At 41.5% G+C, this 288,358-nt stretch overlaps 3 protein-coding genes, 1 long non-coding RNA gene and 1 pseudogene across 10 annotated transcripts in view; 4 read left to right on the top strand and 1 right to left on the bottom strand.

Annotated features, from left to right (window-relative positions):
* The first annotated feature begins 3,366 nt into the window (after window positions 1-3,366).
* LOC137616655 (PHD and RING finger domain-containing protein 1-like) lies at window positions 3,367-166,894 on the top strand. Of its 2 annotated transcripts, none has more exons than XM_068346579.1 (12): window positions 3,367-3,523; window positions 25,999-26,305; window positions 26,680-26,909; window positions 32,805-32,957; window positions 34,701-34,862; window positions 35,128-35,379; window positions 36,040-36,288; window positions 86,203-86,414; window positions 131,332-135,665; window positions 148,924-148,988; window positions 161,551-161,694; window positions 165,406-166,894. In XM_068346579.1, the coding sequence occupies exons 2-12, from the start codon at window positions 26,008-26,010 to the stop codon at window positions 165,613-165,615; spliced, it is 6,309 nt and encodes a 2,102-aa protein (XP_068202680.1). In that variant the 5' UTR covers window positions 3,367-3,523; window positions 25,999-26,007; the 3' UTR covers window positions 165,616-166,894. The 2 variants fall into 2 exon arrangements, with proteins under 2 accessions (XP_068202680.1, XP_068202681.1); XM_068346580.1 differs by having other exon boundaries at window positions 161,566-161,694.
* Window positions 166,895-167,575: 681 nt separating this feature from the next.
* LOC137615992 (uncharacterized) lies at window positions 167,576-168,967 on the top strand (annotated as a pseudogene).
* Window positions 168,968-175,973: 7,006 nt separating this feature from the next.
* On the top strand, window positions 175,974-200,174 carry Prosalpha7 (proteasome alpha7 subunit). The gene is made up of 7 exons (XM_068346581.1): window positions 175,974-176,131; window positions 178,712-178,794; window positions 188,502-188,625; window positions 196,110-196,211; window positions 197,877-198,020; window positions 199,396-199,508; window positions 199,825-200,174. The coding sequence occupies exons 1-7, from the start codon at window positions 176,111-176,113 to the stop codon at window positions 200,000-200,002; spliced, it is 765 nt and encodes a 254-aa protein (XP_068202682.1). The 5' UTR covers window positions 175,974-176,110; the 3' UTR covers window positions 200,003-200,174.
* An 8,548-nt stretch (window positions 200,175-208,722) lies between these two features.
* Window positions 208,723-275,640, top strand: LOC137616657 (uncharacterized). Of its 6 annotated transcripts, none has more exons than XM_068346583.1 (15): window positions 208,723-208,794; window positions 220,587-220,758; window positions 228,637-228,682; window positions 228,833-229,006; window positions 236,716-236,869; window positions 243,532-243,694; window positions 253,197-253,630; window positions 253,998-254,081; window positions 256,271-256,413; window positions 257,677-257,815; window positions 259,171-259,319; window positions 259,680-259,802; window positions 266,915-266,996; window positions 268,076-268,215; window positions 275,322-275,640. In XM_068346583.1, the coding sequence occupies exons 1-15, from the start codon at window positions 208,785-208,787 to the stop codon at window positions 275,439-275,441; spliced, it is 2,133 nt and encodes a 710-aa protein (XP_068202684.1). In that variant the 5' UTR covers window positions 208,723-208,784; the 3' UTR covers window positions 275,442-275,640. The 6 variants fall into 6 exon arrangements, with proteins under 6 accessions (XP_068202684.1, XP_068202688.1, XP_068202686.1 ...); XM_068346587.1 differs by lacking the exon at window positions 208,723-208,794 and adding an exon at window positions 209,023-209,043; XM_068346585.1 differs by lacking the exon at window positions 208,723-208,794 and adding an exon at window positions 209,029-209,163.
* Window positions 257,826-288,358, bottom strand: part of LOC137616659 (uncharacterized) — a 115,641-nt gene continuing 85,108 nt past the window's right edge. Inside the window, exon 4 of the long non-coding RNA XR_011039465.1 lies at window positions 257,826-259,189. This is a non-coding gene — a long non-coding RNA (uncharacterized lncRNA). The remainder of the gene's footprint in view (window positions 259,190-288,358) is intronic.

The following is a 288,358-nucleotide window of genomic DNA, read 5'->3' on the forward strand; positions in this document are numbered from 1 at the left end:
ATGTATATATTATCTCAGTCGTAATATTCTAACACAGCGTGTGGTCCTTCTCTCCTTTTGGGCATACAAGTTCACCCATACATATGGAAAGCCTATATACCCTGAGTATTTAATATATCTACTTATTTTATATTAACTTATTTTAATGAGTCAATTGCCACCTTGAAGTCATTTTAAAAGATTTCCCCCCATTTTTTTTCCATATCGTGTAGGTTCCTGCTGTTTAAAAGCTGCATGATAATGTTGTTATTGTTCTTAAGATATTTTATTTTTCCTTGTTTCCTTTCCCCACTGGGCTATTTCCCCTGTTGGAGCCCCTGCGCTTATAGCATCCTGCTTTTCCAATTAGGGTTGTAGCTTAGCAAATGATAATAATAATAATGATAATAATAATAATTTTTTTGACATTGTAAGGTCAGTTAATATGAAGGCTGAAGTATTATTTCGTTCGCGTTTTTAATTGCTTGAATAATTAGTTTCTCATAATTTTGGAAGCTAATTTCCAATATCTTTACTTGTGGCTTCTATTTCTATTTATCTTAAATACTTCATCGTGCAACTTCGAGCACTCGGTTCACACAAATTCCTCATATTTAAAGATGATGATGTTTTTGCTATCATATATGTTGTTTCTGTTATTGCCTTGCATATATATATATATATATATATATATATATATATATATATATATATATATATATATATATATATATATGTGTGTGTGTGTGTGTGTGTGTGTGTGTATGTGTATGTATCAAAACGGCTTACTTTTATATAAATCTACTACAATTTCCCTTTCCTAATTTGCCTCACACAATGAAATTGATTAATATTTGCTTATATATAAGTGCTTCATCATCATCAGCATCATCGTCATCTCTTCTTGTGTATGGCCGAGGAAAGTAAAGCGGGGTTTACACGGGCGAGCAGCTCGTCGAGCCTGGCTCGACAACCCTGTGTTTGAATTGATGTTCGAGCGTGTAAACGGGCTATTTGGTTGTCGAGCGCGCTCGTCGAGCGGCTCGATGAAAGTCAGGCTCATCTTGACTTTTGTGGGCGGAGCTACATTGTTTGACGAGCGGTGTGAACGTGTGAACGGGTGTCGAGCATCGAACCTCAGTTGTTATTCAAACCTGCTAGAGGAAACATCATCAAAGAAATGAATAATGGCTGCCATTAATGAAAGTAAGAATGAGAAGGAAGTCTTATTTGATTACATATCATATTACATTACATACATATCGGGCTCATCCAGCTTTATGGAAAGTTAAATCAAAAGACTATTCCAAGAAAGTAGCCAGAAACAAGGGAATAGCGGACACTCAGTCTTTCATGTGGAGTTATGGCCTTCCTCATAGTAATGAAAGGGCTGACACGATTCGGTAGACCAATGTACGTGTCTTCATCCATACGCAAATAATTGCGCCAGTCATCAGGCTCTAATTTTAAAGCAACAAGCAAGTTGGTATATGAAAATTTCTCTCTTTTGATCTTTTTTTTTTTCCTTCTTAGTGCCACTGCTAAAGCAATGGCTATCAAATCGTCCTGGTCGAGAGACATGTTGACGTTGTTTCAGCACGAGGCACACTGAGGCTCGGTGTACTGTCTGAAAGCTCTTCGAGCCGTTCTACAAGTATGTTCGACAACCGGGCTCGACGAGCTGCTCGGCCGTGTAAACCCCGCTTAAAGGAAAAGTTTACAAAGCAAAATAGAAAATGCAGTAAGTATTTAACATCTTGTTATAAAGAGTAAGGAACATTAGCAACAAACACAGCTGAGATATTAATGTCACAAAGTTTAGGAAACGGATATGGACACATCAAACAGAAACTAGAATTCCACAAATGGCGTATCGAGAGAGAGAGAGAGAGAGAGAGAGAGAGAGAGAGAGAGAGAGAGAGAGAGAGAGAGAGAGAGAGAGAGAGAGAGAGGGGGGGGGAATTTGTCATATAGTGTCTTGCTTTTATTGGTCTTGGAAGTAAGGCAGAAATAACAAAGGTCTTGACAGCTTACGGTAACTAATATTATTCTGTCTATGGTTTATCAGAGGAAGCAAAAAATAAAGGCATCATAAATTCTAACTAAAGGCCTATACCACTATGGTTTATCAGAAGAGGCTAGAAAGGCATCTCGTAAGTTCTAACTGTAGGCCTATACTACCGAAGGCTTTCGCTCGAAGAGCTGTCCATAGGGTTTATACTTGATAAAAAAAAAAACCTTTGATAAAAAAAAAAAAAACTTTTACATTACTCTTAATAATACCTAACTTTCCAAACTATCTCTTATTTCGGTTATTAACTATCCTAAATTCTTTTTTAATTTATTTTCCCTCTTAGCAAATGTTTTTAAGTTGAATAGGATAGCATAATTCCCTTTTTTTTATAGTTTTGTATATGAGAAGTCTATTTTACTGCTGTTACTGTTCTTGAAATATTTTATTTTGATTGTTCATTACTTCTCATATAGCTTATTTATTCTCTTATTTCCTTTCTGCACGGGGCTATTTTTTCCTAATGGAGCCCTTATGCTTATAGATCCTGTTTTTTCCAACTAAGGTTGTAGCTTAGTTAATAATAATAATAATAATAATAATAATAATATTAATAATAATAATAATAAACCTATCAAAATAAGTGTTTCTTCTGTCCTCAACGTTCGTGGTGTTTCTTGACAGTTGACAAAGGTTACAAGAACTCTTAATTTTATTCCAGGCGAGATAGGAATGTGATTTTTAATTTGTATTTTATTAATAGCTTTTCTATTTATAAAATGCCCTGTATAATTTAGTTTGAACATTGCGTATTTTTTTTCTTTTGATAAATTATTGCAATATTCAGCAGACGCTACTAGGATTTGCTGCTTACTTAAATCAAATGATGCTTTAAGAACAAACTTTTCAAATAACTACTTAATTTTTAAAGAAGAATTATATTTGTTATAATAACTTTGTCATTAATTTTAAACAATGCGTATTTCTCATTACTGTACTTTAAAACAGAAGGAAGATTTATCAAGTATGGACTTTATTGTGAGTTAAGATGTATGCAACCTTAATATTGTTTTTGTAGCATAAAAAAAACTATTATAACTGTATCTGTACAATCTTTCTTGAGCTAATAAAAAAAATATTTACCGAAAGTTACAATATATATCAGATGCCATTGCAAACCAAAGACTACCTACAGATGTTCCAAATATATTTTCTCTCTGTCATTTGACAGCTATAAATTTGTAAATACTCTCACGAAAAAAAAATTCTTGCAAATGAGTAATTATGATACATGTACTTATATTGATTTAATTATTTATATCATATTTTAATTTTATGATTATATATAAGAATAAATTATATGTTTTCTCGTCACTTTATTTTACCCGAAGTGAAGTCTAGACCTCAAGAAATGGCCGACGCCGATCGTGTACGATGAAAAGAAATTTGCAGTCTACCTTGTTTGGTGAAGTAACTGGAACACTATTGTATAATACACCGTCGCAGATTGGGAGGAAAACCTGCGCTTAATAGGTCAGAATAAAGATTTTCTTAGATTTTCTTGATTTATTCAAGTTTTCTTTAAGAAAACAAAACCGAGTCAAGGTTTGTTTTGCTTGTTGATGATTTCATGCAGCTGTCAGTTTGACCCGTTTTAATTTAGTTTTACGGCTTAAATTCAATTATTACGTGAGTGAGATGTATTTTAATTAAAAGACGAAATAATAACTGTCCTGCAGCTTCAAGTAAAACAATATTTGTTTGGAAAGCAATGGGAAAATTAAGTAAATTAGCTGGGAACATTTTGTTGGAAGATGAAGCTAATGTAGGTTACGGTTCTCCGAAGTACTTTTCTACAGCCGAGTCTTTTGTTCTTTGAATATTCCATTTTTAATCAATTCCGGCTAATCTACAGTTTATATATTCTAGATTAGTCTTTCAAGATCATTAAACTACTAGAAAACTAAGGTATTTTAGGGGAAAGTCCTATAGGAAGAAGCCTATACAATACACCCATGTCTTTTAGTCTTTAAATATCATATTTATATTATTTTATGCAATTTGGCCTCATTTGGTAAATATATTCTAGATAAATCCATTAAGGTAATTAAACTACCGGAAAGTTAAGGTATTGTAGAGAAAAGGACCTATAGGAGAAAGCCATTGTTTCTCCACCCCTTTCTTTATTAAATACGGTAAGCCACTTGGGAATTAATTATTCATTTGGGAAAACTAACTAGTAAGAGGTAGAGGAAGACAATAAGATGTAAAATAGGATTAACCAAGGGAACAACAAAGGTGCTGCATGAAATTGCAAATATTGTTGATAAAGCTGCAAACTAAATTGTACCTAAACTAATAATCTGACCAATAAATTATATATATGTATGATATTTAAAATCGTCTTGGCGCAAAAAGGGTAATTCAAAATAAAACCGAAAAGGTTAGTTTTACCATTATATATAGTCCCCAGTAATTTGGCAAAAAAGTTCCCAGTTCCCACTGGGTGGCCCCCATTACCGAAGGATATGTCAGTGTATATCATAACTATTTATTTGTGACGGAAAAAAAAGGGGAGTTTTTCTATAGAAAACTGCATTTCTTTCTTAGAAAAGCTTTTTCAGAGTTCTATAATAATATCTATACTGTATATACATATAGAGTCCTTTCATTATACGTCATCAAACTTCCGGTCCGCCATCTTGGAGGACAAACAAAGACGCGTTCAGTGAATAGCTGTGGTTGAACTGTTGAATAGTTAGCCATCTCATCACATTCACATTCACACAATGCCCAGTTTTTGCGCTACTGTTGGCTGTGGGAATAGAGGACAAAGAGATGACAAGTGCTTCTACCGCATACCGGCAGTTATTCAGAATCAGGACAAAGATATAGAAGAATTATCCAAGCGCAGACGTGACTAGTGGTTGACCAGAATATCACGGGCTGATCTACGTGAATCCTCTATTACCCTACGCACGTATCTGTTCTGATCATTTCATATCAGGTCAGTCTCGGCTAGGCCCTAAAAGTATCATTATTCCTGGGTAAACATGCTATATCCGATCGCATGGGTGACTTCACAAATATCATCGTCAGTTCAGTGTGTAGTGTGTGAGGGGGAGGGGGCATCTCAATTTTTAAACATCAAAAGGGGCATCTCAGATTTTCAAAACAAAAATTAGAAGCGCCCATATTGGCTATATTAACAAAGGCTACTTACCTAGGTCTCTATTTCGTCAAGGTGCTCATGCCTATACTGTATATAATTAAGTGTCTATTTATATCTATTTTAATTTGTGTATTAAATTGTGCAGACATATAGGCCTATGTGATGAATAAACATTGATTATGAATAATAATAATAATAATATTTGAAAGCTGGTTTGACCCGAATGGGTCTTTGCTTATATATGAAACATCGAAAAAATAATTAAACTTGTGTATTTAATTGCAAGGAGGCAAAACGATCATCCAAGAACATTACAATAGAGTTTGTCCATCATATGTTTATATGTATATAAGAAATTATAGCATTTGTAACCAAACACAAACACAATGGTTAGGCATTCATCTGCTCGCTAGTGTACACTGGGTTGGCCGACAGTACCAAGTAGTTCACCATATCAATGTATGAAATACTGGGAAAATCCTCAGTATTTTGACTGAATGAATTCTGCATTTGGTATGGATCTAGGCCATCAATTAGATCGAGTTTCTGCTTGTAAAAACGCTTATCATCACCCGACAATTGTTTGACAAAGTCGCTCTCATTGTCCATATTCGCTGTAGCAGCCGCGATGTTTTCGCTTTGTATGTCCTCCAGCATGGCCGCCGGCGATTCCCAGTGACGTCATTGAAAGGACTCTATATATATATATATATATATATATATATATATATATATATATATATATATATATATATATTTATATATATATATATATATATATATTTATATATATATATATTTATATACAGTATATATATATATATGATTGATTTATGTTATACTACATTATTTTCTAGCGAAACTTGCTATATGTATTGGACGAGTGTGGGCTAATTTGGCATCTTGGTAAATGTGATACTTTAATTTCTAACTAAATATATAAACCACATATTTTTCATGCTTGTTAACTTGTGTTTTAACCAATTCTGATCATCAATGTGACAAAAAACAACTTGGGGGTGTATGTATGATATAGGCCACCTGTATGTACGGTGACGGCTGACTAAGAATATGGCAGTGTAAGGGGGTTTGCAGGGGCATTAGCCCCCTGTTATGTAAGTAGGTAAGGACACTGCTTGTAGGTTAGGTTAGGGTGGAAAGTTTAGGTTAGTTGGTGTCCATTTTTTATGCACACTGGAGGAACTGGCCGCTGATATACAAAGGCTCTACTATTTGTTTATGAACCAGTAAGTGAACAGTTACTGTTGGATTGATGTACCAACACACCTGTAAATACGCTTTATCAAGTGTAGGTTATGGTAGACACGGTTAAGAAAATTCCCTGGTCTTTCACTGTCTTGGGTTAGAGTACTCTTGCTTGAGGGTACACTTGGGCACGCTATTCAATCTAATTTCTCTCCCTCTTGTTTTGTTGAAGTTTTTATAGTTTATATTTGGAAATATTTATTTTAATGTTGTTACTGTTCTTAAAATTTATTTTTCCTTATTTCCTTTCCTCACTGGGCTATTTTCCCTGTTGGGGCCCCTGGGCGTATAGCATCCTGCTTTTCCAAATAGGCAAAATACTGCGAGCATGGTTAGTGTGCATATCACTTGCTAGAAAAGAGAAGCAATGATATAATGTTGAAATGTGAACAAACCAAATGCCACAGTAGAGCAAAGACTAATAAGAGAATAATTGACACCTTTGTAGATCAGCGGCCAGTTCCTCCAGCGAGCATAAAATATGGACACCAACTAACCTAAACTTCCCCCCTAACCTAACCTACAAGCTGTCATTACCTACTTTCCTAACGGCTAATGCCCCTCTGCGATCCCCCTCACACTGCCGTATTCTTAGTCAGCCGTCATCATACATACAGGTGGCTGATATCATGTGTACACCCCGAATAATGAGGGTGTTTGACCAACCAACTTACACGTAAATACTTTTAAGTGTAGGTGATAACGGACACGGTTAAGAAAATGCCTCTTTTCTATGTGATCGATAGGCCTGAGGACCCAACGATCTATATAGGCTATTGAATGAAGTGTGTTGTAAATATAATGAATTACTGAAGTAGATGAATTTACACTAATTTCAAAGTAGATTAAACAACCTTCTGGGAGATGTCTTTTTGTGATGGCATTCAAGGTGGAACTGAAGTGGAAAGGGAAAAGGTTAAATATTTACTGTAGTACAATATTCCTAATGAAAAAAATAAGAGTTCCTGATGTATTTAAAGGTAATTTGCATGATTCTGATGGCAATACTTGAGGAGAACTCCATATTTTCAAATTATTTATTTTGAAATTCTAGAAGTTATGACTAATTAGTCATTTTAAAAGAGAAACAGACACTAAGGCATTACCTAACCTTGGAGCCGTAGCTACTGGGTGGGACTCCCAGCAAACCACCCTCAGACTACCGTATCGTTAGGTTACCCTAAGACCAAGCTGCAATCCTGTGTGCGCCTCCCAAATTGCTTCACTCCTGAAACGAGGTTTTCCTCACGCGACGACCAGCGGTGGAATGGCGACCTTTGACCCGGGCAGGTTCTTCCAGGGAGCTTCTTCTTGGTGCATTATGGGTAAACAGATGAGGTCGAGGTCGCGCACTCCGAGATGGGGGAATAGGCTTGTTGTGGGGGGAAATTTTGGTTTGTGGGAGCTAGCTGAGCTTCAGGTATCCCAGAGATTGGTTCATTTTAAGTATGTTGGGAAAAATACAATTTTTTGTAGAAATTGTCATTTTTCAGGTGTATTTCCCAATTTAACCTGGTGAGGGCGCTGCGGAAATATCCCTCAAGGACCTCCGCCCTCTGTCCGGCTATCAAGTCTGTTCGTGACTACAGGAAAAGTGAAGAAGGCGAAGAACACAAACTCCTTCTAGCTCCGGGAGACGATCCTTAAGGTGTACTAGGCGGAGGGTGAACTCTTCCTAAGGGCCGCCAAGCCTTGTGACATTAGGGGCATCGGCACTTTGTTGGCCGTTGAAAGGAACAAGGTGGTCGGCTAGGTGTATGGCCGAGATATTCGGCCTTTACGACCCATCTCAGGACTGTCCCCTCAGGTTTCAGGAGGGGTTCGGGCTCGGTCCCGTTGTGGTCGCCCAACAGAGGATCTAAGGGCGGTTTACACTTTACACTATCCATATAGAATGGCGAGGGGTAGAGCGTCTCAAATCCCTATCCCCTCGACCTACCATGGACTCCTCCGGGAATGAAGATGATGTTATCTTTGGGAGTGTTCTCTGGCTACCCTATTTTTATTTTACCTATGTTGTGGCACTTTCCTCTGACAGGCCTTACCCCTCCGCAACTCATACCTCTCCTACAGGGGTGTATTTCCTTCCTAATTCTGAGGGTCCTATATATTGGTCAGTGGGAAGTATTCGTGTTGGAACAAATGACAATTTCTAAGAAAATTATATTTTTCCTGATATACTTACCGCTGACTAATAGTTTAATTGTCCCCCATCCTTCCTCGTGGTAGACCCTGTTGATAGAAAACGTTGTTTACTGGGACAGGATACAGTAAAATGGTTGATGGAGTCCTGGGAAGGTCGACTGAGGCTCCCCTCTAGGGCATGCTGGGGAACGAGAAGTCAGGGTTGCGCACGTGGAGAGAGGTATTGGGAGGGTATAGGCCTGTTGGAGGGGAGAAAACTCTGGTCGGAGTGAGCGCTCTCTAGAGGTTCTCCTATTTATTTAGTGGCTAGTATGTTAGGAAAAATAAATTTGTTTTAGAAGTTGTCTATACTGTATATATAAAGTTATTGCTACATTTGTTATATCTTCTTAAGGCGTCTCCTAACTATTGATTCCTGGGGTCTCCTAAGTTCGTGTAACTCCACCTACCTGGCATTCTGATTAATTTTCATAAAATCTCTCGACCTGTTCCTTGTGATGGGGACCCTCCGAGGGTTATTTGAATGAATAATACCCATTATGTGTATGCTATAAACTCTCAAGGGCTAGCTATGTAACATAGAGGAAACTAGCATTTTCCTCTATGTAACATAGAGGAAACTAGCATTTTCCTCTATGTAACATAGAGGAAACTAGCATTTTCCTGGATTTAAGGCTAGACCTAGCTGATGATTTTCACCTTTCCGCTATGTCTTATTTAACATTTGTTTACAAGTCCATTTCAATTTCTGTTGGTGACTCAATATCACCTAGTAGAGGTCTGTGAAATTCAGTAAATTCAAGAGATTTGTATTGACAAACGATGCTTTAATAAGATTACCTTGGTAGATAGGGTGCTGAGATATGGTAGTCTATTAGAAACGTCCTTGCCTCATCTGTTGGATAGGGGTTTGAGAGTAGCTCAAGCTCAATAGTTAATTGAAATGTCTGCAACCTCACTGTCCTTGTGAGCTAGGGATGGGGGTTTTGGGGAAGCCTAAAGGTCTACCTTGTGAGTCATTAGAAGACGTTCCCTAAGTGAGTGAAGATTGATATGGTATCAACAAGCTGTAGGAATGGGAGAAGGTTGATGAATGAAAATGGCTTGGGTAGAAGGTAGAGGAGGATGAAAAGGATTAGATTGTGTGGCCACTTTCCCCTTGATAAGGATAGAAGAAACTTTAGGTATGGTAAGCAGCTCTTCTAGGAGAAGGACACTGCAAAATCAAACCATTGTCCTCTAGTCTTGGGTAGTGCCATAGCCTCTGTATCATGGTCTTCCACTGTCTTGGGGTAGAGTTCTTTTGCTTGAGGGTACGCTAGGGCACTGTTCTTATTTCTCTTCCTCTTGTTTTACTGTTCTTAGAATATATTATATTTCCCTGTTTCTTTTCCTCACTGGGCTATTTTCCCTGTTAGAGCCCCTGGGCTTATAGCATCCTGCTTTTCCAACTAGGGTTTTAGTTTAGCAAGTAATAATAGTGATAATGATAAAGTGGAATGAGGATTTTGTGAAGGAAAGTACTTTTGAGAGATATACCTGAAGACACTTCAAAGTAACCGACTCCTTAGTTCATGGGTGAAGAAGTATGAAAGTCCTCGTAGACCAAGTTTTTTTTTTATATTGCCCATAAAACCTTCGATCCAGAAATTTTTTGGTTATATTTAAATGCCACCAAACAGGTTTTAGAACTTAGTTTTCTAACAGAGGAGAACATTCTGTATATTTCTGCGTATAAGATGACCTATAAATTCTAAAATTTTAAACATTTGACTTACTGGTAGCTATATATATAGCTTTAGTCCCTGGCGTCACAGCAGAATTTCAAAACGCGGTAATCGCCGATTGGGTAGCCAGGTGTACCACCGGTGTGCCCTCTACACAGGTACCTGGAACTATTCCAACTATTCCTCAGATCTTCCCTGCTGCCTTTCTGGTGACATCGTTGGAATTTCGCTCGCTTTGGCCTGTGTTTTTTGCAGTTAATTTGGTGAAGTACACTTTGGCTTTGGCTTTCGCTCGTTTTGGTTTTGTTTTTTGAATTTTTACTGATAGTGAGTTTTTGGAATATGATCGCTATGTTCGTAAGCTTGAAAGGGATAGGATCAGGAGAAGTAAAAGTATGTCTCGCTCTTCCAGGGATGTTTCTCCCCCCCTTGTTAATGAGCCTATTGATCCTTCCCCTGTAGTGGTGGTCCCAGATCCCCCTACTGTAAAAACTAACGAACCAACTCTTAAAGACATGATGGTGGCAGGAAATCATTCGGTCTGTCAGCGCGCTTTCGCCAGAACTATGACGTCACAAGTCATGTGACGTAAACTCTACGAAGAATGACTTACAAAATATGTAAATTCATTTCTTTTTCTTTCAAGGAATGAAAAGAAAATACTAACTTACAAAGCAAAAGTATTTAATTTTTATAATGTAAAAGGAAATATTTTATTTTTAAGAAAACATTTGTCCTATTAGTATAATTTCTTTAGATAATCATCGATCTATCATCAGAAATTAAATAAAACTAGCCTACCGTAAATTTTACGCTACATAGTACTCATGACGATTGATACAGTCCTACAAAATACTTTGTATCGTTATTTAATATTTTGATAATGGGAATACTAATATTAATCGTTAGCCTATTGGATTCTCATTCAAGCCCTTGGCGAAAGAGTAGAATCTCTCGCAGCGGGCAGGACTAAATTATGGTCTGATGTGAAAGAGTTAAAAAGTGCAAGTATCAGTGCTAAAATCAGTGCAGTGGAGGGTGCGGCTGCTCGGACCTGTCGTTCTCCTAGCCTTGGACCTCTTCCAAGCTCCCCAACCCCTGGGAGAGGGAATGTCGCCGGGGCGGGAGGCGAGAGACTTTAGCTCCCGAGCAGTCGTCCCCTCGAGCGTACCTGTTGACGCTTCCCAGGACGCTCGCCTCGCCATGGGAAAGGCGAGGTAAAAGTGTTATCTTCGCCGTCGCATGACGCAGCTCACGGAAGGGGCTGGTGTCTTACGTATTTCCCCTCCTGCTCGGAGGGAAGTCCTCCGGCCAAGCGGCCATCTACTTCGGTAGGAGCCAAAAGAGCAGCCTGCAGACAGAAAGAGAGTTGCTCGTCACGATTCTAAATGCCATGACGCCAAGCGTCAAGGTCATAACGCCGAGCATCAAGGGGTTGGACTACATCACGCCAAACGCCGAGAAGACACCGAGCGTCAGAACCTTGGAAGGCACGACGCCGAGCGTCAAGAAGTTAGACGTCGTGACGCCGAGCGTCGGAACCTTGGAAGTCATGACACTGAGCGTCAGAGCCTTGGACGTCAAGCTACTAACGCTGCTGTAAGAGTTAGACATGATGTTGACCCATATAGAATATTCGAAATTAGTGTGAATCATGCAATAGGAGGAAGAACTTTTTGTTATGCTGCACCGAGACTCTTCGTCGACCTTCCATTTGATGTCACGAATAGCAAAAATGTGGCAGCTTTCACGAAAAACCGGAAGACTTATCTTTTCAGAAAGTGTTATAATAGTGATCGGAAAACTATTAAGCCTGAATACAAATGCTAGCGAATAATCCAGAGCAAAATATAAACTGGAAAGAATACATCAAGGCCCGCCTGAACAGACTCATAGTGTCTGATGGAGTGCGAGAAATAAACCCATAAAAGTAAAAGTAAGTCATGAAGCCGAGCGTCAAAAACGCAGACTTCATGGCTCCGAGCGTCAAGTTTTTGGACACCATGACACCAGGCATCAAGATTTTGGATGTCATGACTCCAGGAGTCACGAAAGGAAGGAGTCGACGTTGAGGAAACAGGACGTCTCGACTTCGGTACGAGGCCAATCAGAAGAAGGGAATGACGACTGTCATCTTTCCCCTGGTTATCTTTTAAAGAATGTTTCAGAAGAAGAGGACCCGAAGAACCACCATTCTTCGGCATACCTGAAAAGGCTCATGAGAGTTTTTTCTGGGGTCTTTCCTGAGAACTTTGTTCCTGCTGCTCCTCGTTCCCTGCCTTCAGAATTTACGCTCGGGAAATCTTCGAAGGAGTCTCTTTTTACGAAGATGGTTTTGTCTCGTTCATCCAAGAGAGCCTTAAAGGTTATGGGAGACTAGATGCAATCTTAGAAAGACTAGGGGAAAAACAATTTTCTCGTTTTTTCCGCCGGCCAGATTAGCATTCAGGTCGAGTATTAGGTATGAAATTGGAGAAGTTCTCGGCCTGGGAGTGCCTGCTTCTGCCCTAGGGGACTTCTCGAGTCTGGTGGACGCCCCTCGTCGGACGGCCATGAAAAGGACAAGTCTTTTGGTCAACTTCTGAGTTGGACCACCTGCTCAAAGGCATTTTCAGAGCCTTCAAAGTTTTTAATTTCCTCGATTGGACTCTGGGAGTCTTGGGGGAAAAGGATGGATTCTTTGAAGGACGTTGACACAGAAGGTCTTGTCCATATTATGTCATGTATGGGCAAGGCGTTGAGAGATATGGCCAGTGAGATAGCGGCACTTTACTCAGCAGGTGTCCTTGAGAAAAAGAGCCCAAATGTGCGCTTTTCTGGCGAATGGGGTTACGCCCCTGCAGAAAACTGAGCCGCTGTATGTACCTCTTTCTTCGCTCCTTTTCCTGCAAGATCTGTTCAGAGAAGTCTTCCGCATTAGCCCAAAAGGCTACACTGGACTCCGAGTCGAAGACAGCGAGAACGGTTCTGCCAACGTCCTTCTTGATTCGTAAGTCTAAGGAGGAAACACCAACTCATCAGTTTTCTCAGGCCTTTCGGGGGGAAAACCTAAGGCAGAAGTAGTTCCAGACCTGAGGGAAGGAGATCGAAGAGGAGAGGCTCAACAAGGACGAAGCAGGGTCTGACAGCATTCGTCTTCAGACAGCGGTAGGAGCCAGACTATCCAACTTCTGGCAAGTATGAGAGAAGAGAGGGGCAGACCTTTGGTCTTTTCACTTGCTCAAGGAGGGATACATAATTCCTTTCCTAGGAAAACCTCCTTTATTAGTTACTACGATTGATCTCTCGGCCAGATACAGAGGTGTCAAAAGTACAGGCAATTCAACAGCAAATGTCGCTTTTATTAGAGGAGGCAATAGAGAATGTGCGAGATCTAGGGTCACCAGGCTTTTACAATCGCTTGTTCCTGGTTCCCAAGAACTCGGGGGGGATGGAGACTAGTACAGTACTGGATGTGAGTGCACTCAATGTCTTTGTACGGAAGACGAAATTCACAATGAATCAACAAAATTAGTCCTAGCGACAGTCAGAAAAGACGACTGGATGGTCTCGTAAGACCTTCAGGATGCGCATTTTTACATCCCCTTCCATCTGAACTTCAAGAAATACCTGAGATTCGTGTACAAAGAGGAGGTATTCCAGTTTCGGGCTCTTTGATTCGGACTTAACACCGCGCCTCAAATCTTCACAAAGTTGATGTACAATGTAGTGGGAATGCTGTATTCGAGAGGTATCAGAGCCTCTCTGTATCTGGACGACTGTCTCCTCAGAGCTCATTCCTACATTCGCTACCTGAGGATCTGCAGGTGACGGATTTATCAGGGGAACCCTTTCCTCGCTAGAGCAGTTTGTCTCCTTGGGAAGGCTGAATCTTCGCCCTCTTCAGTTCCATCTCAATCAGCATTGAAACAAGGGGATAGAACTGGAGACGAAGTGTGTTCCCATTTCAGAGCCCATGAAGCAATGTCTTCGGTGGTGGAACGACCCCGTCAAGCTCCAAGAGGGTCTTTCTCTAGAGCAAGTGTTGTGCTCCGACGCATCGGACTCGGGGTGGGGAGCAACACTGGAAAAGTTGGAAATCTCGGGTTCCTGGACAAAAGAACAGGAGACCCTCCATTCAAATCAGAAGGAGCTGTTGGCAGTCTTAGCTCTCAAAGGGTTCGAAAATTCAGTTCTGAACAGGGTGGTGCAGATCACCTCAGACAACACTACGGCGGTGGCCTACATAGGTAAGCAAGGTGGAACCCACTCGAGGTCTCTTTACGAGATGTTGAGAGAGCTCCTTTACTGAAGGGGAAAGAAATGTGATGGCAGACAGTCTGAGCAGAAAGAGTCAAGTCTTGTCAACAGAATGGACGCTTTCTCACCAGGTCTGCAAGAGCCTGCGGCAGACGTGGGGTCGTCCTTGCATAGACCTGTTTGCCACAGCGAAAACGAAGAGACTGGAGACTTACTGTTCTCCAGTGCCAGATCCCGAATCAATTCACATAGACGCATTCCTCATGAACTGGTCTCACCTAGATGTGTACGCTTTTCCGCCATTCAAAATAGTACACAAGGTGAATCAGAAATTTGTGTCGCACGAGGGCACCAGAATGATGCTAGTGGTCCCCTTTTGGCCGACAAGAGAGGATGGTGGACACACTGAGAAGTCTCCCTATGAGAATAGAGCTACTCAAACAACCACACTTGGAAAGGTATCACCTTAACCTCCAAGCTCTACATCTAACTGCATTCAGACTATCGAAAAACTCACGAGCTAGAGGTTTTTCAAAGGAAGCAGCTAGTGCGATTGTGAGAGCAAGGAGAGCTTTCACCATCAAGGTTTACCAATCCAAGTGGGAGGTTTTTAGAGAATGGTGCAGAGACAAGTCTTTTTCCTCTTCCAGTACCTCTGTGACTCAGATAGCTGACTTCCTTTTGTACCTTTAAAGGAGGCGTAAGTTTTCGACCTCAACCATTAAGGGGTACAGAAGTATGTTAGTAGCTGTCTTCAGACATAGAAATTTGGACTTGTCTGATAATAAAGATCTCCAGGACCTTTTCAGATCCTTCGATACCACTAAGGAAGGTCATCAGGACCCACAGGCTTGGAATCTAGATATAGTCCTGAAGTGAAATTCATGCCTTCAGCAAAGCTGTAGGCTTTAGACATAACAAGGCTTTCTGCTCCTTACAACTGGGGTTTCTAGCAAAGAACGAACGCCCTTCACAACCTTAGCCCAAGGCTTTTGAGATTCCGAACCTTGCGGATTTGGTTGGAGAGGAATTAGAGAAGGTCCTGTGTCCGGTAAGAGCCCTGAAGTTTTACCTGGAGAGAACGAAGGATTTACGTGGTAAGTCGGAAGCACTGTGGTGCTCAGTCAAAAAGTCTTCTCTACTAATGTCAAAGAAGGCTCTATCCTTCTTCATCAGACATTTAATAAGGGAAGCTCATTCACTTTGTAGTGAGGCGGATCTCAATCTTCTGAAGGTCATAGCATGTGAAGTTAGATCATTAGCAACCTCTGTAGCCTTCAAACAGAATGGGTCCTTGCAAAGTATCATGGACACGACATTCTGGAGGAGCAAATCAGTGTTTGCCTCACACTATTTGAAGCAAGTACAGACTCTTTACGAGGACTTCTACACTCAGGGACCATTCGTAGCAGCGAGTGCAGTAGTGGGAGAAGGATCTACCACTACAATCCCATAACCTAATCCCGTTTACTTCTCTTGGAACTGTTAGTTTTTTTATGGTTGTTTGGAGACTGGACGCAGTCTTCCACAAACATTGATTTGCAGTCAGGTGGTCAGTTTGTTCCTTGAGAGCGCCCGAAACAAGGGTATTGGAGGAGGTCCTGTCACATGGAGGTTATACACCGGTTTGACAGCTCCTAGAGGTCTTCAGCCCCCTGGGTGGATCGCTGGATCTCTTAAGGAAAGCGGACATAATGAGGCGGGAAATCATTGAAGTCAGCTTCCTTAACAGGTACGAACCCTTAAGTTTGTTTATTAACTCTTAGGTAAATTCCAATGATGTTGGCTGTCTCTGACCTTCCACCAAAGGTGTCAATCAGCTATATATATAACTACCAGGTAAGTCAGAGTTTAAAAATTATATTTTCATAGTAAAATAAATTTTTGAACATACTGTACTTACCTGGTAGTTATATATAATTCAATTCCCACCCTCCTCCCCTCTAGAGACTAAGGGCATGGAAGATCTGAAGAATAGTTGGAATGGTTCCAGGTACCTGGGTAGAGGGCGCACCAATGGTACACCTGGCTACCCAATTGGCGATTGCCACGGGTTTTGAAATTCTGCCATGACGTCGGGGACTAAAGCTATAAATATAACTACCAGGTAAGTATGTTCAAAAATTTATTTTATCATGAAAATATCATTTCACCCCTGCAAATTGGGAGTTGTCATATACTACCCTTCTGAAGCTTAAACAATGAATTCAAAGTGGTTTTTATGAAGTAAATTGATGATAAATGTAATGAAATAATTTTTACCTTATATATTATTGCATATCATCATAATAAATAGTCAATTTGAGGAATGAGTCTTTATGAACGAAATCACCTTTTGATCTATGCAAAGCCGGCTTAGAAAATGTGAACACAGTCAGCTGATTGAAGCTTCCACTATCGAGGTTATACGCACATATAAATAACAAAGTATTCCTAATACTGTATAATTTTGAAACTTATTAAAAACATATAGTTAATATTGCAGAATTAACTATGTTATAGATTAACACAGTTCTCATACTGTTTGCTAAAAGCAATTATTTTATAATTAGGTATCACTTTGGATGTTTAATGTGTTTGGTTGTTAAATGAGATTGGAGACTAAACCTAATCAAAGCAATGGTCTCGTTAGGGAACGTGGGGCAAAAAATTTAATATAGAAGTTTTTTTTATTTCTTTTGAATTTATAGGGATACTGTACTGTAAGTAAAAGAGCATTTGTAATAATGTTAATGATACAAAGGCTAACCTATAGAACTATGCAATGATGGTTTCATAACATAGCAGTCAACTTATACTACTAATATAAGATGAACCATTTAAAATTTGTCCAAATTTCTGACATCTTATGTAGAGGTCATCTTATGTGCGGAAGTATACGGTACTGTAGTTTGGATATACAGAGATAAGCAAATTGAACAATGGACTTGTCATATTTTGCCTCAGAAGTTTCAAGTGTGGGTTATAGGGCAAGGTCTTTCAAATTTTCTTTGCTGAAGTTTCCACTGAAGGTGGAGTGTCATAGGGAAAGCAAGAACTTCCGCTGATCTGCATTAGTTATTCCTATTCCATTTAGGTATCAAGGAGAAGTGTTATTTGGAGGCTGCAGGTAACTGTACAATTTAAGGCAAACTCCATCCCAGTATCTTGATTAGTTATAAATGGTAAAAAAATAGGTGCGCAAATCTGACCCTTGACCTGACCTTAGAGGTCACTGAGTACCAATCGCTTTATCTCGTGATGCCTAACACTCGTATTTGTCCTGAGTCTCTAGGTCAATTAGGGGCCAAACGCGAGGGGTAAGTCATATCAACCTCCTCTAGCCATCCGTGTTATGATAAATGCCGAAACCGGGCAAGGATTAAAGATTTATACGGCAAAGAAATGAAGCCTGATAATATGTCGGCAGTATCTATAAGAAATTTACTTACTACTCGTGTGGCTTCATGATGGTTGAAATGTGTAGTGTTGAAATTTCTGACAATGTAAGTAGAGAAATGTGACATTGAAATGCAAAAGATAGCCGTTTTGATTGCCATTTCAAAAACTATTGCAATTCATTGCCCTAGATTCAATGAGTATGTCAGCATCTAATAAAGTAGAATAACAAGATTCTGCTGTTATCGGTAATAAAAAAGAAATAAATGAATAGGAGAAGGCATAAATGGAGCAATGTACAGTAGGTGAGCGAAAGAGCAGTATGACAATATGGCAAAGTGTACAGTTCTTGTGGGATTCTGATTCAAATTATCAGCTTTTTATTTTCCCCTCATAAAGTTGATTTGTGTATTATTTGTTGGTATTCCATGGAAACATATGTTTGACCTTATCATGCTCCCAGTGACACTTAGTTGCTAGTTATTCAGTCCCCTTTAGGTAATATAAAGTATAAATTGTCTTTCTCAGCCTATTCTATAATAAGTCTTATGTAGGAAATTTCAGATGCAGGAGGTTTTCGGATTACAAACGAAATTTGTTCTTTCAATGCGTCGGAAGTTGATTTTGTCGGAAATTGGATTTATATACACAATATAATATATATACATGCATACTGTACTGTATTTATAATATACTTTAGAAAAGTGAGAAGAATCCCTTGCCATTCATAAATTACTCCCCTATACAATACAGTAGTGTATCAACACCTACCATAATAGTAGACAGTGAGTAATACATTTTCAATATTAAACTTACCCGATAATCATGTAGCTGTCAACTCCGTTGCCCGACAGAATTCTATGGAGGGATACGCCAGCTATCACAATACTAGAAGGGGGTGTACTTACCAGCGCCACCTGTGGCCAGGTACTCAATCATTTGTTGTTGACACCTCCTCAATTATTCCTCTGTCGTGCTTCCGGCTAGACGTTCTGGGATACGCTTATGGTCTTCGAGTTTATTCACGGATATTTGGTGAAGTATTCTCTCAGATTAACGGCTGTCGCTTTACTGGAATCCTTCTTATATTAGCTAGATAGCTTTTATATAATACTGATATAACGGTTAACGAATTTTGCTTGTTTTTGGATCACCCTTTGGCTAACTCTTTGAAACAAGATGTCTGACGTTTCGCAAGCCCCCTCCCATAGACGATGTAGGTCTTGCAATAGGCGTATTCCGAAGGCCTCGGTAGATCCTCACACCGCTTGTTCTGACTGTAGGGACAGGCCCTGTCTATTAGAAAATCGATGTGAGGAATGCGCCGGACTTTCGGGATTGGAATTTGTCCGTCTTTTAAAATATTCATCTAAGTTAGAGAGAGGTAGAGTTAGGAGAAGTTCTTCTCACTCTTCTATGTTTTCCTCACCTCATGATCCCCTACCTTTTCCTACCCCTGTAGTGGCTACCCCCGAACCTACTGTGTGCCCTCCGCCTGATATGTCAGTTGTTTTGCGTGCTATTCAGGCTTTAGGCGATAAAGTAGAATCAGTGGTAAGTGACCATAAGTCTCTGATGGCCGAAGTTAAAGAACTGAAGGTCAAGAGTGCAGTGGGTGGAATTAGTGCCAGTGCTGTGACGAGTGCTAGTGTCGGTGCAGTGCCAAGTGCTAGTGGTGCCAGTGTGGTGCGTGAGGATTTTTCTGTGCGAGCCAGTCGTCCTCCCAGTCCGGGACCTCTTGCAAGCTCCCATGCCCAGGGGAGAAGCAATGTCGAAGGGCTTAAGGGTTCGACAGGCCTTGTTAGGCGCACAGAACTATCCTCGGTGGTTGCGGGCGTGTCTTCCTTAGACCGTCACTCCCACCTGCAGACGATTGAGCCCGTCTTATTCTCGTCCGCTGATCAACTAGCAGGGAAGAAACGTTGGTCTCAGGTCTCGAGACCGCTAAAACGTAGAGTCCAGTCCGCGAGTGCTCAGCCAGGTTGCAGTCATTGGCTCAGCTCTGACTCGCCTCAGTCATCTGTCGACTGTACTCCGCCCAAGAGGAGTAAGGTTCTGCCAAAACAGAGCCCGACTGTTAAGACTTTACCTCAGTCTGTTATCGTTTCTGCCGATCCCAAGTGGACCCTGCTTCAGTCCATGCAAGCTCAGCTTTCGGACTTGATGCGTGAGTGTCGGGCTGAGAGTGTTGCACCTCCTCCTCCGCCTACACTCCCTCCGCCTGTTCTCGCTCCGCCTGTGCTCGCCCCGCCTGCACTTGCTCCGCCTGGTCGCAGCACCATCTGCCAGGCGTACGATGTTGAGCCACTTTCGGAGTTCGCTGTTCCCAGTGGTGTTCAGCCTCAGCCTTCTTTAAGGCAACCCTTGCTTTGGGATCAGGAGAGTTATTCCACTCTTCCTCCGCCTCCCCTTGCTGCTCCACCAGTGGTGCAACTCTCGGTTGGGGTACAACAACCTCTCCCCTCCGTGAGTCTGTCTGCTCAGCCATCGCTGCAGCGAGCTCAACCCTCCTCAAGGCAAGCTCCTCTACACCCTGGACTTGCGCCTCAGGAGCCTCAGCTTGCGAGAACTTTACCTTGTTCTGCGCAGCCTCAACCTCATCATGCTCCGCTCATCTCACAGGAACAGGAACGGACTACTCCGCCTCCGTCCTCCGCTCAGCTTGTGCAATCCTTGGGTTCAACCTCTCTTGCTAGGAGTCAACCTCCTTCACCCATGCGCCTGCCTTCTGCTTCGTCTGTTGTTCAGCCTTTGCAGTCTGAGCCTCAGGTTTTCCCTCAACAGTTACTGGAAGAGGAAACCACTGTTTTTGTTCCTAACCGTTCTGACTCTGCGGTTCAGCATTCTGGTCCGATCGCTTCGCTACCCTCTGCTGATGAGGTGTCGGATGATGAGGAGGCACACCTTGATCCCTCATCAGACGTGGACGAATCTAAGCTTTCTCCACTGTCGATTGATTTTCGTAAGGTCTTGGCTCTACTCAGGGAGATTTACCCAGACCACTTCGTCTCTGCTATTCCCCGCTCTCCACCATCTGAGTTTTCGCTGGGCGTACAACAAGCTAAGTCCAACTATACTAAGCTTGTCCTAGCTAGATCCTCCAAGAGGGCTTTAAGGATCTTAGGGGAGTGGCTGCAGTCTAAACAACACCTTGGCAAGACTTCCTTCATGTTCCCTCCAACGAAGCTTGCTTCGAAAGGTAGCGTTTGGTATGCCACAGGGGAAGCACCAGGCTTAGGAGTACCTGCCTCTGCCCAGGCTGACTTCTCAAGTCTGGTGGACTCGCCTCGGAGAACTGCTATGAGACGCTCGAAGGTTTGTTGGACCTTCTCAGACCTGGATCATTTACTGAAAGGGTTGTTCAGAGCATTTGAAATGTTCAACTTTCTCGACTGGTGCCTGGGGGCCCTCAGCAAGAAAACCTCTCCTGCGGACAAAGATTCTGCCATGCTATTAATGTCCTGCATGGATAAGGCCATCAGAGATGGATCGGGTGAGCTAGCGTCGTTATTTGTATCAGGGGTGTTGAAGAAAAGGGAACAACTGTGTACCTTCCTTTCCGCCAGCATTACACCTTGCCAACGGTCACAACTCCTTTTTGCTCCTCTCTCAAAGTTCCTCTTTCCCGAGGAGCTAGTTAAGGACTTGTCTGCTGCCCTGATACAAAAGGACACGCACGATCTTGTAGCCTCATCGGCTCGTAAGTCTAAGGTTGCCACCTCAGTCCCCAAGACTTATCGCTCCCCAGTGGCTGATACCCCGGCTACGAGGTTCATACCGCCCTTTCGTGGTAGAGCCCCCAGCCGAGGAAGCTCCCGCCCAGACTCTCACAGGAGCAAGTCTAGGAAAGGATCCAGGACATCTAAGGGAAAGAACTGACTCTCAGTTTCTCCAGACAACAGTAGGAGCCAGACTCAAGATCTTCTGGCGAGCCTGGGAGAAGAGAGGTGCAGACGCACAGTCTGTCAGTTGGCTGAGGTACGGTTACAGGATTCCATTCTGCCTCAAACCACCTCTGACCACATCGCCCATCAACCTCTCTCCCAACTACAAAGAAGAGGACAAGAGGCTAGCATTGCAACAGGAGGTGTCGCTACTTGTGCAGAAGAAGGCAGTGGTTATAGTCCGGGACCATCAATCCCCGGGCTTCTACAACCGTCTCTTTCTTGTGGCCAAGAAGACAGGAGGTTGGAGACCGGTGCTGGACGTCAGCTCTCTCAACGAGTATGTCACCAAGCAGACGTTCACGATGGAGACGACCAAGTCGGTCTTAGCAGCGGTCAGACAGGAGGACTGGATGGTCTCGTTGGACTTGAAAGATGCATACTTTCACGTTCCCATTCATCCAGACTCCCAACCTTTCCTGAGATTCGTTTTCGGAAAGGTTGTCTATCAGTTCCAAGCCCTGTGTTTTGGCCTAAGCACAGCTCCTATGGTCTTTACTCTTCTGATGAGGAATGTAGCGAAATTCCTACACTTATCGAACATCAGAGCCTCCCTCTACCTAGACGACTGGCTGTTGAGAGCCTCCACGAGTCGTCGTTGTCTGGAGAACCTCAATTGGACTTTAGACTTAATCAGAGACCTAGGTCTATTAGTCAATATAGAGAAATCTCAACTCATTCCCTCCCAATCCATTGTGTACCTGGGAATGGAGATTCAGAGTCAGGATTTTCGGGCTTTTCCATCGGCCCCCAGGATAAACCAAGCCCTAGAGTGCATCATGAGCATGCTGAAGAGGAGCAATTGCTCAGTGAGACAGTGGATGAGTCTCACAGGGACCCTCTCATCACTGGCCCTGTTTGTCGAGCTAGGAAGACTCCACCTCCGCCCTCTTCAATTCCATCTTGCTGCTCATTGGGACAAGGGCTCGACTCTAGAAGCAGTCTCTATCCCTATCAACCAAGAGATGAAGACCACTCTCCTGTGGTGGAAGCACAATCTCCTTCTCAAGGAGGGTCTATCATTGGCCATCCAGACCCCCAATCTTCATCTCTTCTCAGATGCATCGGACTCGGGCTGGGGTGCGACCTTGGACGGACGGGAATGCTCAGGAGTATGGAACAAGGAACAAGGATTACTCCACATCAACTGCAAGGAACTGTTAGCAGTTCATTTAGCCCTGTTGAACTTCAAGTCCCTCCTGCTAGGCAAAGTGGTGGAGGTGAATTCAGACAACACCACAGCCTTGGCTTACATCTCCAAGCAAGGAGGGACCCATTCGAGGAGCCTTTACGAGATCGCAAGGGACCTCCTCATTTGGTCAAGAGGTCTAAACCTCACTCTGGTCACGAGGTTCATCCAGGGCGATATGAATGTTTCAGCGGATCGCCTCAGCAGAAGGAATCAGGTCATTCCCACGGAATGGACCCTCCACAAGAGTGTGTGCAACAGACTTTGGACCTTGTGGGGTCAACCTACCATAGATCTGTTTGCCACCTCCATAACCAAGAGACTTCCGCTTTATTGTTCCCCTGTTCCAGACCCTGCAGCGGTTCATGTGGATGCTTTTCTTCTGAACTGGTCCCATCTCGACCTGTACGCATTCCCTCCGTTCAAGATAATAAACAAAGTTCTGCAGAAATTTGTCTCGCACGAAGGGACACGGCTGACGCTGGTTGCTCCCCTTTGGCCTGCAAGAGAATGGTACACAGAGGTACTGCAATGGCTAGTCGACTTCCCCAGGACTCTACCTCTAAGAGTGGACCTTCTACGTCAACCACACGTAGACAGGTTGCACCCAAACCTCCACGCTCTTCGGCTGACTGCCTTCAGACTGTCGAAAGATTCGCTAGAGCTAGAGGCTTTTCGAAGGAGGCAGCCAGTGCGATTGCCAGAGCTAGAAGAGTTTCCACTCGTAGAGTCTACCAGTCTAAATGGGAGGTCTTCCGAAGCTGGTGTAGAGCCAATTCAATATCCTCTACCAATACCTCTGTGATCCAAATAGCTGACTTCCTTCTACATCTTAGGAATGAGAGATCCCTTTCTACACCTACGATTAAAGGATATAGGAGCATGTTGGCCTCAGTTCTCCGTCACAGAGGTTTGGACCTGTCTTCCAACAAGGACCTTCAAGACATTCTCAAGTCTTTTGAGACGTCTAAAGAACGTCGTCTTTCCACTCCAGGCTGGAATCTAGACGTAGTCTTAAGGTTCCTTATGACATCTAGGTTCGAACCTCTCCAGTCAGCTTCCTTCAAGGATCTTACCCTCAAGACTGCTTTTCTCGTTTGCCTTGCAACAGCTAAGAGAGTCAGTGAGGTTCATGCCTTCAGCAAGAACATTGGTTTTACAACCGAATCTGCAACATGTTCTTTTCAGCTTGGATTCCTAGCAAAGAACGAACTTCCTTCACGTCCTTGGCCTAGATCGTTCGAAATACCTAGCCTCTCCAACATGGTAGGTAACGAACTAGAGAGAGTTCTTTGCCCTGTCAGAGCTCTCAAATATTATCTGAAGAGGTCTAAACCTATTCGAGGACAGTCAGAAGCTTTATGGTGTGCCATCAAGAAACCCTCGAGACCCATGTCCAAGAATGGGCTTTCGTACTATATAAGGCTTCTGATCAGAGAAGCACATTCTCACCTAAAGGAGGAAGACCTTGCATTGCTGAAGGTAAGGACCCACGAAGTAAGAGCTGTAGCTACTTCGTTGGCCTTCAATAAAAACCGTTCTCTGCAGAGCATAATGGATGCAACCTATTGGAGGAGCAAGTCAGTGTTTGCATCATTTTATCTGAAAGATGTCCAGTCTCTTTACGAGAACTGCTACACCCTGGGACCATTCGTAGCAGCGAGTGCAGTAGTAGGTGAGGGCTCAGCCACTACATTCCCTTAATCCCATAACCTTTTTTTTAACCTTTCTCTTGAATACTTTTATTGTTGTTTTTTATGGTTGTTACGGTAGGCTAAGAAGCCTTCCGCATCCTTGGATTTGGCGGGTGGTCTATTCATTCTTGAGAAGCGCCTGGGTTAAATGTTTGGTAGAGGTCCTTTAGTAGGGGTTGCAACCCCGTGTACTTTGGCACCTTTGGGTTGATTCAGCCTCCAAGAGGAACGCTGCGCTCAGTAAGGAAGACGAACTTTAAATAAAGAGGCAGAGTAACGGTTCTATTCGACTTCCTTACCAGGTACTTATTATTTCATTGTTATTTGAGATAACTGTTATATGAAATATGGGATACTTAGCTATCCTTTAATCTTGTACACTGGTTTTCACCCACCTCCCTGGGTGTGAATCAGCTACATGATTATCGGGTAAGTTTAATATTGAAAAATGTTATTTTTATTAATAAAATAAATTTTTGAATATACTTACCCGATAATCATGATTTAATCGACCCTCCCTTTCCTCCCCAGAGAGAACCAGTGGACCGAGGAATAATTGAGGAGGTGTCAACAACAAATGATTGAGTACCTGGCCACAGGTGGCGCTGGTAAGTACACCCCCTTCTAGTATTGTGATAGCTGGCGTATCCCTCCATAGAATTCTGTCGGGCAACGGAGTTGACAGCTACATGATTATCGGGTAAGTATATTCAAAAATTTATTTTATTAATAAAAATAACATTTTAACATTTCTTTACCTTTATTCCTTTGGTTGGCCTCCCCGCTGCCATCAGAAGTTCCCTTACGCTTCCAGACATAATGTAAAGAAATAAGTACGAAAAGGTCCAAAAAAAAAAAGCGCAGCACCAAAATCCCAAATGCTTATCAGGAACAGAGATAGTGAATTAATGTTAAAGTGACACATAATGCATAAATCCGCGTTGGCAAGTGGTTCGTCGTATCATCGAACCAAACGTAATTTGAAATTGAGTTACGGGTATTTTTTTTTTTTAAGTACCTTGGGGGGGCCCGCTCGTAACGACAATTTGTCATTACTTTAGACCGTTGTAATCCGAGGACCTGTTTATGACTATTAGCTGGGGTGAGATCAAGGTGGGATAAGTCTTGTTGTCAGTGATTTAGTCTTGCTCCAGTAATTTTAATCAGAATAGCTCTCGAGTATCTTTAAGGTTCTGAGAACTTGTATATTTCAAGGTTTTGAATTACTGTATACAGTATTGTTTCTTATTTCAGGATTTTGAAATGTTGAGGGAAGAGAGTAGAAGAGATGGCCGTGACGAGGACTCGGATGATGAAGATGTTGGTACCTCAAAGTCGTCGACCAAACGCAAGCGTTCTATAGATTCTGATTCAGAGGAAGAGTCTGACACTGATGCAGAGTCTGATGGAAGTTATGAAACTGATGAGAGTGATGAGGAGGGGGAGGAGGAGGAGGATGGTGATGAAGCAGTAAATGATGGAGAAGAAAAGGAAGGCAACAATAGTGAAGATGAGGAAAGTGGTGACAGTGACGACGGGGAGGAAGATGAGGAGAGTGAAGGTAAGATCGTTGAACTATGTGGCGCTTTTTTTGTGTGATTGTCCCTAACAGGTTATGGAAATAACCTAAAGAAGCCTTGCCAGTCTTTAGTTGTATTCATATTATAAAATATGGAAAATTTTATATCTTGAACAAATTTTCTCTTTACAGTATTTAGATATGTTTGTATATGTATATGCTTGAATATATAAAACCAAGTTAGTTTCTGGAGTCTGTAACCTTGTTGAAATGTTAAGTGAAGTATTATTTTTAAACTACAGATGGAACTGTTGGCAAAGAGGATTAGGTTATAATTGCTAAATGAGAACTTGAACTCATTTGTCACTAATATTTATTAATGTCTTTGATTTTAATTTACTATTTGATGTTTACAGTGACAGACTCTGAGGAGGAGGACACAGAGGACGAGATGCAACCGACAAGTACTCGAAGCTCCCGCCGGGTGGCCAGGATAGAAAGTGGTTCCGAGTCTGACGACAGTACTGTTGTGGAAAGTACCGGAGACCCTTGTCCTATATGTTTAGGTCGAATGAAGGGCGACATTGGATCACCCGAGACTTGTGATCACTCGTTTTGTCTGGAATGTATTCTGGAATGGTCTAAGGTAAGGTCTCTTATTTATTTGGTAAATCTAGCTTTACCGAAGGTCCTCAACTTACAAACCTATAGGATTCCAAGAGACTGTAAGTCGAATTTTGTTAATTTTTGGTGTATGGTAGTCCTAACCTGGCTCCCATGCCTACACTTTCCAGCTACAAACGTCAACAAATAGTCTCGTTTCATATAAAATAAATATCAGGTTATTACAAATGTCGTTTTGCTGACTGTATTGAATATATTATTTTACTACAGTAATTGTCATATTACAGTATACAAACTTTTGATACAATATCTGAGATTTATTTCAGTTGGATTTGTGTTTGTAAGTTAAGGACTTTCTGAGTATATGCAAAGATGTTGATGGATGTTCATATTCATGCTTTTTCCTGATAATAATTTCAACGTAAAATAAAATGTTTATATGGTAATCAGTATGGCAAGTCTTGATTTTTTTAAAAATGTAGATTCATTCTGGTGTAGAATGTTCAACTTTTTTTCCATATCTTGACTGGGCCTTATTTGATAAAAGGAAAAGAATGGGGAAAGAAAAAGTGAGACTCAACTTTGAAGGTAGTAGTAAACCCACGTCTTGAAAGTTAATTTCATTTGGAGAAAATGGAAATCCTGATATTGAAAAGTTTTGCTTAAAGGGAAAGTTCAAGATTTGCCTATACTGTATTGTAGCATAAAATAAGCTTGGGAGTAGTGTCCACCTTTTGTACCGTATGTGTTGAAGTTAAAGTAAAATGCTAAATCAGTAATACCTTATGATACAAAAGTGTCTGTATAAGAAAAGACAAAGATTTTTTTTTGGCTCATATTACGAAAAAAATATAAGGATATGAAACAAAATTTGCCCAGCCGTCGAAAAATAATTAAAAAATTCGTGCACCGCACAACTTTAAACTCGCCGCCATTGTCCTGCCCTCCCATTGGTCATCTCCATACTAAATCCTGCTCTTCTATTGGTCAGCATCTTTCCCATCATACATCGACGTATCGGCATCCATCGATCATTTCGTTTCGGCAATGCTATCATTCAGATTGACTTTGTGTTGCTGATTCCGATTTCGTACTTATAGTTTTCTTATAGTTTTATTCAACCCGTAATTCTATAGCCATGGGTCCAAAGAATGTTGCTGATGTTCAAGGAAAGAAGAATAAGATGCTTTTTATGGGGATGAAGCTGGAGATAATCAAGAAGTGAATGAGGGTGGCATGCAGCTAAGTGTGATTTTTAAGGAGTGTAGCTAAAATCCGTCGACGATAGGCACCTTAATCAAGCAAAAGGAAGCCATCAAATAGCAACACCTTCTAAGGGCGAGAACTGTCCTTTCAAGTAAGAGGAGCCACATCCATGATGAAATGGAGACTTCCCCTCCTCTGGATTAAGGACAAGGCAATTGTTGGAGAGACAATCACCGAGACTATAATCTGCCACAAGGCTAGCACCATTTTCTCAGTAATCTTGTGCATGCTCAGGCCGAAGACAATGCAGGAAAAGGGACATTGCAACAGGCACCCCCAGAGTTCAAGACTTCAAGTGGATGCTTTGAGAGATTCAAGAGATGGATGCGTTCATTCTGTGATGTGGCATGGGGAGGCCGCCAGCTCAGACACGAAAGCGGCTGAAGACCTCAAGAAATGGAGGAGCTAACTCTCCAGGAAAGGTACATTCCCCAGCAAGTCTTTAACTGTGGCAAAACTTGGCTCTTCTGAAAAAAAATGCCTCGTCTGACCTATATCAGGGCGGAAGAGAAGCTGCCCGGGCATAAGCCTATGAAGGATAGGCTTACCCTTGCACTCTGTGCCAGTGCCAGTGGGGATTGTAAAGTCAAGCCCCTATTGGTATACCATTCGGAGAGTCCTCTAGCCTTCAAAGCCCACAAGACGCTTCTGGTGATGTGGAGGGCTAATGTGAAAGCCTGGGCAACGAGACAATGTTTCCTGAGTGGATAAAGCTGTTTCTGTCAGACTGTTAAAAAGTTATCTAGAAGAGAACCACCACCCTCTGAAATGATGTCTGCTGGTGCTTACCCTCCTGGCCTCAAGGATGATATCCTCCTTGAATGTTCTTTTATCAAGGTTTTTTCTATCCACTTAACCCCACCCCTCTCCTCCAGCCCAAGGAACAGCACGTGATTTCTAATTTCAAGAAGCCCCATACAAAACATCTCTTCAAGAGATTTTTCCAAATTACTGACAGCACAAACCTTACCCTTCGTGAATTTTGGAAGGAGCATTTCGATATTGTGATATGCCTCGGACACGTCGATCAAGGTTGGCAGGTGGTTTCGAGGCTTTCCTTGAACTCTTCGTGGAAGGAGCTGTAGCTTGGTGCCGTCTCCGCATGAAACTTTGAAGTATTCGTCGTAGGCCTAGCTGAAGGCAAAGCCAAAACCCTTGATGATCCCGAACTTGTTCTGCAACCTGAGGTTGAGGAAATCGTTTCACGTAGGAGGTCCGTGGGATTGGTCGTCGATGATGACTACATTAATGAACTTCTCTAGGAGTACCACGAGGATGTTACGACCTAAAGAAGTTGGAGGGCATGCGACTAGACATCGTTCGGGAACAGTTATCTAGCGGCGAGGACGACATAGATACGACAACGGCAGAAATGAAGGAGATGCTATCTTATCATAAACTAGTAGATTTCATAGAAACACCCTGAAAAAGTTCACACCGGTTGTGCTCTTGCGCCGTGTTATGACATTTTCCTGAGTCATTTCAAGACCATTGTCCCAAGAGACCAGACTCTGGATTTTTTGACGTTCATTGGATTTAATCCCTACAAAGTTATTTATACATGCCCTACATGTAATAAACTTAGAGAGGAAATCTCTCTCTCTCTCTCTCTCTCTCTCTCTCTCTCTCTCTCTCTCTCTCTCTCTCTGATGTTCCTTTGTTTATTGTCATAAATTGTCCTAGTAGGCAGGAATAAATCTTTAACATCAGTAGTAAGTTTTGAAGAATATTCAGCTGGAGGAAAGTGGGGCTTGAAGATTGACAAAAACTTTGGTAAATTAAAAAATACTCATTGAAATGTTTTGAGCAATGGAATTTCTTGGTTCTGGACTTGAAAACTCTCTTCAGTTTTCTGTTGTTCTCCTCTCACTCCAACAATTCTTCATTTGACGTTGTTTGCCTGTGATCCTTGATCAAATATTCAAATTCTTCTTCTTCCAACTACGTCTCGAGCTCGTTAGCAAGTCGAATTGTCCATAACTGGCTCTTAAAGTCACGCACGAATTTAGGGGAAAGTTTTTTTCCGCACACTGTTCTTTGCAAATTTAGTCACTTCAGCCCTATAAATATTGTATCCCTCCCAAAACCCAGAATATTTATCCCCTTTTCTGTTTTAAGTAGCATCAGCTGTCTTGTGTAAGGTACACCATAAATAGTACCGCTTTAAGATCACCATGGGTTGTATAAGAGAGGTGGTATTGGGTGGCAAGAAAACTACTTCCAAATATGTGCCTCTTGTTCAGATGTGTGGGATGTCTGAGGCTCTTGTCAAGGATCAACATAACATTGAAAGGAAGTTTCTTTACCTTGCAATACTCCTTACTGGTTACTCGTGCCTTCGGATTAGCCATCCACATCACGAGAAGAGTGGACTTCAAGATGTTTTTGAGGTCCCAGTTAGTAAGGGCTTGGTGCAATAACAGGAGCTTTAGCTTGGAATTACCAGTATCATTACCCCATAACATTAATGTCAATATGTCTTTGACTTTCTGTTCCCCTGCCATAGTTTTCTCTTCCTTGCAAATGAATGAATGATCGGACATTTTCTTCCCAAACAATTCTATCTCGTCAACATTGAAGATGAGTTTTAGGAAAATTTGATGCTCATCAATATTTCTTTGAAAGATTTAAAGGTTACTCATGAATGGCATTGGCAAGGGACAGTTACCATTTACCTAGCAGGACACAGTGTCATAGGAACTGACTTTATATATACATATGATCAGCACCCAAGCCCCTCTTAATCAAGCTAGGACCTGGGAAGGCAATGGCTACTGATGACTCAGCAGGTAGATCTATAAGGCTCCCCCAAACCCCCCATCCCTAACTTTACAAGGATGGTGAGGGTGCAGACGTTACAAGAAACTATCAAGCTTGAGTAAGTCTTGAACCCCGTTCAACAGGGTTGTGGTGGCAGATATGGTAACGTCCCTGACTGATGATCATCAGACTGGGGTTTGAGGCCCGCTTAAACTCGTTAGCTCCTTTAGTCGCTGCAACCTCACCATCTTTGTGAGCTAAGGAGGTGGGGTTTGGGAGAGCCTATAGGTCTATCTGCTGAGTCATTAGCAGCCATTGCATGGCCCTCCTTGGTCCTAGCTTGGGTGGAGAGGGGTCTTGGGCACTGACCACATGTATATATGGTCAGTCTCTAGGGCATTGTCCTGCTTGATGGGACAATGTCTCTGTCCCTTGCCTCTGCCATTAATGAGTGGCCTTTAAAACCTTTAAATGGTATGAGCAGCAGCTTCTCTTTGATTTTTAATATTGCACAAAATAGGGCTTTTGAAATTATTAAACCATCCGTAACCCACGAAAGATTAAAGGTTCTTTTTACTTGAATGTTTCTTTTTACACAAGTCTTCAAACAAAGACTTGACTCTCTTGAATATGTATTTGCTTGTAGGAATTTGTACTGTACTTGTGTCTGTCGTTCTCTCCAAAGGGCTAAGAAGCATTCCATTTCATCGTAGATTATACGTCTTCACATTAGTAGTAGAGGTTTTTGATTACTGTACCATTGTTTGAGCCAAGCCTATAGCATGCGCAGTGTTTATCCCTTTCACCCTTTTCAAATCTTTCTATGACCAATTTGTCTTGCATTATAATGCCATGCCTCCCAGAAGTACTAACTTTAAATTTCTTTGGTGACATCGCTAAAATAAGCATATAGCCTACTGTACTATATTGCCAAGATACAAACGGATAAACTCAATTCTTACATACGAATACCACAAAAAAAGAAAAAAATTAAACAGCTGATGTGGTTAAGTAGTGGTAGGCCTTCTTCCAACTGAAACAACCGAAAACTTGTTTGCAACTCAGTGCTGTGCATTTTTTTTTTTCTTTTAATACTGTATTGTAATTCATGTATTAATTTTAAATATTTTAGTTTACCCTTTTATTATTTCTTTAACAGTCATAAAATAAGCATTAAGCACACCTTATTAACAAACATTAACGAAACAATTGTTTGATTTTACAAGTGAATTTACACGCTAGAACCTGGAATGTACTGTATGTCTGAGAGAATCAAAACAAAGTACAGTAGTATTTTCTGTTCATGTTAAATGTATAGCACTAATGATTTCATAATGAATGTATACTTATATACTAATTTCATAAATAGAATTAAGATCAAATTTATTTTTTCTTGCTTTTTTATCCAAATGGTTTGATGTTCAGGTCAACGTAAGGCATAAATTGGTTTAGTGCGGATTTTATTTTTTTTCATTTAATATTCAAGAATGACTGACATATATGGGAAGTGAGCTTCAGACAGTCAAACAAAAAATTATCAGTTATTGGAGACACTAACAATACAGTAATAAGGAGGAAAGTATTACTATACCTTTTTGATTGTGGAATTATTTGCCCTACCTTTTCTAGATTTTAGGCTGAGATCTTTTTGATGAGAGTACAAAGTCTTGACTATATTACTGTTAATAAGATTGAGATGCTTAAAGTATTTCTTCTAGGGCTGGTACCTTAAACAAAACTAGCCGAAGTTATTACTATATTGCATTGCATACTTGCTAGCATTCTACTGTTATGCATTAATAATAATGATGATGATGATGGGTGGTTTCTTTCAAATCCTACATAACATATTTTATGACTATTTGATGATGATATATTTGATCTTTTGCAGACAAACAACAGTTGTCCACAAGACAGAAAAACATTTTTCATGGTATTTGTACGTCGACACATTGGAGGGCCAGTTATCCGAAAAGTACCAGTGGAAGAATCCAAACCAGAAGACATTCCAGATGAAGAGGAGGAAGATCCAACATTTTGTGAGGTAAGTACTCGTCAAGTTTACTAATTAATTTTCAAGTTTAATCCCAGCAATTGAATGGTATTGCAAACTGCGTTGCCGCCTCGACCACACTCAGTGTGGGTAAATGCAGTGTTGCTGTTGAAGTCACATAGAATTTCTTCAAACGCTTCGTTATGTTTTCAAGCGACACTTATTTCCTTCAGAGTTTACTCTTAGCAGAAGGACATTCGATTTGAAATTTTTATGCATACTGTATTTATTCAAGGATTTAATAGAAAATTCCTAATTGTATTTATTTCATTTATGGTAATTTTGGTTTTATCAAAGTTTCATTACCAAACTTTTTTTTTTTTTACAAGGAAATGTAGTCGTCATCGTGACCACACATAGCTGTTAGATATCAATATTTGACCACGTTTTGAGACAAAAAGCTGTAAAATGGCATCACTAACTGCAAATCGTATAAAGCTTATTGGAAACAATCCAGTAGACAAATTTCAAACATTAAAAAATTACTGTTTTCAATGTTTATTAGCTGGCTATCCAAATATGTAGAGGTCATTTTTGATAGCTCGCGTACACAAGTGTTTCATATTAGCATACAGTACACTTCAAAAGTTTTAAAGATAAGAACCTATGCGTTCAATAAATAAAAAGAGTTGTGAATAAGTGCAAAAATGCAGATTAATAAACTACTTTTAGAAGTATTTTATTATGGCAAAATAACTGATGATTTCCTGATACATATAGGCTAGTTTATTAGTTTTTAGCAAGATCAACTGATTAAAAAGTTGCTCTGTAAGGTGGTAGTGCCATCAGGATATTTGATACACAGTACTGCAGATATTACTGACTGGTTTTTGCAGCGTTTCTTGGTCCCGCAGCTAAGCCCTTCTATGCCCTTTTACTTCGTTTCATCTTTCTTTTATTTCCACTTACCTGTCCCTTTAACTTTTACTATATAGTGTAACTGTAGGGTTTTCCCACTGTAGTACTTGGGCACTGATTGGGCTTTTAGGTAGCCTAAATTCCATACATCCAAAATATATACGGTAATCCTGTTGCTGCACCATCCTAACCCTCTTAACTACACTTCTCTCAGCTGATTCTCAATGTTAAATCATCATGAATGTCAAAAGGGAATGTAGAAATACTGCAGAGCTATTATTAAATGTTCCTAGCTAAGTATTCTTGAGTGATTTCCCCCTACAGAATGAGAGAGGTGATAGATAGGTGTTCCCTTGCAGGGTTATAAGCCTGTAACTAGAATACTAAATGGTCTTATTGGTGTGCGTGAGACATCAAGACTGCTAAACAGCTATCAACAGATGTGCTGGCATATGATAATTTTTAAGGGCAAGACCTTTGCAGTCAAGATAATATCCCTTTTACCCCCAGGCTCTTTGGAAATTTCCAACCCTTAACCCCCAAGGGGTTATTTTTTTCCCAGCACATTTTGCAGTACATTTTTTTTGAATTGCTCTAACAGCCTTAATTTTTGTCATAGAGAGGTCAGGTTGGTCTCATTCTCTTTGAAAATGCCTGAATTTTTTCAAAAAATTATAAAAAATATGAAAAAAATAATTTTTATAGCATTTTTTTGCAAGGACGTACCGGTACGTCCATGGGGGTAAAGGGATGGGTTTTGTGAAACGTACCAGTACATTCTTTTGGGGGTAAAAGGGATATTAAGAAGCATAAACATAAGTTTTCATTTTACCGTAATTATAATTTGCTCTAATTCCCTATGGTTTTGCCTAACAGGTTTGTGGCCGTTGTGATCGGGAAGATCGGCTTCTTTTGTGTGATGGTTGTGACCTTGGATACCACCTGGAGTGCCTTGACCCACCTCTTGAACAAGTGCCAATTGATGAATGGTTTTGTTCTGATTGCCAAGCTGTCAACAGCACAGCAAAATGCACTGAGGTCAGTTTGATATGTTGTTTTTTTCAAATGAACTTTCTACTACAGTATGCTTAAAGTTTGAGCTTATGTGTTCTTGAGTGTAGTGTATATTGATGGTGAATCTTTGCAATAATAATTTCTATATTAATACATTGAATTTATTGTTTATTATTTACTTTTATGATGTGTAATTTTATATAAAGGGCTTTGGTTAGGCATCCTTTTTTTCCAGCCATAGTTATAAGAGTGATGTTAACGTTAATAGTAACAATTACGCTTTCTACAGGTGGAAATTGAAGATGGAGAACTTCATGATCTTATTGATGATGGTGCTCCAAGTTCATCTCTCCCTGCTTTGCGTCCCACACGGAGTAACAGTCAGGCTGCGGAGCCGCCTCGTAGAGTTAGGCTTTTGCCCCGCACTCGGGCCTCTGAGAGAGTCCGTGCACGTATAACACGTTCTCGAAAACAGAGGGCGAGGCCAACCATCACAGAAGAACAAGAAAAAGAATATGAGGCTGTAATAGATGCTGTGGCAGTAAGTATAAAGATTTTCTCATGTAAACTACTACAACACACACACACACATTTCTGAACTCTTTCTTCCTCTCTCTCTCTCTATCCTGTAAGATTGTGAAAGTGTCTATCTTAGAAGTCATAGGATATTAGTATTCATAAGTTTGAGATTGGATGTACAGTACTGTAATTATATTCTGATAAGCCTTGCACCTTTACCCTATTAATTTTACTTGTTTCAAATACTGATATGCTATATTTTAATGCCAATGACTCTCAGTGATGTTACTAATCATTTACCTGTGCAAATGAAGATTGACTAAAGTATCATTAAGTTGTTTTATTTGATATATTGTGTTAAGATTATTATTAAGATTTTGTTTTACGAGAGTTTTTAAGGGAATCGTTAACTGTCTTAACATTAAGCGAAATTTGTTTTTTTAGAAAGTGTTTGATATTTTGTCAGGATCTGTTGATGTGAAATGCACTTAGTAAGGGTTTTGTGATGTTTTTAGTTTTGAGTGGTTAGACTATCATTAACACCTGCGATGTGGAAAGTGTGTGCTTGCGGTTAGGTATGGAACAGGACCTTCTATGCCTAAGTATTACTTCTATCTCAGTTTTCAAACTTTGTTGTAATGTATTTTCCAAATGTTAATAAACTCTGTTCTTATTTTTTCAGGCTGCCTGTGGTAGTGCCACTGTAAGTTGGCCATTGCCGTCCACAAAGAGGTCTCTTTCCAAGCCTAGACGTAGCACAAAAGCACCAAAGAGAAAGAGGAGAAAAGTCACTAGAAAAGGAAAGGCCAAGAAGAGAAAGAGCACTACCAGAAAGGGCAAGGCTGCCAAAACTAGAAAAACCAAGGGTACAAAAAAACGTAAAACAAGGAAGACTACGAAACGCAAGGGCAAAATCAAGAGAAAAAGGAAGGTACGAGATGAATTTTCGTTTGTTTTCAGTATTAACGTTTGTAATATCCCACGTGGGAATTTTTTTGCTGTGCAGATGTAGATTTTGGCAAAAAGAAAAAATTTTTCACATTGATCATTGCACGAATTTTAAGGAATGAAAAAATTCATGTTTTGTGTTAGGTATTTTTTTCATGTTTATTTAATTAAATTTAGTTTAAATATAAAGTGTAAGTCACATTTCTAGAATGTCATAGGACTGGCCAAAGGATATGATATGACCTCCCATGAAAGTTGAAAGTTTTTGAGAGATTGAGAAACCAGAGGGAAAGGTTAGAAAATATTGTAAATCGCTGCGCTAAATCTGTGCTGCAGAGAACTTTTGCTGATGCTTGAAATAGAAAATATATTATATGAAAATATCAAGGGGAAATAGAAATTTTTAATGAATGATAAAAAAACCAAATAATAGAAAATTTTAAATTTTTAAAGCGCACAAACATAATAAAGTACACTTTTTAAATTAAATATCTACTAGAGGCAAAATGTCATACTTTTTCATATATAGTGATATATGACCATTGTGGTATGCTTTGCATATTTGCTATACAGGGAGTCCTCGGGTTATGACAGTCCAGACTTACGCTGTTTTGAGGTTACGAACGCGCCCCATAAAAATTTAAAGAATAATATTAACCGTCGTTCCGTCTTACGTTGTTAGTGTCGTAAGCGACGTAAACAATTGCGAACTAGTTTCTAGCGTGCAGAAGATGAATACGCTTTGTTGTGGTTGTGGGCGAGGAAGACGACGTCAGCTTCCTCGTCCACAACCACTCTGTTTCAGTGATACGTCATTTTGGTTGTGTACGCAGGTTCTCTCTGACGTGTTTGATCGTTTTTTTTTTATAAACATAAAACTTACCCGCTGGTTATATAAGAATGGCTTTAGTCCCTAGACGCCCGGCCAAAATTCATTAACTCGTAGCAATCGCAGATATGCCAGGTGTACAATAGCGCCCTGGCGGTAGACAGGCCGAACTATTTCAACATATTCAGACCACCCCTGCCGGCTCTCGCAGGCACAAGTATTGGAATTCACTCTTTATTAACCTGGATTTTTAGCAGTATTTTGGTGATGTACTCCTATTTTTGGGGTTCTAGCATTCGCTTATTTGTTTGTTTGATCTGTGATCACGTGTTTATAATTTAAAAGGTAGAATTAGGAATTTTTTCAACCTTTTTTAAACCTAACGAAAGCTTATGGTGGTATGTAAACATCTCGCCATTGTCTATGACGTGTCAGCCATATGACGTAAGCTAAAGTCTGTTTTGCTTTTTTCAAAGAAGATAAGTGAATACTTTTTTACGGAGTATTTAGTTATAAATTAAGTTATAAATTAAAAGGATTATATTATTTTGAGAAAATTTTTGTCCTTTTAATAGGTTTTCTTTGGATAATCTCCGATCTGTTTTCAAAGAGTAACTAGCATTCAGTTTGTTTATGCTACACAGTTTTCAGTCTATCGTTACGATATAACGTTTTCTTTTTTTATCGATTTTTATGAATAGTACATTCTTTTTACAAACTCAAGTTTTTAAGTTGTACTGGACAAATGGAACATGTTATTTTACAATTTATTGCTCCTTTTAGTATTTTTCTTTATTCAAAGATTAAAGAAAGTTACGATTCAGTTATTGTTTATACGACTTAGTATTCTTGACAATGGATGTAGCTCACGATTCTGTGTATCGTTGTTTGCTTGTTGGGTTTTGGAATACTAAAAATTTGTCATATATTATTATAGATGTTCCAATTGTTACGGGTGATAATTCGCCTTTTATTGGAACCCCTTAATTTTAGGGTTACTTTATATATATATTCTTTTACTAATTCTATTCAAGTAATATATTTTATATTTTACTTTTAATATTTTGTTGCATTTATATGGGATTCAGTGTCTTTTATATTCCCATTCAAACCATTGACAAGCGTGTATACTTTGGTTTTTGAAACAATTGTGGAGATATCATTTTTACCAAAGAGTAAAATGCTAGAATTTTAGTGCTAAATTAGTGCAGTGAATTTTATTCAGTGGAGGGTGCTTCTGTTCGGACCTGTTGTTATCCTAGCCTTAGACCTCTTTCAAGCTCCCGGACCCAGGGGAGAAGTTAAGTCGTGTGGCGTAAGGAATCGAGAGGCGTAGCCTGGTGTTTACCGTCTTGTAAGTTCCGAACAGAAGTCCCCTCGAGCATTTTCTGTCGATCCTCAGAACGCTCACCCTCGGTATAGGAAAAGCGAGGTAAAAGTGTTTTCTAACATTAGGCGATGACGCGCATCAGGCGCTAAGCTGAAGACAAAATTAGAATCATTCTTCGTGTGTTACGATTCATGCAAGCGCGGAATCGACGAAGAAAGCGGATTCGTGTTTGTAAATGGTGCACGCTTGTCGACTAAGATTAATCCTAATTGGTCTTTGCTGTTAGACATGAAACGGAAAATATCTTCGTTTATGCGGTCTTATCAGCCTGCTGTTGGCATTGCGGTTGGGTGTCACGATTCCGGTTTTGACGAGGTGTCGCACAGGCGACCTGCCTATTCCGGTGATGACTCGTTGTCGCACAGGTGGCTTACCAGCCGCAATGTTCAACGGTGGAGGAACGTGGATGCATCGCTCCGAGTACCTGCTTCTCAACGTCAACCGACCGCTCATAGCGCCGAATGTCAGTCTATCCAGGCACGCCGACGATCGCCAGGCAGCATAGCATGCTACCAAGTGGCATGACATAGCGGAGCGGAGTCGCAGCGTCAGTCAGATGCGGTAGCGGGCCGGAGTGGTACCGGGCCGGAGCGGTAGCAAAGCCGCAGCATCAGCATCAGTCAGACGGTACGCTTCCCGTGACAATAGATTCTGATGTCTACATGACCATGAACGTCTAGCATTGGAACATGGTTGCGCTAGGCACTACAGTGATACCTCGGTACTCGACCATAATCCGTTCGAGATCCGTGTTCGACCTCCGATTTGTTCGAGTACCGAATTTTTTTTCCCCATAAGAAATAATGGTATATATTCTATTCCGTTCCCAAGCACTCGAACAGGCCCAAAATATTAATAAAACGTGTACCTAAACAACAATAATTATCTAAATGTGTATGAAATTGGTCAGAAAATCCTATAAAACAATTTTAAACCATTTACTGTACTAAAATAAAACAATTTTAAACCATTTTCTGTACTGTAGTGAACATACCTTTGAGCAGCGGTTCGATGGCATACAGGGATGGATGTGGAGAGGATGGAAGGGGGAGGTTACTGCTTGGAAGGAGAGTCCCCTTCCATGATGTGGCGGGGTAGTTCTCCTTCAGGAGTTGTTTCTCTCTCCAATGAAAGGGTGGGCAGATCTATTTCAGGGGTTTCTTCTCTTCTTTGTCTCTTCTTTGGAGGAGAAACAGGCTTTGATGTAGCAGCTTTCTTTTCTTTTGTGAAAAACTGGTCTATTGTTAATTGTTTCTTCCTCCTCTGCAGTATTCTTCGAAAATGATACATGACACTATCATTAAACATATGCACTGCCCGGTTTGCTACTGCAATTTCTGGGTGGTATTTTTCAGCAAAAGCCTGCACATCTGCCCACTTGGAACAAATTTCATTGATGAGAGAACTTGGAACATCCTCCCTTACCTCATCCTCTTCTGAAGATTCCTGCTCCACAATCAGATCCTGCTGCTGTTGTTGTTGCAGGTGCAACAATTCCTCCACAGTCAACTCGGTAGAATGGCTTTCTACAAGCTCATCAATATCATCCTTGTCGACCTCAAGCCCCAAACTCCTGCCCATGACAACAATTTCCTCAACGACATCAGTGTCATCAGAAATTACAGGGGTAGCAGTGCTTGGACCCGCCTCTGGTTGGAAACCTTCAAACTCCCTCTCTGTGACACATGATGGCCACAGCTTACGCCAGGCAGAGTTCAATGTCCTATAGGTCACACCTCGCCAAGCTTGGTCAATCATGTTAACAGAGTTGAGGATGCTGAAGTGTTCCTTCCAGAATTCCTTTAGGGTCAACTTCGTGTCACTGGTCACTTCAAAACACTTTCTGAAAAGGGCCTTGGTATAGAGTTTTTTGAAGTTTGAAATGACCTGTTGGTCCATGGGCTGGAGTATGGGAGTAGTATTGGGGGGCAAGAATTTGATTTTGATAAAGCTGTATTCTTCTTTCAAGTCATCCTCGAGACCTGGAGGATGTGCAGGAGCATTGTCCATAACCAGAAGACATTTCATTGGCAAGCTCTTTTCAATGAGGTAAGCCTTAACCTGGGGGGCAAACACTTCGTTTATCCACTCAGTAAAGAATTGTCTTGTGACCCAAGATTTAGTGTTCGAGCGCCACATAACTGGTAGTGCACTTTTACAAATATTATTTCGTTTGAACACCCGGGGGTTGTCCGAGTGGTACACTAACAAGGGTTTGATCTTGCAATCGCCACTTGCATTTGCACACAGCAACAATGTTAGCCTATCTTTCATTGGCTTGTGACCTGGCATCTTCGTCTCGTCCTTGGTAATGTACGTATTGGCTGGCATTTTCTTCCAAAATAACCCAGTCTCATCACAATTAAAGACTTGTTGTGCGATCAAATTTTGTTCATTTATGTACCGATCGAATTCCCCCACGTATTTATCGGCTGCAATTTGATCCGAACTAGCTGCCTCCCCATGCCTAGTAACACGATGAATACCTGTTCTATTACGAAACTTTTCAAACCAACCCCTGCTCGCTTTAAATGTAAATGAATCACTTTCACTGGTACTCGGACTTTTCTTCACTAATTCTTCATAGATATGCAACGCTTTTTCACAAATGAACGCTTCACTAACACTTTCCCCGGCCAACTGTTTTTCTTTAATAAATATTAAAAGCAACTTTTCCATCTCCTCAATCACTTGTGGCCTTTGCTTAGTTACCGCCGTAACTCCCGTTGCAACATTCGCCTTCTTAATCATTTCTTTATGCTTTAAAAACGTAGAAATGGTCGACTTCCATTCCGTATTCTACCGCTAAATCGGACACTCGTACACCATTCTCATATTTCGCTATAATTTCCTTCTTCAACTCGATCGTTGTTCGCACTGTTTTCCTCTTCTCCTTCCCCTTAACACTCATTACTTTCTTGGGACTCATTATGAAAGCTAAAAAAGCAATTAAAAGCACTGAAAATCACTAAATCACAACGAATGCTGATCGCGCGTTGTCTGAGTGACGCTCTCGAGAGAACTGATGCTTCCCGAACAAGCGAGAGTGGCCGAGATGGCGCGATCATCACAAAGCCCATGCGGTCGTCACGTGTTCGGCTGGTCGAGTACCGAATTTTTGGTCGAGCACCGCAGCAAAAATTTCTCGAAAATTTTGGTCGAACTCCGAATTGTTCGAGTATAGAGTCGTTCGACTACCGAGGTATCACTGTATATTGAGAAATAAATCTTAACTAGAAAGATATGTTCTCGGACAAAGGCCTGCGGGCTAATTCTTGGTTGGGAGAGCTAGAATTAAAAATTCTAAGCATTGAGGTCAGTATCCAGAATCTTAAGGAGTTGACTCCTAGGAATCAAGACTTCTCTTCTTAGGAAAGAGATTTGTGAGAGGAAGGGAGTGACTTTCAGAAACATGAGGGTTTTTTGAAGAGTTTCCATTTTAGTTTATACATGCTGCTCCTCGTTCCTACTTCAGAGTTTTTCAATAGGTGCGTCGAAGCTAGCCAGGCTACAAGCCTAGTTGAGAAAGCAAGATGCTTTAACCCAAACTGCTCCATTAGGGAAAGATGGCTCAGTGGGGAAATAAGAAAATGAATAAATTAACATTAAATCTTTATATGAAGAGTAACAAGTGCAGAGAGTCAGTGCTGCTAGGTCAGTGCAATAACGCGTCCTCAATGCTGCATAACGAACCTAACTGTAGAGGTTGGTGCAGCAGCGCCTGCAGCTGCAACAGTAGGAAGTGCATTAAGGCCTTTATGAGAATAGAGCGTAAAAGTATATCTCCCACAACGGGCAGATCTATCATGATTTAATGTAATATTTTTTAGAACGCAATTGCTCAGTGACTCGTAGACATAGCGCAATGCACTGGAGGATGTGTTACTTCATGTCTGTCTTACTTCTAGCCCGACACCTCTTCCTTACTTCCCAACCCCTGGGAGGAGGAATGTCATAAGGCTAAGGTATATCGCGGACCTTATGCGCTAAACGTATGTTCCACCGAGCAATCCTCTCGATGCATTCCAAGATGTTTGCTCTCTGCTTTGGAATGATTAAGTAAAGGTGTTTTCTTCGCCTTCAATTGACGAATTATGACGTCACAACCATGTGACGTATTCTCTTGAGCAGAGCAAAATTTGAATATCTTGAAGCGATCAGTTCATCATCGCTATGGCATCACGGATCTTATAAAAAAATTTCTGTGTAATAAGATGCAGTTTCCTGACGAGGATAGTGTTTTACGTTTTCCTTTTCTACTAGACTAGAAAGTGATTCGTCATGAATGCACGTGAAAAGGACTTACTTCGCAGCAGGCGTGTCGCGATGCTTAAGCTGGAAGCAATCGAGTGTGTTTTCTTCCACGAGAGAGGGAGAAGTCAGACAAGTCGCATACAAACCTAACTCTTCCTCTGGAATCTTACGCTCTTTCTGGGAAGAAAGCATTCGTCCTTGTCGAAGGACACAAAACCTAGCGTTGGTTGACACCAACCAATACGTCATGAGTTGTATGCTCCCTAACCAATCCTGCAGTAACTGATGTTTACCGAAGGTTTTCTTTTTGGAAGAGGACGACGTGTCAGCACCAAAAATCGCGTAAGACACGTAGTTCATTGGGGGATAGGGTGCTCAGTTTTCTTCTGTTCACGCTTCTTCCCCTCCCCCAGATTGTGAGAATGTCTAGTACCTTCCTTTGGGGGCCATCGACTATTGTTGACGATATCTTGCAGTATTAGGTACGTTCTGGAAATGTCATAAGGACTTTCCCAGGTTGGTCACGGGGTTACGGTTGTTGATCTCTCACAGCGATCGCTCACGTTTGAGTTAGAGCACACGGTGCCCCGCAAGTATATGTTATGTTTGAGCTAAAGAGGTCAATTTCATCACTTTTTGGCGCTTACGATTCTCGGGCAGAAGAATTTCACCTAAAAGAATCTAAGAACAGCCATAGACCAAGAATACGGTCTCCCGGTATTATCAGACAGCATAGTTCTCCGATACTCTGTAACGCATCCTCGCAGCAACCAGCTTGTGTTACGGAAAGCGCTAGGGCAGACGTATGGGGCAGTCGGGTCTCTCACTTACGGCAGACTCAGACGCCAGTCTGGTCTCTCCCTCACGCAGTCGCAGACGCAGATGCCAGTCTGGTCGTATGTTGGACAGTCAAAGTTGATCTTTTCTACAAGTTGTCTCACCTTCGTGTTCTGCGGGACACGCGACTACCGCTCATGGGGACGCATGCTACACGCGGACAGCTCTCGGCAAGCTGATCAATCTGAAATCCCACTTCAACCTAGATGCATGTGTCAGCCTGGACATATGCGGGTTAAGGTCAGTCAGGTTTTTTCCCCGCGTCATGTTAGACAAACATCTTTGCTCCTCTGACTGGACGCAATACTGTCTCCTCCTTGCGACAAGCTGTAGATTGGCAACAGGCGGGAAGCAGGCAGTGCGATGTATCCTCACGACAAGGTGAACGCATACAGCACGCTGACACCTTACGACAATGCAAACGCATGCGGCAATCTGGTCACATGCTAGACGCATACAGTTAAGTCTGTTTCTAACAGCAGTATAGGCAGATTGTTGTCTCTCCTTCGCGACTCTCTGGCCACGCAACTAACGCTCCCTTGCGTCAAGCTTTTGGCTTTAAAGTATGTTGAACCCTCGCTGGTTACAAGCAATTGGGTCTTAACCTCACAGCATAAGGTGCACGTTGTTGATGCTACTTTCAACAAGCCTAGCTTCGATATCGGTTCCTTGCGACCGATCTGAACGGGTTTCGGGAGGCGGTATAGATCTTGACTCTCCCTCACGACATATTGATCTTAGGCAGCATGCTGGAACCATACTGGACTCATGCTGGGCCCATGCTGGATGCATGCTGAACGCATGCCTTTGGGCCGTTTCCCCACGTCAGGATCGCGAACGTCTTTTTTTTAAACTATCAAGCTTTAGGTCTGGCTGCCTTCAGTATTGCAGAAAACCCGTAAGATCTAGAGGGTTGTTCGAAGGAGGCAGCTGAGGCTATCACTTGTACAAAGGACTTTTACCTCAAGGATTTGCAGCCTAAATAGGAGGTTTTAGGGATTAGTGTAGAGCTAAATCAGTCTTTTCATTTAGTAACTCTAAAATGCAAGTGGCCTATTTCTTCTTAGAACTTAGAAGAAGGCACATTTTTTCCTCCTCGACCATCAAGGGGTACAGGAGTATGCGGGCAGCTGTCTTCAGACGCAGGAAATTGGATCTATCAAATAAAGACCTAGATCTCAGATCGTTTGAGATGAATTAGAAGCGTCAGCAAGATTCGCCAGCCTGGAATTTAGAGGTTGTTTTAAAGACTGTTCTTAGTAAGTCTAGCAACAGCTGAGAGTCAGTGAAGTTCACTCTTTTAGGAAGAACATGGACTTGAGAAACGGATAAGCCATATCCTCCTTGCAACTTGATTTCTTGGTCATAAACAAACGTCCTTCTCATCCATGGCCTAAATCTTTCGAGATCACTATTCTCTCGGATATGGTTTGTGAAGAGTTGAGGAGAGTTTTTTGTCCGATTAAAACGAAGTTTTATCAAGACAGGACTAAAGGAGTTAAGAGACTATTCAGAAGCTCTTTGATGCACAGTCAAGAAACCTGCGTTACCTATGTCTAAAATGCCCTATCGTTTCTTAGACTTTAATTACAAAGGCTCACTCACTGTGGTGAGGCGGACATTAAGCTGTCGCCGTCTAAAGAGTAAAGACTCATGAAGTTAGATCTGTGGGAGCTTCTGTAACTTTTAAACATAACAGTTCTCTGCAAAGCATCATGCATACAGCCTTTTGAAGGGGTAATCCTGTATTTGCCTTGCATTACTTATACTGTATCTAGTCTCTTTGTGAGGACTGTTACATTTTGGGATCATTCGTAACAACGAGTGCAGTAGTAGGTGAAACATCCACCACTACATTTCCCTAAATTCCTAGTACCCCTGTTCTCCTCTTGGAACTTTTATACAGTATATGTTTTTATGATTGTACGTGAAGATTGGTTGGCAATCTTCCGCAATCTTTGACTTAGTCAGGTGGTCATTTTGTTCCTGGAGAACGCCCGGAACAAGGGTATTAGTTGAGGTCCTGTCATGTTATAGGTTATTGAATTGTTTGACAGCTCCTAGAGATCTTCAGCCCCCTGGGTGGACCGCTGGATCTCGTAAGGATAGCAGACAGAATGAAAGAGAACCATTGAAGTCAGCTTCCTTAGCAGGAACGAACCTCTTAAGTGGTTATGTTTGACTCTTAAGTGAATTTCCAATTATGTTGCTGTCTCTGACCCACCACCAAGGGTGTCAATCAACCATTCTTATATAACCAGCGGGTAAGTTTTATGTTTAAAAATGATATTTTCATAATAAAATCAATTTTTGAACATACGTACCCGCTGGTTATATAAGTTATAATCCCACCCCCCTCCCCTCTAGAGACCAAGGGGCACGGAAGGTCTGAATATGTTGGAATAGTTCGGCCTGTCTACCGCCAGGGCGCTAGTGTACACCTGGCATATCTGCGATTTCTACAAATTTTTGAATTTCTGCTGGGCATCTAGGGACTATAGTCATTCTTATATAACCAGCGGGTATGTTCAAAAATTTATTTCATTATGAAAATATAATTTTTTAACTTTTTGCCCTTCGTTATGACTCCAAATCGTAAGGCAGATTCTTCTGATGGTAGTGCATCAAAGAAAAGAAAGGCCATCACCATGGAAATGAAATTAGACATTATTAAGCGATCTGAGAACTTTGAAATGCCAATAAACATTGGCCTGTTGCTTGGACTTAGTCGTTCGACCGTGGCTACCATTCTTAAGGATAAAGAGCTCATCATTGAACATGTAAAAGGATCTGCTCCTATGAAAGCAACAGTGATAACCAAGCAGCGCAGTGGTTTAATTATTGAAATGGAAAGATTATTGGTGCTTTGGTTTTAAGATCAAAATCAACGGCATATTCCGGTGAACCTTATGGTGATTCAGGAGAGGGCAAAAAGATTATTTCAAGCGTTGAAAAAAGAAACGGGGGAAGAAAGTGAAATGAATTATTTACTTTAATTCATGTGGTAAGGAATTGTTATCTCTTTTTCTAATACTTTTTTCATGTAATTTTACTACATTTTATTATAGTACAATACTTTACAGTACAGTACGTATAGAGTGATTTATTTATGATGTTCCGACTTACACTGAAATTCGGGATACACCGCGTCTTAAGAACGGATCAACATCGTAAGTCAAGGACCCCCTGTACCACAATCTTACAGCAGTCAATATAAGAGGGAACCTATCTGAAGTGGATACTTGTTTATTTGAACCATTTAAGTCTGAACTTCTGTTTAATGCAGATAGAATCTCTATTTGTATGTACTTATTATCGAAGGGTTTTTATAGCAGCTGCAAAGTGTTCAAAAAGATTATTTAAAATCCAAAATAGTAATCAGTTTTCGAATAGAAGATATCTAACTCTTCGTAATTAGCAATATACTGTAACTAGTTGTTCCGTAACTGGAATACAAACCACGCTATTTAATAGGGGTATTACTTTCAGCGTAGCTGAAATGACGAGCCATTAATTTTTAACGAGGGTTAACTACCTATACCGCTAGTTAGCGGGGGTAGGGAGGGTAGCTTACTACCGCTCCCCCTCACACACCTGTGATTGAGCTCACTTTGCTCTCGGCTCGGATGGTGATCGGACGTTGCCGCTCTCATCCTCGCCGACAATTGGCAGCCATTAATGCTTTTTGTTCTTTTCTTTTTCTTAGACTGTGTATGTGAAGTTGGCCTCTGCAACGACCATGCGCACCTGCCCTGGTCTTCCCGACTGCCCCTGTGGAACATTCATGTCGGCGGTCGAGACCGATCCTCACGCCCTTTGTCCTTCTTGCAGGGGCCAACGGTGTGATAGTGTCAACAAGTGTAGGGAGTGGTTTTCCTCCCAGTGGGAGAGGTTTTCGCGACGGCTGAAGAAGTCCAAGCGGGATGTTTCTCCTTCGAAGGTTGCTTCGAAGGAAGAAAAACCCAAGGCCTCTTCTTCCGTTGCCCAAACCTCCTCCGAAGTTCCTACTCGGTCAGTCTCTTTCGAGAGACCGTCGAGTAGTAGCATAGACCGATTTATTTCTGTCCAACCTCAAGTCTCGAGAGATGACGTTGTTTCCCCTGGCGAAGCAGCACCACCTTTCCCCCCCATGGGGGAGGCCGTGTCACTAACTTCCCTTTCCCAGATTTGGTCCTCATTGGGGCTCACGGGTTTGCCCTCCAAGGAGGTTTTGCTTGATTACATCCGCCTGGTTGCTTCTGTCAAGCAGTCGTCGTCACCGTCAGAGGTAGATCGCCTGACACTTGTCGACATTTTTGTGTCAGAGGTGTCTCATGCAGCGTCACCCATCTCCTCTGCCACTCCAGACTCTACGATAGCCAACGGCTTAGTTTCCCCGTTCCTGACCATCCTCCGAGGGGGAAACTAAGTTCATCATCAGTCTCTCATGCTAGTGTTTCTTTCCCTCGGGGGAGTTCACTTACAGAGACTTCACTTCGGAGGACTGCTGATGGTCAGCTTGCTGATCCAACGGCGCCGTCGGAAGGCTCGCCTTCCTCTTCGCTTTAGAGGCCTTCCTTCACCTGCGGTGAGGAGGCGCCTCTTTGGTTCAACATCGTCTATGCAGTCCCCCGCAGAGGAGCCTCTAGAACGATCGTCCCTCACTGCACCTGCAACCAGTCTTGTGACTTCGGTCCTGGACCTCTCTGCAGATCGTTTGTGATCTCCTTCGGTGGATGGTCGTTCTCTTAAAGGACACGTCGACCTTCCATCACCGTTCCTGCATGGGCCTAACAAGGCTCCACCTGAGCACACTATTGCGCGCCAACGTACCGCGCACCACGCACCCACGCAACCTGACCAGCACTCACTAGCAGCTCATCATGCCCCAACACTGCGTCGCTCCACCCATCTTGCTCGCCCTTACGCAGGGCAACAACCTTGCGCTTATGTGGCAACATGCGCCTACATGCCTACTGGACCAGAGTTCTACTACGCGCCATGTGCGCCCACATGCGCACACGCGCCAACGATCTCCTGCGTGCCAGGGCTCTCCTGCACCGACGCGCCCATGATCTCCTACGTGCCAGTACTCACCTGCGCGCCAACGTTCTCCTGCGCAACAGCGCTCTCCTGCGCGCGCCAACATGTGCGCCCCACATCACAGTCTCTTGCGCGCCAGCCAACACACCAGTCAAAACCTGCACGCAAGTTCATAGGTGAGGCAACAACCCTGTTGCCCTCACCCGCGCGCCATCTTTCACTAGCGCACCAGCGCTCACCAGCCTCGTTCTCACATATGCGCCATCTTTCTCCTGCGCGCACTCGCAGAGATACGTGCGTGCATGCCCTCTCTCTCCTAAAGATGTGCGCCAACATTCTCCCGCGTGCCCATCATGATTCTACGGCGCGCCCGCGCGCTTGGAGGTATTCTCGTGCCTGGTCCGAAGAGACATTCTCCTGCGCGCGCTCTAATTCTTTGACAGACGCGCTGACACACTCCCACGCACATATCGGGATTCTCCTGCCCGCGCCAACAGTCTCCCGCGCGCGAGCACCATTACTCGCCCTCGTGTGAGCGCCAATATTTTCCCGCACGCGAGCTTGCGCACCACAAGGAACAACGTCCGGCAAGGTCACCGTAGCCTTATTCCCCTCCCCGCAAGCGCATATCACCGTGCATTGTGGGAGAAAGGAAACATGCAGAGGGGTTCAGGATCCCAAAGCTACTTCCTAAGGCGAATCCACCCATTCCAGTAACCCCTCCCAGGGATCCTTCAGTCCCTTTCCCTTCAGGGGGTATGTCTGACAGTGCGTCTGTCAGCCAATAGCCCTGATCAGAGCCGTAACCCAGGCTTTCAAGCCTGTCCTCTCTGATCTAGAACATGGAGCCATGGCTTCCTCTACCCCTTTGAAGAAGAAAAGAGGAGTTCTGGACGCGGTCACTTCCCCGAGGGCGATGACTCCACTCAGACCATAAAGGCAACTATTTCTCGGACTAACTCTCCATCCCTTTTAGACGAAGATCTTCCTTCGCCAAGGGAACCACGCAAAGAGAGATTTTCCCCCATCGCACCTTCTTCTTCTTTGTCTACATCTTTTCCCACTTCTATGTGGGGTCGATGTTTCTGGTCAGCTTTCTCCATCTACCTCTGTCTCACACCTCATCACCGGTTAATCCCTTTGATCGAAGGTCTTCCTTGATACGGTCCACCCACCTTCGCTTTAGTCTCCCTCTCCTTCTCGTTCCTTGTACCTCCATTTCCATTACTCTCCTCCCAATATACTGTTCATCTCTTTTCATGACTTGACCGTATCACCTCAGTCTACTTTCTTGGATCTTATTTGATAGTTTTCTAACTCCTGTGGTACCCCTAATTACCTCATTCCGTATCTTATCTCTTCTTGTCACCCCACACATCCATCTCAACATTCTCATCTCTGCCACATCCATCTTCTCTTCTGTCTTCTTTATTGGTTGGGGATCTCGGCTGCCAAGAACGAGACCTACTGGTTGGAGTCTCTCTCAAGAGGGACTCCCCTGGTTAGCTCTTCCAGCGAGTGGTGAATTGGAAGAGCTGAACAAGGCTCCTCTAGGATCTCGAAGTACCTCCTCTGATGTACGCGAGGAGGTGGGAGGAGCTTGTTCGTGGTACCCAAACGGTTGGAGGAGGACATCTCGGAAAGCTGCTGGGTGATTTTGTCCCTGGCACTCTTTACCCCTTTAGACCAGGGCAGGGCTGCACTGGTCTTAGAGGGTTTTAGAGTACCAAAGACGCGGTCTAGGACCGTGTCTTTGCCCTCTCGAGTTGGGGATCTCCGGGTCGGAAAACCCGTTGAGAACCCTCATTAGAGTCAGAACCTGCCAAAATGTGTCTTCTGACTCCTGCTGGTCTCCTCCTCTCGTAGGATTTGCTGCAAAGTCTCCTTCTATCCCCAAAGGCTCTTCTTGGGGAGAGTCGCGAACATTACCTGAGTGGTTGGCTGGCTCCATCCTAGCCCTAGTGGAGGACTTTGGCAATGTATTGGAGTCTTTAGATTCCTTGCGGGGAAGGATTTAAGACTCCAACATTGATGAGTGTTGCGTGTCCCTTCTATTCTCGGACTGTGAGGAACTCTCGGCGCGAAGAGAGGTTTCCTCCATTGGTGCGATGGGGGAAAATATTTATTTGTTCCAACATGGAGTACTTACCTCGAATTACTTTCTTAGGAGTATCTGGGATCCCCTCCCAACCAACCAGAGTTTTGTGTAGTTTACCCTACTCCCGTTTTCTGTGAGGGTTAACCTCAGGCGGAGTGATACGCACCCTGAGGCTAACCCCTGGGCAGGGAGCATGCTTTCTCAGGTCTCGACCTCCAGTAAGTTCTATGGTCACGTCGCATTAACATCTCGATGCTCTCCTTATCCCAGTGTGACCCTTTGTGTCTCGCGTGGTCTCCACGTGGTGTACTTGTATCCTTTCCTTGTGTCTCCACGGTCCTACGTGGTACCTTTGTGCTTCCCTTATTCCTTCCCTTGCGTTCCTGTGTCTTACGGTGTGTTATTAGTCCGTAATGGAGCATCCCCGCCGTTGTCCTGAGCCTATGGCTGGAAAATCGTGTGGCGCTTTTTTTTCGAAACCGGAGGTAGACCCGCTCCTTGTGTTCGTCATGTAGGGGCAGAGTGTGTTCCCCTACGGACACGTGCCCGGAGTGCGAATCGTGGAACGAAGTTCAGTGGGTGCGCTTCGGCACGAAGAAGAAGAAGGCGGCCAAGAGATCCCCTAGGAAGGCGAGCATCTCCTCTCCCCCTTACATCTCCAGGAGCGTCATCAGGGCGAGCCTCCATACCACCTTCCCCTACCCAGAGTAGGGGACGAGGTAAGTCCGTTGCGGAGAAGAATCCGGCGGCTCTTCCCCAGGAGTCTGTATTGCAGGATAGTGGGGTAGTGGCGTCATTCCAGGCAAGTGAGGGGCCTGAGGGAGGGACAGGTGTGTGTTCTGTGGACGGAGCCCTGGTACCTGTGGAGCACGTCTCTTCAGATGACTCTTTATGTGGGGTAAAAATGTTACTGCATCTTCTCCCGCCTCATGGGCGTGTTTTTCAGGTACCTCTACAGCCGAGGGTGCCGCCGAGAAGGACGACTCACCCCCATCAGACTCCCTCGGGTGGGTACCTCCGAGGACACCCTACAGGTCCCCTTTGAGAATGGAGGAAGGCTTCGGAACCTGGTTCCCCATCGAAGATCGCCCATGCTCCCCTCCAGCGCCGTCGACTACCTTAACAGACGTCTTCCTGTAGCCCTCGTCTTCCGCCGGTTGTCGTGTTATTCCTCCTGCCGAGCTTCGCTGCCTGCCCCGCCGGCGAGTTACGACGCATCGTCAGACTCGTCAGCCGTAACGAGTTCCTGTTCCTCGGAGGGCGGGGCCCGTAAGAAGTCCCGAAGACGACGTGAGAGGTCCCGCTCACGCTCCAGGTCTCGCCACGGGGGTAGACGCTCCAGGTCCCCCAGAAGGAAATTTAGGAGAAGTAGATCGCCTGGAGAAGAATGGGTGTTTGTTCCCGCGTAGCAAGCTCCCCGAGTTCTCAGCAGTTCTGAGTTCGTCAGGTTGGCTACCCAGATCCAGAACCCCGGACAGATACGCTCCCAGCGGCAGAGTCGACAGACGGAGGGATACGTCGTTTCCAGCCCCATCGGACAGGCGTAAGGCCTCGAAGGTTCCGACTCTATCCGCCCAGCGGAGGGAGTCGCCCCTTCGGACTGGCAGCCTCGTTCCATCCTCCAAGGTGACTCATCACCGTCAGGAGAAGGAGAGACGGCTCCCCCCGTCGGGCAAGCCCACAGAAGCCAGATCCTCCACGACGAAGGAGAAACCTAGGACGGAGGCCCTCGCCGCTACGGCAATGCCCGTCCTTCGTCCAGAGCCTCGTACGGAGGCCCCCGCCAGAGGGGCTCTGTCACGAGCAGCGGACCACCCTACTGAGGAGAAGGAGGACAACGCAGAGGGTGTAACAGCGGAGGTCTCCGCATACAGGAGAGTGATAGGGCTCATCAGGACCCATCACAGAATTGAAGAGCCCGAACCCTCCTCCAAGGACCCCTTGGCACTCTAGCCCCTGTTCAACATAGACCATCCCTAGCACTTCCGATTGCCAGGGACGTTAGGCTGGGTAGGGCGCACGTCAATAAGATCGTGGCCACCCATGCAGAGGCTCCCAAGACCCAAAGTGCCTCCAAGCTGCTCCAGGGCCTGAGGTCACAGAGCAAATTTTATTTTCCTGAAGGACAGCGACCAGGTGCCTGTAAGGCGGAACCAGCTCTCGAGGTGTTAGGCCAAGGAGTATCTGAAGATAGGGCCTCGTCGGCTCCGATCTGTTTCTCGCAGTCGGAGGCTACAATAATGGAGGAGATAGCCAAGGACCTGGTTAAGGCATCCTCCTGGCTGGACTGGTGGGCCTCTGCCCTTGTAGGAGTCCAGGCCTCCTATGACCTCTCGGTCCCGGAAAATCAGGGCCTACTGAAGGAGCTGATTAGCTCGGGAGGTAGGGCCTTGAAGTTTGTCTCCTACCAGTCTCTAGCTCTAGCCGCCAACTGGATCCTGCGGAGGAGGGATACAGTCCTTAGTAAAATTATCAGACGGATTTTGGACAGAGAAGCGAGATCCCTGAGAAACCTGCCACAATGGGACGATTCCCTTTTCCCCCTGAAGGCAGCGGAAGAAATAATGGAAAGGGTCAGGAAACGGAAAGACATGGGTGATCTCAGACCCCAGTCAGTGAGAAGACCCATCCACAGAAGGACTTCTTCCGATGCTCCTCCTCCGCCTCGAGCCTCGCCAAGTTAGCCCAGGAGAGACGCCCCAGCGATGGCTTGGTCACAACCTTCGCAGCCCTCCCGTAGGGGAACATCGTCAACCCAGTCCTCCTTTAGACCGTCCTACGCGGCAGCCAGGAGAGGGCGCGCAAGCCGCTCCTCCAGAAGGAGATAGGGAGAGAGGCCCCCTACTCCTGCCCAAGCCTCAAGTGGGGGGATGCTTCAGACATTTTTGGCAAGCATGGAAAGACCACGGTGCAGACCCGTGGACCGTAACAGTTCTGAAAGAAGGGTACAGGCTACCCTTCTTAGTGGACCCTCCGCCGCTAATACCAGACCTACGGGCAGAGTGGTTGCTTCAAAGGACCCCTTAAGGAGGACAGCTCTGCAAGAGGAAGTCTCGGCGATGTTGGCAAAAGAGGCGATAGAACCAGTCCAGGACCCGGGCCCGGGGTTCTACAGCAGACTCTTCCTGGTGGAGAAGGCAACGGGAGGTTGGAGACCCGTCATAGACCTCTCAGCCCTCAACAAGTTTGTGTGCAGGACTGACTTCAAGATGGACACCCCGAAGTCAGTCCTGGCGTCCCTGAGGGAAGGGGACTTCATGATGTCCATAGACCTCAAGGACGCATACTTCCAAATCCCAGTGCACCCCTCCAGCGGGAAGTACCTAAGGGTAAGATGGGGTGCCCAGACATTGCAGTTCAAGATCCTCTGCTTCGGGCTGTCCACAGCTCCTCAAGTCTTCACGAGGGTCTTCACAACAGTCTCAGTATGGGCACACGAACAGGGCATCCGCATGATTCGGTACCTGGACGACTGGTTGTTACTTTCAGCCTCAGGGGAAGTACTGAGGGAGCAAGGCGCGAAGCTTCTGCGGTTCTGCAATGTCCTGGGCATCATCATCAACCTGGAGAAGTCTCAACTGATACCCTCCCCCAGGATGACCTACCTCGGGATGGTCTTTGACTCCCGGTTGGCGAGAGCCTTCCCTTCCGCGGAGAGACTAGACAACTTGGACCAGGTCCTCCGTCCCTTCCTGTCGGACCAGCCCAGGTGAGCGAAGGACTGGCAAAGATTGATAGGACATCTCGTATCGTTGGAAAAACTGGTCCCCCAGGGGAGGCTCAAGCTCAGGGGGGCCCAGTGGAATCTGAAGGAGCTATGGAACCAGAGGCACTCCCCCCACAAAGTGATTCCTGTTCTCCCGGAAACAAAGGAAGTCCTGGAGTGGTGGCGCAGCAGATCGAACACACTCAAGGGAATGCCCTTTGCAGCAAACCCTCCCGAGATGCTCCTCTTCACGGACGCATCCAAGGGGTGTTGGGGTGGCCACCCCCTCGGAAGGTCAGCAAGAGGAAAATGGACGGACGAGAAGGCTCAACATATAAACGTCCTAGAAATGAGGGCAGTTCGAAGGGCGTGCCTAGAGTTCGTCAATCTACTCCGGGGGAACACCTTGGCATTGATGTGCAACAACGCCACGTTGGTGGCCTACACAAAGAAGCAGGGAGGACTAAAATCGAAGGAGTTGTGCGACCTCACGTTGGAACTTCTAGAATGGGCCGAGGCGGAGCAGATCAGGATCTCAGCAGGGTTCATTCCAGGAAAAAGGAACGTCCTGGCCGACGGCCTCAGCAGGATGGGACAAGTAGTAGGTGCCGAGTGGTACCTACACCCAGTAGTAGCAAAAGTCATCATCCAAAAATGGGGGTCGCCAGTGATGCACCTCTTTGTGACAAGACTGAATGCACAGCTCCCCGTGTTTTGTTCTCCTGTGCCAGACCCAAGAGCAGCATTAGAGGACACCTTCCAGCACCCTTGGGACAATCTCGATGTCTACGCCTTCCCTCCCTTTGCGATGCTCAGGCAGGTGCTCAACAGAGTAAGGAGGGCCCACAACCTGAAGATGTCTTTGGTAGAGCCCTGGTGGCCGGAGAGAGAATGGTTCGTAGATCTGAAGGAACTAGCGTGTGTTCCACCTTGGCCCCTCCCGGACAGGCCAGACCTTCTCCGGCAGCCCCACTTTCAAAGGTTCCACGAGAACCCTCGGTCCCTCCGCCTTCACGCGTGGAGGTTATCGAGCGTCTCCTGAGGAAGGAAGGCTATTCGTCGAAGACAGCAGCAAGGATGTCAGGGTACCTGAGACGTTCGTCTGCATCGGTCTACCAAGCAAAGTGGGCCACTTTCACTAAGTGGTGCTCCCCCAGGAACATCAAGCCACTGAAGGCCTCCATCCCGGAGGTTGCGGACTTCTTGGTCTATCTCAGGGACGTGGTCAACGTGTCTATTCCGGCCATCAAGGGAGTCCGTGCAGCGTTAGGCCAAGTTTTCCTCCTGAAGGGCATCGACCTGGGAGCCTCTAGACATATCTTGATGCTCATCAAGAGTTTCGAGCAGGCATGTCCCCCTCAAGCCGTTAGGGTGCCACAGTGGGATGTGGCCAGGGTCCTGAAGATGTTATCAGAACCCCCGTTCGAACCCCTGAAAGACATAGTGGACAAAGATCTCACCCTCATGACTGTTTTCCTGCTTGCTTTGGCCTCAGCAAAAAGGGTAGGGGAAATTCATGGACTGTCTTATGAGATCTTGCACTCGAAGGGTTGGAGAGAGGCTTCCTTCAAGTTTGTACCATCCTTTGTAGCTAAGACCCAGAATCCAGCCGTGTGGGATCCCAGGTTTGAGGGCTTCTCAATACCAGCAGTTCCCCGTTCAGACAACCCGAAGGACTTAAAGCTGTGCCCTGTCAGGGCAATAAGGAAATACCTAGAGAGGACGGCTAAACTTCGGCCTAATATCAAAAGTCTGTTTGTCTCCTCAGGCCCAGTGAAGAAGTTAATCTCAAAGAACACCATCTCCTGGCTGCGGCAGGTGATTATCAGGGCATACAGCAGTGTGGGAATTCCCCTGCCGGGCAAGCCCAGGCCCCACGACATTAGGGGTCTAAGTACCTCGTTAACATTCAAAAAGAATTTGGCGGTGGGCCAAATCCTGAGAGCTGGCACTTGGTCTAGCCAGTCGACCTTCACGGCTCACTACCTAAAGGACTATTCGAGGAAGTCCCTTGACGGATTCTCAATAGGAACCGTCATCTCCGCGCTCCAAACGGTTTGACGACATAGCCCCAGAAATAACCGCGGATGGTAAGACCAAGAGACACCGGTTCATTCCTTAACCCCCTTGTTCTTCCTTCCCCTTTTTCCGCTCAAAGATGTACTCGGGTAGTCCCCCTGAGCCTGTTTCAAGACACGCAATCATCGGAAGGACATGTCTCCTAGGAATTCTTACAGAGGTGAGTTACTTAGACACTAAGTTAGAGCTTTTTGTGTAGTTTTTTCCCTATTTTCCGTGTTTCATGAGTGGCAACAGAACCTAGCCTCCTATCTAGATTCCCCTGATCATGCTTAGCTCGGTCTCTAGGTCTGGAAGGCCACTCCTACCTCCTAAAGTGTAAGTCTCCTAAGAAAGTAGTTCGAGGTAAGTACTCCGTGTTGGAACAAATCACAAATTTTAAGTAATTTGTATTTTTCCTAACAGTACTTACCTCGAACTACTTTCGAGTAATGGTCCACCCTTCCTTCCCCGAGTGCCGTACTGGACCTCTTAAGAACCTAAGCTACCAAGAACTTACTGGAGGTCGAGACCTGAGAAAGCATGCTCCCTGACCCGGGGTTAGCCTCAGGGCGCGTATCACTCCGCCTGAGGTTAACCCTCACAGAAAACGGGAGTAGGGTAAACTACACAAAACTCTGGTCGGTTGGGAGGAGATCCCAGATACTCCTAAGAAAGTAGTTCGAGGTAAGTACTGTTAGGAAAAATATAAATTACTTAAAATTTGTGATTTTCCCCCATCGCAACACTCCAAAACATTGCCAAAGTCCTCCACTAGGGCTAGGATGGAGCCAGCCAACCACTCGGGGAATGTCCGCGACTCTCCCCAAGAATAGCCTTTGGGGATAGAAGGAGACTTCGCAGAGAGTCCTACAACAGGAGGAGACCAGCAGGAGTCAGAAGACACATTTTGACAGGTTCTGACTCTAATGAGGGTTCTCAACGGGTTTTCCGACCCGGAGATCTTGCCTCGAGAGGGCAAAGACACGGTCCTAGATCGCATCTTTGGTACTCAAAAACCCTCTAAGACCAGTGCAGCCCTGCTCTGGTCTCAAGGGGTAAAGAGTACCAGGGACAAGATCGCCCAGCAGCTCTCCGAGATGTCCTCCTCCAACCGTTCGGGTACCACGAACAAGCTCCTCACACCTCGCGTACAGCAGAGGAGGTAATTCGAGATCTTAGAGGAGCCTTATTCAGCTCTTCCACCTCACCACTCGCTGGAAGAGCTAACCAGGGAAGACATCTTGAGAGACTCTCCAACCGGCAGGTCTCGTTCTCAGCAGCCGAGATCCTCAACCAGGAGAAGGTCGCGAAGTATGCTATGCAAGCTACTTCGTGGCTTGAGATCTGGTTGGGGACCTTAGGTATCTTCATAAGATCTGAGGATTTCTACAAGGAACGTGCTAGGAAAGCTATGGAAACCTTCCTTCTCTCAGGTACTCGCACAATCGAGTTTCTTGCCCACCAAGTCTCGAACTTGTGGGCAAATACCATCCTGAAATGTCGGGATGCAGTAGCTGAGAGATTCCATCAGAAGGTCCCTAGCGCCGAGATCAATAGGGGTCTGTTCTGTTCGAGCCTAAGGATGTGGAACATGCTGCTGAGAGGTGGAGGAAGTCCCATCAAGACTCCCTTCTCCATAGGGCTTTAACATCTAAGCCCTATAAACCTCCAGCACCACAGCAGTCCCGTCCAACCAAGACCACTACGGCGACAACTGCAGCGAAGACAATGGTGTCTAAACCCTAAAAGTCCTCCAGGGGAGGTAAAAATCCTAGAGGGAGCAGCCGAGGCAGCAAAGGCTAGGATAGGCAGTCCCCCTGCATTTCCACCTGTGGGGGAATGCCTACAGAGTTACGCAAACAGGTGGAAGCAACTCGGGGCCGATTCCTGGACAATCTCCGTGATCAGTCTAGGATATCGCGTCCCGTTCATAACATCTCTACCTCTCCTGATGACGAATCTAGTGTCATTGAACTTCCTTGCCATGGGATCGGCAAAGGGGCAAGCCATTGGGCAGAAGTCTAGACCCTGTTGAAGAAAGGCACTCTCCAAGAGGTCCTCGACGGATCCCCAGGCTTCTTCAGTCGACTCTTTCTTGTAAAGAAGGTGTCTGGAGGCTGGAGATCAGTTATTGACCTCTCAGCTCTGAACAAGTTTGTCAAACAAACTCCGTTCAGCATGGAGATGGCAGACACGGTCAGACTAGCAGTAAGACCGCAAGACTTCATATGCACACTGGACCTAAAGGACACATACTTCCAGATCCCAGTCCATCCGTCTTCAAGGAAGTACTTAAGATTCAGTCTGGACAACAGAATATACCAGTTCAAGGTGCTGTGCTTTGGTCTTTCCACAGCACTACAAGTCTTAACCAGAGTGTTCACCCTAGTATCATCTTAGGCACACAGGATTGGCATCCATCTCCTCCGTTATCTAGACGTCTGGCTAATCCTAGCAGACTCTGTGTCAACCATTCTTCAACACCAAAACAAACTTCTGAATCTTTGCCAGGATCCGGGGATCATGGTAAATCTCGAGAAGTCCTCTGCTTCCCACTCAAAGACTGGTATACTTAGGCATGATAATAGACACCACTCTCCACAAAGCCTTCCCATCAGATGACAGGATAGCAAGGCTGAGAAAGGTTGCAAGACCTTTTCTCAGAGGAGAAGAAATTCCAGCCCAATCCTGGCTATGTCTCCTCGGTCACCTTTCATCGCTGGCCTGTCTAGTTCCCAATGGTCGCCTCAGGATGAGATCCCTCCAGTGGTGACTCAAGTCCCGGTGGAATCAAGGGTACGACTCCCCGGACATCCAGATCCCCATGGGACCTGTGGAACTGACAGACCTCCAGTGGTGGGTGACAGACGAGAATCTACGAAAAGGAGTGGATCTTCTCGTCCTCCCCCCGGATTTGATGCTGTTTTCAGACGCTTCAAAAAAAGGGTGGGGTCGCCACGTGCTTCACCACACGACCTCAGGCCTCTGGTCAGAGTCAGAAAAGTACCTCCACATAAATCTCCTTGAGATGAAGGCCGTCTTTCTGGCCCTTCAGCAGTTCCAACAGTACCCGGCAACATCACCCTGTGGTGGTGATGAGCGACAACACCACAGTAGTGGCCTACATCAACAAACCAGGAGGTAATTTTTGGCAGCAACTATCCCATCTAGCAGTAGAGATACTGAATGGACTGAAATCCTCTCGATACCACTATCGGCACGCTTCATTCCAGGCAAAAGGAATGTGCTCACCGACAACCTGAGCAGAGCATCTCAGATAGTGAGTACCGAGTGGTCTTTGGATCATCTAGTCGCCAACAAAGTCCTGACTTTATGGGGTTCTCCGACTGTGGACCTCTTCGCAACGGCCCTGAACTTCAGGCTCCCGCTGTACTGTTCCCCAGTTCCATACCCCAAGGGTCTCTGGCAAGATGCTTTCCAACAACGGTGGGACAACATCGACATTTACGCCTTTCCCCCGTTCTGTCTGATGGATAAGGAGGGTACTCAACAAGACCAGAACATCGGTCAATCTTTCAATGACCCTCATAGCTCCGCATCACGCAGAATGGTTCCCGGACCTTCTGCAACTCCTAACAGAACCTCCAAGAGAACTCCCTCCACGACACAATCTACTCAAACAACCACATGCCAACATCTTCCACAAAGCCGTAGCTTCGCTACGACTTCACGTCTGGAGACTATCCAGCATCTCTCTGAGAGAGGATTTTCGCAACAAGTTGTGATTAGGATGTCTGGACATCTGCGGAAATTATCAGCAGCAGTCTACCAGGCAAAGTGGAAAGTCGTCTGTGGTTGGTGTCGTGGAAGGGGTATCTCTCCACTCGATGCCACTACAGTATTCCAGCAATATCGGAGTTCCTCATGTATTTGCGTGAAGAAATGTGCCTATCAGTCTCGGCAGTGAAAGGCTATTGCTCAGCCTTAAGCCTCGCCTTCAGACTGAAAGGAATGGACATTTCTTCATCGCTAAAACTTTCTCTACTCATACGGAGTTACGAACTTACCTGCCCCCATTCTGAAGTGAGATCTCCCCCATGGAACATTGTTCGAGTTCTCAGGTCTCTTAAGAGACCTCCCTATGAACCATTACGCCAGGTAACAGATCGTCACCTGACTTGGAAGACGATGTTCTTGCTAGCTTTGGCCTCGGCCAAGCTAGTCAGTGAACTTCATGGTCTCTCATATGACATCGCCCATTCAAGGGTATGGGGAGAGGTAACGTTCCGCTTCATCCCCGAGTTTATTGCTAAGACTCAGAATCCGGGAGTAGCAGATCCTCGATTTGACTCCTTCCGGATTTCTAGTCTCCGTACTGTAACAGATGACCCAGACCATCTCTTAGTATGCCCAGTAAGGAGCTTGAGGCTGTACCTCAAGAAGAGCCGCAGCCCTTCCTCGTGTGCCAGCACTATTCGTCAGCACAGGAAGGACTAAGAGGAGGGTCACCAAGAACACCATCTCACCATGGATTTGCAGGATCATTGACCTTGCACTGAATCCAGACCCTCCTCCGTCATGTCGCCCCAGAGCACATGATGTCAGGGGCATAGCTACGTCCCTGGCCTTCAAAAGAAATTATTCAGTGTCGCTGGTTCTTCAAGCTGGGGCGTGGAAACGTCAGAACACATTCACATCCCACTACCTGCAAGATGTGACCCACAGGAGACTCGATACGTTTTCTATTGGTCCTGTGGTGGCTGCACAACAGCTGGTTTAAAACCTCAAGCTCCTTATTGGACAAGTAGCAGAAGGTTGAGGGCATTGTTACCAGGTTTTAGTCTGCATGAAGGAAAAGGTTTGACTGGCCCTTATTCTTTTCTTCATCATCCCCTCTCTTGGGGAAAGCAGCATCCTGGGTTCTCTTCATACTGACCTCAAACCACTGCAGGTAAACTATGCTCCCTTGTGTTCCTAGTATTAAGATTAATACTCATACGTTCCATTACAATGACAAGGTGGTATTGGGAAAGTCCTAGTGCACAGTTTTCCATCTAAAGAACTTCGGAATAACTTTCTTGGACGAGTCACACTTCTACATACCTTCACACACAGCTTGCGTTTTAGCGAGGTGCAGGGGCTCCTTATTTCTTGAGTGCTAACACACTCAGAAAAGGAGACCCCGGGCAAAGCCAAAAAGCCAGACTGGCTGGAATGTCAACCCTTCCTAATGGGTAAGTCACCCCTATTAAATAGTGCGGTTTGTATTCCAGTTACGGAACAAATGACAAATTCGTTGATAATTTGTATTTTTCCTAACTATACAAACCTTAGCTATTTAACCAAACTTGCCCGCCAACTTTATCCCCCTTGAAGTCCTACCTCCAAGCAAAGTGAGCTCAATCACAGGTGTGTGAGGGGGAGCGGTAGCAAGCTACCCTCCCTACCCCCGCTAACTATTGGTGTGGATAGTTAACCCTCGTTAAAAATTAATGGCTCGTTATTTCAGCTACGCCGAAAGTAATACCCCTATTAAATAGCTAAGGTTTGTATAGTTAGAAAAAATACAAATTATCTACGAATTTGTCATATTTTAACTGGAAAGTTCCTGTGAATAGACTTGGCACACTGTGTAAACTCCTCTAGATTTGAGCCTTCAGCTTGCGAACATCGAGGGAGGCAAATGATGCTATACAATCGATTCAAAATTACTTGAATAAATGCAAAATTCCAAATTGCAGGTAAATCTCAAATTACGTGGCAGCATTGCAGGTCAGTTTGATTCTGGCACTTGACAGCATGAAGAATGTTATATTATTTACACTCGGTCATGTTTAGGGCTTTATCAACAAGTCATTGCGTCGTCGACTGTTTACAGTGTTGTATTTTATCGTGGAATTACAGTATTGGGCTATTTGGTGGTGTCGCAGGTACTGCTAAGAAGTGGCACGCCATCCATTATGGTAAATACTGGAATGAAAATAGTAGATAAAGGGGAACAGGCCAAGAGATCGTTGTCATTGCCTGTGTATAAACTTTGCACCGTTATAGAAGCCAAATTTTAGTGGTCATTTTCGTAGATAGAACTCTAAATAAATAGACATAAAAGTAAATTCAATTTCATAAATTTGTGAAATTTTTTTATAAAAAAGAGGAGGAACATTTGAATATGTTTCTTTCAAGTGATTTGCAACTTTGCAATATATTTAGAAATTGTTATAGAAACTTTGTCGATGAAAAGACCTGGAGGGGAAGGATCAAATATTTTAAACCTAAAAATTATATTTTTTAAGTTTTGAGGAGTTAAATTTCATTCCCCGTATATTGCACCTTGCCCTAAGTTTTGCTAGGTCGTAAAAAAGAGACTCGTCATCCGGAGATTTATTCACTAAAAGAGGTGATTGATTTGAATAATGTAGTTATCTTCATGTGCAACAAGTTGGTTTTCAAGGCAAAACCATTAAATCATATGTATATGATATAATATGTAAAGGGTCAAGATGAGTATAGTGAAGAGTACCAAAAATTAGTACCAACAACTACTATTCTTTGTAATCTGTCAGTTGAAAATTCAAGACTGAGATGAAATGATCCACCTAGTTACCTCCGCCAACCAAGTTGGAAGGAAGTTATGTTTTACCCCTGGTTTGTGTGTTTGTTTATAAACAGCAACCTGGAACAATTTTAATCGCAGAGTAATGAAACTTGCAAGGGTAACTTATGTGAAAAGCTGGAAATTATTAAATTTTAGAAGGTCAAGGTCATGGTCAAGCAAAATGTCCATTTCACATAATCAGCCATAAGTTTGGACATCATTGTCGCCGAGACTTCAAGCTTGGTTCATATTTGAGTGTATGAAAATCCACGCCAATTAATGCATGTGAAGGTCAAAGTTCAAGGACAAGCGAAAGGTCAACTTCTGGTGATCAACCCTACGGCCACAATTTTCATTGTAAAGTAATATTTGCTGGGATTTTAAACTAATGTAAAAAGCTGGAAATTATTAAATTCTTGAAGGTCAAGGTCATGGACGAGCAAAACGTCCAAAATCAGTCCAAAAGGTCAAGAAATAAGCTGGCCTGGCAGAGGTCTGTACACTACTGTGTGCTCCTCTAGTTCAATCCATCATCTCCGATCTGTTCATGTATGGGAACAAAAGCCTTAGGATTAATATTGTTGAAAACAGCATGAAAGTCGAGACCAGAAGCAGTGAAGCATTGTAAATACAAATTCAGGAACGGGTACAGTAGTTTATCACCCGAGGAGTACATGTGTCAATAGAGATCAGAAAATATTAATTCAAAAGAACAGCAGACCCCTCAGTTTTATATAACCGAGAACAAATTTAAATGCAAAGACCGATCAAAGTGTCAATTCAGCCAGTCTGACGGTTTTATATACAAGAATATGACATCAGTTTTGATTAATTAAAAACTAAATCCTGATCAAAACTCACAATTGGAGGATCAACGTTGCTTGTCATAACACGGGAATAAATCACTAGTGTGTGTTGCTTCATTTATGATTTGCTCGCAGCCAGTTTTAAAAGGAAAGTTAAAAGCAATGGTGATCTTGTATTTTAGCAATGATGTTAAGAAGGAAGTCAAATACACTATTGAATTGTCATAAGTTGGGATTGCAATTAACTGGACACAAATAGATATTGGCATGTCACTGCCACAAACCTGTATGACAGGAATTTCATGACCTTCTCAATCATAAGATGAGTTATGAAGAGCAGACTTCCTATAATCCACTGCTGTCTCCTTTACCATTCGAATGGTATCACCTTTAAAATTGTTTCTTGAAGCCTGTCATGAACAGCTTAAGTGAGTTATGAAATTCTGAAACCTAAGACATAATTGAATATTTTACTGCTGGAGGCAACTTAAATATTGCCATGTGGTCCACAATTATTACAATTCATAAGGTGGCAGTTTTTTTATAGTGATGATCCCAAAGTTTGCTTTTTATATTCAGGTTAAAAGAATAAGAAATAATAAGAATATGTGTGAAATAAACTTGACAATGAGAACAGCTATAAAAGGAAAAAATATATCCATACACTTTAATTTTTTGGATAAAACTACTCAAGATGTAGCCAACATACCATGTAAGTTTAAGTATGCTACAGGCTAACTACTTCTACTGAAGGAAGGATGGAATGATGGTTTTGAAAATTAACATTAAGAAAAACATGAGATACTCTAGTAGCAACTTTTTTATGAACCTCATGTCATCCGTGGCCCTTCTATTAAGACTGTTAACACACAATTTTGAATGAAAGAGGAAGAGCAAACTGTCAGAAAAGTGTGCTAGAGTATATCGTCAAGTTAAGAGACCTCTAACCCAGAACAATGCAAGGCCATGGTACAGATGTTATGGTACTATAGAAAATGTGAGAACATTTATTTCATTTTTGTGTGATATAAAAGAGCTGCTTACAATAGGTAAAGTGTCTCTTCAACCTTTTAGCAGGCAAATAAACATTGAACAGTTACAGTAGCTACCCACTTTAGGTGTTGTCACTTGTGAGGAAAGAAGAGAATGTGTAAGGAATTTATCCAATTATTTGGTGTATATAATTGTGAAGAAAATATATTTACCTATAGGAGGATACAACATCAAACTGTTTGGTGAGTCTTTAAAGGATCCTGTACCAAACTGGTGGCTATTTCAAGAGGTGGCATGCGCCATTTACTACTTACTAGAATGAACCTTGACACTATACTCTCTCATCTTGGCACACAAGTAAATGTTGACTGTTAGCAGATTTTTTCCCTCTTTGTGGCTGGGTTTTATCTTTGACAATCACAATATACTGTAACAAAAAGGTAATTTTGGTCTTTCACCAATGGAGCTCCTTGGGACCTCTCTCAAGGCTAGCATGAGTTGAATACTTGGAAGTGATACCACAAACTGTGACTTCAACAGCATAACTGCTTGGAGTCATGTTATGACTGTTTAGAAAAAAAAAAACCTCTCTGCAACACAAGATAATCACTCTTATTTAAAAATCCTTTTGGATGAATTTGGATAGCATTGAAACTCTGAACGCAAAGTGCCCTTCTTATAACCTCTGGTGATTGAACAAGACTATAATTATTTTTAATATCCAATCCTGGCATGCAGTCTTTGTTAAAGGTATGAGATTTGACTTCTCTAAGTATAGATCGAAGCCTGAGTTTGATAAGTCAAGTAGTTCTGAAGTTCGTAGCCATGCTGCATTGTGGTTAGTCTTGGTGAAGATTTGTTGAGCTGTGGGAAAGCTGAAATACGAAGCTCAAAACTTAATACCTTCCCTACCCACATAAAGCGTGGATAAGAAGTAGAAGTGAGCATCCTTGAGGTCCAACAAAACTAAGAAGTCCTACAGTAGGGTCCCGAATTATGCGAGAATTTGGTCGATTAATGACCTTGTATAAATGGAAAATCGCGTATTTCGAAACACAACTAACAGAAATAATTCCATTGGGGCCATGGCAACCAGCAACTTGCCTATTCAAATGTGTTTACTACCCATTTCCAATACTTTCTATGTACTATACTGTATTTTTTTATAATATCAAATTGTTCTTGTAAATAAATCAAACATTTAATATACTTTAAAGTTCTAATAACTTGAAAAAAGGTTAAAATTGCAACCAGGATGGGTGTAAACACCGTATATTTCCCATTATAACACGACTCAAAATACAGAAAAATTTTAATGTTTGTCATATCTATTGTATAAGACAACTGGTGAATAGCAAAACCATCACACTATAGACTAGCTTTTGTTTTATCATTGAAAATCCAGAATTATCAAAATAAAGGCGATTTTATATCATGCGTTGCCTAAACACTCCAAAAAGCACAATAGAAAACGACAACTAATGTTTTGTTTACGTTTATCTCTGATCATAACGAAGAAACAGACACATTTACACATCTGTGTATAGGTTAGTTTTTACATCGACAGCAATCTTACCAAGTATTTATTATATGTTGATTTTGTTATTACCAATGTTCTACTTAATTTTTTTTAGAACTTCCAAATAAATGAAATGAATGCCATTTATATAATGTTTTTCTTTATGACGCCGCCTGAAACGGAAACCTTCCATTCGTTTACTGTACGCTCCATCTTCAATCATAATAAACAAACGAAGGCATTAAACATGCATGATCAAAGTGATAAATAATGATATTAAAAGCTTTTAGTAAATATGTTATTGAAAATATTATTTACCGTATCTATATAAAATTCTACATACGTAGCAAAGCAGGAAAACTTTTTTTTTTTTTTTTTTGCGTGTAATCAACAATAACAAACTGTCGCTAATAACAGAATGACAATTCACGATAATTCTAAACTGTTACAGAAGATAATTGTCCATTTCATATCCAAAATACTTTTCCTAACTTCAGTTATAAGTCAACTTGTACCTACCTCAATTATGGAACACTCAGAAAAAAATTAAAAGAAGAAGAAAGTACTAAGCCGTGTTTTAAAATCATCGTACTATTAAGTTACCGCTATAACGTTTGACGTGACAGAGATGGTGCGAGTTTAGAGAAAGTAAGGAAAATTGAATCATGATTAATTTTTAATATAATTAATACTTTGTGAAGCCACAAAGATTTCATTTGTTAGAGATAGAGGTAAAAAATGAGAGAGAGAGAGAATTTTATAATTAGACCATGTACTCTACAAAACCAATCTTTGCAAATCAAATGTATAATGTTTAAAATATGACAAAATATTGCCGACTCGTTATGGAAGTTTAGGCTATTCACTGCCGATAAACGAACCCAGTCTACTCATGAAAACCTTGAGCGCCCGAAGGGAAAAATAAAGCTTTTATATATACTGTACTAAACAAAAGTAATGCTTTAATATACCATCATTAACACTACCATTAAAATATCAAAAGGTTGGAGAAAGATAAAGATTGCCGAGAACGTAACCACAATTCTGTTTACAGCTTGTCAGCTGAACTCGCACTGTTAACAGTTGATTTCATTGTTGATGTGGAATTTTATCCTTAGATAGGCTATTTATTATAAAATTATGTCAATAAGATGTAATGTTAATATTGTTTTATAACATTTATTATAAATCACCGTATTTAGGGCTACCAATATACTTAAAAAGACAATATATTTGATACATTTTGTAGTGCTTGACTAGCAGACTTTGAACAGCTTCGCAGATACAGAAAATTTATTTTTGAAAAATAGTGATTGCATAAAAGGGGAATCGTATAATTTGAACACGCATAATTCGGGACCGTACTGTATTTCCTAATGGATTGTCCCTCTGACCTTACTATCTCCCTCCTGGTGGGGATTGACTTCAGATGCTTGTCCAAGCTTAGGATAACAACCAGAAGCAAACTATCCGTTGACATAGGCGGCAAGAACAGGCGATCATTAAATCCCAGTGATTGGTTCAGCACTTCCTTGATTGCCTGCATCGGAAGCTATCCAAATCTTGGAACCTCTTGTGTTAGGGGTGGTATACTTGTATCTAGAGAGGGTTTTCTGTAACCAGGATTGCCTGCATCGGAAGCTATCCAATTCGTGGAATCTCTTGTGTTAGGGTTGGTAAACTTGTATCTAGAGGGGGTTTTTTTGTAACTAGGATTGCCTGCGTCGGAAGCTATCTAAGTCGTGGAACCTTGTGTTAGGGTTGGTATACTTTTATCTAGAGAGGGATTTCTGGAACCAATTCTAATGGCCTTCCCCTTACCACTTCTGTAGGTCAGTCCCCACTTCCTGACAAGTTGACAATGGATGGGATATGTAGTCATCTCCTTCCATCTGCTTTGGCAGGGAACTTCATCGGGAACTTTTTGTCTTTCCTGGGTTGCATCGGGACCCATATTTTCTTGCTGGAATCTTGGTGTTGTGGGTCAAAAGGAAAAGATGCCTAAATTGGGTAACTTGTTTCATAACTTTCCCAAGAGTGGTCAGACAAAGAAAGTTAATAGAGACAGCCTTAGTTGTAATATTTGCCTGTTTCTCAACCTTCCAACCTCTTCTAGTATTGCAATAAATAATCTCATTGCTGTCTCTATTAGAGGCAACTACTTGGACCCCTGAGTATTAAGTAGAAATTGTATATTTCTACTACTATTCCAAGCTGTACGATCACTGCCATGTATACTGCAGTGTGTGCTGCTGTCCATGATCTTGTCTCTCTTCTTTCAGCAAGCAAAGACTTACCCTAAGCTATTTACCAAATTTTTCCCTTTTACAGTGTTTTGAGTGGTTTGTTTTGTTAAAAAGTAATTTGAGGATGTCTCTCAACATAGTTAAAGCACAGTTTTGCACCATTAGCAAATGCAAGAAGCTTTTTAAAGAAATCTTTGAGTTGTAGAGACAAAGCGTGACCTATGAAAGCTAAGTGGCTAAATTTGGTGAGTGCTCAAGCATGATACAGTCTCAATAGAAACAAAATCAACAGCCATCTCATTCCAGACATAAGATTTTTCTTCCATAAGACTGTTTGTCAGAGGCTGTATAATTTTGAAGAGTACGTATTCAATAAATTTATATACTCAAATAGAAAACAATTATAAAAGAAATCTGTCTGGAAGTGCTCCTTTCCTATGACATACAGTTGGTCAGCAGTTTCCTTATCCATGTCCTCCATCATCTAGTTGAAGCAGCCTGTATTTCATTCTCCAGTGGTTGTCTTTAATTTTAAGCCTTCTTAAGGGATTTTGACGAAGGAAAAATCTATTTCTGGGCGAGAGACCTGTGCCGCCCAGTGAAATGCTCCTTTTACATCATTTCTTATGTTCTTGTGGCTTTGGTGACTATTATATTCTTCAGTGTCACATGTTGAGCATGCATCAGTCTTTGGTGATGTAAAGGAAAGACTTTAGCATGGAAGATTTTCATGAGGAAAGCATCCTTCTCAACAATATCAGTCATGATTTTCATTCATCCTCAGTGATGGCACTGTGTAACATCCCTGGTCCAATTGCCTGTCCATGGGCCTAAAATCCATCAGTCCAATCAAATCATCCACGGCACATATATTTTGATAGCTTTTAGTAAAGTGTCTTTGACAGGGGTGTAGTGTGTAGTCACAGGCAGGAAACTGTTAGTGTGTTCATTCACTTGTGCTATAGTGTCTTCGAGGATTTTAATCCTTTATACAGACATCCACAGTGGTGTTGCTCGTCAAACTTACACACTTATCATTTATCCTCAGTCACCCCAAGTCGATTAAGATTTTAGATTCAATACGTCATACAGTACTTGTATCAGATTGGCCACAGGAGCCTTCAAAACTTTGTCTATACCAAACCTCCTTTTTGATGCTGGAGAATTAACTTTTAGAACTTTACCGAAAGTCTTGTATTGTTCGGTATTAATTTAGTTTGCAGAGGGTTCCCCAATTCTTTAGTCTATCAGACTGCAAACCTTGTAAGGCATTGTAGATAGTTTGAGTTGCACTCAAAATCTCCTCAACCTTGATGTTTTTCAGGTAAAAACATTAGTAAACAGTCTTAATATAGCTAGAAATGCAGTAAAGTGCTTCCATTTAGGATATCATCAACCCGTCCATGGAAATTACCAGAGATATCTTTTTGTAAATATTTTACTGGTATAAAAAAGAAAATGACCGACTTAGAAGCCAGCTCCAAATATGATGTTGGCATCGAATTTGGAGTATGTAGTAGTGCTTTTAATTGTAGAGGTGCACTTCCTCTAGTATCTTCTATATGGCATATTAACTGCTTTTGAAAAAAGTTTTAAAAGATTAGGGCACATTTAGGTGTGTTTGGAAATGAGAAGTCAGATTTACTGGTAAAGAATGCTACAACTGAGTTGCTACCTAAAAAGTATCCCATTCTCTGTAATGATTTTATACCTAGCATTAAGAATTTGATTTATAATAATTGGCAACAGCATTGGGGTAGTTTAGTTGGAAATATGATGGGAGAAATAACAAATGTTTTATCCCCTTCGAGGTATAACATGATGCCCTGAAAGTGGGAGGCTATTTGTTGTCGTCTCCGCATTGGTCACACTCGGTTGACACAAGTTTTTGCTAACTGGCCAATACCACCCATATTGTGACGTCTGTTGGGTACTTTTGACAGTGAAGCATTTGTTGACCGAATGTCCCATTTATAGCACTGAAAGAAGTAGATATCTGTTTGAGGCTTGAAGTGAGGATGGCAGGTTCATCCTTGCCAAGATTCTTAGGCAGGATGTGTTGTAATATATAGGAGTTTTTTAGATATGTTTCCGAAGCAGGTCTTTTGAAAGCGATTTAAATTTTATAAGGACATATTTTTCTTTTATGGTTTTTATTGCATATTCTTTTATTCTTATAATAAATGATATCGGCATCAATGACCTTCAATATCAGGATGCCAGAGAATTCTAAATCTATCAATCAATCTTATCATTTATCTACTGTCTCTCTACAAATTTCTAAAATACTTGAGAAACCTTTGTTGCATACTTGTATGCATTGTTCCACTGTATGTTACAGAATTGTAGATAATTGGAGCATAAGTTGTTTTTTTTTTATTTTTTTTTTATTTTGCTAAGGTACAACCTTTGTTGGAAAAGCAGGATGCTATAAGCCCAAGGGCTCCAACAGGAGAAATAACTATGTGAGGAAAGGAAATAAGGAAGTAAACCATATATGAGAAGTAATAAAACCAGATTATAAAATATCTTGAAATCATTAACATCATTAAAATAGATATGTCTTTATACAGTACAAACTATGAAGACAATCCTGTCAGCCTCTTCAACATGAAAATATTCGCTGCAAGTTTGAAGTTAGGGTTATTAAGGACTAGTGGCTTCCTGCATTGTTAGTTGTGTTCTGATTAATGTCGTGTAATGTGAATTTAAAATAATTTTCAATAGATACGGTGATAAATGAGGTATTAAGTAAAATTACCAAGAAAAGCATTTTTTCTACTTATAGCTCAGTGCTGTACAATTGTCAAAGGGAGAATACCTAAATGTGAGTTGTTCCGTAACTTTAATGCAAACCTACGCTATTTATAGGGCTATTACTAATAGCAAAGCTGAAAGGACGACCCATTAGAATTTAGCAAAGGTTAACTACCCATCCCCGCTAGTTATGGGGGTAGATAGCTACCCTTCTCACTCACACAGCTGTGACTGTGCTTCACTTTGCTTTTGTCTTGGATGGAGAACGGTTTTTGTCACTCTTCCTCCTCACCTATTTTTTGGACTGCCATTAATCATTGCTTTTTTGTCTTTTTTTTTTCGTGTGTGTGTGTGTTTGTATGTTTATGCCTACCATATATACCTGCCCTGGTCCTAAGGGCCACTCCTGTGGTACTTTTATGTATGCGGAGGACATCGATCCCCACCACTTGCGTCCGGCCTGCAGGGGGCAACCGTGTGATAAGAGTAGCAAGTGTGTCGAATGCCGAGAGTGGTTTGCCTCCCAGTGCGAAAGGTTTGGGCACCAGCGAAAGAAGGCTAAGCTGGATTATTCTCCTTTGAGGGTTCCTTTGAAGCAGAAGAAACCTAATCTGGATTATTCTTCTTCGAGTATTCCTTCGAAGCAGAAGAAACCCAAGGCATCTTCTTCCGCTTTCTGTCCTTCCTCCGATCTCATTCTCTAACGGTTTCTTCTTGGGAACCGTCGAGTTGTAGCGGAGACCAATTAACTCCGGGACAACCTCAGTCCTAGAGAGACGGTGTTGCTTCCCATATCGAAGCAGCCCTGGCTCTCACTCCGAAGGAATCCTTATTTCTGTCTCCTTTTCTACAGGTTTGGCTGTCACGGGGTTTGCCTGACCCGCCTTTTAAGGAGGCTGTGCTGCATGCTTCATCGGGGTGCTGGGTTGCAGCGTTCGTCAGCATCGGAAGTTGACCCTTTGTCCCTGGTCAATGTCATGGTGTCGGAGGATTCGTCTGCTGCCATGCCAGCGGACTCTGTTCCTGCCTCGTCTTCTACTTCTTCTGCCGCTGCTGAGGACTGCTCTTCCCCCCTTGCTGACCATCTTTCGGGGCTGGGTCAAAGTTGGAGGCATGTCTCTCCTGCGAGTGATCTCTCGTTTGTGAAAAGCCACTCATAGAGACTCCTCTTTGAAGGCCTGCTGATCCTCCGGCCTCTGTGGTGGATCGTCACCGTTGTTGTAGACCCCGCCATGCTCTCCCTCCACTTTGCCTTAGAAGTGCTCCTTCGCCTTTGGCTCTTTAGCTTTGTCACCGCAGCTTTGAAAAGACGCCTGTACGGCTCTCGGCTTTGTCACCGCATTACTCCTCTGTGTAGGATCCATCTTGTCTTGGTTCTGCTGGTTCCCAACCTTCGTCTGTTTCTCTGGACTCGCCTGCTTCTTCGTCAACGAACCCTGGTTCGTGACTCCCCGTCAAGGATTCGTTCGTGATCCTCTCCTGGGGTTGTTCGCTCTTCAAGATCATCGTTCGGCCGTTCATCGACCAACTGCTCGCCGATCTCTTGCGCAGCGATTGCCTGCTCGTCAGTCCCCTGCTCACCGACCTGCTGCTTGCCGATCTTCACATATTGGCTCTTCTCCGTCTCATCAATCACAGGATAGCGGATCGCTGACATGTCGGTCTTTTGATCCTAAATCACCGACTCGCTGACATACGACTCGCTTAGCGCCTACGCTTCAATCTCCTGCTTGCCTGCTTATCAACCTCGCCGTTTGCCGAAGCAGCGTTCACCTCACTGCTCATCAGCACATCATTCGCCAGAGTGTCAGTCCCTGACTTCGATCACCAGCTCGCCGATCATTGATTCACCATCCACCCTCTCGTCGGATATCAACAGTTGACTCAGCACCAATGCGTCAGCAACCTTTGGTTGCCCAATGGCCCTCCCATTGTTTGCCGACTAAGGAGAATAGTCATCATCAGCCCCGTGCCAATCGCCAGCTATCGTTTACCTCTTCCAGGAAGCCACCCCTCCAACAGCAGGTACCCCATCCCTAGGTAGATATGCGCGAGCACCCTACCGCTGAGTCTCTTCCTTCAGAGCAGAAACATAGAGGAAAGCAGCTTTCCAGGTCGTCTCCACCGAGAACTTCAGTTCTTTCACCAAGGAAAGGCAAGCTTCCTCCCCACAAACGCATAACAGTACGACTGCGTGGAAGGAAAAAGAGGGCAAGCTTCAAGTTTTCAAGATTTTGAAGTTTCCCACACCTCCGAAGACTTTCTCTATGGAGATGAAGACTCCTCGGAGGGACCCTTCGGCTTCGTTCCCTTCAGGGGAACTCTTGTATAGCGCATCCATCAGTAAACAACCGTAGTCCGAAGCTTTGGTCAGGGTGGTTACACAGGTTTCGGGCCAGGTATACTATCTCGCGCCCTGTGGAGGCTCCTGGGATCCCCCTTAGAAGAGTCTTACTTATCCTCGGATCCAAGGGAAAGAGCCATGTTTTCGTCCCCCCTGAAGAGGAAGAGAGGAGTCCCTGATGTCATCGTGTCATCCAGGGTCAAGCGGACTCCAGTCAGGATGTCTAGGGTAGAGGCTAACCCCGCTGGTTCCTCTTCCCCTCGCCCTCTTGCTTATTCGTCAACTTCAGTCAAGAGGCACCCCCAGGGAAGAGTCTTTGCCAGACCTTCCCTGGCTGTCCCCAACGGAAGAAGTTCCACGAGACAGCAGTGTCACAACCTCGTAACCCGTGGAGGTTTCCGTCCTTCCGTCTACGGGGATCCATCAGAAGGTCATGTCATTTAGACCTTTGGTATTGGAGACTTTTCTCTCTGCTGTGAGGGAGCCTAAAGACTCCAAGACATTGCCGAAATATTCTTCAAGGATTCCTAGACCCGCAGAGGGGGTTAAACCGTCAGTCAGCTAGCTCAACATTGACCATGACCTACCCTGAGATAAGATCTCGGCGGTGGACAACAAAGATCATGCTGCCAGTCCACAGCGGAAGGTGATCAGAGGGAGTCAGAGCATGCATTTTAGCAAGTTCTGGCTTGTATGAGTCCCCTCAATTGTTTGGCTGACCCGGAAAAGCTTCATTGCGATGGGATCGGCAGAGGGATTGGCCCTTCATGCAGAAGTCCAGACCATGTGGGAGAAGGGCACTCTCCAGGAGGTCCTTGATGACTCTCCAAGCTTCTTCAGTTGACTGTTTCTTGTTAAAAAGATGTCTTGAGGCTGGAAACCAGTCATCAACCTCTCGACTCTGAACAAGTTTGTCAAACAGACTTCGTTCAACATGAAGACGGTAGACTTGGTCACACAAGAGGTAAGACCGCAGGATTTCATTTGCACACTGAACATAAGGGACGCATACTTCCAGATCCTAATCCATCCGTCTTTAAGGAAGTATCTGAAATTCAGTCTGGACAACAAAAAATACCAGTTCAAGGTGCTGTGTGTCGGTCTCTCCACAACACCCCAGGTCTTCACAAGAGTGTTTGCCCTTGTGTCATCTTGGGCACACAGGTTCAGCATCCGTCTCCTACGTTATCTGGATGACTGGTTGATCCTAGTAGACTCAAGTGCAACCCTTCAGCACTGAAACAAACTTGTGGGGCTTTGCCAATATCTGGGGATCATGGTAAACTCGAGAAGTCATCCCTGCTTCCCACTCTAAGACTGGTTTATGTAGGAATGATTATAGATACCAACCTTTACAAAGCCTTCCCATCAGACAACAGGGTAGTGAGGCTCAGGAAGGTCGCGAGGCCTTTTCTCAGACGAGAACTCCCAGCCCAGAGGTGGCTACGTTTCCTCGGACACCTATCATCTGTGGCCCGTCTAGCTCCCAACGGCCGCCTCAGGATACGATCCCTCCAATGGCAGCCAAAGTCCAACTGGAATTGCGCCTTTGATTACCCGGACATTCTGATCCCCATGGGACCAGAGGAACTGACGGACCTGGAATGGTGGGTGGCAGACAAGAATCTGCTGAAGAGTGTCGATCTTCTTGTCCTTTCCCGGACTTGATGCTGATTTTCAATGCATCAAAAGATGGGTGGGGGCCCAGTTGCTACACCACACAACCTCAGGCCTTTGGTCATAATTCGAAAAGTACCTACACATAAATCTCTTAGTGATGAAGGCAGTCTACCTGGCCCTTCAAGAGTTCCATCAGTTCCTGGCGGGTCACTCAGTGGTGGTGATGAGAAACAACACCACAATAGTGGCTTACATCAACAAGCAAGGAGGTCTTTTTTTTTTTTTTTTGCAGCCCTTATCCCATCTGGCAGTAGAGATACTGAGATGGGTAGAAGTCCACTCTGTCTCACTATCAGCTTGCTTCATATCCGGCAAAAGGAATGTGCTCATCGACAACTTAAGCAGAACAACTCGGATAGTGTTTTCCAAATGGTCTTTGGAACATCTAGTAGCTAACAAAGTCCTGCCTTTGTCAGGTTCTCTGACTGTGGATCTGTTTGCAACGTCCCTGAACTTCAGTCTCCCATTACACTTTCCCCAGTCCCAAGTCCCAAGGCTCTCTGGCAAGATGCATTCCAACAGTGGTGGGACAACATCGACGTTTACGCCTTTCCCCTGTTCTGTCAGATGAGAAGAGTACTCAACAAGGTCAGAACATTGGTCAATCTCTCAATAACCCTCGTAGCTCCGCTATGGCATCAAGCAGAATGGTTACCAGATCTTCTGCAACTCCTGTCGTAGCTTACGAGAGAACTTCCTCCACGACACGATCTACTCAGACAACCACACGTTAATATTTACCATAAAGCCGTAGCTTCGCTATGTCTTCACGCTTAGAGACTATCCATCATCTCCTCACTCAGTAGTGGGTTTTTGCAACAAATTGTAAAAAGTATGTCTGGACATCTGAGAAGATCATCAGCCTCAGTCTACCAGGCGAAGTGGAACTTCTGTGGTTGGTGTCGTGGAAGAAGTATCTCTCCACTTGATGCTACTTCCAGCACTAGTGGAGTTCTTCGTGTATGTGGGAGGAAGTAGTGCTCTCAGTTTTGGCTGTAAAAGGCTATCGCTCAGCCTTGAGTCTTGCCTTTAAACGGAAAGGAGTGGACATTTCCTCATTGCTAGAACCTTCCCTCCTCATATGGCATTACGAACTTACCTGTCCTCAGTTCGAAGTGAGACCCCCTTCTTGGAACGTGGTTCATGTTTTTCAATCTTCAAAGAGGCTTTCCTACAAACCATTATGCCAGGCAACAGATCGCCACCTCACATGGAAGGCCATGTTCCTTCTCGCCTTGGCTTTGGCAGAAAGAGTCGGTGAACTTCATGGTCTCTCGTATGACATCGCCCATTCAATGGGATGGGGAGAGGTAAGCTGCAGCTTCTTCCCTGAATTGGTTGCCAAGACTCAAAATCCGTGGGTACCGGATCTTAGATTCCATTCCTTCCGGATAATGAGTCTCCTCTCTGTAACTGACAATCCAAATCATCCGTCACTATGCCCAGTAAGGAGTTTGAGGGTCTACCTCAAAAGAACAGTAGCAGCTCATTCCTGAGTGTTTTCGCTTTTTGTCAGCTCTGGGAGAAATAAGAGGAAGATTTCTGCTTGGATTTTTCGGGTCATTGACCATGCACTAAATCCAGATCATCCTCCAACACTTGACCCAGAGCGCACAATGTCAAGGGCATAGCTACGTCCCTGGCCTTCAAACGAAACTACTCTGTGGCACAGGTTCTGCAAGCAGGCGTGTGGAAACGTCAAATGACCTTCACTACCTATTACCTGCAAGACGTGACCCACAGGAGATTTCATAAGTTCTCTATCGGTCCTGTGGTGGCTGCACAACAGCTAGTTTAGTTCCTCAAGCTCTTTAATGGACAGGACAAGTAGCAGAAGGTTGAGGGCATTGGGTACCCAGTTTTAGTTTAAGTGAATGAAAAGGAATGATTGGCAATTTTCTTTTCTTCATCTTCCCCTCTCGTGGAGAAATCAGCATCGTGGGTCCTCTGCACAGCTGACCTCAACCACTGCAGGTAAACCATTGCTTCCTTGTGTAACATAGTATTGTGTCGATACTGTTACGTCCCCATATCCTGGCGAGGTGGTATTGGGAATGTCTTGGTGAACTTGTGTAATTCTTGTGGACTCCGAATAACTTGTACCTTGACAGTCACATTGCTAGTATCTCAACACAGCTTGTGTAGGCTGCAGACCATGCTTAGCAAGGTTTAGCAAGGTGTTAGGGTTTCGTAATTTTTTGTACTAACCTACATAAAAAAAGGAATCCCGGGTAAAACCAAAAAGCCAGATTGGCAGGGATAGCCACCCTCCTAATGGGTGAGTCAACCCCTATAAATGGCGTAGGTTTGTATTATAGTTACGGAACAAATGAAAAATTTGAAACTAATTTGTATTTTTTCCTAACGGTACAAACCTGTAGCTATTTATACGGAATTTCCTGCCAACCCAGTCCCCCTTTGAAGTCCTACCTCCAAGCAAAGTGAAACAGTCACAGGTGTGAGAGTGAGGGGGATAGCTAACTACCTCCCAGCTAACTAGCGGGATGGGTAGTTAACCCTCGCTAAGTTTTAATAGCTCGTCCTTTCAGCTTCGCCGAAAGTAATACCCCTATAAATAGCTACGGTACATGTTTGTATCATTAGGAAAAATACAAATAACTTCAAAATTTGTCATATTTAATTCACATAGGTATATAAAAGTTTGGAGATTTGTCAAATTTCTCAGAGTGTCATTGAGTGGTTAAAATTTACATACATATACCAAGGCACTTCCCCCAATTTTAGGGGGTAGCTGACATCAAACAAATGAAACAAAAACGGGGACCTCTTCTTTCTATGTTCTTCCCAGCCTGACAAGGGACTTAACCGAGTTCGGCTGGTACTGTTAGGGTGCCACAGCCCACCCTCCCCCGTTATCTCCCACAGATGAAGCTTCATAACGCTGAATCTTCTACTGCTGCTACCTCCGCTGTCATCCAAGGCACCGGAGGAAGCAGCAGGGCATACCGGAACTGCGTCACAATCGCTCGCTATTCATTCCTATTTCTAGCACGCTCTCTTGCCTCTCTCACATCTATCGTCCTATCACCCAGAGCTTTCTTCATTCCATCCATCCACCCAAACCTTGGCCTTCCTCTTTTACTTCTCCCATCAACTCTTGCATTCATCACCTTCTTTAGCAGACAGCCATTTTCCATTCTCTCAACATGGCCAAACCACCTCAACACATTCATATCCACTCTAGTTACTAACTCATTTCCTACATCCGTTCTCACCCTCACTACTTCGTTCCTAACCCTATCTACTCGAGATACACCAGTCATACTCCTTAGACACTTCATCTCAAACACATTCAATTTCTGTCTCTCCGTCACTTTCATTCCCCACAACTCCGATCCATACATCACAGTTGGTACAATCACTTTCTCATACAGAACTCTCTTTACATTCATGCCCAACCCTCTATTTTTTACTACTCCCTTAACTGCCCCCAACACTTTGCATCCTTCATTCACTCTCTGACGTACATCTGCTTCCACTCCACCATTTGCTGCAACAACAGACCCCAAGTACTTGAACTGATCCACCTCCTCAAGTAACTCTCCATTCAACATGTCATTCAACCTCGCACCACCTTCCATTCTCGTACATCTCATAACCTTACTCTTACCCACATTAAATCTCAACTTCCTTCTCTCATACACCCTTCCAAATTCTGTCACTAATCGGCCAAGCTTCTGTTCCTTGTCTGCAACAAGTACAGTATCATCCGCAAACAACAACTGATTTCCCTCCCATTCATGGTCATTCTCGTTTACCAGTTTCAATCCTCGCCCAAGCACTCGAGCATTCACCTCTCTCACCACTCCATCAACATACAAGTTAAACAACCACGGCGACATCACACATCCCTGTCTCAGCCCCAATCTCACCGGAAACCAATCGCTCACTTCATTTCCTATCCTAACACATGCTTTACTACCTTTGTAGAAACTTTTCACTGCTTGCAACAACCTTCCACCAACTCCATATGACCTCATCACATTCCACATTGCTTCCTTATCAACGCTTTCTCCAGATCCATAAATGCAACATACACCTCCTTACCTTTTGCTAAATATTTCTCGCATATCTGCCTAACTATAAAAATCTGATTCATACAACCCCTACCTCTTCTAAAACCACTCTGTACTTCTAAGATTGCATTCTCTGTTTTATCGTTAATCCTATTAATCAGTAGTCTACCATACACTTTTCCAACTACACTCAACAAACTAATACCCCTTGAGTTACAACACTCATGCACATCTCCCTTACCCTTATATAGTGGTACAATACACACACAAACCCAATCTACTGGTACCATTGACAACACAAAACACATATTAAACAATCTCACCAACCATTCAAGTACAGTCACACCCCCTTCCTTCAACATCTCGGCTCTCACACCATCCATACCAGATGCTTTTCCTACTCTCATTTCATCTAGTGCTCTCCTTACTTCCTCTCTTGTAATCTCTTCTCTCATTCTCATCTCCCATCACCGGCACCTCAACACCTGCAACACTTTGGTTAAAATATACTTTTGATTAACAGAATTAATTTTTCTTGTCGATCCTTGAATCTAATAACACAAAACAGAGGATAGAATAATTATCAGAATGAGAATGAGGTAATACAGTATATTTAAGAATAAAATTAATTAAACAGTAGAAAAAGTATTTCATAAGGTAATACAAGAAAGTTCTACAGACAACTGCATAGTTGCAATTGGCAACCACATGAAAGAAGAAAATATTGTCTATTTTGTCTGCTAATCATAACATCTGTATGCAGTAATTTTACACCAGTTATTGTTATTACTAGCCAAGCTTTTTTTTTTTTTCGCTTTTACAGTAATATTTTCCTTCTTATTGTCCTTTTTAATCATCTTGGGGGTGCATTATCCCTCTATTGTTAACTCTACCCCTCGGCACAAAATGTTTTTATGGTGAACAATAGGGATCACATCAACATATAACACCTGGTCACAACTTCACAGAAAAACATCTCCAAAGACGAGCGTATGAGAAGATTCGTTTAATAGTGCTTCTCAGAGATTGAAAAGTTAGGCACTGAGTAAGAGGGAGTTGCAAAGCAAAAAGTGTGTACTGTATAAAGCTCATGAACAATGCTCTTGGGTTGTGCAGTCATTGCTTGACTACTTTCTGCACATTGGTTGCTAATCTCGTTAGTGTTTGTCCAGAAAAATTTTCATATTGAGGAAAATTTGTGCTCGTAAACCCTTTTGAATTTTTATGCTTGTAAACACTGGTACTACTGTATACATGATCATAATCATGATAATTACAAAAACACTTCAACTATTGATTCTTTACTGTATTTTATACTTGCAGTAGTATGATATATTCAGTTTCAATGTTAATGATAGCTATGCTCTTAATAGTCTAAACAAACAAAACGGAAACCAGCTGAGCAATTCATAAAGTGTTTCACTAACTGTGTGAGTAAAATCAGTGTTTTTAAATTAAATCATAGCCTAGTGTCAACAATGAGATTTTGTGCTGTCTGATAGACATATTGGGTGCAGGAAAAATTCTCTCCCTCTCCCTGCATTGGCTGGCCTTTTTCTAATACAGTACTGTAGTTCCCAAATGTTTTCAGGCTGGCTCCCCCTTGGCTTCGAGATGGAGTCCTGGCCCCTTGATACTCATATGCAAGCATTTTTGGGCGGGGCCGTTTGCTTCAAATTTAAAACGATAATATTAAACACAAAAAGAAAATTTTAAAATAATGGTGATTCATAGACCATCTTATTTTATCTTGTCACTGCTGTTAATAGTATGGCTGTATGCGGGGATACTAGTGTGTCTACATCAAACTGGAACTGTCTAAGAAGTTGTAGTTCAGTAATTTCAAGTCTGTTTCTTTGCTTGGAAAGCAGCAAGATAACTGCACTGAGGCCCCTTCTACCAAATAGATTGATGAAGGCAATAGAGTACATCTTCACCTTGTTCCATAATACTGAATAGAAGTTGGAATCTTTATAGGATTTCTTGTACTTCGGCTCTAACACAGTGTCATTTTTGGATTGAAGTTCATTCTTCCTATGTCACAACTGTTTCTACACTGCTGACAAATAAGAATGGATTGATTGCCCAATCTGGTATTTTAAGCAATAAAAGGTCCTGAAATCTTTCGGAAATCTCTCTCTGCTATTTTTCCAGGTGTGTGCAACACACTTGAAGGTCATCATCTGTTATTCTCTTCACCTCCCAATTCAGAGTGTCTTAGAAACTGGTAGAGTTCATGATGTTCAAGGTTTCTGCAGAATAACTTTAACTTGGGCAGGAAGCTGGAGATAGCTGTCTTTGATAATGTTGTCATCTTTTTCTTGCAAGTGCAAATTAATTTGATCAATGATGCTTTTTCTGTTGCACAAGCAGGAATGTTGAAAAATGGGATGTTTTTCTTCTCAAAAAAATTCTCACTATATTAGATACTTGTTCCCTTTTAGTGTATTTTAAGTTCTCTTTCAAAAAACAGTCCTTGACCCAATCTTTAATAAAATAAGCATAAGCATGAAGCAAAGATTCATTTCTTGGCAGAGTGGGCTTTTCAAACTGCAAACTAAATTCTCTTAATGGCAATAATGTTGCACAATATTTTTACATTGTTTTCAGCCATTTCATTTAATCTTTGAATTGAGTTATCGCTGAGAAGAATAGCTTTGATTATTTGTTCTATGTGCAAAACTTAATTAATGCTGATGGAATATGCTCCTCGCCAATCATATGAGCCTTACCAGATTTACCAATCAGCAAAGACATATTGTATGAAACACTCAAACTGTCAGTGGATTGTTGTGAAGTGCTAGCAAATAGATTTACAAAAATTTCACATTTCTAAAACTTTTCTTGAAGTCTACTTGGTCACTGCATATTTTTGTTTAAATGTACCAAAAGTTGAATACAAAATTTTTTTTTGCCTTTTGCTAATTTTGTCTTTTTTTTTTTTTTTTTTTTTTACTTTACGTTTTGTATTTTCTTCTTCACTGCCACTTTTCTTTCATTTATCATCATCCGCCTGGCCTGCTAGTACCGAAGGCCTCTTTTTAAAGAAAATCATCCAAAGAAGCTTTTTTCTGCCTGCTTCCTAAAATTTTCCTGAAATGACTCGAGATCGTTCCTATCGTAGACTGATTTCGCCATATTCCTTTGCGATCACACTTAACCGCATACCACCCTCGTATTTCTTGCTTATTTTCATCCTCGTCTCCATAGAAAGTGTCATCCTCGTCTTTCCCTGAACATCAGCAACTTTTTGGGGACCCATGGCTAATAACGTAATGTAATACCACACACGATACAGTACAAGAGTTATGAAAGCGAAATCACAAACACTAAGTAAATGCGTACGAGACAGCTGCTGGGACGATAAGAAATAGGAATGGCAATGCGTAGATGCATGATGAGGTACAGTAGGTGCTGACCAATAGGAGACCAGGATCTTAAGGTGGTAACTGCCATCTGAGTAGGGAGATAACCAATGGGAGTGCGGGAGGATGGTGAGGAGTTTATAGGCTGGCAGTGAGCAAATTTTAAAATCTATCTCGGACGCGGTCGGGCTCTCGTACTGTACCTCCTTTCATTGCACGAAACATTTTTGTGGTGCAAGTTGTAAAATTCTCTGTATCTCGTTTCGCAGAGTGAAAATTTCATAGAGATTCTTTCATGTCGAGATGTATAGCTTTATTGTATGTCTTATGAATACAAGAAAAATATGCATTTGAAGCACCAATATTTGCTAGAAATTAAAATTTAAACCAACAGCTTATTGGAACTAACCTAACCTGTTTGGATTTAATTTTTGAAAAAAAAAAATCCATGTTAGTATCATACCGAGAAGGCTCCAAATGCTTTTGACTCTTATTGTACAGTAACACTTTGGTGTTCTTACATCAATAGAATACCCCTCTTTTACCTCTTTAGTATATTTTTAAGTTAAGAACATTACAAGATTGAAATTAAAGTGGCAGTGGTTACAAACCTGAGACAAACTTTGCACCATACCGTGTAGCCCAGTTGTTTACCGACTCCAAGTCTGATCTTGCTGGACTGTGAGATAACTACAGGTTGCTTTGTATAGTCTAGCAGAAGGTCCGTAACTTTCTAACATTTGAAGATACAAACATAAATCCAACTGAAATCATAAATTTCAGGTATTGTATATCAAGAGTTTGTAATGCAGTAAGCTAGATGACATTTGCAGTGTGAAACAGGATTCTTTGTTGACTTTTGCAGTTGAAAATCGTAGGCATGAGAGTTAGGTGAAGCCAACCCTAGGCCAAAATATAAGAAAATTACTCGCAAATAGCTTCTTGGAATTAATTTTGTAATTTGAGGACTTTCATACTTGTTGTGCATAGGCATCAAGCTGACATCCAGACGTTTGATTCCATCTTTAAACTACCTAAGAGAGCTATGCATTCATTTATAATTCTAATGTTAGTTTTATTTTATATTAACTGCATTCAAGTTTATGACAGGATTTGTTGAAGATTTTTTTTTAAATTGAAAAAAAAAAACTTATTTTCCTGCTTAAATGCTATACTTTTGCCTCAGCCACAACTTTTGCCTTCCCCCACTGGATATCAATCCACTGCCCCCAGGGAGGCTGTTCCACCTACTTTGGGAACCACTACCCTAATAAAATGAACTGAGCTTGTTTCACCTTGAATGAAAAATATTTTCTTGTATACTGTAATTTTATCTCACCATAGATGCTAAAAGTTTGAGAGAACATGAGAATTCTGAAGTGGATTATGAGACTATCACTGCTTGAAAGATTGGAAAATGATGAAATAGAATAATGGCAGTTATAGTGAAGATTACAGGGGTGATAAGAAGTGTTTCATGACTGAGATGGTGTGGACATGTGTTGAGGATGGAGGATGGGGAGGGAGTAAGGAGGGCTTGGGAAGAACCGGGCAATAAGATTGAGAGGGAGGCAGAGAATTAGATGGTGAGATAAGGTGAAATATGATCTGGAGAGTAGAGGTTTGGTGAAAGAGGATGCCTTTGATAGAAGGCCTTGAGAGGGTGCATCAGGCAACTGACCTCTTAATGTAGGGATAATGGTGGGAAAGATGATGATGACGCATTTGAAATAGGATTAGTGTGTTTTTGTTTCTCTTTATGTTCATTTGCATCGTGAAATTAAAGTGGAAACTCTAGAAAGGAATTTATAAACCTGCCTTCCTATACTCAACACAGCGAAAAAGGTCTACAGGGGAAAGTATTTTGCTTTAAAGATTCTCTCATTAGTGCCACGTCCTTAAATCACTGGCCCGCTCTCCAACTCCTTCCCCTTACTTTCATGTTTCTATCTTATTCTACTTTGGTTTATTAACTCTCGCTCGGTCATGTACAGTAATCATATTGTTTTAATGTTTTTATAACCAACCTTATCCTGATTCCCTTTCATTATTATGCTTTTTATTCATGATGTCACCCTGGTTGCACCATCACTCTCTCCCTCCCACACCCCCTCTATCCCATATCCCCTCCCCATCATCCCTCTCCCTTATCCCCTTCACTCTTCACGCAACTCAAGCCTACTACCCATGTGGCTCACATTTTCCTTTTATCGTAGCCTCTGGTTTCTTTTTCCTTCATATTCTATCCCTTCACATCAGCCTAGGTTTTTGACTCCACCACTCAATCTCTTGACCTGCATATCTAGAAGTCACTCTATGCGCATTTTGCAGAGCACAACGACCCTTTTCCCAAAAGTTTTTGAAAGCATGTACAGTATACAAATGTGAGTGGTGATTTTGTCTTAAAATAAAAAACATATAAATCCCATTGCTATCCTTTTCACTTCCTTAACTAGATTCAAGATTATACTGTATACCACTACTCATGTCCCATCTACACCATGAGTCCTGGATTGGCATTATTATTATTATTATTATTGTTATTCTAGACCATAGAGATGCTTTTGTGGACTAACTTATTTCGTGTTTGTGTCGTTAGTGGTTGTCCACAAAAAATGCGCATACGAAGGAAAATTTGAGCTCACAGACTGATATAATGCTCTTATAATGATTGGAATTTTCAAGTTTGTATACTGATTAACTCGTATTCTGAGCTACTGCACTTGAATAATGTTTCATTTTATTTTTTCATCTTTTTAAAAGTTTAATGATGACTAGTTAAACATATCCTTCAGTATTGGAGCATAATCAACTTTTTATATAAGTTCAAAAATAATCGAGGTCATACAGTCCATATCCTTTGGTTCGGGAATTTTCAAGGGAAAGGCAAAAAAATTATTCCTAATTTTTTTTCTTTATTCCACATCTTTTCAAGTCAACAAGTCTTCCTTGCAATAATTTACATTTAGTGTCCAAATAAACAAAATTCAGTATGATAGTGATACTCTTATTTTGTAAGAGATTTTCATAAAGACGGCATACATAAATTCTTTTCAAAGGTTTATTTTACAAAATGATTTATCAAAAGACATACATGTACAGTGTGATAGTAGTAATTGAAAGCGAGTAAATATCGAAATACTATGTAGTAACACTACTGTATAGATATCCTAAAAAGGCCCTTTAAGAAACTAGAAATGTGACTTAAGGATTTTATTAAACTAGGTCAAAGAATATTGTAGTAATGCAGGTGACCAAATATCACAGAACTATCATTTTGAATAAAGATTGTAATTATTATTTATGGTTTTCAGTGGTAGTAAATATCAATATTTTTTATCAAATTCATGTTCATTTTTTTAGAATTTTACTAATGTGTAAAATCTTTTGCTTTCAGGTAAGCAAAAGGGTAAAAATTCCTCTGCCAGCCATGACCCCCAAAAGCAGACTAGCCGAAGTGCTTGGTATCCGACCTTGTAAGCCTTGGCAACTTACGCCAACCATGCAACCTCCAAATGCTAAAGAGCAGCTCAATGGACGCCGAGATAATTCTGCTCTGCCAAATTTGTCTCTCCTTGGTGTAAATGCTGAGGTGGACATCAGCATGGAGTAAGTTTGTGTATATTGTTGCAATTCGTCTTGTATTTTATTAGCAACAGGTCTGCAGTCGACGTCGTTTAACAGGTAGTACAAATTTGCTTTGGTTTCTTCTTTTCATCCCTGGGATCAGATAAAATGATGCTGAAGCGCAGTGAAAGGTAAAGGGTTTAATTATTTTTCTTCTTCTTTCTGGTTATCTGTTCACTAACATGTGTATGTACAGTATCTGTGCTTTAGTTGCTCTGTATATGTAAAAATACCGTAGATATATAGTCAGCATTGTTATTTTTTCACTTGGTGCATTTTCATATTCAGAAGTTGTTAGTGTGATCTGTTTTGTTCTTAAATGAAGATTTAGAATGTACTAGATGGTCAATGTACAGTACGCTCTTACAGCAACGGTCTTTCAAAGAATGTTGTTTTCCTTTATTTAAAGCCTTAAGGGTCAGTGATTATTTTTTATGTTTGGTCGATTACACATTTGTGTCGGTGATATTTTCTCTACATTTACATCAATGATAATTTTTTATATTTCCTTGATCTAGAATGAAAATTAGTTCAAGCCGAAACACTGATGAATGAACCAACAGAACAGTTCCAGTTTCTCATATCAGTGGAAATGATAAGTGTTATTTTCAGGAAATTTGGAATTCCATTCTTGCAAAGAGTATTATGAGTGTTGTAATTAGTGTTGTATTCTTTGTTCTAGAGACCTAGTGTTGCATATGTTCTGCTCTTATTCATGAAAATATGATATTAACATTTAGTGCAGCAAGAGGAAACGCACAATGTAAGGCATTCACTAGCGTTGGTTTTGAAGTAAGCAAAGGATTGAAAACAGTTTTATTTGGCAGTGGAAGTGATATTGGTCCATGAGTGGTAAGTTTGTATAGTATATATAAAGCTGATTATATGGCATCGGGTTCTAATGTCTAGGATATGGCACAAATATTCAAGTGCCTAAAAGAAAGCATTATTTTCATAGAGTGAGAAGTGTAGAAAAGTTATGAAAGGATGATGCCCGGTTTCAACCTTTTAGAACTTGACTGAGTAATGAAATTCATTAGAAAAATCATAAAACTAACCTGAGTTTCTTACCACACAAATTTTTATATGGTTTGGGTGACTAAAAGATAATGCTATTCATGTTGGTTTACCTTCATTTATTGTGTATTTAGTCACAATGCACTTTTTGCATCAGGCTCACACTAAACATTCTAAATTATCCCTCTGAAAGTAGTTTTTTCTATTGTCTGTTCAATTATCATGATGTATATTACATGACACACAGCTCTGACACACACTATACCCATTCCAGTTACATCCCTCTGAACATACTTAGAAAGAAGTAGTGGAGTATGTACATAAATACTGTATGTCATATGATAAGTGAAAACTTGATGTGAGCAGTACTATCTTTAGTGTAATGCATTGTTTTTTATCATTAGTATTTGGAGTATGTAGGTTATGAAATACTCTTGTGGTGCAGTAGGAATTTGATTGATTAGAGGTAGACATTTCTCTCTCTCACTCTCCTCTTTCTTTTTTCAACATTTTCCACAATAACATACCCAACCTTTATAGTTTTCCCATATACTGTACCTAAAGTTACATCTCTTAGCATGTAAAGACCTTAGTTATCATAATGTAATCCCCATTCATCTCCTATGCTGTATTACCTTCCCAGCCAGCTCTTCAACGGCACTGTTTCCCCTAACTGAAGATGCATGAAAAGGTTGAATCATACTTTATATTATGTTCTAATTAGGTTCATTATGTTAATTTATTGTGTAACTAGATCTATAGGGAAGGCAGGGACAGGTATATCATAAGAGCTTGAGGTTTGAGGTAAATGTTGATCAGTCCCAAATCTTTTGTAGTTTATAGTAATGGTGGAAGCTACCCGCTTTATTCAGGTCATTTCGTGATAACAGAATCTGAGTAATTGGTGGTGGAAATGCTAAAAAAGTGGAAAAGTGTGAGGAATAGAAGAGAACTGGTAAGTAAACCAAACAAAGCTAATGGTGATTTGAAATGAAGCCAAGGAAATAATTATAACTAGAAAGTGCTCATGTGTTGCAATGGGAATTACTGGATGTTCCAATTGTAAAAAAATGTTCAAAGAGGTGCTGTGGATTACTAATCTAAGTGAAGAGATTTTTTTTATACTTAAATTAAATGCCATAAACAAATAAGACTCGAGAACTATGGTGTGATAGCAGTAGAGAACCTTGGTGTTATAGGAGTCGAGAACCAAGTGTTAGGTTTGAGGGAGATGTAGAAAGTCTGTTGTCAGTGGCATGAATGGAATAGAGATTGCTAGATTGCTGGTAAAAAAAAAAGTATTCCATGTAGAGAAAACAAAGATCTTTGACAGTTACATAATGGCCCCTAGTATTCTAAGCAACAAAAACAGAATGTCAAAATTCATGATGAGAATAAAGTGTGGAGAATCATATTGTGAATGAGGAATGGATGGAGGTACGTGGTATTCAGAAACTTGTGGGGAAAAAAGTTTCAGAACTCAAATGTTAATGTATGATGAGAAGAGAATAAACTGAAAAGTAGTGGATAGGGGACCAGTAGGACAGAAAACTGTTGAAAGGTCCTGTAATAAGGGAAAAAGGGCAGAGAAGAAGATCCAGCCCTAAGATATAATACAGGATAGAAGAGATGGGAGAATACATTTCATGTCTCATCCTACAAAATAAGGAGCCGATGTAAGAACTTTTTGATAATGGTTCTAGTGAAGGTACCAGTAATTAAATAGCTGTTTTTCATTTGTTTACAAAACTAGAAACCTATTATTTATTGAGAGGATTACTTGGGCTCATGAAATTGCACACTAGAGGGTACTGAGGATTCCTTCCAACATTTGTCCTCCCCAATTACATCGCTTTCTGCCTTTACTTGTCTGTCCAACTTCTTTTAATTGTTCCCAAGTGGAAATGGCACTTTTCAGTTTGAAAACATCACTGTATCCAAAAGCTTTTGTTGGTAGAATATATGACTCCTTTTCTCTCTTGATTTATATGAAGTAATGATGGTACAGCCAGGAATTCCCCGTCTGGTTTGTGAACCAAGAATTCTCAGTCCGGGTTTAGTAAAACTCAAAAAAACTAAGGTAATAAATTGACAGAAGTCAGTCTCAATCATAAGGAATTTTTGGTGTTGATATTGTCAGTAAGAGTATAAGGAACTAGTAAAGAAAATTATAATCCATGAATGAAAATATGTTCTCATGAGATGGACTTTACTTGGTAGTTTTTATGTAGTTCTAAGAATTGTTGGAAAAATAGAAACAGAAAAAAGGGGAAGGGGGGGGGGAGATAGAAGCTAAAAGAATATGGGGAACTATGCTGTTTAGGCACTGGTACAATGGGCTTCAGCAGTCATTAGTGACCTAGCAAATATAATCTTGGTAGAATAACAGCTAAGCAAGAAAAATTGAATTGGCTTAGTAATCAAGGGGGATTAGAAGATTTAAAGGGTATTACGAAAGAGGTAATGCATATTTTTGAAGGGGTTTGTACAGTTGGCCCACAATTGCGAAGGTTTTTAGGATAGGTCATTAGATACAGTGACAGAAGTGTCAAAGAAGAGTGTATGCTGGTTAGAGGAGATTCAAAAGGGGCTGCACCGTAAATTACATAGCTGGTGGTGGGATGTGATTGGCAATACATTAATAGCTTAGGAAGGAGAAACTAAGAGTGGTAAGGAGTACTGGAATATTGCTAGAGCTAATGATGATTAAAGCTGGAAAACACCATAGTTATGAATCCCAGAGAGCAGTGTTTATGTACAAGAATGGAGAAGATGAAAATGCACAACTAAAATTACATTGTGTGAGAATGACCTCTTAAGAAAAGGATGGCACTGTTGTACTAGGTGTAACTTGCTAATGTTACATGTTCATGGATGTATTGAAGGTAAATTGACAATTGAAAATAGTCAGAAAATAACATCTAGAAAGACAACATACAGAAGGCAGCAAATAGGAACTGTGGAATTGATGCAGAGAGAGAGAGAGATACAAACATACATATATCAAGGCACTTCCCCCAATTTTGGGGAGTAGCCGACATCAACAAATGAAACAAAACAAAAAAGGGGACCTCTAGTTGGAAAAGCAGGATACTGTAAGCCCGATGGCTGCAACAGCAAAAAATAGCCCAGCGTGGATAGGATACAAGAAAATAAATGAACTGCAAGAGAATTGATAAACAATTAACATAAAATTTTTTAAGAACAGTAACATCAAAATAGATCTTTCATATCATGATGTATAAATAGCATTAGAGGAGAAAAGACCATCAAACCAATGCAAAACCATAGCCACGAATGTAAGGATATATAGAGAGAGAAGATAAAGAAACAAAAAGACCAATGGTAAGAGTAAATAAGAATGTGATGGAAGGAAAAATAATTCTTCTTGACACAACGGAACAAAGATACTCTGAATAGCAAAGTAGCTTGAGGGAAGATAGTTGAATATTAAAAGTATAAGATACACAAAATATGTAAAGGAGAAACTAGAACTGAAAACATCACGTTCATTGAAGAAAAGGAAAGTGAATTAGGTGATTTTGCTTTAATGAAAGAACTGATTGAATATAACTTTCGAGTAGGATAAATGATTCCTTGGAAGGTATATATAAGAAAAGCCCAAGACTGGAGTGAGAAGCAATTTAGTCGAAGCTACTTTAGACTTGTGAAGACATTATAGAGGGAACAGAACTAGAAAACTGACAGAAGGAAGAGAATAACAATTATGTTCTAAGGAAAAGCAATTTTGTACAGTACAAATTGGAAATTATAGGAGGCTAAGAGAAACTTATGAGAGAAAAATCAACAGTTGGATATTAAAGTTACATGATGCCATATGCAAAAAACCAGAGAGTAGTCAGCCTGTAAGAATTGAGAAGGTGAAACACATGATTAATATTATGATGCATAGAAGTGAGTACAAGCGGAGGGAAATGTTTGAAATTAGTACAGTTGACAGAAGCAGGTAGTCTTTATAATGAGATAACCAGTAAATATTTGTAAGGAAAGGATGATACAGTATGTAGCATACCTATAGATCTGAAAAGAGATTTGACAGAAATACCACCAAGATATGAAATTATAATGAAAGGAAAGGAAGCAAAAGTTGTGTACCAAGTTTCAGAGATGCTCAGTATTTTGACAAAATATTCGTTATGTAAGAGATTTTTGGTATTTGAATAGTACAAATAAGTTGCCGAAGAGAAGAGTGTACAGTGGAGCACCATTTAGTCATAGAAGGAATTGTTTTGAAATAGGTAGAACATTTCTATTAGTCAGATGGCTTGTGAAAGGGAAGTATGAGCAAAAACTTGATAGAAACTGCATGGATGAATTTTTTTTTAAACGCAGTACTATGGATAAAGATAACCTTTAGTAAATGGTGAAGACATTGCTAACAACAAAAATGTAAAGGCGAGTTTTGAAAAAAGTCTTACTATAGAATGGTCAGTGGAAAGATCATATTAAATGAGGGAATTGTGGAAAGGTCAGGTGTATTCTGCATCTGAAATTAGAGATCTGAATGATTTATGATGTTATTTAAGATATGATAAGAATTATAAACCAGTTTAATGAAGCCAGTGAACCACATTATAGTCCTGAAGAATTTTGTTTTTAAAAGATTGATTAACCAAGATGCTGAATTTGGGTGTAGGAAGAAAATGGAAGAGGGGCTGAAAACTAGAAGTTAGAAAGCCATTTGGGACTGTTGAGAGTGAAGAGAACTTTATTTACCATGTAAAATATTTGATGAGAAGGGAGGAGGAATGGTTGGTGACAAAAGTAGCAGCAGAATGTAGACTTCTATATAAGCAAGCGAAATCAAGGCATTAAAAAAAAAGGCACAGATGAAGACATACCTGAGAAATAATATTCTAGCACAAAGTGCATGAGACAAAAGCGAATAAAATTACATTCTTTGTAGCGAGTATACCTGATGTAAAGACTGATGAAGAAGCATAATAGCAACTATCTTTGCAATGTTGCCAGAAAGGAAATTTTTTTCATTACTTAGTATTGTCTTTTGTTTTCTCAACAGAATTACGTGCATTATTATGTTGCAAGACTGTTAAGAATTCACCTCAAAAGTGAAATCCCAACAATTCTTAAGTGTGACATGAGCACTTTAAAACTACAGGCAACAAAATTACCTTTCCCAGTGCTAAAGGGGTTAACTACTGCACTGTAATTGTTCAGTGGCTACTTTCCTCTTGGTAAGGGTAGAAGGGACTCTTTAGCTATGGTAAGCAGCTCTTCTAGGAGGACACTCCTAAATCAAACCATTGTTCTCTAGTCCTGGGTAGTGCCATAGCCTCTGTACCATGGTCTTCCACTGTCTTGGGTTAGAGTTCTCTTGCTTGGGGGTATACTCTGGAACACTATTCTATCTTATTTCTCTTCCTCTTGTTTTTGTTAAAGTTTTTATAGTTCATATAGGAAATATGTATTTTGGTGTTGGTGCTGCTGTTAGAATTTTTTTTTTTCCTTGTTTCCTTTTCTTCACTGGGCTGTTTTCCCTGTTGGAGCCCCTGGGCTTATAGCATCCTGCTTTTCAAACTAAGGTTATAGCTTAGCAAGTAATAATAATAATAAATGCAATGCCAAATAATCTTTCCATAACTCAAATGTAGCTGGTGGATATATTCAACAATGTTCCTTCTATTGTAGGGAGTAAGTGAAGTAAAGATGCACATAAAGCAATCAAGTTGGCAGTCTTTATTATTGTTTATTAAACAAAAGGTTTGATCTAAGCCATTATTATAAAAAAGAGGATTTAAGGAAGCTTAGGCATATTAAATTTATGGTTGGATGTACTGGTCTCCAGTATGAAATGAAAGACATTTAGGAGAGCTGCGACCTCATTTGAGAATAAAACCACATCAATACATGGTTGCAATACTTGAGAAGACACCATTCTGTAAGTACTTACTTTACTTTAAGGGCTGCTTATCTGGTCTTGTACAGCAAGGGAACCCTACAGTAGTCTATATGACCTCCAAATCTCAATTAACGGTGATGATGGTAACTAGTGGACACTTTTAAAGTCCTAAAATTACCCAAAAATAATCCTTCCTAAGTGACATGCAAAAATTCTGTTTGTACTAAAACTAGATATCAAGAGCTTAGCTTTCTTCCTAATACATTATATTAAGTCTCCTCAATATTTATGAGGAAGTTGTTTGGAAGGAAGCTGTAAAACGTTACCCTTAATGGATGGTATTCCCTCCAAATAAAGATGAAATTCAATGAAATTGTCATAAATATCAGGCTAGAAAATTATCCCGTCAAATTTCAAACCGAAATGGGTATGTAGATTTACAGGAGCTTAAACTTAGGTTAGCTTTATAATTGCCTTGTAGACATATTCTCTGTCAGTTGCCAATAGCCTGTTTAGGGTTGTGGTGGCTGATGTGGTAATGTCCTTGACTGGTGAACGCCAGACTGGATTTCAAGTCCCGCTCAAACTCTTTGTTTCTTTGGTCACTGCAACCTCACCATCCTTGTGAGTTAAGGATGGGGGGTTTTGTAGGAGCCTGTAGGTCTATCTGCTGAGTCATCAGCAGCCATTGCTTGGCCCTCCGTGGTCCTAGCTTCGGTGGAGAGGGGGATTGGGCGATGATCATATGTATACATGGTCAGTCTTTAGGGCATTATCCTGCATGCCAGGGCAATGTCACTGCTCCTTCCCTCTGCCATTCATGAGCGCCCTTTAAACCTTTAAATAGAGATGTGAGAGCATTCTACTTGAGTTGAGGTCAGTGGAACAGTCTTTGAAATGTTAAGTAAAGACGTATGACAGAACTATACCTTTGGGGTTTGGAAAGTTTGTAAAGGAGCAGCAATGGTTATTTATCAAGGAAATTGCACCATGTGCGTTTTAATTGAGGAGGTGGACAAAAGATGAAAGATCCACCTATAAGAGCAATATTTTCAAGGGAGATAAGTTTTGAATTGAATTGAAAGTGATTTTCTGACAAAACCACAAAATACTTTTTCAAAAGCAGATTTAATTATTTGAACAAAATGAAATTTCGCAAGACATAATTACAGTAATATGAACACTTAAAATGTTGATAAAGGGAAAAGGTTATTTATAAAAGAGAGAAAAATAAGACGGTTGTGATTTGTAGTTGTTATATTTTACTTGCAGTTAGAATTTTCATCGAGTTAGGTGTACAAGATCACTTTTATTAGAGTAAAAAGGAAATTCAAGACATATGAGTGGTTTGAATCGTCAACAAAGGATAGGACTACAGGGAAATATGAGGGGAGAGAACTTGACCATGAGGATTGCTCCTGTAGAAGGAAATGAGGAAAAGCTAAGTAACAGTATATTGATTACCGCCTTTCTATAATGTTGGGTCAAAGTTGTGGATATTATTATTATTAGTACTAGCTAAGCCACAACCCTAGTTGCAAAAGTAGGATGTTACAAGCCCAATGTCTCCAACAGGGAAAATAGCCCAGTGAGGAAATGAATATTGAAAGAGATGAAGTAGCATGCCTGAGTATACCCTCAAGCAAGATAACTCTAACCCAATAGAGTGGAAGATCATGATACAGAGACTATTTCCACTACCCAAGACTAGAGATCAATGGTTTGAATTTGGAGTGTCCTCCTAAAAGAGCTGCTTACCATAGCAAAAAGTCTCTTCTAGCCACTGAACAATTACAGTGCAATAGTTAACCCTTTAAGTGAAGAATTTTTCAATTATCTTAGTGTTGTCAGATGTATTAGGAAAGAGGAGAATATGTAAAGAATAAGCCAGACTGTTCGGTATATGTACTCTATAAGCAGAGGAAAAATGAGCCGTAACCACAGTGTGATCCAATTAGAACTATCTAGCCAGTCAAAGGATCCCAATAACACTAGCAATAGTATCTCAGTGGGTGGCTGGTGCCTTGGTCAATCTACTACCTCAATTGTCAAAAGGAATTACGGTAGGATTTTTTTTCCTGGGGTGCAGTTCAAATTGTACATGCTTTAGGGAAAATTCATGGGCTGCAATGATTGAATTTGCAAAGAGTCAACATGAAAGGTTTTAGTATTTACAAATTATATTTATACCATGACATTTGGGAGGTAATCAGGCCAAAAGGATTTCCCTATCATACAAATTACTGTATAGAGTTTGAGGAAGAAATTTTACAATTATTGCATTGTACACAATTTTATGATGACAGTTTTTTGGTTACCAACTTATATTAATAAGTAGTGGCTTTTCAATGTAGGAGAAACAGACCACCAAGTCCTTATGGACCTGCCTATGCTGGCATAGCTCAAAGGACTTTTTCTTTAAAGTTGTAAAAGGAAAAGTTTTAATTACGATACTCAGCAATGAAGTGATGAATGGGGAAAATTTAGACAAAAATACATCTCAAGTATGAATGGAATCAACAGAGAATCTTTATATTGTTTAACTACACATTGATATTCCTTTTTCCAGAATATAGGTCAATTAATACTGATGTGTATGGTGGGAAGATGGAAATAATGCATTCTTTTAGGTACATAAGAGTAAGATTATCAGAGGAGGATAAAATGAAAAGAGTTAGTTACAAAATAGGTGAAGCAATGGAGGTAGCATTGTATGAAAATGATTAGGACACTTGAATCTATGGAGGGAAACAAAGTTTGTTAAGATTTAGGAATTGAGCCAATTCATTGTATAAAGGTATTGTGTTGATGTTAAATATTAATAAAAGAAAAGGGGTTGAATTCTTACTGTATGTGCCATAAGAATAATGGAAAGAATGAGAAACGCCAAGATGTGTATGTGATTAAAAGGTTAGTATGGATGACAGGATCTGTCAGTGTTGGAAGTGGTTTGATTATATGGGAAAAAAGGATGGGTTTGAAGTAAAGCTGTATAATATGTAAATGGTTGAAGAAGGAGACATAGAATTAGAAAGTGCTAACTAGATGGTATGGAAAAGATATTAGAAGGGTTGTGGTGGCTGATGCGGAAATGTCCCTGACTGGTGAATGACAGACCGGTTGAAGTCCGGCTCAGACACGTTAGTTCCTTTGGCCGCTGCAACCTCACCATCTTTGTGAGCTAAGGATGGTAGGTTTGGGGGAGCCTATAGGTTTATCTGCTGAGTCATCAGCAGCCATTGCTTGGCTCTCCTTGGTCCTAGCTTGGGTGGAGAGGTTTCTTGCATGCTGATCATATGTACAGTATGTATGGTCAGTCTCTAGGGCATTTTCCTGCTTGATAGGGTAATGTCACTGTCCCTTGCTTCTGCTATTCATGAACGATCTTTAGTTAGACCTGTAAAGGCTCTTAACACCCAAGAAGTGTTTCCGTGCAAGCTAGATGCGAGTGGGGTTTTTGACACTGATGATAAGCCTATTTTGAAGGTTTATGGAGCTGCAAATGTGCAAGTTATCCCTCCATTGGGGATCATCCATTATTAAGCATGTCATTTATGACTAGCAGTCATTGTTACCTTGTTTTTTCTCGAGAGCAAAATCTGTGGGAAATGGTATTTTTCAAGCAAATGTACTTGGTATTGAGAATTTTTTTTTCTAATCCAAACTTCACATGGCAGTCATCATTACTCTTTAAAGGGGAACATTCGGTTTCATGATGTTTAGAAAAAAAGCAGGGTGCAAATTTTAAGTTTTATAGGAGCGGTGTTCATATGTGTCAAGAGTTAGGTATCATAAAGGAGATAATTCCCAATCCACTCATTCATGCGATCATAATTCCTGAATAGGGAATAAATATTCCACTCTTCCTATGGCTATACAATAGTTATATTTTATCCGAACGTTGTACTTGCCTTGTATGTTGTACCTTGTCTTTCTACCTGTATTATGTTGAACTTTTCACACTTTTAACATAGGGCTCCCTACATTATGTGATTTTTTAATTTTAGATCATTTTATTTTATTGTGCATATGTTATTCATATTTAGAATTGAGTTTTCTTCCCCATTTTGTTAGGTTCTATTCCTCGTGATTTACTCATTGATGTGCTGCAGAACAAAATCTTCTTTGTGATGTCTTGTCTGTTGGATGAAAACTTTGTTAGTGGGCTGTCAATTTAGTAATCTTTGCTATAAACAGAAGGCCTATTCATACTTGTCTTTTTTTAAGTTAGATGTTCTTATGGTTGAGCAGTGTTCTTTCTATTTTCCAGAGTAGCATTCTTTTGTAAATACTTGGAGTGGGGGCAGTAAGTAAATTAAGGAAGGTAACATTTAGGTATTTGGAAATAGCCCTTTAAAATCAATATTAGGTTGTAAGTGATCATGCTTTAAAGACTTCTAGTCTATGTCCAAATTTGACCTGAGTTTTAGTTGGATATGTTTTGTTGGCAGGTTTAACGAAGTGTTGAATAAATTTAAAATAGGTTCCAATTCATATATCTAACAAAATCATAGCTCCTGCAGTTTATGGTGCCACCTAAGAGGATGTAATTATTAGCTTGGGGCATATGGGTAAAAATTACAAATTGTACAGTACACAACCATCTGTCATTAGGTTAGGTTATAGAGAACCTTTTATACGGTACTGTGAAAGTCAATATCTTTTGTACCCAAAGAATTTGGTGGCTTCAAAATAGTTAGCAATCAATTTTACAAGATGCTAGGTGTGTTCTTTTTCTTCAAAGAAATTCAGACCTATTTCAATTTTAAAACAAAACATACAGCAACTCTTTAGATTTAAAATTAGATGGTGCAGTGCCATAAAGCTACTTGTGGGTTTTTTTTATATTGTTTTCACTAAAGATTAGATTCTCAAGCTCCTTTTCCTCCCAGACATAATAATTAACAAGTGTAGTAGCATCCTGTTCATATACTTTAACCCCAAGAAGTCTTCTCTTCATCATAATTTTCTGTTTCCATCCAAGTTCATATTTCACTTATGATTTGGAGAAGGGTAATGGGAATAATGACATTTTTCCTATTGGGTCTTGCATGTCAAGTTATACATCAGCAAAGACCAGATTATTCTTTCTCAGACATTTCAGTTGTATGCCAAGTCCTTTGTTTGAGCAATGCCATGTACTCTACCTCTATTCAGCGCTGTGCGCGCTAATCACACGTGTGTTGTGTTTGGATAGGTAGGCTAGGTTACGTTTGTTAGATCAGGGTAGGTTAGAGGCTGGGCTGACATATGAACATTTTATGCATAATTTGTAGATGTCCACAATTTAATCAAGTTGTAACATTATTTAGAATAATTTCATCAGACCGTTATCATTTTTAACTTGCATCAATTGCATTTTTAGAGAAAAATTTAAATTTCAGTATGAATTATTTCTGGTCAAAATCAAACCATTATTCTCTAGTCTTGGGTAGTGCCATAGCCTCTGCACCATGGTCTTCCACTGTCTTGGGTTAGAGTTCTCTTGCTTGAGGGTACACTCAGGCACACTATTTTATCTCATTTCTGTTTCACTTATGTTAAAGTTTTTATAGTTTATATAGGAAATATTTATTTTAATGTTGTTACTGTTTCCTTTCCTCACTAGGCTATTTTCCCTGTTGGAGCCCCCGGGCTTATAGCTTTCTGCTTTTCCAACTAGGGTTGTAGCTTAGTAAGTAATATAATAATAACAACCCTTTAAGAGCTAAGTAATCAGCTCAGTGGTCTGATTGAAATACTTTATAATTTAGTCCATTTAGTAGACTCCCATAGATAACAGATGAAATACTCGTATTTCGACCTATCCGTCAGGTCTTTATGTGAATGACAGGTTTTGTAAAAGGCCATTGATGATTATTGTCTACAATTTTATATTTATTTTGTGATTGCTGGTTCTCTCATGTTAATGTTACGGTATGAGATTAAATTGTCATGACCAAGAGTAGAGGTGTTAAAGACCTATCGAGCCTACTAAAACAGTAGTTAATGGTGATTAAACGGAACACATGAAAGAAAGTAATGTTTATGTTCGTAGTGTATTCACCCCATTCAGGAAGACCATAAGACTAAAGCAGAAGCAGAAATGTTATTAGATACATTGAGTAAGAGGGTACAGTTACTGGGGTGGAGACATGACAAGCTCGTAAGAATTGGAATGGTTTGTTTTGAGGATGTAATGGGAGAATGTTACTTCAGAAGATAGAAAGCAAGAGAGGGAAGTTCTATAGGAAATCTTCCATAACTAAAGAGTGGAATTGTTAAACCTAGAGGAAGGGTGATATCCTGCAAGAATTAGTTTAGTTTCTGATGATAGTAAAAATATGAAATATCAACTTAAGGGTCTTGCTGTTACACTGGATGGTGCGTTTTTAACCTATCATAGACATTTCCAAGCTATGTTCATAGGAAGGCTTAGATAGAAGAGTCAAACAAAAAGCTATGGAAACAAACATGAGTTCAAATAGGAATAGAGACCCTTTGTATTTTGTTAGCAATCATACAGGAAGGGATATAGAGATGTATACCATAAGAAAAGTAGAGGGGCCCTAAGGTACATCCCCTAAAATGTGAAAATTGTAAAAGAATAAGATTCTTTCAGCATTCTGTTGAGGTATTTTAGAAGTTACTGAAGGGAAGAATATATTAAAACCAGTAGCTTTCAGTGTACTGTACTTCATGTTAGAGATAACATAGCAACTGCAGGAAAGTAGAATGTGAGCGGACAACATTTTGAACCATAGTCGTAGGCCTTAAATAGAGTACCAACATAAGGAATTAGTTAGGCATTGCAATGGAAAAGGGCTCTAATATAATAATGGAGCTAGTGATGTTACTGTACTGTAACAAATGATCTAGAGTGTAGCCAGTGGTAGATTTATCAGAAAAGTTTTAGGTTGATGGTTTGTGTTCATTAAGGCTCAGTTTATCAAAGTAACGAGGAAGCTGTAAAGGAATGCAGAAAGGGAGACCCCTAGGATCTTTTATATGCAGATAGCTTAGAGATTTTAGAAAAATAAAAGATGTTCATAATCATAAGCTGTACATGGATAAATAAATTTAGATGACTGACATGAAATAAATTGGGAAGAGTGGTAGGATGAATGGTATCAGAAGAGTTTGAACATTTCCTTTAACTTTGCGATGCTTTTGACTGTTAATCAGTTGCTATTAGGACAGTAAGAAGAAAGATGTATTTCCTGAAATGGAAGGGAAAAGTAACTCTAGAATAGAAGTATCCGTGTTACGAGAGGCTGGCTAAATTTTATGAGATTACGAATGAGATCCGTTCCTATGATGCGTTGGAAGTCAATTTTTGTCAGAAGTCGGATTTAAATACATAACCTACTGTATGTAGTACATACAAACATACATACATACTGTTGATTTATAATTTACCTTAAAAAAGAAACAAAACAGTACCTTACCATTCAGAAACTACTGTACTCTATATAGTAGTGTACCTACACTAATACAATACAGTAATAGACAATAACTAATACCATATAGATAATAATCCCTTACCTTTATTCCTGTGGTTGGCCTGCACACTGGAAGGGGTGTTGCAAATGGTGGAGAGACAGGCTTAATTGGGAGAGGAAGTGGAAGATGCTCGAGAGTCCGTATGAGAAAATGTATTTGCTGGAGATGGTGTTAGACAAGTTGCTGAGGTTCAGGTGCAGGCCCCTCTACCTTTTTAAAGTACAACACAAGTTTGTCTGCTGTGATTGCAGCCTCTTCACTTCCAAGATCTCCTTGTAACACCGCATGGCATCTATGACCTCCCTTGATATCTTTTTAAACCTTTCCATGCTGGGGTTTTGTTCCTCAAACTTTTGCTCCCCCAAGGCAAATCCTTCTGCTAGGGCTTTGGCTGTAAATTTCTTTGGCTCTGGGTGCAGGGTATCTTCTTCCTCTGCCTTCATCTGGCTCTTCAGCTCAATGAGGTCCTTACCCGACAACTCTCCATGAGATACCATGAGCTCGATGACATCAACAGTATCCACCTCAAGATCCAGCTGCTTACTAAGTTCAACAACCTTTTTGGTGACAGCTTCACCGTCTCATCAAAGAAAAAGAAATCGTTGACAAACAGTGGGCAAAGTTTCTTCCAGACACCATTCAAGTTGGTTTGCTTCACTGCATCTGAAGCTTCAGCAATATTCGTGATGGCATATTTGATGTTGTAGGATTTCCAGAACATCTTTAGGGTCGTGTCATTCATTGGTCCTCCGAAGCCATGACAATTGTCCTACGGAGGTGGTACACCTTTGAAGCAATTGCCCCTTGGTCCATAGGCTGTAACAGGAAAGTGGTGTTAGGTGATATGTAAACCACTGGGATATTGATATGGAAGTTAGGAGGGTGACCAAGGGCATTGTACAGCAATACCAGCGCCTTAAAGGGTAGACCAATTTTATCACACTACCACTTAACCTCAGCAAAAATTGGTTGAAAAACCAGTCCTCAGATAACATGAGGGTTGCCTATCCCTTTTTATTAGACTTCCAGATGATCGGTAACTGACTCTTCCAAACCCCCTTTAGTTCCCTGGGATTTTTAGCCAGATAAACCAATAGTCTTGACCTTGCAGTCGCCAGAAATATTACCCACAAGAAGCGAAGTCAGTTTCTCCTTGCCAACTTTGTATCCTTGTGCAGTCTTCCCCTCCTTAGTGATATGGGTCCTGTTCAGCATATGCTTCTAAAATGGGCCAGTCTCATCCACATTAAAGACTTGTTCAGCACAAAACCCACCTTACCTAATAATCTCAAACAACGAATTAGGGAATCGACTTGCTGCTTCATTAAGAACACTAGCAGCTTCACCTTGCAAATTGGCACGAGCCTTAAATCTCATAAACCATCCCTTACTGGCTACAAACTAATCACTTTTACTCCCGTCTCCCTTTTGACTTTTCAAGGTCTCAAACAAACGCTTAGCCTTCTAAATCACCATGAGGCTCACGGGGATACGCTGCTGCTGATCGTTGTCGTCCAACCAGAGTACAGTACTAACAACCTCTCCATCTCAATCATGAGACCACTGTGTTGTTTAGTGGTTATGGTTCACTTCATAGGGGCAGTCCTTTCATATGCCCAAGAATGCCATATTTATCCTTGACGATAGTCGCAACCACAAAACGACTAAGGCCGAACACACGACCTATGTTCGTAGGGGTTTCCCCTTTTTCGTTTTACTTCATCATGTCCATTTTAATTTCCATCTTAATGGCTTTCCTTTTCTAGTATGGACTGCCATCAAAACAGTCTCCCTTAGGCTTTTGAGACATAAGGTTAAGAAATAAAAAGGCACAAAAATATAAAAAATGTAACACCAAAATGCTAAGATAGCAATCTGATGCTAAAGTGACGTGTAATGCACTATTATGCGGCCTGGCGACTGCGCTAGTTGCTCTCAGTATCACCAAGTAGTTTTTTGTATTAACACACCAAACATCGTTACTTGAATCTGAGTTACCCTAATTTTTTTTCAAGTACTTTATGGTAGCCCGTCATAACCCGATGACCTCCTGTATACGTACCAAAGAAACTAATGGTGTGATTTTGAAAATTAATAGCTTTGGAATTCTAAGATTTGTGCTTAGTGTATGTTGGGAAAATTGTATTACAATTGAAGAAGTAGCAAGGGAATGTGTTGTCTAGTTGTTGGGAAAATTGTATGTATTCCAATTACTGTCATACATTTAGGAGTGGATGAGGAACTAGTTATCTGAAAATTATTCAGTACAGAAGTAATAGGATGAAGATCTTTAGGAATGCCCATGAAATAATTTATTGGAGAAGGGTATAGATGGAAGACCTACACCAGATAAAAATACAGAGGTGAACTTGAGAGTAGAGATAATCAATTTCATATGTAATTAAACAAATGAAAAATATGTCATATAAATGATAATGATGAGGGAACCTGTGAATTGACCTACTTATTTTGTACTTTTACACCCTTAAGTGTATAAGTGTATTTTTTAAAACGTGATGATTTCAATTCATGTTTAAATAAATTCAAAGGTAATAAATTGTTGAAAAAGATTAGTGTAGTCAATCTGAGAGACAAAGGAGTTTGATGTGGTTATGATCATGTAGTGAGAAAGTGAGATAATGTTTTTTGCAAAGAATGTGGAAATTTTTGAAGCGCTAGGGAAGGGGAAGGCATGAAAAGCAATACTATATTGCATATTTAAGTAAAGATCTGTAGGTAGTAGGTTGGCCAGGGCACCAGCCACCTGTTGAACTACTACCGCTAAAGAGTTTTGGGTCCTTTTGACTGGCCTGACAGTACGACATTAGATCCTTCTCTCTGGTTACTGCTCAATTTCCTATTGCCTACACATACACCGGATAGTCTCCTCTGTCCTCATACACCTGACAACATTGATATTACCAAACGTTTCTTCCTCTCTCAGAGAGTTAACTACTGTACAGTAATGTAATTATTCAGTGGCTACTTACCTCTTGGTAAGGGTAGAAAAGACTCTTCAGCTATGGTAAGGAGCTCTCCTAGGAGAAGGACGCTCCAGAATCAAACCATTGTTCTCTAGTCCTGGATAGTGCCATAGCCTCTGTACCATGGTCTTCCACTGTCTTGAGTTGGAGATCTCTTGCTTGAGGGTACATTCAGGCACATTATTCTATCTTATTTCTCTTCCTCTTGTTCTTTAAAGTTTTTACAGTTTATATATGAAATATTTATATTAATGTTGTTGTTGTTGTTCTTAAAATATTCTATTCTAATTTTAAATTACTTCTTTTGTACAGTAGTTTCTTTATTTTCATTTTTCACTGGGTTATTTTCCCTGTGGGAGCCCTCAGGCTCATAGCATCATGCTTTTCCAACTAGGGTTGTAGCTTAGCAAGTAATAATGATAATGATAATTACCGGGAAGAATTGTGAATACCTGTACTAGGTGAGGGGGAAAGGGTTTGATATAGATAGGAGTGATCTACGTGTTGCTGGAATATTTTTTTTTTCTATGAAGTTACTGGAATGCTGTGGTAAATTTTTGCCCATTATGTTTTGAGCTATTTTAGTATTGGCCCCCTTTTTAATAATTAATTACCAGTCTCGTTATTAATATTATTAACACGTGTTATCACCACACTTATTTGTTAATACTGTAACAACGAAACACTGTTGTTCCTAGCTAATAAGTACATAATTTACCGGAAAATAATCCGCCAAGAGGCACAGTGCGTGAGGTGGATGAAGAATAATCTGCAGGTATGAATGATGAAAGTACGTAACTTCATGACATGACTCGTCTACTCTTTTACTTACTTGCTTTGATGGGTGTTTTTCCAGTCCCATACAGCAGGAGAACCCCACTCTCTACAGGACCTACGCTGTCGTTTTACCTTGTTCGTTCAGAGTATTTAACATTACATATCACGTATTGTTCATTTACTGTTAAATCGTCACTGTTGTAAGATTGTTGAAATAAGAAATTTTTCAGTTTCCTCTTGAAAACCATAATGCCTTCAATCATTCGAATGGTTCGTGGGAGCCAATGCTATTTTATAGAAAAAGATTTAAAAAGTATTAGTACAGGGTAATAAAAACTCGTAAAAGACTAATACTGTAAACTCACATACTTTATCACTCGGTAAATGAAAATTATGTAAACAACATCAAAAATATTTACAGTACAGTCTATGTGTAATGGTTTTGTATTAAAGTTTATTTGAATTACTTGCACTATATTTTACTTTACAACTCTAGTAACTGACCTGTACCAATGGAAACTTTACTGAAAAATATCTTACCAGTCTGCAAGAGGAGGAGGATCTTTTACACCATCATCATCACTGACCTCTATCATGGTTTTCAGAGGAGTGATTTCTGCTCAGGAGAATCCGGGGTTGGAGGAGAAAGTGGTGATGGCTGAGGCTAAGGCTATGGCTCAACATCTGGAGGAGGTAGGGATAGCTGTTTCTCATGAAGGGGGAAGAACATGGTTATGGACAGCTGCTTCGCCAATTTCATCTCATCCAAGATGATCTTGTACAGTAATTAGAAAAAGCCTAATCCATGGAATGCATGAACTTCAGTGCATGAACCAGTGAATGGTCACTGCTGTACACCCTTTGCTTCAATTCTTCCACCAACTGTGACATCTTTGCTGCCAATTTCATCCTACTTGTCATGGATTCATCGGCCTCCTCTTCCTTATTTGCTGAACGAACTAATTCAGCCAAATCCTCTTCAGTCATCTCCTTGTCGTGCCCATCTAGCAACTCCAAGGTGTTGATCTCAGCCACTTTAGTGAATCCTTTGATTTCGATTGCCCTCACAAAAGTCGCAATCTTCTTGACAGTCCCTTGTCCAGACTGAAGCAGCCAGTCCATCTTGCACACTGGCTACACGTTTCCAGCATACATTGACAGTCTCATACTTGATGTCGTTGATGGAATCCTGGACAACAGACAGAATGTCTTCAATCGTGAATACTTTCCAAAACTGGATAACGTTCAGGTTAGGGTCATTATCAATGATCATTTTGGAGTTTCATATCACTCGTCAGCTGTAGTGGGCCTTGAAATTATTGATTACCCCCTGGTTCATAGGCTGGATGAGGGCATTGCTGTTGGGGGAAAAAACGCTTGCACATTAGGCATCGTTATCCCAACAGAGGATGGTTGTTTGGGATCATTGTCAAGGTTGTCAAGGACCTTGAACTCCATGCCTTTAGTCTCGAGGTAGTTCATCACCTCCGGCAAGAAGACGCACTGAAACCAGCTCAAGAAGAACATCTTTGTCATCCATGCCTTTTTGTGCATCCAGTACTCATGCAGAAAATTCATGTTTGTGACACTGAAGTGCATGGGTCCTTGCCAAATTATAAATGAAGCCAGGTTTTATAAGGTGGCCAGCGACTTTTCCACACCAAATCAAGGTACTCCTTAGTGAAACAGAAAAGGCACATTTATTAGAATGGGGTTTGTAAGCAATATTTCATATAAAATCCCACTTAAATTTTCATATAAATTATGAATTACTGTTTAGCAGACCTTTTGGAAGTTGAAGCAGCTCTCTGGGCCCATGATTTTGAGTTAGGCAAACTGAAGCTGTCACAAAAAGGACTGAAGTGGTAGATGCTCATGGGGTTAGACAATACAAGAGTTAGGAGGTAGCAGAAACCTTGGAAAGAGTGGGGAAACTGAAAGACTCGGCTGAGCCTAGGCAGCCAGCAGCAAGACTCCCTCCACATAGAAGACCGTCTGTGGATGGGGCCTACCTGCCTACGCCACCAGCCAGACAGGAGGCCCCCTCCCCTTCCTGGCATCAGTCCTCGCGGCCCTCCCGCAGAGGTGGTGCCCCAGCCCAGGCCTCCTTTAGACAAAAATACTCGGGCTCGAGACGAGGCCGCTCAAACCGTCTCCCCAGAAGAAGATAGGAAGAGAGGCCCCCTACACCTTCCCACGCCATAGGTGGGGGGATGCCTCAAATCACATAGGCGAGCATGGCAGGACAACGGTGCGGACCCGTAGTCCGTGGCAGTCCTCAGGGAGGGACAGGATTCCCTTCCCGACAGAGCCTCCCCCTCTGATCCCCGAGCATCGGGCGGAGTGGCTGTCCCCCAAGGATCACGTGAAGAGAGCAGCCTTGCAGGAGGAGGTGTCTGCCATGTTGGACAAAGGAGCACTGCAACCCGTCCGGGAATCGTCCCCGGGGTTCTACAGCAGGCTCTTCCTGGTGGAGAAAGCTACGGGGGTTGGACACCAGTCATCGACCTCTCGGCCCTGAACAAGTTCATCAAGAAGACATCCTTCAAGATGGACACGCCGAAGTCGGTACTGACAGCCGTGAGGGAAGGGGATTTCATGATGTCCCTGGACCTCAAGGACACCTACTTTCAGATCCCCGTACACTCCTCCAGCAGGAAGTTCCTCAGGGTGAAATGGGGAACCCAGTCTCTACAGTTTAAGACCCTCTGCTTCGGCCTGTTAATGGCTCTTCAGGTGTTCACGAGGGTATTCACCGTAGTATCAGCCTGGGCACACAAACAGGGCATCAAGCTGATCAGGTATCTCGACGACTGGTTGCTGTTTTCAGCCTTAAAGGAGCAGGGGGCAAAGCTGTTAAAGCTCTGCAAAGAACTGGGGGTTACCATCAATCTAGAGAAGTCCCAGTTGGTCCCCACCACCAGGATGACGTACCTAGGGATGGTCCTGGACTCCCAGGTAGCAAGGGCATTCCCCTCTCAAGAGAGGCTGGACAATCTGGACCATATAATTTGTTCATTCCTAGCAAATACACCAATGAGAGCCAAGGATTGGCAGAGGCTCATGGGCCACCTGGTCTCGCTGGAGAAGCTAGTTCTTCAGGGAGGTTCAAGCTGAGGCCGGTCCAGTGGAATCTGAAGGACCTCTGGTCACCTGGAGAGACACCTCAGTCCGTGGTCATGATGACTCCAGCCCCCAGGAACATGCTCCTCTGGTGGTCTGACAGGGCGAACACCCTACAGAGTGTGCCGTTCGCATCCGCTCCTCCGGAGATGTTGCTCTTCACAGACGCATCAAAGGAGGGGTGGGGAGCCCATCTGCTCGAAGAGACAGCAGAGCGATAGTGGTCCCTGGAGGAGAGGCTCCTCCACATAAACCTGCTCGAGCTCCTGGCAGTTCAAAAGGCCCTCGAAATATTCGCCCATCGTCTACGGGGAAACACAATAGCCCTCATGTGCGACGCCATCGTGGTGGCCAACATAAAGAAACAAGGAGGAATGAGGTCAAGGGAGCTGTGCGATCTCACGGCTTGGATCCTGGAATGGGCCGAGAGGAAGCTCATCATTCTCACAGCCAGGTTCATTCCGGGGGAGAGAAACGTTCTGGCCGACGGCCTCAGCAGAGCAGGGCAAGTAGTGGGGTCGGAATGGTTCCTACACCCACAAGTGGCCCATAAGGTCCTACAGTTGTGGGGCTCACCGGTGATAGACCTGTTCGCCACAAGGCTCAACACACAGCTCCCCGTGTTCTGTTCTCCTGTGCCAGACCCAGCAGCAGCGTTCGAGGACGCCTTCCAGCACTCATGTGACGGACTCGATGCGTATGCCTTTCCCCCCTTCGGGATTCTCAGGCAGGTGCTCAACAGACTTAGACAATCAAGGGCTACAATGATGACTTTGGTACCCCCTCTGATGGCCGGAGAGGGAGGGGTTCGCCGATCTATACAGGACCTGGCCACCTTTCCTCCATGGCCCCTACCAATAAGGGAAGATCTGCTGCACTAGCCCCACTTTCGAAGGTTTCACGCTAAACCCTCAGTGCCTCCAGCTACATGTGTGGAGGTTATCGAGCGTCTATTAAGGAAAGAAGGATACTCGGAGAAGACAGCTTCGAGGATGTGAGGGTATCTACGGAAGTCTTCGATCGTGGTGTACCAGGCCAAGTGGGCCACATTTGTGAAGTGGTGTACCACGCAGAATCTGAGGCCTCTGGATGCATCAGTCCACAAGATTGCAGACTTCCTGGTCCACCTGAGGGATGACCTGGGGGTCTCCATTCCAGCCATCAAGGTGGTCTGAGCAGCCCTGGGGCAGGTCTTTCAACTCAGAGGCATAGTACCGGGGTGCCTCTTGTCAGATTTCCATGCTCATCAGAAGTTTCGAGCAGTCTTGTTCACCCCGTGCCTCTCGGATCCCACAGTAGAACGTGGCCAAGGTTCTCAAGGTTTTGACAAGGCCTCCCTTTGAACCCCTCAAGGATATCCTAGATGAAGACCTCACCCTCAAGACAATGTTCTTGCTAGCTCTGGCCTTAGCCAAGCGTGTTAGTGAGCTCCACAGCTTGTCATTCGAGGTCTCGCACTCGAAAGGGTGGAAGGACCTGTCCTTTAAGTTTCTGCCTGAATTTTGTGGCCAAAACACAGAACCCGGCCATTGCAGACCCAAGGTTCGAAGGGTTCTTGGTCCCGGCGATCCCTCACTCGGGCAACCCGGAAGACTTGCTCCTGTGCCCAGTGAGAACGGTCAGGAAATACCTTAGCAGGACAGCCAGACTCTGGCTGGGCATCAAAAGTCTATTTGTCTCCTGAGGCTCAGTAAAGAATGCAGTGTCAAAGAACACGATCTCCTTCTGGCTTCGGCAAGTCATCAAGAGAGCTTACACCATTGAGGGGTTTACAATCCCGGGTACCCCGCAACCCCATTGATATTAGGGGTCTTAGCACTTCTTTAGCATTTGACAGCAACATGGCAGTAGGCCAAATCATGCGAGCAGGCACATGGTCAAAGCCGTCCACCTTTACGGCCCACTACCTGAAAGACTGCACGAGGAAGTCCCTGGACGCCTTCTCCATTGGACCAGTGATTTCCGCCCTGCAACAAGTTTAGGGCTAAGGCCCTGGGTAGCCCGAGGGAAGTAATTGCAAGCGACACAAGTTTCCCCCCCTACTCCCCTTTCCTTACTACCCTTTTTCCCTTTCCTTCCCTCCTCCCGTATGAGAGATGGACATTTTGGAAGCCCATGTCCTGATAATGCATAAAGGTGAGTTATACAAACAGGTAGACTTTTGCGTGCTTCCCCTGACTATTCAACCCTGTTCTTTGTGTCATCTGGACCTAGCTGCCTATTTAGGTCCCGTGTCCTGGGACGGTAGTGGTGGGTCATCCGGCCTGTAAGTCCACCTCTGCCTCCTAAAGTGTAAGTCTCTGAAGAAAGTAGTTTGAGGTAAGTACTCCGTGTTGGAACAAATCACTAATTTTAAGTAATTTGTATTTTTCCTGACAGTACTTACCTCGAACTACTTTCGGGTTATTGCCCACCCATCCTGCCCCGGGTGCCTTACAGGAGTTCGAAGTAGAACACATATGCTTGCTGGTGACAAAGACCTAGTAGCGCACCCACGCGCTCTGACCCCGGGTCACCTCAGGGCACGTATCCATCCACTACGGAGGGACTCGACAAGGGAAAACGGAGATAGGGGGAACTGCGCAAAGTTCTTGGTCGGTTAGGGAGGAGATCCCAGATACTCCTAAGAAAGTAGTTCAAGGTAAGTACTATTAGGAAAAATACAAATTATTTAAAATTTGTGATTTTTTTATTTGGGCTCTCGCTTGAGACAGCAAGAGCTGACCGAAAAGTAGGACATCATAGTTGTTTATTGTGAATCTGCTTGTATTGTGTACTCCCTTCACCAGTGTCATTTCCTCTTTTCCCAATAGGCAGATGATTAACTCGGCTTGAAGCATGTCTCAAGCTTATACAGTGTTAGTATCCTTCCCTTGGAAAGAGGTTACCCAGTTCCAATATTGTATCTTTTTACTGGCAGACATACCCATATGTTCCTGTGTAGTTTGGTGTCAGTGAGTGTTCAGTGCACTCATGTGACAAAACCCCCTGTGTTTTGCTGCAGAGGAAACTCTTGTAACATCTTCCCCCAAGGGTGTGCAGTCATTATTGGTTGCCCAGATTATGACCTCTGTTGCAGTAAGGAGCTTATTTTCTTCATTGAGAAGAATAAGAAGACAAAGGAGGATAGTCGTGTGGGAAGGTCTTTTACTAAAAGATCATCAAATTTGTAATGATTACTTTCCTCCTCCAGCAGGGAGTGACAACACTCACTCACTAACTAGTACTTTTGAGGTCATTCAAGCAGAGTGAGCCGGAGTAACTGTCACAACCATTTCACATGGTATTGGTGAGCAGTCATACCCGTTTTGAACTCTATTACTGTAGGCCAGAGGTGAATGGGGGAAGTTGCACCTAGTTATCCCATTCCTATCATGATTTAGGAGATTTGTTCTTTACCCTAAGCGTGGTGTTACGTAACACATGGAACTCAATGTGAGCTGGATGTGAAAGCCACCACTGTTTCATCAGTTGCAGGTGAACTGTCCTACCCAGACCAATCTTCAGCATTATACGAGAGAGCGATAGGGTTGTCATTCATGCTAATACAGAGCTTATTAGCCAACCTGTACCTTCAGGTCTGTAAGGAATTGAGAGTATGGTATGACAGCTACTGCTGTTTCACTAGTTACGGGTGAACATTCCTACCAAAGATGATCGCCACCACCGTACACTAGGCTGATAGAGGAGTATCTCTTACAGTAACTCCTTGTATTGGGGTATGCCTCCTAGTACCAATACGGAGATTATTTGTGTCGATATCGAGCTCAATTTTAAAGGTCGCTCGTGAATGGCAGAGGCAAGGGACAGTGACATTGCCCTAGCAATCATGACAATGCCCGAGGGACTGACCATATATTATATGATCAATGCCCAAGCCTCCTCTCCACCCAAGCTAGGACCAGGGAGGGCCAGGCAGTGGCTGCTGATGATTCAGCAGATAGATCTATAGGCTCCCCCAAACCCCCCAACCTTAGCTCACAAGGATGGTAAGGTTGCAGACACTGATGGCACTAACGTTGACCGGTACCTTTATTGTCTGTTCGTGATCATGATCATGACATGGCACAATGATGCTACCTCCTCAAGGTGATACAGAAAGCGTGTGCTGAATGGTATCTTTTGGGACGGTAAGCAATCATGAGCCTGATGTCGCACGAGCAGCTGATCCGTAGTTCACATGCTGGAGGTCGGTTAATGATTGTGAGCTTAGTTTAACAGATACAACTGTTTTCACTGGTTGCAGGTGACTTATCCTTCCCTGACCAAACACCGACACTGTAGGTTGGTGAGAGTAAGCATGAGGTGTAATTAAAAGCCATCTCCCCTTCCGGAAGATAGAGATAAATCTTATGACAGCTTTTGTACCTGTAACAGGCAAGAACAGGTCAGAACTGAATAGTGTGACAGGTCGGTTGGCAGGCTTCCCTCTTACATTGCCTGTTATTAACCAACTACAGTACCTTATTAATAATTTCAACAGCTGTTTGAGCTTATGCTGAATTTGTCACTTATTTTAAAAGTCTAGTTTTATAGCTAGAAAAAATACAAATTATTGAAAAGGATAATTTTAAGAATAATTTCCCAATATTCTGATTAAATCTCCTAATTTACATCTGTTATACAGTATTATGAAAACAACTGATGTATTTTGGTTATATTCTGAATACAAATCCTAATTTACTTGAATTATATTCGGAATACGACTTCATTTTAGAATTTTATTAGTTCTGAACACTACAAATTTACATAATTATATTATGAACGCTGTACGTTCTTTAGTTTACGTTAGTTATATTTTGAATACAACTAATTTATATGGATCATACTATAAATACAACAGACTTATATGGTTTATATTCAGATAAGACTAATTTCCATAGATTCTGAATAAAAACCATAATTTTCAACTGTTATTTTCTCATTACAAGTAATTTACACAGTTTATATTACTGTATAAATATCTCATAATTTTCATGGTTTATATGCTGAATACAAATTCTGGTATACATGTACAGTATTAGACTGAAAATAACTTACTTCACATGTATTATATTCTGAATACAGTTCGTAATTTGAATGGGTTATTTACTGAATGAATCTCTTAATTTGTATGTTATATTCGTAATGCAACTTCAAATTTACGTGGAATATATTTGGATTAGAATGCCTAAAATTACCTGGGTTATGATATGAATACAAGTAATTTGCATGGGTTATATTCTGAATACAATTTACCTGTTTAATATTTTTAAATGCATCTCTCATTTCACATGGGCTATTTTCTAATATCTCCTAATTTACAAGAATTGTACTCTCAATAGACAACAGGTTGTTTCCATGGGTTAGAATTTTAATAAAACTCAGTTTACATTGCTTAAATTCTGGATTATATTCTGCGGAAACGTCCCTGACTGGTGTACAGACTGGCGTTCGAGTTCCTTTGGTCGCTGCAACCTCACCATCCTTGTGAGCAAAGGATTGGGGGGTTTAGGAAAGTCTATAGGTCTATATGCTGTCATCAGCACCCATTTTCTGGCCCTCCTTGGCCCTAGCTTGGGTGGAGAGGGGCTTGGGCACTGGTCTTATGTATATATGGTCAGTCTCTACGTCATTGTCCTGCTCGATAGAGCAATGTTACTGTTCCTTGCCTCTGCCATTCATGAGCGGCCTTTAAACCTTTAAGGGTATATCAATACGACTCCAAATTTACATGGATTGTATTCTAAATACAGTTGTGTTTATTTTTAAATAGTTACAGTGAAATATTTCTTCATCCACAGAAACTGATAGTGTGAATGAAGTTTTAGTTATATCAAAAACTATTTTTAGAGAAAAGGCATAAAGAAAAGAAAGGGAGACATATCACTTTGAACGAAAAGATTATAGAAGGGAAAACCTTTGAATGCACAGGGTGAGATAGTATTAAGATTTTACTAGGGGTTGAGATAGGAATAGGATTTTAAAATCAACATCAAGGGATACTGTCTAGTCGTAACATAGCGCCGTAAATCGATAAAGATTTAGTAAAAAATACATCGTTAGTATAAAGCAACAAGTAGAAAAAGAATGTGTTAGGTATCACCCCACTTTTTGCCTTTCTGGGGACCAACCTATGATAAGATGTTTGTAAATATCAACACAGCTTTATACAACTTCTGGATTAACAAAGCAAAATTAAAACAAAATCATCTGTAAATGAAATTTGAAAAGGATTCAGGCCATCGTGATAGTTTCTGGGTACAGTAATTGTCTACAGAAAGAAAATGAACGATAAAAAGTAAGAGAATAAGAATTGGTAGAAAAACTGAAAAAGTACTGATCACAAAAAAATTAAGGATATCTCAATGTTGGTGAGAATGAGCTACTGTACTGGGATATCATTCGACCTTTGTGACATTGAAAATGCTGTCGACACTTTAAAGATGGGGAATACTGAGCACAGGAGAATTGGGTGAGAATATAACACGACGAGTGAATCTAAAGAGAAATTTTGGGTTATAATTGTATGGTGTGTTGTGCATTTGATCCCAAGATTTTGCAGAAGTTATTTATAATACAGTATTAATATCTTGTGTTTAATAGTGATTTGGGCAAATGATCGTTTTGTGTTTTGAGAGTGTAAAGTTGTGGAAGTATTCAGAAGTTGCTTTTCAATTAGATGAAGTCCTTTGTTGAATGATGTTAATTGAGAGAACAACATAAGTTTGAGATAAACAGATAGATTTGAAAATTTTAGACAACAAATGACTTGTATATGCAATATATATAAAACCTGTTTTGAGACCTTGGGGAATAATCTATGTAATATAATCAAAGAAAGAGATTAACTAGTCATCGCCAATTTTTCTTTGAAAGACTGTAGCCGCTTCATATGTAATATTAGTTCCTTGATTTTCATATGTATATTTAAACTGTCTTTGTGACTGCTGCCGTTAATTTTTTCTTGGCTAGTTTATATTTAAAAGTTATGTTTATTTAAGTAAGGCCTCTGTAGTTCTAAATAATTTTCTTGGGAATTTCCCAAGTGCTTTGATTTGACATAGCATATAATTTATTCTTGTGGGGTTTCTCTTCATTAATACTGTATTGAAAACATCTTTCTTTTCAACCTTTCATTTGATGGGAGAATGTTCTCTATTTTCCATATATCTTAATACCTTAAGTATCTTCTGAAAGCCATACTGTCGTTAATGCTCTCTTTTTGAATCTTGAGGAATCTCTGTCCTTTCCTAGTGTCAGTTTAGACTTGTTAAGCCATGAGTAGTTAGTAAGCACCTGTTGTACATTACCCATGCCGGATCATCTTTAGATATTGTAGCATTCTTGAGTAATTTTTTTTGTCTTAAGACTTGTCAAGGTGTTGGTAGTGGTACCTAGATTCCAAAGTATTTTTATTTATTATATTATATTTTTACGTTATTTTGGGGAACTATTTTGTTTCCTTACGATACTTCTATTGGTTTTTCTTGATTGTGTTTAGATTTTAAGATATTTTGCTAAAAGACATTTTTGCTGTTTTTATTTATTGTAAAAATATTCTACTAAAATGTTTTAGAAACTTGAATAGTAGATGGCTGCCTTAGAATGGAATAGCCATAGTTGAAAAAATGAAAACTGTGAATTGAAAGTTTAATGAAACACAACTCTACTGATATGCTGAAATCAATTATGTGTTGAGTCACTGTTAAGTAACAGAGCTTTTAGTCCATGAAGTCTACAACATTTAAAATGCTACAGTATGTCTCGTCTCCCTTGTTGTTTACTACCATCTATGATATTTTGTTAAATCTGTGAAAATGAGTGATGAATATAAAGAGCACTTTAGTTAAGATCAGAGTTGATATGGATTTAATGTTGAACTGTGGGGGCTAATTTACAACAACCTGCATCTATTCATACATTTAGTACATGATTCTTTCAGAGAATCTTGACTGGGGTTCACCTAACTTCCTCGGTTAGGAAACTTTTTTTTCGATATGTCATTGAACATTTAAAACACACACATCTAATAAGCAGCAGAAGACATACCTACATGCCCTTAAGTTATCTAATAAAAAAAAAAAATACTAAAATACTCTCTAAGATAGATGTTAGAGAGAGAGAGAGAGAAAGTGCACGTGCTTCACCAGGAACTTTTGAAATAATATACATCTTTTATTGCAATTTTAGACAAGAGTTTAATTCTTCTTCATAGTCAGTTCTGACCTTTTTAAGGCATTTTGGGTGTTGAAGATCATTTTGGTTCTCTATCCAATTCTGGGTGTTTAAATATCTGCATTTGTCTGTCACATTTTTTGGTATTTAGGTCTGTACAGTTGTTTGTCTCATTCTTGGTATACAGTATGTATATACAGTATGTCTCTCCAGTTGTCTCTTCCATGCTGAGTGTCTAATTCATTCCAATCTCTCTCTCTCTCTCTCTCTCTCTCTCTCTCTCTCTCTCTCTCTCTCTCTCTCTCTCTCTCTCTCAGTTTTTTGACACGCCTCTGAATTCTTTTATTTATTTACAGTAATGCCTCACTACACGAAATTAATTCGTTTTGGAGTGGCTTTCGTTAAGTGATTTTTTCGTGTTGCGAGTTGCATTTCACATACAAATTGCCTAATTCGTTCCAAACCCTACAAAACACCACATTAAACCTCATAATAAAGCTACAGTATAACCGCAATGAAATACTGTACAGCCAAATACATTTGAACCATTCAATATACCTAAATTAACTGTTAATACCTGTAAATTAAGTAGTTATTACAACATAATGTAATCATAAATGGAAAATAATACAATACATACAGTACAATACTGTACATATACTAAATATGCAGTTCCATATATATTGAACTATTATACTGTAGTTACCCCTATTATAGACTACAGCTACATTTTCTGTTGTTTGAATCCATTTTCTTCAACTCTTTGTGATGGGTGACTATTTCATTCTCGGCCCGGCTGGCAATTATCTTTTCTTATAATGAAACATTTTTTTTATGAAGTGAGTCATAAGAATATTCTCATCTCGTTTCGCAGCTTTAAAATTTCGTAAGCAGAGTCTTTCATAAAGAGAGGTATGACTGTATACCATATGTTTTTTTTTTTCTTTTTATAAATATATGGACAGTACTAGCAATATGAATATTATAAAGAATAAAGAAAAGGAGATAGAGAGAGGGGGTTAGGTGTTGCCTTGGGAACACATTGGCATAGGAATTATTGTTTTCATGGGCTACACTCGATAAGTTGTAAAGTATGCGGGTGACAGTTTAAATTTCTAAAATTCAAAACAATTGGTATCCGAGTCAATATTCATCTTAAAAACTAGTGAACTCTACGTGGCAGGATAGCTATTTGCGATTCTATTTTAATTGAAATCTTATGGATTGGCGTGTAGGTGGATGCATTGCATTTTCAACTTCATTTGCTGTAATAAAACCATCTCAGTTTAACAGTTTGAAGTGGTAGAACATCTATTTGTGTTTACATAGTGTTTCATTTATGATGTATGCGAGTCAATGTCAGTAGTGTAGTTCTAAAGTTTCATTGCCATATTCAATGTATGGTGTCAATTTTTCTTTTCTCCTTTCTTTCTCTTTCTTTAGTCTTTTCAAAAAGCTCTCCAAACTTACGAATTAGTCTCGCTTAAGTTTTCACCCCTCGTTTAAGAATAAGTTTTTGGAGACATCCCTTTGGGAGTGAGGAAATGGTACTTTGCAATCTGAATAGACTACTGTCATAAGAGTAATAACAATGCATGAATAGAATTGGCGGTTTGTAAAATATTAACTGGGATGATACCATATTTACTATCATAGAATGTCATGGCATGTAACTGAGTAGGTCCTGATTAAGAGTGATATTATTACATTCTAACTACAAATTACCATTAACAATGGGAAATTTTGGATACAGTACTATATCACCTTATTTTAACATGCTTTAGGAAGCCTATTTTTCCCCCAAAGCACATCTTGTAAAGTGTACTTCTAAATTGTCATTTCCATAATGTTAAGAAATGCCTGCCTTAAGTAGGTGACATGTACAAGTTTAGCTAGGTAGTGTACATAGTATGTAGGTATACTGTATTTACTTGGCATGCGTATGCTGGTTGCTGTATGTGTATCGGGAGACATTCGTTTTATTTACAGTTGTCCAAAGGAAATCCTTTTTCAATTAGACTATATTCATTATGGAGGGTTCTGTTCTTGATGTAAGGTATTTTAATATTCTTACTTTGTATAATACTTTACTATACAGCCTGCATTATCTTTGATCATTTTTGCAATTTACATATTTTTCTTTCTTCTATTTTTGTAAATAGTATCATGGCTTTCCTTCTAAATTTGACTGTCTTCAAACCATTTCAATTTTACTTTTTTTGCAATATTCTAGAGATTAGACTGATCAAAATGTAAATGAAGTTTATTTGATTTTGTTCATAACTTCATGAGGATATTGAACAGGATTTTCAAATTCCAAAATGATTAATATGGTTACTGTATGGATTGTAAGGTAATTTTCATGTTACATATTTAGTTATCTGTAGAACCCATTGTAGATTTTTATTATATGCAGGTAAGTTACGAAAAGGTCAGGTGGATGTCTTTATATTGTAAGGTTTATAGTGAAGGATGCAGCTGGGTATTGTTGTTGAAAGTGTGGTTTTTTTTTAAAGAAATAATTGGCATGTATTGTGATATCTTTTCAGGTGTCTTCCGTTGCAACTGTGTAGTCGTACTTTCATCTACTGCCTGTAAAGAGGGGAAACTCATGTATTGGGACTTTATTTCATGTCAATCTCTGGAAGTTAAATTGAATTTTGAACCTTATTATTTTCTGGTCTTTGGTATACTTAACGATATTGCTAGCTGTTATTTTCTGTAGAACTATTAACACTGTTTGCATTGAGTTTTTTCTATTCCGTTAATTTATTTTATTTTTCAGTTTGCATTTGGTTTCATGGTTTACATACTAGGACATTTTCATGATTATTGTAAATAGCATGGTGTCAGTAGTATTGTGGTTGCACAATGATTTTCATTACTTGTTAATAGCATCAGTTATATTTAATTTTAGGCACTATCATTTCCAAAGTATGGTTTATTACCTATTGTCTCTCATTACTAGTCTTGTTTCATCTGTTGGGCAATACAATCATCACAGAAGAACTTGGGTGAATCCCTAAATTTTTAATTGTGCTTGTTGAATCTTGCATTAGGTGACATCCCTTAAAGTGATAACTTGTTGCTCTATGGTTTTTCTGATACATTAGGTACCAAAGTGTATTTTGTCCTATCAAGTGGATAATGTAATCAATAAGGTTATTATTAATCCCAGTGAAAAATAAAAAACGTGTTTCTGGTGTGCATAGAAGCTTGATCTGTTGAAAAAAAAACAAATCAGTTGTGTATTTGCTGAGAATTGTGGCCACTTATGATGCTCCTCTATCAGAGCATTAGTGATATAGAAAAGGCTAAATATTGGCTCTCTTTGTTAAAGAAGATTATGAGGGTGCCAACAGAACCTGGTATGAATAGTTTTGTGTAGAAACTAAATGAAAGCTAGAGGGTACAGTTTATATGTTATTTGTGCAGCAGTTCAGTGGTAGTAAGAGGCCTTGAAATTAAAGTTTCTGCAGAACCTTTTGAAAAGAGGAGAAAGTGAGGTTGAGAGAATTCATCACCAGCAACAGTTGACACTATTGTTTCGTAGCGATTCAAGCAATTTTTTACTAACGCCTTGTTAGACACAAACCACTTATAATTATTATTATTATTACTACTACTTGATAAACTATAACCCTAGTTGGAAAATCAGGATGCTATAAGCCCAATGGCTCCGACAGGGAAAATAGCCCAGTGAGGAAAGGAAATAAGGGAAAACTAAAAGAGAAGTTTAAGAACAATAATATTAAAACAAATCTTTCATATGTAAACTATAAATGGTTTGATTTTGGAGTCTCCAACTAGAAGAGCTGCTTACCATAGCTAAAGAGTCTCTTCTACCCTTATTTGAGGAAAGTAGACACTGAACAATTACTGTGCAGTAGTTAAACTCTTGAGAAGAATTGTTTGGTAATATCAGTGTGGTCAAGTGTATAAGGGAAGAGGAGAATGTGTCAAGAATAGACCAGACTATTCTGTGTATAAATTGGCAAAGAAGAAATGAGCTGTAACCACAGACAGGGATCCAATGTAATACTGTCTTGCCAGTCAAAGGACCCAATAACTCTAGCTGTAGTATCAATGGGTGGCTGGTGCCTCAGCTAACATACTGTCTGGGATCAGTTGCTAGCAGACAAAATTTTCAGTTTGCCTCATCCAGTTACAGAGCAATCAGCCAATAACTTTTATTAAAAAGGAAGGCTTTACACTAGCCCAGTTTTAACAAAACTAAGCTATATTGGAAGGTTCTGTCCTCTATAGATCCAGTCAACATCGGAAAGTGGGATCATTTATGGGCTAAAGCAAAGCAAGTTGCAGTTATCCATGTACGAGTAGTGACAGTCCCCAGCATCTTTAAAGTCCTTAGATTTAGTTATAATAAAGAAACCAAGGATTACAATGAATATAATAGTGTACATTTGTCCTGTGTATTATTATTTCTCAAAATGGCATGATTTACTTCAGGTAGCTCAAATGAAACGCCATGTTTCTGTAGAAACTGTTGATCACCAAGAGGATGTATTGAAAATATTTCCTGCCCACGTCAGGGCAGTTACTTTTTTTTTAAGATACTTGTGGATTGCATCCTCTAAAGAATTGATGACCAATAATTGGTAGACATGAATGCATTTTCATGCCCAAAAAACATCTTGTCACTAATCAAACCAATGGATTTGAGCATTGTACACTTCTCCAATTTTGCTGAATAGTGGTCCTAAGGACAATAGATATCTGTTAGAGGCTCAAGGAAGAGACTGCCAGTTCATCCTTGCCAAGGTTCTTGGGCAGAATGTGTCATACAATACTAGTGGTATTTTTAGATTTATCTCAGAAGCAGGTCTTCTGAAAGCTATTTAATTTTAACAGTGACCTGTTTTTTATGGTTTTAAATTTAATTTCCTTTTGTAATTTTTTTTGTAATAAATTATATTAGTGTCAATGACCTTTGATGCCAGGATGCCGGAAAACTCAAAATAAATCGGTGAGGATTCAAGAGGACACTAGAGGCAAGAACTTTCCTAAGAAAGCTCCAAGCAATCTCAGATTTAATCTGTTCAGCTGGCACTGCTTGAAGAGTACCTAAGCTTAAAATATTGGAAAGTGCTTATACTAATATCCTTGATGATGTTGATGCTACATATGATATTGGTTGTTTTGAAGCTTCGGCCTTCCCTAGATGTATTTTGTTTTTATGGTAGACACCCAGATACTAAATTTTTTTTTGATAATACATGAGGTACAGCATAATAAAAAAATAGTACTGTAGTTACATTACAGACCAAGCAGTATGCCAATATTATATCAGGGTTTTTTGCTATACGTGAGAGACATTACCCCTTAACCGTCTGCTAATGCAGTGTTCTACTATATCTGAAATGCTAAAGATTGTTTGTATTCGGTCTTGTTTATTAGCCTGTTGTTTTAAATTCTATCATAGATTTTGGCATGGGAAGATAGGCATCAAATTTTGATGTGTCACCAATGTGTGTTCATTTGAAGATACAAACCATGATTATATTCAGACCTTTATTCATGTAAGGAGTTTTACCATTAATAGTTATTGTGTGGTACTGTACATCATATACGTTTACTAAACGTTCATTCATCTTTTTTTCTCTAATTACACTGGATTTTTGTTTTGCAGTCCAGTGTCTGTAAATGTACAATACCATGCACCGGTATTACTATTTTATTAACCCTTTGGGCACCATTCGACCTAATTTATGTCCACTTTCTCTGCCATTGGATGCATTTCACATCCAGTGGTTATCAGTTTTTCTTTCGTATATCATTTATTTACTGAATATGAAAATTTTTTTTATATGAAATTATATATAACTGGAAAGGATACTTTTTCTGCTATATGTTGATAAATATTGTAAAGTCCTATCTTGTATAGTTTTTGTTTTGAGATAAGTCAAGTAAAATGTTCAAAAACAAAAATGCCAGGGGCTTGAATGTCATATCATTTGATGAGAGGTTAGCACTCAAATGGTTGAAAAAACAAATTCATTGGGCAAGCCTTACAAATCTTGAAATAGCATTAAATCTGGGTGGCCTATTGGAAGTGTCCCTGCCTGGCATTCACCAGACTGGGGTTTGAGTCCCTCTCAAAATCAATAGTTTCTTTAGTATGTATCTGCAACCTCACCATCCCTGTTAGCTAAGGATGAAATTTTTGGGAGAGCTTGTAGGTCTACCTGCTGAGTCACCAGCAGCCATTACCTGCCCTTCCCTGGTCCTAACTTGGGCAGAGAGGATGCTTGGGTGTTGACACATGTATGTATATGTGGTCAGTCTTTAGGACTTTGTCCTGCTAGCTAGGGCTTTAAACTATTTTGTAACTCTACAGCAAGCCTATTGACTAACATAAATCCCATTTGTACGAACAAATTTACCCAACTGACATTTTTTTTCTTGCTGGACACAAGGGAAACTGAGCCAGAGGCAACTCCTCTTAGTGCAGGCTACCCAGGCTTTGTTCCAACATTTTGTACTCCATTGGTAGTGTACTTAAGATCATTCACTTTGCATGACAGATTCCTTATTCAAAATTTATATATAAGATACAAGTACCTAGTCTGTATTGTAAATTAGGAAAATCATAAATGATGAGGTCATACAGGAATTAGTATCTATTGCCCTTTATTATTGGGTACTGTATTATGTTTGGAACTATCTCGACAATAATGGAACCAAAGTAGTGAAAAATGGAAAGCATCAAAAGTGGGGAGTCCGAATACCTTGAAGTTAGCTAGAAGAAATGCTTTTGAGGATATTAGAAATTCTGTGATTTGGAATTGAATATCAAAGGTTTGAGAGGACTTTATTGCTGGTTGGTTCCATTATATTAATTGCTTGGTGTCTTGTCATTATCTAAATGCGTACCTACTGCATCGTTAATTTTTTAGCCTTTTATAATGAGTAGATCATATTTAGGTTTTATGCTTAATTAATTTTATCCATTGATTTATTTCATTGTTATAATTGTGTATGGGACCTCTTCAGTATTTGTAATAAAGATGTTCATCATTTGTTGCTGTCATTGGAAATGTTACATAAGTACTACAGTGGTTCATCAAAAAATGCTTGTGTAAAATTATAGAAAAGGTTTTAGAAAGTGAATGACAAGACAGAAAAAGATGTGAAAATTGTCAAAGAATGAAAACTTGATAATGGATAGATTTAAGTTATAAGCACAATTTCTTGATAATCTTGTGCATGAAGTGAATAATTATAAAGGTAAAACTTTGGCACGATGGTTCAATTAGTGTTGGCTATGACATCATGAAGAGTTTAGGATAGCCATTATGAAGATGTAAAAGTTGATATGCTTTTGGTTACAATCAGTTGAACAGATCACCAAAGATTTTACGAGGACACTACTTATAAAACAGCACAAAATTAATAGTGTAGTACTGTATAACAAATCAAGTCTCTTAAGTGAAGAGCCTTAAAAACTGTTGATAGTTTCTGTTTGTATAAAAAAAATCACCAACAAAAGGAATCTCCTTAAGTAGGCAGACATGTGAAATATTTTGGAAATTAAAGGGGTTGCAGTAGACAAATAATACAGTAATGCAAAGGCAGAAGGTACCAGAATTGCTTATTAAGCACCTTATGATGCTATACTGTGGCATAAGCTCTATTGTGAAGATGGTGGAAAATATACGGAAAGAATTTAAGATAATGATGGTATCTACCAGAGGCTAGTATCTATAGTCAATTCTTTTTAGTGAAGCAGATTTGCACCGACTTGCAGGGGTGCCCTTTTAGCTAGGAAAAGTTTCCTGGTCACTGATTGGTTGGACAAGAATATTCTAACCAATCAGATAGCAGAAAACTTTTCCGAGCTGAAAGGGTACCGCTGCAAGTCCGTGCAAATGCACCTCATTAAAAAAAATTGAGTATAGTCCTTTCTTCGTTAAATAAAAAGATGAAGCTACACAGTTAAGTACCGAAACAAAGGCCCATGTTGGTGCTGTATGTATTCGACTGGTCTTAGAAAGAGAATATTTTCTTTTAATTTGAAATAGGAAATTATTTAAGATTCAAATTTGTGTCAAGAAAACCAACATATTGTAAACAGAAAAGAAATGAAATATGAGTGAGTAAAACCATTGTAAGAGAAAGTAAAGTAGCAATACCCTACGAAAAGGGATTATATGGTGTTGGACAACTTGTAAACATGCATATATATGACTTGAATACAATATTATTGTTTGTATTGTACTGTGATGTGTAGTTGAGGCATGGTTAGTTGGAAGAATGTGAACATTATGGATAGTGGTTGCAAAATGTTATTAATTGCTGTAGTACTGTACATTGGGGGACATCAAAAGGAGTGGAGCAGTTAGGATGGCAATATTCCGTGGGAATGCCTTGAAAGTCAAGAGGAGAGAGAGGGGGAAAACTCGGAACTTGAAGCACACAGGATACAAGATACTGAAGGGAACATTTTGGTCCTCTAGCCATTAAGGATAAAACCTGACGAAGTTATTCATAATGATTTATGATGAGTTACTTGAGCGTACAATAGTTACTAATTTGAATGTGCTTTTAGACTGGCTGTGCTGACTGCATTTTGCTTGGCTCTTTTACTTTATATGCATGAAGGTTTCATAGTTTTATATATATATATATATATATATATATATATATATATATAAAACTAATATGTTTTTTCTTGCGGATTTGTGGACAGAAACAAGTGTATTAGAGGAAATTGCAATTTTGATATTTAGCCATCTGGTATGCCAAATAGACATACAAGAACTACTAGAGTAGAGATCATTTATAAGCTAATCCAGCCATTTTTATATACCCCAGCCAGCTAGAAATAGATTTTTTTTTTTTAATCTGGCCACGTTCTTCTTGGCAAGGGTAGAAGAGAGAGACTTTAGCCACTCAACATCACATTAGTAGAATAACAACTAGGGTCATTGGTCATTACTACTTGTGTAATCATATTTCCCACATAAGTGTTAATTTTTTTAGGATCTAATCCCCTTTTAAGAAATAGAGGACGGCTATCTCTTCTACAATGGCACTAAAAGGTGGTGGTTTGAATTTCAAGATTCTTTTTAGGTCTGTTTATCATGAGTTTTCTCTTAATTTTTTAATGTTATGGTTCTTTTCTTTAAGTCTTCTGTCGCAAATTTCATTCCTTGGATTGGTGTTTAGCAGCTGACTCAATTTATCTGAATGGAAACATGTTCCAATAGATTTATTTTTCATGAACTTCAGAAGTTCAAACTTGCAGTAAATGTTTTTATGTTAAACAGTCTGGCACAAGTTTCTCTTCATAGTTTATATATGACAGATCAATTTCAGCGTTTATACCGATCATACACTATTTTATATTAATTATTCATTATTTCTCATGTAGTTTATTTATTTCCTTGTTTCCTTTCCTCAATCAGCCTTTTTCTCTGCTGGAGCCCTAGGGCTTATAGCATCCTGCTTTTCCATCTAGGGTTGTAGCTTAGTAATAGTAATATTAATCTCTGGCATCTTTGTTTACTTGCTTTGTAAAGTTTTTCACACTTCTATGTATATAATACCAGGTTATACCATCTAGCACTTACTGAAGTACCTTATTTACAATCTAATTGTAACTGTCTTGACTTCTTTTAAATGCACAGTATCCTAGACATGTTTATTCCGGGTGTTAACATATTAATGCAATCTAATTTTTGGAACTTGAAGCTTTTGGGTAGATGCAAATGCATTTGTGTTGAACAATCTCATACGAGTGTTGCTTTATAGTTTATTTGTTATTACTGTTTTTAATCTTATCTCTTTGTTCCCTTTTTAAATGCTTGTCTGCCTCTTTGTATTGGGTTCCTTTGAACTTTTAAGTCCTGTTTTCCAGGTGTGTTTAAAGTTCGTCTAATAATAACAAAGATACTCATTCATGAATATAAAAATCTATATGATCTTAAGAGTCATTATGCACTAATGGAGGAATGTTATAGGTTTAAGTTCATTTTGATTTTTTTATATATTTTTTAGTTTATTTCTGGTAAATGCTTTAGCTTTTGTATGGTAAAAAACATTAACAAGTAATAATGTTATTACAATAATGCACAGTGGGTGGGGTTTTTAGTTTTCTCGCACATTCTTGGGACTGATGAGGGAAATTAGGGAAAAGATCTATGTAGAGAACTTAGTGATCCAGTAAAACCACCAGAGTATAATAATAATAATGATAAGAGTTAAGTAAAGAATGGCCTTTGCATCAATAGGCATAGGAATAGATGATGATGAAAGTAAAGAAAAATTGGTCAACCTTTGACCTCTAAATGGAAAATGGTATTTGAAACACTAGTAATGATAATTATCCTCGTAGTTTTTATAGTTACCTCCGTCAGCAAAGTTGGAAGGAGGTTTATGTTTTACCCCCTGTTTATATGTGTTTGTTTGTGAACAGCTTCCTGGCCACAATTTTAGTCGTAGAGTAATGAAACTGGCAGGCGTTAACTGTTCTGTAAAAAGCTGGAAATATTAAATTTTGGAAGGTCAAGGTCACGGTCAAGCAAAATATGTTATTCACGTATTCAGCCATAGATTTGGACACCATTGTCACAGAGACTTCTAACTTGGTCCATATTTGAATGTATGAAAATCCACGCCAAATACATATTAAGATCAAAGGTCAAGGTCAAGAAATAAGCTGCCGTATTTGCTTTTATAAAAAGTGTAAAACTCTGTCTATCTCAAAAAATATTTTTTCATGGATTCCAGAAATGCTACTGTCTGATTTTTCATTCAAACATACAAACAACACTGTTCCACTTCACTTTCATTAAAAATGGTAAAATAGTGCTGAGGTCTTACTTGTTCAAAAGGCATGCATTGTACTGAATTGTTTTCAACTCAATGTGTTTTTAGAAGTTGGAACATGCATAATGTACTGTATATGGTTTTGTATTAATGTCATTACCATTGCTATTTTTAAACCAGTATACAGTGATACCTCGGTAGTCGAACGACTCTATACTCGAACAATTCGGAGTTCGACCAAAATTTTCGAGAAATTTTTGCTGCGGTGCTCGACCAAAAATTCGGTACTCGACCAGCCGAACACGTGACGACCGCATGGGCTTTGTGATGATCGCGCCATCTCGGCCACTCTCGCTTGTTCGGGAAGCATCAGTTCTCTCGAGAGCGTCACTCAGACAACGCGCGATCAGCATTCGTTGTGATTTAGTGATTTTCAGTGCTTTTAATTGCTTTTTTAGCTTTCATAATGAGTCCCAAGAAAGTAATGAGTGTTAAGGGGAAGGAGAAGAGGAAAACAGTGCGAACAACGATCGAGTTGAAGAAGGAAATTATAGCGAAATATGAGAATGGTGTACGAGTGTCCGATTTAGCGGTAGAATACGGAATGGCGAAGTCGACCATTTCTACGTTTTTAAAGCATAAAGAAATGATTAAGAAGGCGAATGTTGCAACGGGAGTTACGGCGGTAACTAAGCAAAGGCCACAAGTGATTGAGGAGATGGAAAAGTTGCTTTTAATATTTATTAAAGAAAAACAGTTGGCCGGGGAAAGTGTTAGTGAAGCGTTCATTTGTGAAAAAGCGTTGCATATCTATGAAGAATTAGTGAAGAAAAGTCCGAGTACCAGTGAAAGTGATTCATTTACATTTAAAGCGAGCAGGGGTTGGTTTGAAAAGTTTCGTAATAGAACAGGTATTCATCGTGTTACTAGGCATGGGGAGGCAGCTAGTTCGGATCAAATTGCAGCCGATAAATACGTGGGGGAATTCGATCGGTACATAAATGAACAAAATTTGATCGCACAACAAGTCTTTAATTGTGATGAGACTGGGTTATTTTGGAAGAAAATGCCAGCCAATACGTACATTACCAAGGACGAGACGAAGATGCCAGGTCACAAGCCAATGAAAGATAGGCTAACATTGTTGCTGTGTGCAAATGCAAGTGGCGATTGCAAGATCAAACCCTTGTTAGTGTACCACTCGGACAACCCCCGGGTGTTCAAACGAAATAATATTTGTAAAAGTGCACTACCAGTTATGTGGCGCTCGAACACTAAATCTTGGGTCACAAGACAATTCTTTACTGAGTGGATAAACGAAGTGTTTGCCCCCCAGGTTAAGGCTTACCTCATTGAAAAGAGCTTGCCAATGAAATGTCTTCTGGTTATGGACAATGCTCCTGCACATCCTCCAGGTCTCGAGGATGACTTGAAAGAAGAATACAGCTTTATCAAAATCAAATTCTTGCCCCCCAATACTACTCCCATACTCCAGCCCATGGACCAACAGGTCATTTCAAACTTCAAAAAACTCTATACCAAGGCCCTTTTCAGAAAGTGTTTTGAAGTGACCAGTGACACGAAGTTGACCCTAAAGGAATTCTGGAAGGAACACTTCAGCATCCTCAACTCTGTTAACATGATTGACCAAGCTTGGCGAGGTGTGACCTATAGGACATTGAACTCTGCCTGGCGTAAGCTGTGGCCATCATGTGTCACAGAGAGGGAGTTTGAAGGTTTCCAACCAGAGGCGGGTCCAAGCACTGCTACCCCTGTAATTTCTGATGACACTGATGTCGTTGAGGAAATTGTTGTCATGGGCAGGAGTTTGGGGCTTGAGGTCGACAAGGATGATATTGATGAGCTTGTAGAAAGCCATTCTACCGAGTTGACTGTGGAGGAATTGTTGCACCTGCAACAACAACAGCAGCAGGATCTGATTGTGGAGCAGGAATCTTCAGAAGAGGATGAGGTAAGGGAGGATGTTCCAAGTTCTCTCATCAATGAAATTTGTTCCAAGTGGGCAGATGTGCAGGCTTTTGCTGAAAAATACCACCCAGAAATTGCAGTAGCAAACCGGGCAGTGCATATGTTTAATGATAGTGTCATGTATCATTTTCGAAGAATACTGCAGAGGAGGAAGAAACAATTAACAATAGACCAGTTTTTCACAAAAGAAAAGAAAGCTGCTACATCAAAGCCTGTTTCTCCTCCAAAGAAGAGACAAAGAAGAGAAGAAACCCCTGAAATAGATCTGCCCACCCTTTCATTGGAGAGAGAAACAACTCCTGAAGGAGAACTACCCCGCCACATCATGGAAGGGGACTCTCCTTCCAAGCAGTAACCTCCCCCTTCCATCCTCTCCACATCCATCCCTGTATGCCATCGAACCGCTGCTCAAAGGTATGTTCACTACAGTACAGAAAATGGTTTAAAATTGTTTTATTTTAGTACAGTAAATGGTTTAAAATTGTTTTATAGGATTTTCTGACCAATTTCATACACATTTAGATAATTATTGTTGTTTAGGTACACGTTTTATTAATATTTTGGGCCTGTTCGAGTGCTTGGGAACGGAATAGAATATATACCATTATTTCTTATGGGGAAAAAAAATTCGGTACTCGAACAAATCGGAGGTCGAACACGGATCTCGAACGGATTATGGTCGAGTACCGAGGTATCACTGTACTGGCTTTGAAAATCAAGCTAAAAGGTGTGGATTAAGTTCAACTCTATGAGAAATTCTGCATGTATATAAACCAGAAGAGGATATCTCTCAGCATGTCAAACCACATAGAAATTTTATTGATGATTGTGCTACGTATTTGAATTTTCAAATTACGTTTAGTTGATAGTTTTCTCAAAAGATTTGTCTTTTTCTGTTGAATGCATTTAGCACTGTAACAGTTACTAAAAGTATTTTAAACCATCTGTTCAGCTCATAATTTTCTTGTCATCTGTTCAGACTTGGATGCATTGCTTTCTTTGTGTTGTCTTTTCGTGTATTCAGTCCTTGGCTGCATTACATTTATTGTTGCCTTGTTATTGATTTGGGCTACTGCTGCATTTATCTCTTCTTGTTGATTGGCCAGACCCCCACTGCATTGCTTTCTTTGTTAATGCCTGTCAATCTCTTCAACTCCATCTGCATTGCTTTCTCTGTTTAATGGTATAACCATCACCCCTGGCTGCATTGTTTATATAGTAACCTCTTTTCATCTTGACCTGGCAGCAAAGTTCTATTTTTAGCATTAGTACTTTTTGTGCTAAGAGGAGCCAAGTGTGACGTCCCAAAGAAGGGCCTTGGAATTTAAAATTGTCCACAGTGGAGGGTGGTTTGATTGAAAGGGCTAAGAACTAAGGCTTTGGTATTGTTTTATTAGGGACTAAGCTGTCTAGTTAAGGTATTTTGAAATAACAATGATTATAATGGTTCTCTCTTGATATTTAAGACTTATTGTATAAGTTGGAGTCTGCTATTTTTATATATACTGTACTGCAATGTATGTATTTTGATTTTTCTAGAAGGTACCTAGTTAGCTCTGAATTTGTATTTTATCTTTGTGCTTTTTAATTGTTTCTTGCATAAAAAACTCATGTTGGTTTCATAATTAAGTTAATTAAAATTCACTGATGTATTTGTTTTTCATAGTAAGCATGCTGTTTTGAAACGTAGTAAAACTTTGATCTGATAGAAGAGGTGATGAGAGGAACACTATTAAACCTTATTAAACCTTGTTAGTTTGAACAATTTTCCGTTATAGTTAAGAAAACTTCTTGCTCATTTCTCTCGAACAATTTTCTGTTATAGTTAAGAAAACTTCTTGCTCATTTCTCTCACCAGAATAAAGATGAATCAATAGTCATAGAGCCATTCCTGTAATGTGAGGAGCTGGAATTTTGTTGCATTTTGCTGTACAGTATGTTGCTTTGTTCATGTACAAACAGGTCAAGGCTGTCTCACTTGGTGCTGTGAAAGTGTTTATCAGCTTTTCCAGTGTACAGTAACTCTACTAAGTTGGGTTCATCTGTAACTTCATCAAAGAATGGTTTGAATTTGTTCAAACTTCAGGTATTGTAAATCTTTCATTCTGTATGTGTTGCGTAGTATAATTTTGACAACAGCGTAAAGTCGTTGATTATCTCATTTAAAGATTTGAGACTATCTGCAATAAGCTTTCAAGAGTTCTATTTTTATAACTTTGTTTCATTATTGAATGGTATGTATATGTTGGTGAATCATGAGAGTATGGTAAGTAGGGTCCAATTTGCATTGAGAGCCCTTGTTATTTTTACACATGTAAGTCGCAAGATACAGTACAGAAACTTTTAATTGGTAGATTTTGCACTTTACAGAATATCCTGGTACCTTAAATGTTCCTTTCATAACTAACTATTCACTATAATATCATGAGAAAGTCATTCCTTTGTAATTATCTTATATTCATATGATATGGTTCGGGTATGTGTAGTTTAATTCTGATACTGTACTCTTTTTATGTTTTAACGTAAATTGAATCAAAAGTTGTTAATGATCAGAAAGTTTTAATTTTGCTTTTAATGATATTATTGAACAATTGCAATGATACGGTACTGTTAATTTCTCTTTAAGCACTGAAAGTTTGATCCTAAATATTATTTTAGAATGTATTTTAAAATTGTCTTTTCTTTCTTTTCTTTTTAGGGCGGATGAGTATGGAGATACACTTCTTGCAGCCGGAGTAAGAAGCAGCTCTGTCACATCAACACAAGCAATGGCAAGACGCAAAGCCCTGTCAGTGCGGGCTCTCATGTCTCATACATCCATTCGTGTCAGACCCCCCAAACCGCATCTTGTGGAAGATCACCAGTCTCTAGTGCCTACCGACCTTTTAGGTTCAATTTTAGAAAACCAAACGAGGTTGATTAGATCAGACCGAAGAAATGTTACTGTGAAATCTCCCTTTGATAAGGGAATCAAGAGTTTAGGGAATAACCGTTTACAATTGAGTGCGAGAGTAGGTGGTCGATCTCATGCGGCTGGACCCGATTCTCCTGGGAGACAACAAACTGGGGGAGATGGACAATCTGGCTTATCTAGTACGCAGCAGGAACGACAGCAGCAACAGCAGCAGCAGTCGGCTAGCCATTCTTCTTCAGCTGGAGGTGAAGGTGGTGGTGGAGGAGGAGAGACCAGTAGCAATGGAGGAGACATAACAAAGGATGGGGACTCCAGTGGATCCAAGCCATTTTCAGTATATCTCAGGAACAAGGATAATGTTAAAGATGAAGGTGAAGTCGCAGGAAGCTGTAATGGTAGTGGAAAAGATAAAAAGGCTCCAGAAAAGAAAAAGAAGAATGATGATGAGGATGAAATAGATCTTTATAGTGATATTGAGCCCCCTGCTCATGAGAGCGATGATGACGACAACGACGATGATGATGATGATGATGATGACGAAGACGATGATAATGCAGGCGGTGCTGAAGGGCCTGTCAATGAAAGTTCCGTTAGCAGTGTACCTTTGCCTTTCACATCAGAAGCTGACAAGAGAGAGAATGAAAGTGATCCAGAATCTAGTGGTGATGAACTTGTGATAGATGACAGTGATAGACCTCAGGTTAAGGAGGCAATAGTGTCTCCACCCCAAAGAAAAGCCCAGGTGGTGGAAGAACCAGAAGATAATAATGTCGTTGGCAGTAGTAACCTGCCTGGTCTGAATGATTTCGAGTTAGAAGCTGTTTCCGACACAGATACTCCAGAGTTGGAGAAGTCTGCTAATAGCTCTATTTCTCTATCGGATGTTGGCGACCATGAAGTTACAAGTAGCACAAATGAAAACCCTAATCCTTCAAAGTCTGAAAATGTCCCGGAAAATTATGGTGAAAGTGATGAGGAAACTAATAGAGAAAGGCCTAATCAGCCAATAGTGGGACTGGAGGGTCTTGAAACTGAAACTATCTCAGATAATGAAGAGATAAGTTTTGATGATAATGATGATAACATTGAAGAAGGGGAAATTCCCAATGAGATGCCTCGACATGCAACACCCCCATCAAATAGACCCAGAGTCAACTTAGAAATTCGACGTGTCATTGAAGTTTCCCAGTCCCCAAGAGACCAAGAAGGAGAGTATGAAGATGGAGAAATAGTTGATGAGAATGCGAAAAGAAAAGATAAGAAGAAAGATAAAAGTGTCAAGAAAGGTTTAGGTGACGAGCTAGAAGGAGAAATAGAAGATGAAGAGGAGGAAGAAGAGGAGCCTAATGTAGATGGTAAAGAAATTGAGGAATCTGAAAAAGACAAGGAGAATCAAATGCCAGAAGTTGAGTTGTCCCCTGAAAAGGAGCAAGAAGCAGCAGCGGTGACTACAAACAGTGCAGTAGTGCCCCTAGAGACACCGAAAAGTCCACCAGCCAAGAAAGTCAAATCCAAACAGAAGGAAAAAGAAAAAGAGAAGGAAAAAGATAAAGATGTTTCATTCAAGAAGGTATCCAAAAGTACTAAAGAAAGAAATTATAGAGAAAATGAGAAGGAAGATAAAGATAAGGATAAAAGGGTGGGTAAAAATGTAAGAGATCGAAGCAGGAATAGACAAGATGTCAGTAGGGAGAGAAGGGATAGAGATAGGAGTGATAAGAATAGGGATTCTAATAGAAGAAGGGATAGAGATAGAGACAAAGATAAAAGAAGGGAACCAAAGAGAAAGGAAATGGAACGATATAATGTCAGGAAAATGATCACACAGAAAGAGGAAGAGAGAAAAAAGAAAGACGAGTTTGGCCGAGACGTTGCTCTGCGATCTAGGTCAAGGTCTCGGTCCAGGAGAAGATCCAGGTCAAGATCACGCAGGAGAAGCAGGTCTCGGTCCCGGAGGCGTTCCGTTTCGAGATCACGTAAAGGCAGGCGGAGCTTTTCTCGTTCTGCGTCTCGTGCGCGTAATAAAAAAAGAGCGGCCAGAAAGAGAAGTTACTCTTCCTCGTCATCTTCGTCATACACATCGTCTAGCTCTAGTTCAAGTTCAAGTTCTTCGTCGAGATCGAGGTCTCGGGGTCCAAGTAGAACTAACAGGAGGAGAAGGTCTCGTAGCCGATCAAGAACACCTGTGAAAAAGAAGGCCGAAAAGAAAAAAGCCTCGGCTCCTCCTGGAAGTGGCGTTGCTAGTGGTGTTAGTGGTGGGGGAGGTGGCGGTACAGGGGGTGCTGGTGCTGGTGGGGGCGGTAGTGGTAGTGCTGCTGCCATAGCTGTTCCTCCTAGTACTCTTAAGTCAAAAGAAAAGACCAAAGAAAAGCCTAAGAAAGCAAATCCTGTAATTGAAAAGAGGAAAGATAAGAAAAAGGATGACAAGAGAAAGGGAAGAGAAGTTGATAAAAGAGAGGAAGCAAGATTAGAAAGAGAACGACGAAGAAAAAAGAGAGAAAAGTCACCTCTGCAAAGCAAGGAAGTCTACCAAGCAGGCGGAAGCATCATGGTGAGTGTGAGTTTTGCCAAGAGAGCACCAGGTAAAGAGAATAAAGATACTAAAAGAAGAAAGGAAAAGGATGTGAAAATGGAGAACTTCAAGAAAGTTAGGAAGCCTGCTGACAAGCCACACGGAAGTCCTATAAGATCTTGGTCCAGAAGTCGCACTCCAAGTGGCAAGCGAACTCCCTTGCAGGATGAGCCCATGTGGTCTCCTGATCGTTTGACAGAGGCACGTATAGCAGAGAAGCCTTTGAAAAGTCCAGAAGTGATAGATTTAGATGTTATTATGGTAACTCCTCCTCCTCAGGAACCCATCCTCATTTCAGATTCTGAGGATGAGGGCATTACTCGATTGCCTCCTGATTTGGGTACGACTCCCGTACCACCCGTTAGACCTCAGGGACCGAAAACTCCACCCGAACCAGCTGTGAAGTTTACCCTTTCCAGCAAACAGGTTCTGAAACCCATAACAAATCCATTACGAGATGATGAAGAGGAGGAAGAGGAAGAACCTCCTGCACCTGCCAGAGGGCCCAACACCCCTCCTGGCCCCCCTCCAGAGTCAGACGAGTCAGTTGGACGCACCAAATCACCATCTGGTAGAGTTCCTAGATCTCCAGTTGGGTCCCCTCCGGGTTCCTCCCCAGAACCAGATGTATATGATCCATTTGAACCCACTAAGTCTCCTTCACCCCCTGGTTCACCTCAACAGGAACCACGAGTCAGCAGCAGTGATCAAACAGAGACGGTTGAAAAGGGTTCCCCAGAGGCCCCTGCACCTAAAGCTGCCTCTCCTCCACCTCTACCTGCTGAACCACCTGAACCAGAAGAGAGACCACCTGAACCTCAGAAGCCCCCTGAAGAAGAAGCAACAAGTACTGTTCCTCCAGCTGCACCTCCAGCTGTTTCTGTAGCTGTCACAACTACGTCCAGCACTAAAACATCAAAACCATCTTCTGCAGTACCAACTAAGGCGGCACCCGCAAATACTGCAGCGCCCGTTGTTACTACTCCAGTTAATCCCATCACACAAATTTTCCCGGGTTTACCTGCCAATGTAGCTAGTATATTGTATCCTGCTGCTTTAGCAGCGGCTGTTCGAAATGCAACCACCACGATTGTGCGCCCCCAAGTTGTGCAGACAGTAGTGGCTCCAGATTTCTCCAGACCACCTCCAGCAGCCAACATTTTGAACCGCCCACCTCCAATGACCATCATAGCTCCAACACGTGTTGGAGAGAAGACTAGAGCATCACAGAATGGAAGGGATGTCACACACACAGATGTTGTTGATATGGACCTCGATTCACCTAACTCCCCCGACAGCTCGGATGTTTCGGACATATTCGAGCCTCCGTCTCCTCATTCAACGCATCAGTCCGAAAAGCCATCCCCTAAAAAGACCAGAAACCAAACAAAAACTACACCAGTAAAGGCCACAAAAGGAGGGGGAGGAGGAGGAGGAGGAGCGGGTGGTGACAAATTTGACAACTTGTTTGGAGGAGGAGCACGATCAAGTCGTAAACATGGTACCCCTCATAAACATAAGCATGGCAAGAAGGGCAAGTCAGGAGGTAAGACCTTGGAACATTTGTTCACTTAGATTATAGAACCAAGTTAGATATTGTTGTTTTGGTTATATTAATTTCAATGTCCATTGCATCAGGAAACAAGTAATGTTCACATGTTTTTAAAGTAATATGAGTAGAACGAGAATTAGTATGTTTTGTGTTCAATTAAAATAACTTTATGGTAAAGGAAGCCGTACATCATTAGTATTGCAAATTTTTAAATATTTAACTTAGCCGGTGAATATATAATAGCTGCAACTCTGTTGCTCGACAGACACATACAGTAAAAACTCGCCAGCGATCGCTATACAGGTTGCGGGTGTGCCCACCAGCGCCAACTATCGGCCAGATACCACTCTCGATGTAAACAAAGACTCAATTTCTTCTCTGTCGACGTGTCGACAAGACGTACTTTTACTCGCTGTAGAACCTGGAGTTTTTCCCATCATATTTGGTGATATATCTCACCGCCTTTATTAGGCCTCTTCGATTAACTTTCCGTTTATAATAAACATAAAAATAAATTTTAATGATTTGTTTATATGCGACCTTCCTGAGAGTAGGCGGTCCTAACTTGGAAAATGAAGTTAAACAACGTTGAGCCCTTTCAATCGTAAATAGCTTTTAAAGAGCTAATAATTTAAAACTTTTTAAATAAATATTTTTTAATAGATATTTTATGAAAGATTTTCTTTGAATAGTCTTCGTACTGTTTCAAAGATGAACTAACGTTTAGTTTATTTATGCTACGCAGTTTGCGCTCTATCGTTACGATAGAGAGAGAGAGAGTATCACGGTTTCACTTTGCAGAAAGAGTAAATCGATTCTGACGTTTTGTTCATTCTTCTTTCAAAGCTTAAATGTTTTAAATTATATTTTAAAGGAACTTTTTAATTGAAAAACCTTTCAGTTTTTTTCCTTTGGTCAAATAACATGTTTTTTTTGACGAAACGTAAGTGGGCTCTTCTCTTAGGTGCGTAATCAAGAGAGAGAGAGAGGGGAGAAAACGTTCCGTTCAAGCGGGTAACGTTGTTCTCGAGTTACTCTCGTCCCTAGTCTCTGTACGGGGAGAAAGGATAAAACGTTTTTAGTGGTTTATTCTCGTCCCCAGGCAATGTACGGTGAGAGATTGAAAACGTAGTTTTGAATGAACTAGTGTTTAGTCTCTTCCCCAGCCACTGAATTTTTTATCTTAAAATATGTTTACTGTTTTTTGCTGGTATTAATGTGCTTGCATTATACGACTGATTTCGCTATTACTACCTTTTGATGAGGTTAGAATTGCGTGCTTCAGGTAGAAATCAGTAAAAGTTTCGATTTCAGTGAAATAAGTGCTAAACAAGAAATCGTAGTGATAAAGTGATATTGCGCAAAGTGTTATCAGTGTTGCGACCGAGGGTTCGTCTGTCAGTGCCTGTCGTTCGCCTAGTCCGGGACCTCTTGCAAGCTCCCAAGCCCAGGGGAGAAGTAATGTTGTACGACTTATGGGTTCGAGAGGCCTTGATCAGCGAACAGACGTTCCCTCTATGGTATCGGGTGTATCTTACCAAGATCACCCCTACCATAAGGCGAGAGAGACGATTTTCTCCTCGTCATCCGAAGGCTTTTCGCATAAGAAACCTGAAACAAGGTTTCGAGGCCCTTAAGCGAAAGTCAGTCCTTTCAGGACAGGTCCAGCGTCCTGGTTGTAGCCATTAGAACAGCTCTGACCCTATGCAGTCATCGGAAGACTGCTCGCCGCCTAACAAAAGCGTAACACAGACTCCGAGAGTCTTTTTGTTGGCAAGGTTTTGCGGTCACAGACGTTACCCTCGTCTCTTACCGCAACCTTTTCCGTTGATCCTAAATGGGTTGTACGGCAAGACATGCAGAATAAGCTTGCCTCCCTTATGGAAGACTATTCTGCCGATTAGTCCGTTGAGCCTAGCCGTTTATCTCATCGAGATCCTGGCTTTCAGCCAACCTAACGTTCCTTTGTGCGTCCTGTTGACGTTGGCGTAGCTAAGTCACGTCAGTCAGGTTGTTTAGAACCACACTCGATGCGGTCTCGTGTGGATTTTCAGCCACATTTGGACGTTAGGCCACTTGCTGATGCTCCTGTTGACGTTCAGGACGTTCGCTAACAATCGGAGTTGACTTGTTTTGACGCTGTGCGTCAACCTCCGCATTCTAGAGTTGTTTTGACTGCTCAGTGTAGGCGGTCAAAGCAGTCTCGAGTGGACGCTGTGCGTCCTCACGCACCTGTTGTTGTTGACAGTTCACAGACTGTCAAGCAGTTACATGACGTTGCGTCCTGGTCTCTCGCACCTGTTGTTGTTGACAGTTCACAGACTGTCAAGCAGTTACATGACGTTGCGTCCTGGTCCGCTACTAATGCACCAGTGCGTGTGGACTCTGCTTGTAAAGCATTGCCACCACGGTAGGTCTCTCCCTTGCTTGAGACTCGGCTATTATCGGACAAGGTTCCTTTAGATGAGGAAGTTGCTGTTCCCCCTCCTACTGATATTCCCTTGAGGACTCTGTCAGACGGAGAGGAGCCTAAAGCTGCTTAGCCCTCTATGGACTTTAAATAAATCATGCTGATTTTTAAGGATCTTTGTCCGGATCTTTTTGTAACTGCTGCTCCTCGTTCGCCTAAACGTCAGAGCTTACACTAGGCCTAGCTACTTCGAAGCCGTTGTTTTATAAGCTAGTGCTCTCTCGCTCTCCTAGAGAGCTTTACGTTTGCTAGGCGACTGGTTTATCACCAGGAGGAGTTTGGGGGATACAGCCTTTGCTTTCCCTTCTTTTAAACTGGCTTATAGAGCGAGTGTCTGATATGACACGAGAGAAGTTCTCAGCTTGGAAGTTCCTGCCTCTGCCCAGATAGACTTCTCAAATCTCGTAGACTCTCCCTGGCGCCTGGCCAGGAGACGCTCCAAGATTTTACAGGTCAACTTCACAGCTGTTTTCGAGCCTTTGAAGTTTTGCTGTACAATTATGTCATGCATAAACAAGGCTTTCAGGGATGGCTCCAATGATCTGACAGCCACGTTCTCTGCAGGGACAAGTCCCTCAGGGATGGCTCCATGATTTGGCAGCCATGTTCACTGCAGGAGTACGTAAGAGGCAAGTGCGCTCAATGTGTTCGTTGTCAAGACAAACTTCACGATGAAGTCTACCAGGCTGTCTTGACAGCATTTATGGGAGGCGACTGGATGGTGTCTCTCGACCTTCAGGAGGCATACTTCCACATTCCTATACACGCGGATTCCCAACCGTTTCTGAGGTTTGTTTACAGGAATGTGGGGTACCAGTTTCGAGCTATCGGAGATCAGAGCCTCCCTGTACTTGGACGACTGGCTTCTCAGAGCCTCTTCGTCATCGCTGTCTGAAGGATCTCAATTGGACTCTAGATCTGGCCAAGGAATTGGGATTCCTAGTCAATTTGGAAAAGTCACAGCTGGTCCCATCCCAAACTATTCTGTATTTAGGGATGGAGATTCACAGTCAAGTTTTTCGGGCTTTTCCGTCGGCCCCCAGAATAGATCAAGCCCTGCTCTCCATCCAGAAGATGCTGAAGAAAGAACGCTGCTCAGTCAGGCTGTGGATGAGTCTGGTAGGGACACTGTCATCCCTGGAGCAATTTGTCTCGCTAGGAAGGCTACACCTCCGTCCTCTTCAATTCCATCAGGCTTTTCACTGGAAAAAGGACAAGACGCTAGAGGCGGTCTCGATCCCGATTTCCGAAAAGATAGTCTTGTCTGGCTTGGTGGAAGGACAATATCAGCCTACGAGAGGGTCTTCCCCTGGCAGTTCAGATACCCAACCACGTTCTCTTCTCGGACGCATTGGACTTGGGCTGGGGCGCGACGCTGGACGGTCGGGAATGCTCAGGTCTGTGGAACTCGAGTCAGAGGAGCATGCATATCAACAGCAAGGAGCTTTTGGCGGTTCATCTGACCTTGATAAGCTTCGAGAATCTCCTTCGAGGCAAGGTGGTGGAGGTAAACTCGGACAACACCACGGCCTTGGCGTACATTTCCAAACAGGGAGGTACCCACTCACTGACTTTGTACGAGATCGCAAGGGACCTGCTCATCTGGTCAAAAGATCGAGGCATCTCCCTAGTAACGAGGTTCATCCAGGGCGACTTGAACGTCCTAGCAGATTGTCTCAGTCGGAAAGGTCAAGTAATTCCAACCGAATGGACCCTCCACAAGGATGTGTGCAAGAGACTTTGGGCGACTTGGGGTCAACCCACCATAGATCTCTTTGCAACCTCGCTGACCAAGAGGCTTCCAATCTATTGCTCTCCAGTCCCGGACCCAGCAGCAATACATATAGATGCCTTCCTCCTAGATTGGTCACATCTAGATCTTTATGCATTCCCACCATTCAAGATTGTCAACAAGGTACTGCAGAAATTCGCCTCTCACGAAGGGACAAGGTTGACGTTAGTTGCTCCCCTCTGGCCCGCGAGAGAATGGTTCACCGAGGTACTTCGATGGCTAGTAGACGTTCCCAGAAGTCTTCCTCTAAGAGTAGACCTTCTATTTCAACCACACGTAAAGAAGGTACACCAAAGCCTCCACGCTCTTCGTCTGACTGCCTTCAGACTATCGAAAGACTCTCGAGAGCTAGAGGCTTTTCGAAGGAGGCAGCCAGTGCGATTGCTAGAGCAAGGAGAGCGTCTACCATTAGAGTCTACCAATCGAAGTGGGAAGTCTTCCAAGACTGGTGCAAGTCAGTTTCCGTATCCTCGACCAGTACCTCTGTAGCCCAAACAGCTGATTTTCTCTTATACCTGAGAAGAGTACGATCCCTTTCAGCTCCTACTATCAAAGGCTACAGAAGCATGTTGGCCTCGGTCTTCCGGCATAGAGGCTTAGATCTTTCCAACAATAAAGATCTGCAAGACCTCCTTAAGTCTTTCGAGACCTCTAAGGAGCGTCGTTTGGCTACTCCTGGGTGGAATTTAGACGTGGTCCTAAGATTCCTCATGTCAGACAGGTTTGAGCCTTTACAGTCAGCCTCCCTGAAAGATCTCACTCTTAAGACTCTTTTCCTGGTATGCTTAACCTCGGCTAAAAGAGTCAGTGAGCTTCATGCCTTCAGCAAGAACATCGGGTTTTCGTCAGAAAAAGCTACTTGTTCTCTGCAACTTGGTTTCCTAGCCAAAAATGAGCTACCTTCTCGTCCTTGGCCTAAATCTTTCGATATTCCTAGCTTATCGGAGATAGTAGGCAATGAACTAGAAAGAGTCTTATGCCCTGTTAGAGCTCTTAAGTTCTACTTAGCTCGTACTAAACCTTTACGAGGCCAATCTGAAGCGTTATGGTGTTCGGTTAAGAAACCATCCTTGCCTATGTCAAAGAATGCTTTGTCATATTTTATCAGATTGTTAATACGAGAAGCTCATTCACACTTGAGTGAGGAAGACCGATCTTTGCTTAAGGTTAAGACGCACGAGGTTAGAGCTGTAGCAACTTCCGTGGCCTTTAAGCAAAATAGATCTCTGCAAAGTATCATGGACGCAACCTATTGGAGAAGCAAGTCAGTGTTCGTGTCATTTTACTTGAAAGATGTCCAGTCTCTTTACGAGAACTGCTACACACTGGGACCATTCGTAGCAGCGAGTGCAGTAGTGGGTGAGGGCTCAACCACTACAATTCCCTAATTCCATATCCTTTTAATCTGTCTCTTGAAATGTTTTAATGTTTTTATGGGTTGTCCGGAAGGCTAAGAAGCCTTTCGCATCCTGTTGATTTGGCGGGTGGTCAAAGTCATTTCTTGAGAGCGCCCAGATTATGGGTTTGATGAGGTCCTGTTGTATGGGTTGCAGCCCTTGATACTTCAGCTCCTGGGGGTCTGTCAGCATCCTAAGAGGATCGCTGGGCTCCGTAAGGAAGACGTACTTACAAGGCAGAGTAATCGTCTAAGTCGACTTCCTTACCAGGTACCTATTTATTTTGGTTTTGTTATATTGATAACTGCCAAAATGATATAAAAAAACTCTTAGCTTATACGATGTAAACATATTTAACTCTGGTCTCTACCCACCTCCTTGGGTGTGAATCAGCTATTATATATTCACCGGCTAAGTTAAATATTTAAAAATGATATTTTAATTATAAAATAAATTTTTGAATATACTTACCCGGTGAATATATAAATTAAACGACCCTCCCTTCCTCCCCAATAGAGACGCAGTGGGATGAGAATAAATTGAGTCTTTGTTTACATCGAGAGTGGTATCTGGCCGATAGTTGGCGCTGGTGGGCACACCCGCAACCTGTATAGCGATCGCTGGCGAGTTTTTACTGTATGTGTCTGTCGAGCAACAGAGTTGCAGCTATTATATATTCACCGGGTAAGTATATTCAAAAATTTATTTTGTAATTAAAATATCATTTTTTAAAGTGTTTGGGAATTTGATATTTTTAGGATGTGAATTTTCTTGCTGTGTTAGGTGTGTAGAACATTTTATGGGATATTAGTAGCATATCTTCTGATTCTTCCACATTGTGTACATGTCATTTGTTTTTAATGCTTATCAGATAGTCTCTTGATACTTCCTTTTTTCTGAGTCTTTAAGTCTTTTTGTATTCAGATTATAACTTGTTAACTATGGGCCATCCATTCGAGTTTTGAAATGACTGCTTTGGTTAAACTATGTAACAAAGCTGGAACCTCGTTATTCTGGCATACGGTTGTCTGATAGCACCCTTGGTCCAGTACAGTATTAGATATTTTTAGATACTGATAGATAGGTTATTGTTGCAAAGGAACTGCATATTTTTAATAAAATTAATAAGGTTGAAAAATATGTTTTTAGAAATATTTGAAAAGGGAGTAAAATGGATCACCAGTAAAAGATGAATGTATTTATTTTCAGTGGCTCAGCGGTATAAGTTGAAAGAAGCCTTTAAAATGGCTCTTCAGATACTCTAGATGATAACTTATTTTAAAATATTCTCCAATTTTGATTACCAAATAATTTTAAGCATATAGTTAATGACATTCGTAAAACTGTAGTCATTAGAATAAACGAATCTTAATTTCCTTTTGTTAAGGATGGAAAAAAACTGAATTTTAGAAATAGAAATTTATCATTTCAATAGTTACCCAATATTCATTGTGCTATACATTTTGCAAAATGCTGCTTGGTAAGATTAGAGGACTAGCAGAAGGTTTATATGATAAGCCCTCCTGTCTTATACCTCAAGAAGAAATACTACACTAAATGGCTACCAGAGGTTGCCTTCTTGATATCATAATTTTTCGCGTGTTTCCATTGAATGGATTCAATGACTTGGATAAGTACTGAATTCAATTTTATTCAAAAATTTTAATTTCAATATTTCTTGCCGAGCATTCATTGTGCTTATTCCCACATTGTAAGTTGGGTAATGGTAAGTTGTAGATGTAGTCATAGGAAAAGATCTGGCAGTGATTTTAGCCTCCTGGAAGTGTTGTAAACATTATAGATGCTGTGTGAGCAAAGATCTGGCAATAATTTTAGCCTTCTGGAAGAGTTGTGAACGTTATAGATGCTATCTGAGCAAAGATCTAGCAATAATTTTAGCCTTCCAGAACCATTGTAAACATTGTAGAGGCTGTCTGAGCAAAGATCTAGTAATGGAATCCCCTCTGCGATAAGAGATGAATGTAGAAAATGGTCTAAAAGACAATCAATTTTGTATCAAATCATCAGTCGAGTTTTCCCGGGGCAAGCCGAGGCTGGAAAGCTTTGTAACTCCTCTAATTCCAGGAAAATAGTGAGAAGACGTGCCAGGTTAAGGATTCCTATTACATAAACTATTACCCCTTTACAAAACAAACACCAAGCAGAATCAAAGGAGGGTTATTAAAAAGAAACCTCCTAAAGTACCTTCAGGGGCATGACTCAGCCACATTAAAACAATGTAATGTTGGGGTTACTTCAAACTCCTATTACTTACCTGTTTCTTGATTTATATATTTTGTTTAAAAAGCATTTGAAAGAGAATTCTACACACTAAAAGTTGTACATTGGAAAATATTATTTTATCAATGTCTAAAAGTCCCTTTCAAAGGTGGGAGAGCCTGTCAAGTCAGTATAATGGACTTACCTAGTACATCGACCCTATTTCAAAGTGTTGGACTTTAGAGCAGCTCACCTGGACCCAGGACCCAATCTCAGACCTCATCTGTCAACAAGTTCTGCCAACCACATGCCCAGAGGATCCCACAACTCTGTGGAATCACTATGGCTTCACGCATAAAGCTTATCCAGAATCTCTTCTCAGAGACAGACTTTTCACGCAAAGTTACGCAAGAGATGTCGGGATACTTCCTGGTATTGTCAACTTCTGTGTGCCCAAACAAATGGCCATCATCTATAGTTGGGTAATGGGATTTTCCCCTCTTGGAGCCTCAATGCCATGGTTAGATGAATGTATACTTTACCTCCAAAGGGAAAAGCTTTTCTTGAGATTAGCAAGTGAGAGGCTGTCACTCACCTTTGAAGTCCGGTCTTTAGGCTAAGAGGAGTTGATGTTGCTGCTTTAGCGTAGCTCTCTGTGTTCGTACAGAGTTTTGAATACTCCTTTCATCTGATAGAGGTGAGACCACCTTGGTTGGATGTTAATAAAGTCTTGCTGTCCTTCAAGAGGACACCTTTGAAATGCTGAGGGTTACCTCGCACAGAAACCTTTAATTAAATGGGTTTTTTTACTTGCCTTAGCCTCTGACAAGTTAATTAGTAAGCTTCATGGGCTCTCCTTTAGCATTGCTCATACCGAATGCTAGAGACAGGTCATGTCTTCTTTCATCCCTGAGCTTTTAGCCAAAACCCAGAATTTTTCAGTTCTTAATTCCATGATTCCTTTGTCTCGGATTCCAAGCCTTAGAGATATAACCGATGATCTTGTTTAGCTACTTTTGGGTTCTGGGCTAATGTATGTGCTCTTGACTGCTTGCTACCTTAAATATACACAAACAACTCGAGCTCACCTTTAGCTCCTGTTCCTCAACACTAAGGGAATGAAGACGGTAACTAAATATGTTCTTATCTTGAGTGAGGGAAGTCATTGACTGTACCCATTTTCCACTCTCGCCTCTTGCTCTAGCAAGATCTAGGGGGAAAATTCATAATGTCAGGTGAGTTGCTACGACTATCATTCCTTAAGAATTAATGTGGCGCAGGTGCTCCAGGCAGGCATGTGGTAATGTCAACTGGCATTTACTGCCCATTGCCTGCAGGAATTGATCTGCAAGGTCCATATACACCTTTTCGCTCAGACTTGCAATAGCTACAATGTAGGTGGTATAGCTGCCTCAGCTTCTTTCACAGGACTATCATTGGTTTGAGGATGGCAGTTGTGTGTTAGATTGGGATGAAAGTGAAGATTGACTGTCCCTATCCTTTCACTTTCATCTTCCTTTCAATTGGGGCACAGCATTGAAAACCATGGCAGCTGGAATAGATTCGTTTGCAGGCAAGCCCTACTTTACTAGTAGCTTTAATATTACATGGTATGGAAGTGTCATTCCACACACTCCTTACGAGCGGAAATGTGTTGTAACTAGGCAAACCTATTCGCATGCATATGCCTCATGGTTGGAACTAGTCAAATCTATAGGCACAGAAGCTGATCTGCTAGGACAGCCCACAAGTCTCTGAATCGCTCCCTTTGAGTCTAGAAAGCTTAACATGCTGATCATGCTTCTGATTATGGCAAAAGCAGGGAATACGTAGAGATCCAGGTTTCACCAGTTTTGCAGCATTCCATCCACTGCCCAAACTGAAGGATATAGTACTGAAGAACAAACCCTATCTATCTTTTAAAATACACAGGCCAAGTAATTCTACCTAAGGTTTTCCATAACCTTTGACATATTTGAGGATGAAGAGATCATTCAGTGGGAAAGTTTGTTCTTTCTGCACAACTGGATCCGAAAACGTGGTAATCTTTCCCGTGCTGCCTGTGATACCAAAGTGATATTATTGGCTTCTCCAGTATAGAAGTTCCTGGGCTAACAGGAATAGAGCATTGAACAATAGCCTCCATGTTTTCTCACTTAGACAATGCAGTGAAGTTATTAGAGCACAGAGATAATTTTCTTTATTACTAGATCCCATATTATCCATATGCATTTTAGAATAGCTAGCAGCTCTAGGTGATTTATATGAAGCCTCCTCTTGGTTGAGTAGATAAAGTAAGGTTTTGAACATTCAGGGGTGGTCACTGGAGTAGTTCTTGATTGTTCCACCAGTTTAGTACCTGACCCAAAACTCCAACAAAATAAGAACTTTCTTGGGAGGGTCAGATGACCTGTGCCAACACTGCTTCTGATGACATTGTAATGGCAACATTCTCAATCTGGTTTAAGGCAAAATTGTTGCTAAAGAAGATATCTCTCATAGGAGTCTAATCAACCACTTAAGGGCGCTAGTTGATTGAGCTTCTCTGAAATCTTCCACAAACTGTAGGAAGGTCACTTTTCTGAGGGAAAAGCCCCCCCAAAAATTCACGCAATTGTTATCCCCAAAGACAGAATTAACTAGAGCATTAACTTATTCCAGATTATTAAAATTTCCAAATTGAGAAGTAGATTTAAAATAGTTAATTTTGCTGTCGATGCCTCTTGAAAAGGGTTCGCCAGTACAACCCATCCATGGGTACAAAAAAATCCAGAATACTAGCAGATGTAACCATTTGGTAACTGGAGCCATCATACAAGCTAATACTTGCAGGACTGTGTCAAAATCGAAAACAAAGGCGCTTGAACCTCAAAGATGAGACCTGAATGAAAGAAATATTGACAACATCCAGTTGTCCTTTTGATTGGAAGGTAAAATATACAAGGTTGTTTCCATGGAAGACCGTGTAACTAGGCTAGTCCCCTTATAGCTTGAGGATCATGAGTGGCCTGTTGTAAAGTCAAGGAGTAATACTTTTCTCCTCTTTTGATAGTCTATCTGACTATTAGACTATATTTCTTAAGAGCTAGCCTTTTTTGTGAATACATAAAGTTGTCTTTCACGAAAACGAGAAATCCCCTACCGGGTAAGAGAATAGTTGTTCAGATTTAGTAACTGTCAAATTCTTTTTTCCCTTTTCTTTGTCCTCTGGGTACTGCAGTAACATTCTTGCTAACTGACGGGCCAGGAGCCATTACTGGAACATAACTGGCCTAGGTTTACTCACAAAAGCTTTAGAATTCTGAACAGGAAGGCCTTGTTACCCATTATTCGAGATCTGCTCCAAAATAAACGCCAGGTTGGTTTGATTTAACAAAGAACCAAATGATGGAGCCAAGTAGATTCCAGTCTTTTGTGGCTCTGTCACAGACTTAATCAAGTAAAAAAATAATTGTTCTCTGTTGTTGATTATTCAGTCACCTAAAGCATTGATTATTTCACTTGCTTCATTATCTACTTTGAGGTCTGAGCAGAGGATTCCCTGCAAAGTAATCATCTGACATATTACAGTTCACCCTCGGTACTTCGTGGATTGCTCTATTCATATGTAAATTTATATGACAGGTTTTTGCGGCCGATATGTATGTATTTTATATATATATATATATATATATATATATATATATATATATATATATATATATATATATATATATATATATATATATATATATATATATATATATATATATATATATATATATATATAATTTTTTTTTTGAGCCTTTCAGTATTTGTTGTAAAAATAAGTATTTTTGTAATTAAAAATTGATACTGTATATTGATAAATGAAAATGCAGTACAGTATTGCAATGAATTTAATAAAATAAAATAGATTAAGATAAAAAGCTTAGTGTGTCATAGATTAATACAACAAATCTTGCAACTGTAAGAAAAAATCTTGAGCTGTGTGGATGTGGCCTAGTTTACCCAAATGATTTAGTACACTGTACATGGTACACTATTGACCAATAGAGGACATGCGACCAATCGGGCACGCTGTTTAGTATTCTAGTCACTTATCCACCCATAGTACTGTACCTCTCTAAAGCCTACTGCTGCATTTTGTATACCACATTGTTGTTTGCTTTTATACTTGTATGTACACTTTATTGCTGTGCATCTTCATCTGTTTTATGGTGGGATTTTCCTCATACAGTAGTTGTGTAAAATTCTGAATTGCTTTCAAGCCCTATGATACCAGCAAAATGTTCTGCACCTTTTAAGGCTTCATTCAGTAAACTTAAGCCCCACACGAAGATGCTTACTATTACCGAGAAGACGAAACTCCTCGACATGCTTAAGGAAATGAAAAGCTATGTAGACATAAGCCACCATTGCAGCCTCAAGGAATCTTCAGTTTGCTATAACAAGAGGGATGAAAAGAACATAAGGAAGGTGGCAAATGTCACTTTAACAGGACAGCAAAAAGCATAGTAACTTCCCGTAATGAGGCCTTGATTAGCCCTTTGGATCAGTGACTAAGAAAAGAACATTGCACTAGATATCAACACTATCTGCAAGGAAGCCAGGCAGCTTTACAGCAGCCTAGACCATCTACAGCCTATCCCACTGAACCAACTGAATTTAGTACCAGCAAGGGCTAGTTTGATGAGCTTCAAAGAACATTCAACTTTAAGAGCATGTCCCTGCATGGAGAATCTGCCGCTGCTTACGAACCTGCCATTGAGAAGTACGTGAAAGAGACAGTTCAGATCATTATTGTGCTAGGGGTTAATTGTGTGAACATGTTTTCGATATAGACAAGACTGGCCTCTTTTGGAAACTGATACCATCGCTGAGTGCCTGGAAAAATTGCAGGCTTCGTGATAAAGCCAGTTCTTATAAGTCTAAAGACCCTTAAAAGCAAAAATAAGAACTTTGCACTGCCAGTGCATTGGATACACAACCAGAAGGCATGAATATCAAAAGCATTAACATCATATTGGTTTCTCCTGTGCTTGTTCCCCGAAGTCGAGCCTTATCTTATCGAAAAAGGACTTGATTTTAAAGTGCTTCTCTCAATGAACTTTTATAGAGACCACGCTATTCTTGATGGTTGAAACCCCCCTCCGATATACTTTCTCAACTATTCTGTGCTGTGTAATTCAGACAATAGTCATGTGTCAAGTGTGTGTATGTCAAAACCATAAATATTATTTTGCCAGCTTGTGTAGTTTCATGCCGTTATCAGTAATATATTTAGATATTTATTCTATTCTGTTTATAATGGACATTAAAGGACGTTAGTTTGATATTTCATGCATCTGTGTATTTACAGAACCCATTATTTAAATCTATTTTGTTTTATAGGAAAGAAGGAAGGTAATGAAGAAGATATTCCAAATTCTGCTGTCGATCTGCAAGTTAAAGAAAAGGTGAGATCATTTTAACATAGTTATTACAGTTTAATGATTATTAAAAAGAAATTTCTATTTTAATTTTGTTTTATAGTTATACTTTTTTTTAATCTAGTTTTAATGTAGTTTCGTAAAATTCAGCTATTGTGCATTGTCTCTTTACGGAATGAGATATACTTTTGAGGCTACTTACTGTATTATGTGAATTGTTGCATGTAGTAACCGCTCAAATGGCATTGTGATACCAAATATTTAGAATGTATATTTATTCATACATACAGTATATGCTTTATGTATAGTTATATTTTATTTAAGGATGTTTTAAAATGAGTTTTGTGTGCCTATAAATTTAATTTAATGTTTTATTTTAGAATTTGTTTTGTTGTGATGTCTTGGTATAATTCTTTCCTCTGAATTATTCTGTTTCTCATCAGTCAGCCTCTATTGTTTTTTATCTTATCGTATGCAAACAATTAGCCCTCCAGAAAAGGGTCTTCTCTTTCTTTCTCATTCTCAGTTTGAAGATATTTTTAGCATGTTGAAAATTAAGGAACACCATTAAGAAGAAGGATAGGAAATAAAAAAAAAAAAAACTAAGAAATTTAATCCAAACTCTTTTTTTAGTCTTCGTTGTCTTTACTCGTAAATTTTCTGTTTCCTTTCATTTGCGGTTGTTATATCGAATGTTAGATTTTTATCTAGGTTTTAGATTACCATGTTCTGTCTTAGACTGTGATCATTTGGCATGTTGTCTACTACGTTGAAGTGGTGTTGTTTGGCTGATGAATTGTGGGTTTAATGAAATTTTCTGGATGATTATTGGATATTGCCTTGCTGGTTTTTGTTTATTGCTGCTTATTTTCCTTTTGAACTTTAAGCTGAACTGTTTCGTGTGGTGGTGTCTCCGCTTATTTTATTAATTGATTTCATTGATATGCTGCTTTTGATTAGAAAATTATAATGTTAGTATAAAGGTAAGTGATTCCTATGCGTCACTTATATAGAAGGTCCTCAAGTTACAAACTTAATACTGTAGGTTCCAAGAATCTGTTCTGTAAGTCAAATTTTATGCAAATTTGTCCTAAGCTAGGTTTCATCCAACTCGAGCCTACGATTTTCAGCTTGAAAAGTCAACAAATAATCCTGTTTCATATTGAAAATGTCTTCTTGCTCACTGCATTAAATTATATGTTATATTGGAGAATTTCATTATGAACTTTAAATGCAATATCTGAGAATTTATGGTTTCAGTTAGGTTTGTGTTTGTATCTATGAATGTTTGTAAGTTGAGGACCTTTGTGTGTGTTTTTGCTTGTGGCGTACAATGTTATATCTCAGGATATTTCCGTATAGAATATTTAATTTTATGTCAACGCTAGTTGACAATATATGCCATAGATATTAAAAAAAGATTGATGAATGTTCTATTGCTCTGTTGTCATAGCAGTTTGTGTTCAGTAAGGGTTTGTTTAATTATAGTAAAGTGATGAGTTAATTAACCCCTATTTTTAAAGTTTTCATTACTACGTAAACAAATTTTTTCTTTTGAAGTAACAAAGTATTTGTTCCGATACAGATACAAACCTTCGCTATTTATGATAGGGTATTACTTTCGGCGCAGCTGAAAGACGAGCCATGATAATGTTAGTGAGGGATAACTACCCTATCCGCTAGTTAGCGGGTGGGGGGTGGGGTAGACTGGCTACCCCGCTCACCCACACCTCTCGGCTGAGTAATCACTTTACTTTTTGGCTCGGTAGAGGACGGCCATGCTTCCCTTTTCTCCCGCAAAGACTGGCCTTGATGTTATTTTTTATTTTTGGTTTTCTTGTGTGTTTTCATTTATCTTACATATATTTGAGTGTATATATGTATAAACTTTTCATAGCAGTTATATACCTTAGAAATGATGCAAAAGGAGCATTTCACGGAGCGGCACAGGTGGACCCCAGAAATGGAAATATACGTTGTTAGATACGTGTAACTTCAGGGCTGTTGACATTGTATCCAACTGCCTCCGCCGTAAGGTTGTTGTCATTCGGCAGGTTCTCAACACTGCCGTGTGTTTGTTTCATTACAGAATTAAAGTTTATAACAGTTCAGCTCCCTTTCGAGGAATTACCTTAAAAGGAAGACTTATTCCCCGAATAGTGTATTTTGTGCAACGGAGCGTGAATTGTAATTGTTGATAACTTTTTTTTTTTCACAGGTAACAGCGACGTAGTATACATGTGGTAGCTCGTGAGCTGCCCTCATTACGAGGTAGCATTCGCTGTCAACCTTCAACTTGATGTTCCTCCTTTGAGGGGAACTTCTCTCGCGAGAGAGAGAGAGAGTGTGATTTTTGTTTACGCCGACGCTTTTTCCCATAGAGCTGGGAGAAAGCTTGCCTTAGGCGATGTCCTCCTTCGGGAGGACTTCTCTCTCGTTCGCGGGAGAGAGTTTCTTACGCCTATGCTTTTTTTCCCATAGAGCTGGAAGAAAGCTTGTTTTAGGCGATGTCCTCCTTCGGGAGGACTTCACTCTCGTTCGCGAGAGAGAGTATTAAGCCTACGCTTTTTTCCCATAGAGCTAGGAGAAAGCTTGTCTTTGGCGATGTTCTCCTTCGGGAGGACTTCTCCCTCGTTCGCGAGAGAGATATTTTACGCCTACGCTTTATTCCCATAGAGCTGGGAGAAAGCTTGTCTTAGGCGATCTCCTTCGGGAGAACTTCCCTCTCGTTCGCGAGAAATAACTTGTAGGAGCTTGTTGATCCACCGGGGGCGGTGGCAGAGCTTTCTCCGACGGCTCTCCTTCAGGGGCGGAGCGAGAGCCTTCTCTTCAGCGACTTTCTCCTTCGGGAGAACAAACCTCTTATGCGGAGGTGTTATCTTGAACCTGCTGGTTCTCCTTGATCCTTCGGGGTCTCGTTCGATCACCCTTTGGGCTGGCGGGATCGTTTGAGCCTTCGGGCTCTCGTCATGTTGATCCTGCTGGTTCTCATGACAGTAGGAGTCCTTCGGGACTCCGCTCGAAACCTTCGGGTTTCAGTTACGCTGAACCTTCGGGGTCTCGTGACAGAGGAACCTCGATTCCTCGTTACGCTGATCCTTAGGGGTCTCGTAACATTAGTTATGCAGAACCGTTAGGCTCTCGTAACTTTAAGTCACTCTGACACTTCGGTGTTTTGTTACAGGGAAACTTCGGTTTCTCGTTGCGCTGACCCTTCGGGGTCTCGTAACATTAGTTACGCTGAACCCTTGGGCTCTCGTAACTTTAGTCACTCTAACGCTTCGGTGTGTTGTGACAGGGAAACTGTGGTTTCTCGTTACGCTGACCCTTCGGGGTCTCGTAACATCAGTTACGTTGAACCCTAGGGCTCTCGTAACTTTAGTCACTGACACTTTGGTGTTTTGTGACAAGGAAACTTCAGTTTCTCGTTACGCTGACCCTTCGGGGTCTTGTAACATTAGTTACGCAGAACCCTTGGGCTCTCGTAACTTTAGTCACTCCGACACCGGTGTTTAGTGACAGGGAAACTTGGTTTCTCGTTGTGTTGATCGTTCGCGCTCACACAACACAAGCTATCGTGAACCTTCGGGTGACCGTAGTAGTTAGTTCTCTCACCAACCTGAGAGCTCTCGCGCGCACGACCGACTTGGCACGCACGACAGTCTTGGCGCACGCAAGGAAAATGGCGATCATGGCACGCGGGTTCATCCTTTGGCCCGCCATATTCGCGAACATCCTGTTGCTGGCCATGCGCTCAAACATCCTGTGGCACGCGATCAACACACTGCGCGCCATGCGCGCAAGCAGCCTTATGCACGCCAGGTGCGCGAACAACCTCATGCGCACCACGGGAAGGGCTCGCGCACGAGCTCCCTTCCGCCTACCAACAGTTCGGCGCAAGAGCGCACGACCAAATTGGCACGCGTGCATGACCATTTTGGCGCTCACGATCGGATAGGAGCGCACGACCATATTGGCGCTCGCATACGATCGGATTGGAGCGCACGATCATATTGGCTCGCACGTACGACTAACTTGGCGCGCACGCAATCGGTTGAAGTGCACGAACAACTCATGATCCTTCGGGGTCTCGTAACATTATTCATGCAGAAACGTTGGGCTCTCGTAACTTTAGTCACTCTGACATTTCGGTGTTTTGTTACAGGGAAACTTCGGTTTCTCGTTGCGCTGACCCTTCGGGGTCTTGTAACATCAATTACGTTGAACCCTCGGGCTCTCGTAACTTTAGTCACTGACACTTTGGTGTTTTGTGACAAGGAAACTTCAGTTTCTCGTTACGCTGACCCTTCGGGGTCTTGTAACATTAGTTACGCAGAACCCTTGGGCTCTCGTAACTTTAGTCACTCCGACACCGGTGTTTAGTGACAGGGAAACTTTGGTTTCTCGTTGCGCTAAACTTTCGGGTTCTCATGACCTGAGTCATTCTTTTTATGACAGAGTTTCCAAACTCTCGTTGTGTTGATCGTTCGCGCTCACACAACACAAGTTATCGTGAACCTTCTGGTGAGCGTACCAGTCAGTTCTCTGACCAACCTGAGAGTTCTCGCGCGCACGACCGACTTGGCACGCACGACAGTCTTGGCGCACGCAAGGAAAATGGCGATCATGGCACGCGGGTTCATCCTTCGGCGTGCCATATTCGCGAACATCCTGTTGCTGGCCATGCGCTCAAACATCCTGTGGCGCGCAAGCAGCCTTATGCACGCCAGGTGCGCGAACAACCTCATGCGCTCCACGGGAAGGGCTTGCGCACGACCAAATTGGCACGCGTGCATGACCATTTTGGCGCTCACGATCGGATAGGAGCGCACGACCATATTGGCGCTCGCACACGATCGGATTGGAGCGCACGATCATATTGGCTCGCACGTACGACTAACTTGGCGCGCACGCAATCGGTTGAAGTGCACGAACAACTCATGATCCTTCGGGGTCTCGTAACATTATTCATGCAGAAACGTTGGGCTCTCGTAACTTTAGTCACTCTGACATTTCGGTGTTTTGTTACAGGGAAACTTCGGTTTCTCGTTGCGCTGACCCTTCGGGGTCTCGTAACATTAGTTACGCTGAACCCTTGGGCTCTCGTAACTTTAGTCACTCTAACACTTCGGTGTGTTGTGACAGGGAAACTGTGGTTTCCTGTTACGCTGACCCTTCGGGGTCTCGTAACATCAATTACGTTGAACCCTAGGGCTCTCGTAACTTTAGTCACTGACACTTTGGTGTTTTGTGACAAGGAAACTTCAGTTTCTCGTTACGCTGACCCTTCGGGGTCTTGTAACATTAGTTACGCAGAACCCTTGGGCTCTCGTAACTTTAGTCACTCCGACACCGGTGTTTAGTGACAGGGAAACTTTGGTTTCTCGTTGCGCTAAACTTTCGGGTTCTCATGACCTGAGTCATTCTTTTTATGACAGAGTTTCCAAACTCTCGTTGTGTTGATCGTTCGCGCTCACACAACACAAGTTATCGTGAACCTTCGGGTGAGCGTACCAGTCAGTTCTCTGACCAACCTGAGAGTTCTCGCGCGCACGACCGACTTGGCACGCACGACAGTCTTGGCGCACGCAAGGAAAATGGCGATCATGGCACGCGGGTTCATCCTTCGGCGTGCCATATTCGCGAACATCCTGTTGCTGGCCATGCGCTCAAACATCCTGTGGCGCGCAAGCAGCCTTATGCACGCCAGGTGCGCGAACAACCTCATGCGCTCCACGGGAAGGGCTTGCGCACGAGCTCCCTTCCGCCTACCAACAGTTCGGCGCAAGAGCGCACGACCAAATTGGCACGCGTGCATGACCATTTTGGCGCTCACGATCGGATAGGAGCGCACGACCATATTGGCGCTCGCACACGATCGGATTGGAGCGCACGATCATATTGGCTCGCACGTACGACTAACTTGGCGCGCACGCAATCGGTTGAAGTGCACGAACAACTCATGATCCTTCGGGGTCTCGTAACATTATTCATGCAGAAACGTTGGGCTCTCGTAACTTTAGTCACTCTGACATTTCGGTGTTTTGTTACAGGGAAACTTCGGTTTCTCGTTGCGCTGACCCTTCGGGGTCTCGTAACATTAGTTACGCTGAACCCTTGGGCTCTCGTAACTTTAGTCACTCTAACACTTCGGTGTGTTGTGACAGGGAAACTGTGGTTTCCCGTTACGCTGACCCTTCGGGATCTCGTAACATCAATTACGTTGAACCCTAGGGCTCTCGTAACTTTAGTCACTGACACTTTGGTGTTTTGTGACAAGGAAACTTCAGTTTCTCGTTACGCTGACCCTTCGGGGTCTTGTAACATTAGTTACGCAGAACCCTTGGGCTCTCGTAACTTTAGTCACTCCGACACCGGTGTTTAGTGACAGGGAAACTTTGGTTTCTCGTTGCGCTAAACTTTCAGGTTCTCATGACCTGAGTCATTCTTTTTATGACAGAGTTTCCAAACTCTCGTTGTGTTGATCGTTCGCGCTCACACAACACAAGTTATCGTGAAACTTCGGGTGAGCGTACCAGTCAGTTCTCTGACCAACCTGAGAGTTCTCGCGCGCACGACCGACTTGGCACGCACGACAGTCTTGGCGCACGCAAGGAAAATGGCGATCATGGCACGCGGGTTCATCCTTCGGCGTGCCATATTCGCGAACATCCTGTTGCTGGCCATGCGCTCAAACATCCTGTGGCGCGCAAGCAGCCTTATGCACGCCAGGTGCGCGAACAACCTCATGCGCTCCACGGGAAGGGCTTGCGCACGAGCTCCCTTCCGCCTACCAACAGTTCGGCGCAAGAGCGCACGACCAAATTGGCACGCGTGCATGACCATTTTGGCGCACACGATCGGATAGGAGCGCACGACCACATTGGCGCTCGCACACGATCGGATTGGAGCGCACGACCGTATTGGCTCGCACATACGACCAACTTTGCGCGCACGCAATCGGTTGAAGTGCACGAACAACTCATGATCCTTCAGGGTCTCACAACGCAGTTCACGCTGAACCTTTATGTTCTCGTGACCATAGCCATACTTATATGACAGAGTTTTCAGACTTTCGTTGCACGAAGTGTTCATGAGTGCACAAGAGGTTACTCTCAGGACAGAGTTTTCGAACTCTCGTCCCGTGAATTGTTCTCGCGCGCCCATCGTCATCAAGAGTTTTACTCTGATGACAGAGGGATGCCTGCTGCCTAAGGGTTTACGAATCTCTACAGGTAACTATGACACAGTTCCTTTGGGTCCTGGTCACGTAACAGGACTCCTGGAATTCAATCAGGAATGAGTGACAGAGTTCCTTCGGGTTCTCGGCACAACATCCCTTAAGATCGTGAGAAAGGAATTCAGAAATAGATTCTGAACCCCTAGGTTCTCATCTAAGTCTCTCTGTTTCCACGATTCACGTAACAGGCTTCCTGGAATTCAATCAGGAATGAGCGACAGAGTTCCTGCGGGTTCTCGGCACAACATCCCTTAAGATCGTGAGAAAGGAATTCAGAAATAGATTCTGAACCCCTAGGTTCTCATCCAAATCTCTCTGTTTCCACGATTCAGAGTTTTCTGCAAACTCTATGGTCGACCCCCCCCCTCTACGGGAGGGGTCTTCCAAAGGTGTGACTTGATACATCACTCTACTCGACCAGCTGATTACTATATCAGCTAGTCTGGTTTCGCCAGCACCGATCCTTTCGTTTTCGAACGAACCACCGTCATCTTTCCTCCACCTTCCCACTTCGAGTGGTTTGGTTAGCAGATGGAAATGAGCGGGGAATGAAAAATTCTTTGCATTGCAGTTCATTTCCCCTGGCAGGCCTTGCCTGATTTAGACGGTAGTTTTCTCACTATCGAGAAAGTGTTCGATGGCAACCCCTTTAGGTAAGCGGTCGATGGCAATTATGTCTAGCCTTCTTGAAGCAAACCCCCACATACGAGATTTCACCCTTTTTCGGGAGACTCGTTCCTGAGAAGTTTTTACAAAACTTCAATGGGTGTTGAAACTTCATGAAGGCCGTAAGCCTTCCCGGAGCAGGCACTCTAGCCAAAACAAAACCGCGAGGTTATTGTCTTAAACTCGGTTCTACCGTTTGATGAAGGCAGCCTCCCCCGTCATTGTACCATGGGTATAACGACTTGCCTTTTTACACGATAGTCTTCCGAGACTTTTTATTCTATCCTTACAGGGTTATTGTTTCGAACAATGTCCCGAAGGAACATTGTTAGCCAACGTTAAAGAAAGATAGCAACAGCGTGGGCATCTTTTCATTACGTTACGAATGTTTCAAACCCCCGCCCACGGGTAAACAGACGTCCGTTTCTGTGTAATGAACCGTGGCTGGCCCCTCACATAAAGAAGAGGGGTTAACCAAAGGGGTAATAATCGCCTCTATAACTGTATATTTTGTTTGAGAACATATTCGCGCTCATTCAAGAAAATATTACAGTTAGTCTACGATCAAAATTCTTTCTGCAATAATGTTGCTGTTCGTCGCATATACATTATTCCCGCAACCGGATTCATTGCAAACGTTTCCTGGAGGCAGAGAATACGCATGCGCTAGCGCAAATAGACAAGTACATATATGCGTGCAAGCGATCTTTCTGCCAATAAGGGCTATATACATCTTCCAATTAGAACTCCATTCTACTAAGTTTTATATTTATATCCCCTACTGAAACCAGGTTATTCAGTACATTACTTGGCTACTTTCCTATAACCAGACATACGGCATTTACGTTCTGCCTCCTTATAGGCATTTTTTCCTTTCCCCCGATCGGAAGTCTTAGTCTCCTACTAAGGCTATGACTGGAAACTTCTCATAAGCATATCTGTTCCCTAGTAGGGAACATCTAATATAAATGCTAGTTTACCGATTGGAGACGGAGAAGTACGAACGTTTATTTGTCCTTAGAACGGGAAACCTCCGTTACAAACGTTTCCAACGTTCTCCAATTTAGTTCCGGACATGACTTTTAAGTCGAGCTACGCATGTATGCTTGTCATGCGCACAGTTCGGTTTTACTACTCCGTAGTAGACTGATGCTCTTTACCCACCCAACAATAGATTGAAGATACGTCTCAATCCCCTCTTGGGTTTGGTTGGATGCGTTCGGTGATTACCGTACAGTCTCTTGTCCGGAAAGCAATCTCTATTTAGATTCGCTATTATAACATAAGCTGTACTGATTAACTGGTTTACCGTTTGGTATCGATCTTATTCGGCCAACCACACTGGATTGGTGGTAGTTAGAGGGAGAACAGGCTGTTCCCCTTCGTTGCAAGAACGTGCAATTAGTTACACGTCTCGACATCATCTCGAGGTGTGTTTATTGCTATGCACTCCCCCCCCCCCCCTCACTGCTGGACAATGCGCGGATGATGGGTGGCAGACGAGGGCTTCTGCAAAGAGGCCTGTCTTCTCGTCTTCCCTCTGAACCTGATGCTCTCTATAATGCATCAAAAGGGAGAGGGGGGGGGGGGGGCATATGCCATACCATTCCATCCTCGTCTGTTGGCCCGATTCAGAAAGGTGCCAGCATTCACCTCTCTTAGAGAACCATCTAGCAGTACGAAGCCTCAGATGAACAGAGGACAACTAGTGGCCCCCATCTGCTCGCGTCATTCCTGGGTAGGAATGTGCTTGCAAAACCACCCAGATAGTGGGCTCCTAGTGTCTTGGAATCATCTTGTATCCAACAAAGTCTTAACTTTGTGGGGTCCCTGACTGTGGTTATGCTCGCAGCAGCCCTGATCTTCAGGCTCCCACTCGACCGTTCCCCAGGCCCTCAAGCAAGACGTATTCCAAGATCGATGGGGCAGCCTAGTGATGTACCTTGTTTTTCCCCCCATTCGGTCTGGTGAAAAAGTCCTCAGCCAAGTTAGGATAAGCAGGATGTTATCAACGACTCCAATAGCTTCGCTATGGCATCCCGCAGAATGGTTCCCAGACCTTCTGCAGCCCCTGATGGAGCTCCAATAGCTTTGCTATGGCAACCCGCAGAATGGTTCCCGGACCTTCTACAGCTCCTGACGGAGTTCCGAGGGATCTTCCTCCACGGCACGATCTTCCAAGCAGCCACATGCTAACGTTTTCCTAAGCTGTAGCTTTGATGTCTCCTACCCTAGGAGACGGGGAGAAGTAATCCTCAGCGGCGTCCCTGAGTGGATTGGCAAGACTCAAATCCGAGTGTGCTGTACCCTAGGTGCAACCCATTTCAAATAAGGAGTCTTCGTTCGGTAACCGGAAACCCATCAACTGGGGTTTTACCCAGTGAGGAGTCTGTAGGGTTACCTTAAAAGAACAACACCAGCTTGCCCCCATGTGTCGGCACTGTTGACCAGCACGGGGAAGGTCAAGAGAACACCTCAATGTTTTCCTTCCCCTTTGGGATTGGAAGGCAATTTCGGTTACTCTTAATCTAGACTCTTCTCCATCCTAAGACCCAGAGCTCGTAACGTCACTGGCGTTGCTACGTCCCTGGCGTTCAAGAAACTATTCTGTGGTGCAGATACTTGAAGTGGGCATGTGGAAGCGTCAATCGACCTTCATGACCCACTAACTGCAAAGACGTAACCCACAAGAACATGGAGACCTTTTCCATTGGTCCTGTGGTGGTCGCACAACAAATGGTCTAAACACCTCAGGCTCCTTGATGGACAAGTAGCAGAGGGTTGAGGGCTGAGGCTACCCGGATTAGTCTGGGGTGAATGAGTAAGAATGCCTGGCTCCTTTCTTCCTTTCACCTTCTTCCCTCTGGGGAAAACAGCTCCGCAAGCCTTAGCATCTCGCCTCGCTGCAAGTAGGACCCATTTCCCTTGTGCCTCCTTAAGTATAGAAGAATACTTTGTTACGTCCTTAATACTTTTTAGAGGGAGGGTATTGGTTAAGTCTTTAAGAACATTAGGTTCTGTACTCGCGTTCCTATGTTAAAGACAAGCCACACTTTTAGTTCCACTCTCACACAAGCTCCTGCAGGCCGCTATCAGTGCATTACCTCATATCGGCCCTTGATTTTAGCGAGGGTAGGGTCCCTTCTACTTTCGATCACAGATCGAAATAGAGAGGACCCCGGGTCATGACCAAGGCCAGTTGGTGAGGACTTCCTCCCTCCTAAGAGTAAGTCACCCTATTATAAATAGCGAAGGTTTGTATCTGTGTCGGAACAAATAACAAATTTGGAAATAATTTGTATTTTTCCTAACATACAAACCTGGAGCTATTTATACAAATTTGCCCGCCACCCTGTCCCCCGAGAAGTCCTGCCATAAAGCAAAGTGGTTACGCAGCCGAGAGGTGTGAGTGAGTGGGGTAGCCAGTCTACCCCACCTCCCACCCACTAACTAGCGGATGGGACAGTTATCCCTCACTAAAATTATCATGGCTCGTCTTTCAGCAGCGCCGAAAGTAATACCCTATTATAAATAGCTCCAGGTTTTTATGTTAGGAAAAATACAAATTATTTCCAAATTTTTTATTTTTATTATTTGGCTACACTTACATTACCTTTTTTTTATTGATAGACTAAAATTTTAAGGGGACATTGTTAACAGCTGTTTTGACAAATAATAATGTGTAAGAGTTAGTCATTTTTGTAATCTTCATAATATGCAGTTTATTGGCCTAAGTTTTTGTTTTTCCAGTCATGACTAAATGAATTGGCTTTGGGTTTCCTGATATTTTTTTCTTTTATAATGGTAGTTACTACACTTTTTATTTAAAAAAGTATATTTTTAATATGTAACAACATATTCTGGGAAAATTTTAATTTTATTACTTTAGTTCAGGAATATAATTTTGTATTTTAAGTTCATTTTTTTTTTCTTGATTAAAAAAGCTTCCTTTATCTATTGATATATTCTTTGCGCGGAGCTCATATACTCTATAATTTTATAGTGTGTTCAAGGGAGATTCATATATTTTGTTTATGGTTAACCTTTTGGCAGATGTAAATGATTCATGGTTTCCTTGAAGGCAGTTTTGCCTGTGTGCGTTTTATATTTTCAAATGACAGATCATTCTGTCAAAGGCTTGTATTTCTTTATTTCATGGTTCCATTGCACGGGTTTGGGATCTTTGCCACATCCGATGATCGGTTGCCTTGAAATATAGGTAAATCATGTGTTTGGCATTTTATTCTTATTTGCTCGTAATATTATTTCTCACGTACATAAGTACCATCTTTTGCATTGTATTTGATTGTTTATTAGTTAGATTTATTTTAAAAAATTGTCTTTTAAGATAGATTTGTCGAGGGATTTTAGTTTGTACTGTAAGTAAATTCATCATCGGTAAATATTATTTATATTGGTAAATTATTTGCAGATAAGTTATCCTTGTTGGTTTGCTGGTATTGTTCCTTGCAGTTTGCCTCTTTTCTTTGAGCTTATATTCCCAGTAAACTTTACTGAAGTTTCTGTTACACTTACACAGACGTACCTTAGAAAGCCTTTGGTTTAGTTATTTGTGGAAGATTTTCTTGGGAGAACTGTCATTCTTACTGAAATTGCAATTGTCTTATTATGTTTATAAATTAAGGTTTGTGAATTCAAATGAATTTTGCTTTCTCATTAAAGATATATTCTCGGCAGTTCTTGAAAAAGGTTCAGCGGCAAGAACGGGTAGTAGAAGAAGTCAAACTGAGCCTTAAACCATTTTATAATAAGAAAACAATAGACAAAGATGACTATAAGGACATCATGCGCAAATGCGTCCAAAAGGTAAGACACTCGTATATGTTGGCATGGTTAGTAACGGCAGGAAAATTATTACTGTATACAGTAGGCTGCTTTTCGAGTTTGTAGTGGATGGTGTTCTGGATGAAATAAGTTTGCTAAGCTAGAACTACGTCCATTTTATTTTTCAGTTCTACGCTATAATCAACTGACAGTAGCCTGATTTGTAATTGTATAGAATTGTGTAGTTAGTTTTTTTTGCTTAAAGTACCGTAGTACAGTACTGTAGAGTGTATTATACCTTAGATAAGTCAGTATTTATCAGATTGGTTTGATTTTATGTAATGCCTGTATTGTACTTGTATTCCTAAAAAGATACAATATATATGTGTATTTTTAGTATAGAAAGGTGTATTTAAACTTAGATATTTTCTATTTAAAGTAACAAAAAAATGATGCATGAATTACAGGGGGAACTTAGTTGCATGTTTCATTTGGTTGTGGGATGGATATGGCTTCATTTTGAGATAATAATTTTTTTTTTATGTAATTGTAGCCAATCACAGTTCTGCTGCAAGTGATGTTTTGATTTATGGGCTGCTCATCTGCATGTAGGCTGACACAGTATAGTGTTTTGCAGAAGTGTAGATTGTAGTTAACTGTTTTTATATCTTTTATTTTAGACTGTTTGTTATTCAGGATTATCATTAGTGATTAGCTTCATGTACTTTTCAGAGTTTTTACGAAGGATTTATTCCTTATGATAAAGCCTTAGTACACTACACAACTGGAATTTTCCTGGTATGTGAAGAGCAAATTTTCAATGTCGGGGCATTCTTTTATAGTAGCAGCCATTTTTCTTTTCTCAAGGCATCCTTGTAAGGTCTTGGATATCTAAAATGTTATTAGAATATATTACAATATGTAAGACCTGATGATAATAGTAGGTGAGTGTGGAATATGACCCATGTATCAATCGCCTTGTGTGATATTCATCATCAACAAAAGCATTGTTGAACAGGAAAACTAAAGCCTTTATTTTCCCTCTTTGTAAATCTGTATCTCGTTAAAAGATTAATTCTAAAGTTGATATCTATATGATTTTATTTTAATTACTTTCATGGATTGTAAATAGAAATTATACATGGATGTATGTTAATAATAATCAATAGAAAAAATCTTAAATATCAAGAGTTTCTGGAAAAGAATGAAACTTTGGCAACAGAATTCCATCAAGATCTTACAGATTTCTTTTACTCTGGAATTCCAGACCTTTGGTGTGACTAAGCTGCCTTTTCAATGTCAGAAAATGTCTTGTGGGAGACATGTCCTTTGCTATAGGACGAAAGATTGTTTCATATAGAGGATTGAAGTTCTTGGTACACAGTCCCAATGCCTGAACTTTGGCCTAAATATTTTAAACTAAAACTTTAGGCAAATTGAATTAATAAAGTGTAACGTTATGATCATTAAAACAGTATTTTTTACTTACTCGGTTTGCTATTCTTCCGTTTTCCACATTTGAGAGTTGGTCAGTATTTTTATGGGATTACATTGAAATTTCTTGATTATCATCACTTTGTAGATTTTATTACGATGCATCCTATTATTTTACTGCATTATTGAATTGATAGTAGTGTGATCAGTCTACTCCAGATCCAAAAGGGTATATATTTATCTCTTAATAACATATTTGCTGAAGTTAATATATTTGCAGTTTTTTCCAGCAGGATTTAATCTCTAAAAATACAGGACAGAGGAACCATTTCCTCCACTAGAAATTGAGCACACAAAAAATGGTCTGTAATGAAGACGAATGATCGACAGCCTCATCTTGGTAAACCTAAACAAGCATGTTATGACACATGAATTCATAGTAAAAGACTAACACAAAGGATGGATGCACTATCAGGGTAAAATTGTCAAGTAGTGGGCCCACTTCACGTAGAAAACTAGGCCACATCACTGTTATAACCTTTATTAGACAAAAGGCAAAAATAAAAGTGCAGGCTCATGTTTAAAACATATTGAATTAATTTTAAGATAGTAAAACCAATTGTAAGGTCAAATATATTAATGCTTAAACACGAATACTACATATCAATGGACTGATAAATCTAAAGAAAATTCACTTCGAAGAGACACAGATACGAAGTCAATACTCAAAGTAATCTATTGGAAGACAGCTTCATAGGCCATCTCTCTTGCCTTGTGTTATCAAACAGCAAGATAAACTTAATAGAAAAAGATGGAATAGAAAATGTTTGGCAATGAAAACTAGGATATCCAAGTAAACAGCAAATCTGTGAGTTTGGGGGACAAAAGAAAGTGAGGGTATAGTGGCCATATACCTTGATAGGATTGAGCAAGTAAAGTAAGCATGTATTTTCTTCCTGAAGGATACATTTGACGTGACCGAGATTTCAATTTAACAAAATCGTGTGATCTTTGATTAATGAGGTTTAGTAAAAAGAAGTAAGAAAGCAAAGTTGAGATTTTGTTTCAGTTGACGAGTGATTAGAAATACTGATGACGCACATCGTCATTTCTATGGAGGTACCAAATCTATTCGAAAAAGGACGCAAGTATTTTTGTACCTGTAATCTGCTTAGCTGTCAGTAGGGTAAACATCATCATAAATTTTTATTGTTTTGATTTAGAGCAGTAACATCTGCCGTGTCTAGGGTACGCTGTTTCCGTAAAAACAATATTCCTCTCGTATGGCAAGTGCATATATCTTTAGTTACTGGGTATCATGGTAATAGTTGGAGGAAAATGACAAGGGGTAAGCAATATTGCATTTACTCATTTAACTTCAAGTTCTGATCTTTTACTTAAATGTTTAATCATTCTCATGTGTACCACTTATTTTGATTTAGTTTTCATTAGGACAATATTTATCACTATTTCATTATTATTTTGTCTTATTGTAAAAATCTATATATTTTTTCACACAGTACTAGACACTTTTTTTATATGAATAACATAGAATCATATATATGAAATATTCCATTAGATTTTTGTACTTATATTTTTCTTCTGCTTAAGTGAATTTCTAGAATGATTATCGTTAGCTAGTATGTTTGTCACAGGAAATGGCTTTCTTAGATCAGGTTTCTGTCTTGATTTCTTAACTGGTGCTTATTTTCTCTGAAATTCTCTCTTTTATACTCTGTATGGTGAATTGGTAAGCTAGTAAATATGTTTTAAATCTTTTTTCTGTACTCTGGTAAGTAGAATGGAAATACCTTTTTTGAAAGTTTATACATTCTGTGTGAGCCCTTTAAGTGGGAACACTTGAAATTGTAAATTTTAAACTCATTTACCTCATGATTTTTTAATGCGAAGCCACTATTATTAGTAATTTATGTTTGTAAAGATCACGCTTTTACATAGTAGTTTTAAAGAAGTGATGTGTTATGAGAAAGTAATAAAATGGATATCCAAGTAGTAATAAGATTGGCATCCAAATTAGTACTGTTATGTAGGAAATTCAGCGTTATGAAGCTTCATCCGTGGTGGATAATGGGGGAGGGTGGGCTGTGGCACCCTAGCGATACCAGCCGAACTCGGTTCAGTCCCTTGTCAGGCTGGGAGGAACGTAGAGAGGAAAGGTCCCCTTTTTTTTCATTTGTTTGATGTCAGATACCCCCCAAAATTGGGGGAAGTGCCTTTGTTTGTAGATGGATGTTTCTTGTTCCTGGTAGGATAGTTTCATTATTAAATCCATCCATTTTTTTTTTCTTTCCCTCTCAGGTTTGTCACAATAGATCTGGAGAGATAAATCCCACCAAGATTCGAGGTTTAGTGCAAGGGTACATCAAGAAGGTCAAGTATTACAGAAAGAAAACGAATGGTCCTGCAGAACCGATGCCCGGAGGTAAACCTACCGCAACTGATCCCCCTCCTCCGGGTTTTACTATCACGAAGGTAAAGCCTCCAACGCCCATCAAATCCAAAGCTTAAACTTAACTTGTATGTAGTAATTTCATATACTGTATAGTGATAGTGATGTTTAATTTAGAGCTGTATTCTTGGGTGATAGTAATTTCTAGCATACAAGTATTGATATAAGTGATTGCTAAAGCATGAATTTGGATTAGTTTTAACTGCAATTTATTTTTTAGAATTCATTGAGTTTCAGTAATTTTGTCATAAAAATTAGTTCAAAACTTTCCAATCCATGCTTGATCACCCAGAGTATAGTTTTGAAGGCGAGAGTAGTCCCGTAAATAAATTGTACCTTTATAAGAGATGGGAAGCTACATGGCGTAAAAGAGTAATTAATAAAGTTACGGAATGTCTCGAAGGATTTTAAGAGGAGATTTGAAGTTGCAGGGCTTGAACAGCAAATGGGGTAGGTTCTGGTAGGTGTAATTTTGTATGTTTTTAATTTATTTGACCTTTTTTAATGAAACAAATGCGTGTATGTACATTCTACATAAAAATAAATTGAAGTGTGCAAACACTTGTAATATAGTACACAAAAACTAAACTTACTCTCTTTGATTGTATCGCAGTGTTGACTATTATTACCTGACAAATCATATTGAAATATTACTCAGTTAGATAAAACCTTATGAAGAGATTTATAGTTCTTATTAGCACTGAATGATTATTGAGATTGTCCACGGGCTAAGTACGAAACGTTTAGTTTCGAGTCAGTAAGGGCTAAATGCCTCGATTGTATTTTTAGTCTAAATTACTTGCAAGTAACTGCAGAGGGATATTTCTGAAGGCAACTATGAAGCATAGAGAAACTAGTTGAATGCAATTTGACAGGTGAAATATTAATACCTGCCTGATGTACAGTAATTAATGGTGTACTTTCTTGTATGTCGATAAAAAATTGCGAGAGATTCTAGAATCGTCCAGTTAAAAAGGAGGTATTTATTCTAGTAAGTTAGCACACTCACAAAGAACAAAAGGCTGTGGGTAAATAGTAATTGTGTTTTGCAATGTTGAACTCTGGAATACCTTGATTTCATGAGTATAAAAGTACAGTACACTATTTTAGTACATGGAATTTTCTACTTAATTACTGACTCTTACTTAGCTCTCTGCATTTGAATGCAATAGGACAGGAGCAGATGTAGAAACCCCACCTTATCCCTACATCAAAAAAGTAATAGATTACATCTGGAATTGGTATATTGTCTATGTTTGTAGTGGTTATTTATGTAAAAATGTTTTCATATCTTATAAGTGTGTATCAACATACATTTAATAAATTGAAATAGATTTATATGAATTTTATTTAACCTGAAATTCTTGGGTTTGCCCATGAAAATATTTTAAAATTCCAAATTTCTGTGTGTAATGGACCATTTTGATATTTTAGGTTTTTCATAAATCTTAACATTATAGAGAAAAACTTGCTCTTTACTGTCTTGTGAATAAATCCATGTTCAACTTCATACTGGACATTGGTAAACCTCCAATGCAAACTTGATTACATCAACAGAGTTTTTTGCCCGTTATATGTGCTGGCTGTTTCAAAACATCCTTCAACTGACCACCTAAAGAAGACATCATCTGCGCCAGAACATTAATAATATTTACCTTGGTACTCTTGAAACTTGGCCCTACTTTTTGAAGGCTAGTCATCTTTTTAAGTCATTGTCCATGCAGTAATGCAGTGCATTCTTAGCCAAGGACCAACATATTGGTGCTCTTCCTAGTAGAAGGTAATGTTGACCCTTTTTTGTTCTGATGTTTTATTGTATATTGTGTTTTACCCCCTTTTTAAGTTATTTTTCTTTTAGTGTTGGATATTTGATGACTTTATAAATCATATCTTCCCTTACATTCAAGTTCATACATTAATCCATTCACATCTATAATTTGTTTTAGTAATTTTTGCTATCCATTTTTGTACCATAACTTAACCCCCGCAGCATTCAAGGACAACTCTGCTGGAGTCGGAATGGTCCTTAGACAAAAAGTCATTCAATTGGATCTGCCAACAAGTTCCGGATCTCCAAGTAAGATCTATTTGCCACAGAATCCAACCATAAACTACAATGTTATGTAGCCCTCAACCTGGACCCTGTGGCCTATGCCACAGACGCCATGTCCATAGATTGGAACAACTGGCAGAGGATTTACCTGTTTCCAACTATAAACATGCTAATGAAAGTCCTCGACAAGCTCAGGACTTTCAAAGGACGGCTTGCCGTAGTAGCCCCCAATTGGCCCAAAAGCAACAGGTTTCCTCTCTTGGTGGAACTGAGACTCCGCCCTCGTCGGATTCCCAACCCAAAGTTAACACAAATAGTACAAACTCGCAGTGTGTCAGCTTCCTCAAGAATTCAGAGTGCCCCAATTTTATGGACTTTATGAAATTTGCAGCACAAAAAGATGCTGAGATTGACCCTCCTAACACATTGTTCCTGGAGTCAGACAAAAGAGAATCTACCCTTCGGCAATATGATTCTGCTGTAAGGAAGTTAGCCAAATTTCTGAAAGACTCAGGAGTTCAGACAATGACTACAAATTTGGCAGTTACCTTTTTCAGAACTTTTATTTGAAGGAGGACTAGCCGCTAATACTATTACTACAATTAAGTTTGCTTTAAAGAAAATATTTCAGTTCGGGTTCAATATTAATCTTACAGATTTGTATTTTTCGTCTATCCCAAGAGCCTGTGCTAGACTAAAACCAGTAACTCGTCCTCACATGGTTTCCTGGTCTTTGAATGATGTCCTTAAACTAGCTTCTGACACTGATAATGACTCTTGTACTTATGTAACGTTTCTTAGAAAGACGTTATTTTTTATAAGTTTAGCTTCAGGAGCCAGAATATCTGAACTCTCGGCATTATCTAGAGAACCAGATCACATTGACACTTTCTTCTGGTGAAATATTGATCTCTCCAGATAGAAAATTCTTGGCAAAGAATGAGGTCCCACAGAATAGATGGACCCCGTGGAAGATTGTCCCACTTACACAGGACCTATCTCTGTGCCCAGTTAACACGCTGAAAGCCTATTTGAATAGAACTCCTAATAAGTCTTCAGGCCCTTTGTTTATTAGAGAGAATGGAGGAACCATTTCCCTGAAAGGAATCAGACAACAGTTTCTTTATTTTATGAAACAAGCCAACCCGGAATCAGTCCCACATGCCCATGATATCCGAGCAGTAGCTACATCAGTCAATTATTTTTATCACATGAATTTTGAAGAATTAAAAAGATATACAGGCTGGAAATCACCAGCAGTATTCAAATGCCACTATTTAAAATCCTTGGAAGCCCTAAAATTTGCAACAGTGGCAGCAGGGAATGTGGTTCCTCCGGATATAACAGAACCATTATAACAGGGTTCTGTCTTCATATATATTTTTTCCCTTTTAGTGCCCTTTCTCCTACCTATATGTGTATTTCCAAGCTTATGGGACCAATTCTCTGTTACTATTTCACGGAACAATACAGGATGAGCCCAGAAAAGGGATTTTGACAAAGGAAAAATCTATTTCTGGATGAGGGACCTGTGTCGGCCAGTGAACTCGCACCCTTTTTCCTCACCATAGGCTTAAGCTTGGGGTGCTATTAGGAATGATGGGAGAAGCGTGGGTGGTGGTAGTAGGGGGGGCCAGTAGCCGTAGTAGCGGGTAGTAGTCAGATGTAGAACGGCACCTGGGGGGGAGGGGGGGCAGTAGCCGTAGTAGCGGGCAGTAGTCGGATGTAGAACGGCACCTCGTAGTATCGGGGGATATTGAGGAATGAGAAGACTAATTGGTAAGGGACTTCTGGTAGTGGTTTTAACACACCCCAGTTTCTATACCGATACCCTATAAGGGTGAGCGAACTGGGTATATTCCTGGCATTCCACGCAACTTTTTCTCTGGTATATCTAGCAGTATTTATACCTTAGAAATGGTGCTATAAGGAGAATTTCACTAGGCGACACTGGTTGAGCCTAGGAATAGATCTTTCCCTTGTCAAAATCCCTTTATTAATGCTAGATTTTGTCATGTCATATTTTAAATTAGTTAAAATTGCTCATTCCACTTCATTCCCTTCATTATGTTTTGACAAAAATGCTTTGAAACAAGTACTACCAGTATACAGTAAAGTAGTTCAGTAATTGAAATTCAAGTGAAAATTAACTGAATACTGTATTATAACTTTTGATATCCATAAGAAAAGCCTATAGAAATGAGGAAATCCTATCCATCCATTCACAAGCAGCCTATCGTAGCCGATTATGAAATTCTACGCTGGGTAGGAGATGACATGACTGATGACAAGCTGAGCTAGGTTGGATCAGAACTAGGTTAAGCTCAGATAGATGGCGCAGGGAAGAGACATACGGTGCAAGTTCATTGAGGCATTATGTATCCCGTGCATGCCAGAGGATTAAGTAAGCATAATGAAAATAAAATTTTACCTTCCTCGAGAAAATTATTGAGGTGATATGACAGCTTGGGTGAGGTTTGAACCCAGAAACTTCATCCTCTGGGAAGTACCCAAAACCTTTGTCTCAGAATAAACAAACAGGGTAATAAGAATTCCCACTTGCTTTATCCCATGTCATAATTATGTTCAGGGTTGGGTGCTTCAAGCCAACAAGTCTAAAGGTACTGTCACTATGATAAATGTGTTCCTAATTGTGTTTTGCTGCAAGAAGATGAAATGTTAACAATCTGGTGATCCAATAACACAACGTGTGAAAAAATTTTTTGCCGATAACGTGAATTGTCGTATCAGTTTGCATCCTGTTTTGCTCTGATATTTACTGAATTTAGGGTTAATATTATTTCAACTCTATCATAAATGATTAGAAGAAGTTGCACAGTAAATATTAAGGTGAGAAAATTAATTAATTTTGTGAAGTCTGTGAGGAAATGACCCCATGTGACCTACATTTGTATTTGACTTTATATATATACTTGTATTTTTGCTTATATATATTTTTATTTTGCGGTTGTAAGAACTGTGATAGGGAATGATTTTTTTGGTTTTTCGAGAAATGAAATCATTTTTTTTTTATGCGCTTTGTTCCCCACGTGGACGCTTTATAGCTTTGCCTTTTTTTGATACGACAATTTACGCTCTCGTAGGAAAAAATTTCTAGGTGGGTTTGTGAGTGTGTAAATAACTGCAATATTCATGTGTCATACATGATTAGAAAGCCCATTCTATACACTTGGATGGTATATAAGACAGCTTAAAAGTAATAACGCTTCTGTACAAAAATTTATCGTAAAAACACTTTCAAACAACACTGCAAAACTTACTCCGTTTTCTAACGGTAATTGCTCAGTATTTTACCAACAATATATGTAGTTTTTATTTATTAATTTTATTGGAAATTTAATCAGCTTTACAATTATATCTTAAATTTGTCGTTTTCTTTCTTTGTTATGTTGTAACATTGAAAAATGTCAACTTAGTAGAGTAGGTCGTAAAAACTGAAATTTTCACAATGAAAAAAAAAAATATTTTTTATTCCTTTACTTTCTCTTATTAATACATTTATTGGAAAAAGGTTGCATCCACGTGCAAGATCTACAATTCTACGCAATTTGCGTATTAGAAAAATTCTCAAACATAATTATTGTGTTTTTCATGAATTTCTGAGGAAAATTGTTAATGATATTTTTTTTAAATTTCATGTTCAACACATTCATTATTTTTAAGTATTCCAGTAATTGAAGCAAAGCATGTGTTAGAATAGGAAATGAAGTGAGTGATTGGTTTCCGGTGAGAGTGGGGCTGAGACAGGGAAGTGTGATGTCGCCGTGGTTGTTTAACTTGTATGTTGATGGAGTGGTGAGAGAGGTGAATGCTCGAGTGCTTGGACGAGGATTAAAACTGGTAGGCGAGAATGACCATGAATGGGAGGGAAATCAGTTGTTGTTTGCGGATGATACTGTACTGGTAGCAGACACAGAAGAGAAGCTTGACCGACTAGTGACAGAATTTGGAAGGGTGTGTGAGAGAAGGAAGTTGAGAGTTAATGTGGGTAAGAGTAAGGTTATGAGATGTACGAGAAGGGAAGGTGGTGCAAGGTTGAATGTCATGTTGAATGGAGAGTTACTTGAGGAGGTGGATCAGTTTAAGTACTTGGGGTCTGTTGTTGCAGCAAATGGTGGAGTGGAAGCAGATGTACATCAGAGAGTGAATGAAGGTTGCAAAGTGTTGGGGGCAGTTAAGGGAGTAGTAAAAAATAGAGGGTTGGGCATGAATGAAAAGAGAGTTCTATATGAGAAAGTGATTGTACCAACTGTGATGTATGGATTGGAGTTGTGGGGAATGAAAGTGATGGAGAGACAGAAATTGAATGTGTTTGAGATGAAGTGTCTAAGGAGTATGGCTGGTGTATCTCGAGTAGATAGGGTTAGGAACGAAGTGGTGAGGGAGAGAACGGGTGTAAGAAATGAGTTAGCGGCTAGAGTGGATATGAATGTGTTGAGGTGGTTTGGCCATGTTGAGAGAATGGAAAATGGTTGTCTGCTAAAGAAGGTGATGAATGCAAGAGTTGATGGGAGAAGTACAAGAGGAAGGCCAAGGTTTGGGTGGATGGATGGTGTGAAGAAAGCTCTGGGTGATAGGAGGATAGATGTGAGAGAGGCAAGAGAGCGTGCTAGAAATAGGAATGAATGGCGAGCGATTGTGAGGCAGTTCCGGTAGGCCCTGCTGCTTCCTCCGGTTCCTTAGATGACCGCGGAGGTAGCAGCAGTAGGGGATTCAGCATTATGAAGCTTCATCTGTGGTGGATAATGTGGGAGGTTGGGCTGTGGCACCCTAGCAGTACCAGCTGAACTCGGTTGAGTCCCTGGTTAGGCTGAAGGAACGTAGAGAGTAGAGGTCCCCTTTTTGCTTTGTTTCTTTGTTGATGTCGGCTACCCCCCAAAATTGGGGGAAGTGCCTTTGGTATATGTATGTATGTATTCCAGTTATGTTTTATTACGTTAGTACAAAGTTCAATCCTTTGCCAATATAATGCAACAAACCAGAATCCTTAGTTTGTTATAGTTTGGACTTCAAAAAAAAGCTTATTGCGTGAACGTCATTTTTCGGCGAAGGCCATATGCGCTGTACCTAACCACAACTTTCGTAAGGGCATTTTTGTGCTAGATTTTCTCATTGTTCTACTTGAGTAAAATTCTATGACTGTGTTTCCCTTGTATTAATTTAGAATAATAATATGAATATTAGACAACTTTTACTATACTTTAAGTTCTTGAAAAAATGGTACCTAAAGACAAAAAAGAAGAGTAAAACTACAGAATAAGTAATGATGATTTAAAAATACTTTTCCTTTTCTTAATATTATAATTTTTTTCTATTATATCATCAGTACTGTACAGTATTATATTACAAAAAAAAAAAAAAAAAAACTATGCAAAAAAATTACAAGGTTTTTCCATAAAAATAATTCATCTGTAAAATGAGTACCTATTCCTCATTGCATTTAAACACGCAGTTTATTAGCCATGTGTTGACCAATTACTGCACGCAACAGTCTCGTAAGGTCCTTTAAAAGATTGTTTGGCATTGATGATTAAAATAAAGTTGCTAGCCACTTAAAAGGAAAATAGTTCTATCAGTGCCTTGTATGTATTACGATACAGTATTTAAAGAATTTTTGCAGTTCCTCTGTTACCAGCTGCACTCTAATTTTATCTTTGTACTCTACTCCGTTCTCATTTCTTTTCTACCTTCTTGCTGTTCAAGCTCATAAATTTTTCTTCATAGAAAAAAGATGTACTTGGGCACTGACTGGACTTCCTTAGCCCAGTATTTGCTAGGCATGTGTGTGTACCACCACAAAAAGTGTGAAAATTTACATGCCAAAGCCCTTTTACTTCCATTAGTGATCACATTTTATCATAACCAGACCAAATGTTTAACTGCACAGACCAAAAAGGCCAGAAAGGGAATAAAATATATTACTACCGACATTCATCAGTGGTCACAATTTCCGATGCTGTTCAGACTGATAATTGCTTAACTAATGTGTCACAGAGGTCACATTATTGTTTACAATGTGACCATATTTATATGGAATCAGCTAAATTGCTATTCACATGATGTCCAAGTTTCTACAGAGAATTTTTATGAAGTGACATAACTCTATGGCAAAAACATGATGGAAATTAATGAAACTAAAAAATTACAAAAAGTTTTGAGAGAATTTAAACCTAAAAATATAAAAAGCAATGCATCATTATTTAATGGTATGGGTTATACTGATAGATATTTTTCTATCAGAATAACTAGCAGATGGTACGTTAAATAATCATCACTTGATGTTGAACAGCTAAATCTGGTATTGATTACACCTATTCACCAAATTTTTAACTTCATTCTCAAATTGATCATCAATGTTTGCCTCATCATCAGTACAGAAAAGACCCAAGTGCCATACTATTGACATACAGGGGAATATGAAGCCCTTACATGCAAGACACTATCATATGTGATGGAGGTAATTGATAATAGTTAAGTAGGTTTTGGTGATATATGTAATGAATAAAGGCAAAGACGTCCACTTCCTATTTTCCAATGGGAGTAGCAAAGTCCCCGAGTTAAAAATTGTGAAATTATATACAGTATATATATATATATATATATATATACTGTATATATATATATATATATGTATATATATATATATATATATATATGTATATGTATAAGGTTTATTTATAGACAAAGATTGGTCTTAATTTATTTAATACAAAAAATATGGATGATCATGATATTGACCATTTATTGGCCTATTATTCTTCTGTCCAAAGTTGTGGCTAACTACAGGTTTCTTTATGCTTATATTAAGTAAATCAATAGTCCTTTGATAAAAAAGAAACTAAAAATTTTGTCACCCCCCGTGTTATTAAAAAGGCGATTAGAATGGTACCCAACATCTGTATGTAAAAAGTAAATTTCCTAGGAAGATTTGTGTGTTTATTAAAGAATGTTTATAATTTTGTATAGCAATATTACTACTCATGCAAAATACATTTGTAAGTTTCTATTCAACATTGATAGATTGTTTTCACTGTGAATTTGATTTGGTTTTGCCAATAGAATATCAAAAATAAGGCTTCAGACTCAAAACTACTACAATCTTGGTTAGATGTCCTAATTCAGTGGTTGTGGTCTGCAAACAGGTAATTTGCAAATGGATGACTGTGCACAAAAATGTTAGTTTATGCATTGTAAAATTGTGATTACAGTAGTCAGATTATTGTTTAATGCGTTTAACTACTTGTGATCAACAACAACAGAGGAAGGCATATTGTGATAACAGAGAGAGGGAGAGTGAAAGGAGCATAGCACAAATAGAGAGAAGTAACCAGAGTTGTTTTAAACAAGAAAATTTTTATTAAGACTCAAAATAAAGATTTACAAGACATTTAGCAGGTCTGACCTATCATTTGGAGCAGAAAGTTGGCCACTTAGGAGTAAGGCGAAGGGACTGCTGGAAAGAACCAAGATGAGGATGGTGATTTTGATTTCTGGAATATCACTACTGGAAAGGAGGGAGAGTCAAGATATAAGAATAATGTGTGTTATATGTGATGTAAAAGATAAGGTGACGGAAGTTTGATATACTATGACCTTGTAATAGGAAGAGAGTTTCTCCCAGCCTTACAAGGGACTCAATATATATATATATATATATATAGTAAATATATATATATATATATATATAAATATATATACTATATATATATATATATATATAGTGTATATATATATATATATATAGTATATATATTATATATATATATATATATATTATATATATATATATATATATGTGTGTGTGTGTGTGTGTGTGTGTGTAAAAGAATTGACCTTGACGGAAAATATATCATATTGTACTGTGTATCGTTAAAAAAAATAAACGAGACTTTTTATTCTTTTTTTCTTATTTTTTTGAATGGGAGTACTGCTAATATAATCCAATACTTCATCAGTCCCTTGCAATTATGGATTTTAGATGTTATGGTTGTCTACACATGATCCAAAGTGGTTATAAATAAGATACGAGCCTCGATTAATTGTAATTTATCAATTAATAAGAATATTTCTTACACATATTATTATTAAACCCTAGTAACCCCCCTCTAAAGTCGACGGTTTATCATTTGTTGACAGTCAGATTCTGGCATGTGTGAAGCTAGCAAAGATAAACAGCGCATGGTGTGTCTTATTTGGATTATACAAAAGACAGTAAAGGGCTGTCTTTTTTTTTTATTAAATAATAGCTTTTGACAAAAATTCAAAAACATATCTCAATCAGTGGATGTCTTGCTTTATATTAGGGGTTTGCAATAGCTCCACAGTATACAAAAATCTATATCATTTTCTTATATTAGGTATATAAAGACTGACGGCGAAGTTATACGCTAAAACTGTCCACTTGCTTTGCGATAGTTGTGGACGTGAGTTGATAGAAAAGCGGTGTTTGGACTTCAAGTGGAATTAAAACAGCTGAAGCCATGAGCTCAATTGGAACAGGTGTAAGTATATATAATAAGATTTTCTTGTATGATTAGACTATATTTATTTAATTGCTTAAATGAGTAGTCTTTTATCGGCGTAGTTTCAGAGCGAAAGGTAATCACGGGTTTACCGCACATTGCTGGAAGGAGCCTATGCCTACAATAGTTTTTTTTTTTCCTAACTTGTAATAGTTTGTTTCTTATTTCTCACTTTGTGTGTTTTAGTACATTAAAAATTGGATGATCATGTGGTTTTATTGTGTTCTGATATTATCTTTCTTAAAATTATCGTTTTCTGGTTACTAAAACCTAACATTAGTGGGGGAACCCCAGGTGGGTATCAGGGTTTTGCGTCGGATAAAATGTAAACTAACGAAATACAGAAGAGAATAACAAATTAATCGAATAAAACAACAAGATAAGTAACAGAAAAATGATGGGGTGTATACATGATAGCAGCCACCCACATGTTTGATTACGGCAGTGTAAAGGGGGTCGCAGGTGGCATTAGCTCACCCCCGTCAGGTAAGTAGGTAAGGAAACAGCTTGTAGGTTAGGTTAGGGAGGAAAGCTTAGGTTTGTTGATGCCCATTTTTAATGCACACGGAGGAAACAAACAAAACCAGATAAGTAACAATTGATTGTTTTGCTTTGTATGTATGATAACGGCCATGCCCCATCACCTCCTTATTTTCAACCCTATCGCTAAGAATGCGTCAGTCTAACCTTAGGTAGGTAGGTAAGAACATGGTTAATAAGTTAAAGTGGTGTTCTATTGACACGGGAGTTCCTGTTCTTTTGTTATTCAAAGGCTCAAATGGTTTTTCATGGAAACATAAGAGGGTGAAACGTTTACTAACTGCCGCAAATAGGCCTATCTCTCAAACACCATTCTCTGTCGTGTCCGTTTTCTTCCCAGCCCAATTTTTTTATTGAATGCTAATTTCTCAAAATAATTGGTTCGAGTATGGTAGTTAATACCCCAGAGTAACTCTAATTATTCCTGTACTGGTCTTTGCTCTGCCATGGCTTGCTTCGCATACATTTAAACATTATTTCACTGCTCCTGTTCTGGCAAGTGGTGCATGTTGTGCTACGTGCAGTAGTAAACTGGGCTAGTATTTTGGCTGACAAAAATTCAGTGATCCAACCACCTGCGCACTACCTGACAGTTGTATCCTTTGCCTTAGGCTGAGACTGGTGTGCAATGATTAGGTGGGAATCGGGGATTTGGGTCGGATAAAATTGCAAAGGTAGCACCTCGCTTCGTGGGTTCCGTCGCCCACCCAGAGAATGGAAAGAAAATACAAAAACACTAGCTAACCAAAGCTTCCCCACGTAACCTAACCTAACCTAGAAGCCGTGTCTTAAATACCCCATGGCGTGGCCTTTGAACCTTCTTGACTAAACTGAGAATGCCTTAAGTCAGAGAAGACAAAAATTAACACTAACCTAACCTTGTACATTATGCCCCAATCGCCTTCCCTTTAGTATTTTGTAGGTATATATATTCCTTTCCATAAGTTTGGGAAGTATGGCCAAGGTAAAAATGTCTGTTTGCCTTCAAGACCATGTTGCTGTTTACTGTCTAAATTATTATTATTTTTACAAGCCAAGCTATAACCCTAGTTTCAAAAACAAGATGCTATAAGCCCGAGGGCTCCAACAGGGAAAAATAGCCCAGTGAGGAAAGGAAATAAGGAAATAAATAAACAAGATAAGTAATAAACAATCAAAATAAAACATTTCAAGAACAGTAATGACATTAAATTAGATCTTTTATATGTAAACTATAAAAACATCAAAACTAACAAGGGGGAGAGAAATAAGATAGAAAGCATGCCAAATGTACCCTCAAGCAAGAGAATCCTAATCCAAGACAGTGGAAGGCTATGGCACTACCCAAGACTGGAGAATAATGTATATTATTTATGGCAAAAATGCCTTTTATCAATGGAGGTTTGATTTTGTATTTATCATCTTGAAAATGAGTTTCTCACAAGCATCTGTTCCAAATGTTAAGGTAAGGATTACATAACAGAAAGTTAGAAAAACTCCAACAAACACATGAATATCTGCATCCCCTAACTCTAATCTTTTTAATTCTGTAAGTCTATCAAAACTTTCTTGTGGTAAATCTCATTACCCTAGTATTTAGTATTTTTTTTACTACTGAACTTTACCTGTTACTGGTTAAGGATACTACGGTGTGTAAGTATCACATACCTATATCAATTACAATACATTACTATAATACATCTTAACCTAACGCTCTGTAGCCAAGCGTAACTTTAGACTTTTGAGTCCTACGTGGTTTTAGGACTGACTTGCCCTATATCAAAGAGATCATTTGTATTTACAGGTTTATCCTAACCTATCCTAGGATTCCGAGTTTCATCTAGCCAGGGACTTTGCCTACCTGAACCCTCCCTAATTTTAACCCGAAATTGTTTTAGTGGTATTTGCAATTTAATACCGTATCTATTAATGTTGTATTTTATTTTGAGTTACAGAATAAGAGTAACATGCTAATGGAAATCTTTCTATTATAAGTTTTATAACTGTATCTTCAGAAACATCTTTCTTTTTTTTTTTCAGTACGATCTTTCAGCATCACAGTTTTCCCCAGATGGACGAGTATTTCAAGTTGAATATGCCCAAAAAGCAGTTGAGAATAGTGGGTGAGTAATATGATACTGTATTGAGTGTATCCTTAAGCTTTGTCGGTCTGTAATGTAATTTTCACAGCTTTTGGTTTGTATAGATTTGTTGTTAGTGCCTTTTAGGTATGGGGCAGTATGCTAGTAACCTTTTTAAGACTTTATTTAGTATGTTGTACTGTAAATTCAGTCACATTTGTTCCTACGTGAATAATTACTCTTGTCCTTTATGTGGGGAACAGCTATTAAAACTGTTAACAAGGTAGTTAACCCTTTTACCCCCAAGCTATTTGGAACTTTCCAACCCTTAACCCCCAGGCGTTTTTTTTTTTCAAGCACATTTTCCAATATATTTTTTTTTAATTGCTCTAACAGCCTTAGTTTCTGATATAGAGAGGTCAGGTTGTTCTCATTCTTTTAGAAAATGCCTGAAGTTTCTCATAAAGTTACCAAAAATATGCAAAAAAATGTAAATAGCAGTCTTTTGCAAGGACGTACCGGTACGTCCATGGGGGTAAAGGGATGAGTTTTGTGAAACGTACCAGTACGTCCATTTGGGGTAAAGGTTAACAACAGGTAGAAGCGATGGCAAGGAGCCCTTCCCCTTAACTAGCAAAGCCTCTTCACTAAAGTTTGTGGCTGCATCGAGTTTGGAGGTACTGATGTGTCCTTAAGAGATCATTTCATTTTCTTTTTCTTCAGGAAGGGAATTTTGGCTGTTGTGCGAAGCAAGATGCTCATTGTGGGAAAATGTTAAACTTTTTGTAAATCTACACTCTCTTTTGGGTGTTGGTACAGGCATGATTGTTACCAATCATCCCATTGTGCCGAGAGTAGGAATGGACTTCTTGAAGTAGGTGGACTTGATTAAATTTTTGAGGCCAGCGATCCCAAAAAAATGGGGGTTACATTCCACCTGTGGCACCTCCATAGAGAGGATGCAAATAATTCAGGTGTAAGAAAACAAGAAAATGGAGCTGAACGGTGAAGCGGCAGGCATTCTATGCTCTGTTTCCTCATTTCATTCTCCAACGCTTATTTTCCTCCTTGCATTAAGTCAACTTTGTCGGAGTCCCCTTTTCGTCAGAGGTCAATAACTTGAGACAGAAGTCCAGGTGACAATAGAGAGGATGTATCTCCAATCAGTTATAATCCAGACTTCTTATTTAGATATTTTAGGTACAGAAGATCTCTGGAGGCTGGAAACCAATTATAGACTGAATATGTAGGAACAAGTTTTCTTGTACGAGCTCATTCTAATCCAGAAATCCCAGCCAAACCATCAGGTAACCATCCCTTAGGGGTTCATGAGGACGATGTACCTTTAGTGGGTGAGCTACAGGTATAAGTCATCACACTTCAGAATACTCCGATTCATCAAGACAAACAAGGGGTTATGACTCATGGGTCTTGGCCCAGTCTGAACCATAAATCTGTTATCAACACAAGCTTTGCCAGCAGATTTTTAGTTTAAACACTCAGCCAGTTGACTAATATTGATGAAACTGGAGAAGCCTTTCTCCTTCTCCACTGTTATAGCCACCTCTCTCCTTGTCAAAAAGTTGACCTCAGGGCAAATCAAGAGAGGTCAGTCTTTTGACTGAATAAATTTTCTCACGTTTAAGATAGACAGTCCATGGGAGGGGAAGCTTTTCTATCCGGGATCTCCTAACATGCTTAAGAGAGATGACACTCCTCTTCCCTCCTTTATTTGCCCTCATACGGACAAAGGTTACTAGTCCTTTTGGCATTCAGGGTCGTCTTGTTTTGAACGAAAGCCTTCAGATGTCGTCCAAGACTTCCAACAACATCTGACTACGATGCAGCGATTCCGCCGGACAATCAGACCCGTTAAGAATAGAGCCCATAAGAAAAGTAGAGTAGGTCTCAACGAGGCTAATCTGTTGGAAGCTCGGATCCACATACTCATCTTCCAGAGCTTTTTGTTCTTGGATAGGTTCAAAGATAGAGCCAGGAAAGTGGGGAGCACACCTGCACTTCAGGCATTAGGGCAATAATCAAACTAGGAGCACCAGTGCCTCTTGGATAGGTGGAGCACAAAACAGCTCCTATCTCCTCAAACACTTGCCCATTAATAATGGGCTGAGGGTTGACAATTTTGTGACACCATAGGAGTTCAATACAACAATGCACAGCTACCAGTGAATTCTTGGATTTGATGGTGTGCAATATTTGCTTTTTCAATATTAATCTTACCCGATAATCATGTAGCTGTCAACTCCGTTGCCCGACAGAATTCTACGGAAGGGATACGCCAGTGATCGCTATACAAGAGGGGGGTGTACTCACAAGCGCCACCTGTGGCCAGGTACTGCAGTACTTCTTGTTGAAACCACCTCAATTTTTCCTCTGTCGTGCCTCCGGCTAGACCTACATGGATACGCTGTTGATTCTGGAGTTTTTTGCTCACGATTTGGTGATGTATTTGCTCTAGAGTTTAGCTTTCGCTATTCAGGAAGTTTTATCATTAACTTAGCTAGCTTTTGGAATTAATTTGATTAATTATGGTGACGAAGAGAGTATGAACTCTCTCTCACTTTTAAATGGCCGACCCTTCCCTTAGACGGAAGTGTTGGTGTCTAAGAGAGTATAGACTCTCTTTCTTAATTTTGCTTAACAAAAGTTATAGATTTATTTTATATCTCTCCGCCTTTTATAGGCCTCTTCGATTAACTTCCTTTTATTATAAACTTATTAAAATTAATTTTTATATTTGTTTATATTCGACCTTTCCTAATAGTAGGCGGTCTTTTCTTGGTACCGAAGTTAATTAACATTGAGCCCGTCATTTCGGTTTTACCTGTTAACATATTATGCTATTTTAATGTTTTTGAAAGAATTTCTTTGATAGTCTCGTACTGTTTTCAAAGTTGAACTAACGTTTTGTTTTGTCTCTGCAGTTGTTGACGTTCAGAACGTTCAACTTGCGCTCTATCGTTACGATAGAGAGAGAATTTTCACGGTGTCACGTTGCAGTAAGAGTAACCGTTTCTAGCGTTTTGTTCATTCTTTCTTAGCTTAATGGTTTTAATTCTAATAAAGGAACTTTTTATTTGGGAAATCTTTCAGTTTTTTTCCTTTAACAATAATATGTTTTAACGATATATATGATTGGGCTCTTCTCTCAGGTTCTAAGTCAAGAGAGAGAGAGAGAGAGAGATAGAGACGGAGGGAGAGAGAGGAGGATAAACGTTTCGTTCAAGCGAGTAACGTTGTTATCGTTTTTGCTCTTCTCCCTAGTCTCTTTAGGGGAAGAAGGTAAACGTTTCTAGAGTTTTATTCTTGTTCTCAAGCTTTATGCGGTGAGAGATTTTAAACGTAGTTTATTTGATCTAGTGTTTAGTCTCTTTCCAGCCACTGAATTATTTATCTTTCATTAGATTTTTCTGTTACATTGTAATTCTGTTTTCGCAATTACAGTACTAACTTTTAAGGAAGGATAGAATTGCGTGTTTCAGGTACAAACCACTTAAAGTTTCGAGTTCAGTGAAATAAGTGCAAACAGAAAATCAAAAGTGATAAGTGATTAGCGCAAAGTGTTACAGTGTTGCGGTCGAGGGTTCGTCTGTTCGTGCCAGTTGTTCGCCTAGTCTGGGACCTCTTACAAGCTCCCAAGCCCAGGGGAGAAGTAATGTCGAAGGACTTATGGGTTCAGCAGGCCTTGATCGACGAACAGACGTTTTCCCTCCGTGGTTTCGGGTGTATCTACACACGTTGCCGACGTGATCACCCCACCCACACAAAGACGAGAGAGCCCTTTTATTCCTCGTCTGCGGAAGAGGTTTCTCGCAGAAACCATGGACCAAATCTTGCAGCTTTTAAGTGCAAGTCGGTCCCTTCCGCACAAGTCCAACTCCTAGGTGTAGCCATTAGCCCTGGGTCAGTTCGGACTTGCTGCAGTACGACAACTACACACCTCCCAGAGAGGCAAGGTGGTATCGCAACAGGCAGTAGCTCCGTCTGTTGCCGCACCAGCTGTTTTAGACCCTCAGTCTCAACGGACAGTAGCTCCGTTTATTGTTGTCTTTCTTAAACTCTAGTGGTCTATACTGCAGACAATGCAGTCTCAGCTTGCGGTGTTGATGCAGGAGTTTCAGGCAGAGAAGGTTAATACACCTCCTCCTGCGAGCGCTCCTCCTCACTGCAGTCCAGTCTGCCAGACGTACGAAGTTGAGGTTCCTCAAGCTACCTCCATGCGTGAGCTACCGCGTTGGGAGTTGCCAGTTACCAGCGTTGTGCAGCAACCTCCACCTTCCTTAAGGCAACCTCAACAATGGGAACAGGAGTCTTATGCCTTACATCCTCCTCTTCCTTTGAGGCAAGAGTTTCTTGCAGTTAGACCATCTTCGAGGCAACAACCTCTTGAGGTACGACAACCTCTACCATCCTTGAGGCAGCCACCTCAGCTCTCGCAGCTGCTACCTCAACTTTCCTCAAGGCGAGAGCCTCAACTCTTGAGGCTAGCACCTTAAGAACCTCAACTCGTGAGTCAAGAGCCTCTCTCTGCGCAGCCACCTCAACCCTTGAGGCAAGCGCAACTCTTGAGGCAGGAACCTCATGCTATGAGTCAGCCACCTCAACGCATGTATCTGCCACTTTCTCCTCAACTTGAGCCTCTTCCCATTCAACTTTGAAATAACAAATGACAATAATAACACCTCATTACTTTCATAACTTGCATTTGTAAAACATATACATGTATGCCTACACAAACATTATGATAATGGAGGTTATTCGTATTACTTAAAAAAAAAAAAAAAAAAAAAAAAATATATATGTATTCCTTGCAATATATTTTTAACAAAATCGCAAAATATGGCAAAAATATCTTCAAAACAAAAATGAATCATGAGTTATGAATGTAATGTAAATATTATGTTGATATTAAAACCCCATGCAAGCATGCATGAAGTAATGCAGTGTTGCCAACAGGGCGAGTTTCCCTTTCCTGAGGTGAAGTAGATTATAGTACGTATATTTAGTGCAGCTTAATTCTACGATTATCATGCCGGCTATCAAATTCATCAACAAAACAGTCTAAATCAATTCCCTCGGCACGTGCACTTTCAATGGACAGTAATGCGATATTACTCAATCTAGCACTGGTCATGGAATTTCTGAGAAATGTTACACGCCATGCAACATGCTCTGCTTACCTTACAGCATGCTCTACATACAGCATGCTCTGCATACCTTACCGCATGCTTCTCAGTCACACATCTTTGGTTGTTGCCAACTCACTAGACTGTCAAGCAGTTTCATAACGTTGCCTTCTAGTCTGCTGCTTTTGCACCAGTGAAACCCTCACTGAGAGAACTTAGCTTTTCTCGGATATGGTCCCTGTAGATGAGAAAGTGCTTTTCTCCCTCCTTCTGATATTCCCTTGAGGACTCTGTCATTTGGAGAGGAGCCTTTAGCTGCGTAGCCTCCTATGGACTTTTATTTAAGCATAACATGCTTCCAGGGAAGGTAATGGTTCCACTTCAGTCGCTAACCCCGTCTGTTACCACACCTGCTCCCATAGACCTTGAGCTGTGTTGCAAGACATGCAGTCCAAGCTTAGTCCTTGTTAGAGGATTTTTTTGTTTACGGAGTCAGTGTGTCACTGGGAAGACGTTCAACAACCAGCAGAAGTGACTTGTTGTGACGCAGTGCGGCAACCTCAGCAACCCGATAAGGAGTTGTCTGTACGACCCAGACAGTCTAGACAGCTTCGGGTTGTCACTGTACTTCCTCGCTTCCCCATGGTTGACAGTTCACAGACTGTGCAGCAGTACCATGATCTTGTGTCCGGCTCCGTCAGACGACTGGCTTTTAAGAGCTCCCACAAGTCGTCGCTGTCTGGAGATTCTCAGATGGACTATGGATCTGACCAAGGAACTGGGCCTCCTGGTCAATTTTGAGGAGTCCCAGCTCGTCCCATCCCAGACCATTGTCTACCTGGGTATGGATCTTCAGAGTCGAGCTTTTCGGGCTTTTCCGTCGGCCCCAAGGATCTTCCAAGCCCTAGAATGCATCCAGAGCATGCTGAGAAGGAACCGATGCTCAGTCAGGTAGTGGATGAGTCTAACAGGGACACTTTCATCGCTGGCCCTGTTCATCGTGTTAGGGAGACTCCACCTCCGCCCCCTTCAGTATCATCTAGCTGCTCACTGGATAAAGGACATGACGCTAGAGACGGTCTCAGTTCCTGTTTCCGAAGAGAGGAGGTCTTCTCTCGCGTGGTGTAAGAACAGCTTTCTTCTCAAGGAAGTCTACCTTTGGCTGTTCAGAAACCCGACCGCCGTCTCCTCTCGGACGCATCAGACACGGGCTGGGGTGCGACTTTGGACGGACAGGAATGCTCGGGAACATGGAATCAGGAGCAAAGGACACTTCACATCAATTGCAAGGAGTTGTTGGCGGTTCTTCTGGCCTTGATAAACTTCAAGTCCCTCCAGCTTAACAAGGTGGTGGAGGTGGACTCTGACAACACCACAGCCCTGGCTTACATCTCCAAGCAGGGAGGGACTCTTTCGTGGAAGTTGTTCTAGATCGCAAGGGACCTCCTCATCTGGTCAAAAGATCGAAAGCTCACGCTGGTAACGAGGTTCATTCAGGGCGGTATGAATGTCATGGCAGATCGCCTCAGCCGGAAGGGTCAGGTCATCCCCACAGAGTGGACCCTTCACAAGAATGTTTGCAGCAGACTTTGGGCCCTGTGGGGTCAGCCAACCATAGATCTGTTCGCTACCTCGATAACCTAGAGACTCCTGTTGTATTGTTCTCCGATTCCAGACCCAGCAGCAGTTCACGTGGATGCTTTTCTGCTGGATTGGTCCCATCTCGACCTGTATGCATTCCCGCCGTTCAAGATTGTCAACAGGGTACTTCAGAAGTTCTCCTCTCGCAAAGGGACACGGCTGACGTTGGTTGGCTCCGCTCTGGCCCGCGAGAGAATGGTTCATAGAGGTACTGCAATGGCTGGTCGACATTCCCAGGACTCTTCCTCTAGGAGTGAACCTTCTACGTCAACCTCACGTAAAGAAGGTACACCCAAACCTCCACGCTCTTCGTCTGACTGCCTTCAGACTTTCGAAAGACTCTCAAGAGCTAGGGGCTTTTCGAAGGAGGCAGCCAGAGCGATTGCCAGAGCAAGGAGAACATCCACTCTCAGAATCTATCAGTCTCAAGGGGAAGTCTTCCGTAGCTGGTACAAGACCAATGCAGTTTCCTCAACCAGTACCACTGTAACCCAGATTGCTGACTTCCTGTTACATCTAAGGAAAGTAAGATCCCTTTCAGCTCCTACGATCAAGGGTTACAGAAGTATGTTGGCAGCGGTTTTCCGCCACAGAGGCTTGGATCTTTCCACCAACAAAGATCTACAGGACCTCCCTAGGTCTTTTGAGACCTCAAAGGAACGTCGGTTGTCCACTCCAGGCTGGAATCTAGACGTGGTCCTAAGGTTCCTTATGTCATCAAGATTTGAACCTCTCCAATCAGCCTCTTTTTAGGACCTCACATTAAAAACTCTTTTCCTCGTGTGCTTGACAACAGCTAAAAGAGTAAGTGAGATCCACGCCTTCAGCAGGATCATTGTTTTCACATCTGAAACGGCTACATGTTCCTTGCAGCTCGGTTTTTGCTAAACGAGCTTCCTTCACGTCCTTGGCCTAAGTCGTTCGAGATCCCAAGCCTGTCCAACTTGGTGGGGAATGAACTGGAGAGAGTACTTTGCCCAGTTAGAGCTCTTAGGTACTATCTAAAAAGGTCTTAACCTTTACGAGGACAATCAGAAGCCTTATGGTGTGCTATCAAGAAGCCTTCTTTTCCAAGGTCTAAGAACTCAGTTTCTTACTATTCAGGCTTCTGATTAGGGAAGCACATTCTCATCTGAAGGAAGAAGACCTTGCTTTGCTGAAGGTAAGGACACATGAAGTGAGAGCTGTGGCTACTTCAGTGGCCTTCAAACAGAACCGTTCTCTGCAGAGTGTTATGGATGCAACCTATTGGAGAAGCAAGTCAGTGTTCGCATCATTCTATCTCAAAGATGTCCAGTCTCTTTACGAGAACTGCTACACCCTGGGACCATTCGTAGCAACGAATGCAGTAGTAGGTGGGGGCTCAGCCACTACATTCCCATAATCCCATAACCTTTTAACCTTTCTCTTGAATACTTTTTATGGGTTGTACGGTCGGCTAAGAAGCCTTCCACATCCTTGTTGATTTGGCGGGTGGTCAATTCTTTCTTGAGAAGCGCCGAGGTTAAAGGTTGTGATGAGGTCCTTTAGTATGGGTTGCAGCCCTTGATACTTCAGCACCTTAGAGTTGTTCAGCCTCCTAAGAGGAACGCTGCGCTCAGTAAGGAAGACGAACTTATTTAAGGCAGAGTAATGGCTCAAGTCGACTTCCTTACCAGGTACTTATAATTTCATTGTTATTTTGAATAACTGATAATATGAAATACGGGATACTTAGCTTCTTGATATACATGTACACTGGTTTTCACCCACCTCCCTGGGTGTGAATCAGCTACATGATTATCGGGTAAGATTAATATTGAAAAATGTTATATTCATTAGTAAAATAAATTTTTGAATATACTTACCCGATAATCATGATTTAATTGACCCACCCTTCCTCCCCATAGAACCAGTGGACCGAGGAAAAATTGAGGTGGTGTCAACAAGAAGTACTGCAGTACCTGGCCACAGGTGGCGCTTGTGAGTACACCCCCCTCTTGTATAGCGATCGCTGGCGTATCCCTTCCGTAGAATTCTGTCGGGCAACGGAGTTGACAGCTACATGATTATCGGGTAAGTATATTCAAAAATTTATTTTACTAATGAAAATAACATTTTCACCAATTATGTTCCAAGCAGAAGAAATGTGTGGGGCGGCCAACTCTCAAAAGGATATACTGTAGTGAGTTTTCTCAGGGTCATCTTGGTATCCCTAAAGAACAATCAGGATCATGATTTCTGAGAATCAGGTATATTCCTCTAGCTTGCGTCCCCCCTGACTAAAAAAGTTTTTAGTGTTCTGTTCACCTAGACCGGAGTTAGAGGTAATGTTCAAGGGTGGCGTCCAACATCTCTGGAGCGGCCATGTCGTATTCAGATTATTATCAGGCTGGCTGCCTCTTAGAGGAACCGACAAAAATCGAATCACTCCACCGTAGTGGGACTCTCGGTGCCTCAAAATGGCATCAGATAGAGAATACCCACACCTTTTTCTGTTCCAATAAGTACTCCAAGAAATCTGAACCTCTTGATTACGCCTGGCTTACAGCCAGATTTCTTTTGATCGGTAGAATGATCAGTTTCTCGGGGAGGGATTCTCAGACATTTCATTGAAGAGAGAAACAATTAGCAGATAGTGTGAATTGGATGTCTTGAAATACTTCATGGATTTACCATTGGTGTTGTCCAAGCCAAGAGTTCTTCAATCTTCAACATTTTTGGAGAAGAACATCTCTTGGTGTATGCAATGGATGGTCAGAGTTATGAAAGTTCTTATGTAATATGCGTAAAGAACTGAGTGAATGATGGCGCCAGAGATTAATATTTAGATCAGGAATAAGAAATTTAATAGATTCAGGTCTGTTTATTTAGGAAAAATAGATTATTTAAATTTTTTAAGTATCCAAATTTGATATTTGTAAATGTTCATGGATGAGAGGATTATTGCACCTTCATTTCTTTTAATATTTTATCTCTTTACAGGACAGCGGTTGGTTTGAGATGTAAAGATGGGGTGGTTTTGGCTGTTGAGAAAATAATAACCTCAAAATTGTTTGAACCAGATGCAAATAAACGTATACTCACCGTAGACACTCATGCCGGCATTGTAAGTACATTCATATAGATTGACCTTTTTTTGGAAGATTTTATTAATCTTCATGCCTGCTCTGAGATTCACAGAACAGTATTTTCATGCAGAGTTCATCCTAGACTTGACAACCTTGCCCTTTCACATGTGCTGTTTTTCGCCACTGGATATGCTAAGTTCTTCCTTATATTTTACTACTGTATATGTGAGATTACTGTATAGGGCGCTATCAACCATCTTTTGTATTTAAGTTTGTTTATTTTCAGAAATGTTAATGGTAAAATTGGATCTTGTCCTTAAAAAATTAACCCTGTTGTTTGGTCGATTAAACTGTTATAATTCTTTATTGGCCATTAAAGAATTATAACATTCATGCTAAGTGAAAAATTAACAGCTTCAAGGATGGATTGGAATGGGTTTACTAAATTATTGTTATAGGTACAATAAGAGTTTTTACCAAACAGGACACAAATTTATGATATAATTTTTCATTTGTGTAACGAACAGAAATTTAGTGATAAAATTTTGTACACTGAAGGTTTGGTCAAGTTTTATTATTATTATTATTGATACTAGCTAAGCTACAACCCTAGTTTGAAAAGCAAGATGCTATAAGCCCAAGGGCTCCAACAGGGATAAATAGCCCAATTTTCTGAATCTGATCAGTTCTTAGCATCCAATCTATTATATCCAACATTACTTACCAGACTAACATTTTATTAAAGTGTTTGATGCAGCTTCATCGTATGTTTTTCATTGAATGTATTAGTAAAATGCATTATGGATTTTTCAATATTTAACTTAGCCGGTGATTATAATAGCTGCAACTCTGTTGCTCGACAGAAAACTCAAGGTAAAACTCGCCAGCGATCGCTACACAGGTTGCTGGTGTGCCCAACAGCGCCATCTGTCGTCCAGATACCCAGTACTCAATGTAAACAAAGACTCAATTTTCTCTCTGTCGTGCTAACGACAAGACGTACTTACTCGCTGTTGCTAAACTGGAGTTTTTTCACAACTAATTGGTGAAGTACATTATTCTAGTTTTGAGCTTTTGCTGTGCAAGGTTTCTCTTCACAAATCCTTGAACTCTTTTTGATAACGGATTCTTTGTTGATGACTTTTTGATAGTTTTTTGAATTCCCCTTAGACCAATTCAAAATGGCTGACCCTTCACAAGTCCCAAAATTTAGGAAGTGCAATGCTAGGGACTGTTCAAGGCGTCTTCCGAAGGCTTCTATCGACCCTCACACTGTTTGTTCCAATTGTCGGGATAAAACCTGTCAATTGGAAGATCGGTGTGAGGAGTGCGTTGGGCTTTCGGAATTCGATTTTATCGAATTCCAAAAGTATACACGTAGGCTAGAGAGAGATAGAGTTAGGAGAAGTTCCTCTCGTTCTATTGACATTTCCTCTCCTCATGCCCCACAACCTATTCCTTCCCCTGTAGTGGTTGCTCCTAATCCCCCTCCTGGCACTCAGGAACCTTCGATGGCTGATATGATGCGTGCCATCCAAGCTCTGGGTGAGAGAGTTGAGTCCCTTGCTAGTGACCGTAATCAACTTATGGCGGATGTGAAGGAGCTGAAGTGCAAAAGTGCAGTGGGAATTGTTAAAGTGAGTGATAGTGTTGTGGATAGTGTTGCGCTTGAGGGTTCGTCTGTTCGTGCCTGTCGTCCTCCTAGTCCGGGACCTCTTGCAAGCTCCCAAGTCCAGGGGAGAAGCAATGTCGTACGACAAATGGGTTCGAGAGGCTTTAATCAGCGAACAGACGTTCCCTCCGTGGTATCGGGCGTATCTACCCAAGATCGCCCCTGCCTAACTAAGACGAGAGAGCCCAGATATACCTCGTCTTCGGAAGGTGTTTCTCGCAAGAAACCCTGGACCAAGGTCTCACGACCGTTAAAGCGCAAGTCGGTCCCTTCCGCACAAGTCCAACGGCCCAGTTGTAGCCACTGGGTCAGTTCGGACTCGTTGCAGTCATCCGATGACTGCTCTCCTCCTAAGAGAGGCAAAGCGGTACCGCTTCAGACAGTTACACCGTCTGTCGCCGCACCTGCTCCTGTAGACCCTAAGTGGTCTCTACTGCAAGACATGCAGTCTCAGCTAACGTCTCTTATGCAGGACTTTCGTGCGGAGAAGGTTGCTGCCGCACCAGCTAGTGCAGCTCCTTGCCTACAACCGCCCACATGATCGGTTGTGCGTCCGGTGGACGCTGAGGTAACCTTCTCGCGCACACCAGTTGAGAGAGTTCCGCCACCCATGCGTTCCAGTGTGATCTGCCAGCCGCATGTTGACGTTCAGCGACGCACGGAGGTCTCCGTTGACGTTCGTGAGGTTCAACAACCGTCAGAGTTGTTTTGTTTTGACGCGGTGCGTCAACCTCCACAACCCAGTGTGGTTGCCACTGCTCACCCACATCAGTCCAGACAGTCTGGAGTAGACGCTGTGCGTCCCCGCGCTGCTATGGTTGTTGCCAGCTCACAGACTGGGCAACAGTTCCATGACGTTGCGTCCGGCCCAGTCACGCATGCACCCGTGCGACCGGACTCAGCTTACCAGCCGTTACCCACTCCGCTGCCGTTCCCTCATCAGTTATCGGATGAGGGACTTTCTGATGATGATGTTGCTGCACACGTAGATGATCCGCATTCAGAACTGGACGAGCCTAAGTCTACGCAACCCTCTTTGGACTTTAGGAAAGTTTTGGCCCTGTTCAAAGAGATGTTTCCGGACCAGTTTGTTTCTGTGGCTCCGCGTTCTCCTCCGTCAGAGTTTGTGTTAGGCATGCCGTCATCCACTCCTGCCTTTACTAGACTCGTCCTCGCACGCTCGTCCAAGAGAGCTTTGCGTGTGATAGGAGAATGGTTGCAGTCCAAGAAGAGTTTAGGGAAGACAGCTTTTACGTTTCCCCCTGCTAGACTCTCTTCTAGATCGAGCGTCTGGTATGCCACGGGAGAAGTTCTCGGCTTGGGAGTTCCTGCCTCTGCCCAGGGCGACTTCTCAAGCCTAGTAGACTCTCCCCGCCGCCTTGCCATGAGACGCTCAAAGATATGTTGGTCATCTTCGGACCTGGACCACCTGCTGAAAGGTATCTTTAGAGCCTTCGAAGTTTTTAACTTCTTAGACTGGTGTCTAGGAGCTCTAAGCAGAAAGATCTCTCCTACAGAGAAGGAGACTTCCTTGCTCATCATGTCCTGCATGGACAAGGCCGTACATGATGGGTCTAATGAGCTTGCTGCATCATTTGTGTCCGGAGTCCTTAAGAAGCGTGAAAACCTATGCTCATTCCTTTCAGCTGGAGTTACACCATGTCAGAGATCCGAACTTCTGTTTGCTCCGCTTTCCAAGTGCCTTTTTCCAGAAGACCTGATTAAGGAAATTGCCGCTTCTTTGATACAGAAGGATACTCACGATCTTGTTGCGTCCTCAGCTCGCAAAGCCACCCCTTTGCCTACCTTGTCAGCTAGACCAAGGATGGACACTCCAGCGTCCCGTTTTATTCCGCCCTTTCGTGGCAGAGCCTCCAGCAGAGGAGGTGCTCGTGCCGAAGGGAAACGAGGAAAGAAGAAAGGAACCAAGTCCTTTAAGGGCAGAGTCTGACTGCCAGCTTCTTCAGACAGCAGTGGGAGCCAGACTCAAGAACTTCTGGCAGACCTGGGAAAAGAGAGGCGCAGATGCACAATCTGTGAAGTTGCTCAGAGAGGGGTACAAGATCCCGTTTGTACGAAAACCCCCTCTAGTAACGTCTCCCATCGATCTCTCTCCCAGGTACAGAGAGGAAGACAAGAGACGAGCATTGAAACAGGAAGTGTCTCTCGTACTAGAGAAGGGAGCGGTAGTCAAAGTCTTGGACCATCAAACCCCGGGATTCTACAACCGCCTCTTCTTGGTGTCAAAGAAGACAGGAGGGTGGAGGCCGGTGCTAGACGTCAGTGCGCTGAATGTCTTTGTCACAAAGCAGACGTTCTCCATGGAGACCACAAAGTCGGTTCAAGCAGCGGTCAGAAGGGAAGACTGGATGGTCTCTTTAGACCTAAGGGACGCCTACTTCCACGTCCCCATCCACCCGGACTCCCAACCTTTTCTGAGATTCGTTTTCGAAAAGGTTGTCTACCAGTTTCAAGCCCTGTGCTTTGGCCTAAGCACAGCTCCTCTTGTGTTTACGAGGCTGATGAGGAATGTAGCCAAATTCCTTCATTTAGCGGACATCCGAGCCTCCCTCTATTTGGACGACTGGCTTCTCAGAGCTTCTTCCAGTCGTCGCTGTCTGAAGGATCTAAAGTGGACTCTAGATCTGACCAAGGAATTGGGTCTCCTTGTCAATATGGAAAAGTCACAAGTGGTCCCATCCCAAACTATTGTGTATTTAGGGATGGAGATTCACAGTCTAGCTTTTCGGGCTTTTCCGTCGGCCCCCAGAACAAGCCAAGCCCAGTTATGCATCCAGAACATGCTGAAGAAGGAACGATGTTCAGTCAGGAAGTGGATGAGTCTGATAGGGATGCTATCATCCCTGGAACAGCTTGTGTCCTTAGGAAGACTACACCTCCGTCCTCTTCAATTTCACCTAGCATTTCACTGGAAAAAGGACAAGACGCTAGAAGCGGTCTCGATCCCCATTTCCGAGAAGATGAAGTCTTGCCTGACGTGGTGGAAGGACAGTATCAGCCTCAGAGAGGGTCTGCCCCTGGCTGTTCAGACTCCCAACCACGTTCTCTTCTCGGACGCATCGGACGTAGGCTGGGGCGCGACATTAGACGGTCGGGAATGCTCGGGAATATGGAACTCGAGTCAAAGGACAATGCATATCAACTGCAAGGAGCTACTGGCTGTACATCTGGCCTTGAAAAGCTTCAGGTCTCTCCTTCAAGGCAAAGTGGTGGAGGTGAACTCGGACAACACCACGGCTTTGGCGTACATCTCCAAGCAAGGAGGGACCCACTCACTGACGTTGTACGAGATCGCAAGGGACCTGCTCACCTGGTCAAAAGGTCTAAACATATCGCTAGTAACGAGGTTCATCCAAGGCAACTTGAATGTCATGGCAGATTGTCTCAGTCGGAAGGGACAAGTAATTCCAACAGAATGGACCCTCCACAAGGATGTATGCAAGAGACTTTGGGCCACTTGGGGCCAGCCAACCATAGATCTCTTTGCAACCTCGATGACCAAGAGGCTCCCAATATATTGCTCACCAATCCCGGACCCAGCAGCAGTTCATATAGATGCCTTTCTCCTAGATTGGTCACATCTAGATCTATATGCATTCCCACCGTTCAAGATTGTCAACAAGGTACTGCAGAAGTTCGCCTCTCACGAAGGGACAAGGTTGACGCTAGTTGCTCCCCTCTGGCCCGCGAGAGAATGGTTCACCAAGGTACTTCGATGGCTAGTAGACGTTCCCAGAACTCTTCCTCTAAGGGTGGACCTTCTACGTCAGCCACACGTAAAGAAGGTACACCAAAGCCTCCACGCTCTTCGTCTGACTGCCTTCAGACTATCGAAAGACTCTCGAGAGCTAGAGGCTTTTCGAAGGAGGCAGCCAGGGCGATTGCTAGAGCAAGGAGAACATCCACCCTTAGAGTCTACCAATCGAAGTGGGAAGTCTTTCGAAACTGGTGCAAGTCAGTATCTGTATCCTCGACCAGTACCTCTGTAACTCAAATAGCTGACTTCCTCTTGTACCTGAGGAAAGAACGTTCACTTTCAGCTCCCACTATCAAGGGTTACAGAAGCATGTTGGCATCAGTCTTCCGTCACAGAGGCTTAGAACTTTCCAACAGTAAAGATCTACAGGACCTCCTTAAGTCTTTTGAGACCACGAAGGAGCGTCGTTTGGTTACACCTGGTTGGAATTTAGACGTGGTACTAAGATTCCTCATGTCAGACAGGTTCGAGCCGCTACAATCAGCCTCCCTGAAAGATCTCACCTTAAAGACACTTTTCCTGGTATGCTTAGCCACAGCTAAAAGAGTCAGTGAGATTCATGCCTTCAGCAAGAACATCGGATTTTCATCAGAAAAGGCTACATGTTCACTACAACTTGGTTTTCTAGCCAAAAACGAGCTGCCTTCTCGACCTTGGCCGAAATCGTTCGATATTCCAAGCTTATCGAAGATGGTTGGCAATGAACTAGAAAGAGTCTTATGCCCTGTGAGAGCTCTTAAATTCTATTTAAAACGAACTAAACCTTTACGAGGCCTGTCTGAAGCTTTATGGTGTTCAGTTAAGAAACCATCTTTGCCTATGTCAAAGAATGCTTTATCCTATTTTATCAGACTGTTAATACGAGAGGCTCATTCCCATCTGAGTGAGGAAGACCAAGCTTTGCTGAAGGTAAGGACACATGAAGTTAGAGCTGTCGCAACTTCCGTGGCCTTTAAACAAAATAGATCTCTGCGAAGTATAATGGACGCAACCTATTGGAGAAGCAAGTCAGTGTTCGCGTCTTTTTATCTTAAGGATGTCCAGTCTCTTTACGAGGACTGCTACACACTGGGACCATTCGTAGCAGCGAGTGCAGTAGTGGGTGAGGGCTCAACCACTACAATTCCCTAATTCCATAACCTTTTAATCTTTCTCTTGAAATGTTTTTATTGTTGTTTTTTGGGTTGTCCGGAAGGCTAAGAAGCCTTTCGCATCCTGGTTGATTTGGCGGGTGGTCAAAGTCATTTCTTGAGAGCGCCTAGATTAGGGGTTTTGATGAGGTCCTGTTGTATGGGTTGCAACCCTTGATACTTCAGATCCTAGGGGTCGCTCAGCATCCTAAGAGGATCGCGAGGCTCCGTAAGGAAGACGTAGTTAAAAAGGCAGAGTAATTGTTCAAGTCGACTTCCTTACCAGGTACCTATTTATTTTGTTTTTGTTATTTTGATAACTTCTAAAATGAAATAAAAACTCTTAGCTCATAATAATGTAAACATATATTGCTGGTCTCTACCCACCCCCCTGGGTGTGAATCAGCTATTATAATCACCGGCTAAGTTAAATATTGAAAAATGTTATTTTGATAATAAAATAAATTTTTGAATATACTTACCCGGTGATTATAAATTAAAGGACCCTCCCTTCCTCCCCAATAGAGACGCAGTGGAACGAGGAGAATTGAGTCTTTGTTTACATTGAGTACTGGGTATCTGGACGACAGATGGCGCTGTTGGGCACACCCGCAACCTGTGTAGCGATCGCTGGCGAGTTTTACCTTAGAGTTTTCTGTCGAGCAACAGAGTTGCAGCTATTATAATCACCGGGTAAGTATATTCAAAAATTTATTTTATTATCAAAATAACATATTATTGTGTAATATACCATCATTATAGTTAATCTATCATAATGGTTCTTGTGGGTCTCGGTTCTTTGTCACAATGTTTATGGGACACAAAATGATGATCACTACATTTACTGATTTAGCTGAATTCCTTCATGAAACCTTAGGATTATGTGATATTTGCAGTGAGTTCTATCTGGTTGAAAGTGTTTATTTCCAATTTATTTTTCAGGCATGCTCTGGGCTTCTAGCTGATGCTAGAGCAATAGTTGAGGTGGCAAAAATTGAATCCTCTAACTTCAGAGCTGAATATGGTGTGCCCATTCCCTGTAAGGTAAGCAATAATTCTTAAAGTATACTGAAATAATTACTGAAGGTTAATTTGGTATTGTATGAAATAGAATTTTATCATCCAATGAGTGCTTTATTCCTACGTGGATACAAACAGGGAAAATATCCCATTAAGGAAAGGAAACAAGGATAGAATATTTTAAGAACAGTAACAACTTTGAAATAAATATGTCCTATATAAATTATAAAACCTTTTACAAAACAAGAACAAGAGAAATTAGAGTAGTGAAATAGGAAATAATTTTCTTATCATTCATTGATTACCAAGCAATCCAGTAGTTTTCTTACCAGACTTTAGCTCAAAAGTATGTCAACTTATTAGCAATCAAATTTTTGCCTGAAGGTTACTAGCAAATAAAGATTAATGAGTTTCGATTGATCATGTCACATACTGTACTTAATTAAATCTGAGACATGGTATAGATGCGTTAGTATATCCCCATAACTAATGCTAGTGCTTGCAACAGACCTTACAACATCTGGCAGTAATTCTAGACTTCTGGAAGCCTTGTAAATGTTATAGATGCTGTCTGAGCAAATATCTGGCAGTAATTTTAGAATTCTGGAAGTATTGGAAACAGAGAGTATCGTTGGGTCATACTTATGGCAGGTGGTTTTTTCAATTCTTGATTATTTTAATGGTAACAGGTAATGTCAACTGCAAGTATAATACTAAGAAATTGATGCAATAGCAGAATTGTGCTGGATATCTCCAAGTCAATAGAAGGAACTGGTATTTCCTGCTTGGGGAGTCAAGTATTGTACCCATAAAGGGGGAAAATTATTTATTTTATAGTTTTTGTCAAATCGCTAGTGTGAACGAATCTCTGGTAAATATTTAAATAATGATTTTTATTAGAGAAATTATTTTGTAAACTACAGAAGATACTCAACTTATAAACTTATAGGTTTGAAGAAGCTGTTTGTTAGTCAAAATTTGTTAAATATTGGCCTAAGATAGGTCTAACCCAACTCCCATGCCTATGCTTTCCAGTTACAAAAGTCAACAATTAGTCCCATTTCATATGAAATGAATATCAGATTATTGGAAATGTTATTTTGATTACTGTAGTAAATGATATAATATTGTTTTATTGCAGTATTTCCTTATCTTGTTACAGTATACAAACTTTAGCTACAATACCCGAGATTTATGCTTTAAGTTGGATTTATTTTTGTATCTCCGAATGCTTGTAAGTAGAGGATCGGTGCTGTTTTGATATGCGATCTCATTTATGGCGTGATCTCAGAAATTATTCTGTTGCTTTGGTATGCGATCTCAATATTTTTAGTAGGTAAAAAAAAATTTAGGACTGATAGAAAATTAACTGTTCTTGCTTCGCCATGCGCTCGGGAAAGAATAAAAACATCAAGCAGTAATGTTGGGCTGCGTATGATAACATCAATTATTGATTATTATTTCCTAGATAATTATTCCCGGTGTATATTTTTTTAGGTAATCTAATTGTTCTTGCTTTGCCGTGAAATGAAGTTAGATCGTTACTATCAGGTGAGATCGCATACTAAATCAAAAGCACGACTTTGAGATCACATACCAAAACTGCACCTGAGGACCTTATAAGTAATTGCTTAGCACTTCCCTATTCATCTATTCATCGAAAAATAATTTTCCAATTCCTTATTACAGTACTTAGCAGAACGGGTTAGTCATTATCTTCACGCGTACACATTGTACTCCGCTGTACGACCTTATGGCTGCTCAATCATCTTAAGTGCTTACGACAAAGATGGCCCCCAGCTGTATATGATAGATCCTGCAGGAATGTGCAACGTAAGTATTTTAATCTCTTTGGATAATTCTTAAATTATTCTCTATATCTAATAAAGTGTCATGGTATTCTATTTTGCTAGAATTGTACTGGACTTGAATTATTATTACTGTTATTATTGTGATCATTATCATTATAGTTATTTTATATTTAATATTTTTATTATTTTAAGATAGTTCAACAAGATCTGTTGAGTCACATTTTTGCTTTTGGAACGTTTGCTCATAGGGATTGTTCTTTAGTGAGAGGCAAAAAGGTAGGGAAGACAGTTGAAAAAGCCATACAGCCAGATCAGGGAAGGCTTCAGGGGAATGATGTAAAGTATAGAGCCTTAAGTGATACAAAGAAGCTTTGTTACTGTATAAAGTGTGCCATACAAGGCACAATGGTATTCCATACTTGGTCTTGAAAATAATTGACCTCCTCTTAGAAATCTTACAAAAATCTATCTTTTTGTCCTACATACTTTTTGTAAGGCTCCAACAGTAGAGGAATTGAGAAATAGATTAAGTAAAATCAGAGAAACCTAATGTCTAAGGGCGGGTTTACATGTTCGACAGACAAGTATTTGAAGTAGTGTTCGAACATGTGAACGGGGTATTCGGTTGTCATACACGATCGTCGAATGGTTCAAAGAAAGTCTGTTCTTGCCTGAATTTTGTAGGCGAGGCTTCATTGTCCACAAACCGCTTGACAAGCAGGTTCGTGAACCGGGTTCAACGAACTGTTCGATTGTGTAAACCTTGCTTAATGCTTGTAAGGATTATTTGCTGATGGGGAAAGTATAATCAACATAAGAACAAAAGTACATTGTCATTGCTTATATTGTGATGAAGCCTCTGTTGATTCTTCATGAGAAACTGGTATTATCTAATCTTTTACAGATAGCCTTTGCACATTGTTTTCTTTTCTAGTTTCCTAACTGTTGGAATAAGAGATTAACTTCCTTGCTGAATCCAGGAAAAAGAAGTCATTAGCTCCTTGAGAGCTAAATGTGAAATTTTATTGAAGATACTTTTGTAATGAAACACTTGAAAAGGCAGAGTATTTATAAATATTGATTAATGTTAACTGAAGGAAGAGCCTTGGTCCCATCCCAAGATGTCTACAAGGATTTTGAAATTTTTCTTCTTTGAGTAACCGTTTTATTCAGTCTTATACAATTGGGGATTGTGAAGAAGCGTCCCAGTGTATCTTAACCAGTCGTAGCTAAGCTGTTTTTTAATATGAGGCTCTAGATTACTATCCAAGATAGGTCTGTTTCATTGGCTTATTTTCACTAAAGTATAAACACTACAGTTATGTAAATTATTGAAAGTATCAATGTCTTTTAAATCCTCCATTTACGAATTAATTTCTATCTTCTTTTTTTTATAGGGATACTGTGGATGTGCTGTTGGTAAAGCTAAACAGAATGCAAAAACTGAAATAGAAAAGTTAAAGCTGAAAGATCTCACTTGTCGGGAGCTGGTAAAAGAAGCAGCAAAGATGTAAGTATCCATGTACAGTAGTTACTTTTTCTATTTCCTCAAATATTATTATGTTAATGAGAATAACTCAGCCTTTTTATAGGTGACACAAAACTTGTTCTTGTTGTGGATTTATTTACATGAATGCCAATCTTTACTTTTGGCTTTGGGGAAGAATGCATAATTATGTTTTTGATATCTGAAAAAAATTAATCAAAATGCATTACTGTGCACTTAATTTAAGTTTATGACTGAACTGCCATCCAATACGCTGGTCGGTTCAGTGGAAGATTCGAGAATTGAACCCAGGATTTTTTTATTTCCTACCTTTCTTCAGCATATACTTAGTCCACGATGAAGTGAAAGATCGTCACTTTGAAATGGAACTGTCCTGGGTCTGCGAAGAATCCAAGGGGCTTCATCAGTTGGTACCCAAGGATTTGTACAAAGAAGCCGAACAGTATGCTAAGGCAGCTTTGGAAGAAGATTCATCCGATGAAGATGAAGAAATGTGAGAAGACTATCATGCGCAGAGTAACTAGTGATGATGGTGCAGAATAGAAAATTTAAAAAATAAAAATTATAAAAAAACCACCTTGTTCTCAGCTGTTGTAATATTCCCATAATCACTTGTTTTTTTATATAAGTATTTAGCATTTTTGCAGAACAATAAATTGTGTAACTATATTTTGTCTAATTTTTTTTTTCCTGCAAGTCTTGAATTTTTTATTATTAGCCAAGTTACAGCCAAAGTTGGAAAGTAATATGCTGCAAGCTGTAGAGCTCCAACAGGGATAGTGACCCTTAGAGGAAAGGGAATAGCAAATAAACTATATAGGCTATAAGTAATGAATACAAAATTTGAAATATATAAAGATCAGTAACAGCGTTTACATAGATCAGTCATATATACTGTACTCTTGAAAATGAGACTTGTCATCCTGTTTAACAGAAAAGAATTTACTAAAAGATTGAACTAAGGAAGTTTCAGATTCAAGTGCCCTTTTAGGAAGATTATTCCACAATCTGGTAACAGCTGAAATAAAATGTCTGGAATACTTTTTGTTCATATACAAAATACAAACCCTTGTCATTTAAATGGGCTTGGTTATGACGTGAATCAAGCAAATCGTTGGATTCTGCTTGTTGTTCCAGTCGGACGTTTTGTCTTTGACTGCTGTTTACGCTTTGCTTTGTGCTTTTTCGTTTACTGTGCATTTGTGATTATGAGGGTATCTCAAGTTAATATGAGAACTTGCTGCAGTCTTCACGGTTGTCCTTGTGGCACCTTCAAGAGCCGAGTGAAGATAGGCCCCCATTGTTTTTGCTTGTGATGTCATGATAAGCAATGCTCCTTTTCTTCTATTTGTGATTTTTGCAGGGATTGGGCTCTCTGTCAATGGGAGAAACACAAAAGTCGTCAGAAGAAGAAGGCTAAGAGAGATCGTTCGCCTTTTGCTTCTTTCTCTGCTGAGCCTTTTATTCCAAATCTTGATCTTTCCCTTTGAAACCCTTCCTTATTGGGGTTTCCTGAAACTACAATATAAAAGGAAGACAGCCATTTTGTTCAACAACGCGATTTCGTTGATGTGGTATCATCCATTAGGATTAGTGAACCTGAAATCTTACACAATGATACAGATCCCATGGCTTCAGCTCTCATCCAGCCAGAGCAAGAAACGTTACAAATTATATTAGTTTCATTAGATTATATGAACCTTAATAGGTCTTCATCTCTCCTCACAATTTTGCTTAGCTTGTGAGATCACCTCTTTATTTCAAATATTGCAGATCACAGAGTTTGCTCCTCAATGCACGAGCTCTTGCTGGTGAGAATTTTAAAAGTACCACCTAACAGTACACCACCTTAGACTGTGCCTAGGGGTGACATATCAACCTATTTCCCCAGGTACAGAAGCAGCGTTGTTAGAAGGCCCATACTATTCTTCTATCCATATTAGGTAGTAGGTTGGCCAGCGCACGGCACTAGGCACCAGCCACAACCACCTGATGAGACACTACCGCTAGAGAGTTTGGGGTCCTTTGACTGGCCAGACAGTACTATTATTGAATGCTTCTTTCTGGTTACGGTTCATTTTCCATTTGCCTACACATACAACGAATAGTCTGGCCTATTCTTTACAGATTCTCCTCTGTTGTCATAGAGCTGACAACACTGTGATTAACAAACAGTTCTTCACCCAAGGTGTTAACTACTGCACTGTAATTGTTCAGTTACCACTTTCCTCTTGGTAAGGGTAGAAGAGACTTTAGCTATGGTAAACAGCTTTTCTAGAAGGGTACTCTAAAATCAAACCATTGTTCTCTAGTCTTGGGTAGTGCCATAGCCTCTGTACCATGGTCTTTCACTGTCTTTGGTTAGAGTTCTCTTGCTTGAGGGTACACTCGGGCACATTATTCTATCTTATTTCTCTTTCTCTTGTTTTGTTGAAGTTTTTATAGTTTATTTAGGAAAGTTATTTTAATGTTACTGTTCTTAAGATATTTTATTTTTCTTTGTTTCCTTTCCTCACTGGGCTATTTTCCCTGTTGGAGCCCCAGGGCTTATAACATCTTGCTTTTCCAACTAGGGTTGTAGCTTAGCAAGTTATAATAATAATGATAGTAATATGATACATATGATGAGTCTGACCTCCCTTTACCTCTTAGGGGTCCTAAAGGTAAGCCTTCCCCTCAAAAAGAAGCAACTAGATTCTCCCCAAGGAGGACCACTTCTTTTTCAAATATTTCAGGTAGACCTCACAAGCAATTACAGGTTTGGTCATATCGTGCAAGTGCGACATCAACTCAGCACCAGCAGACTCACAAAAAAGTACCACACTCGCTTCCCCAAACTGGTACTAACGAGCATTTTTTTATGCTGTCTCAGTCAAGGAATGTGTAAATATTTATTTGCACATTCCCATGTAGATGCATCAGCCAGCGGGATACAAAGCCACCATTACACGAGCAGCTACAACTCTTATTGATGTGTTGGGAACTAGTTTTGCTTTCTCCATTAGACTCGTTTACCCCTTTTCAGATTTCTCTAGGAATGGTAATACAAATTATCCACAACTATGCTTCTGCCTAGATCAGTTAAGACAACTTTTGTATGAAAAAATTAATTTTAATTTGTTTTGTAGATTTGTTAATTAAAAAAAGATTATTTTTTTTCTGTTTTAGACTGGCACAAAACTGGAACCAAGTACTTCTAGGATGAGATAGTACTAGAGCTCCTAATCTGACAACTACAGTATCAGAAATGGGGACTCTCCTGAACAAGTAACAGAGACCTTGGAACGTCTGGTAAAAGATCTAGAAGGTCTGGGTACCACTCCACGTGAAGCCACTTCAGCACAAGCAGCGTTACGTTTAGATTACGTGATGACCTAACTGTTCAGCACCTGACGGATCTGGCAGAATGGAGGGAAAGGCATAACCATCCATTCCGTCCCACGGGTGTTGGAATGCGTCTTCCATCACCGCAGCTGCGTCTGGAAGTGGAGAGCAATACACAGGGAGTTTGTTCTTCAGATGAGTGGCGAATATGTCTATACAGTAATTGGGTAAAAATCGATTGCATATTGTGGGAACTCTCAGCTTTGATGAAGATGGCACCTTTTTAAACCCTCCACTAGGATTCAGATCAAGACCCTACATTTTTCTATAGCTTTGCCCAAATTTAAAGAGATTGACCTATCTTATCTTGTTTCACATTCGGAGGATTGAACGATTGGCCTTTTATTTCTTGCTGGATTTTATTGCCAAGACCCAAAATCTATCAATTAATGATAATAGACTTGACTCATTCATATCATCCATCAAGGAGGTAACTGATGATCCGGACAGTTTGTTACTTTGACCTGTAAGGGCAGTTCGTCGTTACCTTAAAATAACGGCTCCCTTCCGTCCACCCATTCCTAACTTGTTTGTAAGCACAAGTAGAAATAAGAAGAGTGTCTCCAAGAACCATATCATTTGGGTTACGTAAAGTCATCCTTAAAGCATATAAATATTTGGGAGAAGCGCAGACTTGGCGCCCTCACACACTTGGTGTTGCCGCAATCTTAGCTTTCTGAAAAACCTCGTATTACCTCAAGTCCTTGGTACAGGTGTATGGAAGAGACAAACCACCTTTACTGCACATCACTTAATTATTGCACCCAGATGAGTTTGAAAAAAAAATACATCATTGAAATCTGAAATGTCTATATTAGTTTCTTTTCAATTACAGTACAGAATACTGTGCTAGTGTATGAACCTATTTTTGATGTCCAGAATTGTTGTCTCTGACCTAGAGAGTCTATTCACAGTACCATATTGTATTACTTTAGTTATTTTGGGCCTTCCAATGAAAGTCATAGAATCTTCATATTGGCCTGTCTGTCTCATCGGGTATGGGCTTTTCCAGTCAAGCTGTATCTTTGCTGGCATGCCCAATGCTTCTGGCAGTGTCAATGCTAATGTTAATCAAACTCAAGCTATTGTTACTTACTCTAGTTTGTGGTGATTGTTGGTGCTCTCAGGAACAAGTCTTTTTAGGCCTGGTTGGTGTCGCCAGCTTCATAATACAATCGGAACAAGTTTATAGAAGTCTTCACTGGTTTAAATATTCATAAAATAGAATTTTATTCTGTATTTCTTGCATTACATTAGATTTTGGAAATGTAATCAGGAAATATTAATGACAAAAGCAGGGCCTGTCGATTTGGCTTTCTATATTGGGATAGATGCACATCCTCGAACCATTTTTCATCCTAGAGTTTCACTGGCTTTTAAAAGATATCCTACATATATGCAAACTTTTCATCAGATAAAATGGTGATATGTCTTCTGCAGAGCCAGAATGGCTGTTGAATTCTTTGACTGGTGGTGAACATGAGTAGCCCTGCCCACTTTTGTCAGACTTCACTTTTATCTTTGGTTGCAAGTGGTAGAAATGTACTCTGTCCCCAAGTCAAAGGCTGTTTAATTTTCCTTTTTTTTTCTTTACTGTTTGGATGTTTATGCACTGTTATTGTCTATTATTATGGAGATTAAGCAAGATATTCGTAAATGACAAGAAAGATTGGAAATGCAACAGATTTGGGGCTAATGCAGCTGTTGATCCACATTCTCTCTGAGCTGTTTGTACAGTTTAAGAGTATTTGCAATCATCCCCATGTGCCAAGTGTAGATCAGAGTCTCTTGTTCAGTAGCCAGCATTCTTTATGATAGGGAAAAGTAAGCCTTGAGACTTCAGTGTTATCCTTTCCAAGCCACTGAAGCTTCATCATATACACCCTTGGCTCCCTAGGCGAGTACATGACAAGAGTCAGGGAAACTCTGATTTACATTGGCGATTTCTCTAAATCAGTGATTCCCAACCTATGGGTTGCAGACCGGTGTTGGTCTGTGGTATATGATTTGCTGGTCTGCCAAATTGCTTTACTTCTTACTTATTTTATTCATAATCTAAGAAAAACTGTCAAACTAGCTTTACATAATGAGAAGGAATGGTGAGTTAGCAGATGTAGAGGATCAGTTGTTGCCCCATCTACAGGCATTACAATATTTTGCTATGTAAATTGAGGACTCTACTAATGTTACAAATAATGCAATCTTAATGTTTTATGCAAGATATGAATACAGAAATCCTTACCACGGTAGTCCTACTTTACTCTGCCTCTGAATATAAAATTCTTTTCAGATGTGTCAATCTGGTTGTCTCAGGGCTTTGGCCTCAAGAAGACATGCATGGGCACATAAACGTCCTCAAAATACAAGCAGCCTTTCTAGTGTTGAAAGCCTTCCAAGAACATTTGAGTAAGCACTTGGTAGTGTCGAGGAATGACAACACCACCATAGTGGCTTAAAACAATAAGCAAGGGGACACGGTCTAGTGCCCTCTTCGTAAGCTAACAAAGCGGATGCAGGTCTGTGTGGCACACCACATTGTAGTCATGAGCCAAGTACATTCTGGGAAAGAAGCTTTTACTAGTATACACACTCAGTTGCCAAGGGCAGGTTGTAGGGTCAGAGTGGTCACAATATTTTTGTGTAGCAGAGAGGCTTCTTGCCCTGTGAGGCTCTGGTGATCAACCTGTCTGCCACATGGCTAAACAGGTAGCTTCCTATATTTTATTCCCTTGTTTTAGACCCATGGCCATGTTCTAAAGTACCCTCCAACAACCATGGGATCATCTGAACACATACGTCTTTCCTCTGTTCAGCCCGATCCATCTGATAATCAACTGAATGTTGATTACGCCAGGACTCAGGATAACCCTGGTGGCTCCCTGATGTCTTTAAACTGAATGGTATCCCAATCTGCTAGCACTTTTAGTTGAGGTCCTAAGAGAACTACTCCAATGGTCCTCATTCCTCTATCAGCCTCATTTTCAGAGGGACCACTAATCCGTAGAGTTGTTGGAACTTCACGGTTGAAGACTATTTAAATTTCTTCTCTGAGCAAAATGCTTTTCTCAAGGCACTGCACAGGAGATGTCTGGATACCTGCAATGCTCCTCTGCAACTGTCTATCAGGGGAAATGGATCATTTGCAATTGGTGTCGTAGAAGGTATACTGTACTTCTTTCTTCTCTAAGAAAGTACTGTACCTCTTCATCACATCTGTCAAAGGCTACTGCTCAACCTTGGGCATGGTCTTTAGACTGAAGGGTATAGATCTCTACTCCTCATTTCAGTCGTCTATGCTCATGAGGAGCTTCTAGCAGTCTCACCCACCCCGCGATCTAAGGCCCATAGAGTGGGACATGACCCTCGTTGCCAAGGCTCTTACTCGTAATCCATTTGAGCCTTTGAGAAGATCGTCAGACAGAGATCTGACTCTCGAGATCTAGCTTCAAACTTATTACAGCAGTGGGACCTTGCACTGTGTTGGGAAGAAAGGCTAGACTATGGCAGGGCAGCAGCAGCAGCAAGAAAACCCAGCAAATGACTGGAAAAAGCTCCACTCCAAGAGGATGCACAGAATGGTGGACCATCACAGTTTTCATTACTTTACATTTGGAGGAGGATGGAAAAGCCTTCCTACATGAACTGCGTTGGGCATCCGATGAAGGCCCTAGCACAGTAACTTCGTCTGGAATGGGTTTGAGGGATCTTATTATCTTTTGGAGCCTCTGGAAGATTAATTTCTTCAAAGTCATGGTTAAATATTTTTATTTTGTAAATTTCAAAATATCAAAATTACATCACAAATATTGGGTTCTTGTAATTATATTTCTATTGTTCTACCCTTCACATTGAAGTGTAGGCTATATACTTGGTTCAGTGTAGCTCTAATGAAAATCATGAGTGAATGGGTGAAACTGCAGTCATCAGAATATACATATTGTGTGTATATATATATATATATATATATATATATATATATATATATATATATATATATGTATGTATATATATACTGTATATACACTTATTACTTTTGTACATTAACCCTATTTCCTTGTGAAAGTTATTCCAAGGGAAAATAACAGCAGTCGCAGCATCATTCATTCTATAACTGCTGAATCATGTATGAATCTCCTCGGCTGTAAAGACTTCCACACCATTATTCACTTTAGACCTTTAGCCTACACAGAAGACTCATCAGCAGTGTGTCAACCCCCTACTCATACACATCATCATTATCATTACCCATTACTTGTCCATTGCAGAACAAAGGCCTCAGACACGTTCTTCCGAATGTGTCAGTTTATGATCTTAATGTGCCAGTCCACACTAGTAAACTTTCCTAGTTTGTCAGCCCATCGTCTTCTCTTCCTTCCCCTGCTTCTTTTGCAATCTCCAAGCACCCAATCTGTTATGCTCAATGTCCATCTATTATCTGTCATTCTCATTATATGTCCTGTCCATGTTTATTTCTTTTTCTTACTTGTTTAGACACATACACACATATATATACTGTATATATATATATATATATATATATATGTGTGTGTGTGTGTGTGTGTTTTGTGTTTGTATGTATGCTCTCTCTCTCTCTCTCTCTCTCTCTCTCTCTCTCTCTCTATATATATATATATATATATATATATTGTGAAATGTCCTGAGGAAAGTCGAAGTACGAAAGGCATAGACTGGTGGGTAGAGAAAACAATGGTCATCTTGACAGCTACAGATACAATCAAGTCCCACAGTGGAGGTCACTTTCCTCTACCTGTACCTCTCTCACATTGGAGCTCAGCCTCCAGTTAGCACTTGCCCCCTGACTGTGACACCATCCAAGTTTTCTTCGAAAAATATAAAGCTGCTATTTGTGACTTTTTTTTTTTTTTGCTTGTGTGAAATTTGGAACCATTGCACACTTCTCGTCCATCATGGTTTGGTTATATGGTATGTTAAAAACTATATATATATATATATATATATAGATAACTTCTTAAATATATATATATATATATATATATATAACGTTTAAGAAGTTATCTGCTCATGTATTCAATGTGCTTGATTCAGTAATTAAGTAGTAAATGAGGTATAATATATATATATATATATATATATATTACTATTATTATTATTATTATTATTATTACTAGCCAAGCTACAACCCTAGTTGGAAAAGCACGATGCTATAAGCCCAAGGGCTCCAATAGGGAAAAATAGCCCAGTGAGGAAAGGAAATAAGGAGATAAATAAATGATGAGAATAAATTAACAATAAATCATTCTAACAATGTCAAAACAGATATGTCCTATATAAACTATTAACAACGTCAAAAACAGACATGACATATATAAACTATAAAAAGACTCATGTCAGCCTGGTCAACATAGAAGCATTTGCTCCAACTTTGAACTTTTGAAGTTCTACTGATTCAACTACCCGATTAGGAAGATCATTCCAGAACTTGGTAACAGCTGGAATAAAACTTCTAGAATACTCTGTTCGTGTGTGTGTGTGGCCTATACATATCAATAAAAAATTGAAAACTACAACAGACACACCCACTATATATATATATATATATATATATGTGTGTGTGTGTGTGTGTGTGTGTGTGTTTATTTCTGGTACATGGGTCCAGAAAAATAAAAATGCTAGTCCTTGACAACGTTACATTGCAATACTCTGAGATCCTTGAATAGGTTACGTAACCAGTCAGCAGTGGTGCCAGATTTGGGCATTTATCCCTAGATTTGTGGATTTATCCCTACATTTGGGATTTTATCCTTAGATTCGGGGATTTTGGATGACGTGACGATATTCTGTACATATTTCCATGAAGAAGAAACAGAGATGAGTAAACCTTTATATTGTTGCAATTAGTTTAATTGCAATTACATGAAGAATAGTGAGTATATATATATATATATATATATATATATATATATATATATATATATATATATATATATATATATATATATATATATATATATATATATATATATATATATATATGTAATGTATTTCTGGAAATGGGGATTTTTGGGTGGTTTTGGGGATTTTTTTTTATCACGAGTTTTAGGGATTTTTAGACTAACCCATCTGGCAACACTGCCATTCAGTGTTGTTGTTGTAGTTTAGTCAGTGTACTAGTGTTAGTCCTACTTGACAGTTGTTTGTGACATTTAATTGCTCAAGTGGTAGTGTTGATTAATTGCAGTTGTGTTTCCGAGATAAATAGGCTATTTGGAACTAGGCCTATTTAATTAGTCGGGTTAAGTATGCTAGATTACGCATTTTGTTGATTAAAGCTTTGATTAATGATAAAATGATTAGCCTACGTTTTGTCTGAATTTGTTTTCTTGTTTTACTTTACTAAGCCCTCCTAGTTATTAACCTTGCCTAACTCTAGATATTTGCTCTATTTATGCTTTATGATTTTATGTGGCCTACTGTCTGCACTACTCGCAGAAAGAACACAATTTACCCTACAGGTTGGCTTTTGTTAGTTTCTATATCCTTACCCAACTGTTTTTCTTTTACCTGCAGTTAAATTTTGCTATTAGCCAATTTTTCATTATTTTCATAAAAGGCTTTAGCAATTTCCTCTTTTAAGCAAATGTTGGCTATTTTTAGTTGACATTTACCTATCATGAAGCATGATGTTTACAGTATAATTAAACTGGCCTTCCAGATTGACCATAAATATTGAATTTTCAATATTAAACTTACCCGATAATCATGTAGCTGTCAACTCCGTTGCCCGACAGAATTCTATGGAGGGATACGCCAGCTATCACAATACTAGAAGGGGGTGTATTTACCAGCGCCACCTGTGGCCAGGTACTCAAGTACTTCTTGTTGACACCTCCTCAATTATTCCTCTGTCGTGCTTCCGGCAAGACGTTCTGGGATACGCTTATGTTCTTGGAGTATTTTCACGACTTTGGTGAAGTATTTCTCTTTGATTTCGGCTGTCGCTTTACTGGAAACTTCTATATTAGCTTAGTTAGCTTTTGGAATTAATTTGATTAATTTTGGTGACGAGAGAGTATGAACTCTCGTTCACCTTTCAATGGCCGACCCTTCCCTTAGACGGAAGTGTTGGTGTCTAAGAGAGTATAGACTCTCTTTCTTAATTTTGCTTAACAAAAGTTATAGATTTATTTTATATCTCTCCGCCTCTTATAGGCCTCTTCGATTAACTTCCTTTTATTATAAACTCATTAAAATTAATTTTTATATTTGTTTATATTCGACCTTCCTAATAGTAGGCGGTCTTTTACCGAAGTTAATTAACTTTGAGCCCGTCATTTCGGTTTTACCTGTTAACATATTATGCTATTTTAATGTTTTTGAAAGAATTTCTTTGATAGTCTCGTACTGTTTTCAAAGTTGAACTAACGTTTTGTTTTGTCTCTGCAGTTGTTGACGTTCAGAACGTTCAACTTGCACTCTATCGTTACGATAGAGAAAGAATGTTCACGGTTTCACGTTGCAGTAAGAGTAACCGTGTCTAGCGTTTTGTTCATTCTTTCTTCACTTAATGGTTTTGATCCTAATAAAGGAACTTTTCAATAGAATTGCGTATTTCAGGTACAAACCACTTAAAGTTTCGAGTTCAGTGAAATAAGTGCAAACAGAAATCAAAGTGATAAGTGATTAGTGCGTGAGGGTACTTTTGTGCGCGCCAGTCGTCCTCCCAGTCCGGGACCTCTTGCAAGCTCCCAAGCCCAGGGGAGAAGCAATGTCGAAGGGCATAAGGGTTCAGCAGGCCTTGATCGGCGCACAGAAGTATTCTCGGTGGTTGTGGGCGTGTCTTACCGAGACCGTCACTCCCACCCGCAGACGATTGAGCCCTTATTTTGCTCGTCTGCAGAAGAGATTAGGGGAGAAAATAAAGGCAGAGTAACGCTGGTCTCAGGTCTCAAGACTTCTTAAACGTTAAGTCCAGACCTATGCCAGACGTACGAAGTTAAAGTTCACAACCCGAGTGCATCCATACAGTCACAACTTTCGGTCTTGATGCGTGAGTGTCGGGCTGAGAGTGTTGCACCTCCTCCTCCGCCTACACTCCCTCCACCTGTTCTCGCTCCGCCTGTGCTAGCCCAGCCTGCACCTGCTCCGCCTGTGCTCGCCCAGCCTGCACCTGCTCCGCCTGTGCTCGCCCAGCCTGCACCTGCTCCGCCTGTGCTCGCCCAGCCTGCACCTGCTCCGCCTGGTCGCAGCACCATCTGCCAGGCGTACGATGTTGTGAACTCTACTACAGTCCATGCAAGCACAGCTTTCGGACTTGATGAGTGAGTGTCGGGCTGAGAGTGTTGCTCCTCCGCCTCCGCCTACACTCCCTCTTCCTACACTCGCTCCGCCTGATCACAGTACCATCTGCCAGGCGTACGATGTTGTGGACTCTACTACAGTCCATGCAAGCACAGCTTTCGGACTTGATGAGTGAGTGTCGGGCTGAGAGTGTTGCTCCTCCGCCTCCGCCTACACTCCCTCCTCCTACACTCGCTCCGCCTGATCACAGTACCATCTGCCAGGCGTATGATGTTGTGGACTCTACTACAGTCCATGCAAGCACAGCTTTCGGACTTGATGCGTGAGTGTCGGGCTGAGAGTGTTGCTCCTCCGCCTCCGCCTACACTCCCTCCACCTACACTCGCTCCGCCTGATCGCAGTACCACCTGCCAGCAGTTCCACCTGCCAGGCGTACGATGTTGAGACACGTGCTGAGTTTGCTGTTCCCTGTGGTGTTCAGCCTCCGCCTTTCTTAAGGCAACCTTTACATTGGGATCAGGAGGATTATACCTCTCTTCCTCCGCCTCCACTTGCTGCTCCACCAGTGATGCAACACTCGGTTGAGGTACAACAACCTCTCCCGTCCATGAGTCAGTTTCCTCAGCTCTTGCTGCAGCGAGCTCAACCCTCCATAAGGCAAGCACCACAACACCTTAGCCTTGCGCCTCAGGAGCCTCAGCTTGCGAGACATTTACCTTGTTCTGCGCAGCCTCTTCCTCATCGCGCTCCGCTCACACCACAGGAACTGGAACTTGCTACTCCGCTTCCGCCAACCGCTCAGCAAGCGCAACCCTTGGGTTCAACCACTCATGCTAGGAGTCAGCCTCCTCCACCCATGCGCCTTCCTTCTGCTTGTCTTTTATTCAGCCTTGGCAGACTGAGCCTCAGGTGTTCCCTCATCGGAGTCTTGAAGAGGAAACCACACTATTGTTGTTCCAGCTCGTTCTGACTCTGCTGTTCAGCATACCATGGTTTAAACCCCATGCAAGCATGCATAAAGCACTCTAGCACTGGTCATGGAATTTCTGAGAAATGTTAAACGCCATGCACACGCTCTGCTTTCCTTTCAGCAGGCTCTGCTTACAGCAGGCTCTGCTTACTACATGCTCAGCATTCAGCATGCTCTGCATTCAGCATGCTCTGCATACAACATGCTCTGCATACAGCATGCTCTGCTTTCAGCATGCTCTGCATTCAACATGCTCTACATACAGCATGCTCTGCATACAGCATACTCTGCATACATCATGCTCTGCATACCTTACCGCATGCTTCTCAACACATCTTGGGTTGTTGCCAACTCACTAGACTGTCAAGCAGTTTCATAACGTTGCCTTCTAGTCTGCTGCTTTGCACCAGTGAACTCTCACTCAGAGAACTTAGCTTTTCTAGGATAAGGTCCCTGTAGATGAGAAAGTTCTTTTCTCCCTCCTTCTGATATTCCCTTGAGGACTCTGTCATTTGGAGGGAGCCTTTAGCTGCATAACCTCTTATGGACTTTTATTTAAGCATAACATGCTTACAGGGAAGGTAATGGTTACACTTCAGCCGCTAATCCCGTCTGTTACCACACCTGCTCCCCTAGACCTTGAGCTGTGTTGCATGACATGCAGTCCAAGCTTAGTCCTTGTTAGAGGATTTTTTGTTTACGGAGTCAATGTGTCACGGGGAAGACGTTCAACAACCAACAGAAGGGACTTGTTGTGACGCAGTGCGGCAACCTCAGCAACCCGTTAAGGAGTTGTCTGTACGACCCAGACAGTCTAGACAGATTCGGGTTGTCACTGTTCTTCCTCGCTTGCCCATGATTGACAGTTTACAGACTGTGCAGCAGTATCATGATCTTGTGTCCGGCTCCGTCAGACGACTGGCTTTTAAGAGCTCCCTCAAGTCGTCGCTGTCTGGAGATTTTCAAATGGACCTGGATCTGACCAAGGAACTGGGCCTCCTGGTCAATTTTGAGGAGTCTCAGCTCGTTCCATCCCAGACCATTGTCTCCTTGGGTATGGATCTTCAGAGTCGAGCTTTTCGGACTTGTCCGTCGGCCCCAAGGATCTTCCAAGCCCTAGAATGCATCCAGAGCATGCTGAGAAGGAACCGATGCTTAGTCAGGCAGTGGATGAGTCTAACAGGGACACTTTCATCGCTGGCCCTGTTCATCGAGTTAGGGAGACTCCACCTCCGCCCCCTTCAGTATCATCTAGCTGCTCACTGGATAAGGACATGACGCTAGAGACGGGCTCAGTTCCTGTTTCCGAAGAGATGAGGTCTACTCTAACGTGGTGGAAGAACAGCATTCTTCTCAAGGAAGGTCTACCTTTGGCTGTTCAGACCTCCGACCACCGTCTCTTCTCGGACGCATCGGACACGGGCTGGGGTGCGACACTGGACGGACAGGAATGCTCGGGAACATGGAATCAGGAGCAAAGGACACTTCACATCTATTGCAAGGAGTTGTTGGCAGTTCATTTGGCCTTGATAAACTTCAAGTCCCTCCAGCTTAACAAGGTGGTGGAGGTGAACTCCGACTACACCACAGCCTTGGCTTACATCTCCAAGCAGGGAGGGACTCATTCGAGGAAGTTGTTCGAGATCGCAAGGGACCTCCTCATTTGGTCAAAAGATCGAAAGCTCACGCTGGTAACGAGGCTCATTCAGGGCGATATGAATGTCATGGCAGATCGCCTCAGCCGGAAGGGTCAGGTCTTCCCCACAGAGTGGACCCTTCACAAGAATGTTTGCAGCAGACTTTGGGCCCTGTGGGGTCAGCCAACCATAGATCTATTCGCTACCTCGATGACCAAGAGGCTCCTCTTGTATTGTTCTCCGATTCCAGACCCAGCAGCAGTTCGCGTGGATGCCTTTCTGCTGGATTGGTCCCATCTCAACCTGTATGCATTCCCGCCGTTCAAGATTGTCAACAGGGTACTTCAGAAGTTCGCCTCTCACAAAGGGACACGGCTGACGTTGGTTGCTCCCCTCTGGCCCGCGAGAGAATGGTTCACTGAGGTACTGCAATGGCTGGTCGACGTTCCCAGGACTCTTCCTCCTAGAGTGGACCTTCTGCGTCAACCTCACGTAAAGAAGGTACACCCAACCTCCACGCTCTTCATCTGACTGCCTTCAGACTATCGAAAGACTCTCAAGAGCTAGAGGCTTTTCGAAGGAGGCAGCCAGAGCGATTGCCAGAGCAAGGACGACATCCACTCTCAGAGTCTATCAGTCTTAATGGGAAGTCTTCCGAAGCTGGTGCAAGGCCAATGCAGTTTTCCTCAACCAGTACCAATGTAACCCAGATTGCTGACTTCCTGTTACATCTAAGGAACGTAAGATCCCTATCAGCTCCTACGATCAAGGGTTACAGAAGTTTGTTGGCAGCGGTTTTCCGCCACAGAGGCTTGGATCTTTCCTCCAACAAAGATCTACAGGACCTCCTTAGGTCTTTTGAGACCTCAAAGGAACGTCGGTTGTCCACTCCAGGCTGGAATCTAGACGTGGTCCTAAGGTTCCTAATGTCATCAGGATTTGAACCGCTCCAATCAGCCTCTTTTAAGGACCTCACATTAAAAACTCTTTTCCTCGTGTGCTTAGCAACAGGTAAAGGAGTAAGTGAGATCCACGCCTTCAGCAGGAACATAGGTTTCACATCTGAAACGGCTACATGTTCCTTGCAGCTCGGTTTTTTGGCTAAAAACGAGCTTCCTTCCCGTCCTTGGCCTAAGTCGTTCGAGATCCCAAGCCTGTCCAACATGGTGGGGAACGAACTGGAGAGAGTACTTTGCCCAGTTAGAGCTCTTAAGTACTATCTAAGAAGGTCAAAACCATTACGAGGACAATCAGAAGCCTTATGGTGTGCTATCAAGAAACCTTCTCTACCAATGTCTAAGAACTCAGTTTCTTACTACATCAGGCTTCTGATTAGAGAAGCAAATTCTCATCTGAAGGAAGAAGACCTTGCTTTGCTGAAGGTAAGGACACATGAAGTGAGAGCTGTGGCTACTTCAGTGGCCTTCAAACAGAACCGTTCTCTGCAGAGTGTTATGGATGCAACCTATTGGAGAAACAAGTCAGTGTTCGCATCATTCTATCTCAAAGATGTCCAGTCTCTTTACGAGTACTGCTACACCCTGGGTCCATTCGTAGCAACGAATGCAGTAGTAGGCGAGGGCTCAGCCACTACATTCCCATAATCCCATAACTTTTTAACCTTTCTCTTGAATACTTTTTATGGGTTGTACGGTCGGCTAAGAAGCCTTCCACATCCTTGTTGATTTGGCGGGTGGTCAATTCTTTCTTGAGAAGCGCCAAGGTTAAAGGTTGTGATGAGGTCCTTTAGTATGGGTTGCAGCCCTGTATACTTTAGCACCTTTGAGTTGATTCAGCCTCCCAAGAGGAACGCTGCGCTCAGTAAGGAAGACGATCTTATTAAAGGCAGAGTAACGGTTCAAGTCGTCTTCCTTACCAGGTACTTATTATTTCATTGTTATTGTGGATAACTGATTATATGAAATATGGGATACTTAGCTATCCTTTAATCTTGTACACTGGTTTTCACCCACCCCCCTGGGTGTGAATCAGCTACATGATTATCGGGTAAGTTTAATATTGAAAAATGTTATTTTTATTAATAAAATAAATTTTTGAATATACTTACCCGATAATCATGATTTAATCGACCCTCCCTTCCTCCCCATAGAGAACCAGTGGACCGAGGAATAATTGAGGAGGTGTCAACAAGAAGTACTTGAGTACCTGGCCACAGGTGGCGCTGGTAAATACACCCCCTTCTAGTATTGTGATAGCTGGCGTATCCCTCCATAGAATTCTGTCGGGCAACGGAGTTGACAGCTACATGATTATCGGGTAAGTATATTCAAAAATTTATTTTATTAATAAAAATAACATATTGTCCTGTATCGTTAGGTTAGGTTGAAATGCACCGTCTACCCTTTTTATCTGTTATTATTATTATTATTGTTATTATTATTATTATTATTATTATTATTATTCTGGTTTTGGTTATTGTCTAAGCTGTAACCCTAGATTTAAAAGCAGGATGCTATAAGCCTAAGGGCTCCAACAGGGAAAAATAGCCCAGTGAGGAAAGGAAACAAGTAAAATAAACTACAAATTTAGAGAAGTAATGAACAATTAATATGAAATATTTTGAGTTGCAACATGAAAGTAGATCTTTCATATGTTGATTATCTTACAGATTTGCATCGGCCTATTCAACAAGAAAACATGCTGCGCAAGTTTGAACTTTTGAAGTGCCTCTTGATTCAAATGCCTGGTTAGGAAGATCATTCCACAATCTGGTCATAGGCTAGCTGGAATAGAACTTCTAGAATAATGTGTAGTATTGAGCCTTATGATGAAGGCATGGCTATTAACCCTTTTAACCCCAGGCAATTTGGAACTTTCCAACCCTTAACCCCCAGGCTGTTTTTTTCAAGCACATTGTGCAATATATATTTTGGAAATTGCTCTAACAGCCTTAATTTTCGTTATAGAGAGGTCAGGTTGGTCTCATTCTTTTGAAAAAGGCCTGAAGTTTCTCAAAGTTATCAAAAATATGCAAAAAAAAAAAAAAATGGTAATAGCAGTTTTTTGCAAGGACTCACCAGTATGTCCATGGGGGTAAAGGGATGAGTTTTGTGAAACGTACCAGTACGTCTATTGGGGGTAAAAGGGTTAGAATTAACTGCATATGTAGTATTATGAGCAGGATGGTATTGTCTGGGAAGATGTGAATGCAAAGTATGGGCAGAATTATGAAAAAAATGCAACATGCTTAAAGAACTAACTGGATGACAGTGCCAGAGAACATGCATAAAGAACTAGCTTAATGACTGTGCCAGAGGTTGATATCTACATTAGGTCAGGGATAATAAATTTATTAAGACTGAAGTTCTTGTCCAACAAATTAAGATGAGATTTGGCAGTGGATGACCAAACAGGTGAACAATACTTGGAAAAAGTCAAAATGAATGAATTAAACACTTCTCCAGAATAGGTTGATCACCAAAAATCTTAAAAGACTGTAAGCATTTTTTGTGCAGTTGAAGAAGCAACCGACCCAATGTGTTCACCAAAAGTATATTCTTTATCAAGAATCCCACCTACAATTTTTAATCGTATAGAAACGTTATCAATGCTGATATCTGAATGTTGAGGAGCCACTGTCCTCAAACTACTTATAATCATATTAAGGGGGTGCTACTTTAGCATGAGGTCTAGCTTCAGTGTGAGATCTACCTCCCTTTAGCACTTTAGCATGAGGTCTACCTCCTGTGAGCACTAACGATGACGGCTACCGCTGTTTAATCTTAACCTAACTGTATTCTTTTATATGAGCGGGGAGAGCGGGAGCGATAGGTCACATGGTAGACCTCAGGTTTCACGCGGGTATGCTACATATGGCGGTAGACCTCACGCTAAAGTAGCACCACTAAGAGTTTTGTTATGGTTCAACTTCATACCCTATGATTTGTACCATAGGCTTACACTAATTTAGCTAGATCTTTGTTAAGGGATTCAGAAACCCAGTATCTACACTAAAGAGGTGTAATTGATGCAATGAGAAAAGCATTACTATCTGCAAGAGCAACAAGCTTTTATCGTTAAATTGGACGTTTGAAATGCATGAGATACAGTAACGTGCAACATTCTATCCTCTCCCATAGCAATTTTTCAGCTGAAATGTATCTACTTGTAGTAATGAAACTGTTGATGTTGCAATTTTTATTAATGTTCTCATTGGTCACTCTACACTGATAATTGCAATTCATGTTTTGTATTTTGAACAAGTACAGTAACTACGCAGTAACGTTTCTGTTAACCTTCCCTGATGGTCATTGTGCCTCTCTCAGGAAGCTCGGTTCTATCAAGATTTATCCCTAAGACTGAAAATTTCCAGTTTTATTTCCTTTCATTAGATTTGTACATTTAGTAAAGTAATGAGACAATCTAGCAGATAATGTTAATAACCGATGGTTTGTTCAAACCACAGATCTTTTTTCTTAAGAGTTGCTGTGTCATGCTGTAATGGGATGCAGCCCAAACATTTTTAACATGTTCCGTCCACAATAATCATGATTGGCAGCTATTCTATTTGTCTCTGCTCCGTTGTGGCTTGCTTTGGTCACAAATAAACTTTGTCTAGTTACTCCTCAGTTCTGGCAAGATGTAAATAGATGTACTGTGCATGCTTCCCGATTTGGTTACTGTTGAAGTATTATACTTGTCCATATGCTTTATTATTATATTTACATAAATTAGCTGTGAGGAGGTGGTTGCCAATCACAATGCTTGTGGACAGATGAAGTTAAAGACTTGGACTGTACACGGTCAGTTCTCCCTAGGCTGCCTGGCTTGTTAATCAGGCATTTGTTCCTATATGTCATACAAACCCTTGCCCTCTAATTAGGGAGATTACTATGGTGACAAGGTCGGGCCGAGTGAGAAAGGCTAGAAAGGCAAGGGCAAGTGTTCTCTTTGTCCGTAGTGTGACCCTGATCCCTGCTAGTGTTTCCTTGAAAATGGATTCAGGGCAAAGAGCCCCAGTCCCTTCAGTCGGCTAGTAACTGTTTTTACATTAATCGCTGTGGTGTACAAATGTATTTTACAGTGTTTGCCAAAACTGTTAATGTTTGTGTTACTGGGGGTGGGTAGATGCTACAGTTGCTTCTGGCGAGAAGATGGCTGTAGTTTCGCACTTCCTCTGTGATTTGAGGGGCATGTATGTTCTCAGGCATGCTCTTGCCCCAAGTGTTGATCGTGGCCCAAGGGGCATTGGCAGGCATTGCCCTGTAGAGGATAAGCGTACAGTATTAGGCGTTTGCTTGAGTCGGACTGGGTAACGCCAAAGAAGACACTGGCAAAGGTTGCTGCTGTTATCTTCAGGGGGTGTCTGCTGATGCCACTATTGCACTTATGGCCCTAGAACACTACCTGGGGAGTACGCTGTTGGGGCTAGGAGGGAGTGGATTGACAAAAGTTTCCTTTTCAGGTGTTGTTGGTGTGCTAGGAATTGAGTTCTCCGCTCCCCTTTGGTTGCTGAAGGGTCTTCTGCTGTGACCGTACAGGCTATTGCTGTTGAGTTTGACCTGAGGAATGTTTGAAGTTCCTCAGGTCTTTCATGATAGTGTTGAGGGAGGTGGTAGCCAAGGCTACTTCTCCTCTGGTACCCCTTGTGACATTGTGTCTCCAGTGGCACTAAGGGTAAAGGGAGTGGTGGTTTCCCTGGTGTCAGGGAGTCCAGTGGTTGGTAAGTCTGTTTTACCAAGTCCCACTTGATGTGGTCGGGCCCAGTGAGATAGGGAAGGAAGGTAAGGGTAAGTGTTCCCCTTGTCCCCTAGTATGACCCCCATCCCCTCCCCCTTCCCCTGTGATTTTCACCCCGACCCTTGTGCCAGGGTGTCTGAAACCTGTTCTCCTCTGTGTTTGTGGTGTGTCTTCTCCTTCCCCAGTGACAGTGTACCCCAATGTTGTGGATCCTGTAAGAGCAACCTGTGTGATTCTCCATTCGGGGGGAGTGTTGTTGTTGGGTGTTGCCAAGACCTTGACCGCTTTGCATGCAGAGTCAGGAGTAGGTGCTGGGAAGTGAAAGAAGTGGGTGCGTCTTTCTCCCTCGTCCTGACTCATCTTAGCTGGAGAGGAGAAAGAGGTCGAAGAATTCCAGGATGGCCAACCGTATTTGCAGGGACAGAGCTCCCTGTGAAAATGCGTCTTCCAAGAGGAGTAGATGGTCACCCACACTCTCGGGGCACCACGAGTTTCTCACGCCGTAGGACGCCGTGTCTGTACCTCTACAGGGGCCCTTGTCAGTTTACGCTCTGACAGGGGTTCTCTGAATATACTTTGCCGAAAGGCACGTCCTTTTCAGCCTATTGATTTGGTGGCCATAGTGGCTTCAGTCTTGGTCTCTCTCCACAGTGTGTTCTGGCTAGACCAATTCATTGCAGGTGGTGGGCGATTTTTGGAGGATTTTTTTGCAGGACTCCCTGATCCATTGAGCAGTTTCCTTCAAGGGTGCTGGCTCTTCAAAAGGGTCAGCAGCCAAGGCTTTTGGGTTTGACCATCCTGCAAGTTCAAGATCAGGAAGGGCCTTGTGCCACCTCAGAGATCCTGATCCCCTAACGCCACTACCTCTTCTAGAAAAGAGCTTGTGAAAGCACAGCCTTTTCAACCACTTCTATGAAGGATGGTTGTGAGAAGAGGAGTGGATGAGGAAAACGTAGAGACAGGCATATACCTTTGCATGTTGTCGAGAGCAGACAGAAGAAGTTAAGTTGATCTCGGAATAAAGGTTAATTTCATCTTGATAAAGACATTAGAAATTATTCTAGTTTTAGTGTTGTATGTCAATGTGTAAGATACCGATTTGTTTTACAGGCCACTCAAAAATCTTTCTGTTTGGAGTATTAATCAATGTTTGGGCTCGAGCAACAAAAGTCCATGGCCTTGACCCTTCTGAAGTAATTGCTGATCAGCCAGCTTTATCAAGAAATGTAGTAGAGATATACGAGGTGTATAATAGTTCTGGGATACATCACATTATGAAAAGGTTAGTGCTTTTGTTTTATTCTGTGTATTGATTAAGTGTTATTTTGGTGTGATGCTAGTAATTTTTTATAGAAGGTGACTTTTTAACAATTTGATTTTTTTTATCCTAAATTATAGAACGAAAAGCATAATGCACATGTGATTTGGTTCCCTTTTTATGATTGTTTTATGGTTGAACATTAACAGCTATACTGCACATCCATTACACAAGCATCTATTTTGATTTGCATTTTTCACACTGTTGTCTATTATTTCTTTAAAAAATTAATTAGTAAGTGCAACATTAGATTATGAATGTAATAAATAACCTGGCTTATTACTTAATGTACAGTATTACAAAGAGCATACTGTAAGAGGTTGTTGAAAAATAGGATAGGATCATTGTTAGATTTTTGTCATAGTCAGGTTTCCAAGAGGTTAGATAAAGCAGAATATAACTTTGTTTTAAAGTTCTTGTAGATTATATTTTCAATATTTAACTTAGCCGGTGATTATAATAGCTGCAACTCTGTTGCCCGACAGACAACTCTAAGGTAAAAACTCGCCAGCGATCGCTACACAGGTCGCGGGTGTGCCCAACAGCGCCATCTGTCGTCCAGATACCCAGTACTCGATGTAAACAAAGACTCAATTTTCTCTCTGTCGTGCTATCGACAAGACGTACTTACTCGCTGTTGCTAAACTGGAGTTTTTTCACAACTAATTGGTGAAGTACATTATTCTAGTTTTGAGCTTTTGCTGTGCAGGGTTTCTCTTCACACAAATCCTTGAACTCTTTTTGATAACGGATTCTTTGTTGATGACTTTTTGATAGTTTTTTGAATTCCCCTTTGACCAATTCAAAATGGCTGACCCTTCACAAGTCCCAAAATATAGGAAGTGCAATGCTAGGGACTGTTCAAGGCGTCTTCCGAAGGCTTCTATCGACCCTCACACTGTTCCAATTGTCGGGATAAAACCTGTCAATTGGAAGATCGGTGTGAGGAGTGCGTTGGGCTTTCGGAATTCGATTTTATCGAATTCCAAAAGTATACACGTAGGCTAGAGAGAGATAGAGTTAGGAGAAGTTCCTCTCGTTCTATTGATATTTCCTCTCCTCATGCCCCGCAACCTATTCCTTCCCCTGTAGTGGTTGCTCCTAATCCCCCTCCTGGCACTCAGGAACCTTCGATGGCTGATATGATGCGTGCCATCCAAGCTCTGGGTGAGAGAGTTGAGTCCCTTGCTAGTGACCGTAATCAACTCATGGCGGATGTGAAGGAGCTGAAGTGCAAAAGTGCAGTGGGAAGTGATAAAGTGCCGAGTGTTAGTGTTGTGGATAGTGTTGCGCTTGAGGGTTCGTCTGTTCGTGCCTGTCGTCCTCCTAGTACGGGACCTCTTGTAAGCTCCCAAGTCCAGGGGAGAAGCAATGTCGTACGACAAATGGGTTCGAGAGGCTTTAATCAGCGAACAGACGTTCCCTCCGTGGTATCGGGCGTATCTACCCAAGATCGCCCCTGCCTAACTAAGACGAGAGAGCCCATTTATACCTCGTCTTCGGAAGGTGTTTCTCGCAAGAAACCCTGGACCAAGGTCTCACGACCGTTAAAGCGCAAGTCGGTCCCTTCCGCTCAAGTCCAACGGCCCAGTTGTAGCCACTGGGTCAGTTCGGACTCGCTGCCGTCATCCGATGACTGCTCACCGCCTAAGAGAGGCAAAGCGGTACCGCTTCAGACAGTAACACCGTCTGTCGCCGCACCTGCTCCTATAGACCCTAAGTGGTCTCTACTGCAAGACATGCAGTCTAAACTAACGTCTCTTATGCAGGACTTTCGTGCGGAGAAGGTTGCTGCCGCACCAGCTAGTACAGCTCCTTGCCTACAACCGCCCACACGATCGGTTGTGCGTCCTGTGGACGCTGAGGTAACCTTCTCACGCACACCAGTTGAGAGAGTTCCGCCACCCATGCGTTCCAGTGTGATCTGCCAGCCGCATGTTGACGTTCAGCGACGCACGGAGGTCTCCGTTGACGTTCGTGAGGTTCAACAACCGTCAGAGTTGTTTTGTTTTGACGCGGTGCGTCAACCTCCGCAACCCAGTGTGGTTGCCACTGCTCACCCACATCAGTCCAGACAGTCTGGAGTAGACGCTGTGCGTCCCCGCGCTGCTATGGTTGTTGCCAGCTCACAGACTGGGCAGCAGTTCCATGACGTTGCGTCCGGCTCAGTCACGCATGCACCCGTGCGACCGGACTCGGCTAACCAGCCGTTACCCACTCCGTTGCCGTTCCCTCATCAGTTATCGGATGAGGGACTTTCTGATGATGATGTTGCTGCACACGTAGATGAACCGCATTCAGAACTGGACGAGCCTAAGTCTACGCAACCCTCTTTGGACTTTAGGAAAGTTTTGGCCCTTTTCAAAGAGATGTTTCCGGACCAGTTTGTTTCTGTGGCTCCGCGTTCTCCTCCGTCAGAGTTTGTGTTAGGCATGCCGTCAACCACTCCTGCCTTTACTAGACTCGTCCTCGCACGCTCGTCCAAGAGAGCTTTGCGGGTGATAGGAGAATGGCTGCAGTCCAAGAAGAGTTTAGGGAAGACAGCTTTTACGTTTCCCCCTGCTAGACTCTCTTCTAGATCGAGCGTCTGGTATGCCACGGGAGAAGTTCTCGGCTTGGGAGTTCCTGCCTCTGCCCAGGGCGACTTCTCAAGTCTTGTAGACTCTCCCCGCCGCCTTGCCATGAGACGCTCAAAGATATGTTGGTCATCTTCGGACCTGGACCACCTTTTGAAAGGTATCTTTAGAGCCTTCGAAGTTTTTAACTTCTTAGACTGGTGTTTAGGAGCTCTAAGCAGAAAGATCTCTCCGACAGAGAAGGAGACTTCCTTGCTTATTATGTCCTGCATGGACAAGGCCGTACGTGATGGGTCTAATGAGCTTGCTGCATCATTTGTGTCCGGAGTCCTTAAGAAGCGTGAAAACCTATGCTCATTCCTTTCAGCTGGAGTTACACCATGCCAGAGATCCGAACTTCTGTTTGCTCCTCTTTCCAAGTGCCTTTTTCCAGAAGACCTGATTAAAGAAATTGCCGCTTCTTTGATACAGAAGGACACTCACGATCTTGTTGCGTCCTCAGCTCGCAAAGCCACCCCTTTGCCTACCTTGTCAGCTAGACCAAGGATGGACACTCCAGCGTCCCGTTTTATTCCGCCCTTTCGTGGCAGAGCCTCCAGCAGAGGAGGTGCTCGTGCCGAAGGGAAACGAGGAAAGAAGAAAGGAACCAAGTCCTTTAAGGGCAGAGTCTGACTGCCAGCTTCTTCAGACAGCAGTGGGAGCCAGACTCAAGAACTTCTGGCAGACCTGGGAAAAGAGAGGCGCAGATGCACAATCTGTGAAGTTGCTCAGAGAGGGGTACAAGATCCCGTTTGTACGGAAACCCCCTCTAGCAACGTCTCCCATCGATCTCTCTCCCAGGTACAGAGAGGAAGACAAGAGACAAGCCTTGAAACAGGAAGTGTCTCTTTTACTAGAGAAGGGAGCGGTAGTCAAAGTCTCGGACCATCAAACCCCGGGATTCTACAACCGCCTCTTCTTGGTGTCAAAGAAGACAGGAGGGTGGAGGCCAGTGCTAGACGTCAGTGCTCTGAATGTCTTTGTCACAAAGCAGACGTTCTCCATGGAGACCACAAAGTCGGTTCTAGCAGCGGTCAGAAGGGAAGACTGGATGGTCTCTTTAGACCTAAGGGACGCCTACTTCCACGTCCCCATCCACCCGGACTCCCAACCTTTTCTGAGATTCGTTTTCGAAAAGGTCTACCAGTTTCAAGCCCTGTGCTTTGGCCTAAGCACAGCTCCTCTTGTGTTTACGAGGCTGATGAGGAATGTAGCCAAATTCCTTCATTTAGCGGACATCCGAGCCTCCCTCTATTTGGACGACTGGCTTCTCAGAGCTTCTTCCAGTCGTCGCTGTCTGAAGGATCTAAAGTGGACTCTAGATCTGACCAAGGAATTGGGTCTCCTTGTCAATATGGAAAAGTCACAAGTGGTCCCATCCCAAACTATTGTGTATTTAGGGATGGAGATTCACAGTCTAGCTTTTCGGGCTTTTCCGTCGGCCCCCAGAACAAGCCAAGCCCAGTTATGCATCCAGAACATGCTGAAGAAGGAACAATGTTCAGTCAGGAAGTGGATGAGTCTGATAGGGACGCTATCATCCCTGGAACAGTTTGTGTCATTAGGAAGACTACACCTCCGTCCTCTTCAATATCACCTAGCATTTCACTGGAAAAAGGACAAGACGCTAAAAGTGGTCTCGATCCCCATTTCCGAGAAGATGAAGTCTTGTCTGACTTGGTGGAAGGACAGTATCAGCCTAAGAGAGGGTCTTCCCCTGGCTGTTCAGACTCCCAACCACGTTCTCTTCTCGGACGCATCGGACGTAGGCTGGGGCGCGACATTAGACGGTCGGGAATGTTCGGGACTATGGAACTCGTGTCAAAGGATAATGCATATCAACTGCAAGGAGCTACTGGTAGTACATCTGGCCTTGAAAAGCTTCAAGTCTCTCCTTCAAGGCAAAGTGGTAGAGGTGAACTCGGACAACACCACTGCCTTGGCGTACATCTCCAAGCAAGGAGGGACCCACTCACTGACGTTGTACGAGATCGCAAGGGACCTGCTCATCTGGTCAAAAGGTCAAAACATATCACTAGTTACGAGGTTCATCCAAGGCAACTTGAATGTCATGGCAGATTGTCTCAGTCGGAAGGGACAAGTAATTCCAACAGAATGGACCCTCCACAAGGATGTATGCAAGAGACTTTGGGCCACTTGGGGCCAACCAACCATAGATCTCTTTGCAGCCTCGATGACCAAGAGGCTCCCAATATATTGCTCACCAATCCCGGACCCAGCAGCAGTTCATATAGATGCCTTTCTCCTAGATTGGTCGCATCTAGATCTATACGCATTCCCACCGTTCAAGATTGTCAACAAGGTACTGCAGAAGTTCGCCTCTCACAAAGGGACAAGGTTGACGCTTGTTGCTCCCCTCTGGCCCGCGAGAGAATGGTTCACCGAGGTACTTCGATGGCTAGTAGACGTTCCCAGAAGTCTTCCTCTAAGGGTGGACCTTCTACGTCAGCCACACGTAAAGAAGGTACACCAAAGCCTCCACGCTCTTCGTCTGACTGCCTTCAGACTATCGAAAGACTCTCGAGAGCTAGAGGCTTTTCGAAGGAGGCAGCCAGAGCGATTGCTAGAGCAAGGAGAACATCCACCCTTAGAGTCTACCAATTGAAGTGGGAAGTCTTCCGAAACTGGTGCAAGTCAGTATCTATATCCTCGACCAGTACCTCTGTAACTCAAATAGCTGACTTCCTCTTATACCTGAGGAAAGAACGATCACTTTCAGCTCCCACTATCAAGGGTTACAGAAGCATGTTGGCATCAGTCTTCCGTCACAGAGGCTTAGATCTTTCCAACAATAAAGATCTACAGGACCTCCTTAAGTCTTTTGAGACCACGAAGGAGCGTCGTTTGGTTACGCCTGGTTGGAATTTAGACGTGGTACTAAGATTCCTTATGTCAGACAGGTTCGAGCCGCTACAATCAGCCTCCCTGAAAGATCTCACCTTAAAGACTTTTTTCCTGGTATGCTTAGCCACAGCTAAAAGAGTCAGTGAGATTCATGCCTTCAGCAAGAACATCGGATTTTCGTCAGAAAAGGCTACATGTTCACTACAACTTGGTTTTCTAGCCAAAAACGAGCTGCCTTCTCGACCTTGGCCGAAATCGTTCGATATTCCCAGCTTATCGAATATGGTAGGCAATGGACTAGAAAGAGTCTTATGCCCTGTGAGAGCTCTTAAGTTCTATTTAAAACGAACTAAACCTTTACGAGGCCTTTCTGAAGCTTTATGGTGTTCAGTTAAGAAACCATCTTTGCCTATGTCAAAGAATGCTTTATCCTATTTTGTCAGACTGTTAATACGAGAAGCTCATTCCCATCTGAGTGAGGAAGACCAAGCATTGCTGAAGGTAAGGACACACGAAGTTAGAGCTGTCGCAACTTCCGTGGCCTTTAAACAAAATAGATCTCTGCGAAGTATAATGGACGCAACCTATTGGAGAAGCAAGTCAGTGTTCGCGTCTTTTTATCTTAAGGATGTCCAGTCTCTTTACGAGGACTGCTACACACTGGGACCATTCGTAGCAGCGAGTGCAGTAGTGGGTGAGGGCTCAACCACTACAATTCCCTAATTCCATAACCTTTTAATCTTTCTCTTGAAATGTTTTTATTGTTGTTTTTTGGGTTGTCCGGAAGGCTAAGAAGCCTTTCGCATCCTGGTTGATTTGGCGGGTGGTCAAAGTCATTTCTTGAGAGCGCCTAGATTAGGGGTTTTGATGAGGTCCTGTTGTATGGGTTGCAACCCTTGATACTTCAGATCCTAGGGGTCGATCAGCATCCTAAGAGGATCGCGAGGCTCCGTAAGGAAGACGTACTTAAAAAGGCAGAGTAATTGTTCAAGTCGACTTCCTTACCAGGTACCTATTTATTTTGTTTTTGTTATTTTGATAACTTCTAAAATGAAATAAAAACTCTTAGCTCATAATAATGTAAACATATATTGCTGGTCTCTACCCACCCCCCTGGGTGTGAATCAGCTATTATAATCACCGGCTAAGTTAAATATTGAAAAATGTTATTTTGATGATAAAATAAATTTTTTAATATACTTACCCGGTGATTATAAATTAAAGGACCCTCCCTTCCTCCCCAATAGAGACGCAGTGGAACGAGGAGAAAATTGAGTCTTTGTTTACATTGAGTACTGGGTATCTGGACGACAGATGGCGCTGTTGGGCACACCCGCGACCTGTGTAGCGATCGCTGGCGAGTTTTTACCGTAGAGTTTTCTGTCGGGCAACAGAGTTGCAGCTATTATAATCACCGGGTAAGTATATTCAAAAATTTATTTTATTATCAAAATAACATATTACAGTATATATTTTACTGAAATGTATACTGTTTAACAATTTTATGCAATTTACAGTATTGTAGATTTTTTCAAGAATAACCTATCATTAATAAGAATTATTTCTTTAATAGTAGTATGCACAATTCAAGGTAAGTAAACCTTTCTTGGTTTTTATAAAAATTACAAATCTGTTGTCATTCACTCGCAGAATTCTTTTCGGATGGCATGGGTTCTTTTTTTGTAGTTAAAAGTGAGCATTATGCTGTTAACCTTTCAATACAATAGTTGTATTCTGAATAACTATTTAGGATGATTTGTTACCCTATTAAATTGTAGTTAAGACACCAAAGAATTTAATTGAATTGAAGTGAATATAAGATTAGGCCTTAAGCCAAGAATTGGGGCACTAAACACCATTAAGCGCTATCTGGTGAAAAGTAATCAATTATACCCATACACTCACACCATTTGGTATCAGTTGTATGTATACTTACAGGAAGTGATGCATAAAAGATTTCAATAAAATTTTGATTACGGTATATCTTTTGCTGTCCTTTATATCTGTCAACCTTAAGAAAACCATTTTGAATAGACTTAATATGCTTCATCTTCCACAACTACCAATTTCCCTCTTTCATGTATGAGCCAGGGAAGGGCAAGTACAGAAAATTTACTAGACTGAGATAGAGATGAATTTAGAAAATTAAATGTATGGTTGATGGTTAATATTAGAAAATGAAGTTCAGTTTGTTAATTGGTCTGATCAGAAAGTTAACTCTCTCTCATGTGTGTTTATAAAGAGACAAACTAAGATTGTTAATTTGCTTTGTTGGATCAGATCGCATTTATTAGATATTCAAACTCGCATTTTTGAGATTCTTTCACATTTTCATATATACATTGTCAAATTTTTTTTCCAGTTCAGTCGATGGCCAGTCCTACCCATTTTCACAAATGATTATCAAAGTAAGAGCATTTGCTGTTTTTGAAAATTAAAATACTGTTGAATGCTTATATTATTTTAAGAATCCTATATACTATGGATTTTTGTTTAGCTTGAATTTTAATGAGAAAGCTATCCATTTTGCTAATTAATTTTAATTTTTTTTGTGAAAGACTCTCCCATCTGGTTGTAGTGCTTGGTTCTCTGGGAACTACAAATGGGAGAAAAGTGAGCTACAAGTGGAAGCAACGTTAAATCCCGACAAACTTCATATCTCTCTCTCCATGCTTTACCTTCAGAGCAAATTGGAAGATGTGCTTTCTTTTATCCTACAATGGACTAATAACGTGAGTGAACTTAGAAGAAAATTTGAAAGTAATTTGATACTATCCAGGTTTTAGGAAATATTTGTACTTTTACTTATTTCCCCTACTGGGGTTGGATGTGGTAGTTTAAATCTTAGGTGATGTTATTTGTATTGTACAAAATAACAAGTGATCCAAATAATCTGGAATGTTACTGCATATGAACTTATTTTAAATATTTAACTTAGCCGGTGAATATATAGCTGCAACTCTGTTGCTCGACAGACAAAAAACTGTACAAAAAAACTCGCCAGCGATCGCTATACAGGTTGCGGGTGTGCCCATCAGCGCCATCTGTCGGCCAGATACCAAGCTCCATGTAAACAAAGACTCAATTTTCTCTCTGTCGACGTATCGACAAGATGTACTTTACTCGCTGTTGCTAACTGGAGTTTTTCACATCATCTTTGGTGAAGTACTATATTCTGGTTTTGAGCTTTCGCTGTGCAGGGTTTTTCTTCAAATAAATCCTTGAACTCTTTTTTGTATCGGATTCATTGTTGATGACTTAGATCGTTTTTTGGAATTTTCCCTTGACCAATTCAAAATGGCTGACCTTTCACAAGTTCCCAAGTTTAGAAAATGCAATGCTAGGGACTGTTCTAGGCGTCTTCCGAAGGCTTCTCTCGACCCTCACACTGTTTGTTCCAATTGTCGGGGTAAAACCTGTCAATTGGAAGATCGGTGTGAGGAGTGCGTGGGCCTTTCGGAATTCGATTTTATCGAATTTGAAAAGTACACACGCAGGCTAGAGAGAGATAGAATTAGGAGAAGTTCTTCTAGGTCTATTGATGTTTCCTCTCCTCATGCCCCACAACCTATTCCTTCCCCTGTAGTGGTTGTTCCTAACCCCCCTCCTAGCACTCAGGAACCATCGATGGCTGACATGATGCGTGCCATCCATGCCCTGGGGGAAAGAGTTGAGTCCCTTGCAAGTGACCGCAATCAACTCATGGCGGATGTTAAGGAGCTTAAGTGCCAAAGTGCCGCGGGAAGTGATAAAGTGCCAAGTGAAAGTGTTGTGAACAGTGTTGCGCTTGAGGGTTCGTCTGTTCGTGCCTGTCGTCCTCCTAGTCCGGGACCTCTTGCAAGCTCCCAAGTCCAGGGGAGAAGCAATGTCGCACGACGCATGGGTTCGAGAGGCTTTAATCAGCGAACAGACGTTCCCTCCATGGTATCAGGCGTATCTCCCCAAGATCGCCCCTACCTACGTAAGACGAGAGAGCCCGTTTATACCTCGTTGTCTGAAGGTGTTTCTCATAAGAAACTTTGGACCAAGGTCTCACGACCTTTAAAGCGTAAATCGGTCCCTTCAGGACAAGTCCAACGTCCCGGTTGTAGCCACTGGGTCAGTTCGGACTCGTTGCCGTCATCTGATGACTGCTCACCGCCTAAGAGAGGCAAAGCGGTACCGCTTCAGTCACTAACACCGTCTGTCGCCGCACCTGCTCCCGTAGACCCTAAATGGGCTTTGCTGCAAGACATGCAGTCCAAGCTTACGTCTTTGATGCAGGACTTTCATGCGGAGAAGGTTGCTACCGTACCTTCTGACCAACAACCTTCCAAGCGATCGGTTGTGCGTCCTGTTGACGCTGAGGTAACCTTCTCGCGTCTACCAGTTGAGGTGGTTCCTCCACCGATGCGATCCAGTGTGGGTTGCCAGTCGCACGTTGACGTTAAGCGACGCACAGAGGTGGTTGTTGACGTTCAGGACGTTCAACAACCATCAGAGGTGACTTGTTTTGACGCGGTGCGTCAACCTCCGCAACCTGGTGTGGTTTCCACTGCTCAACCCAGACGGTCTAGACAGTCTCGGGTGGACGCTGTGCGTCCTCGCGCTCCCATGGTTGTTGACAGTTCACAGACTGTGCAGCAGTTCCATGACGTTGCGTCCGGCTCCGTCACGCATGCACCAGTGCGACCGGACTCAGCGAACCAGACGTTGCCCACTCCGTTGCCGTTTCCTCATCAGTTTTCGGATGAGGAACTTTCTGATGAGGATGTTGCTGAACAACAAGACGATCAACAGTCAGAACTGGACGAGCCTAAGTCAACTCAACCATCTTTGGACTTTAGAAAAGTCTTGGCTGTTTTCAAAGAGTTGTTTCCTGACCAGTTTATTTCTGTGGCTCCTCGTTCTCCGCCGTCAGAGTTTGTATTAGGCATGCCTTCTACCGCACCTGCCTTTACTAGACTCGTCCTCGCACGCTCGTCTAAGAGAGCTTTGCGGCTGATAGGAGACTGGTTAGAGTCCAAGAAGAGTTTAGGGAAGACAGCATTTGCCTTTCCCCCATCTAAACTCTCTTCTAGATCGAGCGTCTGGTATGCCACGGGAGAAGTTCTCGGCTTGGGAGTTCCTGCCTCTGCCCAGGGCGACTTCTCAAGTCTTGTAGACTCTCCCCGCCGCCTTGCCATGAGACGCTCGAAGATTTGTTGGTCACCATCGGACCTGGACCACCTTATGAAAGGGATCTTTAGGGCTTTTGAAGTCTTTAACTTTTTAGACTGGTGCTTAGGAGCCCTGAGCAGGAAAATCTCTTCGACAGATAAAGATATTTCTTTGCTCATTATGTCCTGCATGGACAAGGCCGTCCGTGATGGGTCCAATGAGCTAGCTGCCTCATTCACGTCCGGAGTCCTGAAAAAGCGAGAGTCTCTCTGCTCGTTCCTGTCTGCTGGAGTTACACCATGCCAGAGATCTGAACTTCTCTTTGCTCCCCTTTCCAAGTGCCTGTTTCCAGAAGTCTTGGTAAAGGAAATTGCTGCTTCGTTAGTGCAGAAGGACACTCACGATCTAGTTGCGTCCTCAGCTCGCAAAGCTCCCCCTTTGCCTTCATCTTCCGCTAGACCGAGGATAGACACTCCAGCGTCTCGCTTTATTTCGCCCTTTCGTGGCAGAGCCTCCAGCAGAGGAGGTGCTCGTGCCGAAGGGAAGCGAGGGAAGAGGAAAGGATCCAAGTCCTCTAAGGGCAGAGTCTGACTGCCCGCAACTTCAGACAGCAGTGGGAGCCAGACTCAAGAACTTCTGGCAAGCCTGGGAGAGGAGAGGCGCAGATTCACAATCTGTGAAGTTACTCACAGAGGGGTACAAAATCCCTTTTGTACGCAAACCCCCTCTAGCAACGTCTCCCATCGATCTCTCTCCCAGGTACAGAGAGGAAGAAAAGAGACAAGCCCTGAAACTGGAAGTGTCTCTTTTGCTAGAGAAGGGAGCGGTGGTCAAAGTCTCGGACCTTCAATCACCGGGATTTTACAACCGCCTCTTCCTAGTTTCAAAGAAGACAGGAGGGTGGAGACCGGTGCTAGACGTCAGTGCTCTGAATGTCTTTGTCACAAATACGAAGTTCTCCATGGAGACCACAAAGTCAGTCTTAGCAGCGGTCAGAAGGGAAGACTGGATGGTCTCGCTAGACCTAAGGGACGCCTACTTCCACGTCCCCATTCACTCAGACTCCCAACCTTTTCTGAGATTCGTTTTCGAAAATGTGGTCTACCAGTTTCGGGCCCTGTGCTTTGGCCTAAGCACAGCTCCTCTCGTGTTTACGAGGCTGATGAGGAATGTGGCCAAATTCCTCCACTTATCGGACATCCGAGCCTCCCTTTATTTGGACGACTGGCTTCTCAGAGCCTCTTCCAGTCGTCGCTGTCTGAAGGATCTCAAGTGGACTCTAGATCTGACCAAGGAATTGGGACTCCTAGTCAATTTGGAAAAGTCGCAACTGGTCCCATCCCAAACTATTGTGTATTTAGGGATGGAGATTCACAGTCTAGCTTTTCGGGCTTTTCCGTCGGCCCCCAGAATAAGTCAAGCCCTGTTATTCATCCAGAACATGCTGAAGAAGGAACGCTGCTCAGTCAGGCTGTGGATGAGTCTGGTAGGGACGCTGTCATCCCTGGAACAATTTGTGTCACTAGGAAGACTATACCTCCGTCCTCTTCAATACCATCTAGCTTTTCACTGGAAAAAGGACAAGACGCTAGAAGCGGTCTCGATCCCGATTTCCGAAAAGATGAAGTCTTGTCTGACTTGGTGGAAGGACAATATCAACCTAAGAGAGGGTCTTCCCCTGGCTGTTCAGACTCCCAACCACGTTCTCTTCTCGGACGTGGGCTGGGGCGCGACACTAGACGGTCGGGAATGCTCAGGACTGTGGAACTCGAGTCAGAGGAGCATGCATATCAACTGCAAGGAGCTGTTGGCAGTACATCTGGCCTTGAAAAGCTTCAAGTCTCTCCTTCGAGGCAAAGTGGTGGAAGTAAACTCAGACAACACCACGGCCTTGGCGTACATCTCCAAACAAGGAGGTACCCACTCACTGACGTTGTACGAGATCGCAAGGGACCTGCTCATCTGGTCAAAAGGTCAAGACATCTCCCTAGTAACGAGGTTCATCCAAGGCAACTTGAATGTCATAGCAGATTGTCTCAGTCGGAAAGGGCAAGTAATTCCAACAGAATGGACCCTCCACAAGGATGTGTGCAAGAGACTTTGGGCCACTTAGGGCCAACCAACCATAGATCTCTTTGCAACCTCGCTGACCAAGAGGCTTCCAATCTATTGCTCCCCAGTTCCGGACCCAGCAGCAATACATATAGATGCCTTCCTCCTAGATTGGTCACATCTGGATCTCTACGCATTCCCACCGTTCAAGATTGTCAACAAGGTACTGCAGAAGTTCGCCTCTCACGAAGGGACAAGGTTGACGTTAGTTGCTCCCCTCTGGCCCGCGAGAGAATGGTTCACCGAGGTACTTCGATGGCTAGTAGACGTTCCCAGAAGTCTTCCTCTAAGGGTGGACCTTCTACGTCAGCCTCACGTAAAGAAGGTACACCAAAGCCTCCTCGCTCTTCGTCTGACTGCCTTCAGACTATCGAAAGACTCTCGAGAGCTAGAGGCTTTTCGAAGGAGGCAGCCAGTGCGATTGCTAGAGCAAGGAGAGCGTCCACCATTAGAGTCTACCAGTCGAAGTGGGAAGTTTTCCGAGACTGGTGCAAGTCAGTTTCTGTATCCTCGACCAGTACCTCTGTAGCTCAAATAGCTGATTTTCTCTTATACCTGAGAAAAGGACGATTCCTTTCAGCTCCCACTATCAAGGGCTACAGAAGCATGTTGGCATCAGTCTTCCGGCATAGAGGCTTAGATCTTTCCAACAATAAAGATCTTCAAGACCTCCTTAAGTCTTTTGAGACCACCAAGGAGCGTCGTTTGGCTACCCCTGGATGGAATTTAGACGTGGTGCTAAGATTCCTCATGACAGACAGGTTTGAGCCGTTACAATCAGCCTCCCTGAAAGATCTCACTCTAAAGACTCTTTTCCTGGTATGCTTAGCCTCGGCTAAAAGAGTCAGTGAGATTCATGCCTTCAGCAAGAACATCGGATTTTCGTCAGAAAAAGCCACCTGTTCGCTGCAACTTGGTTTTCTAGCCAAAAACGAGCTGCCTTCTCGGCCTTGGCCTAAATCTTTCGATATTCCCAGCTTACCGGAGATCGTAGGCAATGTACTAGAAAGAGTCTTATGCCCTGTTAGAGCTCTTAAGTTCTATTTAAAGCTTACCAAACCTTTACGAGGCCAATCTGAAGCTTTATGGTGTTCAGTTAAGAAACCATCTTTGCCTATGTCAAAGAATGCTTTATCATACTTTATCAGATTATTAATACGAGAAGCTCATTCACATCTGAGTGAGGAAGACCGAGCTTTGCTTAAGGTGAAGACGCACGAAGTTAGAGCTGTAGCAACTTCCGTGGCCTTTAAGCAAAATAGATCTCTGCGAAGTATAATGGACGCAACCTATTGGAGAAGCAAGTCAGTGTTCGCGTCTTTTTATCTAAAGGATGTCCAGTCTCTTTACGAGAACTGCTACACACTGGGACCATTCGTAGCAGCGAGTGCAGTAGTGGGTGAGGGCTCAACCACTACAATTCCCTAATTCCATATCCTTTTAATCTGTCTCTTGAAATGTTTTTAATGTTGTTTTTATGGGTTGTCCGGAAGGCTAAGAAGCCTTTCGCATCCTGGTTGATTTGGCGGGTGGTCAAAGTCATTTCTTGAGAGCGCCCAGATTAGGGGTTTGATGAGGTCCTGTTGTATGGGTTGCAGCCCTTGATACTTCAGCTCCTAGGGGTCTATCAGCATCCTAAGAGGATCGCGAGGCTCCGTAAGGAAGACGTACTTATAAGGCAGAGTAATCGTTCAAGTCGACTTCCTTACCAGGTACCTATTTATTTTGTTTTTGTTATTTTGATAACTTCTAAAATGAAATAAAAACTCTTAGCTCATAAAATGTAAACATATTTTACTGGTCTCTACCCACCATCCTGGGTGTGAATCAGCTATATATTCACCGGCTAAGTTAAATATTTAAAAATTATATTTTAATTATAAAATAAATTTTTGAATATACTTACCCGGTGAATATATAAATTAAATGACCCTCCCTTCCTCCCCAATAGAGACGCAGTGGGACGAGGAGAAAATTGAGTCTTTGTTTACATGGAGCTTGGTATCTGGCCGACAGATGGCGCTGATGGGCACACCCGCAACCTGTATAGCGATCGCTGGCGAGTTTTTTTGTACAGTTTTTTGTCTGTCGAGCAACAGAGTTGCAGCTATATATTCACCGGGTAAGTATATTCAAAAATTTATTTTATAATTAAAATATCATTTTTGTCAAATTTATAATGAGGGATTGATTGATTTATACTCAAGCACTCTGGTAAAACAGAAATTTATGGCCATCACCAAAGAGCTAAAAGTCTTTGTGAGGTATCAGTCTTTATTAATGAATTTTATCTCCTTCATGCATGCTGTATTAAGTGGTCTATCACTGTAAATGGCTACTCTACACTCATTGACCACTAACAGCAAGATTATTAACAGTAAAGTGACTGAAGCATAAGTAGGACCATATAATTGTATTTTTCTTTATTACATTGTAGGTTATCTGGGAAGGGATACCTACAACTAATTGAACTGGTATTATCCTGGGGACAGTTTGCCATTATCTTTTAAACTCCAGACAGTATCTTTAATTAAAAATGGCAGAACATTAGTCTCTTGCAATAGCTTTTGGGCCATCCATGTATAGGAGACACACAAAAAAGTGTTAACAGGATATCAAAGATAGGTCAGCAGGGCCCCTAAGGGAACATCCTCAAGGTAGTTGATTAAGCTGAACCTCTCACTGCAATAGTTTTATGCCTGTGGTATGGATAGTCCTTAGATTAGTCTCCAGATACACTTTCTGGGTCTAAATGCTTACACTTTGATGTTTATGGTCTCTTGGTATTCCTGGATCTAAATGCTTTCACCCTCACAGGCTTGCAGTTGTTAGGTGTTGATGGATCTAAATTCTTGCACCTACAGAATCTTATAGTGTACCCAAAACATGCTTATTTTTATTATATATTTCCCATTTTCAGACAAATTTGTTCTCTCAATGCCACAGTGTTAAGGACTTTTGACTTGCAGGCACGTACAGTATAGATGAAATATTTCACCAAAAGTGCCACACATTTATCTATCCTGCTCAGCCTTTATATTGCAAGTTACACTAAAAAGCTGAGGAAATATTGGTAGCTTTAGTAGGCAGTTAGTAAACTGAAGTTTACAATGACAGTTTTTATTTTTATCTAACTTTTTTATACAGATCACTTGTGTAGGTATATTTTTTTGTGAAACATTGATTTCAGAGTGCGCTGTTGGATTTACCATTCATGGAGATGAAGTATTTCTATAACTTCACTTCATCTGTGCCACAATCTCTTGCATCTTCGCCCTCTTTGTCGACTGTTAAAAACTGGCAGTTTTGGGTGAATTGCAAAAATTCACTGGAAAGACTCAAAGGTATGGCAAACCACATTTTAATATTAGTCAAATGTATTGCTGATAGCTATTTTTCAATATTAATCTTACCCGATGATCATGTAGCTGTCAACTCCGTTGCCCGACAGAAATCTACGGTCGGGATACGCCAGCGATCGCTATCCAGGTGGGGGTGTACACAACAGCGCCATCTGTGAGTAGGTACTCAAGTACTTCTTGTCAACAAGAACTCAATATTTCCTCTGTCGTGCCGCCGGCAAGACCTACTTGGATACGCTGTTGATTCTGGAGTTGTTGTTCACGATTTGGTGATGTATTCACTCTAGAGTTTAGCCTTCGCTATTCAGGAAGCTTTAGCATTAGCTTAGCAAGCTTTTGTAATTAATTTGGATTAATTGTTAACGAACTTTGCTAGATTTTGGAATTCCCCCTTGACTACTTCTAAATTCAAGATGTCTGACCAGTCTCAAGTCCCTAAGTACAGGCAGTGTAGCGTTAGGACTTGTGCTAGGCGTCTTCCGAAGGCCTCTATAGATCCTCACACCGTTTGTTCCAATTGTAGGGGTAAATCCTGTCAATTGGAAGATTGATGTGGGGAATGCGCTGGGCTTTCGGAATTCGATTTTAACGAATTCCTCAAAAATGCACGTAGGTTAGAGAAGGAGAGAATCAGGAGGAGTTCTTCTCGCTCTGTGGATTTTTCCTCTCCCCATGCCCCTCAACCTTTTCCTTCCCCTGTGGTGGTGACTCCCGAACCTGCTACTAGTGCTCAGCCATCCATGGCGGATATGTTGCGTGCCATTCAGGCTCTCGGTGACCGAGTGGAGTCATTGGCTAATGACCGTAATCAGCTCTTGGCAGATGTCAGAGAGCTGAAAGCGAAAAGTGCAGTGGGAAGTGTTATCAGTGCTAGTGATGTGAAAAGTGTCAGTGTCAGTGTTGCGCATGAGGGTACATCTGTGCGTGCCAGTCGTCCTCCCAGTCCGGGACCTCTTGCAAGCTCCCAAGCCCAGGGGAGAAGCAATGTCGAAGGATCAAAGGGTTCGGCAGGCCTTGATCGGCGCACGGATGTATCCTCAGTGGTTGCGGACGTATCTGTCAAAGATCGTCCCATCCACAAACAGACGAATGAGCCCTTACATTCCTCGTCTGTGGAAGAAGTTTCCAGGAGGAAACGATGGACCAAGGTTTCACGACCGCTCAAACGTAAGGTCCCTTCCGAGCGAGTCCAACGGCCCAGGTGTAGCCACTGGGTCAGTTCGGACTCGCTGCAGTCATCTGATGACTGCACACCTCCCAAGAGAGGTAGAGTGGTTCCACAACAGGCTACTGCTCCGTCTGTTGTTGCTCCTACCACGGTAGACCCTAAGTGGTCCATGCTGCAGACTATGCAGTCTCAGCTTGCAGCATTCATGCAGGAGTATCATGCTGAGAAGGTTAACACTGCACCTGTTAACCTACAACCCGCCGAGGTTGTGCGCTCAGCAGATACTGCGGCTGCCTGCTCCCACACTCCACCTGTGAGAGCTCCACCACCGATGCGCAGTCCACCCTGCCAGACGCATGTTCTTGCTGCACCATCCGTTGACATGCATGAGCTACCGCATCAGCAGTGGGAAGGTGCTGTAGAGCTGCCGGGTTCCAGCACTATGCGGCATTCTCCGCAGCCCATGCGGCATGCTCCGCATACCATACAGCATGCTCCGCATACCATACAGCATGCTCCACAACCCTCCGCAGCCCCTCCCACGCACCAGCACTCTGCTTTTGTTGTTGCCAGCTCGCAGACTGACCAGCAGCGGCATGATGTTGGATCCACAGCTACGCATGCACCCGTACTGCCGGATTCAGCCGTTCAGCTTTCTGCTCTGCCTTTGCCACTTCCTACTCAGCTTTCGGATGATGGAGCATCGGACGAAGCTGCACATTTGGATGAACCGCACTCTGACTTGGAAAGGCCCAAGTCTACGCCTCCCTCCTTAGACTTTCGTAAAGTCCTTGCCTTGTTCAGGGACTTGTATCCTGAGCAGTTTGTGTCTGCAACCCCTCGCTCTCCTCCCTCCGAGTTTGCTCTGGGCATGCAGTCTGCTGCGCCTGCCTTCACCAAGCTTGTTCTCGCACGATCATCTAAGAGAGCTTTGAGGGTTATGGGAGAGTGGTTGCATTCCAAGAAGCAACTGGGAAAGACTGCTTTCATCTTTCCGCCTACCAAGCTTGCTTCCAAGTCGAGCGTCTGGTATGCCACGGGAGAGGAACCCGGCTTGGGAGTTCCTGCCTCTGCCCAGGGCGACTTCTCAAGTCTGGTTGACTCTCCCCGCAGGTTGGCTATGAGACGATCGAAGATCTGCTGGTCCTTTTCTGATATGGATCATCTGTTGAAGGGAGTCTTTCGTGCCTTCGAGATCTTCAACTTCCTCGATTGGTGTTTGGGAGCCTTAAGCAGGAAGACTTCCCCTTCAGATAGGGACTCTGCCATGCTGATCATGTCTAGCATGGACAAAGCCATTCGGGATGGGTCTGGTGAACTTGCGGCTTCGTACGTTTCGGGAGTGCTCAAGAAGAGAGAACATCTTTGCTCCTTCTTATCGGCTGGTATCACTCCTTGCCAGAAGTCAGAGTTGTTGTTTGCTCCTCTCTCCAAGTGTCTGTTTCCGGAGGAGCTGATTAAGGGGATGGCTGCCTCTCTTATCCAGAAGGATACCCATGATCTTATGGCATCTTCTGCACGTAAGGCTAAAACCTTACCTTCCGTGCCTAGACCCTTCCGCCCTGCAGCAGTAGACACTCCTGCAACTAGGTTCATCCCGCCCTTTCGTGGCAGAACCTCCAGCAGAGGAAGTACCCGTGCCGACAGTCACCGTGGCAAATCCAAGAAGGGTTCCAAGTCCGCAAAAGGCAAGTTTTGACTGCCTTCCTCTCCAGACAGCAGTGGGAGCCAGACTCAAAACCTTCTGGCAAGCTTGGGAGAGCAGAGGTGCAGACGCTCAGTCTGTGAAGTGGCTAAGGGAGGGATACAGAATTCCGTTCTGCCGCAGTCCCCCTCTAGCTACATCTCCCATCAACCTCTCTTCCAACTACAAGGAGAAGGACAAGAGGCTAGCGTTGCAACAAGAGGTGTCGCTCTTGCTACAAAAGGAAGCGGTAGTCATAGTCCGGGACCATCAATCCCCGGGCTTCTACAACCGTCTCTTCCTGGTAGCGAAGAAGACAGGAGGTTGGAGACCGGTGCTGGACGTCAGTGCTCTCAATGCTTTTGTCACCAAGCAGACGTTCACGATGGAGACGACGAAGTCGGTCCTAGCAGCGGTCAGGCAGGAGGACTGGATGGTCTCGTTAGACCTGAAAGACGCGTACTTTCACGTCCCCATCCATCCAGACTCCCAACCTTTCTTAGGTTCGTCTTTGGATAGGTTGTGTACCAGTTCCAAGCCCTGTGCTTTGGCCTAAGCACGGCACCTCTTGTGTTTACCAGACTGATGAGGAATATTGCGAAATTCCTTCACTTGGCAGACATCAGAGCCTCCCTCTATTTGGACGACTGGCTTTTAAGAGCTCCAACAAGTCGTCGCTGTCTGGAGAATCTCAGATGGACTATGGATCTGACCAAGGAACTGGGCCTCCTGGTCAATATAGAGAAGTCCCAGCTCGTCCCATCCCAGACCATTGTCTATCTCGGTATGGAGATTCAGAGTCGAGCTTTTCGGGCTTTTCCGTCGGCCCCAAGGATCAATCAAGCCCTAGAATGCATCCAGAGCATGCTGAGAAGGAACCGATGTTCAGTCAGGCAGTGGATGAGTCTAACAGGGACACTTTCATCGCTGGCCCAATTCATCGAGTTAGGGAGACTCCACCTCCGCCCCCTTCAGTATCATCTAGCTGCTCACTGGATAAAGGACATGACGCTAGAGGCGGTCTCAGTGCCTGTTTCCGAAGAGATGAGGTCTACTCTAACGTGGTGGAAGAACAGCATTCTTCTCAAGGAAGGTCTACCATTGGCTGTTCAGACCCCCGACCACCGTCTCTTCTCGGACGCATCGGACACGGGCTGGGGTGCGACACTGGACGGACAGGAATGCTCGGGCACATGGAATCAGGAGCAAAGGACACTTCACATCAATTGCAAGGAGTTGTTGGCAGTTCATCTGGCCTTGATAAACTTCAAGTCCCTCCAGCTAAACAAGGTTGTGGAGGTGAACTCCGACAACACCACAGCCTTGGCTTACATCTCCAAGCAGGGAGGGACTCATTCGAGGAAGTTGTTCGAGATCGCAAGGGACCTCCTCATTTGGTCAAAAGATCGAAAGCTTTCGCTGGTAACGAGGTTCATTCAGGGCGATATGAATGTCATGGCAGATCGCCTCAGCCGGAAGGGTCAGGTCATCCCCACAGAGTGGACCCTTCACAAGAATGTTTGCAGCAGACTATGGGCCCTGTGGGGTCAGCCAACCATAGATCTATTCGCTACCTCGATGACCAAGAGGCTCCCGATGTATTGTTCTCCGATTCCAGACCCAGCAGCAGTTCACGTGGATGCCTTTCTGCTGGATTGGTCCCATCTCGACCTGTATGCGTTCCCGCCGTTCAAGATTGTCAACAGGGTACTTCAGAAGTTCGCCTCTCACAAAGGGACACGGCTGACGTTGGTTGCTCCCCTCTGGCCCGCGAGAGAATGGTTCACCGAGGTACTGCAATGGCTAGTCGACGTTCCCAGGACTCTTCCTCTAAGAGTGGACCTTCTGCGTCAACCTCACGTAAAGAAGGTACACCCAAACCTCCACGCTCTTCGTCTGACTGCCTTCAGACTATCGAAAGACTCTCAAGAGCTAGAGGCTTTTCGAAGGAGGCAGCCAGAGCGATTGCCAGAGCAAGGAGGACATCCACTCTCAGAGTCTATCAGTCTAAATGGGAAGTCTTCCGAAGCTGGTGCAAGGCGAATGCAGTTTCCTCAACCAGTACCACTGTAACCCAGATTGCTGACTTCCTGTTACATCTAAGGAACGTAAGATCCCTTTCAGCTCCTACGATTAAGGGTTACAGAAGTATGTTGGCAGCGGTTTTCCGCCACAGAGGCTTGGATCTTTCCACCAACAAAGATCTACAGGACCTCCTTAGGTCTTTTGAGACTTCAAAGGAACGTCGGTTGTCCACACCAGGCTGGAATCTAGACGTGGTTTTAAGGTTCCTAATGTCATCAAGATTTGAACCGCTCCAATCAGCCTCTTTTAAGGACCTCACATTAAAAACTCTTTTCCTCGTGTGCTTAGCAACAGCTAAAAGAGTCAGTGAGATCCACGCCTTCAGCAGGAACATAGGTTTTACATCTGAAACGGCTACATGTTCCTTGCAGCTCGGTTTTTTGGCTAAAAATGAGCTTCCTTCCCGTCCTTGGCCTAAGTCGTTCGAGATCCCAAGCCTGTCCAACTTGGTGGGGAACGAACTAGAGAGAGTACTTTGCCCAGTAAGAGCTCTTAGGTACTATTTAAGAAGGTCAAAGCCATTACGAGGACAATCAAAAGCTTTATGGTGTGCTATCAAGAAGCCTTCTCTACCGATGTCTAAGAACGCAGTTTCTTACTACATCAGGCTTCTGATTAGAGAGGCACATTCTCATCTGAAGGAAGAAGACCTTGCTTTCCTGAAGGTAAGGACCCATGAAGTGAGAGCTGTTGCTACTTCAGTGGCCTTCAAACAGAACCGTTCTCTGCAGAGTGTTATGGATGCAACCTATTGGAGAAGCAAGTCAGTGTTCGCATCATTCTATCTCAAAGATGTCCAGTCTCTTTACGAGAACTGCTACACCCTGGGACCATTCGTAGCAGCGAGTGCAGTAGTAGGTGAGGGCTCAGCCACTACATTCCCATAATCCCATAACCTTTTTAATCTTTCTCTTGAATACTTTTTATTGTTGTTTTTTGGGTTGTACGGAAGGCTAAGAAGCCTTCCGCATCCTGCTTGATTTGGCGGGTGGTCAAATTCTTTCTTGAGAAGCGCCTAGGTTAGAGGTTGTGATGAGGTCCTTTAGTATGGGTTGCAGCCCTTTATACTTCAGCACCTAAGAGTCGTTCAGCATCCTAAGAGGACCGCTAGGCTCAGTAAGGAAGACGTACTTAAAAAAGGCAGAGTAATAGTTCAAGTCGACTTCCTTACCAGGTACTTATTTATTTTATGTTTGTTATTTTGAATAACTGATAAAATGAAATACGGGATACTTAGCTTCTTTGTTAACATGTATGCTGGTCTCCACCCACCACCCTGGGTGTGAATCAGCTACATGATCATCGGGTAAGATTAATATTGAAAAATGTTATTTTCATTAGTAAAATAAATTTTTGAATATACTTACCCGATGATCATGAATTTAAGAACCCGCCCTTCCTCCCCATAGAGAACCAGTGGACCGAGGAGAAAATTGAGTTCTTGTTGACAAGAAGTACTTGAGTACCTACTCACAGATGGCGCTGTTGTGTACACCCCCACCTGGATAGCGATCGCTGGCGTATCCCGACCGTAGATTTCTGTCGGGCAACGGAGTTGACAGCTACATGATCATCGGGTAAGTATATTCAAAAATTTATTTTACTAATGAAAATAACATTTTAACAGTTAAATTTGCTTGAAAATATGTGCTCATGGGAGATATCATCTCTGTAGCCATGGTGTTATTACTTGATGGTTCATGATAGATTTCAGGTCGAGGCTCAATGGGGCACTCCTCAATATAACTCTATGCCGGGACAATGGAAAGCACTATGAAACTACTGAAGTTATGGGCTACGTGGGATCTGAAGAGAAGGGTTATAATCTTTTTAATATTTCTTATAAATTAAGAAATACATCGTCTGGAAGGTAAGGCTGTTAAAATTGTTTTCCACATTATCATTTTTATTTTTAAGCTATATTTAGGCTTTTTGTTTTACTATGTGTTTTATGGCAAAATATATTTCTATCTCCCTGAAAATAACTAATTACTAGCAAAAATATTAATTTCCTTAATTTCTTGTACAGCTAGATACTTTGATAATTAATTATTGCTTAACATTTTGTTAATTTTTCATAATATTCTGATAGTTTTGATTTTTTACTGTAGCTAACAATTTTCTTATTTTAAATTCATAACTGACATCACCAATACTTTGTCTCTTAAATACTTCAAAAGGATTTTTTGCTGAAAAGAAAACCAAAAGTATGGAACAGAATCTATAAAAATTAACTTAATCTTTGGATAATTAAGATTGCTTTTTCCTGTGTGATCTATATTTTGTATCCTACTTTCTAACTAAATGAGAAATAAAGTTTACCCTACAAGTAAGGCAATAGTACTACAAGAACAATTTAGATAACAATGCCATTCTCTTTTTTGCCTTGGAAGTTTGTAAACTATTAATTTCAAGCACCGATTTTTTTTTTTAAACGATAATATAAAACTAGCATCGCTGAGTGTACTAAGTGATTTTGTTTTATGTCTTTTATCCCTTTCTTTTTCATACCATTTAATTGCAGTTCCTTATATTGTGCTTAATTTGATTCTACACAAATATAAACTATTGTAGTTTGAAAGGAGAATGATTTTAGCAAAGCTGGAAATGGCTATGAAAACTTTTAATGAAGTGGTAGTAGTGCTGGTGGGTGGTGGGTAGGCCCCGCCAATCTGACAATTAATGCAGTGCTCGCCTTCATTATGGCTGTAGTGCAGCCCAGACTTTACTTCTGTGCTGTCTCATAAACTGGCTGATTTCATTTTCTAACCCGGGTGTAACTGTGGTAGATCTATGAGCAAGTTCTTTGTGGATCCCAATCAAGTTTGTAGTGATCTCGTGACGAGTTTAAGTCGTGGCTGCCTCTGTAGCGGGTAAAGTTTGGCAAGAAAGGCTAGGAGGGATTCTTTGGCTTTGGAGGAAGAGAAAGAGGTGGATGATCCTGACAAGGAGGAGGAAGGTATTACGCTGCAGAAGTTTCCAGAGATGTCACGTTTGGTGGAAGAGTTCAATATGTACCGTACTTTTGTATTTACAGGAGTACGGTGTGTACCGTACATGCATGATCAGCACGTACTGTACTTTTAGATTTAAACCAATAGTTTCACAAGTAAATGTATTTTTTTTTTCGATAGCAATGTATATACTTTGCAGTATCTAATATTGGCTATTGTATGTGATTTCCTATGGCACTGTGCGCAAGAATTGCATCATGCTTCAAGACATGATACTGCGCAAAACATTGTACAAAAATGGTTAGTGGTGTTTGTGTACAATGTGTACACTTAATTTTTACTGTATTTTAATTTTCATTGCATTGTATACATATTGTACAGTACTGTATAGTATTACCGTAATGAACAGTATTGTTTATTTACTACTGTATCCTGTACAGTGCTTTACGTATATACTTTTGTACTTCACAATGTGTAATGTAGCATACAGTGCTGTAACTTGACAGAATATGCGAGTCGACCTGCTGAAAACTGCGAATACTTAAAGAGTGGTACCTTAGCTAATTAAGCTATACTGTAGTGATAGTACTGTACATGTATTACAGTAATATACACTACAGTATCAGTGATTGTTATATTAGATATGAACAACAGTGTTTTGTTTTTATGGTATACCGTTTACGTACTGTATGTGTCTTCACGACTAGTTAAGTGTACCGTAGTCTTACCATGTACAGTACTTAGTACATGTACACAAATGTTCATGTACTGTACGCTTACGGAAATGAGTTCATACCATAATACAATACAGTACTTATATTGTGATAGAAAGCATAAAAAGTAAAAACAATATTGGGGAGTACAGTGGGTAACTCGTTATGTAAGTCGCCCACGTGTAGGCAATGGACATAGAGTTGTTAGGTTAGGAGCTAACCCACCCTAAGGCAGAAAATGTTAATGGATTCTCGATTTTCACGCCTGTCTCTGTTACCTAACACCCATGAATAAGGAGGGCTAATTGTAGGTATTTATTTATTTGTTACAGTATTTTTTAAAGCTTCATTACCCGGGAAGGTCTTCCATGAGTAATTGACCAAGATAGTCTTGATAGACGGATAAGTTATAATGAATTGAGTTGATCCTCACTGTTTGTTTGTTCATTATGATTAAACTCTACCGTAGTTCTGAATAAGATGGTTAAGAATTTTTATATGAAAGTGAGAGAGAGAGTGTTTTGTTGAATGGTTAGTAGCCGTAGGATTCAGTACATTAAACATAGAGTCAGGTTAGTGGTGAGAACTTTATATTCTATAGTTTGAAGAGTAATGCTTACTACTGTATGATCTTCCCTATGCATAGAAGTGCATGTACTTTAGCCCTTTCTCTTCAAAGGTAGGATTCCAAGAAATAAATAGGAATTTCAAATTCCAAATTTAATGATCAAAAATTACTTTTTCAATATTAAACTTACCCGATAATCATGTAGCTGTCAACTCCGTTGCCCGACAGAATTCTATGGAGGGATACGCCAGCTATCACAATACTAGAAGGGGGTGTACTTACCAGCGCCACCTGTGGCCAGGTACTCAAGTACTTCTTGTTGACACCTCCTCAATTATTCCTCTGTCGTGCTTCCGGCAAGACGTTCTGGGATACGCTATGTTCTTGGAGTATTTTCACGACTTTGGTGAAGTATTTCTCTTTGATTTCGGCTGTCGCTTTACTGGAAACTTCTATATTAGCTTAGTTAGCTTTTGGAATTTATTTAATTATGGTGACGAAGAGAGTATGAACTCTCTTTCACCTTTAAATGGCCGACCCTTCCCTTAGACGGAAGTGTTGGTGTCTAAGAGAGTATAGACTCTCTTTCTTAATTTTGCTTAACAAAAGTTATAGATTTATTTTATATCTCTCCGCCTCTTATAGGCCTCTTCGATTAACTTTCTTTTTTTTATAAACTTATTAAAATTAATTTTTATATTTGTTTATTTTCGACCTTCCTAATAGTAGGCGGTCTTTTCTTGGTACCGAAGTTAATTAACATTGAGCCCGTCATTTCGGTTTTACCTGTTAACATATTATGCTATTTTAATGTCTTTGAAAGAATTTCTTTGATAGTCTAGTACTGTTTTCAAAGTTGAACTAACGTTTTGTTTTGTCTCTGCAGTTGTTGACGTTCAGAACGTTCAACTTGCGCTCTATCGTTACGATAGAGAAAGAATTTTCACGGTTTCACGTTGCAGTAAGAGTAACCGTGTCTAGCGTTTTGTTCATTCTTTCTTAACTTAATGGTTTTAATCCTAATAAAGGAACTTTTCATTTTGGGAAATATTTCAGTTTTTTCCTTTAACAATAATATGTTTAACGATATATATGATTGGGCTCTTCTCTCAGGTTCTAAGTCAAGAGAGAGAGAGAGAGAGAGAGATAGAGACGGAGGGAGAGAGAGGAGGATAAACGTTTCATTCAAGCGAGTAACGTTGTTATCGTTTTTGCTCTTCTCCCTAGTCTCTTTAGGGGAAGAAGGTAAACGTTTCTAGAGTGATCTAGTGTTTAGTCTCTTTCCAGCCACTGAATTATTTATCTTTCATTAGATTTTTCTGTTACATTGTAATTCTGTTTTCGCAATTACTAACTTTTGAGAAAGGATAGAATTGCGTGTTTCAGGTACAAACCACTTAAAGTTTCGAGTTCAGTGAAATAAGTGCAAACAGAAAATCAAAGTGATAAGTGATTAGCGCAAAGTGTGTCAGTGTTGTGCGTGAGGGTACTTCTGTGCGCGCCAGTCGTCCTCCCAGTCCGGGACCTCTTGCAAGCTCCCAAGCCCAGGGGAGAAGCAATGTCGAAGGACAAAAGGGTTCAGCAGGCCTTGATCGGCGCACAGAAGTATCCTCGGTGGTTGTGGGCGTGTCTTACCGAGACCGTCACTCCCACCCGCAGACGATTGAGCCCTTATTTTGCTCGTCTGCAGAAGAAATATAGGGGAGAAAACGCTGGTCTCAGGTCTCAAGACCTCTTAAACGTAAATTCCAGACCTATGCCAGACGTACGAAGTTAGAGTTCAACAACCCGGATGCAGTCATTGGGTTAGCTCTGACTCTCCTCAGTCATCAGTTGAATGCACTCCGCCTAAGAGGAGTAAGGTTCTGCCGCAACAGATCTCTGCTGTTAAGGCTTTACCTCAGCAGACCTTAGTGTCTGCCGACCCCAAGTGGACTCTACTACAGTCCATGCAAGCACAGCTTTCGGACTTGATGCGCGAGTGTCGGGCTGAGAGTGTTGCGCCTCCGCCTCCGCCTACACTCCCTCCGCCTGCGCTCGCTCCGCCTGATCGCAGTACCACCTGCCAGGCGTACGATGTTGAGCCACGTTCTGAGTTTGCTGTTCCCAGTGGTGTTCAGCCTCCGCCTTCCTTAAGGCAACCTTTACAATGGGATCAGGAGGATTATACCTCTCTTCCTCCGCCTCCACTTGCTGCTCCACCAGTGATGCAACACTCGGTTGAGGTACAACAACCTCTCCCGTCCATGAGTCAGTCTCCTCAGCTCTCGCTGCAGCGAGCTCAACCCTCCACAAGGCAAGCACCACAACACCTTAGCCTTGTGCCTCAGGAGCCTCAGCTTGCGAGACATTTACCTTGTTCTGCGCAGCCTCTACCTCATCGCGCTCCGCTCACACCTCAGGAACTGGAACTTGCTACTCCGCTTCCGCCAACCGCTCAGCAAGCGCAACCCTTGGGTTCAACCACTCATGCTAGGAGTCAGCCTCCTCCACCCATGCGCCTTCCTTCTGCTTGTCTTTTATTCAGCCTTTGCAGACTGAGCCTCAGGTGTTCCCTCAACAGAGTCTTGAAGAGGAAACCACAACTATTGTTGTTCCAGCTCGTTCTGACTCTGCTGTTCAGCATACCTTACCTCCATTTTCAAACCTTATGATAATGGAGGTTATTTGTATTACTTATAAAAATATATTTGTATTCCTTGCAATATATTTTTAACAATATCGCAAAATATGGCAAAAGTATGAATCATGAGTTATGAATGTAAGGTAAATATTATGTTGATATTAAAACCCCATGCAAGCATGCATAAAGCACTCTAGCACTGGTCATGGAATTTCTGAGAAATGTTAAACGCCATGCACACGCTCTGCTTACCTTACAGCATGCTCTACATACAGCATGCTCTGCTTACAGCATGCTCTGCTTACTACATGCTCTGCATACAGCATGCTCTGCATTCAGCATGCTCTGCAAACAACATGCTCTACATTCAGCATGCTCTGCATACAGCATGCTCTGCATACAACATGCTCTGCATACAGCATGCTCTGCATTCAGCATGCTCTGCATACAACATGCTCTGCATACAGCATGCTCTGCATTCAGCATGCTCTGCATACAACATGCTCTACATACAGCATGCTCTGCATACAGCATGCTCTGCATACAACATGCTCTGCATACCTTACCGCATGCTTCTCAGTCACACATCTTTGGTTGTTGCCAACTCACTAGACTGTCAAGCAGTTTCATAACGTTGCCTTCTAGTCTGCTGCTTTTGCACCAGTGAACCCTCACTGAGAGAACTTAGCTTTTCTAGGATATGGTCCCTGTAGATGAGAAAGTTCTTTTCTCCCTCCTTCTGATATTCCCTTGAGGACTCTGTCATTTGGAGGGAGCCTTTAGCTGCATAGCCTCTTATGGACTTTTATTTAAGCATAACATGCTTCCAGGGAAGGTAATGGTTCCACTTCAGTCGCTAATCCCGTCTGTTACCACACCTGCTCCCATAGACCTTGAGCTGTGTTGCAAGACATGCAGTCCAAGCTTAGTCCTTGTTAGAGGATTTTTTGTTTACGGAGTCAATGTGTCACGGGGAAGACGTTCAACAACCAACAGAAGTGACTTGTTGTGACGCAGTGCGGCAACCTCAGCAACCCGATAAGGAGTTGTCTGTACGACCCAGACAGTCTAGACAGATTCGGGTTGTCACTGTACTTCCTCGCTTGCCCATGATTGACAGTTCACAGACTGTGCAGCAGTACCATGATCTTGTGTCTGGCTCCGTCAGACGACTGGCTTTTAAGAGCTCCCACAAGTCGTCGCTGTCTGGAGATTTTCAAATGGACTATGGATCTGACCAAGGAACTGGGCCTCCTGGTCAATTTTGAGGAGTCTCAGCTCGTCCCATCCCAGACCATTGTCTCCTTGGGTATGGATCTTCAGAGTCGAGCTTTTCGGACTTTTCCGTCGGCCCCAAGGATCTTCCAAGCCCTAGAATGCATCCAGAGCATGCTGAGAAGGAACCGATGCTCAGTCAGGTAGTGGATGAGTCTAACAGGGACACTTTCATCGCTGGCCCTGTTCATCGTGTTAGGGAGACTCCACCTCCCCCCCCCTTCAGTATCATCTAGTTGCTCACTGGATAAAGGACATGACGCTAGAGACGGTCTCAGTTCCTGTTTCCGAAGAGAGGAGGTCTTCTCTCGCGTGGTGTAAGAACAGCTTTCTTCTCAAGGAAGTCTATTTGGCTGTTCAGAAACACGACCGCCGTCTCCTCTCGGACGCATCAGACACGGGCTGGGGTGCGACTTTGGACGGACAAGAATGCTCGGGAACATGGAATCAGGAGCAAAGGACACTTCACATCAATTGCAAGGAGTTGTTGGCGGTTATTCTGGCCTTGATAAACTTCAAGTCCCTCCAGCTTAACAAAGTGGTGGAGGTGGACTCTGACAACACCACAGCCCTGGTTTACATCTTCAAGCAGGGAGGGACTCTTTCGTGGAAGTTGTTCTAGATCGCAAGGGATCTACTCATCTGGTCTAAAGATCGAAAGCTAACTGGTAACGAGGTTCATTCAGGGCGGTATGAATGTCATGGCAGATCACCTCAGACGGAAGGGTCAGGTCATCCCCACAGAGTGGACCCTTCTCAAGAATGTTTGCAGCAGACTTTGGGCCCTGTGGGGTCAGCCAACCATAGATCTGTTCACTACCTCGATAACCTAGAGACTCCTGTTGTATTGTTCTCCGATTCCAGACCCAGCAGCAGTTATCGTGGATGCTTTTCTGCTGGATTGGTTCCATCTCGACCTGTATGCATTCCCGCCGTTCAAGATTGTCAACAGGGTACTTCAGAAGTTCTCCTCTCACAAAGGGACACGGCTGACGTTGGTTGGCTCCGCTCTGGCCCGCGAGAGAATGGTTCTTAGAGGTACTGCAATGGCTGGTCGACATTCCCAGGACTCTTCCTCTAGGAGTGAACCTTCTTAGTCTACCTCACGTAAAGAAGGTACACCCAATCCTCCACGCTCTTCGTCTGACTGCCTTCAGACTTTCGAAAGACTCTCAAGAGCTAGGGGCTTTTCGAAGGAGGCAGCCAGAGCGATTGCCAAAGCAAGGAGAACATCCACTCTCAGTATCTATCAGTCTCAAGGGGAAGTCTTCCGTAGCTGGTACAAGACCAATGCAGTTTCCTCAACCAGTACCACTGTAACCCAGATTGCTGACTTCCTGTTATATCTAAGGAAAGTAAGATCCCTTTCAGCTCCTACGATCAAGGGTTACAGAAGTATGTTGGCAGCGGTTTTCCGCCACAGAGGCTTGGATCTTTCCACCAACAAAGATCTACAGGACCTCCCTAGGTCTTTTGAGACCTCAAAGGAACGTCGGTTGTCCACTCCAGGCTGGAATCTAGACATGGTCCTAAGGTTCCTTATGTCATCAAGATTTGAACCTCTCCAATCAGCCTCTTTTTAGGACCTCACATTAAAAACTCTTTTCCTCGTGTGCTTGACAACAGCTAAAAGAGTAAGTGAGATCCACGCCTTCAGCAGGATCATTGTTTTCACATCTGAAACGGCTACATGTTCCTTGCAGCTCGGTTTTTGCTAAACGAGCTTCCTTCACGTCCTTGGCCTAAGTCGTTCGAGATCCCAAGCCTGTCCAACTTGGTGGGGAATGATCTGAAGAGAGTACTTTGCCCAGTTAGAGCTCTTAGGTACTATCTAAAAAGGTCTTAACCTTTACAAGGACAATCAGAAGCCTTATAGTATGCTATCAAGAAACCTTCTTTTCCAAGTTCTAAGAACTCAGTTTCTTACTATTCAGGCTTCTGATTAGAGAAACACATTCTCATCTGAAGGAAGAAGACCTTGCTTTGCTGAAGGTAAGGACACATGAAGTGGGAGCTGTGGCTACTTCAGTGGCCTTCAAACAGAGCCATTCTCTGCAGAGTGTTATGGATGCAACCTATTGGAGAAGCAAGTCAGTGTTCGCATCATTCTATCTCAAAGATGTCCAGTCTCTTTACGAGTACTGCTACACCCTGGGACCATTCGTAGCAACGAATGCAGTAGTAGGCGAGGGCTCAGCCACTACATTCCCATAATCCCATAACCTTTTAACCTTTCTCTTGAATACTTTTTATGGGTTGTACGGTCGGCTAAGAAGCCTTCCACATCCTTGTTGATTTGGCGGGTGGTCAATTCTTTCTTGAGAAGCGCCGAGGTTAAAGGTTGTGATGAGGTCCTTTAGTATGGGTTGCAGCCCTGTATACTTTAGCACCTTTGAGTTGATTCAGCCTCCCAAGAGGAACGCTGCGCTAAGTAAGGAAGACGAACTTAAAAAAGAGGCAGAGTAACGGTTCAATTCGACTTCCTTACCAGGTACTTATTATTTCATTGTTATTTGAGATAACTGTTATATGAAATATGGGATACTTAGCTATCCTTTAATCTTGTACACTGGTTTTCACCCACCCCCCTGGGTGTGAATCAGCTACATGATTATCGGGTAAGTTTAATATTGAAAAATGTTATTTTTATTAGTAAAATAAATTTTTGAATATACTTACCCGATAATCATGATTTAATCGACCCTCCCTTCCTCCCCATAGAGAACCAGTGGACCGAGGAATAATTGAGGAGGTGTCAACAAGAAGTACTTGAGTACCTGGCCACAGGTGGCGCTGGTAAGTACACCCCCTTCTAGTATTGTGATAGCTGGCGTATCCCTCCATAGAATTCTGTCGGGCAACGGAGTTGACAGCTACATGATTATCGGGTAAGTATATTCAAAAATTTATTTTACTAATAAAAATAACATTTTGTGTCGAAATAACTTTCCTCCCATGGTCCCAATTCAGTTAGGGAGATTAAGTTAAGTATGTGGGGATTACTAAATTGATTTGAATAATTTTTACTTTTGCATTTAAGTTTGATTTTACAGGGTGAATGGTGCTCTTGAATTAGAATGGCATTGAGGAAGGATAGCTTACTTATTTTTCCATCAGAGCTAGTTAGGAGGGCACTTTCAATGAATAACTTTTTCCGTTCCAAGGCAAGTTTGGAAATTATGAATTTTAGATTAAAAATTGTTATTGGAAGTGGCGAGAGTAATTTTTTTCTTTTTCAGCCAAGAGGAGCACTTTCAAATGCAGTTTCCTCTCCACTTGAGTTTGAATTTGAATATGAAAACCAAAACCTTTGCCAACCAAAGTGAAAAAGAAATTCTTTTAAACCTAACTAATACTCTTAACGGTGAATTCATGTGGGTCAGAGGCACTGATGTTTCAAGGCATAAAATGAATATTGAAGATAATTCAACAACTTCTGGGAGTTTGCACTGTTGGGAAAGAAGTAATCTTCTAACCTTAAAAGAATTTGATAAAGGCTGTCCTGCAAGTCGTGAAAAAGGTAGTTTGTTTGCGAAGGTCAACAAAAGCAGAGTAAAAGGAAACTTATTTTCTGAAGAACCAAATCTCTTGGATTCCAGAAGGATTCAGAAAGTCTCCCAAACTTTAGGAAAAACAAGTGCTTTTTTGATGACCTCAGATATGACTGTAGATTGTAAGTATGAAATTAATTTTTTCCCATGTAACGGCTAGCCGCTTAAAGAAAGATAAATGTAGGTTAGTCATATTTAGAAATTAAGAAATTGAGAAATTAAGCAGATCATCGATTTGATTTTAATATAAGCTTAAAGCTAACAATACAAGAAATGCAATTGCTTGAAATATAATTCTTAGGTTCCTTTTGGGGGCTCCAGCTAGAATTCTTAATTATTGTCTATTCTACTCCTATTTGTTGCAGTAATCTTTGGCTTATTGTTCGCATTCATCCATTTATTATGATTTCCGTAGTTAGAAAAAAATAATTTTTTGTCGGTGTAATTTTTTTTCCATTCACAAGGCACTATATATTGCATATATTTCAGTGACGTCAAGCGGCCATTTCATTGTCCTTATTCACCAAAAACTTAACCTAAGTGTTTGTCCTGCCCTGAGTTTCTCGCTGAAGCGTAAGTTTTTTTTTTTTTCATGTACACTATTTTGTTCATTCATTCATTCAATAAATTTGTTTCCCTTGTAAATATTTGAGGATGAGAAACGAATGTTCAAAGGATATGTTCAAAAGCAAGTGTTCCATTTTTTATGTAACTGCCTTTCTGATTTTCCAGTTGGTTGATAAATGCTGCAATATCGGCACATAGGAATAGAGTACACAATTTTTAAAATGTAATAAATACAGTAGAAATTTTACTGCAATTCTTGCTTGCCAAGGTTGTTAATGGTATCGACTTAATAATTTTCAATAATTCTAGATAAATTTCCTTATCTGGTTTATTCTGTTTACCGTAAAATGTGTTTTAATGATTTCTAGTAATTATTTTAATGTTTTGATGACTTCTTCTAAGAATCTGTAAAACCTATGAAGTTTTTGATTTTTCAAGTGTTTGAGAAATGCTATAAAAACAAAGGATGACTAATATTAGTGTACTACAGTACTGTACTTACTTGTCCAGCAGATTGGATTATTCTTCTACACATTACATGAAGCTAGAAAATGTTGAACTAGGCTAGATATCTCATCATGTAGGAAATGAAGATTTTATCGAAGCAACAAAATTTGCAATACTAGGTAACCCTTACGTCGTTCTAATCTGTTAATGAAAGGGTTCCAACACGTGGGTGTTATCATTCTATCAAATGGGTAATAGGGGAAAATATTCCTAAAGTGTCAGATATACATTTTTAGACAGTTTTGAATAATTGCATGCTAAGCTACCAAACATTTCTAGCACACTGTCAAAAATCCTTGATAAGATTACATAGTTTTTATGTTATTGGTTATTTGGTCAGAAAATACTCTGAGTACTTTAGACTTAATTTTTGTACCACATGTAATTGTTACTGAACCTAAAATGCGTAAACTTGCCAGAAGTCTGTATCTTTCCTGTTTATACAAAAAGATTTTGTTTTCCTTGAAATGGCTTTTTCAGTTCCATGTTTGTCTTTTTTGTTTGGAGCGAGTTTCCACCTTTGATGTCTACTGTACTTCCCATAATTGGTCACTCAAACTATTGGTAATTGCAAGTTCTCAAGGGTATTTCTCGGCCAAAGTTTGGTATGCTTAGCATCTGGATTTTTATAGGTTTCTATCCAGGTCTTTAAATTATCTACTGGAGTGGATTTGTGTATGCATGTATTAGGGAAAATGCAGGATTTTTTAGTTCGTTGACGTGGTTCTATTTATCCAATTTAACTGACCTTTATTTTGTTACTGCTGTTCAGGTTAAGCTGCTAAATGTTACAGAAAATATTTTTTATTACTGCGTGATCTATTGCAGAATGTTCTGGGTTACACGAGTTTTACTAATCTCCCTTTTGGTCATAGTGTAAGAGGTAGCACAGAACTTTTCCAAAAGTTACGTTTTCCTAACCTTATTTTTTGTCTTTTACATTTGAAAGCTTAAGCAATTTTCCCTGATTGTATATCTTTGCATACTCTAATTTTTCTAATTTTAATTCATCTCTGTTTTTAGGTTCTCCCCTACAGTTAGTATTTGAAGACTTTTTCTCGTTAGTTTGTAGGTGTTTCTTTCTTAGAGAGTGAGAGAGATATAGTACTGTTTATGTAATTAACATTACTGTACATACATAATGCATAGTACAGATATTGTACAGGCATAATGCATAGTACAGGTTTATTAGATTTAATTCCAATATCCTTATAACTTCAGCCAACCTGTGTTTTGATCTTATGCACATTTGAATAATTTATGTTGTCTAAAAGTGGCTTAATAAGTTACTCTAATAATGAAGCAAATTAATATATTACAATGATTTGACAAGTAAAAGTTGTTGAAGTTGTTTCTATACTCAATGGGTAACTAGAGAATGTGTGCGCATTTTAATTATACAGTACTTTTCTTACATTTTCATGAGAGGTTTTTAGATTGATAGATCATTATTATTGTTGTGATGTCTTGTCTAGATGAAATTATTAGATAATCCACTAAGTAATTAAAGTGTCCATTTGAAAAGTATACATAATAATCTGCAGTGTAAGTACGGTTGTGATATAACTTTGAATAGTTGATACTGATGTATATTAACATTGAATTTTATGCACTGCTGGTATGTACAATTAACATCACAACCCTGGCCTGTTCAGACTTTGTAAACTTGTGTTTGTTTTCGTTTCCAGAAATCTTTAATATTTCTTCAAATTTTTCTGGTTGGGAATATGTTCTGAACCAGTGGCATTGGGGAAATATTGTGGTAAAGGGTTTCTGGGGACAGTCATTCTTCGAACTTTATAAGAAGACTTTTTCCTTCTCATTTGATCAGGTAAGAATTCAAAGTTTATTATGTAATTTTAGTATCTACATTATTATCAGGTTTTGTAATTTCAAAGCGAGTTTATTTTTAGCCAGTTTATTCACCCTTCAGGTGCAGTAAAGACTGATGTCATGCTCTTGAATTGAACTTCGACTCTTGAACTGCTGTACAAAAAGTAAATAAGTGGAGGAAGGTTTCCAATTTTTTATTTATTTAAATAACCTCTTAATTGAAAGTTTAATTAGTAGCTCACACTAGAAGTATTCTTGAAAGAGGCCTATTATAATGAAATAATTAAAACCTAATGACTGCTTTAAGGACAGATTGGAAGAGGAATTTTTTTTAAGAGTTTTTTATTGTATTCATATTAAAAAGGTTTAGGAAGTTGGCCATGGCAAGCTGTGGTATTACAGTATTGAGGTTTCCTGAAAAGTCCGAAAGTTAAATAATTATTGCATGATATAATGCTATATTGATCTTCAATTATGTGAAGTACAGGAGGTCCTGGACAGGGAAACCTACGGCGATGCAAAAGTCCAACTGAAATCATAAATCCCAGATATTGTATCAAAAGTCCATATGCAGTACTGTAATAGGATAATGAAATACTGTTATAAAACAATATATGATTTAATACAGTAAGTAAAATAACATTTGCAATAACCTGATGCTTATTTGTTGAATTTTGCAGCTGAAAATTGTAGGGATGGTAGTCAGGGTAGGCTTACCTAGGCCATAATTTAAGAAAATTAAGTTTGTAAGTTGAGGACATTCTGTATTCAATATATATATATTTGACATTCAATTTTTCCCTTATACATTCAATTTACAGTATACATTTAACATTTTTGCCAGTTAAATAGTTGGTAATGCATTAAATTTGAAATAATTAACAATTCTTTGTGTATTTGTTAGATACTCTTCCTTAGTATGACTAGGTGGCATGATTTGAAAATAAAACTACAGTATTTAATGTACGGGTATTTGGTATATAAATATCCAATATGCTCCTTTTGATATCACCATGCATTTTAGGGGTTGGTTGAATTAGGAATATTTTATCAAATAACCTGTGCCATAGGAATTGATGCCAAAATAACTATTAAATGTATCCTTGCTGGACTGTACCTAGTTCTCCAGTTTGGAAAATATAACCATTTTATTCCCCATACTCATTATCATATCTTAGGTTTACTGATATCCATCTATTCTTTGAAGAATAGTATGGTAAATTTTAAATAATTTCTTATTTTCTTGTTAACCACAATTTAGGACATTCCACTTCCAAATATTGACGTCATTCTGGATTTTGATGATTATGAGAAGTTTTTTGTGAAGTTTGTCTGTCCAACTCTGGCTTCATCGGTCGGCATTATCACATTCGTAAAGTTTCCTGTGGTCACACTCGAAGGTTTGTTTACCCATTTTACTGGTGTAGAGGATTTTCTTGATAATCTAACCTGTTGAGCCCAACCCTAAGTGAAAGGATTTGGCACTGAAGCCCCAGGCCCCCCTTTTTTTAGACATTTTAATTAACTCCTCTTAGCACAAATACTGTACAAGGACATTTTAACAATGTTGCAGGCCCGCTTTTTTTTAGACATTTTAATTAACTCTTCTTAGCATAAATACTGTACAAGGATGTTTTAATAATGCTGTAGGCCCCCCTTTTTTTTAGACATTTTAATTAACTCTTCTTAGCATAAATACTGTACAAGGATGTTTTAATAATGCTGTAGGCCCCCCTTTTTTTTAGACATTTTAATTAACTCTTCTTAGCATAAATACTGTACAAGGATGTTTTAATAATGCTGTAGGCCCCCCCTTTTTTTAGACATTTTAATTAACTCCTCTTAGCATAAATACTGTACAAGGATGTTTTAATAATGCTGTAGGCCCCCCCTTTTTTTAGACATTTTAATTAACTCTTCTTAGCATAAATACTGTACAAGGATGTTTTAATAATGCTGTAGGCCCCCTTTTTTTTTAGACATTTTAATTAACTCCTCTTAGCATAAATACTGTACAAGGATGTTTTAATAATGCTGTAGGCCCCCCCTTTTTTTTAGACATTTTAATTAACTCTTCTTAGCATAAATACTGTACAAGGATGTTTTAATAATGCTGTAGGCCCCCTTTTTTTTTAGACATTTTAATTAACTCCTCTTAGCATAAATACTGTACAAGGATGTTTTAATAATGCTGTAGGCCCCCCTTTTTTTTAGACATTTTAATTAACTCCTCTTAGCATAAATACTGTACAAGGATGTTTTAATAATGCTGTAGGCCCCCCCCTTTTTTTTAGACATTTTAATTAACTCTTCTTAGCATAAATACTGTACAAGGATGTTTTAATAATGCTGTAGGCCCCCCCCCTTTTTTTTAGACATTTTAATTAACTCTTCTTAGCATAAATACTGTACAAGGATGTTTTAATAATGCTGTAGGCCCCCCCTTTTTTTAGACATTTTAATTAACTCCTCTTAGCACAAATACTGTACAAGGACATTTTAGCAATGTGTCACATTTTGCAAAATTTTTATATACAGAGGAGATAAAAAATGGTAGTTAATGGAAGTAAATTATTAGTATATATAAATTAAATCCAATAGCACTCGACGTAAAGCACCTTACAAAGCTTTCTTTGTAACAATTTGAGTAGCACAAAAGCTTGATTTTACACTTAGCGTTATGATTTATTGCTTATATGAGAGCAGTGACTTACTCCCTTGTTCATTCTAATCTTTATCCTTTGTCATTGAGCAGCATTTCAGGAAGATGAGTTCTGGAAAGAAAAGAGCAGATTATATTTTGTTAACATCTTATATGATCAGGATAAAATGACTGTGTCGTGGAACTTTAATGAGGAAAGAATGATTGAACTATACAAAGGCATTATGGATGTTCTTTATAAAGTAAGTTTCTTTAAAAGATAAAAGATTGACTTGGAAAGTATCTTGATAGATTTTATATTCATAGTTAAATGTGTGTGTGACTTCTTGGTAAAGCTAAAAATATTCATAGTTCTAATACTGTAATATGAAAACTGAAAATAAGGAAAATTAAGCATGCTTTGTGAAAATTTTTTAATCTATGCGAATGACTTATAAGATATTTGCATGCACTGTACATGAATACAGTAATAACCACTGTACATATTTTTTTTTAAGCTTTTCTCATATGTTATGAGGAAGAGCAATTTATATCCTTCAATTTATATACTGTATATAGACATTTTTTAACGATTGTTTCTTACTAATTTCATTTATTTTCAGGCTGCATCTCATCCTGAATTTTGTGGCAACCAGCTCAATTGGTCTCTTCAAAAAGTTTTGATTAGCCTGATTGGTTATGATGAAGCTTATTTCTGGCAGGAGATAAATAGATTGATACAGGAGGTAATTATCAAAGTTATTAGTTCAAAGGAAATATAATTCATAACCATATTTTTTGTAAGTATAAATCAAATCACATTATTTTTGATGGAATTATTTTCAGTTTTAAAAACATAGGCAATATTGTAAGATTAGCAGAATTATTTTCAGTTTTAAAAACATAGGCAATATTGTAAGATTAGCACACTATGGAACTTGTTTTTTGTATTGAGGCTATTATCAAATTAAATCTGTGTTCTTTTTCCTTTCTTTGGTATAAAATATAATTTTCAAGTAATACAGAATGATATATTTTAAGTGGAACATTACACTAGTTCATTAAACAGTTGATATTGTCAAGAATTCTTAAAATGGAAATACACAATCTATAGTACCGAGCAATATATAAACATGATTTTGTTGTTTGAAGGTTCAGACTGTTTATGAATATCATATTTTCAATATTAATCTTACCCGATGATCATGTAGCTGTCAACTCCGTTGCCCGACAGAAATCTACGGACGGGATACGCCAGCGATCGCTATACAGGTGGGGGTGTACTCACCAGCGCCATCTGTGGTCAGGTACTCCAGTACTTCTTGTCAACACCACCTCAATTTTTCCTCTGTCGTGCCGCCGGCAAGACCTACATGGATACGCTGTTGATTTTGGAGTCTTTTGTTCACGGTTTTGGTGAAGTATTTGCTCTAAAATTTAGCCTTCCCTGTACAGGAAGCTTTTCCCTTAGCTTAGATAGCTTTTGGAATTAATTTGATTTATTGGTTAACGATCTTTGCTTTACTTTGGAATTCCCCCTTGACTGTTCCCTAAATTCAAGATGTCCGACCACTCTCAAGCTCCTAAATATAGGCGATGTAGTGTTAGGACTTGTAATAGGCGTCTTCCGAAGGCCTCTGTTGATCCTCACACCCTTTGTTCCGATTGTAGGGGAAAATCCTGTCAATTGGAAGATCGATGTGGGGAATGTGCTGGGCTTTCGGAATTCGAATTTAATGAATTCCTCAAATATACAACTAGGTTAGAGAAGGAGAGAGTTAGGAGGAGTTCTTCTCGCTCTTTGGTTTATTCCTCTCCCCATGTCCCTCAACCTTTTCCTTCCCCTGTGGTGGTGACCCCCGAACCTGCTACGAGTGCTCAGCCTGATATGACGGATATGTTGCGTGCCATTCAGGCTCTTGGTGATAAGGTGGAATCGTTAGTTAGTGACCACAATCTTCTCTTGGCAGATGTCAAGGAACTTAAAGTGAAGAGTGCAGTGGGAAGTGTTAGTGCCAGTGCTGTGCATAGTGTCAGTGTCAGTGTTGCGCATGAGGATACTTCTGTGCGTGCCAGTCGTCCTCCCAGTCCGGGACCTCTTGCAAGCTCCCAAGCCTAGGGGAGAAGCAACGTCGAAGGACCAAAGGGTTCGGCAGGCCTTGATCGGCGCACAGTTGTATCCTCAGTGGTTGCGGGCGTATCTGATAGAGATCGTCACTTCCACTCCCAGACGAATGAGCCCTTAAATTCCTCGTCTGCGGAAGAGGTTTCCAGGAGGAAACGGTGGACCCAGGTCTCACGACCTCTCAAACGTAAGGTCCCTTCCGAGCTAGTCCAACGGCCCAGGTGTAGCCACTGGGCCAGTTCGGACTCGCCGCAGTCATCTGATGAATGCACACCTCCCAAGAGAGGTAGAGTGGTGCCTCAACAGGCCTCTGCTCCAACCACTGTGGACCCCAAGTGGTCAATGCTGCAGACTATGCAGTCTCAGCTTGCGGCTTTGATGCAGGAGTATCAGGCAGAGAAGGTTAGCACCCCTCCTCCTGCGAGCGCTCCTCCACCTCTACGCAGTCCTCCCTGCCAGACGCATGTTCTTGCGGCTCCTCCTGCTTTCATGCGTGAGCTGCCGCATCGGGAGTTGCCAGGTTCCAGCACTATGCGGCAACCTCCTCAACCCATGAGGCAGGAGCCTCTTGCTATGCGACAACCTCCTCAACCCTTGAGGCAGGAGCCTCAGGCTATGCGGCAACCTCCTCAACCCTTGAGGCAGGAGCCTCATGCTATGCAGCAACCTCCTCAACCCTTGAGGCAGGAGCCTCATGCTATGAGGCATCCTCCTCAACCCATGCAGCACGAGCCTCATACCATGCAGCAGCCGCATTCTATGCAGCATGAGCCTCATCCCATGCAGCTTGAGCCGCATGCCATGCAGCATGAGCCTCATGCCTTACAGCATTCGCTTCTGACCACTTCGCTTGCTCCTCAGACCACCGCAGAACCTCCCTCACACCAGCCCTCTGCCTTTGTCATTGCCAGCCCTCAGTCTATTCAGCAGAGGCATGATGATGGATCCGCAAGTACGCATGCACCCGTTCTGCAGGATTCAGCCATTCAGCCTGCCGCTCTGCCTTTACCTCTCGCTACTCATCTCTCAGGCGATGAGGTTTCTGAGGATGAAGCTGCCCATCTGGATGATCCTCCATCTGATGTGGAAGGACACAAGTCTTCGCCGCCTTCCTTAGACTTTCGCAAGGTCCTGGCTCTGTTCAGAGAGTTGTACCCTGAACACTTCGTGTCTGCAACCCCTCGTTCTCCTCCCTCCGAGTTTTCTCTGGGCATGCAGTCTACTACGCCTGCCTACACCAAGCTTGTCCTCGCCAGATCATCAAGGAGAGCTTTGAGGGTTATGGGGGATTGGTTGCAGTCCAAGCAGCAACTGGGAAGGACCTCTTTTGTGTTTCCTCCTCCTAAGCTGGCTTCTAAGTCGGGCGTCTGGTATGCCACGGGAGAGGAACCTGGCTTGGGGGTTCCTGCCTCTGCCCAGGCCGACTTCTCAAGTTTGGTTGACTCTCCCCGCAGGTCGGCTATGAGACGCTCGAAGGTCTGCTGGTCCTTTTCAGATCTGGACCACTTGATGAAGGGAGTCTTTCGCGCCTTCGAAATTTTTAACTTCCTCGATTGGTGTTTGGGAGCCTTAAGCAGGAAGACTGCTCCTTCTGACAAAGACGCGGCCATGCTGATCATGTCCAGTATGGACAAAGCAATTCGCGATGGTTCTGGCGAACTTGCGGCTATTTTTGTCTCAGGAGTCCTCAAGAAAAGGGAACATCTATGCTCCTACTTATCGGCTGGTATCACCCCTTGCCAGAGGTCAGAGTTGTTGTTTGCTCCTCTCTCCAAGTGCCTGTTTCCGGAGGAGTTAATCAAGGGGATGGCTGCGGCTCTTATCCAGAAGGATACACATGACCTCATGGCTTCTTCAACACGTAAGGCTAAAACCTTACCTTCCGTGCCTAGATCTTACCGCACCCCTGTTGCTGATACACCTGCTACTAGGTTCATTCCGCCCTTTCGTGGTAGAGCCTCCAGTAGAGGAAGTACCCGTGCAGACAGTCACCGGGGCAAGTCCAAGAAGGGTGCCAAGTCCACGAAAAGCAAGCTTTGACTTCCTTCCTCTCCAGACAGCTGTAGGAGCCAGACTCAAGACCTTCTGGCAAGCCTGGGAGAGCAGAGGTGCAGACGCTCGGTCTGTCAAGTGGCTAAGGGAGGGATACAGAATTCCGTTCTGCCGCAATCCCCCTCTGACCACATCTCCCATCAACCTCTCTCCCAACTACAAGGAGAAGGACAAGAGGCTAGCGTTACAACAAGAGGTGTCGCTCCTGCTACAGAAGGAGGCAGTGGTGATAGTTCGGGACCATCAATCCCCGGGCTTTTACAACCGTCTCTTCCTGGTGGCCAAGAAGACAGGAGGTTGGAGACCGGTGCTGGACGTCAGTGCGCTCAATGCTTATGTCACCAAGCAGACGTTCACAATGGAGACGACGAAGTCGGTCCTAGCAGCGGTCAGGCAGGAGGACTGGATGGTCTCGTTAGATCTGAAAGATGCCTACTTTCACGTTCCCATCCATCCAGACTCCCAACCTTTTCTGAGATTCGTCTTTGGAGAGGTTGTGTACCAGTTCCAAGCCCTGTGCTTTGGCCTGAGCACGGCACCTCTTGTGTTTACGCGACTGATGAGGAATATTGCGAAATTCCTTCACTTGGCAGACATCAGAGCCTCCCTTTATTTAGACGACTGGCTTTTAAGAGCTCCCACAAGTCGTCGCTGTCTGGAGAGTCTCAGATGGACTATGGATCTGACCAAGGAACTGGGCCTCCTGGTCAATTTAGAGAAGTCCCAGCTCGTTCCTTCCCAGACCATCGTTTACCTGGGTATGGAGATTCAGAGTCGAGCTTTTCGGGCTTTTCTGTCGGCCCCAAGAATCAACCAAGCCCTGGAGTGCATCCTGAGCATGCTGAGGAGGAACCGATGCTCGGTGAGGCAGTGGATGAGTCTAACAGGGACTCTTTCATCGCTAGCCCTGTTCATCGAGTTAGGGAGACTCCACCTCCGCCCCCTTCAGTACCATCTGGCAGCTCACTGGAACAAGGATATGACGCTCGAGACGGTCTCAATTCCTGTCTCCAAAGAGATGAGGGCTACTCTAACGTGGTGGAAGAACAGCATTCTTCTCAAGGAAGGTCTTTCGTTAGCTGTTCAGACCCCCGACCATCATCTCTTCTCGGACGCATCAGACTCGGGCTGGGGCGCGACATTGGACGGACAGGAATGCTCGGGGATATGGAATCAGGAACAGAAAACGCTTCATATCAATTGCAAGGAGTTGTTGGCGGTTCATCTGGCCTTAATGAACTTCAAGTCCCTCCAGCTAAACAAGGTGGTGGAGGTGAACTCCGACAACACCACAGCCTTGGCGTACATCTCCAAGCAGGGAGGGACTCATTCGAGGAAGCTGTTCGAGATCGCAAGGGACCTCCTCATTTGGTCAAAAAGTCGAAAGCTCACGCTGGTAACGAGGTTCATTCAGGGCGATATGAATGTCACGGCAGATCGCCTCAGCCGGAAGGGTCAAGTCATCCCCACAGAGTGGACCCTTCACAAGAACGTTTGCAACAGACTTTGGGCCCTGTGGGGTCAGCCAACTATAGATCTGTTCGCTACCTCGATGACCAAGAGGCTCCCATTGTACTGTTCCCCGATTCCAGACCCGGCAGCAGTTCACGTGGATGCCTTTCTGCTGGATTGGTCCCATCTCGACCTGTATGCATTCCCGCCGTTCAAGATCATCAACAGGGTTCTTCAGAAGTTCGTCTCTCACAAAGGGACACGGCTGACGTTGGTTGCTCCCCTCTGGCCCGCAAGAGAATGGTTCTCAGAGGTACTGCAATGGCTGGTCGACGTTCCCAGGACTCTCCCTCTAAGAGTGGACCTTCTGCGTCAACCTCACGTAAAGAAGGTACACCCAAGCCTCCACGCTCTTCGTCTGACTGCCTTCAGACTATCGAAAGACTCTCAAGAGCTAGAGGCTTTTCGAAGGAGGCAGCCAGAGCGATTGCCAGAGCAAGGAGGATATCCACTCGCAGAGTCTATCAATCTAAGTGGGAAGTCTTCCGAAGCTGGTGCAGGGCCAATGCAGTTTCCTCTACCAGTACCACTGTAACCCAAATTGCTGACTTCCTGTTACATCTAAGGAATGTTAGATCCCTATCAGCTCCTACGATCAAGGGTTACAAAAGTATGTTGGCAGCGGTTTTCCGCCACAGAGGCTTGGACCTTTCCTCCAACAAAGATCTGCAGGACATCCTTAGGTCTTTTGAGACCTCTAAGGAACGTCGGTTGTCCACTCCAGGCTGGAATCTAGACGTGGTCCTAAGGTTCCTTATGTCATCAAGATTTGAACCTCTCCAGTCAGCCTCTTTCAAGGACCTCACTTTAAAAACTCTTTTCCTCGTTTGCCTTGCAACAGCCAAAAGAGTAAGTGAGATTCACGCCTTCAGCAGGAACATAGGTTTCACATCTGAAACGGCTACATGTTCCTTGCAGCTCGGTTTTTTGGCTAAAAACGAGCTTCCTTCACGTCCTTGGCCTAAATCGTTCGAAATGCCTAGCCTATCCAACATGGTGGGTAACGAGCGGGAGAGAGTACTTTGCCCTGTCAGAGCTCTTAGGTACTATCTCAAAAGGTCAAAACCCTTGCGAGGACAATCGGAGGCCTTATGGTGTGCTATTAAGAAACCTTCACTACCAATGTCTAAGAACGCAGTTTCTTACTACATAAGGCTTCTAATTAGAGAAGCTCATTCTCATATGAAGGAAGAAGACCTTGCTTTGCTGAAGGTAAGGACACATGAAGTGAGAGCTGTGGCTACTTCAGTGGCCTTCAAACAGAACCGTTCTCTGCAGAGTGTTATGGATGCAACCTATTGGAGAAGCAAGTCAGTGTTTGCATCATTCTATCTCAAAGATGTCCAGTCTCTTTACGAGAACTGCTACACCCTGGGACCATTCGTAGCAGCGAGTGCAGTAGTAGGTGAGGGCTCAGCCACTACATTCCCATAATCCCATAACCTTTTTAACCTTTCTCTTGAATACTTTTATTGTTGTTTTTGGGTTGTACGGTCGGCTAAGAAGCCTTCCGCATCCTAGTTGATTTGGCGGGTGGTCAATTCTTTCTTGAGAAGCGCCTAGGTTAGAGGTTGTGATGAGGTCCTTTAGTATGGGTTGCAGCCCTTTATACTTCAGCACCTAAGAGTCGTTCAGCATCCTAAGAGGACCGCTGCGCTCAGTAAGGAAGACGTACTTATTAAAGGCAGAGTAATGGTTCAAGTCGACTTCCTTACCAGGTACTTATCTATTTTATTTGTTATTTTGAATAACTAATAAAAATGAAATACGGGATACTTAGCTTCTTTGTTAACATGTATACTGGTTTTCACCCACCTCCCTGGGTGTGAATCAGCTACATGATCATCGGGTAAGATTAATATTGAAAAATGTTATTTTCATTAGTAAAATAAATTTTTGAATATACTTACCCGATGATCATGATTTAATTGACCCACCCTTCCTCCCCATAGAGAACCAGTGGACAGAGGAGAAAATTGAGGTGGTGTTGACAAGAAGTACTGGAGTACCTGACCACAGATGGCGCTGGTGAGTACACCCCCACCTGTATAGCGATCGCTGGCGTATCCCGTCCGTAGATTTCTGTCGGGCAACGGAGTTGACAGCTACATGATCATCGGGTAAGTATATTCAAAAATTTATTTTACTAATGAAAATAACATTTTTCAGCTGCAAGAAGTGTTTAATCCAGCAATTAGCCTGTTTGGGTTGCAGGAACTTTGGAGATTAGCTCAGGAAAATTTAACGAAAGGTATGTGTGATGCTATTCAATTTGGTTTGTTGTGCATTATGAAATGGATATGGACGTTAGCCTTTTTATCATTTACAATTTCATGGCAGTATTATACAATATTTTACCTAAAGTTATTTGAATTTAATACTATATTATTGTTGTATTATTAATGTAACAATTTGGTTCTGGGGTTCTTTAGGTGGTTCAAGTTTTTATAGTTTGCAGCCTATGTAGAATGTTAGTATTAAAAATAGGCGGAATTTAGGAAAATGTTGAGGCACTATTTGAAAGGAACTCTTATCAGGCTGGCTGAATTAGCAAATTGATATACAGGCAAAATAATGGGAAGCTGGTTTTATTACATCATGGTCTATTATGACTTAATTAATTTGAACTTTTTTATAACAAACTTTAAACATTTTTAATAGATTCTAATATACTGTGTATATTCTTAATTTAATTTGAATTTTTTTTTATTAAAAACTTCAATATATCTTCGTAATAAATACTAATATCCTATGTATAATATATGAAATTAGTTTCAAATTTAGTTAATTACAAAATTTTCAAAGATAACTGTTTGAGAAATTAAGAAATAAAATAGTTTGGAGTAATTGCGAAATGGAACTAAAATCAATGTACAAATAGTTGTAGGAATTCTTGATACATATATTGGCTGGTTTCTAGTGCTAGCAAAAGTAGCTGACTGATTAAAACGGAGAATAGGAGGCTGGGGCAACGAGGTGGATGCAGATGATTATTATGTTGGACTTGAGATATTTTCAACTTAGACAAGATACTCTTCAAACTTTCGTTCATATGTAGCGGATTTGGTAATAAAACTTCCAAAAATCTTAATCTTTAGGTAAAAATTACAGCAAGGTTAATAAGAGTTATCCGTCTGTGGCCAGTAAGAGGTAGAAGTAGAAGGAGAGTAAATGCAGTAAGAATTTAATGGAATCTACAAATGTTCAATTAATTAGATACTTAAAAGTAAAATATTAGACCCCAATTAAAATGACAATATTGCCAGTGGCACTGGAATTTTAATTATCATTGTTGGAAGGAATTATGTTGATCAGTGCTGTGCATTTCAGATTCTGCACTTGGTAAACTTGAATTACAACAGTGGATATGGTATGCTGTCAAGAATTTACATTTGGCAGAGGAAAAGCCTGGAGGCAATGGAATAATACTTCATATTCAGGACTGCAAACTCATTTTTAATTGTGCAAAGGTAAGTTTACAAACCATTATATTCAAGAAGTTTATACATTTTACTCTTTACGACAAGACAAATTGTGGAAAACCTTTTTATGCAGATGAAAGTGAGGCAATATTATTAATAGTTTAGTGATAGCTTCTTTTTATTTTTACCTTAAAAATACAATTATCCTTTATAGTAAAAAGAACTAAATATTTTATTTTTAATTTATACCTTTAAAATACAATTATCCTTTATAGTAAAAAGAACTAAATATTTTATTTTTAAAGTGCTCCATATTTAGGAATTATTTTTTCTTCTGCTTGCATCTCTGCCACTTGTAGTGCAATTTGTTTGTTTTGCATGATTTGAAAATAATGCCTGTCATAGAAATTGAAGAATGGCAACAATAAAGAAGTAATTTTTCAAGTTCCAAGGGAACTGTACTGCAATACACTTCATACAGTACAGCAACAGGAAAGACTCCAAAATTATATGAATGGAGGAAAGATATTGTTAGTCAACAGAGAATATTGAGAGAAGTAGATAGTAGCCAGCATTGGGTGTTAAAAGAAAGTGAAGGTGGAAAGGATATGCAACTAAACCTAGGAATGAAACCTGTTCATTGACAAAATCAAGAGAAGGATTAAAGCCACCAGAACACTTGAGAGTAAAATGAGCAGCAGGCTCAATTTATCCTATCCTATTTGGGCGCAAGACAAAGTGAAACCGAGAAGAAAAAATGTTATGCCAGTAAGAAGAAAGTTGGAAATAGAGTCAGAGAGAGGAGAGGAAAGAGAAGTTTAAAATTGGAACAACACTAAACAAAATGAGATGAAAAATTGAGTGTGTAATAATGCTTCATAGTAAAGAGAAAAGATAAATAGTACACAAGTGTTAAAAGGAGCAGCAAGGACAGAAGCAGGTCAGCAAAGACAATGGTAGAAAATCTCAAAATATCAGCAAGGCTAAGCAGGGAAACCAGATATATGAATTGAAGCAAAATAGATATGCATCAAAATGAAAAAGAAATAAATTACAGGCTAAAAGAGAAAGACAGGGCAAGAGAGACGAGAGATGAAAGTAAGAAGACTAATAATGTAACAGGAGATGAAGGTGAGATCACAAAAGATGGAAATGGAAAGACACAAAGTAGCCAAAAAAAAAAAAAAAAAAAAAAAATAAATAATTATTAGACGGACAAAAATGCAATCAAACAGACAAAAGCGGAAGGCGGCAAGGATACAAATGAGAGGACAAATTGAGGCAGGAAAGATAAAAACTAGATGATGAAGCTGAAATTGGCAAAAAATCAAGAAGAAAAATGCCAAAAGTGACAAATATTTAAGCTAAAAAACAAACTAACATCAACAAGGAAGGAAAAAAATGCTAAAAGGTGATTAAACCAAAGGTTTAAAAATGTGATGGAGAAGGCACTGGAATTAGACACAGGTCTGTAATTTCCAGTTCTTTCTTGAACTCCCTCTTGTAGATTGGAGGAACATCTAGATTCCATCCTTGAGGTGCCTTTCTTTCCTTGGCTGTCTTTCAGAGCAATTTGTAAACGTGGGAGTATCTCTTCTAGTTCTATAATCTCTCTTGGACGAATATCATTGGGGCCTGGTCCCTTAGACTTAACGAGTCCCTTTATTTTATTTTGAATATCTTTCATTGTAAAGGGGATTCTGTTTAGTGGTTGTGACCCTTCATATTTGATAGCTGGTTCAAGAAAGGAAGTTGATTCTTTCCTTGTGAATACGATTGTGAAATATGCATTCAACAGTTTGGCTTTTTCCAAATCATTTGTTTAAGATTACCATCCGAGTCTCTTATGGGCTAATGTTTTTTTACTTGATTTATACATATGCAAAAATTTCATCCGGTTTTTCTTCACTTAGTGAAGCCACTCTTTTTCTTCATTGATCCTGGCATTTCCAAGTAGTTTTATCTAAATTTCTGCTTAACTTTTGTGTTAGGAAATGTCATGAATTGTGGGCTATGGACCCATTGATTCAAGTTTACTTTCTCTGCTTCTTATTGCATTAGCTATTTCTCTGTTGAACCATTTGGGACTGTTTAGCTCCATTTGGTAAAATTTTTGTATGCAGTATACATTTAGCCCTTTTTTCTTTTTTCTTTGTATATTTCTACAGGAGTCTCATTATGTATCTATTTTCCCTGTTTTGTTGTATTCTAAAATTTTGGGTGTATTCCTTCAGTTACTTTGTAATCTAGTTTGTTAATAATTTTCTTTACTTTTAGAAGAGGAATATTTACCAGAAACGTAACTATTCTATTGTTGCTTTTACCAATATTTTTGCCTAGTGATATACTGGATACTAAATTTTCTTCTGTTATTAGCACAATACACTGTGTAGTATGTCGTTTCCCCTGGTTGGTTTTTTTACCACTGATCAAAGAATTCATTGAAGAAACATGTGAGGAAGATTAAAAAAGTATAGATGTAATCAGTCTTTGAAGATGCAAATATCGAAGTAAGGAGGACACAAACAACGGAAATAAGCGTCAGAGCTGCACGTGGAAACAATCCGACAAGATGGAAGTGGAAACGAAGTGGATGAAAGAGCCAAGAGGGAGGCAAGCGGCCGGGATGGAGGCAGAGGCAAGCGACCGAGATGGAGGCGGAAGCGAGGGATATGCAAGTGGCCGAGATTGAGGCGGAAGCAAGAGGGATGCAAGTGCCCGAGAAGGAGGCGGAAGTGAAGCAGAGATGGTGGCGAAAGTGAGGGGGATGAAAGCGGCCGAAATGGAGGTGAAGGTGATAGCGACTGAGATGGAGGCGGAGGCGAGGGAGATGCAAGCACCAGAGAAGGAGGCAGAAATAGAAGCGAAAGTAAGGGGATGCAGGGAGGCAGAAGCGAGGGGGTTGAAAGCAGCCGAGATGGATGCAAAAGCGAGGAAGGATGCAAGCAGCTTTAGTGATGATGGAAGCAAGGGGGATGCAAGCAGCTGGGATGGAGGCGGAACTAAGGAGGGATGCAAGCAGCTGGGATGGAGGCGGAAGTGAGAAGGATGCAAGTTGCAGAGATGAGGCGGAAGTGATGGGGATGCTAGCAGCTAAGATGGAGGCGGAAGCGAGGAGGGATGCAAGCTGTCGAGATGGAGGCGGAAGTAAGGAGCAATGCGAGTGGGCGAGATGAAGGCAGAAGCAAGAGGGATGCAAGCGGTCGAGATGGAGGTGGAAGCGAGTGGGATGCAAGCGGCCGAGATTAAGTCAGAAGCGAGTGGGATGCAAGCGGCCGAGATTAAGTCAGAAGCGAGTGGGATGCAAGCGGCCGAGATTAAGTCAGAAGCGAGTGGGATGCAAGCGGCCGAGATTAAGTCAGAAGCGAGGGTTATTGAGATTAAGTCAGAAGCGAGTGGATGCAAGCGACCGAGATTAAGTCATAAGCGAGTGGGATGCAAGCGGCCGAGATTAAGTCAGAAGCGAGGGTTATAACCCTCGCTTCTGACTTAATCTCGGCCGCTTGCATCCCACTCGCTTCTGACTTAATCTCGGTCGCTTGCATCCCACTCTCTTCTGACTTAATCTCGGCCGCTTGCATCCCACTCGCTTCCACCTCCATTTCGGCTACTTACATCCCCATTGCTTCTGCCTCCATCTCAGCTAATTGCATCCCAATCACTTCTGCCTCCATCTCGACCGCTTGCATCCCTCTTGCTTCTGCCTTCATCTCGCCCACTCGCATTGCTCCTTACTTCTGCCTCCATCTCGACAGCTTGCATCTCTCCTTGCTTCCGCCACCATCTAAGCCGCTTGCATCCCTCCTCGCTTCCGCCTCCATCTTTGCTGCTAGCATCCCCATCGCTTCCACCTCATCTCTGCCACTTGCATCCTTCTCACTTCCGCCTCCATCCCAGCTGCTTGCATCCCTCCTTAGTTCAGCCTCCATCCCAGCTGCTTGCATCCCCCTTGCTTCCATCATCACTAAAGCTGCTTGCATCCTTCCTCGCTTTTGCCTCCATCTCGGCCGCTTTCAACCCCCTCGCTTCTGCCTCCATTTTGGCTGCCTGCATCCCCTTACTTTCGCTTCTATTTCTGCCTCCTTCTCTGGTGCTTGCATCTCCCTCGCCTCCGCCTCCATCTCAAGTCGCTATCACCTTCACCTCCATCTCGGCTGCTTTCATCCCCCTCACTTTCGCCACCATCTCTGCTTCACTTCCGCCTCCTTCTCGGGCACTTGCATCCCTCTTGCTTCCGCCTCAATCTCGGCCACTTGCATATCCCTCGCTTCCGCCTCCATCTCGGTCGCTTGCCTCTGCCTCCATCCCGGCCGCTTGCCTCCCTCTTGGCTCTTTCATCCACTTCGTTTCCACTTCCATCTTGTCGGATTGTTTCCACGTGCAGCTCTGACGCTTATTTCCGTTGTTTGTGTCCTCCTTACTTCGATATTTGCATCTTCAAAGACTGATTACATCTATACTTTTTTAATCTTCCTCACATGTTTCTTCAATGAATTCTTTGATCAGTGGTAAAAAAACCAACCAGGGGAAACGACATACTACACAGTGTATTGTGCTAATAACAGAAGAAAATTTAGTATCCAGTATATCACTAGGCAAAAATATTGGTAAAAGCAACTATAGAATAGTTACGTTTCTGGTAAATATTCCTCTTCTAAAAGTAAAGAAAATTATAAACAAACTAGATTACAAAGTAACTGAAGGAATACACCCAAAATTTTAGAATACAACAAAACAGGGAAAAATAGATACATAATGAGACTCCTGTAGAAATATACAAAGAAAAAAGAAAAAAGGGCTAAATGTATACTGCATACGAAAATTTTACCAAATGGAGCTAAACAGTCCCAAATGGTTCAACAGAGAAATAGCTAATGCAATAAGAAGCAGAGAAAGTAAACTTGAATCAATGGGTCCATAGCCCACAATTCATGACATTTCCTAACACAAAAGTTAAGCAGAAATTTAGATTAAACTACTTGGAAATGCCAGGATCAATGAAGAAAAAGAGTGGCTTCACTAAGTGAAGAAAAACCGGATGAAATTTTTGCATATGTATAAATCAAGTAAAAAAACATTAGCCCATAAGAGACTCGGATGGTAATCTTAAACAAATGATTTGGGAAAAGCCAAACTGTTGAATGCATATTTCACAATCGTATTCACAAGGAAAGAATCAACTTCCCTTCTTGAACCAGCTATCAAATATGAAGGGTCACAACCACTAAACAAAATCCCCTTTACAATGAAAGATATTCAAAATAAAATAAAGGGACTCGTTAAGTCTAAGGGACCAGGCCCCAATGATATTCGTCCAAGAGAGATTATAGAACTAGAAGAGATACTCCCACGTTTACAAATTGCTCTGAAAGACAGCCAAGGAAAGAAAGGCACCTCAAGGATGGAATCTAGATGTTCCTCCAATCTACAAGAGGGAGTTCAAGAAAGAACTGGAAATTACAGACCTGTGTCTAATTCCAGTGCCTTCTCCATCACATTTTTAAACCTTTGGTTTAATCACCTTTTAGCATTTTTTTCCTTCCTTGTTGATGTTAGTTTGTTTTTTAGCTTAAATATTTGTCACTTTTGGCATTTTTCTTCTTGATTTTTTGCCAATTTCAGCTTCGTCATCTAGTTTTTATCTTTCCTGCCTCAATTTGTCCTCTCATTTGTATCTTTGCCGCCTTCCGCTTTTGTCTGTTTGATTGCATTTTTGTCCGTCTAATAATTATTTATTTATTTTTTTTTTATTTTTTTTTTTTTTTTTTGCTACTTTGTGTCTTTCCATTTCCATCTTTTGTGTTCTCACCTTCATCTCCTGTTACATTATTAGTCTTCTTACTTTCATCTCTCATCTCTCTTGCCCTGTCTTTCTCTTTTAGCCTGTAATTTATTTCTTTTTCATTTTGATGCATATCTATTTTGCTTCAATTCATATATCTGGCTTCCCTGCTTAGCCTCGCTGATATTTTGAGATTTTCTATCATTGTCTTTGCTGACCTGCTTCTGTCCTTGCTGCTCCTTTTAACACATGTGTACTATTTATCTTTTCTCTTTATTATGAAGCCATATTACACACTCAATTTGTCATCTCATTTTGTTTAGTGTTTCAAATTTAAACTTCTCTCTCCTCTCTGATTCTATTTCCAACTTTCTTATTATAAGAATATTCTTTTTCTTCTTGCTTTCTTCTACCCTGAAATAGGATAGGCTTAAGTCCTTCTCTTGAGTTTATCAATGAACAGGTTTCATTCCTAGGTTTAGTTGCATATCTTTTTCCACCTTCCACTTGCGTCCTTCTTGCTTGCATCAATCACCATAGAACTCATTGTCTTCGCTTGCATCTCTGGTGTTTGTAGTCATTACGTCTGGTAGGTTCTTCCTAAAGTCCGAATGATCTACTCCAGTCTAAGAAATAATAATAGTTAGGCAAAACATAAAATGTTTCTTCTTAAAAAAATGATGATGAAGGCCTCTGCAGCTGAAGGTTAGGGTTTGAGGTAAATGAAAGAAATTAATCTAAATTCCTAATTTTCAATACCAGTTTCAGCATGAATTGGTAAAATTCACTGCGGACATAATAAGTAATGCCAATTGTATTTTGATTCATAAAATATTCCCAAAAAGGTTTAAAGTGTGGATATTACACCACGGCCTTGAACTCTGAAAAATTATTCTAATTATAAATTAGATTCAAAGCAGGCATAGTTGGGAGCAGCAGTGATAAACTCTCTAATCCATACAAGATCCAATACTGATGAGCCTTGGTGATTAATAGGTTGAATAAGCTTCAGGGTCATTTTGGAGGCTTGGATCTTCTGTATCATTATATTTGGAGTCAGTAAAGTCATCCTAGGGTTTGATTTTAGTGTAGATAAAATTGCTTATTGATTAAAATTGAAATTTATGGCAGGATCTACAAGAGAGGGCCAACCTTCTCAAAGATTTGTATAATGTACGTATAGCAAAGAACGAAGTTATCGTATAGTATAAAATTATGATGATAAAAAAAGGAGACTAATGTGGGTCATGGAAACAAAATGCATAGAGGATAAAAATATTACAGTCATAATGTAAACTAAAAATAATTGGATTTTACAATCTAATGTTCACCCATGAAAGAGAAATTGTAATATGCCTTATTTTCTTTGCAGGATATTTGGAAATTAATCTACGTTGAGGAAGATCCTGATAGTTACATGTTTGGATATGACCTACCAAAGTGTCTACAGCTTATCAAAAAATTCTTTAAGCAAAATTTCTTACAGAAATAAGAGAGAAATTAAAGTACCTAAAGGCAGTTCTGTTACTCTTATTTGCAAGTTATAATGGACAATTAGACTAAAGAATTAACTACTACTTTTACTTTTAAGTAGGGTTAGAAATTCACCCCTTGATATTATAAGTAATGATGTAAGATCTATAAATTGGTTAATATGATATTTTTATAAAATACATTTTTAAACATACTTACCCATTGGTTATATAAATTTAGCTTTAGTCTCTGATGTCCCGGCAGAAATTCAAAACTCGTGGCAATCGCAGATTGAGTACCCAGGTGTAACACCTGCACGCCCTTTTGCGAAGGTACTAGAACCATCCCATGAATCCTCAGATTTTCCATGCCCATAAAATGTCTCTAGAGGGGGAGGAGGGAGGGAATTAAATTTATTTAACCACCGGGTAAGTATGTTTAAAAATTTATTTTATTATGAAAATATTTTTAAACACAAGACTTACCCGGTGGTTATATAAATATAGCTGAGTGACACCCTTGGTGGAGGGTCAGAGGGGTCAGAGACAGCCAACATTGTTGGAATTTAATTTAAGAGTTAATAAACTAGCTTAAGGGTTCGTACCTGATAAGGAAGCTGACTTCAATGAATACTTTCCTTATGTCCGCTTTCCTTATGAGATCCAGCGATACACCCAGGGGGCTGAAGACCTCGAGGAGTGTAAAAACCTCTATGTTAACAGGACCTCCTCCAATACAATTGTTCCAGGCGCTCTCAAGGAATAAATTGACCACCTGACTAAAATCAATGATTGTGGAAGACTGTCACAATCTCCACGAACAACCATAAAAATACAAAAGTTCCAAAAGAAGAAAAGGGTATTAGGATTATGGGAACGTAGGTGGATCCTTACCCACTACTGCACTCGCTGCTACGAATGGTGAAGCAGTCCTCATAAAGAGTCTGGACAATTTTCAAAATAATGTGAAGCGAACACAGATTTACTCCTCCAAAAGGTTGTGTCCTTAATGCTTTGCAACAATCTATTCTGCTTGAAGGCCACCGAAGTTGTTACAGCTCTAACTTCATGCATCTTTGCTTTTTAAAAACTTGAGGTCTGCCTCACTGCAATGTGCATGAGCCTCTCTTATTAAGAGCCTGATGAAGAATGAAAGTGCATTCTTCGACATCTGTAACGAGGACTTCTAGACCGAGCACCAAAGAGCTTCCGACTTGCCTCGCAACTCTTCCATACAGTCTAGATAGAACTTCAGGGATCTTACTGGGCACAGGACTCTCCCCAACTCCTCTCCAATCACATCCGAAAGGTTCAGAATCTCAAAAGCCTTGGGCCAAGGTCGTTCGTTCTTGGCGAGAAAGCCTAACTTCAATGAGCAGATAGTTTTGTTATCTCAACAAAACCAAGGTTTTAGCTAAAAACATGAATCCCACTGACTCCGAGTTGTTGCCAGACTGACCAAAAATAGAGTCTTCATCGCGAGGTCCTTAATGAAGCTGAATGCTAGGGCTCAAACCTGTCACTTATAATTGAACTTCAGGTCAATATTCAGATTCCAAGCTGGTGAATCCTGGAGCTGTTGCTTTGATGTTTCAAACGATTTGAGAAGTTTATGTAGGTCTTTAATATTAGAAAGGTCCAAGTTTTTGTGCCATGAATACAGTTGCTAACTTACTCTTGTATCCTTAGATGGTAGAGGATGACAAAATGCGTTTCCTTCGAAGATATAACAGGAAGTCGGTAATCTGAGTTATAGAAGTACTGGACGAGGAAAGAGAGTTGACTCTGCACCACTCTCTAAAAACCTTGTGCTTGGATTAGTAAACCTTGATGGTAGAAGTCCTCCTTGCTCTTGCAAAAGCTCTAGTTGCTTCCTACAAAAACACCTCTAGTTCTTGTGAGTTTTTCGATAATCTGAAGACAGTTAGATGAAGAGCTTGGAGATTTTGATGGTACCTTTCCAAGTGGGGTTGTTTGAGTAGATCTAGTCTTAAATTAAAGACTTCTTGGAGAGTCTACTATCCATTCCAGTACCTCTGTGAACCACTCTCTTAGGGCCAAAAGAAGGCCACTACGAGTCAATCCGTCCTTTCGTGTGACACAAACTTTTGCATCACTTTGTAATGAATTTGAACAGTGGAAATGCCTACATGTCCATGTCACGAGCTGTTTGACGCTCGACGTCGCGTTCTGCTTTACGCTTGATGTCTCGTCCCGTTAGATGCTCGACGTCATGTCTTGCTGGACGCTCGACGTCACGTCCTGTAGGACACGACGTCACGTTAGGCGGACGTTCAACATCACATCTGCTCGAATCCTTGGGTTAAAGTGGCTAAAACACAAAATTTAATGGGGGAGTTGTAAAGACGTTCGTCAACAAGAATCTCTCGAATAGTAGCCTTACGACGCTTGGCGTCCAGGTGTGAAGTTACCCGACGCTCAGGGTCCAGGCCTGCTACTCTCTTGTTGTTTGCCGGTTGATAAACTTGCATGAGCAAAGAGAGAGATTCTGTTGCATAAATTGCAACATATTAAAAATAGGGTCAACCTGTTGTGGTACAGGAGATGTCACTTCTACCACAAGCTCTCTTCCTACACCGTTTAAAGAACATGCAGAGCGTCCAGAGGATGATAACCAGTCTGATGGTGGATGAGGAGCATGAACCGAGGTAATGTTAGGATCAGACAGCTGTCCTGCAACTGGGTGAGTTGGAAGTTTCTTGACAGTTGCCGACATCCTAAAAGGATGTTTGGTAGGAGGGCTTTCTTTGGTAGAATGAAAAAATGCTCAGGACTGCTCCAAAGACTACAACCAGAAGCTTGTGGTGTCATGATAGGACACTGATTGACCGTGTCCACCTTCCTCTTCAAAGGTCTGGAAGCTTGATGCCAGCCTCGTCCAGGCGCTGTGTCAAATGACGAAAAAACTTTTACCTCACCTTTCCTATGATGAAGGTGAGCGTCCTGGGAAGCGTCAAAAGGTATGCTCGAGGAGACGTCTGCTCGGGAGCTAAAGCCTCTTGTTTCCTTTTGTCGTCCGACATTCCTTCTCCCAAGAGGTAGGGAGCTTGGAAGAGGTCTATGGTCGACATTCCTTGAGAGAGGTCTATGGTTAGAACGTTCGACATTCCTTCTCCCAGGGTTTAGGAGCTTGGTTAGAATAACGACAGGTCCTAGCAGACGCACCACCTATTTGAGGGGTGGTGCTTAGGCCGAAACAAAGAGCCCAAAACTGGACAACTTCCTCCTATACACGAACCTTCACGAATTGCTTGAAGTTCGGATGGAGGAGGATGTGGAAGTAAGCATCCTGGAGGTCTAAAGAGACCATCCAGTGGACCTTTCCTACTGCTGTAAGGACTGATTTCGATGTCTCCATGGAGAACTTTGACTTCTGAACAAAGGCGTTGAGAGCAGTTACATCCAGGACCAGACAATAGCCTCCCTCTCCAAAGAGACATTTGATGTTGCATAGCCTGTCCCTTTGGCTCCTCTCTGTACTTGGCAAAGATGTCTATCGGAGTAACTAATAAAGGAGGTTTCATTAGGAAAAAGATTTGCATCCATCCTTTAGTAATAGCATGAACCAAAGGTCTGCTCCTCTCCTCTCCCAGGCTCGCCAGAAGTAGTTAAGTCTGGCTCCTACTGTTGTCTGTGCAGTTTAGAGAAAAGTATGCCGAAACTTTCTTGCTGATTTAGACACCAACCTGTGTCTTTGACCAACTCTTGAGGGAGAAGAGAGGAAGAAAAAAGGGTGGTGCGTACCTCAATTCTCACTTCTGATTCAAAATTATCCTACCTCATTACCTGCATTCCTTAAGAGACTCGGCGATCCACCCAGGGGGCTGTAAAAGTCTCTGTGGGGCTGCCACAAGGTCCTCAACCTTAATGTGGCTAGACCTCCTATCCTGGCATACCTGATAATGAAGCTGGCTTCATAGGTTTTTATGCCTCATTTAACTGCATTCCTTGAGAGACTCAGCGATCCACCCAGGGGGCTGTAAAAGTCTCTGTGGGGCTGCCACAAGGTCCTCGACCTTAAGGTGGCTAGACCTCCACCCTTGCTATTCTGGCATAACTGATAAGAAACTGGCTTCATAGGTTTTTATGCCACATTTACCTGCATTTCTTGAGAGACTCAGCGAGCCACCCAGGGGGCTGTAAAAGTCTCTGTGGGGCTGCCACAAGGTTGTTATCCTGGAATACTTGGATTGTAACCAGTCTCCCATCTTCCTCAAAGCTCTATTAGATGATCGAGACAGCACCATCTTAGTAAACAGAGACTCCTTCGACGCCTTCCTTAGCGAAAACTCTGAAGGCGGAACGAGGAGCAACAGGCACAAAATAAATCTGAAACTCTTCAGAAAAAACTCTCATGAGTTTCTTAAAGTCAACTGAAGGAAGAAGAATCTTAGGAACCTCTCCTAAGAGAATTCCTCTAAAAGATAAATAGGAGAAGAGAGATCTTCAATCCCTTCCTCCTACAAGTCTCTAACCGAGGTAGAGATGTCTTGTTTCCTAGGAGACAACTCCTTAAGGTCCTGAATTCTGGCCTCAATGTCTTTTAGGGGCTTAATTCTCGCCTTCCAACAGACACCAGGAGTAGGTTCAAGCGGGCCTTGGTCTGAGATAATAATATCTTTCCAGTTAATATTTATTTCTGTATCCTTTAATATAGCACCTGGCGTAACAATGTTCCAACGCTAGACGCTCACAGTCATTACGATCGGAACTAAGACGTTCACAATCTCAATGTTTGGCCCAACTGGTGTAACCACGACGTCCGAGTCTTGATGCTCGACGTCACGTCTAACTGCTTGACTCTCGGCGTCACGTCTAACTGCTCGATGCTCAGCGTCATGCTTGACACTCGACGTCAAGTCCAACTGCTGGACTCTTGACGCCATGCAACTGTGCCACGCTCGCAACTGCTTGACGGTCGGCGTCACGTGACTCTTGGAACAACGCCGTTCACGATTTAAACGCTCGTGATCTAGACGCTCGAAGCTATGCTTGACACGCGGCGTCACGTCCAACTGCTTGATGCTCGTTATCACATAACAGCTTGACGCTCGACTTCATGTCTAACTGCTTGACGCTCGACTTTATGTCTAACTGCTTGACGCTCTACTTCATGTCTAACTGCTTGACACTCGACGTCAAGTCCAACTGCTGGATGCTTGACGCTCGGCGCCACGTGACTTTCGGAACAATGACGATCGCGATTAAAAACGCTAGCGATTCAGACGCTCGGAACTATGCCGTTCGCATCTAGAACGTTCGCTCAGCGAACAAAAAAGACAAAGAAGTTGCACTCGGTTACAAACATCGTGTCCAACTCTTACAGCAGCGTTACTGTACTGTAGCTTGCTGTCCAAAGCTATGACGCTCCGCGTTGGATAACACTTTTACCTCGCCTTACCCACGGCGAGGGCGAGCGTTCTGGGAAGCGTCAACAGGAACGCTTGAGGGGACATCTGCTCGAGTGCTAACACCTCTCGTTTCCATTCGCTGATCGACATTCCTTCTCCCAAGGGTTGGAGAGCTTGGAAGAGGTCTAAGGCTAGGATAACGACAGGTTCAAGCCGACGCACCCTCCACTGACTGATAAAATTCACTGCACGATTTAGCACTGAAAATTGCACTTTTTAATACTCTTTCACATAAGACCAAAGGAAAGATATGTAAGCTTTTTACCTTGTAAAAAGAAAGTACATAAAATTAAATATATTAATTAGACCTGCCCGCTGCAAGAGATATTAATCTTCCGCCAAGGGCTTGAATGAGAATTCAATAGGTAATTTGATTAATATTAGAAATACCAATATCGAAAACAAAAATAAATAACGATGCAAAGAAATTTGTGATACTGCATCGATTGTGTGAGAACAATGTAGCGTAACTAACTATACACTAGTTTTATTTGAACTCTGAAAATAGATCAATGATTCTCTAAATAAAGTATACTAATAGGACAAATATATTCTTAAAAATAATATATTCCTTTTATATTATAAGAACTTAAATACTTTGGTTTTTAAGTAAAATGATATTTTTCAATTTAAAATAAATTTTTGAATATACTTACCCGGTGGATATATATGTAGCTAACGTCTCCAACGGTCGACAGATTCCAAAAACTCGCGAGCGATCGCCGTGGTGGTTGCTGGGTGTGAACACCAGCACCAACTGCCAGCAGAATACCGCATATATTTCCCCAGGAATTCAGTTCTTCTCGGTCCGTAATTATATATATCCACCGGGCAAGTATATTCAAAAATTTATTTTAAATTGTAAATATCATTTTTAAATATTTGACTTAGCCGGTGCATATATATGTAACTGATTCACACCCATGGTGGAGGGTAGAGACCAGTATTAAACATTAAAGGAATATAAGCTCAAGAGTTTTTGACAATTATCCAAAAACCAAACTTAAGTATAGGTACCTGATAAGGAAGCTGACTCTGATGATACTCTGCCTCATTAGTCCGCTATCCTTACGAAGCCCAGCGTTCCACTCAGGGTGCTGAAAGACTTTTAGGAGCTGTTATATTTAAGGTGAACACCCCTATAACAGGACCTCATCAATACCCTTGATCTGGGCGCTCTAAGAAACAAGTTTGACCACCCACCAAATCAAAAGATTGCGGAAGACTTCTTAGTCTCCACATACAACCCAAAAATAAGATTAAAAGTTTCAAGAGAAGAAAAAAGGATATTGGGATTAAGGGAATGTAGTGGTAGAACCTTCACCCACTACTGCACTCGCTGCTACGAATGGTCCTAACGTGTAGCAGTCATTCATAAAGAGTCTGGACATTTTTTAAATAATGTGAAGCGAACACAGATCTGCTCCTCCAAAAGGTTGCGTCCATAATGCTTCTAAGGGATCTATTTTGTTTGAACGCTACTGAAGTTGCCACTGCTCTAACTTCATGAGTTTTAACTTGAAGCAATTTTAGATCATTCTCACTTAAATGAGTGAGCCTCTAATTAAAAGTCTAATAAAATAAGACAACGCATTCTTCGACATAGGTAAGGAGGGCTTTTTAACTGAACACCATAAAGCCTCTGAATTACCTCGCAGCAATATGGTTCTATTTGAATAAAATTTAAGAGCTCTAACAGGGCACAGGACTCTCAACTTCGTTCCCAACAATTTCAGATAGACTGGGAAGTTCAAACGATTTAGGCCATGGACGAGATGGTCATTCACCATTTTTGGCTAAAAAACCAAGCTGAAGCGAGCATACTGCTTTGTTAGCGCAGAAGCCAATATTTTTGCTGAAAGCATGTACCTCACTAACTCTCTTTGCGGTAGCCAAGCTCACTAAAAAGAGTTTTGAGTGTAAGATCTTTGAGTGAGATTGAATTCAACGGCTCAAACCCATCAGACATAAGGAACTTAAGGACCACGTCCAAGTTCCAAGCAGGAGTAGAAATCTGACGCTCCTTGGAAGTCTCGAAAGACTTGAGAAGGTCTTGAAGATCTTTATTATTAGACAGATCCAAATTTCTGTCTAAAAACTGAAGCTAACATGCTTCTGTAACCTTTGATGGTAGAGGCAGAAAGGATGCGATCATTTCTAAGATAAAGTAGAAAGTCTGCAATCTGTGCTACAGTGGTACTGGAAGAGGAAATAGAGGAAGACTTGCACCAGTCTCTAAATTCCTCCCATTTAGATTGGTAGATCCTGATGGTAGAGGATCTTCTAGACCTCGCGATCGCTCTAGCTGCCTCCTTCGAAAACCCTCGAGCTCTAGAGAGTCTTTCGATAGTCTGAAGGCAGTTAGACGAAGCGCGGGTAGACTTTGATGAAATATTTTTACATGAGGTTGACGCAGGAGATCCATCCATAACGGTAAACTTCTTGGGATGTCCACCAGCCATAAAAGTACCTCTGTGAACCATTCTCTCGACAGCCAGAGGGGAGCAACCGTCAACCTGGTCCCTTCGTGAGAGGCGAACTTCTGAAGCACCTTGTTTAGGATCTTGAATGGTGGGAAGGCATAGATGTCTAGGTGAGACCAGTCCAGCAGGAAAGCGTCTATGTGGGCCGCCTCTGGATCTGGAACTGGAGAGCAGTAAGTCGGGAGCCTCTTTGTCAGCGAAGTCGCAAACAGGTCTATGGTGGATTGACCCCATGTCATCCATAGCTTCTCGCACACATCCTTGTGTAACGTCCACTCCGTGGAGATGACTTGTCCTCTTCTGCTGAGGCAGTCCGCTAAGACATTCATTTCTCCTTGCACGATTTCGTCAAAAGAGAGATGTTTCTTGCCTTTGACCAAATGAGAAGGTCCCTTGCGGTGACGAAAAGGGAGTGGGAATGAAGTCCCTCCTTGTTTTGAGATGTATGCCAAGGCCGTGGTATTGTCTGCATTCACATCTACCACTTTCTTTTGAACCAGACTCTCGAAACTCTTTAAAGCTAGATGGACTGCCAGAAGTTCTTTGCAGGTCATATGGAGTTTCTTTTGATCTGTGGACCAAAGACCCGAGCATTCCAGATTGTCCAGTGTCGCTCCCCAACCCAATTCTGATGCGTCTGAATACAAAACATGGTTTGGGTTCTTGATCGTAAGAGAAAGACCTTTTCGAAGTCTGATGTTGCTATCCCACAAAGTCAGACATGCCTTGACTGAGTTGGAGATCGGAATAGAAATCGTCTCTAAGCCCTTCTCCTTGTTCCAGTGGTGGTTTAGGTGAAACTGGAGAGGGCGAAGGTCGAGTCTCCCCAGAGAGATAAAACTGTTCCAGCGATGAAAGAGTTCCCACGAGGCTCATCCAAACTCTTACAGAGCAACTGCTTTTCTCTTGCAAGTGACGGACTTTGAGCAGAGCTTGCTCCATTCTTGTGGGAGACGGAAAAGCCCAAAAAACTCGACACTGTATCTCCATCCCCAAATAAAGAATTGTCTGGGATGGAGAAAGTTGCGACTTTTCTACGTTCACTAGGAGACCTAACTCTTTGGTTAGGTCTAATGTCCATTTGAGGTCCTGCAGACAGCGATTTAATGACGACGCCCTGAGTAACCAGTCGTCCAAACAAAGGAAAGCTCTGATCCCTGACAAATGTAGAAAGCTCGCTACATTTCGCATGAGCCTTGTAAAAACAAGAGGAGCAGGGCTGAGGCCGAAGCACAGTGCTCGGAACTGATACACTACTTTCCCGTACACAAACCTCAGATATTGTTGAAAGTTTGGGTGAATCGGAATGTGGAAGTATGCATCCTGAAGGTCGAGAGAGACCATCCTGTTGCCTTCCCTTACCGCTGCTAAAACAGATTTGGTAGTCTCCATCGTGAATTTTGTCTTTACAATAAACACATTGAGAGCACTTAACATCTAGCACTGGCCTCCAGCCTCCTGTGTTCTTCGGAACCAGGAAGAAACGGTTGTAAAAGCCTAGGGATTGAAGGTCCGAGACTTTCACCACCGCCCCCTTTTCTAACAAAAGAGACACTTGATGTAGCAAAGCCTGTCTCTGTCTCATCTCGATACCTGGGAGAGAGGTCTATCAGAAAATTTCCTAGAGGAGGTCTCCGTACAAAAGGGATTTTGTAACCCTCCTTCAGTAACAGAACTGACTCTCGGTCTGCTCCCCTTCTCTCCCTGGCCTGCCAGAATCAGTATGGCACTTACCGCTGTCTGAAGCCGTGGGCAGTCAGACTCTGCCACGGGAGGATCTGGATCCTCTTCTCTTACCTTGTTTGTTATCCGGATGAGAGGTTCCCCTGCTGGGGGCTCTGCCACGAAAGGGAGGAATAAATCTAGTAGCTGGCGTATCAAACTTGGGTTTGTTGGCATAAGAAGAAGGTAAAACCTTGCGCGCTGTCTTGGCCAATAAATCGTGCGTGTCCTTCAGTGCAAGAGACGACGCAACATCTTTAAAAAGATGTTGAGGGGACAGAGTACTCGACAAAGGAGCAAAAAGAAGCTCTGACTTCTGACAAGGGGTAACCCCTACAGAAAGGAAAGAACACAAGGTTTCTCTTTTCTTAAGTACTCCTGCAGTGAACGTAGCTGCCAGTTCATTGGAGCCATCCCTTATGGCCTTGTCCATGCATGACATTATTTGTACAGCAATATCATTGTCCGATGGAGAGACCTTCTTACTTAAGACTCCCAGGGACCAATCCAAAAAATTAAACACCTCGAACGCACGAAAACCTCGTTTCAGGAGATGATCCAGTTCTGAGGTAGACCAGAAAATCTTCGAGCGTCTCATGGCTAAACAACGAGGAGAGTCTACTAGGCTTGAGAAGTCTCCCTGGGCAGAGGCAGGAACTCCCAAGCCGAGAACTTCTCCCGTTTCATACCAGACGCTCAAGCTAGAGGCCAATTTAGGAGGAAAAGCAAAGGAAAACTTTCCTAAACTTCTCCTGGTTTCCAACCAGTCTCCCAGTAAGCGCATGGCTCTCTTGGAAGAGCGAGAGAGAACTAACTTCGTAAACGAAGGAGTCGAAGAAGTCATGCCTAGAGTAAATTCAGACGGCAGCGAACGTGGAGCAGCCGTTACAAAATGAGTAGGAAAAATTTCCCTAAAGATGTTCATAATCTTTTTAAAGTCAAGGGATTGTTGGACAACCCTAGCCCTAGGTTCCTCCTCTTCTGAATGAATCCCCAAAGGTACATTAGAGGAAAGGGGATCATCAACTTCTTCTTCAGAAGGCACATCATCTGATAAAGCTAAAGTCTTGCGAGAAGGAGACTATTCAGAATGACGTGAAGGTAAAGCCTGACAGGCTACATCAACTAAAATATGAGCAGAAGTTAAAGTTGGAGGGTCGACATCACGTCGTGACTGCAGAGAATGTTGTTCTACTACACGTCGAGACTGAAGTGACTGACGTTCATCGTCACGTAGAAACAGCGGTGACTGCTGTTCGATGTTAAATCGAGACTGCGGTGACTGACGTTCGATGTCACGTCGGGTCTGCGGTGTCGGCCGCTCAACGTCACGTCGGGTCCGCGGCGACGGCAGCTCAACGTCACGTTGTGACTGCGGTGGCTGACGTTCAAAGTCTCGGTGGGACTGCCCAGACTGCTGATCAAAATAACGACTCGACTAAACTTTCTGCCGGTTAACGTCACATCGATTTTATGCTCTGCATCACGTTTAACAGCAAAGCTGACACTAGGGATAACGTTGGAGTGACGAGACAAATCTCATTTAGAGGGTTGAAGACCTGATTTAGAGGGTTGAAGACCTGAATCACGTTTGCCAGAACCGTGACGTACAGCAAGCAAAGGATCCTTTCGCACAGGAACAGGATCGTAAGCTTTCATTAAAGAAGGAAGCTTTAACTACATATTTTGCATAACACTTAACTTCCGGTCAACCGCACTCGAAATAGATCGTGACGTCGGTAACGTCTGTTCATGAATGTCATCGCTATGAACGGAACTCTCAAAATCAACATCACGTCTGGAACGACCAGAAAGCAAAATGGGATCGTGACTCTTAGAATAGGCCTCCGGGGCCACAAAACTAGACGATAAAAGAGATCGCTTAATAGGAGAGTTATCCTCCGATGAGAGAATACGGTCGGGGCTGTCCCAATGACTACAGCCAGGACGTTGATCTTGTTCTGAAGGAACTAATTTACACTTCAACGGTCTCGAAACCTTATGCCAAGATTTTTTAAGAAACGAAGTCATCATAAGACGAAGAGAACTTCGTCTCTCCTGTCTTATGGTAAGGACGTGCTTGAGGAGCAACGTCTGATAACTTTGAGGGAACGTCTGTTTGTTGGTTAAAGCCTCTCGCTCCCTTTGGTCTTATGACATTCCTTCTCCCAGGGGTTGGGGAGCCTGAAAGAGGTCTCGGACTGGGTAAGCGACAAGCATGAAGAGACGAATCCTCCGGAAAAACACTTAACACATTTGTTGCACTTTTCACTTTAACACTTTCATCCTTCAAAATCTTTACGTCGGACATACGTTGATTTCTGTCCGAGGCCAGCGATTCGACCTTCTCACCCAATGCCTGAATAGCCTTTAACATATCTCTAAGAGAAGGTTCATTAGTGCCAGTAAGGGGTTCTGAAACTACCACTATAGGGGGAGGAAAAGGTTCAGGGTTATGGGAAGAGGAAAATTCTTGCGATCAAGAAGAGCTTCTTCTAACCCTATCTCTTTCGAGTTTTCAAGTATACTGTATTTCTCATAAGCCAACCAATCGAATTCAGACGAAACAACACATTCCTCACATCGATCCCCTAATTGACAAGTTTTGCCTCGGCAATTAATACAAATAGAATGAGGATCGATGGAAGCTTTAGGAAGACGTTTATTACCGTCTTTAGAACATTTACGATAGACAGGAGAAGGGTCAGCCATTATGAAAATTTCAAAGAGTCCAAAAAATAAGCCAAGTTCAGCAACAGAAAATCAAAAAAGTTATTCAAGAGTTTTATCGAAGATAATCCAACACGGCGAAAGCCATACAACCATGTAAAAGTACTTCACCAATCAGTTGAAAACTTTGAGGTTGCGAGTGGAACCAATGTTGTCATTCCAACCGACAGAGAAGAACTGAATTCCTGGGGAAAGATATGCGGTATCCTGCCGGCAGTTGGCGCTGGTGTTCACAACCAGCAACCACCACGGCGATCGCTCGCGAGTTTTTGGAATCTGTCGACTGTCGTAGACATTAGCTACATATATATCCACCGGGTAAGTTAAATATCTAAAAATTTTACTTTTCATAAATAACGATACAAAGAAATTTGTAATACTATATCTATTGACTGGGAACTGAGTAGCATAACTTTAACTGTACGGTACGCTAGTTTATTTAAACTCTGAAAATAGATCGATGATTATCTAAATAAAGAACACTAATAGGACAAATATATTCTTTAAAATATATTCCTTTTATATTATAAAACCTTAACTACTTTTAGTTTGTGAGTAGAGTTTTACTTT

The sequence above is a fragment of the Palaemon carinicauda genome, chromosome 22 (assembly GCF_036898095.1).
Source record: "Palaemon carinicauda isolate YSFRI2023 chromosome 22, ASM3689809v2, whole genome shotgun sequence".
Taxonomy (NCBI): Eukaryota; Metazoa; Arthropoda; class Malacostraca; order Decapoda; family Palaemonidae; genus Palaemon; species Palaemon carinicauda.

Bases quoted from the DNA above. Each gene is read 5' to 3' on its own strand.
- LOC137616655 (XM_068346579.1), top strand. From the start codon at position 26,008: ATGTTGAGGGAAGAGAGTAGAAGAGATGGCCGTGACGAGGACTCGGAT. The intron at 32,958-34,700 runs GTAAGTACTCGT...TTTGCCTAACAG, and splicing joins AAGATCCAACATTTTGTGAG to GTTTGTGGCCGTTGTGATCG. The intron at 135,666-148,923 runs GTAAGACCTTGG...TTTGTTTTATAG, and splicing joins CAAGAAGGGCAAGTCAGGAG to GAAAGAAGGAAGGTAATGAA.
- Prosalpha7 (XM_068346581.1), top strand. From the start codon at position 176,111: ATGAGCTCAATTGGAACAGGT. The intron at 176,132-178,711 runs GTAAGTATATAT...TTTTTTTTTCAG, and splicing joins TGAGCTCAATTGGAACAGGT to TACGATCTTTCAGCATCACA. The intron at 196,212-197,876 runs GTAAGCAATAAT...TCCTTATTACAG, and splicing joins GTGTGCCCATTCCCTGTAAG to TACTTAGCAGAACGGGTTAG.
- LOC137616657 (XM_068346582.1), top strand. From the start codon at position 209,317: ATGCTTTATGATTTTATGTGGCCTACTGTCTGCACTACTCGCAGAAAG. The intron at 220,759-228,636 runs GTTAGTGCTTTT...TTTTTTTTCCAG, and splicing joins ATACATCACATTATGAAAAG to TTCAGTCGATGGCCAGTCCT. The intron at 266,997-268,075 runs GTATGTGTGATG...TGTGCATTTCAG, and splicing joins TCAGGAAAATTTAACGAAAG to ATTCTGCACTTGGTAAACTT.